At 44.7% G+C, this 273399-nt stretch overlaps 1 protein-coding gene, 2 long non-coding RNA genes and 1 pseudogene across 7 annotated transcripts; 1 reads left to right on the forward strand and 3 right to left on the reverse strand.

The window, feature by feature from the left end:
* Positions 1-1707: 1707 nt before the first annotated feature.
* LOC114201284 (large ribosomal subunit protein uL11 pseudogene) lies at positions 1708-2303 on the reverse strand (annotated as a pseudogene).
* Positions 2304-13111: 10808 nt separating this feature from the next.
* Positions 13112-35062, reverse strand: LOC114201271 (uncharacterized). The gene is made up of 6 exons (XR_003607615.2): positions 33673-35062; positions 26661-26866; positions 25827-25926; positions 24380-24534; positions 21955-22145; positions 13112-14538 (listed from the first exon to the last, which is right to left on the reverse strand). It is a non-coding gene; the product is annotated as an uncharacterized LOC114201271 (long non-coding RNA).
* A 65646-nt stretch (positions 35063-100708) lies between these two features.
* LOC148163540 (uncharacterized) lies at positions 100709-105587 on the reverse strand. Its single transcript, XR_015768869.1, has 2 exons — positions 105524-105587; positions 100709-102529 (listed from the first exon to the last, which is right to left on the reverse strand). It is a non-coding gene; the product is annotated as an uncharacterized LOC148163540 (long non-coding RNA).
* Positions 105588-128595: 23008 nt separating this feature from the next.
* Positions 128596-238182, forward strand: SERTAD2 (SERTA domain containing 2). 5 transcript variants are annotated; one of them, XM_028093857.2, is made up of 4 exons: positions 128596-129246; positions 145680-145717; positions 147096-147158; positions 236405-238182. In XM_028093857.2, exons 3-4 carry the CDS (start codon positions 147133-147135, stop codon positions 237378-237380), a joined length of 1002 nt encoding a protein of 333 aa, XP_027949658.2. In that variant the 5' UTR covers positions 128596-129246; positions 145680-145717; positions 147096-147132; the 3' UTR covers positions 237381-238182. The 5 variants fall into 5 exon arrangements, with proteins under 5 accessions (XP_027949658.2, XP_027949659.2, XP_027949662.2 ...); XM_028093858.2 differs by lacking the exon at positions 145680-145717; XM_028093860.2 differs by lacking the exons at positions 128596-129246; positions 145680-145717; positions 147096-147158 and adding exons at positions 219573-219867; positions 229119-229293.
* The last annotated feature ends 35217 nt before the right edge of the window (positions 238183-273399 follow it).

The following is a 273399-nucleotide window of genomic DNA, read 5'->3' on the forward strand; positions in this document are numbered from 1 at the left end:
ACCATCACCACAATCAAGATGAGTTTATCCATTATCCACAGGAGTTTGATACCCCTTTATAATCCTCCCATTGCCCTTCCTGCCACCACCTCATCCCCAGGCAAACAGCGATCTGCTTCCTGTCACCTTGGATTAGTTTGCATTTTATAGAATTTATATTAATGGGATCCTATAGTATGGACTCTTCCTCTGTCTTCTTTTGCTCTGCATACTTGTTTTGAGATTCACCCATGTCATTGTGTGTATCAATACTTCATTCCTTTTTCTTAAAGATTTATTTATTTATTTATTTATTTTATTTGACAGAGAGAGACACAGTGAGAGAGGGAACACAAGCAGGGGGAGTGGGAGAGGGAGAAGGAGGCCTCCCGCTGAGCAGAGAGCCTGATGCGGGGCTCGATCCCAGGACCCTGGGACCATGACCTGAGCCAAAGGCAGATGATTAACGACTGAGCCACCCAGGCGCCCCTGTTTTTGTTTTTTTAAAAAGATTTATTTATTTATTTATTTGATAGAGAGAGACACAGCGAGAGAGGGAACACAAGCAGGGGGAGTGGGAGAGGGAGAAGCAGGCTTCCCGCGGAGCAGGGAGCCCGACGCGGGGCTCGATCCCAGGACCCTGGGACCATGACCTGAGCCGAAGGCAGACGCTTAACTGCTTAATGACTGAGCCACCCAGGTGCGCCAATACTTCATTCCTTTTTATGGCTGAGAGTATTTCATGGAATTAGTACACCTTAATTTGTTTATTCATTCACCTGTTGATGGACATTTGGGTTGTTTTCAGTTTTTAGCCATTACAAATAAAGCTGCTATGAATATTCATGTACAAGTCTTTGGGCATATTTTTTCATTTACGTTGGGTCAACACAGTAAATACCTAGGAGTAGGTATTTGGTTGGGACATACAGTAGGCGTATGTTTAATATTTTAAGAAACTGCTAAATTGTTTCCAGGTAGTTGCACCATTTCACATGGTTATCTTAACTAAATGAAAGTAATTTTTTAAAAAATGGTTTTACCGGTATTTATTGATCCCTACCTGTAAACTATACAAGCTCTTCTCAGTCACAGAATTTGGGGTAGGAGTGGGGAGAGAGCTAAGTTTTTCCTCATAATAAAGGGAAAGAGTGAAAGGGTAGTGTGGGGTAGGGCCCCTAGGTGGAGCCAGGAATCTGGGCCCTTGTGGCAGAAACAGAAAATGAAAAGACCCAGTGACTGTGTGCCATTAGTGGAGTTGGGAAGAACATAAATATCTTCTATGGGATTTTATGGGCATGTGGGGCATGGGCTGTGCTATGTAAAGACCCCTCTTCAATCTTAAAAACTAAATGAAACACGTTAGCCTCCAAACTCCCTCACTCATCTCATGGGTCACCAGTAGAACTCACTGCTCACTCTGGGAAATTCTTTCCTAGGATGTAGGGGAGGTGAAAAACCCTTCCCTCTACCTCCTAGGTTTAATACCCAGGGCACACAAAGCTCACTGATCAAAGGCAGATTAATAGGAGAAAGGTTTATTTTGCATACATATGAGGAAGTCTGACAGAAAAAAGTGAAAACTCCAAAGAAGTGGTGAGACTGTGGGGGCTTACATACCACTCTATTTTTTCATTTTTATTTTTTGAGAGAGAAAGCGCGCGCACGCATGTGTGTGCGCACGGAGGCGGGGAGGGTCAGATGGAGGGAGAATCTTTTTTTTTTTTTTTTTTTAGTTGTCAAATGATCCTTTATTGAAACATTTTCCTTTGTAGTTAACTAGCCGGGCATTCCAGCGCACCACTGTTGATGTCATCTATGATGTCATGAGGGTGGCGGCCATCTACATTGCAGCCCACAGACTGGGCAGTCCCCAGGATCTCTTTAATGGTTCCAGAGAGTTCTCTCGCTAAAGATCGGTGTCTCATCTGTTGGGCAATATTGACAATCTCATCAAAAGTGATATTTCCACTGTGCTTAATGTTTTTCTGCTTCTTTCTGTCTCTTGGTGGTTCCTTGAGGGCTTTGATAATCAGGGCAGAGGCAGAAGGTACCACTTCAATCTGGGCCTGTCTGTTCTGAATGGTCAGTTTCACCGTAATCCTTAGACCCTTCCAATCACCGGTTGCCTTGGCGATGTCATCACCAACCTTTTTTGGAGACAGACCCAGGGGGCCTATCTTTGGGGCCAGGGCAGACGTGGCACCGACTTCGCCACCGGTGCACCTCAGGTACACGACTTTGATCTCGTTGGGGTTGAACTTAGGCGGCATGGCGGAGGCGGCTGGTGTCGGATGAACCCGGATTCGGGACGACCGAAGAAAGTTGCACCTTTGCCTCCCCAAGCCGAAAGCCAAAAAGAGATGGAGGGAGAATCTTAAGCCAGCTCCGTGCTCAGGGGAGCCGAGGCATACCATTTTCACTAAGGGTGATAAACTGTAGAGAAGTCACAAGGCAAAGGAACGTGGAGGGGTTGGCTTCTAGGTATATAAATTGTGGGAAGGTAAATATATAGGGGAAATTAATGGAAGATAAGGGTTATCAGTATAGAGACTGAAGCGGGGGGGCTTCCCCATTCATAAGAGCCTTCTCTCTGGTAATTAAGAGTGGTCTTCCTCTTCCTGGAATGGAAGAGGGAGACCCCTGTACAAAAGGAAACTGGCACCTGAGGAACTCAGGAGGACTCAGGTTCTTTTCCTATAACTCCCCCTATAGTGACAAGGGCTCCAATTCGTTTTCTATAACCCCTCCTCCAACCACTGGGGCCCCGGCTGATTTGTCTGCACTTCCTCTGAGATGTCCAACACTCCCATTAAAATCCAGGTTCCTGCCGTTTCCACTTATTTCTGGGGGAAGTGATCCTGTCTTGGACGTGGCACCAGGCCCAGAGAGTGGTCTCTGTAGGTTTTGTGCCCAAAGTGGGGCTCAGTGAGCTTTGAGAGTCTTAATCACCCTTCTCAGAACAGATCAAAGACTGTGAGTGGGGAGCCCTGCAGAGAAAGGAGGAGCATCATCACCAGGACATGAACTCTGGCTCTCAGCTCCCCAGCCCTTGTTCCTGTCCACACTAGATTTCTGACTGCTCTTCGGAGAGAGCAGAGGACACCATGGAGTGGGGCTTGGAGGAAGGCAGTGTGGTGGGGGAGGGTGGTTCCGAGTAATTCCTTTGGGGTCACATCCTATTTTTTTTTAGAGAGAGAGAAAGAAAGAGAGAGAGAGGGAACACAAGCAGGGGGAGGGGGAGAGGGAGAAGCAGGCTTCCCGCTGAGCAGGGAGCTGGATGCAGAGCTCCAGGATCACGACCCGGGCCAATGGCAGACGCTTAACCAACTGAGCCACCCAGGTGCCCCCGTCATATCCTTCTTCTGAACTGTGATTATATAATTCGTTCCATGTGAGCTTCTCAGAAGTTTAGAGTAGCGGTTCTCAAAGGGCAGTCCCTGGATCAGCTGACCCAGCACCACCTGGGAACTTGTTTGAAATGCAAATTATCTGGCCACCCTAGCCCTCCCACCAAATTGGAAACTTGAGAAGAGCCCAGCAGTTAAAAAAAAAAAAAAAAAAAAAAAATCCCCCACCATCCCGCCCCTGATCACCACAATCCTTAGCCCCCCACCCTCTCTCTCTCCCATTCTCTCTCTCTCTCTCTCTCTCTCTCTCTCTCTCTCACACACACACACACACACGGTTGTCTGGCAAAGAGCCATAGCTCGAGTCTGTGATGAGGAGCCCAGGTAGGCCATTGAGAAGCTGACTTAGAAAATCATAAGGCTTCCTTCCCCCTAGCTTTCCAACAGAAGCCTCTTGCTTCCAGTAAGACTTTCACACAGTCCTTATTCAATTCTTTGTGCCGACCTTACTTTTGCATTCCAACTGGGCACAAAGCTGAGGCCTGTTTCCCCATTATCTGTCAGATGAATGCTTGGATTGGTGTCTCTGCTGCCCAGTCGTGCTTGGTAATCTGAAACAGAGACCTGGAAGGCCCAGGGCACTTTCTGGCTTTCTGCTTGGGGAGCCACGGGAAGCCTGTTGAAGAGGAAAGGAGGTTGGTGACACAGCGCCACCTTGTGGCGGCGAGGGGAAGAGCCACTTTTGGCCACGCAGTCTGCACTAACCTTAAATCTCCTCAAATCCAAACATAACAAACAGCCATTTAAAGAGCATTTACTATGTATCAGGCACCATAGTCATTGCCTTTTTCGTGTAATAGCCTCAGCTTTTCCTATGCAGTAGATAAGATCCATGCAGCTAATAAGAGAGAGCCAGGCTCTGAGTCCCTGGAGTCTATAGAGGCTGCAGGAGTGCACTGAGCCTGCTCTGTTCTTGCAGCCCCCTACTTGGTGGGGAATGCTTTTGAGGCTCACACGTGCAGGCAGCACCTGGGGATATTGTTAAAATGCAGAATCTGATTCAGCAGATCTGGGTTGGGATCCAAGATCCTGCGTTTCTAAGGGCTCCCAGGTGACAGCAATCCTATCTTGTGGACCACACTGAAAACCAAAATCTCGAGCAGTGACGGCTGTTGGAGAGAACTTTCTGTGATGATGGAAGTGTTCTAACTCTGTGTTGTCTAACACATTGGCCACTAGCCACGTGTGGCTATTGAGCACTTGAAATGTGGTTACTGCAACCAAGAAACTAAATTTTAATTTTAATTAATTTCCACATAAGAAGATCCCTGTGGCTAATGTCTATCATACTGGACAGAGCAGTGTCCCTCATGAGGGGGGCTCAGGCTGGCTTTGAGATGGTTTGTCATGGAAGGGCCAAAATTCCATGACAGGTTAAAGCAGGACTATCAACTACCAGATTTTTAGAGAGATTAATGTACCCCAACCTTGCCCTTTTACATACAAATTGAGGCCCAGAGAGGCAAAGTGACTTGTCCCAGAGACATGAAACTGATGCAGCATTCTTTTCACCACTCATACTTTCCTCTAGGGCCACTGGCCTTCAAAAGAAAAATGTATGTCCCCCGATTTAGAAACTCCTCTGTGAGTACAATGGCACAGTTAGTAGATGGGAATCAAATGTTATTTATTAGTTTACACAATATATGAATCAGCTAACCACGTTTAAAAGTTATCCAACTTCCCAAGAAAATGAACTGATTTTTACCTATATCATATTTATATTTTGAGCTATAAGACCTGGGTCACATGAAAAGAATTATCCCCTAGGATGTTTTGCAAGGCAACCCAGATTCAACGCAGCCCCTGTCCGGGCCCCCACTGGTGTAGCTGGAGTGTCTGACTTTGCCCAGGAGATGTGTCTGACCGCAGTTGGTACAGGCCCGCCGAGCACCAGTCGTAACAAGGTGACTGAACAGGTTGTCCTTTATCACCCTGGAATGAAAGATTTACTTGGCTAATCATTTAAAAAATATTTTTTTCGGTTATAAAGCAATATATGCACATTATGTAGAAGTAAAATTGCACAAAAAGTATTGCATTAGTTCTCTATTGCTACAGGAGAGATTATTTCCAGAACCTAGCAGCTTAAACCAACAAACATTTTGTTATCTTGATCAGCAGGAGAGGCTTGACCCGGTGGTTCTGCCTCGGGGGCTCTTGGGAGGTGGCCATCAGGATATCCTCCAGGGCTGCCATCGTCATCTGCAGGCCAGCCTGAGGCCGAAGGATCCTGTCCAAGCTCGCTCATGCCACTGTTGGCAGGAGACCCCAGGTGGGCCTCTGAATAGGGTTACTCACGATGTCCGCGGGACGCAGGGGAGAAGAGTGCCTGGCTCCAGGGGTACAGAGAGCCCGGATGGAAACTGTAGCCTTTTGTAACCTCGGCGCTAAGTGCCACGGTAGCACTTCTGCTGTGTTCTGTTGGCCACACAGAGTAACCCTGCCTTTTTTTTTTTTTAAGATTTTATTTTTAAGTAATCTCTATACCCAACATGGGGCTCAGACTCATGACCCTGAGATCAAGAGTCACACACTCTTATTGACTGAGCCGGCCAGCGGCCGGAGAGTAAGCCCGTTGCATTGTGGGAGGGGACTATTCAAGGTGTGAGGGCCAGGAGGTAGGGGCCACGGGGGGGGGGGGGCTGCCCTTCACAAGCACGAAAAAGAAGATAGAACTCACCTGGACCCTCACTCTCCATAAATGATCACTGTAGCACTGGCAGGCAATTCCTTTGTGTCTTTTATATAAAAATAAAAATATATGGCAGATTTTTTTCCTAATTCTTAACTTATATATTATTCTCTGCATTTTTCTTCCATTTCCCTTTTTAGGTGAAAATCCAAGCTTTTAAAAATCTTCCCCCGTGGAAGATGTAAACTCAGTTTTTATTATTTTATTCGATATCTTAACATGCATATTTGGCATGACAAAATTTAAAGTGAATCAATATCTTCATTCCCTTCCTAAACAAGTCAGTGACATTAAAACATTAAATCAGACGATCAGCCTACCATTTAACATATTGTTATCTAGTATTTTAGTCCCATCTCATTTTTACATATCCCAAATTAGTTGTATAAATTACTGTTATTACTATCTGTAGATTTACCCACTGGTTTACCCGTTTCTTTACTCACTATTGTTTCTGGCATCCTGAAGCAAGATAAAGTCTTGGCTCTAGACTTGGTACCTGGAGGTTTCTTTTCCTTTTTTCTTCTTGAAATCTCAGCATTTCTAGGAGTTGGTAGTAGGAAAAATTTCAAATCATCTGGTTCCTGTATTGCTGATAGTTCCTTTATTCAAGATCTGTAGCATTATAATAATACTTCTTCCTTTTGAAAAACTGAAAGCCAGGGAAGAGATTATGTGTCCTGAAGGGGGCAGGAGGGAGAGCAGAGAGTTAGGGATGAAGGGAGAAAAGAAAGGCGAACATGGGTGAAAGAAGGTGGCAAGACTTCAGGGGTGATGACTCAGTGGGTGCCTCGAAGGCAAGGAGTATCCGGGCCACAGGTCAGGTACTACAGCCCACAGCCGCTGAGTGGATGGGGGAGGCGGTCAGTGGGGCCTGTGCTTATATATATGACCCCAAATCACCAGAGCACCCTGGGGTTTGGCTGCTACATACCAGGAACCCCAGCATTACCGTGGTGTTGCAGAGCCCTGATTCCCACCAGGACTAGTGAGGGCTCGGAGGCAGAATGAAGTTGATTAAAGGGAAATAAAGGAATTAAATATTTCTTGCTCACATAGTTGGCGGGCTGAGATTCACACCTGCCCTCCTATCCTCCCGCCCCCCCCACACACACACACTATCTTTTAAAACTGTAGTCTGTAGTCTTTGCTGTATCCTGATTTTTTTCACTTAGCTTATATTATGGACATGATGCAAGGTCATTATGTGTACTTCCCAACCATGTCCACAAAGTACTGCATCATGTAGAGTGCCACTCATGGTGACAGGTCCTGCTTTACTGGCTGGGAGTGCAAAGGGAGGTCACATTGTTTCACTCCTCAAAGACCCATGGACCCTATCAGGAGAAATTCTCTTTCTTCCCCAGAAACCGTCGGCTCTATCATAACCAATAATAACCGTCCCCGCCTCCACCCCGTGCCTCCCCACTGCACCCCCTGCCCCCACCTCTCTTCAGCCCAGCGGGCCGGGCCCGTTCTGGTAATTCTCCCCTGGAGACAAGAGAACAGGTCACCTGCTCCTCCCAGGGATTCGGATGCTTCTTGGCTGCCACAAGATGTCACCAACAGCTCGGCAGGTGGATGCATTTCCTGTCCCCTGGGATTGTAGTGACCCAGGCTGTTTTGCCAATCCTAAAAGGGAGCTATTAGTTACCATGTACAGGTTTTATGAGAATTCAATGGTGGTGGCGGAGGCGGGGGAAGACTGAAAGTGTTGTAGAAACTGCTAAGGCTGACTACCATATTCTTATTCTCCCCCTTCTGGAAACATGGTGGAATTGCACTTCCCCACCCTCCTAATGAAGCCATGTGTTTGGGTGGTCAAGGAAATCAGTGGAAGTGACCCATAAGCCAATTCACGACTTGTCACGTCTTCTTTCTTACTGCCATTGTTGCTGTCACTGTTCTAAATGGTGGCTACTCCATCAGTGTGGGACCATGGAGGAGAGCCCCCAGCCACCCAAGATGGGTGTGTAGAATTAATATAAAATAAACCTTGGTTGCTTTTTAAGCACTGAGATTTGGACATCGTCTGTTACCACACCATAACCTAACCTAACCTGACTGATTAAATTTTTAAAAGAGAATGAACCTATTCAAGGTTAGAGAGCCTTTACTATTAAAATGGAAGGGAAGAAAGGTTACAGGCAGTTGGGACCATTTTAGGGGTCTTCCACATTCCTCATTTACTGACAGGGGGTTACAATGGCCTTAAGACAGGACAGCTTTAATGCCTGGAAATTGCACAGAACACTTTCCTTTCTACTCTTGGGGAAGTCCAAGCAATTATTTTTAGGACCTCTCTGCCAGACCTCCATCTTACCTGTAAAATTCTATGGTCCTGTTGGAGATCTGGATTCCCTATCCTGCCATGGAACCATTAGACAACTTGGAGCTTTCAAAACAAGATGGCAGGGCGCCTGGGTGGCTCAGTTGGTTAAGCGACTGCCTTTGGCTCAGGTCATGATCCTGGAGTCCCGGGATCGAGTCCCGCATCGGGCTCCCTGCTCAGCGGGGAGTCTGCTTCTCCCTCTGACCCTCTTCCCTCTCATGCTCTCTATCTCTCATTCTCTCTCTCTCAAATAAATAAATAAAATCTTTAAAAAAAAACAAAAAACAAGATGGCAGACTGAGTTCCAGATGGGTTGAGGTGAGCAACATAAAGAAGACAGAATTCTTGGAAAAGTGGACATCAAACGTTTTTCTCCTCTTGTGCACTGGGGATAAAGGCAGGATAGGCACAGTAAGTACGGTGCCTAATGGATATGTGCCCAGCACCCATGACATGCTTAGGGGCCCATGAAAATGCTTTAATTTCTTTTCTAAATTAGGAGAAAAATAGGAAATTTTAAGCTGGACAAAATGTTTTAGCATATAGTATTAAGATGGTCACCTTTAGGGGTGCCTGGGTGGCTCAGTCTGTTGAGTGTGCGACTCTTGATTTTGGCTCAGATAGTGATCTTAGGATCATGGGATCGAGCCCCACATTGGGCTCCATGCTCAGCGCAGAGTCTGCTTGTCTCTCTCTCCCTCTGCTCCTCCCCACCGCTCATGCTCTCATTCTCTCTCTTTCTTAAACAAACAAATAAAATCTTTAAATATATATATAATTGTCATCTTTATACCAACTCAATAATAAAATATAATTTTTAACCTTTTTTGTGGATGAAGGGGATCACAAAGGCAAAAATCCTTGGGACCCACAAATAATCATACTGTAGCCCCGGAGAAAGGATTTCGTAACTGACATCAATCTGGGTGACGACGCACTTCTTGGAGATGAGTATGGACATGGCATTGCCACCACTTGTAAGTGTCCTTTTCCTTCCTGTCCCCATGAGTGTGCTCAAATTCCCCTAGTTACAATGAACTGCCTCTGTCTTTGCCTCTTTAAGTTCCCATCAGGACCCCAGAAAGCCGTAACTGCTAGAGGGAAGGGTGCTGGCGCAAAGCAATGCACATGGACACAGAGGATTCCTCCAGCTTGCTCCCCATGCTTGCATTTTCCCCTCGGCCTCTGATTCTGAGAAGTCCAGCAGGTTCCAGGGAAGCCTGTCCCTTTACCTAAATCCAGGGTGCCACACAGCACCTGCCCTATGCCCATCCGTCCTGGCCACAGTGATGATCACCCCCGCAATCATCAATCCCAATCCAGCTGGAGTGAGTCTTAGAACTTCTGCCAGAAACTATGGGATGCAAACATTCTTCCCTGGAAGGCATGGTGTGCAAAGGTGAATCTGAATTCCTACATAATTTGCCACCGTGATCAAAGCCAAAGGAAATCTCAGAAAAGCTGAGCCAGAGCCTTGATCAACCATACCTGAGTCCTAACACTAGATTTTTTGTTAGTTACATAAGCCTATAAATTCCCTTTTACTGTTAAAGCCAGTTTGGATAAGGTTTTCTGCTATTTTCAACCAACCTTACTGAAACTAAGTGTAGCATTATTATTCCCACTTTATAAGTTAGGAACAGAAGGGTAAGTCGTTTGCCCAAAGTCATAGTCAGATTAATCTTAACATGTGCTTTGCATTGATATCAAATACTCTGTTTTCACAGATTTCACAAATTTTATCTGGCTCTCCAAGCATGTATTACCTTGTAAACACTGTAAGTATGAACAGATGTAAGCAGAAAGGAATCACTGTATATAAGACTTTTGTCTTACTCTTTTGTCCTAGTATATGACTCCTTTAAAGAGCTGCCCCATTCTGGGAAAGCACCCCCATCACCCACAACCCTAAAGAATTAGAAGATGAGGAATTTGAAAGGGGCACCCTTGCTGTGTCCTGTCTGACCCACCCAGTCCCCTCCTACCCACTCCTGGCTGCCAACCTCATTGCCTTTTTACCATTGACACCATCACCCCCTTCCTTTCTATCTCTCTCAGCCTGCTTTTGAGTCTGTTCATTGGCTCAGCACATCTGGGCAATTGTACCTCTTGTAGTTGCATGGTCTTCTCAGGTAGACCACCCAACCACTAATATGGCTCACCCTTAAGTAATGGATTTGTGTAATATTCTCCCTTTCTTTCTTTTTTTTTTTAAAGATTTTATTTATTTATTTGAGAGAGAAAGAATGAGACAGAGAGAGCATGAGAGGGGGGAGGGTCAGAGGGAGAAGCAGACTCCCTGCCCAGCGGGGAGCCCGATGCGGGACTCGATCCCAGGACTCCAGGATCATGACCTGAGCCGAAGGCAGTTGCTTAACCAACTGAGCCACCCAGGCGCCCTCCCTTTCTTCCTACAAAAGACTTTTCAAACCCTCACAACATATGGACAACAAACACAGGAAGGAAACCAAGATAATGGATGTGGACAACTCCTTTGAAACTAGACCGAGAAAGAGAAAATGGAGATTGGGTGTCCTTGGAGGGAATGTGACGTGGGCTGGTAGAAGATGTTCGTTGTATCCCAGCGTCCATCTCCCTTTCTTCTGCGGTAATAGAGCCTCTGTGTTTAGGTGGGTGCTAGAATAATGGCTCCATTTCCCAGCCTTCCTTGCTGCTAGGTGTGGCCAGCTTCCTAAGTTCTGGTCCACTGGGATGTGAGTAGAAGGCGTGCCCTTATAAGGAAGGGCTTCCTCTCCTCCCTGTAGCTCTTCCCCCATTCTGCTGACAGGAACGTGCGTTCTCACAGGCCTTGCAGACAAGGGCCACACCCTGGGAATGGTGGAGCACGGAGACTGAAGAGGTTGAGGTCCCTGACGCCGTGGTGCCTGCCACCCTGCCAGCCCTGGGCTACTTAGGCCTAGATGCTGATGTGAGAGACAAGGAAACTTTCATCTTTTCTTTTTAAAGATTTTATTTATTTATTTGAGAGAGAGAAAATGAGTGAGAGAGAGAGAGAGAAGGAGCGGGGGGGTGGGGCAGAGGGAGAGGGAGAAGCAGGCTTCCCGCTGAGCAGGGAGCCCGATGCAGGACTCGATCCCAGGACCCTGGGACCACGACCTGAGCCGAAGGCAGACGCTTAACGACTGAGCCACCCAGGCGCCCCATGATCTGAATTAATTTTTAAGGAGACGTTAACAACTGCTTCTCTGTATAGTTAGAAGGAGAGAGTCGTGTTGGAGCAAGCTTTTTTTTTGCTATGAGAGGAACTGCTGCTATTTGTTCCTCTTTTTTTTTTTTCCAAGATTTTATTTATTTGACAGAGACACAGCGAGAGAGGGAACACAAGCAGGGGGAGTGGGAGAGGGAGAAGCAGGCTTCCCGCGGAGCAGGGAGCCCGATGCAGGGCTCGATTCCAGGACCCTGGGATCATGACCTGAGCCGAAGGCAGACGCTTAACGACTGAGCCACCCAGGTGCCCCTCCTCTAACTTTAAAATACATATATTTCGCAAACAAGCGCCCTAGGTATAAGATCTTTATCTTTGACAACTAAAAGAAGCAACAGGACTTTGGGCTTGGTTTAGCAAGGTGATCCCTCACTAAGATCCCTTGATATGCTGGGTTCTGAAGGAGGGACACATTTACAGAACCATCTCAGAAGCTTAAAGGAGGAAAGGAACTAAGTCCCCTTAAGCCTAGCTTCTGAGATTTAAACGTGCAAAAACTTATTGGGATGTCATTGACCAAGTCTGATGTCAGGAAAGGACACGTAGAGCCACAAAGGGGAGGTTTTCAGGAGGTTATGGGGAATCCGGGATGGTGACCTCCATACGAGTTGCATAAAGGCAATCCAGAGGCAGCCACCCTGGCACAGCGTCAGGCTTTGGGAATACATATGTGTATTAATTAAAAGCATTGCCACCTTCAATCCTAGCATGTGAGACTATTGTGGGCTGGCGAGGACCTGTCCCAGCAAGGGCGTCACCAGAGAATGGGCTGTGCTGGCCTGTGTGTGCTGGCCTGTGCAAAACCAGCTTTCAATAGCGACACCTTGTGGTGGCAGCTGAAACAACAGTGCTCGTGACACAATATTGACCTCTTTGGACTGAGAATGTAAGATTCTTAGAAAGTTTAAGGGTACTTTTCAAGAGGCAGATGATTTCCTGCTAATAAAGGTAGAGGGACATTTTTTTAAGATTTTATTTATTTATTTGACACACAGAGAGAGAGAGAGAGAGCACAAGCAGGGGGAGGGGCAGACAGAGGTAGAGGGAGAAGCAGGCTCCCCACCGAGCAGGGGGAGTGGGACGTGGGACTCGATCCGAGGGGCCCGGGATCGTGACCTGAGCCTAAGGCAGTCGCTTAACCAACTGAGCCACTCAGAGGCCCTAGAGGGACATTATTAATGGTAAAAAATAAGAAATGTTTTGGTGAGGATGTGGAGAGAAAGGAACCCTTGTGCTCTGTTGGTGAGGATGTGAATTGGTGCAGCCACTGTGGAAAACAGTATGGAGGTTCCTCAAAAAATTAAAAATAGAGTTACCATATGACCCATTACCAGTAATTCTACTACTGGGTATTTATCCAGATAAAACAAAAACACTAATTCAAAAAGATCTATGCACCCCTGTGTTTATTGCAGCATTATTTACAATAGCTGAATATAGAAGCTACCCCGCATTGGAGATATATATACATACATGTGAATATTACATACATATATATACATGAATACTCTTCAGACATAAAAAAGAACGAGATCTTGCCATGTGCAACAACATGGATGGACCTCGAGGATTGTGTGACAGAGAAAGACAAATACCATATAATTTCACTCATGTGGAATTTAAGAAACAAATGAAAGAGACAAAAATACTCTTAAAATCTTATTTATTTGTTTGTTTATTTGTTTATTTAATTTATTTCAGTAATCTACACCCAATGTGGGGCTTCAACTCATGACCATGAGCTCAAGAGTCCCATGTTCTTCTGACTGAGCCAGCCAGGCACCCCAGAAAAAGACAGATACAGAGAACAAGTTCGTGGTTGCTAGAGAAGAGGTGGGGGGTGGAAAAAAGAAACAAAAGGAAAGAAACCTGACTGTATTTGTACTCTCTCTCTCCTCTGTCATACCTGTATAGAGGCCACCCCTGGGTCTGTCCCCAGAGCAGGACACAGAACTTGGAGAGAAGGCATTTCCAGTAGCTGTTTCTGCTGGGCTGCCTGCCATATTGTCTGTTGTCTCCCAGAACTTCTCCAGCTCCACTTACAGCCTGGCTCCTGGGCCTTGTGATCGGAACAGTGTCAGGGCAGGGAGCAAAGAACAGCTCCAGAAGAAAAAAATCAGCCCCAGAAGCTGTCACTAGGTCTCCAACCGATGGAATCATTTTCAAGGTAATGAAATTGCAGTTAATGCAACTTGCTGGCTAGTTCCCCTCCAACTGGGACTTGGTTTTTCTGTGGCTTCTTGTCACTTTCCTGGCAGGAAAGTCCACTTCTCTATAATCAGATTGCAGAGGTCACAGGGGCTCTTTTGAAACAGGAAGCAAGTTCTTTTCAGCATTCATTCTATTTGTTGCCCATTTTAGCAGATTAAGCACTTAGGGTTGGGATTTGAAAAATATTTATTCTTTGGCCAAAGGAGTATCTTAATAAAGCTAAGTTCTTTGTATACATCCTCTTCAATCCCTAATTAATTCCTAAAGAAGCAGCACGTGGCTCTTGATTATTGGCAGCCCCTCTTTGTGCATGAGATTAGCAGGGAGAGAGCCAACACCAGCACAGGGGCCCCAAGCGGCCACCTTGGACTGAACCAGTCCACAGATGTGTTTTGTTGAGGGCATTTCACACGAAAATCCAGATTCCTTACTCCTTTGGAACAAAGGGGCAGTGTGGCAACGGTGGGCTTGGAGTCTCAGGGCAGCTGCTACTTCTGAGGGTCATGGTGCACGTCCTGTTCTGCCCAAGTCGCTAGCGCTCCTGTTGTCCCATCCAGGCCCACAAGCAGCCCTGTCGTCCCATCCGGGCCCACCGCACCCATCCGTATGCCCTGCTTGGCTCCCATTTGAATTAGCTCCCCCTTTGGACCGAAGCTTCTCTTACACCCCAGCGAACAGCAAGATCCTGGAAGACAAGAGGCGCATCCATTTCATTTCCCGCCCGGTGCCGGCATTGAGACTGGGCTCCCAATAAATGCTGACTGAAAGAATACGAATAAAGAAGTGGGTGCGTGCCTAGTGTGTGCCCGGCGCGGTGCTGGGCACCAGAGAGCCGCAACGTAGTAGTAAGACCCAGAGTCAGAGAGAGGTTACAGAGGGCGCGCGTGTGCGTGCATGCACGTGTGTGCGCGTGCGCCTTGCCTTTTTTAAGCCAACATGAATAAACAATCTGAAGGACGATTTTGCCTGCACCTGACGAAAGCCCCGGCAGGGCTACAGACTGGCCACTCTCGGGAAACGGCCCCTTTCAGGCACAACCCCAGTCTCCTGTCCGTGGCATTTCCAGTCCTATACAATAACCAAAACTTGGAATTTGACTTGGCTTACATTTCCTTCCATCTTCCTGGCTGCCGGAGAAGGGGGGTGGGGTGGCTTTTTCTCCCTCCCCACCCACTCTTCCCACCAGCAGGCTGCCGAGGGCCCTGGACACGGGGAGAGAGGGCAAAATCCAAGGTGGTGCCCTCATCTGCAAACATCGGCGTCCTCTGGACGGCAAGTTCCTAAAGGTGACTCTTGTGCTCACTTGTGTTACTCAAAGATCCCCCAAACTGGGGGCTTCCCTGTAGTTCCCAGGACTCTGTCACAGTGTAGGCCTGGAATCTGGTTCACCTCCTACTTCCTCGCAGCCCCCTACCACCCCGGCCACATTGGGTAGGATTCAGATGTTGCCACGTGGTTGCTCTGGAGACTTTCCTTGGTCCAGAAGAAACACTGACCCTCCATTTGGTGGGCCCAGGCCACCTCTGCTCTCTCAGACAGGCGTGAGTCTGGACCCAGGCCACAGAGGCTCCCCACTGTTGAGAGTGCACCTCAAGCTCTCAAGCAGCCACTGAAGCCCAGTCTCTCTGAGCTCAAGGGGAAGGAGGTAACACCCCCATATGATCTCATCTTCCCCCTCTCTAGACTTAGAGAACAGCTTTCTCCCAAGAAACCTTCCAGGGGTACTCCAAAGTTCTTGAAACCTGAATTCTGCATTTGAAGATCTCTTAAGCCCACTTTAGGGTATCTCTTTAACAAAAATTGTGGAAAACAAAGCAGAAAGAGCCCCATTTAGCATTCTGTTCTAGTAAATAATACATGCCCTTAGAGAGATACAGAGAAACACTCCCATGGGAGTTTAAAGGAGTAGACAGTTTCTTCCATATAAGGAAAGAACCAAGGAAGACTGCCTGGAGGAGATGGCCTTTGAGGATGGCCTTGGATGTGTGGAGGTCAGGAATGAAGGTATCTTAGGCAAAGAAAGCGGCACAGAGAAGACGCAGGGGCAGGGATTGTGCCATATCAATGGTGTCTTAGGGACATTTCCATACTGAGAGACTTCAGAAAAGGCTACGTATGGAAAGCGTTCCTATGAATACTCTAGAACAGTCGTTCTTGAAGTATGGCCCCTAGAATGCAGAATCCACCTTACCCGGGGACTCGTTAGAAATGCCAATTCTCAGACCCTCTGAATCAGAAAAGAATCTCCAGAGGTGGGTTAGCATTCTTTGATTTAACAGGCCCTCTGGGGGGATTCTCATCCACAGGGAAGTTTGAGAACCTCTGCGATGGAATATTTCTGGAAGGATGCACAAAGAACTGATAAACGATGTTCCTTCTAGGGAAAATAATGGGGTGCTGGAGCCCAAAGGTGGGGGAAGGAGAGCTTTTTATAACTGTGCACCATGTGCATATATCACCGATTCAAAAAAACAGTCGCATCATAGGTGTCATCCTCTTTCTTCCCCTCATCTGGGCCCCTGCTCCGGCACCCCTGTCCTCAAACTGCCTCTCTCTGCTGGGCAACCTGGCTTTCTTTCCTCCTCTCCTGGTCTCTTGTCTGGTCTTTATCACTGCACCTGCTAAGCCTCTTAAGGAGAGCTGAAGGGGAAGCTGGAGGAGCTGAGCTCAGCTAACCACCCACCGTCTTCATGACTTGGGTGGGGAGGTCCAGGCCAGGTCCCAGTGGAGAGGACAGGAGAAGCGGGCCACGGACCGTCCCCTGCAGGGCTGACGCAGAGGGCACGGCCATGGTTTACCACAAAGGGCAAAGCGCACCAGAGCTGTTTTCATGGTTAAAGGATACATTTAACCACAGTGAGAGTCCACTGCTCATCTTTAGAATGGCTGTAAGGAAAAGCGATAGACACAAGTTGTGACAAGGCTGTGGGGCCATCAGAACCCCCATGCACTGCGGGAATGTAAAATGGTGTCTCCACTGTGGACCTCGGTCTGGCAGCTCCTCAAAAGGTTAAACATGGGCTTACCATCTGACCCAGCAATTCCACTCCTAGGTTCATACCCGAGAGCGCTGAAGACATGTTCGCACAAACACCTGTGCTTGAATGTTCATAGCAGCATTATTCATAAGAGCCCAAACATGGAAACGACCCAAATGTCCACCGGCTGATCAGTGGATGACAAAATGCAGTCTGTCCACACAATAGAGTATTTTTCAGCCATAAAAAGGAATGAAGTACTGATACATGCTACAACACGGAGGAGCCCTGAGAATATTTGCAGCAAAAGAAGACAGTCACAAAAGACCACATATTGTAGGACCCCACTTACATGCAATGTCCAGAATAGGCCTATCTATAGAGGCAGGAAGATTTGTGCTTGCCAGGGGCTGGGTGGGTGGAAATGGGGGTGATTGCTAGCAGGTATGGGGTTTCTTGCAGGGACAATGAAAACATTCTGGAATTAGATAGTGGTGATGGCTGTACAACATTTTGAATACACTAAAAACCTCTGAATTGTACACTTCATTTTTTAAAAAAGATATTTATTTATTTGAGAGAGAGAGACACACACAGAGAGAGAGCATGAGTGGAGAGAGGGGCAGAGGGAGACAGAGAAACAGACTCCCCACTGAGCAGAGAGCCTGAGGCAGGGCTCTATCCCAAGACCCTGAGGTCATGACCTGAGCCAAAGGCAGATGCTTAGCCGAATGAGCCACCCAAGCACCCCATGAATTATACACTTCAAAGTGGTAATTTCATGCTATAAGAATTATATTGCAATAAAAAATTATTTTAAAAAAGAACCGATGTACTTCTCCATCCACACTCCTGTAGGATCATAATAATGTAACTGGTTGCCCATCAAATGAAAAACACTGATGTGAACAGCCCCTCCTGGCAGGGGCGGTACAATAGCTGAGCTTTTAAAATTCACATGCTGTGTGATCTACAAGGACCTCATGAAAGTGTGTTTGTTTCTATCTCTTTACCTCCAGCCACTTGCCATATTTTGATAATGTTCTAAATTACAGGACCCAGAACTGGTCTTTAATTACAGAGTGCTTTAATAGGGCTTGCTGGCAAATACCATAGAATTAAAGGAGCCACTAATGAAATACAGCATCGTTTTATCTGTTCTCTGGTGGCAGCTTTTAAAATGCAATTAGTACCATGCAAGATATTTATTTAGGATTTTATCTCATGTATCATTCCATCTCCAAATGAGTGTTGTACTTCTAGCTGCTTTTTACTCCTTTATATGAGTATTTTCTCATTTTCAATCCACTCCTTTCTTCCCTCTTAGACTCCAGGGAGCCAGAATATCAGCGGCGTGCAGGGGGGCTGATTAAAGGAAGCAAACATCTTAAAGATGTTCACCCATCCCACTCCCAGCTCCTCCCCAGCGTGGAGGAAAGGAGGAATGGACACAAGCAGTCAAGCTAAATCCTTGCTGGGTACCCAACCTTTCGCTACAGGAAAGCTGCCCAGCCTCTGGGGAAGGCAGGACACATCCCTTACAGCCTGGACCACCAACACCCCCCCCCCCCCCCGCCGCCGTCCCAGCTCTGGGCACATGTCCTGTACCGACCACACCCTACTCTCAGAGGGGGCCAGGCACTTCCGGGGCTCTCCAGTTTCACCTCCAATGCCCACTCAAGTGTCACATGCTCTGCGAAGCCCTCTCGACCCACCTTCCCACCCGAAAAGAGACCCTGTTCCTTTCGGGATCCCTTTGCGCACGGTCAGCAATACTCGTGTTGGTCCACTGCTTGGCCGCCATCGGCAGTGTGTGCCTGTCCTCCCCTCTGTGGTGAGCCCCCTGGGGCAGAGGGCTGACGCCATCCTCGTATGCCCCAGCACCACACGCGGCGTGCTGCCCCCAGGAAACGCTCAACAACTATTTGCTAATAACATCCTTTCCAGTCTTCCCTAGCCATCAGTGAATCGGTGTCTCTTAAACCTGTGGTCCTCCTGAAGACACGGCCGATTTCTCTGGCTTGTGGTTTGTGGCTAGCCCGCCTCAGAGCAAGCGGGGCCTCCGATCAGTGTCACAAGGTACCCAGCCGTGAGGACTGCGGGGGACAGGAAGCAGAACAAGACAGCATGGTCGTAGCAGAGCCCACCTCGCCGGGGTTGTCTATGTGAGGGGCTCTTCTGTGGAAACCAGTGGAGGACTGAGTTTTATATCAGCCGTGACCTGACAGAACGGATGAAACCACTCCTAGAAGTGGGAGCCTATGGGAAAATTAACAAGTCAGGAAACGACAGATGTTGGCAAGGACGCGGAGAGAGGGGGACTCCCCTTACACTGTTGGTGGGAGTGCAAACTGGTGCAGCCACTCTGCAAAACAGTACGGAGGTTCCTCAAAAAGTTAAAAATAGGACTACCCCAGGGCCCAGCAATTGCACTACTAGGTATTTATCCAAAGGATACAAACAGGGCGCCTGGGTGGCTCAGCTGGTTCAGCGTCTGCCTTCAGCTCAGGTCATGATTCCTGGGATCGAGTCCCACCTAGGGCTCCCTGCTCAGAGGGGAGCCTGCTTCTCCCTCTGCCCCTCCTCCCACTTGTTCTCTCAATCTCTCAAATAAAATAAAATCTTAAAAAAAAAAACAACACAAAAAAACCCCAAGGGATACAAACATAGTGATTTGAAGGGACACATGCAACCCAATGTTTATAGCAGCAATGTCCACAACAGCCAAAATATGGAAAGAGCCCAGATGTCCATCAACAGATGAATGGATAAAGAAGAGGTGGTACACACACACACACACACACACACACACACACACACACACACACACACAGAGGAATATTACTCAGCCATCAAAAAGAATGAAATATTGGGGCACCTGGGTGGCTCAGTCAGTTAAGCATCTGCCTTCAGCTCAGGTCATGATCCCAGGGTCCTGGGATGGAGCCCTGTGTCGGGCTCCCTGATCTGCGGGGAGTCTGCTTCTCCCGCTCTCTCTGCCCCTCCCTCCACTCATGCTCTCTTGCCTCTCTCCCTCTCAAATGAATAAATAAAATCTTAAAGAAAAAGAATGAAATCTTGCCATTTGCAATGACATGGATGGAACTAGAGGGTATTATGCTAATCGAAATAAGTCAGTCAGAGAAAGACAAATACCACATGATTTCACTCATATGTGGAAGGAATTTAAGAAACAAAACAGATGAACATAGGGGAAGGGAAGGAAAAATAAAATAAGATGAAAATTGAGGGGGAGGCAAACCATAAGAGACGCTGAACTCTAGGAAACAAACTGAAGGTAGCTGGAGGGGAGTTGGGTGGGGGATGGGGTAACTGGGTGATGGGCATTAAGGAGGGCACTTGATGGAATGAGCACTGGGTATTATATGCAACTGATGAATCACTAAATTCTACTCTGAAACTAATAGAAAAAAATACATATAATGGAAGCATACCATAAAAAAAAAAAGAAGTGGGTGCCCATGGGGCAGAAAACTCTGAGAAACAAAACCTCTTCCCTGTTACCAATTTAGTAGAAATGGAGTGAAGGGTGGATCTTTTAGATAGTCATTGACTTGGGAATTTATGTGTCTGTGTGTTTGCGGGGATATCAGTGTGATTTCACATAGATCTCAAGAGGAAGGGAGCCCCCGTCTGACATTTGGGGTTACGATGTTAAACAGTAAGCTCGGTATATTCACTTAGTAAATTGAAATGCTCTGATGATGGTGATGAAGGAGATGATGAAGTGGTGGTATCAGAGCTGTGTCTGTCTCCCCCCCCATTCAGGAGTCTGGGTGCTGGATTGGCCCCTGCAGTCCTCTCCACTGAGGGATGCTTTAGGACAGGGCTCAGGAAACCTCTCTGTGTCACTGGAAGGCTGCTGCTGAGGACATTGCTTGGCACTGTGTGTTGACAAGACAAGCCAGGATGAAGTACATCCCCACAGGTGCAGGAGAGAATGGATCGACTCCAGGGCACAGACTTCTAATGGCGGTGCTTTCCAAGGACCTGGAGCACCCAGGATGGCTCTCTCCTCTCTCCCTTTCTGGGTGGCCGCAGTGTAGGCTGGCCCTGCCCCTGAGCGGGCTTACCCGTGCCTTCCTTCTGCCTGGCACCCTTCCTCCCTGGTGACAGCAGGTCCTGGTCCCTGGGCGGCTGGGGCAGATCGGCCCCAGGCACGGAGGAAGCAAGCAGCCTCCCCACAGAGGCTCTGCTAGGGGGGCTGGCGCTGGGATATGGATCCAGGCTGCTTAGTCAGAAACCAGCGAGGTGCTAACTGACTTAGGAAAGGGGAGCCGGGCCAGGGATTAAAATCCAGCTTCCTAGAGTGTTCTGCTTTGGAGGTGGGGGCTCAGGCCTCAGAAAATAGTACCGTATTACCTGCTGTTTCTCATCTGAACCTTCCTGGCACATATATTCCTTGGGTGCTTCATGGGGACAAACAGCGTGGGTTCAAATCTCATTTCCTAGCTGATTGTATGGCCTGAGAGAAGTTACTAACCTCTCCGTGCCTCGGTTTCCTCATCTGTAAAGTGGCAATGAGGCCACTGTGCTCATGAGTTTATCCGGGTAAACACACTTGGTTCACGGCTAGCACGGCTGTTGCTTTTCCCGCTGAAGTCCAGTTTCTCCAGCAACCTGACACTTTCAGTGTTCAGTCGTTTTTCCTCAACAACAGCCCTGTCATGGTGGGTAGCACCCCCATCCATCCAGCTGAGCAAGTCACAAACCGAGAGGTCACCCCTGACAGCCCCATCCTCTCCCCCCAAACCATCACTAAGGCTTGTCAACCTTACTACCTTACTGACTTCTACCTTACTACCTTACCCAACTTCCTTAAAATCTCCCAGATCTCTTCTCTTCTCTATAACCTCTCACCAGGACTAGCACAGTAAGGCCCCTAACTGCAGCCACTCCAGCTCCCTACTAACCCGTTTCCACCCTGCCGCCAAAGACATGCTTTGAAGTGCAGATTTGACTGGGTTACCCTCTCCCTGGGCTCTCCGTGCTGAAACCTCAAAATGACATTCCACTCTTCTTGGGGTTAAAACCAAAACCCTAACACCAGGCAGACTGCATATGTTAGAATGTTTTTGGCCCCAAGGGTCAGAAAGCCTTACCAAAATTGGCTTGAAATACAAGGTGATTTAGTAGCTCCTTCAGAGGTAACTGGGGTAGTTCAGGCTTCAGGCATTGCATGATCAGGACTCTAGCACCATATTCTGCTATTCTCTCAGCTCTGCCTTCCTTCCTAGATGTCAGCTGCATCCACAGCCCAGCTTCCTTTCGATCGGCCTCAAGTGGGGCACTTCTAGGGAAAAACAAAACAAAACAAAACTATGCCCAGCCATGAGATAAAATTCATTCCCTTCAGCCTGAGCCAACTGAGACCATGTGCTCATTCCCAACCAATTGCTAGTGGTATGCCATGCATCGAGTCTTTCGGTTCTCTGTCCCTGGTGGGAAATGAGTCCTTTACTATAAACACACACTGAAACCATGCTAAAAGATACCATTGGTTCTATTTTAATAATGCTCAACTCTGAGAAATATGAGAACCATCAACCTTAAAGCTGCCCATTGTCCTTGATGATGTATCTGGGACTAGAGGTGCCCATGGGAATGACCTCATGATAATGGGCAGTAAGAGCAAGGTGCAGGAGGATGGATGAGGGAGGAAGGCAGGAGAAAAGGGGCTTGCTGGCCTTGTCAGAGATGGACTTTGGATGGTGGAATGGAAAAGGTAAGAAAATGGTGCTTGTAGTACCTTCTGTGCCCTGAGATTGCATTCTTAATCTTCTCCTTGTTCTCTTTCTGAAAATGGACTTTGCCACCAAAGGAACTGAAAGCAGAAACTCAACAACTATTTGTACACCCATGTTCATAGTAGCATTAATCACAAGAGCCCAAAGATGGCAACAACCCAAATGTCCACTGATGGACGAATGGCTAAACAAAATGTGGTCTATACACAAAATGGAATATTATTCGGCCTTAAAAGGGAATGACATTCTGACGCATGTGCCTATGTGGATGAGCCTTAAAGATATTCTAAGTGAAATAAGCCAGACACAAAAGAACAAATACCTAATGATTCCATTTATATAAGACTCCAAGAACAGCCGATCAGTACAGACAGAACGTAGAATAGTGGTTGACGGGGCCTGGGGGTGGGGGTACAGAATGGAGACTTATGTGGAGAGTTTCAGTATACGGGATGATAAAGAAGTTCCAAAGATGGATGGTGGGGATATTTGTACAACAATGTGAATGTACTTCATGCCACTGAATTGTACAGTTAAAAAATGGTTAAAATGGTAAGTTTTATGTTATATATATTTTACCACAATAAAAAAATAAGTACTCAGTTCATCTTCCAGGCAATGAGGGCACAACAGAGGGGTGACGGGAGATGCTCAAAGAATGATGGCAGATTGATTGGTCTGTCTGGCTAAAAGACATCTTTAGTGATATACTTTCATTTTGGCCCTGCTGGGGAAGAAAAACTTTTCTCTATCTTTCAAGGTTTTTTCTTTCTTGGCTGGACTATGAATTAAATTGACATGAGATAGATTAGCAGGAGAAAATCAAATTTAAATACATACTAAGGGGCTCCACAGGAATATGATGTTCACAGGCAGTCAGGCAATTGAGGCTTATATGGCACCTGGAGCTAAGGAGAAGTGGGTAGGGGTCTGGGATTACAAAGGGAAGGAAGACAATTCACAAGAAGATGAAAAAGAGTAAATGTTCAGCAAAAAAATGTTTGCTGCGTCATCCAGAAACAGTGGGACATGGAGAGGAATTTTAACAAACAGACTTTGCTAAGTTCCTCCCCGTCTGCCACCCTCAGTTCATATTATGCTCTGGTTATCTAGGGTGATAACCTCCCTTCCTGGAGGAGGTCCTCCATCTAAATTGTTGTAGGCAGTGAGAGTAAGGTCAAAGGTTCTTCCTGAGCCTTCTGTTTCTTCAAAATAATCAGCCTACAATAATCCATTTGCAGAAGAGACACATTCTGGGGTGGCGAATTTTGTCCCCTACCGTCCCCTGACCATGCTAACTGTGACGATGAGGAGGAGACTTGAGCCTACCAGGGACAGAGCCGTGAGGCAGGCATGTGTGAGAGCCTGCCCCTCCCAGTTCTGCAACAAGTCCCCCCAATCCCACAGGCGCTGTGTGAGGGGAGGGGTGCCTACTTCTGTTCTCCGCAGGGTGGACCCACAGAGGGAGGGGAGGTGGAGAGGGGAATTTCCTTCTGTCAGGCAGGAAAATAGTGTGAGGAAACAGAGCTCGCCTGCTCTTTGAATGGAAAATGTCTCTTTCCGACCTCATTTTAGAGAGCTGTGCCCTGCCCACCTCACATTGCCAGAGGGATGATGGGACAGCTGTCATCCGTTGGGTCTGACTCATTAGTTTATCATCTCTCCCCACCCCTCTCCCGAACCCCCTCCCTCCAAACCCACCCACCCTGAAAATGCCTCAGCACAGTGGACTATTTTAAGAACTGAATTCCCTGTCGGCATGGCAACTTCCTGGCTGTACCTCTTGTCATAGCTGCCTGGATGGAAAAGAAGCCACCTTTCACCAGGGCTCCAGCCAGCCTACGGCAGAGAGGCTTCACGGATCAGACGTGGCCAGAGGGTGAACATCGAGTGTAGGTCCCAGATCCTTCTTTGTGCGTTTGCCTGTTTTACAGCCTGTTAGCAATGCAAAAACCATGCTTAGCTGACCAGCCAGACAAAAACAGGCACCCCGCCAGAACAGGCCCAAGGACCACAGTTTACCCAGCCCCTGCTGTAGGACAAGAACAGCAGGTGCTCACACTTGCTGGGTTTCTCATTGTGGAAGTTTGAAAGATTTGGAAGGGTACGGGGGTGACATGAGTAAAAGATGGGAAGGGAGTTATGGAAGAAGGACAATGTGATTCATTCATTTTTAAAAATGTCCCCCAAATATCTACGTTTTATTATACTTTAGAGGTTTATTTATAGTCTTCATGTGCTTCGAAATGAAAGTCTTAAGACTATGCCATCTTTACCACATCCCAAATAAGGACTGAGGCTTATAATCTATTGGTTCCTTTTGTAGAAAATGGTATTTATTTTTTAATCTCTCATCATTCTTCACAAAGACCAGATTTTCTTCAGATATGCTGAATGTTTTTTTTTCTTTTTTGCCTAAATATTTTTAGAAAAAAAATTATTTTATTTTATTTTTTTAAAAGATTTTATTTATTTGACAGAGAGAGACACAGTGAGAGGGGAACGGGGCACCTGGTTGGCTCAGCTGGTGGAGCATGCAACTCTTGATCTCAGGGTTGTGAGTTCGAGCCCCACGATGGACATAGAGGTTACTTTTAAAAATTTTAATTTACTTTAAAATTTTAATTTACTTAGAAATTTTTGTTCATTATAAGACATTTTAAGCACACTCAAAAAGAATAATAAAATGAACTCCATGCTTCCATGTACCGGACATTACTGGTTTATTTTTAAAGGGTATTTCCATGTAATTTAAAGAAATGGTTTGTACTTTCTTAAAACATGGATTAAAAGGGGGAAAACCATTTGCAAATATAGTTGAATAGAATCCAGTTCTAGGCCCTGCCTGAAAGTGATTGGCGAGGGGAGGGGCAGGAGGAACATCTGCAGGAAAGAAAAGGGGATCACTCTTTGATGGTTACCATGGAAACCACTAGGTTAAGATGGTTGAGTTTGTTTATGGGGCAGTGAGTTTCCTGCTAATGGACTCTGGGTCAGAGCTGTGGGAGGAATCCTCAGGCTGGTCCCTGAGGATATCTTGCTGCCTCTGAAACTCCCTTCCACGCCCCCCCCAATACTGTTCTCAGTATCCTCACATTGAGGATACTTTCATTCTGAATTTCTAGGGTTTGATTAAAACAGAGGCACTTTGGTGTTTCCTTCCTCGATTTTAGGGCTTGCTTTTTGTATTAAGGAAGCCAGAGTCAAAATGTTTGTTGCATACTCACTTTGATGAGTTCTGAGATTTGATAGCAGACCACCTGGAGTCCTGTTTACAGCAACAGCACCCGGGGAGGGGGGGGGCGGGTACCTCCGTGGAAGAAAGTCCTGGAAGGACAGGTGGAGGTCTTAGGGTATTGACCCCCACACTACAGTGCGGGAAATATACTCCCTAAGAGCAGGGAATCCAGCCTAAGCCTTGAGATTCGGAGGCTCTGGGTTCTTTCCCCCTTCGGAAGGAACTTGACCCCAACGTAGAATATCCATCATTCGCCAATGTCCCGGGCTGCTTTAGACATCAGATTATTTGCTACGGGGCATACCAGTAGGAAGTGCAACTTTGGCATCGTTCTCCTTGGACTTGGGTCCAAGCCGCAGCACGTATTATTTCTACCGTGACAGACTCTCTCTGTCACCTACTAATGGGCTTGGTGGGGGGAACGAATACACAAGATAAACGGCAGGCACAGAGGCAGAAGCAGGCTGGAATTACTCATCCAGAGGTAAACATGAGCAGAGGGACAGACAGAGGCCGCCGAAAACCAGGACAGATCCTCACAGGGACGGGCTCCCAGCGCTGGGATCCCTAGACTCCTTTGAGGTCTTACCCTAGTTGGGCCTCCCGCAGCTCCGGAGGGAAAAGGCTGCGCAGACGAGGCACGGCCAGCAGGGGGCGCGCGGGCCCGGGATCTCGGGAATCCAGGGCTGCGGGAGGTAAAGGGGAGGCGCGATTGGGGGTGCGGGGTGGGGTGTGCCGGCAGGGCGGACTCAATACCCGCTCGCCCCGCAGGGTGTTAGCTAGCAAACCGCAAGGACAGGTACCTCCTGGGCAGCTGCTTTACCTGTCCGTATCTCCCCACGAAATCGGAAGTTCCTTGAGGGTAGTGGCTGTGTCTTCGTCCCTTACTTCCTCAACTGCACGCGTCCCTTGTCCCCATCCGAGGTTTGCTGAGCAGAGTCAAAGGATGCATCCTCACTCTGGCAGGCGGGAAGGGAGGACCAAAAGGAGGGATGGGAACGGCTGTGGCAGAGCTTTGAGGCAGCTGTTCTGGAAAGGAGTGAGAGATGTTAGATTGTCAGCAGGGTGGAGCCCAATCACTGGCGGGGGGGGGGGGGAGCGGGGGGGAGGGGGAGGTTTACCCTCGAAAATGTTGTGGGGTAGAGCCTATAGGACAATCTACAATTTGGGGATGAAATACGGCCGTGGTTCTCAAACTTCTTGATCTCGACTCCCTTTATGCTCATAAATATTATTGAAGACTTCAAAGAGCCTTTTATTTATGTGGGGTCAAATTTACCATATTAGAAATTAAAACTGAAAATTTAAAAACACTTATTTACTTAAAATTACAATATTAAACCTACCACATTAACATAATTTTTAAATAACTGTATTTTCCAAAACAAAACAAAAAAATATTAGTGAGAAGTGTGGCACCATTTTACATTCCTGCAATTTTTTAAAAATGTTTAGCTTAATAAAAGACAGATGGAGTCTCATATCTGCTTTTGGACTCACTCTGTTGTGATATCAGACAGAGCTTTCCCAAAGCACATAGCTTCATATGGTCATGAGAAGATGAGAGGGAAAAAGGCAAATAACATTTTATTATGAAAAAAGTTTTGACCTTGTGGACCCCCTGCCCATTTTGATATTAAATAGAGTATTAACTGCATACAGTGTTATTTTTGGATAAGAATGGAAAGATTTTTTGTAAAACAAAGGTTGCCTTTGGTGAGGGCTAAGGGCTGAGGGCCAGGCTGCCTTGGAATTCACCCACTGGCAAAGGTGCGGCCTCCATGACCAGTGGTACCAGAAAGCAGGGCCTCAGCTGATGTAGACACATGCCTGTTTATATGTCCACTCACATCCTATGGGTGTTAGAACTCTATTACAACTGACTTTTTGCCTGCTGTTCCGTGTTGAGCGGGCAGAAAGGTGGCCAGACTCCCTCCCTTGAGGCCAAAAGCATTTTGTGGCTTCTTATCAATTCAAAAAGATTTCAAAACAATGCCCCACTCACCTCACACCTGTTAGAATCGGCTGTCACAAAGATAAGAGACACTGAACCACTATATTGTACACCTAAAACTAATATTACACTGAATGTTAACGGGAATTTAAATAAAAACTTAAAAAAAAAAGATAAGAGATAGTAAGTGTTGGCAGAAGATACGAAGAAAAAGGAACTCTTGTGCACTGTTGGTGGGAATGTAAATTGGTGCAGCCACTGTAGAAAACAGTATGGAGGTTCCTCAAAAAATCAGAAGTAGAACCACCACATGATCCAGCAATCCCACCTCTGGATATATATCCAAAGGAAATGAAAGCAGGACCTCAAAGAAATATATGCCTTCCCATGTTCTTTGCAGCATTATTCACAGCAGCCAAGGTATGGAAACAACCTAAGTATTGAGCAACAGATAAACGGATATATATATATTCACAATGGAATATTACTCAGTTACAAGAAAGAAGGAAATAAGACAAATACTGTATGATATCACTTATATATGTGAGATCTAAAAAAGCCAAATGCATAGAAACAGAGTAGAATGGTGGTAACCAGGAGCTGGGGGTAGGGGAAATGGGGAGATGTTGGTCAAGGGGAATAAATTTTCAGTCATAAGATGAGTAAGTTCTCGGGATCTAATGTACAATAGGGTGACTATAGTTAATAATACTGTATTGTATACTTGAAAGTTGCTAAGAGAGTAGATCTTAAATGTTCTCACCACACACACACACACACACACAAGATAATTATGAGACGTAATGGAGGTGTTAGCTAATGCCATGGTGGTGGCATTATATATACATATCAGTGTATCAAATCAACACATTGCACACCTTAATGTTATATGTCAATTATATCCCAGTAAAGCTGGGGGAAAAAAAAACACACAATGGCCCCAGCCTCTCCATAGCCCCAGGCCTGCTCTGGGGGTCTGTGCAGAATGCCCCAGTTTGAATGAAGAGGCAATGTGGGGAGACTTGCAGAGTTGAGTTAGAGATGAGGAAAGTTTCTTTCCTGTTACTTCCCTCCAAGGACACCTAATGTGAATGATCATCCTAATCATCTATGGAATGGCATAAGAATACTGATTCCTGGTCTCACTGCAGATCAACCAGGGATAGAGGCTAGATTTTAAAAGCTTCAGGGCCATTCTCAATCCTCCTCTAGCCCTATCTACCAACTCTAAAGACCCTCCGTTCTTTGGCACCTTGCAATCACTTGGGGCATTTATTTAAGATTTTGAATTCCCCAGGCCTAATCTCTAGAAAGCCGGGTACCCAAGCTTTGGTAGATCTGGGATGGGCACCAGAGCACCTTGGGCACCAGCAGCCCGGGTCATTCTGATGTAAATGACCCAGGGCCACCCTTTCCCTCCAGGTTGTTGAAGCCCTATGTGTTACAGTCTGTGTGTCACTGAGAGATTTTAGGGCCCCACTCAGATCACCCTCAGCCTTACTTCCTTATCCTTTGAACAATCACACCCTTTCCTGGGGGGTCCAAATTTGAATTCCAGAGTTGACAAATCTCATTTGATGCAGGTGACCATCTTCCTCCCCAGTCCCAGAAGTACACCTTCCCCGAAGATCCCCATCTTCTCAAACTCCGTCGGGGCTCGGGCCCAAGCACTGCCTACACTATGTAGCCCCCGCATGCACACCTACCCCCACACTTCTAATCTAGGCGTGGGTCAATGTGTTTGCAGATGGACACACATCCATCTTTCAGAGGAGCTCAGCTAAAAGTGCAGCAGGCAAAAACAAAAACAAAAACAAAACCCAAAAAACCACTCAGCTTTCTTCACACCAGGAGCCCCTCTTCTGCTTCTCCTCCCCCCGCCCCCCCCCAGCCCTGCACCCTTGCTATAGAGGATACTTTGGTCCCATCATCACAGAAGAAGCTGCTCCTCCCCCTCCCCAGGCCCTGCGTTTGAAGGGCTGCCTGTCAGCCGGCTCACTTCCTAGCAGGACTCTGGGACCCTGGCTCCCTAGGGATAGTCCATGGGTCCCTGGAATCTGCTCGGCAGCCAGCTGACCTCATCCTCTGCTTTGCGTCTGGATTCACATTTACTTTGCGTGGCTCACGTTTATGAATATTAACTCATTTCATGAATTGCGTAAAGCATCGAGTTGTGATGAGTGGATTTTTTTCTCAGTTGTGTCTAAACACGCACAAATAGTCATGGAATTGGTTTTGTGGTGTCCTTAGAAATCCCTGCCCAGCATCATTCATTTTCTGCTGTCATCTGAACGCTATGGGAACCATCCACGAAATCTGGAGCTCTTCACTGTCAGCTTTGAAGACTCGGATTCTGGGAGAGACGTGGTGAAAATGATGAATGCACACAAAGCATGGCTATCTCCCAATTCGGGACACCCTGGCTGCTCCTGGGCTGGTTACAGCCGAATTTCTGGGGGTGGGCCTGTGCTTCTCTGGGGATTGTAACTGGCAGCCAGGTTGAGGAGCACCACCCTACTCTTGGAAACATCTTCCCTTCTGCACTGAGGGGTTTGTCACCAGCTAGACCCCAAGACCTGATCTTTACTGCTCACCTGCTTGTAGCCACTGACCTTTGTCCCACATTTTTCCTTAAGCTCTTCTTTCCAACTTTATCTCTTCACTCAGGCGAAAGACCCAAGGGGCCTAGCATCCCACGATGGAAGCCATGGAAACAAAAACTGCCCCTCAAGCACTAACAAGTGCCCAGACAGAGAATCCCAGCCAGTCCATACCACCCAGTTTGAACTTAACTCCCCACTCACACCTGTGCAGATGGACCTTGGAGGGACCCATAGAATGACTGACAGTTACCTTAACCTCATTATAATACTAAAATCTTCACCCAAGGAGGAGAGCAAGCCTCATTTACATAACCCACAGTACAGGTATTGGCCTTAAGGCCTTTCCTTATGGCGCATAGCACCACCTCATACCACCTCTAGGGATGATGATAAGGCTCCCCTTTCTAAATGTTCATCCTAACCTTAAATACAAGGGAGCCGTTCACTCTTGCTTGGGGAGTCATGGCTCTGGAAGTTATTCCCTGTGAGCTCCTTATTTGCTGTAAATCAAGTCTCCTTTGTGCGACAACTCACCCGGTGTAATATCTGTCTGTGACTCACCAAGGAGTGAACTCACGTTAGTTCAGTTACAGGGTGACTTGGTTTGCAAGTCATCCAAAAGAAGTTGGTTTCATCCAAGGGGGGAAAAAATTATCAGAATGAAGTCCTTGAGGGAGTTCAGGACATACCACCCCAAATAGGCTGCTTTGGTATATTGATTCTTTCAAGCTGAAGGCACTTGAAAAAACAGCAGATGCAGGGAGAGGCTCTCTCGGAACTGCCCTCCTCCGCCTAAAGACGGAGCCTGCAAAAGGAACTCGATTGTCCTAAATCCCCAACCTGGGAGTTTCATGCACTGGGGAAGACTGACTCCTACCCCAGGAGAGGAGACTTCGAGTCCACAGCACCCCCAGACAAACGTTGTCACACCCTCATACCTCCCGTCTGTTCTTCTGATGGCCCATTCACCTTTCCCCGAAGCATTTACTCTCCCCTAAGTGACCCGCATCCCCCTCTCCTTCTCTATTCAGACGGTATATAAGCTCTCAAGTCTCATCTCTTTTTCAGGTGTTCGCTTTTTTTCCCTCTATGATGCCCTTGTCCACGGACTATTAAAAATTAATACATGTGTATATCTTTTCTCCTGTTCATTGTCTGCTGTCAATTTATTTCATAGACCCAGCTATCGAATCTAGGAGGGTAGAGGGACAGTATTTCCTCCTCTACATCCTCCTTCATTCTTTCTTTCTTTCATCAGATATATATTGAGCACCTACCTTGCCAAGTTGTACACTAAGTCATTAGAGTTAGAGATACTAGGTTGAAAATGAAATAAAGATCAGGCCTTAGGAGGTATTGTGGAGGGACCAGACATTAAACCTGCCCTGGCAAGGAGAGCTCAGCTTGTTCCCTGGGATCCTGGCCTATCTTGGTGGTTGAGGAAAGGAGGGCTCTGTGAGTGACAAAGGATATTTTTGGGAAAAAGTATTCATCCATGGCAATTTCTCAGCACCTCTGGGAAGGGCAATTTCAGGGACAACACAGGTTCTGTGTCCCATGGGTGCCAACATTTTTAAAGCACAGGGTCTTAATTTCTTCATATTATGCTTTATATGCTCTGTGGGAGACACCGCTATTACAGATCTTCCTCGACGTAAGATGGGATTAAGTCCCGATAAACCCATCATAAGTTGAAGATATCATAAGTCAAAAACACATGTAATACACCTAGCCTATCTGCCCTCACAGCTTAGCCTAGCCTGCCTTACATGTGCACAGAACACGTACATGAGCCTACGGTTGGGCAAAATCATCTAACAGAAAGCTAACTTTATAATAAACTCTTTGATATCTCATGCAATGTATTGAACACTGTACTGACAGTGAAAAACTGCACAGTTGGACGGGTGCTGAGTAAGTGTAAGGGCCATAAGTTTAAGTGTAAGTGTACGGGCTGTTGACCCTCTCGCTGACCCAGAGCTGTGGAGGAGAGTTGTGCCGAATATCACCAGCCTGGGAAAAGATCCAAATTCAAGATTCCAAGTATGGTTTCAACTGAATCTATATCACTTTTGCCCCATCGTAAAATCAAAAGTTCCTAAGTCGAACCATCCTAAGGAGGGGGCCATCTGTACTCCCGTCTTACAGACAAGGAAACTGAAATGCAGAGAGAGGAATACACTTGTCTACACACCTCCGGTCTGTCGGATTCAGAGCCCTTCTTGTAAGAGCTAATCTTTTTTTTTTAAGATCTTATTTATTTGTTTATTTGAGAGAGTGAGTGGACAGAAAGAGTGCATGAGTGGGGCTGGGAGGGGGCGGAGGAGCAGACTCCCGCTGAGCAGGGAGCCCTACGCGGGACTCTGGGGACTCCATCCCAGGCCCCTGGGATCAGGACCTGAGCCAAAGGCAGAGGCTTACCCGACTGCGCCACCCAGGCGCCCCTGTAAGAGCTAATCTAGAGAGATGGGCTTCAGCGAAGGAGCCAGGTTTCAGGTGCGACCAGCAGAGCTGCCGGCTGGGGGCTGTCTGTGTCAGCAGTGGTGGGAGGGGGCTTTGGAGCCCGGGCGGAAGGTGGTGCTGGTGGCCTCAGCAGTCCTGGTGGGCAGCCAGGGGTCACCTCATGGCATAATGGTTGACACTTATTGGGCACTTATCATGGGCCGGACACCACCTAAGTAACTAGTATGGATGAACTTAAATTTGATATTTACAATTCCCATTTTTACAGATTAGGAAACTGAGGCCCAGAGAGGTAAGATAATGGTTTTCCTAGGTCACATGTCTGATAAATATGGAGCCAGGATGCGAGGCCAGGCGTGTGGACTGCTGGGCTTGTGTGCTTCAGAACTGTGCTGTGCTGGGGGGTATAAGGGACGTAATATCCTGAGGTGTGCTTCGTCTACGGGTCCTGCACCCCAGGAAGGGAGAGGGCAAGCGTGACAGGTTGCAAACATGGCCATAGGACTCTGTGGCGCCTTCCTTCACTCTGTGAGCATGCTTGGGGAAGAAGCCGGGGCAGGCGAACTTGCTGGATGAGACATGCAGAGCCCAGGGACCCTTCACTCCAGCGGAGCCTGCTCACCATCAGGTGTGAGTGAGGCCGTCCTAAGCTATCCAGTGACCTGCCAGCTCACCACAGACACATTGGCGAGCCCAGCAGAGCCTGTCTAGAAAGCACCCCCCTGATCCACAGAGCCATGAGTAAATAAATACATGTTTCTTGTTCGAAGCCACTGGGTGGCTTGTTATGTAGCAGTAAATACAGCAAGAAATACCTTGAGGAGAAGGAAGATACGAGGTTAGAGGAATTCCCACCAGGCAGGATGGATATGTAGAAATCCTTCAGGCAGGGGAAAGAGATGCAGAGGAAAATGACAGGAGAGAACTGGCCTGGGTCCCTCAGGACCCAGAGCCCTCTCTTCTTCTGGCTTCCACCAGGTGAAGGAACGGCAGTACTTTTCTGGAAAGAAATCACAGATGGTCAGTGAGGAAGCTGAAAGCAGGAGTACTCGGCTGCCTTTGGGAAGGCAATCCGGGAGCAGTGAGAGGCGGCTACCTCTTCGCAGATGCTGTGTTTCCTGTGGGCAGAGGGAGGACCTGAGAGAGGCCCCTCCACTCTCCCTGGGGTCCTGCGCTCCCTCTGGAGTAGCAGGGATCCAGACAGTAAGCTGTGGGAGCCTAAACTCAAGCAGCCGCGTGACAGCGAGGAGCAGACAGAGGGGAGAAATGTTGAGGATGTACCAGGGACAGGAAAAGCTGGAGCCAACCGATCTGGAGGGACCGGCCACTGGGAGAGGGTCGGCCTAAAATAACACCCCTGTTCAGAGTACAAACGGATGCCGGGCAACAAACAATACCGAGGGGAAGAGTAAATGATAACTTATTAAAAGTCCTCACCATCTAAAATGTACATATTATGGTACAATCATTTCTTTTTGGTGCTGACGTTGGTAATTTTTTGACACAGCCTGCCATCTGCTCTTGTTTTGAAGGGTCACCCCTCCTGAGGAGCTTGAATTTTAAAAAGAATCAAAGCCTGCAGGTAAAATGGAGATGCTGTACTGGTAGAATTTCAGGTAGTCATCGAAAGTGCAACAAGGGTTTTTCTTTTATGTGGGCCCCTTCCCTGGGCTCTTGGCCTCAGTGCCAGCCACGGAGCCCCAAAAAGGGGACCTCGGCTTCGGACGCTTTCGACTCCCCTCCTCCAAAGTTGCCCCGAGAGGAGCGGCTCTGTCCCCGGGACGGCCGAGCCCGCGTGCCGCCGCCAGAGGGCGCTGCGCAGCGGCCGGGCGCATAGCGGCCGCCCGGGCGTCGGGCCTGGCGTGGGCATTTTTGTGTGGTTTAAATACCAGCGTTTACTGCTCACTTTTCCCCCAAATATGTGTCTAATTTGCCCAGTATCTCTTCTACGTGAAAACTTGAGAAGGAAAAAAATTCATACTTAACTTTAGTTCCAGGGTCGGCGAAGGGGTTTGACACCAAATGCAGTTTTGTTCCAGAAACCTCGGAGCCTGGGGCCCGAGCAGCCAGCAAGGGCTCCCCAGACGCTGCCCCTGGGTGAGGACGGAGGCGCTCAGAAACGAGCACACCGAACCCAGCCCCTGGAAATGCTCTTGCTAACCAGCCGCAAGGCCGCAGGCTGGCCTCTCCAGAGGAGGACGGGTTTCGGGCCGGGCTCTGGAGCTGGTGTCCGCGGCCGGGCGGAGGGGCCCCGCCGCGCCCTGAGCTCCCGCGGGGCCCGGGGCTGTGTGCGGCGCTTGGGGGAGCGGGGCGCGCGGCCGGGGCTCCGAGGTTGCGCGGGGGGCGGGGGGGTTGGCAGCAGTGCGGGCGCGGGACGAAGTCGGGGAGGCAGACGGCAGGAGCTCCGGGACGAGAGCAGAGGGGGAGTCCTGTCTGCTGGGGGTGGCGGGGACGGTTCCTCGGGCCCGGGTGGAAGCTGACAAGCCTGACCGCCACAAATAGAAGACATGGGCGAAAAGACCCAAAGAGCTTTCTGACTGCTGGGAGGTCTCAGGCAGTTAAAGCTCCTAATCCCTGGGGTGGGAGCTGGGGGGAGGTTGGGGCGGGGGAGTGTCTTGATTGGCGGCTAGGTTCTGTTTTTGAGACCTGAAAAAAAAAAAAAACAAACCACAAAAAACCCCTGTCCCTGGGGAGATTTCTCAGTCACTTTTCTCCTGCAGGAAGCTGCTTCTTGTTGGAGCCTCCTGGGATTGGCAGAGTTAAAATCCTTTAACCCAGGATGCCTTGGGCCTTTTGTTCAGCTCTGACAATGGAATTGGGTGGAGGGGGCTGGGGAGGCAAGTAGCTGGGTCGGGGTGTATCCATGGGGTGGGGGTCTGGTAAAGCTGTGTGCAGTCACTGGGTGAAAAAGCAATTTAGTTTTGTGTGTGTGTGTGTGTGTGTGTGTGTGTGTGTGTATGGTGTGTTGCGGGGAGGCTGTAAGGGAGCCCAAGGCATAGGGCACCAGCTCGTTAACACATGTGTATGAGCGCCTGCTGTGCGCTCAGCAAACCCTTAATTACTCAGGGAGACCTTCCAAAACTGGGAACTCAATACTGGTCCCTAAAAGGTTGGGTAATGGGTTTTTCTTGCATCTGAAATCCGAGGGAATGGATCTCTGGCTCCCCTGGGCTCCCAGATTCTTCTAGATGTCTTTGTCTTCTAAAACTCTGTTCTCCCACAGGACAGCACTTAGTAAGGACGCTCAGAAATGCATACCCTTCAACCATATTCATCATCTGAAAACTGTTGCTTAGAATATATCATGCCCTTGACTCATAATCCTCAGCAGCACCCACTAATTCAAGGGACTTGGAGTAATCACTTTCAAGCCCTCCCACCATGCAGACTTTTCTTCCCCAGCTCCCCAGGGGCGTTCTCCCCTGAAGCCAGCCCGACCCCTCCCTTGGACATGTCTTGAATTCTCCAGCCTCCCTGTGTGGCCCTGCAGTTGCCTTCCTGGGATACCCTTCCCCTCTTCACCATCTAGCTAGTCATGTCCCTTCTCCATTCAGTTCTAGCACCAGTAGGTCAGCCAACATGCATTACTGAGAGCCCACTATGTGCAAAGCATGTTCTGGGCCTGGGGAATATATCCGAGATCAGGACAAATACCAGCCTGTGAGGATTTTATGTTCTAACGGGAGGGAAGAGAGTAGACACAAAGTCAAACAATTTCACTTGTTGATAAGGACAACAGAGAAGCTAAACTAATGTGCTAGAGTAGGGATCTTGGAAGTGGAGTGGGGCTGATGGTGCTGCTTTCGTTAGACAGGGGAAGTCTCTGTGGAGGTGACTTTTGAGACTTTATGGATGGGGAGGGGGCAGCCCTGTGACTATCTGGGGAAGAGTGATCCAAGCAGGAGGAATGCAGACATGCACTGGTTGTGTTCCAGAGACACCACAGAGACCACTGTCACTGGGACAATGGGAACAAGGAGATTTGAGGGGCCCTGGGGACAAGGCAGGGGCTACATCATCAGTCCCTGTGGGCCAAGGTAAGGAGTGTGAGTTTCGTTCTGGTTGCAGTGGGAAGCTTTTGGAGCCTCTTAGCTGGGAGTGAACGTATTTCATTTACCCTTTAGAAAGATCACTCTGGCTGCTTTGCAGAGCACAGACTAGGAGCTGAGGAGAACAGCTGAGATGCGGTTGCAGAAGTCCTGGCAAGAAGAGATAAAACCAGGGTGGTGGCTGTAGGGATGGTGAGATGCAGTACTGATTTCTGGAGCAATTTTAGAGGTATAGTAGATAGGACTTACTGATGATCTGACCTATGACAGAAGTGAGGAGTTAAGGATGATGCCTCCATTTTTAGGCTAACTGGATGGAAGGGATGCCCATGTTTGGGGGAAGAGGTGCCCCTGTAGTTCTGTTGTGGCCATGCCAAGACCTATCAGATATGAGCTGGACCTATGGAGGCAGGTTTGGGGTCTGGAATTTAGGGGTGTCTTGCCATCAGACTTAAATTTGAGAACAAGCCTGTAGATGGTAGTCAAAGCTGTGGCCTGCAAAATTCCATTTGAGGAAAGAGTAAAGACAGAAGAGAGAGGGCTGACACTGAAGCCATGCCAACGTTTAAGGATCTGGTAGAGGGAAACCAGCAGAGAGGACTTAAAAGAACAACCTGTGAAGTTGGGGGGGGGAAACCACAAGATTGAAGTATAAGGAAACTAAGTAAAGGATGTATTTCAGAAAGGAGGATGTATGGTCTGTTATTGCTGGGTAACAAACAGCTACAAAAATCTCAGTGATGTATAACAGTAAATATTTCTTTTACTCATGCATCTGTGGGTCATCTGGAGGTCAGTGAGATGTGGTTGACCTTGGCTGAGCAGCTCTAAGCTGTAGTTGGGTCTGATTCTGTTCTATATACATGTCCCTTATCATCCTTGTAGCAGCAGGGTGGTTAGGGCAGGTTTTTTCCCATGGGGATAACATTGGCAGAAGGAGGCAAGTAGAAACACAAGACGCCTCACACGACCAAGGCTTAGAATTGGCACCATGTCACTTCCTCCTTATATTCCGTTGACTGAAACAGGTTACGCCGCCATGCCCAAAGTCAAGGGGCAAGAAAGCATACTCTGCCTCTAGTGGGAGGGACTGTAATATCACATAGAAATATGGACACGGGGCTGAGCAACAAGAATTAGGGCCACCCCGGGGTGGTCAAACATGTTCATATGTTTGGGATGACTCAAACATAAAAGGAACACTTGCTCAGTTCTCAGGAACACTTGCTCTGCAGAGGGCCAACAAAATAGAGTAGCTGGCAGGAAACACGAGGCTAAGGCTAATACATTTTTAAATTTAGGGAATTGAATCCTCTTTTATCGGGGCACCTGGGTGGCTCAGTCAGTTAAGCGTCTGCCTTTGGCTCAGGTCGTGATCCCAAGGTCCTGGGACGGAGTCTCCCATTGGGCTCCCTGCTCTGGGGGGAGTCGGCTTCTTCCTCTCCCTCTGCCTCTCCCCTGGCTTGTGCGCTCTCTCTCTGTCAAATAAATAAATAAAATCTTAAAAAAAAAGAATTAAAAATTAAAAATAAAAATAAATAAATCCTGTTTTCCTTTGATGGGAAGGATCTAGTAGAGAGGGAGAAGTCGATGATGCATGAACGAGAGGGAATACTTAAGCTGTGAGAGGGGAAGGGGCCCAGGGCACAGATGCAGGGGCTGGCCACAGATGGGTGCAGAGCATGCAGAACTGCAGACATTCTCATGGCTTTGGTGGCAGCAAGGTCACACAGTTGGTCTGATTGTACCTATTTTCTCTATGAAGGGTATTTGAGGTCACACAGAGAGCGAAAGAGGAAGGGTGTTGAAAATATGCAGAGAGAGGAGAAAGTGTGAAATTGTTGCACCGTGGAGAGGGAAAAGAAATTTTCTAAGAAACTGTAGTAGGATTGTCCAGCAGTTCAAATGCCTATTTGAAATTTACGGCTGTAAATTTGAAGTGAGTCCATCTAGAACAGCTGGGGAATTTTCTTCAGTGGTGCGCAACTGCTCGGTTGCAGGTGTGAAGTAAACAGTTTGATTTAAGCACAGTTGGGGTTTTGCCAGGTGAATACGATGGAGAGAGACCAGTGTAAGGAAGTTAAGAATGTTTGCAAGGGAGATTTTGTGTGCTGGATCATGAAATCTCAGCTGGCTGAGAAGTGAAGACCTGAGGGGAGACACATAGTGAAGGAACAGTAGCAGGATGGGTTGGAGGTCTCAGGTGGAACGGAAAGACTGGGGGGGGGGGGCGGGCGCCTGGGTGGGTCAGTTGCTTAAGCATCCAACTCTTGATTTCTACTCAGGTCATGATCTTGGGGTTGTGGGATTGAGCCCCACTGTCAGGCTCCGTGCTCAGTGGGGAGTCCGCTTGTGGATTCTCTCTCTCCCTCTGCCCCTCCCCCAACTCTTTTTCTCTCTCTAAAATAACAAATAAATCTTTTTTTTTTTTTTTTTAAGAAAGACTGGAGGGGGTGAACTGGGTCTGACAGGTGGGGGGATCTTTGAATCTGAGATCTTGGGGATGGTGTTGATAGTCATGATTCCAAGGTCCAAGGTCCAAGGTCCAAGTTATGTCCAGGAAGCTAAGGCAGGGCAGGAGAAAATATATTGCTAGGGCTAAGGCAGTCAAGGGAATTAGGGGCCGGAGTGTTGAGTGGATCATCAGCACTGATGCTGAGGTCACCAAGAATGATAACAGTGTAGGAGAAAGAGCCTGGTGCCAAAATCATCAGGGAACAGAGAAAGTGACCAGGAGGATGATAAGGTGACACTAACTAGGAAAAGTGGTGGGTGGTAAACTCCATGCCTTCCAAAGGAGCCAGGTTTTTGAAGGCAGAAGAAACAGATTGGAAGTTTTCATGGTGAGTGAGAACCACTTCTGCATGGCCTGAGGGAGAGAAGAAACTCCAGTGGAATGAGCCATGGGGACAGCTGTGTCCTCAGGGGGCAGACAGGCTCCAGGAAGAAGGAAGTGAGGGTTCTAGTCTTGGAGATTTAGAGTAGAGGCAGGGGGTATGGTTTGGGAGGGCAAGGAGAGGAGGGGGGTTGGCTGGGGGATATTCAGCAGGTGGGGTATGGGTTGGGGCTGGGATGAGTGGGCGGGAAGCATGATGGGTTTGCTCTCCCTGCCGTTGAAGGTCCGGGAGGGAGGTGTCAGGGCACCCACACCCGGCCCCTCTCTGGAAGCTTCCCAGATTACCCTGGGGGGCAGGAGTTGGGAATAGACTTCCTTTTCCAGGAACCCCCGTAACTTTGGTTGCTCATGATTCTCAGGCCTTAGTCACCTACTTCCAGGTGTCTTCAGTGTTCTTCTTCCATGTGGATTTCTTATTTCCTCAATGAGTCTCAAGTTTGGGTAGGAACCCCAGATGTGTCACTTTGCAGCCACTCAAGTCCAGCACAGCACCTGACATAAGTAGGTGCTTCTCAAATGTTTGTTGGTTGAGCTGGATACAAATGAGGTAATGGTTCCCTTTAAGGCCAAGAGTGGGGGCCATCGTCTGGCGGTGCGGGGTGGGGGGGGGTCCATCTGCCCGCGGGTCCCCACCCTGCCCCCACTGGCCAGCTGCCGCGAGGCCGCCCCTGCCCCTCCCCCGCAGCCGCAGCGGGCGGGGCGAGCAACCCGACACCGGGGTCCCCCTCCCCCGCCCGACCCAGGCTCCCGGTGGCCAATGGCCGCGGCCAGAGCGTCCGCGGGGAGCCTCAGGGCCCTGGCGGCGCCGCGCGGCCGGGCTGGAGCTGGGGCACCCGGAGGCGAAGGTCTGCCCGCCCGTGCCCGGAGCGGCCCGGCTCACGCCCCCAGCCGGGGCTCTCCACCCCCACGCGCAGGGCTGTTCTGCCCTGGGCCCCAGCTCAGACTCGTCCCGCTCTCGGCCCCAAGCCAGGAGGCCAAAGGGACCCCGCACTCAGGGCAGACTGTGGCACCCAGCGGCCCAAGTCGGGGGGTTGGGGGGGGCCCGCGCAGGAGTCAGGACACTTGACTTGTAGGCCCCCGGCTCAGGGCTCTGACCAGCCGAGAGACCCTGGGCAGTCGTGGAATCCCTGACCCTCCGCGTCCTCGTCTGTGGTTGAGGCTAGTCCTGATCCACCTCTCAGTGGACTGGTGTGAGGACCCAACACGTGAAGGGCGGAAAAGTCTTCCCAGATTAGCCAGAGGACCGGCCAGACCCAAGGCGTCGTGACTTGTCCCCACCGGCCCCGCAGCAGATGGGCAGTGCCCCTCCTCCTCCCCTCCGTTCCGGCCCCACCCACCATCCAGGGAATTCCCTGGGTTCGACGGAAGAGCCCGACAAGGCTTTCCTTAACACCCCCAGTACATGCATTTCCCGCAGCTCCTCTCTCCCGAGGCAGAAGTCAGCTGGTGGGGTTTAGGAGTCCTGGGGGAAGGGAGCTCAAAATATACGCCCTGGTGGCAGGATGGAACACAGGCAGGGCACCTTTCCAACTACCTATTTTGTCTCCTATATACTTCCTAGAGTGTAAGATGTGTAAAGAGGAAACGCTCACCAACAATGGCTCTTTCCTCCTCGAATAATTAAAACTGCACACTCCTGACAATTACCGTAGGCTACAAAAACTCACGCGTCTATCCAAACCTTTGATCATGGTACCCGAAAGAAAAGCAGCCAAGAGCTCAGGAAGTACATTATACTCTGCAAAAAGAGGAAGAGAGGACGTCTTGGCCAAGGATGCATTATTTTAACATTCACAGCTTCCCCAACCCCGAAAGTAGCCTGGCGTTGCTGACGGTGATGAGGACACACGAGTGGGAGTCCCCTGGTTTCTTCGTTTTTGTGTCCATGTCCTGAACAGGCTCCCAGATGGCTCCTGGAACCTGCAGCCTTGGCTCACACCCTTTCTCTGCACTGGGCTGGCCACCCTCGGCCACCTTGTCTGGAGCACAATGTTACAATGATAAACTGTTCTCTCTTCCCTGGGACTTAGACTCCAAGGGCCAGGCAGCCCCATCAGGCCCTCTAGATGAATCCAAAGGCAGGAAGTGCCTGGGGAGTCTGCGAGGGTGTCCCTAAGCAGGGAGAGGGAGAGGTGCCCACCAGCCCAGGCCTGATGTTCTGCAGGCTTCCTGAATTCGTTTGCTTCCAGACCTTTGCAGCCTTGCCAGGCCCTGTGTGAGAGATCAGAACAGCGGGAAATTTGTAGCAAGAAAGCACCAGGTGCTGAACAGGTCTCAGTCTGACTTAGTTAGGGGCTGGGGCCGTTTGGGGTTGGCATTCTTGTCTTAGCAGACCGGCAGGAATTGCTTGCTGGCTCTTGGAAGAACAGTGCTCCCCGCCGAGCCTTTGCTGGGGCTGCAGTAAACCCAGGACACAGCGCTGGGGACGGAAACTAGGAGCCTCCTCCCTTCCAAGCGCCAGTTAGACGACACAAAGGGCCTCCTCTGCTGGCCAAGCTGAAGGGGATGGGCTGACCAGGGAGGGCTGGGACTGTCACCCAGTCAGAGCCAGGCGGCTGCAAATGAAACACAGGCCTAGAAGGCTCAGACAGGCACTCAATCTTTCCCAGAGCCAAGAAATCCTGGCTAGAAACTTGACTACGGAGCAAGGAAAGGCACCGGGAAATACTTGAAACCAGGCGAGACCCCTGGTAATGTTGGACTCCTGACAAACAAGGAGCTGAGCCAAATGCTTTTCTCCTCCGCCTGGTCCAAACACAAAAGCTGAGCTGGCCAAAGAGGACCCAGGGGAGGTGGTGGAGGAGCCGGGGAGGGACCCAGCAGGAAGAGGAAAGCAGGCAGCGGGGGTCATTTTTACCCTGCTCAGACCCCAGAGCTCTCCTACAGCAAGTCTGCAGAGCAGAAAGTTCCCGTGGTGGCTTCGCACAAAGTCAAGGTCACTCAGAACCTCTGGAAGTTCCCACGAGGGGCTTCAGAAACTCCAGCGTGGCAGCGTGGAGCCGCCAACAAACAGTAGCCAGGCTGCGTGGGTCAGCTTTTATATGAAGAAAGGGTTTGTAGGGGCAGCTGCTGAGGGAGGGCAGCACCCCCCCATCCGGAGCCTCTGGCTATGGAGGGACTGACCTCAACCCTCCAAACAAACTCAGCTGGGGGTGGGAGACCGTGGCATTCAGCCCGCGTTATTTTAAATGAGTGTGCATGGTAGCATGTTATGAGTAAAATCTATAAACCTGCTAAGGAATTCTCTTATTCGTATTTCTTGTAATGTGTGAGGGGGGTTACTTTGTAAAAGTTCTAAAATCAAAGAAAAAAGAGAAGTCATCCTGTGTTGCAGATGGATTCAGGGTCTCAATTCTCTTTATCCTTTGCTAAATTTCGAAGAAAAAAAAGTAAAAAGAAATATGCCACGGTAAGAAGGCTTCTTGTTTAAAAAAAAAAAAGCTGCTTTCTGAATATTAAAGTAGAACATGCTCTATAAAAAGAAATTCAGACAAAAGATACAAAAAGGGAGCAGAAAATCAACTATAATCCCACCACTCAATGATAGATAGTCCGGATATCATTTTTATACATTTTCCCCCTACTATTTTCTAAGCAGGCAGATATAGTTTTACCTGAGATAAAATGATTAACATAAGAATGGTCTTAGCTTCCCCCCCTGCCCCCACCCAGCCCATGGACCTTGAGCAGAGATGTTTTGGGGAAGGAGCTGGGCCTTGGCACATGGTGAGTGGGGAAGAGGGGAGGTCTCCCAGGGAAGATGGCAAGGGGGCCCAGTGAAGGCTCCATGAAGGATTACTTTTGCTACCCAGCACCCTTTCCTTCGAGGAATCACCCTTTCCACATTCCACAGGAACCCCCTCAGCCCCTGAGCTTTGGTGGTGCTGATCTCACCACACCTTCTACCCCTACCCCATCCTGGACTGGAGCCAGATCAGTCAACGGTCTCCACACTCTGATCAGGGTGATTGGTCCAAGGACAGCCACATGACCAAGCCAGGAAGAAGTCTTCTCTCTTGTTCACTAAGTATCCTGTGGCCCTCCCCTCCCACCAGGTGAGGGCTGCCGAGACATTCATGGAGCTGAGAGATGAAGACCAAACCTTGACAGCATCACTCAGTCCCAGGTCCCAACCATGTCTGAAGCCAACAGGGTCCATCCCGGACTTTTCATTTACATGAGTTCAAACATTTCTTTTTTTCTTTTTTTCCCCCAAATTGCTATTAGATTTTATTTTCTAAGCATTGGCTTTTTTTTTTTTAGGTAAATTTCACATAACTTAAAATTAACCGTTAACCATTTTAAAGTGTGTGGTTCAGCAGCAGAGTACATCCACAATGTTGTGTAGCCATTGCTTCTGTCCAGTTCCAAGACATTTTCATCACCATCACCCCGAAAGGAAACCCCATGCCCATCAAGCAATCACCTCGTATTCTTTCCTTCTTCTCAACCTCTGGCATCCACTAGTTTGCTTGCTGTCTCTATGGCTTTACTTATTCTGGAAGTTTCATGTAAATGGAATCATACAATAGGTGACGTTTTTGTGTCTGGATTCTTTCACTTAACATGATGTTTTCTTTTTTATTTCTTTAATTATTTGACAAAGAGAGAGCACAAGCAGGGGGAGCAGCAGGCAGAGAGAGAGGGAAAAGCAGGCTCCCTGCTGAGCAGGGAGCCCAATGTGGGGCTTGATCCCAGGACCCCGGGATCATGACCTGAGCCGAAGGCAGACGCTTAACCGACTGAGTCACCCAGGCGCCCCAGCATGATGTTTTCAAGGTTTATCCATGTTGTAGAATGTTTAAGCATTTCATTCCTTTTTTAGGGCTGAATATTATTCCACCATATGAATATACCTATCAGATTTTGTTTGTTCATTCTTATGGACATTCGAGTTCTTTCTACCTTTTGGCTAGTATGAATAATGGTGCTGTGAACATGCATTTATAAGTATTCGTTTAAGTACCTGTTTTCAGGGCGCCTGGGTGGCTCAGTCGTTAAGCGTCTGCCTTCGGCTCAGGTCATGATCCCAGGATCCTGGGATCGAGCCCCGCATCGGGCTCCCTGCTTGGCGGGAAGCCTGCTTCTCCCTCTCCCACTCCCCCTGCTTGTGTTCCCTCTCTTGCTGTGTCTCTCTCTGTCAAATAAATAAATAAAATCTTTAAAAGAATAAATAATTAATAAATAAATACCTGTTTTCAATTCTTTTGGGTATATAACTTTGAGTAGAATTGCCGGGCCGCATGGTGATTCTATGTCCATATGTTCCTTTTCTAGTTTAATGTGAAACGGGTTTCTTTCCTGGGCAAGCAGCATGGCCAAAGCGGGGAGCAGGGAGGAAAGTGTTCTGCCTGGAGAGAGCAGGCAAGCAGAAATATGAGAAACAACGGAGACAAAATACATTCTCGATTGGGAGAGCGACGTGAGAAAGTACTTTCTGGACAAGCAGCAGGGCACACTGTCTGGGAGACCCACAGAGAAGAGAAATCTTAGAGCAGCTGCTTCAGCAGTCCTGTCTGGGAGAGGAAATGCCCCTTCTTCCTCTGTTATTTCCTCTTCTCCTTCCTACCAACGCCCATGCAGGGATGAGCCAACGGGGTATTCTGGGTGGGAGAGAACACATTTTCCTTTTAAAGGAGAAGGATTTATTTCACTGGATACCTCCCACAGCTCTGCCAGGGATTGATTTCTCCACTGTGATGAGCCACAGGTCAGCCCTCAGGACCACTTCGGAGGGTGGCTAGCCACCTTCCGACATGGCCCCTCTGCCCAGGACTCCAGGTAGGGTGAAGCCCCTGACTTAGCTTAGAAAGGAAATCACTGAGGTCTCTGCTCCTGTTCCTTCATGCCCACCGACTGCCGCTCTCCACACCCCTGATGTTATCAGTCCACCTGGGGACTTGTTTGTCAAGTGGCATCCATGTTTCTGCTCACTCTCATCAGGCGTGTGTGGAGATTCTCTTCAGAGGCAGTCTTATCCCCACTGTGGGATGTCCCACAGGTAGAACATGATTCTACTGAATTCTTTTAATGTTGAGCCCCTTCTGTGTGTGTCAAGGTAAAAAAAACCCTGGGCAATAGGGGAAGGGGCTTGGGCAGGGCCAGGGGATGGCAGGGCTTGGGAAATATCAGTAAATCAAGGCTCCTGACCCTGTGGAGCATGCAGCTCAGTGGAGGGAGACAGACATGGTGGCCTCATAAAGGAGCGGGAAAATTTGGTTTTGGAGCCCTCCTAGTGAATATTTATTTACTTAGTATTTTACTTAAATAATGGTTTATTTAATTGCATTAATAATTAGTATATATTTATATTTAATAAAAGTAATACCTTCACATAGTTTAGAAGCTAAGATCTCCTACCAATAGCCAGCATCAAGTTGCCAGCCAGGTAAGGGAGCCATGTTGGAAGTGGGCCCTCTGGCCCCTGTCAAGCCTTCAGATGACTGCAGCCTCAGCTAGCTAGTATCTTGACTAAAACCTCACGAGAGTCCCTGAGCCAGAACTGCTAAGCTAAGTCACTCCCGAGTTTCTGATCCACAGAAACTGTGTGAGATAATAAATGTTTATTGCTGTTTGAAGTGGCAAAGGTTTTGAGATAATTTATCACATGGCAATAGAGAACTACTAGACAATTTTGTTATTATTATTTTCTTGGGTCAGTACTCTGAGCAAAGAAGCTGGGGAAAGGTATGTTCCAATGCAGGTGTGCTGTGAACAGTATTAATGGCTGAGGACACCTTGCTACTAGGTGGTGTACAACGTGATGGGCAAAGGGCCATCTGGACAAGTTTCAAAGCTTCTATTGAAATGATAAGTTTCACACCAATCTGAAGTATACTTCAGAAGCTAAAGGTCTCAGGGACGAGATGCCTTGGGCTGACAGACCTTGCTCACAGATGACCTCAAGTGCTCAGGTGACAAACAGCCAAGCAAGACTCCTGGGGCTGTTGACCTAATGCAGTTCCCGTGGTTAGGAATTGATGGAGCACTTTCATTAGAAAAAGTCGTCCCAGCCACAGATTCACCTGCATCCAGCCCATGTTCCCAGTGTGTGGAAGCTCAGCCCTTCCCATGAAAACACGGTGAAAACCTCTGCAGTGTTTCCCAGTGAAACTGGCTTCCTTCCCTATCACCAGGACCCGGACAGAGCTGCGGGGCACAGGACAACCACATTTCATGAGCTCACGTGAGCTCATGGCCAAGAAGTCCCCACCCTCTCCCCTCTAGGTACCTGAGATTGTGGGAAATCAGCTCTATTTTCAGCCTCTAGATTTCCTTGTTATTATGAGCACTGAGCTCCTTGGAAGCAGGTGGCCGCAGGGGAGCTGAGAGAAAAGAAGATGAAGCAAGACCCACACAGCCCCTCAAGGAGATAGGTCTCAAACTGAAAACTCCAGAAACATTTGTCAAGGATCCTCTCAGCTGCCACCCCTTGGAGACATCGACTGTATTTGGGGTTATGTTTTCTAGGGCTTCTCTCAAGGAATGAATTGTCAGCCAATTTGAGCCTCCTTCCTTGAAAGATGTTTGATATAGAACATTTCAAAGAGAGTTTTAACACTTCTGGATTTTTGTTGTTGTTTTGTTTTTGTCTTTGCTGCTTATTCCTTTCTCCTCTGGTTTTGCTGCTTAGTGACAGATCTTAAATTCAGCAACATCAGCCTCCCCATGGCGGTGCAGGGAAGCTGTTGAGAAATGGCCACTTTTCAATTTCCTCTGGCCCTTGGGAAGAAAGAGCACAGAACTGGAGTTTGAACCTTTTAAGGACCCAGGGGCTTACAAGTCTTTCCTCCTCCAGCAGAGGCCTAGAGACAGTAAAAGAAACACATCCAGCCCATTGGTTATTTAAAAGCCTTCGCTTAGCGTTTGATAAAGGATGCGTTTTGAATTAACCATTAAAAGTGACTTCCAATTCCCAACAGAAATTGAACACATCCAGGCTCGGCACACTTGGTAAACGAAGGCACCAACATTGAAAAAGCCAAGGCTGGGTTTCTTAGAAATAACCCCAGTTGGTGTGGGTAGGAGGACTCCCCCACAGTTTCCTTGGCCTCCACTCATGTCCTCCCGGAGTGGACAGTATCAGTGCCAAGGCTGAGGGGTAAATGGTGTGCGAACAAGGCATCCCTAGCAGTGACTTTAGACAGGGCTGGTGATGTAAGAAAAGCAAAAATGAAATCAAAGTAAAATACTGCCAATGCTTCTTATTGCAATTTGCATCACATTACCCATAATGATTTGTAATTTTACAGTTAAAGCTATTATCTTTTGGCAGACACCTTGACTTTAAATAAGTGTCTGTTACCCCAAGGGGCTGCAGCAAACTGTGCCTCGCATCCCACAGTGAGATCCAGAGCGAGGATATCCACCACGGAGCGCGGCTGTCCCGGCAGGAGCACCACCAGCCTGAGGCTGCGCCCTGCTCTTGGGTATGGGGCTGCCCTGGCTTGGCACTTATCCTGGTCACTGCTTTGGTGACTGTCATCCTGCCGAAGGCTTTCAACTACCACCTTTCATCTACTCCCACTTCTTTCTGCATCCAAAGTATCAAGTATCTTTCATTCTTCCCTTGGTGCCCTGGACTCTCTGATAAGTGCGTGAAAGGATCGTCTCTTGGTCTCTGACATCTAGGAACCTACCTATACTTAAAAACAGCAAGAAAGCTCCCCGAAGAGCTGCTCGCAGAATGAGAAGTTGGATGGATTCCAACTGGAGTGCCACTTTCCTAACCCCACACACCTTTAAGTGACAGAGACTGAGGAGTGATAGGAGGTTATCACAGAACATTCCAGTCCTTTTGTCAGAGCCTGAAAGCTCCAGGGAGCAAATGACTATACGGAAATTCAATCAGAATGGAAGAACAGGCAGAAGCAAACTGAGGGGCGGGCTGGGAGCTATCTCTCCACCCCCCCCCCGCCCCAAAACATCCGACACACGGATAAGTACTAATACAGTTAAAAGAAATAGGACAATTGCATAAAGTACATAGCCAGTGGTTGGCATGTAGTAAGTTAGCTCTTTCTAGTGGCATAACAACCATTATTTAGCCCGTGATTCTGCAGTTTGGCATATTTAGGCTGGCTCACTCATGCTCTGCCATCAGCTACTCCATCACCTCAGGGCTGGTCTAGGGTGGCCTTGGTTGGGGCAGCTCCCCCGTACAATGTGGCCCCTCGTTCTGTGGCAGGCTAGCCCGGCCCGTTCACATGAGTTCGAGGGAGAGAAGTAGGCGCTTTCTCCTGAGGCCTAGGCTGGGAACTGTACCAACAGTACCCACTGCATTGTACCGGGCAAAGCAAGTCACTGGGGCAGCCTGAATTCAAGGAGTAGAGAAATAGCCTGTTGCTGTTGGTGGGAGGGGCTGAAAAGTCATCTTGCAAAGTGGTGCTTACAAAGGAGTGATGAAAGATTGTGGCCATTTCTGCAATCTACTACTATAGATGCCAGTAAATTCTGGGAGTGGGTATAGTTTTCCTACCATTTCCAAAAGGAATTACATTGATGTGTCAGTTGACAAGCCTAGGATGAAAAGCTCTAAGGAAAAGCCAGACCGTCAGACTGATAAAGAAGGTAGTCAGAGGGTGACGCCTTTGTTAATGTGCTTGTTTCCCCAACAGCCAACCCCCACCCCCAGGGTCCCTCCTCTAATCCAGTCCCACCTCCCCTCTCCCCTCCTTGGTGTGAGAACCCGGCTGGGCCTTGCCCTAGGCTAGAGGCCTGTCCTCAAGACATGAGTGTGTGGTTAAGGGGACTTTCTGCATCCTCTGGCTTCCCATCTAGCAATCCTGTTTCCTTGTTTTCTACTGTCTTCTTGGAGTCAGTTCAGTCTCTCTGGGAAGAATGGAGTCTCTACTCTGTGAGTTAGAGGTTCATCACCCTGATCTGAAATGTTTATTTCCCTCTTATTTGGGAGGTAGTAACACATGGCCAGAGTCCATGAGATCATTCTGTTTCTCGAGTTGGCTAGATATTTGGAGACAAGTGCGAAGAAACCCAGGCTTTGTCTCAATGTGTACTGACTAGCTTCTGTCACATTCTCAGGTGAGACAAATCTGTCTAGTGATTTCCCTTCAGAAGTGGGAAATGTATCCCCTCTCCCTTCTGAGTCCCACCACCAGTGCTATTACACACATATACACGGTACACTCATAGAACTGCATTGTTCTGTTTCTTGAGCAGAGCAGATACTGTTGCTTCGCATCTTCATCCACAATTGTCTTTTTCATCACCCTTTCTAGCTCAGCATGTGACACCACAGTGACCTATGAGGTGTAGGCAAAATCAGCCAAGTGAGATTTCTGGAAAAGCTTGTTTCTCTGACTTAAAAAAAAAAAAAAAGGCAAAAGCAAAAGGACCGATGAGCCCTTTGCCCTTCTTCCTTCTTCCTGCCTGGAACAAGGATGTGAGGCCAGGAATTGCAGCAGCCATATTGTGACCATGAGGATTAAAGTCATGGGCTGAGGACAGTAGGGCAAAACGATAGAAGAGGCCTGGGTATCTGACAATGTATTTGAGCAGCTGCACCAGCCCTAGGGTTAAGCAGGTTAGTGGAAGTCACTGTTGGTTGGATTTTCTTATTTGCAGCCAAACAAATTTTTTACTGATACAGGTAGGATCCTTATTGGTTTGAAAGGAAAGTAGATTTACAGAAATATAACTGAGAGAGCTAAGGATTTCTAAGGAAGTCCCAGGAATACAACAGTCAGAGAGATGGTCGTCCATTCCAGGCTTCAAGTTTCTACTATAACTTGCCTGGAAGGGAAACAAATCTGTATCAAGGAGGGTTAGGATGCCATCACCTGAAACATACTGTTATATTTTATTAAATCTCAGATGCCATCAATTGTAAAGTGCAGCATAATTTTATGTATCACTATGAAAGAAAAAATGTTCTTAGGACCACCAGTAATTATGAGACACATCCACTCTGATTTCAGAAATGTAAAAATCATCCTAGAATCAGGGCAATATGGCATATATTTGCTTCTTTGATTATTGCCTGCCATCTCCATTAGGTCTGACTTGTTCTCTGCTGAGTCCTCCATACCTGGAATTGGGCCGGGCACAGAACAGGCTCCATAAATATTTGTTATTGAATGAATCAGGGATCAAGTCCCTGCCTTTCCAATAACTTCTCATGCCACCCTGGCTGAGCAAAGCATTTCCCTTTGTGCCTCATTTGGTCAGAATGTAGTTTAACTGAACCTCACCAGAACAGGAGAAATAAAAAGCCCCACATGAATGGCAAGTGGACCCACACTCGGCATCACCATGGTGATGCCTCCCGGGACCTCAGATGGATGCAGAAAGGCCTCATTCTCCACCATCGCTAGAAACCCCACTTTCCCCAGAGCCCAATTCCTTCTAAGGCTCTGGGATTAACCCTTTCCAGCCAAGACTTTTCCAGCACTCTGGGTTACTAAATGTGCTTCCTGCGAATGGACAGGGACCAAGGAACTAGGCAAGAGAGTTCACGCAAAGAGTTGGAGTTTTGTAATTTGCCTGAATTTCTCCAGGAAGTCAGCATGCCAGTGTGTGTTTGACACATAGTATTTATGTCACATCAGCCGCGTCTCTCAGAGAGATGGTCTTGCCTAATCAAGATCACTGAGCTGATGAGGAAGAGGGCTATGTGTGTCCTTCCTGCACCTTATTCAGAAATAATGAAGAGAAAAGTAATAACTCATACGTAATGAGTGACAGACCTTTTGCACATGTCTCCTCATCTAGATTTTTTAAAAATTTAATTTGTTTGAGAGAGGGAGAGAGCACAAGCAGGGGGAGCAGCAGAGGGAGAGGGAGAAGCAGGCTCTTCGCTGAGCAGGGAGCCTGACGTGGGGCTTGATCCCAGGACCCTGGGATCATGACCTGAGCCAAAGGCAGATAGACGTTCAACCGACTGAGCCACCCAGGCACCCCGTGTCTCCTCATTTAAACTTCAACAAAAACTTGGGGGATAGGAAGTATCATTACCCCCTTTTTATAGGTAGGGAAATTGAGGCATGGAGATGCTAAGTCACAGTCAGCAGCATAGCCTGGCTTTGACCTCAGAGTCTAGGCTCATTACCATTATGCTCTACTGCTTTGTAGCTGCCTTACACTGGGTACCTGGCTGATGCTAGGCTTTGTGCTTGGCAGCAAGGCACAGACAACAATGAAGCCCAGTACCTGCTCTGAAAGAGTTCACACTCTGGTGGAGAAGACAAACCTGCTGACAGACCCAGGCAGAGATGGGTACACAAAGGGTCACAGGGACAAAAAGAAAGAGGAAAAGGGCTGTGCCTGAGAGCAATCAAGGAAAACGTCACAGAGAAAGTGGCTTTGAGAAGGGCATTGAAGGGAAAGTAGGAGTTTGCTCAGTAGATAAAGGAGAGGTGGGGCATCCCAGGGAGAAGTTTCTTGAAGGCTGGATCTGGGGAAAGGGAGGAGGAAGAAGGCAGGGCTGAAAATAGGGAAGGGGGTCCATGGGGAGAGAGTTTTTCTGCCTTGGTCAGGAAGCCTGGGAAGGATTTAATCAGCACAGGGACAGGCTTGCTTTGCCTTTTGGAAAGAGCTCACAGGTAGTTGAATGGGGTGATTGTGGGGAGAAGAGAGAACTGCATCAGAGTGGACTGTGAATTTTATATTCCATGAGACACTGTGAAATGGAGAGAAGGGTGGACAGACATGGAGACCAATTTTGTCTTCATATAGAAGGGAATGGACATCCATGCCTATAAAACTCTCACACAAACTGGATAAGCCTTCCATATGTCCATGTGGAATGGCAAGGGTCTCTGGCAAGGTCTCTACTCCCATTTCTAAAACACCACTATTTATCTCTCTGATGTCTGAAATTCCACCTCCAGAAACTACTCCTGGGTTAAACACTGATCTTTCTTTTTCAGAGTTTTTCTTGTTTTTTCCAAAGTGGTTCATTTACTTATTTCTTTAACTTTCCAAAGTGGCACACCTTTCTTACAGAAAAAGAAAACTTAAAAACATACTGAAGATGTCCTATATTTCCTTCCCAACGGTGGCTGAGATTCTGAGTGTTCCTCAGTATCTATCCTTGCTTCTTTTTTTGGTGGCAGAACTTGGGTTATATTCTGGGTGAAAATGTGTCTTCCTAAAAAAAATCCTTCCATTTCCCAGACTTTTTTGCATCTAGGTATGACTATGTTGACTAGATTTTGGCAATGATATAAGCAGGAGTGTTCTGTGAGACTCCTGATAAGGATGCTTAAAGGGAGCCAACTCAGCAGCAAGTGGGAGAGAGCTTTAGTCTTTCTTTTCTTCCTTCCAGCCTGCAACCCAATGTGATGTGATGATTGGTGCTTCAGCAGCCATCTTGGATCATGAGGTAAATTTGAGGATGGAAGCCACATACCAAGATAGTGATCAAGAGGTCACACTAGGGGTGCCTGGGTGGCTCAGTTGGTTGAGTGTCTGATTCTTGATTTCAGCTCAGGTCATGACTTTGGGGTCATGAGATCGAGCCCAGCATCAGGCTCTGTGCTCAGCGGGGAGTCTGCTTGAGATTCTTTCGCTTCCTCTCCCTCTGCCACTCCCCCCTGCTCATGCTCTCTCTCTCTCTCAAAGAAATCTTTAAAAAATTATATGAAAAAAGAGGCCACACAATACCAGTCCTAGACTGCTCAACTCTTGGATGAGAAAGAAATATATTTCTATTTATTAGGCTGCTCTTATTTTGGGTATTCTGCCACATGCAGCTGAACCAAATTCTGTATGGCGCATCAACCATGCTGTCTTTTAGAGAAACTGACTGGCCCAATAGTGGCGGCCCCATGATGATTGAGCCTGATGTGGTCAACTGAACCCCATGGAATCACCTATAGGCTGTAGGAGGCCAGATTTTCCCTCTCAGGTATTAGGAATTAGGTCAGAGAAACTCTAGTTAGTCCGTGTTGAGGCTTGACATAGAAAGTCACGTGGTGGGGTTCTGGGGCCCCCATTTTAGGGCAGCCACGATGGGGCCCTGTGCTGATAATTGAGTGAAGGAAGCTGTCTGCCAAGAGAAAAGGCTGAGGTGGACACAGGCAGGAGAGATGAGAGCCCATGGAACCCTGGAGAGTGAGAGGGAGTTGGAGCGGGTAGCTACTGAGAATTTTTCTGTTCCCTTGAGGCCACAACCATACTGTCTACAACCGAGTTTCCTGTGAATTCCAGTTTCCTATTAATAAGCCTTTTCTTTTAAACCTAAGTCAGCTTGAGCGAGTTTCTGTTTCTTGCAGTTAACAGATTCCTAACCCAACCCTGCAAACCATCTTGTCCTTTCCTTTTTCACTTTCCAGATTCCCTTTTAAGATACAAATGCTCCTGAGGAAGTAACGTGTACATCACTAGCACGCGAGGATAAGGGACTTTTGTCATTTTTCTTAGTGGAAGAAGTGAAGGAGGAGGCAGGCAGGTGCCAGAGGCTTCAGGGGAGCAGGTGCCTGAGGGGTGGGCGGCGCCCATGAGAGGCCAGAGGCAGACCTGGCTGTCTGCACAGTTGTGCTTCGGCTCAGCCCTGCATGCGAGCTCTCTCACGGCCTTCAGGTCTGCAGGTCCTGGAGAGAGCTGTTCCAAAACACAGGGGTATAACACAGAAGGTAAAGAATCAGCTGGAAGTCTGAGCGCTTCAGACTGGATCTGCAGCCCATACCGGATTCTGCAGAAATGGAAGACTGTTGTATTTTGCTCCATCTAAAAGAGTGTGGAGTTTCTTTATTTTGTTGCACTAAAAACTTGGCCTCCCACGATTTCATAGTTTCTCCCACATTCTCATATCCCAGGTGACAAGCTGTTAATTAACAAGAAAAAAATACCGGCATTCTTAGTTACCTACCTAAACAAGTAGCTTTTTTAAAGGCTGGCTTTTGGGAAGGCCACCTAAAACGCCTATGCCCGCAAAGAACTGCCAATAGCAAGTGCCAAAGCCACATTTTAATTTACTTGAACTTGTTTATTTTTAAGATATTTTATTTCTTTATTTGAGAGAGAGAGAGAAAGCACTAGCAGGGGGAGCGGCAGGCAGAGGGAGAGGGAGAAGCAGGCTCCCCGCTGAGCAGGGAGCCCGATGTGGGGCTCGATCCCAGGACCCTGGGATCATGACCTGAACCGAAGGCAGACGCTTAACCGACTGAGCCACCCAGGTGCCCCAATTTACTTGACCTTATTTATACCCTTTCCCATTCCACAAGGGATCTGAGGGGGCTATCAACTTCCTGTGTCACAAGATCATGACTCCAAACTTACAACGAACACTGGCTCTGTGCAGAGGGCTAGAAATACAACAGTGGCAAAGGTGAATCGAACACTTACTGCAGGCGAGGCATTGTGCTGTGATGAAAGCATTTGGTCTGTGAGAGGGACCACGGTGCTTCACTGAATCGACATCACCATCGATTGTGAGTTGCACCATTATGCACCACTAAGGAAGAAAAAAGAAGCTGTCAGTTAACTGGAAGAGGTGATACCAGTCAGGATATGGGAGATTGTGCTGTCAAAACAGAACCCCAAGTTCCATGGCTCAAGAAGAAAAGTTTATGCTCCTCTCCCCTTAAATGCCCATGGACCCTGCATTGTCCTCACCATGGGATCCAGGCCCACGGAACAGCCTCTAACTGGAACTTTGCTGGCTACCTTTTAAAGCCTCGGCCAGGATGTGATACATGTCACTTCCCTACACACTCCACTGGCCCAAGCAAGTCACATGGCCACCCCTGAGCTCCACAGATGGGAGGCAGGCTCCTGCAGGGAGGAGCATTGCAGCAAACACTAATACAGTCCCCTGCTTCTGCACGGATTGGAAGACATATCCTGCCATATCCCAGTTTCCAAGATATTAAAAGGTAAAAAACTGTACATCCTGGAATTGAGGAGTTACAGAACGATCATACCCAGTAGACAGGCGAGGAACAGAGGCCGAGGTGGGTCACACAGTGCACCTGAGACCTTGGAGTGAAGGGCCTGGAGCTTTAGCCCAGGGATCACCAACTCCACCTTTTACCTGGCCCCAGTGAGCCCTTAGGGAGGTGGCCGGCTCTGTCAGGGGCTGGGGACGCTGGGGGGCCCCTAATTTACTCTCCGTGGATTAATCCCTTTCTTTTTTAAAAACTCTTTTCAAAATTCAAATGTTTTGAGCTAGCACTGCGCTAAGTACAATACTGAGGCATAGGTCTCTAGTTCCCTTAAACACAATGTCTCAGGTCAGTCAGGGGTCAAAAAGAAGAGTGACAGAGGTCGGCTATTAGCTGTGGAAAGAAAGGCATGCACTCAGAGGCTAAGATACACGTGACCCCTTCCAATACAGGGCTGGCCCTGGCCCTGGTAAATCATCCCACGAAGAGATGACTATTTACTCTAGGTTAGAGGCCTGGTGGGTGTGTGTCGAGTGCCAGGAAGCCAGTGAGCTGGCCATTGGAATGTGCGTGTGGGTGGGGTGGGGGGAAGTGGCCACTGGCTTCCACTGAGTCACAGAGGATTGAGAGGGCGAGGGAGGCTGGCCCCACCTTGGTGCAGCAGGAAGGGGCAAGGTCGGAGGAGTCAGAGGTTGGGTGGGGCAGGGAGCGGAAGACAGGCTGTCTCAGGCCCCAGCAGGTCCCTGAGGTGGCTGGCAAACAGGCCTTCGATGCAAACATTGCCCAGTGAAAACCACCCAGGATCCAGTTGGTGATCCAGAAGGCTCCTTCTGGGATGCAAATCAGGGTTGCCGTGAGAACATCCAGAACCTTGCCTTTGTCTGGTTTGAAATTCAGAAGTTGCTGGCTAGGGCATCCAATACAGATTCTGAAAAGTAGAGATTTAGGGGCCTTTAGCTGCCACTCCTCCCCAGAGCCAGAATCACAGCAGTGAGCAAGCTTTCAGACATTTTAAAAATGGGAAGTAAGAGAAGCTGAGGGTTTCTGACAAGTCGAAAGCACAGAATGGTTGGAGGAGATGTGGACAAAACCGGAAAATGAAAGAAAGCCAGCTATAGGATGGGCTGCTGGCTAGTCACGTTGTAATCTGAGTGTGCAGTCCCAGCTCTGCTTTATAAAGTGGAAAGGGATTACTGGGGGGCGGGGGGCGGGGAGTGTGCAGCCAGTCAGACAGCTGCCGGCCTCCTGCAGAGCTCAGAGGCCAGGATGGCCTGCCAGGACCCCACCTCCACCCAAGCTCCCCTCCCTGGGGGCCCCCTGGAGAGAGGGTTCACTCCTGCACTCTGCCCAGTGGGCCCCCCATCTCCACACATCGCCCTTCCAGACCCACCCTCCTCCGGCCTGTCTGGCCACCCTCCCTGCTCATGTCTGTCTAGAGCCTTCTTTCCATCCGCCTCCACACCTGGGCCTCTCTCTCCTCTCCATCCTTCAAGGTCCTCCTCCTGAATTACGCCAGGCCTCACTGAACAAGGGCTGTGTCCATTCCTGGGGCTCCTCTGACTGAGAGGGTGGGGGCCTGGCTTGTAGGAGCGGGGTGGGGTGGGGGGGCTGAGCACTGACCCACGTAACAGTAGGGAACACAACGTTTTCCTCAGCCCTCTTAGGGTCCCTGGCCACGTTTGAAAATTAAACCAGCAAAGACAGGTTAACAGGAGAAAAGCACACAGACTTATTTCATCTGAGCTTTTTGTGACACAGGAGCCTTCACAAGGAATTGAAAGCCTGAAGAAGCCTGAGTCTTTGTGCTAGGTCTGACTGAGAGCGGACAGTCACGGAGGAGCAAGACAAAGGAGTAAAGGAGATGAGGTGATAGTCGCAACCTGGGGGAGATTTAGGAAGGCCTCTTTGTAGGGTTCTTCTTGGCTTCCCTCTGTCTTCAGAGATAAGGATGCTCCTTTCCTCTGGGTATAGGGAGCGCGCCTCTCACAGGAGGGCTTTATGATTTGTTTCAGGGAAGAGGGTCGGGGGCTCCGAGTGACCTTCTGTTTCTGCTTTTCTCGCCAATTCCTTCAGCCTAAAATAGTTAAGATGCCTAGATGCTGTATTTTGGGGTAGCATGTCCTTGAACCTCATCATAACCAATTGGAGGAAAATTCCAAGCTAGAGCTTGTGGCCTGGGGGGCGAGGGGAGGGGTGCTGATCAGCTAGAGACTTAAACCTCACCTGTCTATCCCTGCCTGGTGCTTTCCTGCATGTTTATCTCTTTAGGTTCCTTTCCTCCTCTCAAGTTGGCTGCCCCCTAAGGCTGGAACATCGCCTTGCCCCTCCGTCCCTCCCCTTACATCCTCAAGACCAGGAGAGGTCACCTCTTCCTCTGCTGCCTGGTAGCATCCACCCCAGTAGCTGGGGCTGGGGAGTCTTCGAAGAGAATTAGAAGGCGGTTGGCGCTGGGAAGACCCGGGCAGTCTGAGCCACACAGACCATGATTTATCATTTGCTAATGGTTGCAGTGTTGAGACTTCAACTGCACTGTGAACTCCTCACGGGGGTTCTCTCCCGGGCGCGTTCTGCTCTCCCCCAATAAGCGGGCCCTCAGCAAATGTTTGCTCACTGGTTGATGAACTCTCAGAACCAACAAGCCTGGCCAGGACCGCTGATCACTAAAAAGAGACCTAACCGCGAAGCTTAGAGTGGATCCAGAATCCTCAAGGATCTTCCAGGCTCCTAGGAAATCCAAACTAATCAGGGGAGATGCCGACCTCCCCCTGCCGCATTGTTGCGATCAAGAATACAAAGGACCTGTCCCTGCCCAGTGCTCCCACCCCTCCAGGGCCCAGAAAGGCAGCTTTGGGTAGAGGGCCATACCAGGGATCCCCGTTCCTTCCCCTCCCTCCACAGATCCTGATCTTCAGGGCTGGGGTAAAAAGGGCCAGGGATGGAGGTGGCAGCAGGAACACTCCCTTTAGCAGAGATGATATCAAAGCATATCGCAGAAGATGGTGGACGGTTGTAATTTGCCATTTAATGTGTCCGTTCGAGGGGTGAGAATCTCTGTGGCTTTCGGCTTTGTAGTTGTTCGTTTCCCACCCCAGCATCCCAGGGTGGCCCAGCAGGGCCTCCCTGGTTCACAGCCGGCTTCTCCCTCCCACCTTCCCCAGCTGTCTCTCCGGAGAGCTTGTCTGCCGATTCAAAAGCAGGGCGGGTTACACTCACTGCGCTGTCTGTGAGCATTTATTGATTAATCTGTCAGTCGGTAAGTACTTAGTGAGCATCTGTTGTGTGTATCAGTCATTGTGCTGGGGGCTAAGAGGACCCCTGAGAAGGGTAAAATTGGACCCACTCTCCAGGAGCTATGTCTACATGGGGAGATCCCTGAAGACACATGACACTGGGCTGGATGGTCTTTTATTTTTTTTTTCCTTAAAGATTTTATTTATTTATTTATTTGACAGAGAGAGTGAAAGAGCACAAGCAGGCGGAGCAGCAGAGGGAGAGGAAGAAGCAGGCCCCCTGCTGAGCAGGGAGCCTGATGTGGGACTCGATCCCAGGACCCTGGGATCATGACCTGAGCCGAAGGCAGAGGCTTAACCATCTGAGCCACCCGGGCGCCCTGGGCTGGATGGTCTTAAAGGTTCTTTGGGGCACTAATATTATGTGGTTAGAGTGATTAGGTTTGGGCCAGGCTCTGACAGATGATGGGGTCTGGCTACCTGTTAGAAGGTGGGCGGGTGGGAGGGGGAGTTACATTTCAACAACTGGAAATAGGAAAGTACAAAGTGTGTTCTGGGTCAGGGTGTCGACGTGCTTGGATAGAGGATTTTTATGAAGCTATGACAGAAGCTTTACTACGATATTGGTTAGAGCTAATGAGTACATACATAATGTATCTTGGGCAGAGGAGAGACGGTGAGAATTTGAGCAGGTGAAAAAGCAAAGTTGGATCGTTTTTATAATAGCCTTCGCACCCCACTTGCCCTCTGCTGCCTCCCTGATGGACACTGCTGGTCTTGTGCTCTGCAGACACCCCCACTTCTTTCTTTTTAACAGAACTCCTGGGATCCCAGACTTCAAGCGCTAAAACTGGAACTGCCCTGGGGAAACTGGGATGGTGGGTGACCCTGTCAGGGGCTCTTGAAGCTGTTGGGGAAAGCACCCCAAAATGAGATCACTGGCCCTTCCCAGCGCACAATCTCTAACCCCGTTGGAGCTTCCCCTGGTTTAGCAGTCCTATTACCCAGCCTGGCTAGCCTGACACCATTTGCCCCATTGGTTTCCAGTCTTTACCATCGCTCTCCAACTGCCTACCCAGCTCCCACCGCACGCCCTTTGCAGCTGACTTCCAACTTCACAGATGAACTAGGGGCTATTGGCCATAAAACCCCTCACCCTCCTGCATTCTCACTCAGAATGCATGTCCTTTTCAGCTGCTAGAGGAAGCCTTTCTCCATCTCAGTGCATTCGTCAGAATACAGAGGCCTCCCTCCCGCGCACCCACCTGTAGCGATCACCCTGCTCCCTCCTTCCAAGGCCCATCTGCCATCTGTTTCTAACTATCCCTTCAACCTAGCCTCTGCCCCTCCCCTGCTCTTGCCATCAAAGGACCCATCACTGGGCTCATCTCAAGCCACAGCTGGCTGCCCAGTGTGCTCCCCTTGACACCCCCTCCTGGAAGCCAGCCCTCCTCCCTTGATCTCACCCCCCCCCCGCCCCCCCGCTCCCTCTCTGGCTGTTTCTGTTCAGTCTGTTCAGGGCTTCTCTTCCTTAGCACTGTAAATACCGGTATTTCCTTCTCTCCTCAACTGTATTCAATGCTTCTTCTGGATGATTCTATCTACAGCCATGGTTTCGGCGATTATTAAATCCTGACGACTCTGTAGCTCAGGCCAAGACATTTTTTTCTATGCCTTGACCTGCATGTGCTGTGAAGTCATCAGTGTGATTGTCAAGGTCCGTGATTCTGGAGTTAGGTTTGAGTCCTGGCTCTACGACTTACTCGCTGTGTGACTTTGGTCAGGGGTTTAAACTCTCTGTGCTTCAGTTCGCTCAGCTGTAAACCAGAGATCATAATACACTTACCTCATGGGGCTGTTGAGAAGATTAAATAAGATTATGTAGAATGTTTAATACAATGTCTGGCTCATAGTAACAATCAATGCAGTTATTTTTATAGCATTCAGTTGTCTATTACTTTTTTTTTTGAGCTTGTATTTCCTGAACTACTAGACACTCGGCCGTTGAAATCATTTAATCATTAAAAACAAAAAACTGAAACCTCATGGGATAGGTGTTGGAGTCTCTCTTATAGGTGAGGAAACCGAGACTGAAGAGACGAAAAGCATCTTGAGTTCAGAGCCCCAAGCCAGGCTCTGAACAGATTGATGCCAAAGCCCTTCTTCTCAGCCGCTGCAACGAACCCATCTCTCAGGGTACTCAAATCAACGTTCCTTCTCTTTCTGTGGCCCACACTTGCCCTTCTGCTTAGAGTTTTGCCAGAAGGATGCAACATTTACTTTGTCAGCAAAAATCAACTCTCTGGGAGAGAAGGGTGTGGAGAGAGAAGTGGTGCTAGTCCGCTCTCTCCTTCTACCACCGCTACCCCATCCAACCCTTCAGGAGGCCCCTGCATCTTCTCTCCATTTACTGCTCTTGCCCTGCTGCAGCCCCTCCAGATCTTTCGGTGGGCTATTTCCTAAAGCCCGGTGCTAGAGTCAGCACCTACTAGGGCATCACTAACTAACCGTTAAGGATCAATGGCTTACCTTAGCCTTGCCCCCAAATCCACCCTTTACTCTGCTGCTAGGGTGACCTTGCTACCACCTAACTATGTCCAGTTCATTCTCCTAAGGGTCCTCAATGCCTCCTTCCATTTCCCCAGGACAAAATGTTAGGGAGATTCAGGCAAAAGAGAAGTCCCGTGTGAAAAGCTTTGGAGCCCCTTGGAGGGAAGGGAATTGCCGCCAAAATCCGAGCCTCTGAGTCTGGCCTGAGGACGTCGGGTTAAGAACCCAGTAGTTCTTTCTCTGGCCTGCCTCTCAGGGCCTCCACGAGCTGTCCCCATCACCCCAGGAGGGGTCAGTAGCGAGCAAAAGGTGTTGCCATAGGATGGGACTGGTGTGACCTTGCTTCTGCGCTGCCTATCCAGTTCCCCGGGCAGAAGCCCGAAGAAAACACTCCGGCCACACAATTGGTCTTTTATTAGCATCTTTTCTGGCAGTCTTGGGGAGAATTTAGGGCTGAAGCGACTGGAAACTAGATCCCCGCCGCCCCCCCCCCCCCCCCGCCCCGCTCCGGTTTAGCCCCTCCTACTCCTGCTCCTGGGGCCTGGAGACGCCCGGGCAGGGAGGAGAGGCTGCGGACTTTGTTTCTGGCCCGGCCCCCGGGCACAGGCCCGCGGGAGAGTTGTCGCGTTAATTGCTCCTCGGGCCTTCGGCCTCCTGCGGGCCCGCCCCCGGCGTGACTCACACCTTTTCCTGCAGGGCGGCAGCGTGTGGGCCGTGCGGGGCGCGCCCAGGAGGGGGCACGTGCCCTGGTCATCCCCGGGGGTGCGGGGTGCGTGACTGGCCCGGGTGCGCAGCCAGGGCCGGCCTCCCAGCCTCTCTCAGCCTTCTCGGGATTTCTCCCATCCCTCACGCCACGTTTAGAGTCGTTGGGTCGGCCCACCCTGGGGGAAGACACCGAATCTGGAGTAGGAAGAGAGATCCCGGCACGGTCTTGCTCTGCGGCCACTCTCCGGAAAACCGCGTGAAAAAGGGAAAGAGATCTTCTCAGCCAGTTAATCAAGCCTCTACAGTATTGATCAGGGGCCCTAAACTGTTAAAAGTTGGTGGGAGGGAGGGGGTAAGAATATCAAACAAAGGGGCGCCTGGGTGGCTCAGTTGGTTAAGCGTCTGCCTTGAGCTCAGGTTAGGATCCCAGGGTCCTGGGATGGAGCCCTCCGTGGGGCTCCCTGCTCAGTGGGGAGCCTGCTTCTCCCTCTGCTTGTGTTCACTCTCTCTCACACACAAATAAATAAATAAAATCTTAAAACAAACAAACAAACAGGGGCACCTGGGTGGCTCAGTCATTAAGCCTCTGCCTTTGGCTTAGGTCATGATCCCAGAGTCCTGGGATCAACCCCCACCCCCCAGCCCGGCTCCCTGCTCCGCGGGAGGCCTGCTTCTCCCCCACTCCCCCTGCTTGTGTTCTCTCTCTCGCTGTGTCTCTCTCTGTCAAATAAATAAATAAAATCTTTTAAAGAAATTAAAAAAAGAAACCAAATAAAGGAAGAGCCCTAAAGATAGTATCTTACTTGCCATTTACTCCAGGGCAGTGACCGACTTGGTGGGGCCAGTCTGTGGGTTGCCTCTTATGTACTTGCCAGAAGTCCTTGGGCTAGTTTAAGATTTATGAGCATCAGCTTCTTACTCCCTGGAATTCTGGAACTTTTGAGCTAGAGAAACCGGACAGAGCACCCGTAGTTGTCAGTTCTCATTTTAATGAAGAAACCTGGCGGGCTAGGTAGCCTGATGCTGTTCTGGCTGTTAGTTAATGATGAGTCACACCTGGAACCCAAGTCCCCAACTCACCTTATACCTACTGTCAAATGAGCATCTGCTCCCAGCCTTACCTGCTGGGTGGAGGGCTGGTGGGGAGCTGATGCGTGTGAGGTACCCTCCAAGGAGCTGGTATTAGGGAAGCATTAATCAAATGAATGGGGTCTCCCATGGGTTAAGAACTTCGTGTGTAAACAGTTTTGTGTTTCAGTGGAAAACTGAATCACCCATATGGATCATCTACAGCACACCCTCCAGGGTTATGAGATTCAAGCCCTATTCGCTATCTTCAAGTTATTTTGCAACTCAGTAAGTAGGTAATTGATAGATATGTAAATTCAGTCCTATCTGGTAGAGATTTGACTTCTTCCCCCTCCTCCACGTTGGCAGGAAAAATAAACCACTTCTGTCTTCATTTGCAATTCATCTCAACATTCCCTTACTCCATGTAAATTTGTGCTGTTTTGACTTTTCCTTTGAACCAGTTATAACATCTATCTGCCTGGTTCTGTCATATCATTAGAGCAAAATAAATTCTTTAACACGTGCTCATTTTTTAATATTTTTACAGAAGTCACGATTTTACCTTATAACAATGTCATGCCTCATCTGTTAGGCACAGCCATCCCACTGTGGGCTATGGTGAGTAGCTGCTGGATGAGTCTGTTCCTCTGTCCCAATGAATCCAACCTGAGTTGCTCTTCTCTGGGTTTGCCTTGGAGGACAGTGTGTTCTTGGGATGGCAGAGAGACTGACCTGGGCCCTGCATCTCCACTCACTGATTGGTGTTCCTCTGTTGACATTGTATCCAAAAACTATGTCAGAGAGGAGGTCATACCCAGTTCTGAGGACGTGAGGCGGTCTTGGAGGAGAGGCAGAGGGCCAGCCCCAGGAAGCAAGGATTTCATAGGACAGGGAGATAGCCTGGCTTAGGGACCTCTTTGGGTCAACTTTCCTGGGTTTGATTTCTTTTCTCTTTTTGCTCATGGGTTGTCAGAACACTGAAGATAACAGAAGGACTTGCTTGCTCTACTAGAAAAATGGGGGAAAGGGAGAGGGAGATGGGAGGAAATGAGGGAACAACAGGAAAGCAGGAAGAAATGAGAGAGAGAAGAAAGGACAGCAGGGTTCAGAGACTTCCCATCATGGTTCCCTGGGCTACACAAAATGATCCAAGGACAGAGACAGCATTACCTCACAGTGCCGAGATTATCCCTTTGTCACTTCTGATTCTGTGAAGGAGAAAGCCTCAGCTTGGTGCTAGTCTGGCTTCAACACCTCTCTTAACATTTCCTATCTCCTCTTAACCAGCTCTGAGCCTCCAGTCACCAACAGTATCTGGCTAGAATTTCATACCATTGCTCTGTTTTCATGGTATATATCTTATTGTTTTATAATTTCCTCCTGCTTACAGCGAGGAATACTGATTTTTCACTGATGGAAAGCTTCTTTTACTTTTTTAATTTTTTTGAACATTTTCATCTTTTTAAAAACTTTTTATTGTTATGTTAATCACCATACGTTACATCATTAATTTTCGATGTAGTGTTCCATGATTCATTGTTTGTGCATAACACCCAGTGCTCCACGCAGAACGTGCCCTCCTTAATACCCATCACCAGGCTAACCCATCCCCCCACCCCCCCCAGAACCCTCAGTTTATTTTTCAGAGTCCATCGTCTCTCATGGTTCGTCTTCCCCTCCGATTTACTCCCCTTCAGTCTTCCCCTCCTGCTATCTTCTTCTTTTTTTTTTTTTCTGGAAAGCTTCTTTTAAAGGTAATTTTGTTCAGGTTTTTAAAAGGGAGTCAAGAGGGAAAAAAATCAGTCAATGTCAAAAAAATTCAAGTAAATTGAGGATATGCAAAAATCACGAGGGTGGCACAAAATGACTGGGATTTTGGACTGAAATAGAGAAGAAAAGGGAAGAAGACAAAGAAGAAAAGAGAAAGAAAACAGTAGGAATGAGAGAAGTGAAACTGCTGGAGGGGGCAGGAGGTAGGGGTTGGGGGTGAAGGATGGGGGCGGCTGGGGCCAGGGAGTACTCGTGAGGCAGGGCAGACCCTACAGTGAGAGGGGAGGGCCTAGAGGCCTGGGAGGGGGTCCGGCTTTTATGTTTGGGGTTGAGGGAAAGATGGTGTGTCTCAAATGTATCTCAACTGCTCAGGAGACTGGGAAGTTATTCAGGAAAACTACAAGTGGTTTAGGGTGACTCTGACCTTGAAGAAAGGAAAGGGGGGCAGAGTTGCTGCCATGGGCTGTCCTGCAAATGAACTCGACACTCTTTCTGCCATTAAACAGCTACTTCAGTAGACATCACTTCATTTTTTTCTTTCTTCATTGGTATTCATTAGATATTTTAAAATGTCTAATTGCAAGAACTCATTTCAAGAAGCTTGAATGTTCATGCCGTGGCATGAAATTTGTGTCCAGTAACTCAGAGCCTGTCTGCTTCCTTACTTAATTTAGAGATATGCTGGTTGGTGCAAGACTTCTGGTGCCAAAAAATCTTTCATTTCTGAAGTCTTCTAGCCAAGCTCAATGAAAAATAAGCCATAAATACTCATTCCAATGACTCCCCAGGCCATAGTCACAAAGCTTTTATACTGCATTTACTCAGGGCTCCTCAGCCAAAATTATCTTGCTCCGTCCTTCTCCAGGGTCCTTGGAAATGTCTGTGTCCTCCCACCACCTGGCTCACTGTGTACCCCCTTTCCTTGCAGGCCATGCATCCAGATGCCAGGTTGAAGTGGTGGGCCCTGATTTCCTGCAGCACTAAGCCTCAGGCTCTCCTGGCTTACTGTGCGGTGATGCTCTGGCCAGAGGCACTTGAGGCTGAAGCCTTGGATTCTGGCTTTTACTATGGGAGGCCCTTGCCACTGAGGTTCAGATGTCCAGGTAGAGCTGATGAGTCCCTGGGTGGTGGCCTGCAGGATGGATTTGCAAAGTTGATCCATATGGGCGAAGGGGAGTGGGAGGTCTTAGAAGGATCTAGGAGGGCAGGTGGGAGTTCACAAACTTTAATGCTCCTCTCTCCCTCCCCACGAATTGCCCTAGAACCCTTGGAGTTTTAGGGTTCATAGGCTAGTCCTGTTTCCAAAGGCCCGGCATAGACCAGTCACCAGGCAGCCCACACCAGGATATGCTTGTGTTTCTCAGTGCTGGCTACCTATTAGAACTAACTGGGGAGCTTTAGAAATACTGATGCCTGAGCCCTGCCACAGACCATTTAAATCTAGAATTTCCGAGGGGTAAACTTGGCCATTGGTATTTTTTTTTTTTATTGAGGTATAAAATTGAACAAAGTACACAAATGTTAAGTATACAGCTTCCTGAATTTTTGCACCTGGGCAACTACTACTGAGATCAATATTCAAGATGTGAAAGCTTCTAGTCCCTCCAGAAGCTCCTTTCCGCAAATATCAAAGCCCATGAAGTCAGGAGCAGGGGCAGCTAGTAGCTCTCTTGAACATTTCTAGTCTTCCCAACTGCTGGGGTAGGAGAGGAAAAAATTCTTCCCCTACCCACCTAAGGTTCAGTGGCTGGAACTCTGTAAATTAGACTGACAAAAGACAGAATAATGAGAGAAAAGCAAACAGAAGTTTATTAACATATGCATCATGCATACACATGGAGCCCTCTGAGACAGAAGAACAAAATAACAACGTGTTCTTTAAAAAAGAGACAAGAGGGCGCCTGGGTGGCTGAGTCGTTAAGCCACTGCCTTCGGCTCAGGTCATGATCCCAGGGTCCTGGGATCCAGTCCCACATTGGGCTCCCTGCTCAGCGGGAAGCCTGCTTCTCCCTCTCCCACTCCCCCTGCTCGTGTTCCTGCTCTCTCTGTGTCTCTCTGTCAAATAAATAAATAAAATCTTTAAAAAAAAAAAAAAGAGACAAGACAAAGGAAAATGACTTTGAACTTCCAAGGGCCGAGTGTGGGAAGGCACATATCCAGGGAAACTAATGGAAGATAAGGGCTAGTATTAGCAAGGCTTGTGATACAGATTCCTTGGGTGCTGTCTCTGGGCTGATCAGGGTCTAGAATAGCCTCCAAGGATTGACTTCTGTCCTTCCTGACAGAGAGGGCAGGGGTGTGGGGGGGAATACCTTTACAAATCTCTGTCTTGCTTTTTTGGGCAAACAGGGGGAGGACAGAGAGCTTTATCCTGTATCTGCTCAAAATAGTCCTCATTCCCAAATGGCATATTTTGGGGAGCAGCGTCTTCTGCTCCCCTTCCCAGGAGACCCCTGTGGAGCACTCTAGGTCCACCTCTTGGTCCCTGCCCCTGGAGTGGGGCGGGGAAGGGGATTGCCTAGGACCCCAGGGCAACTCTCTCCCTAGGGTCTTCACTACTAACATTTAGAACTAATGGCTTGAGGATCTGTGCCTGATGCCTTCAGAAAAGCCAGAACTCCGGGCACCTGGGTGGCTCAGTCAGTTAACTATCTGCCTTTGGCTGGGGTCATGATCTCAGGGTCCTGGGATTGAGCCCGGCATCTGTCTCCCTGCTTAGTGGGGAGCCTGCTTCTCCCTCTGCCCTCCCCACCACTTGTGCTTGATTGCTTGGTTTCTCTCTCAAATAAACAAAATCTTAAAAAAAAAGAAGAAAAGAAAAGAGGAAGTCTGATGGGTGGGTGTGTGTGTGTGTGTGTGTGTGTGTGTGTGTAGGGCCTGCCTCTGCCTTGGGTGTTTCTGTTTTTCCCACTTGACCTGTCCTGCCCAGAAGGTTCAGCACCTTTCCCTAAGAAAGCTGTTTTGTCACTGGCTTTTTAAAGTCCCATATTACCTCTCTGATATTGTTGTTTCGTGTGTGTATAGTAAAATATACATAACATAAAATTTACCATTTTAACCAGTTTTAAGTGTGCAGTTCAGTGGCATTAACTACATTCACACCGTTGTGCAAACCGTCACTCCCATTCTGGAGTTTTTCAGCATTCCGAACTGAAACTGGGTACCGACCAAGTGGGGACTCCCCATCCCCCCAGCCTCTGGCAACCACCATCCTCCTTTCTGTCTCTGTGAATTTGCCTGCTCTAGGGACCTCAGGTAAGTGGGCTTCACTAGTGTAATGTCCTGAAGGTTCATCCGTGTTGTAGCAGATTAGAGTTTCCTTCCTTCTAAAGGCTGAATAATATTTCATTGTTTGGATCTACTACATGCTGTTCATCCATTCATCTGGGACATTGCTGTTTCCGCTGGTCGGCTATTGTGAATAATGCTGTTAGGAACATCGGGGCACAGACAGCTGTTGGAGCGCTACCGCATCCGTACTTTTAGATGTTCTTCTGCTGATGCTAACATGCAGCGGGGTTGAATTTCTCTGGTCTGGAGGCTCCTCAGGCTCTGTCCCTAGTCTCAAAGTCAGGCTTCCTCACAGGGCAGCTGGAGAAGCCAGGAGGTGGTGGGACTAGGCAAACCCTCGTACCATCGGGGCTTCTGATCCATCCCAGGTCACATCCAGAGCTGCCTCCCTGGAGGTGGGCTCCTGTTCGACTCAGCCACTTCGGCATCCCTGAGCTCCAGAAAGTTCCTGGACCTTTCTGCAGGCTGGCTCTCCTCTTTCTCTTGAGATCAGCTCCGCACCTGAAGAGTGGTAGACGGGACGTTGTCTTCCACAAAAGATCCTGCTGCACCCCTCCCCTGCCCCACGGTGGACTTAACCACTAACATGACCAAGAGGGGCCACTCCAAGTATCTTCCTAGAACAACAACAAAAAATCTGCTCCAAGAGGACTTCCTGCCTCCACCAAGCCCCGGAAACGCCCGCAGCCCTTAAATTGTGGCTTCAGGGGCTAAAAGGAATCAGCTTTGGTCAGCCGTGCCCCCCACTGTATTCCCAGGCCTGCCGGGAGACAGATTCTGGCCTCGGATCACAACTGCACAGGTAGCATGGGTGGAGTTTACCCTGGGTGTGCAGGGGCCACTGTGCCCTGTGGCCCTGGGAGAGGTCCATTTCACTGCACCCCAAGGGGTACATGGTGTGGCTCACTGGGTAGTAGGGACCTCCAAGGGGTGAAGGCAGTAAAGCCGGTGTCTGCAGGGCTGGCCGCTGGGGGTCCTGGGGCCAGTGCTCTGGGCTGGGACCTCTGCCTCCTCACGGCCTCTGGCAGGAGTGGCACTGCCAACGCCTGTCTGGGCTTCAAGGGCCAAGACGGTGAGCTCACAGGCTGCCCTGGGGCCTCCTAAAACCAGCACCAGAGGAAGCCAAAGTCCTGGGTTGTGCGGGTGGGGTGGAAGCCAAGGACATTGGAGTTTTACTGCTAATGGGGGGGTCCCCTTAGGGCCTTTAGGCTGTAGGCCTTGGAAAATTCTCATGCACCAGGATCATCCTCAAATTCCCAACCAACAAATAGACTGATTCTTAGAGAAGTAGTTTCAAATCTTCCCATTCCCCAGAAGCACAGTCTAATTTTGAGTTTCACATTCCCCGACTCTCCCCGCTCTGGGGGTGCTGCTATAGAGTAAAATGGTCAGGGTTCTGAAAGCAAGGCTAGCCAGTAGAGGCAGGGGTGCGTGCACATGAGAACTGAGGGCCCTGGAAGAGGAGCCAGGCTTTTCAAGACGTTCCAGCCTTCTGGTTTTCATAAAGCAGTTCTTGTCCTGAGGATGAAACCAGAAGACAGCGAGAGACCAGTAAACCAGGTCTGCCTGCTGGTGGCCAGAACTGGTCAGGCATTTCTGGGGCCACCACCTTCTCTGGGGCTTATTGAGGTCAAGGTCATCTCTAAGAAGGACCAGTCAGCAGCAGTGACTGCCTTCTCTTCATCAAAGTGTGAGCAGGCTGAGAGGCAGGGATGGGGCCTGGTCAACCCTGGCCAACAATGGGATATTAGAGCTTTCACAAGGTCTTTACATTCATCTTCCCGATGCTAGGCTCTGCTCCCCAACAAGCTTCCAGGGAGCACCCATTTTGTGCAAGTCACACCCCTATGCCCCGCGGAATAGAGAAAGAGAGAAGACAGCAAGAAATTTACCATCTGGTAGAGGAGAGAATCAGGCATATAAGGAAAGGAACCAATGCCCCAAATAAAGTGTAGGAGAGGAAAGACTGTTCCTCTACCCTCCTAGATTCGATAGCTGGGTCTATGAAATAAATTGACAGCAGACAATGAACAGGAGAAAAGATATACACATGAGTTAATTTTTAATAGTCCGTGGACAAGGGCATCACAGAGGGAAAAAAAAGCGAACACCTGAAAAAGAGATGAGACTTGAGAGCTTAAATACCGTCTGAGTAGAGAAGGAGAGGGGGATGCGGGTCACTTAGGGGAGAGTAAATGCTTCGGGGAAAGGTGAATGGGCCATCAGAAGAACAGACGGGAGGTATGAGGGTGTGACAACGTTTGTCTGGGGGTGCTGTGGACTCGAAGTCTCCTCTCCTGGGATAGGAGTCAGTCTTCCCCGGTGCATGAAATTCCCAGGTTGGGGATTTAGGACAATCGAGTTCCTTTTGCAGGCTCCGTCTTTAGGCGGAGGAGGGCAGTTCCGAGAGAGCCTCTCCCTGCATCTGCTGTTTTTCAAGGGCCTTCAGCTCAAAAGAATCAATATACCAAAGCAGCATATTTTTGAACTCCTTCAAAAGTAGGAGTAGAAAATGCAGAGTTCTGTTCACAAAAGAAGTAATCTTCAAGCTGTGTGGGATGTTGTTCTGTTAAGGCTGTGGCATTGTTTTTATACGAGTTTGGTATTCTTTTAAATGATGGAAGAACCTAACAAAATTTTATTAGGGTCATATGTGTGCTAAGCCCTCTGTGAGCACTAATTTGTGTAGCGGATATAACGACACTAAGAGGAAAATAATATCATTATTTTCTCCATTTTACAGACAAGGTTAGAGATGGTTAGAGATGTAAAATACTCTCCCTTGTAAGAAGGGGAGCCAGGACCTTAACCCAGTCTGGGCCAACTCTAAAGCTTGAGTCGTGGATGCGATGCTACGCTATATGTCCAGATGCATCCACGGGCACTTTGGAGGAAGCTCTGAAGAAGGGGGAGCTGACTTTGATTCTAGTACTATCCAGCCTATGGCCCTAGCTCAGTACCATGCCCCCAAGCCTTTGGTTTCCTCCTCACTGATTTTAATCGTTGAACCAGATGACTACACATGCACCTTCCGTTCACTAAAATTCTCTCAATCTAGGATTTTTTAAGTTCTTACGCTGAAACCATTTCATGTTCACTCTCTTAAATGTCTAAATCCTGAAGAACAAGGCAAGCAAGCTGCTGCTGTACTTACCCACTCTTGGACCTCTGGGAAGGCCGCTAAAAAGGCCGAATGCAGTAACAGCGTCGAACGTGGGATTTCCAAGGTAGGGAGTCACAGTCACGTTTGGAAGGAACTCAACATCCTTACTCTAACATATACAGTGTGTATTAGAGTTGACTGCTATGTCAAACAGCCATCAATGGCTTAACCCAAGGAAAGTTTACTTCTCACTTAGGAATAGTCCAACCCAAGTTTCCTACTTCTATGGCTCTCCTCCAAGGGGCTTCCCAGGAACCCAAGCTCTGCCCGTTTCCTAGGTCCTCAGAATACTTTGGCTCCAGTTGTAGAGGAGCACACGAAAGCCTTTAAGGGAGCAAGAAGTAGCCTCTCACTTCTACCCCATTCCATTGGCCAGAATTGGTCAAATGATCCCACCCACCTTCCCAGGAGAACTGGGAAATGTAGTCTCACTGTGTTTCCAAAAGGATGTTAATTTTGATGACTATATAGTGGTTTCCATAGAAGACCATAAGTAGTCAAGTCAATCTTTAAAAAACAGGTCGTGGAGGCTCTCCTTTGCTGTGCTCTCTGGGTTGTCGACAGCCCATCTTCCCATCATGACTGTTCATAGTACTAACTTGAGTGTCCCTTGGCAAGAATAACATGACCCCCCTCCTTTTGGTTCTTTAAGAGAAGGTAATAGGCCTTCCTTCCTTTCTTTCTTTTTAAGATTTATTTATTTATTTGAGAGAGAGAGAGAGAGAGAGCAGGGGTGGGGGCAGAGGGAGAGGGAGAGAGAATCTCAAGCAGACATAACACGGAGCTCAGAGCCCTACTTGGGGCTGGATCCCATGACTCTGAGTTGATGACCTAAGACAAAACCAAGAGTCAGACACTTAACTGAGCTATCCAGGTGCCCTTCTTTCTTTCTTTTTCAAGGAAAAGTAGACTGCCACAAGCAGCACCTCATTTGGATGTGTCTGGAGTCTTGGAAGCTTGACTATCCTAGGTTCTTCTACAAATGGACCTTGAGAGCTTGTTTAGAGATTCTAGCGGTAGCGCAGCTACTCGTAGACCCTTGACCTAAGGGACAGTCCTCCTCTATGGGGGAAGGTCATCCTCTTCAGCTGAGTGTATAGCTCCAGGAGGGACACACTGAGTAGTGAGGGAAGAAGGGGACACTCACCTAGCCAGCCAGATCAGCCAAATCAACCCTGGTGATCAGTGGGATGACAGATGTCTCAGCCAGCTTGCCCTCACATCTGGTAATAGGCCGTTCTTAAAGTGTGTAATAGGACTTTCTTCAGTGTCTTGTCTTGATGGTAATAGTAGTAACTAGCATTTATTGAGCACATATTATTTAATGAGGCACTTAAATCATTATCTTAGGGTTGGGGCAAATCTCATGGTCTGGATGAAATACATAGAAATGAATAAATGGTTTTTACTTCTATTTTTAATGCCCATTCTGCTGGGTGGCAGAAACTTAATTCCAGATGATTTTGGCTCCTGCTCTATCCCAGGTTTTGTCTGAGTTTCCAGGTGATGGGAAATAGCTGGGATTTGATGTCCTGGTGTTCATCCTGTCAAGTGACAAAACGAAAACAATTTGAGTTTAATGTCCTTTATGCAAGGCAAAAACAATCCATGGATGGGGGCGGGGGGTCGTGCCTCACTAGCAGCAGAGCACTGTTCCCGAGGGTGTTTGGGCGAGAGTGAGCTTTATAGGGTGTTAGAAGAGGCAATGCGGAAATAGGGCATGATTGATGAGGGTTTCCTTCTAAAGTTGGCAGGTCCTGTTTCCTAGGGTAAGGTAAGCTAGCTGAAGCTGAGTTGGAGGACTGTGATTGGTGCATGCTAGGTTTCCTTGACAGATGTTTTTCCTAAGCACAGACTTGGGTTTAGATTTGTGACGTGAGCCTCCATTTTGTGGGTCCCGATGTACAAATTAACTTTATCAATCCGAACTGCCAGACTTGACATTCCATCAGGCCCCCGCCTGGGTTACTCCTTGGCTCTACACCTCAAAGCCATGGTTTTCTCTGCTACCTCAAAACTACCTCCCACTTCACCAAGAACAAGCCACAGTTTCCGGCACCTGGAGAGATCCTAACACTCCCACCTCGCCGCCCAGCCCTTCTGCCTGACGAAGTCTACTGCCCAGGAGCCAGGAGGCTCCGCTGCCCCACCTCCCCGGGGCAGTCCTCTTTCTCAGGGACACACTACCGATGTTTGGCCTCCCCTTGGTTTCTCTCCTCCCTTCCATAGCCTTGGTAATCTTTGTAGGCCTACTTCTCTGTTTTTCCGTGTTTAATATTTATGCCCCAGAATTGATGCTTCCATTACTCAAGGGTTAAATTTTGCAGTGCCAAAGGCCTCATTCTTACCACTCCTAAGTAGTTTTGTGGCTTTTCTGCCTTATCACTCCTCCCCTGAGGCAATAAAAGCTAGCTGACTTCAAGGCGATGATAAGGAAAAACTACAGACCAGATCAGGAGGAGGGCAAGAGACGCTAGGAAATAAATACACAGTTAAAAAAAATTTTTGTAAATTTGTCAAAATATTTTCCTGTCACAATCTCATTGAATTCTCAATGGCTGCTTTCTGATGCAATTGCCATGACTATCTCTACTGGACCCATGAAGACACTAAGCTGTATCTCAAGATCTACTTTGCCAGGATACTTTCTGGGTGTTTGGTGGATGATAGAAGTTATTATCATTTTTAATTGGTAGAAAGTCAGGAGAAGGGCCATTTACAAGACATTCACTGTTATTACGTTTAAGCGCCAACACAAACTAACTGATATGAAATCTTATCTAATGGAGACAAGTCTTAGACTTTTTTTAACAAATACCTAAGGCACACTTGAACATTCTACTGAAGCCTATTATTTGGAATGGATAAAACAAAAGGTTGGGAAGTATCCTCTTAATTAAGTTAAACTCCTTCTTGCAGTCTCTTCTAATGATTTGCTTATTAGGAAAATCTTTTTATTTACCAACAGTGTGAATGTAAAGTTTGCTCCATCGTTCAATAAATATCGACAGAGGCCTTTTGAGGCTGAGTGCAGACAGTAATTAGGTTTTAAACTCTCCAATTTGCAGCATGAAGATTCTCTAAGCCGCCTCCTCCCCTCAGCTTTGAAATCTTTTTCTCAAATTTAACAGCAAGGTTTCTTTAGTCAATGAATACTTGAAGCAGAAGGCTCTGCACCGGAGGGGGGCTCTGGGAGCCTCGCAGAGGAGAGGGGTGGGGGGCCAGGGAAGGGTGGTGGTTAGAAATGTGGGAGGAGCCGATGCCGGGCATGGTGCAGGCATCAGTGAGATGTTTGAGGGAGGGACCGAAACTGCAGGGGAGCAAAAGGAATAGAGTCCCCTCCAGTCCCTCTGGGCACAATGCCCCCATTTTCCAAAGATGCTCCTTACTGACCTGTCTTGACTGAAGCTCGGTGCGCCATGATGACTGGGCTTTTTCTTATACCCCAGTGAAACCCATCACACCTTGGTATCAGAGCACCAGACGGCCCGGCAGAGGAATCTGGAGAAGCAAAAGACACAACAGAGATAAACCAAAGTAAGTGTGCAGTTGAATTCTTGGAGATGGCGGGTTACCCTAGGGACAGTAGTCGAGGTTGGGTGGCAGGGGCTCTCACTTCTAAAAGGAACCATGGTAAAAAGTTATTTTTGGAGCTCACAGACCTTTGCTCAGGATGCCAAAAAGCCTCCAGAGAACTCCTAACCTCGGCATCCGGGTTCAACGAGGGCTCATCATCTCTCTCTCTTTTTTTAAAGATTTTATTTATTTATTTATTTGACAGAGAGAGAACGCGCACTAGCAGGGGAAATGGCAGAGGGAGAGGGATAAGCAGGTTCCCCACTGAACAAGGAGCCCAATGCAGGGCTCGATCCCAGGACCCTGAGATCATGACCTGAACCGGAGGCAGATGCTTAACTGACTGAGCCACCCAGGCGCCCTGAGGGCTCATCATCTTAGGGTGGAAGAATCAGCTGCCTCAAAAGGAAGGGCACCTGGCACCTCTAAAGGTTGGAAGCCCTTGGGTTCAATGGTTCTGAAGGCACTCACCTTCTGTTAGAAAAGATGGCAGCTTCCTGCTTGGTGCAGACTGCACTGGCATCCTTAACAGGAGGTATCTAAGTGGTGTTGATATTGCCACCTAACTGCCTTTTCAAGCACCAGAATCAGTAACGGCCATTTCCAGTAGTTGAGCAGGTGCACAGTGAAGCCTGAAGGTGACTGTAAAGGAAGGAGCCAGGTGACCTGGATTCAGATCCTGGCTTCACCACTCTCCAGGTATGGTAGATTAAGGATGGCTGCACATTCTTTTCACGCCTCCGCCCATGAAGAGATGGAGTCCATTCCCCATCTTCCTTCCCTTGGCTGGGCCTGTGGTTTGCTTTGGCCAAGAGTGTGCAGTAGAAGTGCCAGGCTAGCACCAGAGGGGACGTGCAGCTTCTGCCCCCGCCTCTCTGAGTGCTCGCTCTCGGGACAGCCCCTCGCGGAGAGGCTACCTGTGACACTTTGAGTGACGGCTCCAGCTTTCATTTGTTCAACCAAGGGATGTGGGGACAGCCAGCTCAGTGGAGCCTCCGGGTACCTGCAGCCCCAGCCAACATCTAACTGCAGGTGCCTGAGACCCCAAGTGCGAACCACCCAGACACCTCCAGAGAACCCTAGGCCACCCAAAGGACTACTTCAGGCCCCTGCCTGTTGGGTGTGTACAGAGTATGACCTCAGGTGAGGTACGTAACCACCCCGAGGTTTAGCTTCCTTGTGTAAAATGGGCAAAACGGCTGTGACGACTTCCTAGTGCTTGTGCTATGAATGTAGGAATGGTGAAGGGCCGAGCACAGTGGCCGGCACACACTAGGTCCTCCATAAACGCCAGGCTTCTTCCCGCCCCTTCTACAGGAGGTTATATATCCCAGGTGTGAGTGAATCTTGGCTGCTGCTGAACTTCCTGGGCAAAGACCCAACTGCCCTCAAAGGGAATGCCTGGGATCGAATTTGAAAATGGGGCTGGAGAGAACTTGATTGTTTTTTTTCTTTCTGGGGCAACCTGCATACCCCCACCTCAGGAAAAATATTACCACGTTGTAGGAGGAAAATTGTAAGTTTTTAAAAATTTCTCCTCAACTTAAGGGATTGAGAGAGGAAGTTTTCGCCTCCTTTTTTTTTTTTTAACCAGAAATATGCTTGCTCACACTGAAAAGTAGCGGCATGAAAGAAAACAACTCCCCTTCTGTTTCCTAGCCAGCAGGTTTTCTTCAACAGCCTGGCCCCAGAGAGCCACAGATTGCATAGCGGGCAGACTTTGTTGAACAGATGAACAACTGTGGCTTAATCTGTTTGGGGAAAAGGAAAAAAAAAAAAAAAGTCCTGAAGCAATTGATAAAGAGGCTGAGAGGCTGAGGTCAGTGTGAAGGAAGAGTAAAGGAGGCCAGATTGGGGAGCGTTGAAACCTAAGCCTCTTTCACCCCCTGTCCTGAATTGGGTGTGTGAGGAACAGTCAGGACGAATCTGCTGGGAGAGGGATTGAGAGCCTCATGGGCTGCCTGAGTTTGGAGTCATACTTACTCTACTACCCAAAACAATTTTTTTTTGTTTTGAAAACTGTATTCGAGTATAACATAGAAAAGTACACGAATCTTAAGTACAGGCAAATGAAGCTTCATAAACTGAACACATCGTGTAACCAGCGTGCGGGTCAAGAGCGGAATATTAGCGGCACCCCCCCGAGGGGGGCCCCCCCAGGGAGAATCGCTATCCTGACTTATAACCTCATTATTTTTAGTAGCTCATACACATTCATGTGTGTTCTTTTGGGGACATTCTACACATATGCAAGAATACAGATGTTATTATTTTACACAAATGTAGTAGAAATGTATTTTGCACACTAGGTAGCGTATTATCCAGGATGATCTGCCTCTGACTTTTTTCACATTTATCTTGGTGATCATTCTGTATCACTATGTAGAAAGCAGCTAGGTTTCTTTAGTGGTCACATAACATTCCATTGTCTGAACGTACCACAATTTATTTAATTTTATTAAAAGGCATCAAGAGGTTGTGTTCAACCTTTTTAGAGTTGGCTTTTTTTTTTAAGTATTCTTGAGGTATCTTTGTGGTCCTTTAGATTTAAGGTGGCAACTAGATGTTGCTCTCTGGAAGCCTTAAAAATACTGCTATGAGTTCCTACTCAGTTCTGGAATATGTTGGGTGTGGTACCACCTGGGGTGGTCGCCTCTTTTATTGCCTTGTCCTGTTAGGACTCAGTTGTTCCATGTTTGAATGTGTATCCAGGAAGTGGAAATAATGTCCCTGACACCCCCACTTCCTTTTCTGGCAAATCAGCATCCGGCGAATGAATCCAACTGCTTTCACCCTCCTCCCCCATCTCAGTCAGCGTCTTACCCAGCATTGTCCTGGCTGAGAGCTGGAGGTTTTGGAAGTTGGACCTCAAGAGCTCTTCCAGACAGGACTAGTGGGAGGAATTATTGCTCATTTTGATCAAGCCAAGCCCTCCCTTTCTGCCTGCCTTTTCCTTCTGTGGGTCTTTCATCCCTCATCTCCAATCTCAGCCTCAGTCTCTGGGCCCTCCCTGCTCGGAGCTCAGCTCTCCAAATAATTTAGACTTTGTGTGAGTTCAAGTTGGTGCCTACTTCTTTCTCCTACTGGTATTTGCTCTTTAAATTTCTTACCCACCATATTTATAGAACAAAATATTTATTGTCTCCTTCAGGCTTTTTGATTCCCTGACAGAAGGAACAGTTACATATTTGGGGTTGGGGCACTCTCCCCTCCTCCCTCCTTCACTACCAGAATCACGCCTGTCCTTTCCCAGACCTCAGGGACAGGCAGGAAGGGGCAGGCCTAGCTGGGACAGGACCTTGGGGTGAGGTAGGACTGTCTCAGTATCTCTTACCCATATCAGACAGGCAAATGCCACCAGCTATGTGCAAAGTGGTGCCAAGGCGGAGCTACAGAATCATGTCCTCCAAAGGCAGGGTCACAGGCAAGTATTGGGGCTGGGGAAGCCCGCATTCAGCACAGGAGGGAAGTCCTCAGGGGTGTAACACCGGGAGGTAAGGATTACTGCCTCACCTCTTGGAACCCGCAACCACGCCTTCTCTGAGCCTCAGCGAAGGCAGTAACAGTGACCGCCTTGTAGCGTCATAATGAAGATTAAATGAGTTGATATATAACCATGGTAAGCGCTCTATAAACGTTAGCTCTAATTATTATATGAGGTGGCCCAGACACAGCGGCCCCAGCGCCGATTACCAGTGGCCACATTAGCTCCTTCCCTGCTCCATTCCTCCTCCTGTGACTTGGCCTGCTCTCCTGACTCTGCTGAGCACACAGGTCAGCCTTCCCTGCCTAAGCCTGTTCCTGGTCTCCGCATCCCCTTTCACGCCCCTCCCTCCTGCCTGCTGCCTCACCCAGGAAGCCTTCACTCCTCACCCCTCCTCAGCAGGATCATCACTTCCTGGCCCTCCTCTTGGGAAGGACAAAAAGCCCACAGCAAACCAAGGAACATAAAACAGCTTCTTCCAGCAATGCTTTTGTGTCTCATTGTCCCCTTCGTCTTGGCATTGTCCAGTCTCCTTCCAAAGTCCCAGCTCTAAGATCTCCCTGTCCCTCTCCTCTTCATGTGCCCTGAGGACAGTCTGGTGGGAGAGGAGAGGATGCACAATCCCGACCCTTGGGGACTCTCCTGAGATCAATGATGCCTAACACCTCTCTATCCACTGGCACCCACGTCTGTGCAGGAAGATAAAAGCAACAGAACTGAACAATTTCCCGGTGAGGACCTGCTACAGAGCCTGCACCGTTCCAGGCATTTTACATTTTACTCTTTCATTTGATCCCCACAGCAACGCTCTGACCCAGATGTTAGGACCATCCTGGAGATTTCCATACCAAGGCTCAGAGCGGGTACCTATCAAAGGCTTCATCACTGCTAAAGTAGCAGAAATGGGATTTGAACCTGGGTCTGCTTCACCCCAGAGTCCAGGAGGACTTCCGCTAGGAATAACATTTTACAATCTGCTTTGTATTTGGATCGACTAGCCCAAGAAGTGGTGTTTTCTACTTTTGAACTTGGCATGCACAGTAGATTAGCTGAGTCCCTAGTCTCAGTTATCGTCGTAGTAATACCTGGGTCCCTTCCCACCTCTGCTGTGGTGCCCAGCCCCAGCGCTTCCCACCCCCATCCCAAGCCCAGACTGGTCTCCCAGAGCAAACCTTTGCTCTGCCTCAGCTGGGACTCCACATAGTACAGGTTCCAGAGCCAGAAGTCTTGGGGCTGTGCCCGAAGCGAATGGAGGTAGTAGCATCTAAAATCAGCATCTCGCTGGGACGCCTGGCCGGCTCAGTCGGTAGAGCATGTGACTCTTTTTTTTTTTAATTTTTTATTGTTATGTTAATCACCATACATTACATCATTAGTTTTTGATGTAGTGTTCCATGATTCATTGTTTGTGCATAACACCCAGTGCTCCATGCAGTACGTGCCCTCTTTAATACCCATCACCAGGCTAACCCATCCCCCTACCCCCCTCCCCTCTAGAACCCTCAGTTTGTTTCTCAGAGTCCATTGTCTCTCATGGTTCGTCTCCCCCTCCGATTTCCCCCCTTTCATTCTTCCCCTCCTGCTATCTTCTTCTTCTTCTTCTTCTTCTTTTTTTCTTAACATATATTGCATTATTTGTTTCAGAGGTACAGATCTGTGATTCAACAGTCTTACACAATTCACAGCGCTCACCATGGCACATACCCTCCCCAATGTCTGTCACCCAGCCACCCCATCCCTCCCACCCCCCCACCACTCCAGCAACCCTCAGTTTGTTTCCTGAGATTAAGAATTCCTCATATCAGTGAGATCATATGATACATGTCTTTCTCTGATTGACTTATTTCACGCCACATAACACCCTCCAGTTCCATCCACGTCGTTGCAAATGGTAAGATCTCATTCCTTTTGATGGCTGCATAATATTCCATTGTGTGTGTGTGTGTGTGTGTGTGTGTGTGTGTGTGTGTGTGTATGTATATATATATATATACACACACGTATATATACCACATCTTCTTTATCCATTCATCTGTCGATGGACATCTTGGCTCTTTCCACAGTTTGGCTATTGTGGACATTGTAGAGCATGTGACTCTTGATCTCAGGGTTGGGAGTTCAAGCCCCATGTTGGACGTAGAGCTTACTTAATTTAAACAAACAAACAAACAAAAAAACCAAAAACCGGCATCTTGTCTGAATACATTCAAATTTAGTAGGATTTGAAATCAATGTGTGTGGAGTATTATGTATCATGTGTGTGAGGCATTAGCCTAACTAATCACTCGATTTGCACCAAGTTCTCTACTTCCTACCCTAGAACTGTAAGAAGAAGAGCCTGGTGTCAAGAGAGTCTGCAGACAGAAGTGGATGCATGCCTTGTAAATAGAAGAATGTTTTTGGATTTATTCACTTGTCAGACAAATATTTATTAAGTGCTTCCTATGAATCAGTCACTGTGCTAGACATAGAGGACAAAGATGAATAAATTGGATGATTCCTGCCCCCAAGGAGTCCATAGTTAATTACAATTATTATCCACATTTTATATTAGCCACACTTTATACCCAGGCATGTAAAGTCCAAAGATATTAACCACTATACACCTATCACTAAGACCAGGTATTTTTCCAGAAATTATCGTTCAGAAAAGAGGAAAGTACTTTATCTCTGGGTCTATAAAGGAATAACACACTCCTGTGTGCCCCCTTTACTACTCTCACTCAATACTTCTGACATTTCTGGTCACCAGAGGTGTGGATTTTCCACACATCAAGCCATTGTGACACCAGCTGGGTGTCCTACAATTTAACCCAATTCTGACACTCCCTACCTGCAGATAGATCCCACCGGGTAAGGGCTCAGTCCCATGATACTGTCCCCCTTCCTCCTCATCTCAATGCAGACACCAATCACAAGTCCAGCTTGTCACCTGGGCTTCTGACCAACTGGCTATAAATCAGAGGTTCCCACAAACCCCCTCCTTTAATTGATTTGTTAGAGTGGCTCACAAAACTCAGGAAAACACTTTGCTTACTACACTACCAGTTCATTATAAAAGGATGTAACTCAGGAGCAGTGAGATGGAAGAGATGAATAGGGTAAGTTCCGTGGGAGGCGGTGCAGATCGTCCACCACCTCTCTGGATACACCTCTCTCATGGCCCCTCCACATGTTTACCAACTCGGAAGATTGTTGAACCATGTCCTTTTGGGTTTTTATGGAGGCTTCATTATACAGGCATGATTGATTAAATCATTGGCAACTGGCAATCAATTCAACCTCCAGCTCCTCTCCCCTCCCCAGAGGTCAGGCGGGTGGCGGGGGAGAGGGGTGGAATTGGTTGGACCCCCAGCAACCAGTCCCCATCCTAAGGTCGTCTTGGGACTTTCCAAAAATCCCCTCATTCATGTAAACTCAGGTATGGTCGAAGGGGCTTTTTGTAGGAATAACAAAAGACATCCATTTCTCCTTTTTGGCTCTTATCACTTAGGAAATTCCAAGGTTTTAGGAGCTCGGTACCAGAAATGGGGACAAAGACCAAATATATATATTTCTTAATATAAATCACAATATCATAGCATCCTTGCATTGTCTCACATGTTACGCCAATGCTTTCCAATTGCTTTATATTTAACAACCATGTTACAGTTTGAGGAAGACATTAGCTTAAAATACCCTTAATTCATGCCAGTTTTGGAAGCTATGGAAGCTCTTGATACAAGAAGAAGTGAGGAAATGTAACACAGATTTGTTAGTTATTCCTGGGAGTGTGACTTCACATTTGCGATGTTGGAAGTCGTCACAAACAAGCCTTTTATGATCACTTTAAAAAGCAGAACAGTGAGTGGTTATGTTGGAGAGACCAGAGCAAACATGAGCTAATGCTATGCGAATGGGCACTTTGTAGTTTGGGCTAAAATTTCCAGTGACCGCATCCCATACCGGGTCCAGGAGAATCTCCAGCAATCCAGACAGAAGTGAGAATGCCTCATAAAGGCCTCTTGACAATGAGGACACTGATGATCAAGAGGTGGGTGAAGAGTTGGAATTGACTTGTTTCGTGGAACAGGAGAGTGGAAACAAACAGTACTTTCAAGTTAATATTTTGTATAAATTAATTGTATTAATGATATTAAATATGTATGTATTAAATTCACACATTGAATAAGCATATCACAGTTTTATCTATGTCACTAAATGTTTTCTGTGTTCAGGTTGACCAAAATATTATGGGAGGATTTCCCCTTTGGAAAGTTTAGGGCTGCCTTATATTTGGCACCAACTTCTGTCTGGGCACATGAGGGATCTTTGCCCAAACTGACACAACTAGGAAGACAGAGCCAGATCTGTGTGACCCACCCATGTGTTTGCCTTCATTCTTCAGTCAGACCAAGTGTCATAAAGTCTAACACACCGGTCCCTGGCCCCACTGTCCATCTATTTCATTCCATTTAAACTCAGAGCATTTATTGAGCCCTCACTACAATGGAGGATTTGTTTTTTCAAACCTGCGAATCACTTTTAGTACAGAATTAAGAGAGAAAAGACCGACTTTTAACTGAAGATTCAGAAAAAGGAACAATTTGTCTAAGAACAGCTCTAGATTCAGGTTCTGTAGGCCATTCTCCCTGTTATGCAACATAAGTTCTAATCTTCCCTGTTCTCTTGCTTACTTCCCGAGGATTGAAAAATCTCTGTAACCTCAGCCCCAGTAGGACAGCCTGCAAGGAACAAATCAACATGAAATTTCCCTTTGTCACCTTTAAAAAAATAAACAAACAAATCCTATTAGTCTCTCTGGATAACAGGATTTTACTTTTTTCTTTATACTTTGCAGTATCATATAAATTTTCTACATGAGCATATTCTTTAATAAGAACCAAAAATCTGAAATGTTCTTTTTTTTTTTTTTTTTAGAGAGAGAGAGAGCACATGTGTGCATGTGCCAGCAGTCGGGGGGAGGGGAAGCAGAAGGAGAGAGAGAAACTCAAGCAGACTCCACTCGCAGCATGGAGCCTAACCCGGGGTGCCATCTCACCACCCCGAGATCATAACCTGAGCCGAAATCAGGAGTCAGAAGCTCAATCGACTGAGCCCTCCCAGCAGCCCCTGAAATGTTCATTTTTGAAAACACACAACTATTAGGCTATAGAATTCCAATTTCACTTTCCAGATTTGCATTGAGCTCTCCTCACATTTAAACACTTTCCTTCCAATTAATCCAGGCTAAGAGAACCAAACACCTGTCCATGGGAAATACATTCTGGGTTTCCCTCTTTTGGGATCTGCCTGCCACCCAACCCCACCTCCCCTCAAGATGCCAAGAGAAGCATGCGTGAAGGCAAAGGAACAGAGAGATGCCCCCCAAGAGCTTGAGCTATATGTTTGTGTGTGTGTGTGTGTGTGTGTGTTCAACATTATTATGGTTCCCTGAGACTTTCCTTTAAGGCCACTTTCTTACACACATACCAAGTTCCTAGAAGTTCTGTGAAAGAGAGTGGAAGACTCTGTGTGACTCAGAGCAAGCTGTGCGACCTCTCTGGGCTGCAGTTTGCCCATCTGGAGAATGAGTGGTTAGATCCAAAAAGAAAAGGGAGAAAGAACATGGCCTGGGAAGACAGACAGGACTGGATTTGAATGCTGACTACTTATTGCTGGGCAAGAAACTGAGCCTTGGTTTCTTTACTTGAAAGCAGACTTCTTATGAAGATTAAATATAATGTATAAGAGTATACTGTATAATATATACTGGTACATCCTATATGCTAAAAAAATGGTAGTGATGGTTGTTATGATAATTACTACTACTCTATATGTGAAAGGGACAATTTCTCTTAAAACCATAAAGCACAAGGCTGTCAGCTCAGCTGCACAAGCTGTGCACTGCACAACTCCAGGGTGCCGTCTACATGGAACACAATGTCTAGTGGTACCCTGAGAAAGCACTGTACAGATTTATTTATTTATTTATTTATTTTTATTTTTAAAAATTTTTTAAAGGATTTTATTTATTCATTTGAGACACAGAGATACAGAGAGAGAGAAGAGAAAGCATGAGCAGAGAGAGAGGCAGAGGGAGAGGGAGAAGCAGGCTCCTTGCTGAGCCAGGAGCCCGATGTGGGGCTCGATCCCAGGACCCCGGGATCATGACCTGAGCCGAAGGCAGACGCTTAACCATCTGAGCCACCCAGGCGCCCCAGCACGATACAGATTTAAAAATATTACTTTTATTAAGAATAACAGAGAGGTAATGCAGGACTTCTCTTGTTACGTTAGGTACAAATGAAGCCTCTTAAATGATAAAATAGGTGACAAAAACACTCCCTTTTTAAAAAAGGTGCTGGAACTTCTGGACAGGACTTGTTATTTATTTATTTGAAAGAGAGAGAGTGCATGAGCGAGGGAGGGGTGCAGAAGGAGAGGAAGACACTGGGCTCAGGGATCATGACCTGAGTCGAAGGCAGATGCTTAATCAACTGAGCCACCCAGGTGCCCCTTCGGCAGGACTTGTTAAATAGAAAAACCAAACACCAAAAATCAGAGATCTGCCTTTCTGAGTCTATCAGTCACTTGTCTTTAAGTGATTTGTTCTAAGAGTTAGTAGTGAAGACACTAGGGAGAGAGTTGCCCAGGCATTCTAGGCATTTCCCTTCTCCTCAAGCTATGTGAAGGGACCTGGTGTGCTTGATATGGGGTTCCTACAGTTAAGAAGGCTGGAAAATTTCCAAGGAGAGGTGCTGGCTGTCCCGCTCCTCACAGCTGAGCAAGATGAACACTGCAAAGGAATCAGCCTCTGTCCCACCAGGTGTCTCCGAGGATCTCTCCAGCAGAATGGGACCAGAATGAACATATGGAAAAAGAACTGGCTTGAATTATTTTTAAGTTTCTTTAAAAAGGCTTTTAAGCTCTGTTTGCCAGGGCAGGTGAGCACAGGGGTGGGGGTAGAGGATGGTATATGTGCCCATGGATGCTATGGAAACAGAAGCTGGACCGGAGGTGAGTTTAAGGAGTGGGCTGCAGGGCTGCAGCCCTTGCTAAGGAACCCTTGTAGCCCTTGCTAAGGAACAGAGCGCATGCCCACTGCCCCCCAGCTCAGGGTCTCAAAAGAACCTAACAAAGCTGAGGGGTCACCCATGGCGCTTCACAATGTCTATTTATAATAGCCCTAGTCAGATGGGCAGTTTCTGGCCTTTACCTGTCTTTGCTGCCCATACCCCGTCCTGGAGGAGCCAGAGGCCGGAGGAACAAAAGAATAGGTAGAAAGACATGAGACATTTAGGATTTCCAGGCCTGGGGGATGGAGAGAAGCTTTAAAGTAAGTGTGAAAGTAAGGGCTTGATGGAGGCTGGGCTAGTAGGAGACTCTAGAGCAAGATCTGAGCAAGGCTGGAAAACCAGCGGGTCGTGCCTTCTGAGATCGTCTAGAGGTGGGGGACCAACACAGCAGGTGTGATCAAAACAAAGTCGTTTCCAGATTTGAGCCCACGGGCCTAGCTTGGTTCAGCAGTGTGCCATCCTGGGTATTTGACAGTGCTGCTTCTGGTCTTTGCCTCTCTAGATTCTTGCCTTCCAGTCCCCGGCCAGGAAAACCTCCACCTCCCTGGACGGACAACCTGGATCGACAAGTGCTTCTGTCTCTCTGGCTCAAGTAAGTGTCCTCTGAGGGCAAGGACTCTGTCACCCTCAGCACAAAGGCCACAAGAAGCATATTATTGAAGAGGATGAGAGAGCCTCGGTACAAGAGTGGAGGGGTGCCGAGGGTGATAGTGGGGAAGAGGGGGGTGCCCAGGCACAGAGCAGACGGGGTTCAGCCTCTTCCTCCCCCTTCACCTCTGGGACAGCCAAGAGACTATGCTATTAGATTTCAGGACACGCTGCCATCGTAATCTCTCCACCACCGCACTTCTCTGACTTAAAAATTCAATTAGAAATTTAACAAAACTACAGTAAAAGCTTTTTTTCCTGACCTTCTGTTCACTGGAAATATCCAGTTTACTACCCATCTACCCTCCATGAGATTAACTGTTGCTCCTAGTGATGCCCCTAGGCGCTGAAAGAGTCTAAAGTCTTGACGTCCTGCTCCTCTGAGAAAGTCTGGGTTTCACAGCACCACAATTGGGTGTGACGTGTACAGTACTGCACAAAAAGTCTTCAAATGGTCGCTCTCTATCACTGGGTTAGCCTGAACATCCCACTCCCCGAGCAAGTCCAGTAACAAGCATTTCTCGTACTCGGTGGTGGCTCAACTGTGAGAGTTGTAGCATGGAGGGAGAACCTTTGTTCCTTCCACGGCTCAGGTAAACCTTCCTGCCAAATACATCTCTCCAGGGCTGATTTCAGAGGAGTGATGTTCAAGATGAAACAAAGTGATGAGCCTACCTGGAAACATATATCCCTTTTCTGTATACATTTATAGACAGATGTCTCTGGAACTCAAGAAAATGCCTTTCCCCTCCACCAAAATACCAACTCCCTACAATTTCTTGGCAGTTCACCATCAGAGCACGCCGGGCAGGCTGCATGATTTTACTTCAAACTTGTAGAAACACGTTGTCCTCAGAAAACTGTGCTCAAGTCTATTGAGTGTTGTCTGATCACTGGGGTCGTCCCAGCTGTATTGTAAATGCTGGTTTATTCTTCTGGACATCACAGAGTCACTAAATCTAAAGTCAATGTCCACACAGAAGTGGTGGGTTTGTTTGAATAACATTCTTATGCCTACAGGAGCATGAATGTCCATGGTGGATTGATATATAGGAAATCGTTAGGTGTTAAGGGACAGGATGGGGGATGGTAGGGAGAAAAGTTAAAACAAACAAACAAACAAACAAACAAACAAGGAGGTCATCTCAGAGAATTAGGAAATCCGATCTTTTCCTTTATAAGCCTCAGATCTTTCTGGGATTCCATGTGGCTTTCATTTCTAGCTCCTTGTCTCCTAACAAAGAGAATAAAGATGGTTTTTAAACTAAATGTGAGCCCTTCCAGGAAACAAGATCTCCTCCCTTCCCCTCTTTAGTCCTACTAGCAGAATTTTCTTTTGCACTATTAAAAATGGCGTGGGCCACCTTTTCTCCAAAAACACATGAAGCTGCGGCATAACTCTTTCCCAAATAATTAATCTTTCCAGTGGAATCTTTCAAAGCCCCACGTTTCCTGTTATTTTATACAGCTGCAATTTGTAACTGGAGCTCCTGCCCAGTGTTCCACGGGCAAAACGCCAAATCCACTACATTTCACCTACGAAGGTGCCCCGCACAAATAATCCTTAACCACAAGTTAAACAGTTAGGTCCTGTTCTAGCCGAAAAGAAAAGCCCAAGGAACAAAAGACTTTTAACAGACTTCTGTATTAAAATCTTAGTGGATGCTCACAATATTTTATTTTCCAGGGTCAACATTTGGAAGTATCACCATGATGCCACAATAAAAGGAGAATTTTCAAAAGAGAATTTTCAAAAATTGATTGATTGTTGTGTTAAGCTATTATGTGTGAATCATAAAAATGACACCCTCTTAGTTATCCGGAAGCCAAGAACTCTGAGTTGCTGTATCAGACCCACCTTGTTTGCTTCCTTGTCTATGAGCTGGAAGACCAGGGCTAAGACTGGCTTAAGGGTAAGTAGGGAGGCAAGGTAGGGGGTTGGCTGGGACCCCCTTCCTTCTTCTCTTTGCATCTCCCCTCTTCCCTCCACCCAGTCATCATTTCTCCACGCTGTCCATGAGGGAAGCGCTCTCAAGATCACTAAGTTGGGAGTTTCTTCTACTTCAAACCCTCTCCACTCTCCTTCCTGCCTTTCCACCCCCCACCACACATTCCTGCATGTAACCTGCCTCCTACTTTTCAAAAATTGAAGCCATCGAACCAGACCCTCAACTTCCTGCTACAGTCACTCCTTCCCTGGCCTCACCCCCCTTCCTTTCCTCCCATCCTGGCTGATGCTTCCTACCCTGAGGTCAGTCCCTGTGTTCTGGATCCCAGCCCCTCCTGTTCTCTCGAGAGCCGGACACTCTAATATGTCTCCTCTCCCCTGTATACTCCACCCTTCCCTGACACCTAATCCTTCCTATTTATGCTTAAACATACTCAAGTCCCTCTTAAGATAAAACAAAAACAACTTCAACCCACAGCCCCTTCCTGCTCTTATTTTTTCCTTCTCCCCTTCCCAGTGAAACTTCTTGAATAGGTTGTTTATACTGCTCTTCCTTTTCATCATTTTCCCTCACTCCTCAGCCCCAGCACTTTGGCTAAAATGGCTAATGGCCACCATGTTGCTAAAGCAAAGGACTCAGTCCTCACCCTCCCTGGCCTCTCTGGGACCCTTCCCTCCAGAAACCCTCTTCCCTGGGTTCTTCTCGTTTTCCTCCTACCCTGCTCTTTATCTTCTTTCCATTACCATCCTTCTCCAGAGAGCCATTAAATGTTTCAGTGTTTTAAGCTTCACTTCTCACTCTACACACTCGTACATTCTATTGCCTACTCAAAATCTCCCGTTGAACTTCTCATAGCCACAAGTCCAAACCCCAAGTCACGATCTTTCCTCCCAAACTTGATTCTCTACCTCAGATTCTTATCTCAGCAAATGATGCCACCATCTACCAGTTGCTCAAGTCATAAACCTGACATCCTTGGTAACTTTCCCTATTTTTCAAATCTAACCATTCCCTTAGGCCTGGTGTTTGTGCCTCCTAAAATCTCTCATATCCCTTTGCTTCTTTCCACTTCCACATCCACCACCCCAACCCTGGACACCCTCTGTTCTCTTCTGGACCACTGCAATAGCTTCCCAGCTGTTTTCCGTACATCCATTCTCAATGCTCGCAAAGCTGTTCTCCTCAATGTTGCCAGACTATGGCACTCTCTTGCATGGATTCTTATAATGGTATATAGGACACAAACTCTGTGTGCTTCTCAGATTCCCTTGACTGCATCGTTTTATTTCTCTGGGTTGGTGTTCCACATATGCCTCAACCTCCAGGTTTGGATGAAATGCCACACCTTGGGCATGACCACTGAAGGCCTGGGTGATACACTCTGGAAGCACAGGGGAATTAGCTTTCTGTAGAGTGAAACATGAACAATGGGCAGTGGAAGATGGGAGAATACCAGGCAGATAAATCACTCCTTCCTTTCTCCCTGATAAGAACGGCTCTGAAATATGGTTTTCCTTATAAGCTTTCTGGAGAAATTCTATGTGCTGAATTAACGCGCTACCTTAGTCTTTAATTCAGAATTGACTTCCTCAAGGTCCCAGATAAGACAAATGTTTAGGATAAAGACCAAAATATTTATCCAAGACTCTACATGGATTTATTCCTATCTACTTCTGTAGCATCTCTCATCTCCTACCACTTTCCTGTCATTTTTCTATCTCCAGCCACAGTAGAGAGTTTTCTATTCATGCCAAGTCCTCACGTGCCAGAAAGTTTATCTGGAAAACTCTCCCTTTCCATGCCTCCCCCCCTTCACCTGGCTAACTCTTTTCCCAGCAGATCTGTTTCACTTCCTTCACTTCCTTCCAAAGGAAATCTCTATGGCCCTCTCCATACTCCCTCCTCCCCCACTTCTCCTGTTTCCCTTGCTAGGGACTCTCAGGGATCTGTGTCAGGGTTTGACTAAGTGTCTTCCCCCTCCCCACACCAACTGTAAACTCCATGAGAGCAGAGACAGCATCTGCTTTGGCTCTCCTTTGCATCACCAGAGCAGAGCCCGACACTCAACAAAACGTACTTTGAGTAAATGAACTCATCAGATCCAACACTCCTGCTGGAGAAGCTAAGATCAAAGAGAGAAAGGGGTTCACTCAAGCTAGCTAGTCTGTGGTAGAGATCCGTTGTTCTTCTACCTTCTTTTTCAACCTCCCTAATTCTGAAAAAGACAGTAATAGACAGATCAATGAAACAGAACAGAGGATCCAGAAATAGACCTAAATATCTGCTTCACATATGAAAAGTACTCACCCTCATTCATAATAAAGTAAATGCAAATTAAAAATTAGGTGACATTTTTTAATCTTTCCAATTGGCAAAATTCACAAAATTTGGTAATTTCCTCTCTTGATGAAGGCACTCAACAGTAAAGTACCAAATATATGAGAATAAATATATAAGTGTTTATGGAGTATTTAAATTGTCTTCTTTCATGGAAGACAGTTTGACAATAGCTATTTGATTATAATAGGTACAAAATCACAAGAGCACATGCTCTCTGCAAGTCAACCTAGCAGTTCAACTTTTAGGTATTTATCCTACAGATATATTTGCCCAGACAGGAAATAGAAAACCTACAGTTATTCATTGCAGCATTATTTGTAATAGCAAAAGATTTAATGTGCATCGTTTAAGGACTGGTGAAGTAAATTGTAGTACTTTCATACAATGGAACAGTATGTAGCTGTTTAAAAAAGAATGAGGTAGTTCAATTCTTTTGAATTCCATATTCCTGTCTGTGACTATTGCATATTCCCATTGTAGGAATATTCCATATTCCTGCATAGTCCATATTTTTATATATACTAATATGGAACCCTTTCTATGATAGATAAATAAAAACCAAGGAGTACAGTAGTTATATAATATACCCTTATCTGGTTAAACTGAACAAAAACTACAAATAAAACCAACTGGATTGTAAACTAAACTCAGTGAGGACAGACAGTGCTCTCGTATAGTTTGTCTTTCCTACATTGAACAGTGAATACTCCATTAATATTTTTTATTAATTTCAATAAGAAGAAATATCCTAAGTGGTAAAGGAGAGGGGGCAAAGGGAAAATGGACAAGTAATCATTGCTTATACTTGTTTGCCAACTGGGTGAAATCTCATCAAAAGAGAAAGTGAAATCTGACAGTTAATATGATGGTTTTAGATCATCGGTGGATTTTTGTTGTTCTCCATGAATTTGTTAGCTATTCCCATGGGAACTGAAGAGTTGTGTGTCCTTGATTGTATCAACTCCTTTTTCTACCTCAACTGAAAAAGAAAAGATACTCAGTAAAGCTTTGTCTGCCCAAACCTTATTCAGATCAGGTCTCTGTTACTTGCATGTCCTCACTACTGGATTAACTCGATTTCTCACTCACGTATCACATCAGGAAAATCAAATGAAAAGATGCTTATGAATTGGCAGAAAGCTTTGCTCATGCTAAAGAAACAGGTATACGTTGATTAAGTCTAGGTTTTCATGTTGCTGCTTGCATGTTCTTTTGGAAGACATATGACTTTATAGCTTGGACCTGGGAAGCACTAACTGTGCAATCTGGCTGTTGCCAAAGTAAACACCTGCATGTTTTCCCATCGGAATGCTCAGTGTGCGCTCGCTGAGCCTCAGTGGGGACGTTACTGCCACAGAGGCACTTATGTTATTTTTTCCTTGAAGGCTTTTTTCTAAGTAGTATTCAAGTGTGTCAATACAAAAAGATGTTTTCTAGTGTGACAAAGGCCCAATAATATTAATAACATCAGGAAGCTGTGGTGTTTTTTTGTTTTTGTTTTGTTTTTACCTTGTAATCACTATATTAAAGGCAGTGGGAGTCTTTTCTACTCATCAGAGAGCAGGCAATGGGCTTTTTGCAAGACTAGCCTTGCCCCTTTGGCTTCATCTCAGACAGATAGATAGATAGATGATAGAGAGAGAGAGAAAGAGAGATAAATAGAGAGATAGATAGATACACAGACACACAGATAGGCAGACAGACATAGAAGATCGATATCTAAATGGTACATAGATAGCATTAGAGAGGTCTGGAATGAAGACTACTTTTCTCAGCTTCTCTTACCGCTGAGCAATAATATGTAAATGGTATTTCTGTATGGGTCTTCCAAAGACCTAAAGGAAACTGAATCTGCTGGGATGAGCCCATTTCTCATCCTTTGGGTCTGATGGGCTGTTGGAAGGCTACCGTAATACAGAGATGAATAAGGCACAGTCCCTCTCCTTGGGGCATTTATAATGAATTACACATTAAGGGTATGAAATGGAATACAGAGGAAAAGGGAATTGATTCTATGTGAAGGAAACCCAGAAGGCTTCGCAAAGAGGAGATGATCTAAGCTAGGCTTTACAGAATGGATGATAGCAATAATATCTCAGATTTATTGAAGACTTACCACATGCCAGGCAGTTGTATAAAATGCTTTACAGGCATTATCTCATTTATTCTATATGACAACACTGGGAGGTAGCTACTATGATTATCCCCATTTTACAGATGGAGGAACTGAGGGGCAAAGACATTAAATGACTTGCCCAAGATTAGAGAGCTGGTAAGTGGCTGAGCCAAGGTCCAAACCTCAGCCCATCTTATGTCCCTAAGTCTCAACTCCAGGATCTGGCTGCCTGGGACTGACGTGGATGGAGAGACAGGGAGGGAGAAAAGCATTCACTCTCATCATGAACTCCAGTAATGGTCAGGGAGGGCAATTCATTCCAAACTGGTTGTTAGGTAGAGATTAGGCCAGTACTTCCTAAAGTATGCTAGCGTGTTTGGCAGAACATCAGTCTTTTAAGATGCTCAGCAGAAAAAGGAAAAAATACAAATAAACAAAAGACTTATACACACACTAACGTATAAAGGTCCTGAGAAGGCCTATGGTAAAGAAGCATGCTTAATTTTTATTTTATTAAAGTTTGGATTTCTCAAACTTATTTGACCACAAAACTTTTTTTTTGTCATTATAAAAATTGTTGAATGTAAATAAAAGTGGAAACTATAAGATCATTTATATACTCATTACCCAGCTTTGGCAACCATTACTATTTTCTCCTACGTGTTCTGTCTATGACCACTTTTCTCCCTCTCTCCTTTTTTGCTAAAGTATTTTAAAGGAAATTCCAGACAGCATGGTATTCTACCCTTAAATACTTTAGTGTGCATCTCCAAACAAGGCGGAGATTTTCTTACAGAAAGTGTGATTATCACACCTAACAAGATTAAAATATTTTCTTAATATAATTTTACATTCAGTTCATATTCAATATTCCTGATTATCTAAAAAGTCAGGGCCCCTTTTTAAATTAAGACCTTTGGAACTCTCTGATTATTCTATTGTTTCAGTTTCATAAGCAAGTGCCAGTACCAAGCAAACACATATTAGAAAAATGTACAATCACTCACTGATAGTTCTTTTCTAAAACGCCATTAAAGAATTGAAACTCTCTTAATAATTCAGCCTGAAAAATACTGGGCAGAATATGTTCAGTCCTTCACCCTCAAGTTGTCCCTTGGCTAGTGAAGATACTAATAACTGGATTGAACCACCTTTTTTTTTCCTTCCACTTGACTTTCCAAATAGAAACAAAATAGAAAATCCTTTTAGCATCCCAGGAATACATATTCTGAGGAACACATTTTGGGAAAGCTTGATTTAGAGAAAATATCCATTTGAACGTAGGCTTCACTTTACTTGACTGTTTTGGTATCGAATAGCAATAGCTTTAGACTCTGATTATCTAGGTTTTTTGTTTTTAAAGGCATCACCTTCTAAAAGAAAGGACTTAGTAATCAGTCCTGGTTTTGACTCCTACTACATCTGTGATATTAAAACATGTGTGCACACGCACACACACACACAACTCTACAAATGTTAAAACAGAGAAGCACGGTGGCAAAGTTAGAATCAGATCAAAACCATCCGAAGCAAGTGACTAAGTTTTTTGAGATCTAGCGGAAGGAGATGAATCTAAAAGAGATGCTTTGCAATATGGATATGCAAACTGACACAGTAATAAACCATAAAGCACAACAGCAATTTAGCTTCCGCATCTATGACAGCAGCTAAAATAAACACCTCATACCACTACACTGCCAATGGTATCTTCTAAATTAAAGAACAGAAGAAATGATTTCATTAATTGATGCTTCAATGGCTAGCTAAATATTTATACACCCCACAAGCACTGTACTCAAAATTTACAGTAGCAAAGCAGCCTGCAGCAACCAGAATATTGATTGAGTCATAAAAACTCAAGGTTATTAACCCAAATATCTTCTTGCTTTGTATAAAACTAATTGCTAGGCCAGGGAATGCAATTTCTGAGACAATTACCAGGAATGGGGGCTTTAATGACTTTCTCTTACTCTTTGCATAAATAAACAGTAGCTGCCTAATCCAGGACACTGGATGAGTTTCCTTCTGCAGCTCAGAGTTAATCAAATGCATTTCTCACCGTGTGCCCAGGTGATTCTTTACCTGAAGTTAGACCTGTGCACATTCCAAATTTAAAATGTGTGTTCCTGAAACAGATACATCCTCAGGCCAACATCATATCTGCTGATATACAGTATCAACCGTAAGGTTGTGTGAAGGAAAACAAACACAAGGGTAAGTCATCAAACAATGAAATGTATCTCTATTATGACAGCTCAGCATAGTCATTTGCTGGTTTACACCGCATGCAGAAACTCCTGCAGCTTTGGGGTTAGCTAGGGAAGGTGTCAGGGAGGACTTGGCAGCTACCTGTGCTTCCTGCCAGGAGCCAGGCACCATTCCCCCACATAGCCAGGTGTGGTCTAGCTAATTGCTAATAGGACCTAGAAGAAAATTTTCCTCCTGGAGTGGACTCCAGGCTCCAGGGAGACCCAACCAGCGGAAGGGGAAGTGAAGGTAGAGCTTGGCATCTGGAAGGTATGGTGTGGGGCGACCTTCGGTAGTACCAGCAAGGAGTTTGCACACAGAGCAGTGGAGGTATTCCAAAAGGCAAGCCAAGTATGGCAGTCAAAAATCCTGAAGTTGGTGATATTCGGAAATCCAGGAAGATGGTTGTCTACACTGGGGAGGTAGATCAGCAGGAGCCAAGACCCAGGCATAGGCTGTAGGGAGGGCTTATAGGCAAGTAGAGGCTCAGGTTATCAGAACAAGACAGAATCCCAGTGTTTTAGTTGGAGTATAAGCTAGGTAAATCTCCTGTAACAAAGATACCCAACATAGCATGCCTTAAATAATGCCGAATCTCATTCCTCTCTCATGCAACCGCAGGATGGGAAGGCCACCACAGCTCCATGAAGTTGTCTGGGGCCCCAGGAGCCCTCTGCTCCGTGTGTCCACATTTGTGTCCGAGATGGTCGTGCCCGCTGTCCTTTCCTCTCAGCCACAGCATGCCGCCTGGCACGGGGATGGTGTTCCAGGCTGCGGGAAGGGGAAAGAGAACACGGAAGGCGAGAAACTTTATTGTGAAACTCAGGAAGCAGAAGTTACACACATCACTTCTACTCATGGCCCAAATGTCATCAGGTAGCCGCTCCCAGCTGTCAGAGGGACTGGGACATGTCATCCCTACCGATGTGGCCGTGTGTCCAGCTCAAATCCAGGGAGGAGGGTGGTAGTAGTCATTTCTTGTGTCTGTTGTAACACGTTACCAAAAACCTGGCGATTTAAAACAACAGAAATGTATCCTCTTACAGTTCCGGAGGCCAGATGTCCAAAATCAATATCACTGGGCTGGAATCAAGGTGTGAGGGTGGGTCTCCCTGTGGGAGCTCCCAGAGGAGGATGCCTTCCTTGCCTCTTGCAACTTCTGATGCCCGCCAGCCTTCTGGCCTTCCATGATTTGTGGCCACATCACTCCATTCCCTGCCTCTGGAATCGGATTGCCTTCTCTTCTGCCCAGGTAAATATTTCCCTTTGCCTCTCTTTTAGAATGATACATGTAATTGCATTTTGAGGGTCCATCCGGATCATTGAGATCCTTAATCACATCTGCAAAGACCTTTTTCCCAAGTAAGGTAACACTGAGAGGTTCCAGGGATTAGAACTTGATTTTTGGGCTGGGGAGGGGCGTGTATTATCCAGCCTGTTACAGGGGTACTCAATGCTAGGAGGAAGAAGGAGAAAATGGCCTCTGCATCACTCAGCAATCAGAATCAGGAAACTGGTCAATGCAGTGAACCTCGCTCAATGCCGAGCACCAAAGAATTCGTCTCTAGTCTTCAGGTTTTCCTGGCTTACTTCTAGCCTGGTGTGGAGCCTGAACTGGGCTATGCCCTGGCTGGGCACCCATCAGACAGGTAGCCCTGGCCGTGGGGAAAAGATGGCCACTAAGCAAAGACTTCAGGTGGCTGGGCAGTGTGTGCCTTGTGAACAGTATCACCCATAGTGAGAAAGCTCAGTGAGCGCCACCCAAGGACACACGCGAGGTTCTTGGACCAATACATCAATCCTGAAGCCCTGGCAAAGCCCTGTTTGCAGATCGCAGCCCCTGAAGACAGGATGCCTTCACCGTCACATCCCCTCCTCACCCCCGAAATGCCCAAACAGTCCAGATGCTTGTTAGTGAAATGGCAAAACCCCTTTTCACCTACTTCCCCAATTCCACTCCCCAGATTTAACCACTGTTAACAATTTGATCCTTCCTGACTTTTCTTTATGTGTTTATAAACACACACACACACACACACACACGGAAAAATAGTGGCTCCTTTTTACATAAATTGGACCGTGCCATACTTGTGTTTTTATTTATTCACTTAATAATATATCCTAGACATCACTGCTAGTCAATAATAATAATTAATTCAGTGCTCACTCTGTGCTGGGCAAGGTGCCGAGCACTTTCCACATTTTTTATTTCGTGTGATTCTCACACCACCTTATTAGTTAGGTACTATTATTTTCCTCTCTAAATGATGACAAACATTCACAGGGAGCTCAAGTGACTGGTCCAAGGTCACACAGCTGGTGAGTGGCTGAGCTAGGGTTTGAACCCAGCTCGCCACTACCTGGACGTCACTCTTTGCTAGCATCCTTTGCTATCACATAGACACTCTTGGAAATCTTGTCAGGCAGCTCTTCCACCAACAAGGAATCAGCTGTCGCACCAGACAAGCTTAACTTTTGCAACACGACCTCTTAGATTTCCCTGGAAACTGAAGTGGTCCCCTTGGTTACTGGATTGTCTTGTAGAGCCCATGGCTTCAGCCGCCCCAGTTCGTGCGGGGAGGGGGCCCTCAATTCCATCCCAGCGGTGGCACCTGCCCTGGTCCCAGTCCCTTGGCACCTTCCCCTTGGTCCCTATCTTCTCTCTGCCTCTAAATTTCTCTTAAACTCTAGTGGGTTTGGCCCAGCATCTGTCATCCCCGCTCAGATAAGCTGGCCTTACCTGGCACCTTCTCCTGAAAATTTACAGTCGTGAAGCATTTTTGACGCTTCCCTGGGGCTCCAGCTGGACACTCCTCCTCTCTGCTGCTACAGCCAATAGAAAGTCTTTACTATCATCACCGTTTCCTTCTGGGTCTCCCCGTTGGCCTGGAGCCGGCTGCAAGGGCTGGGTACCAGTGAGACCTCTGCTCCCCTTCTGGACCATTACCATGGAAACAGGTGCCATAGAGGAACTGTATCCCCCTTCCAGGCTGTTCACATTCCCCAGGTGCTTACCTTCTAGGGAGCTCTGTCCCTCTCAGCTTCCCCCTTGCCTACCTTCCTACCATTGAAGCCTTCTCTCATGCATGTGCGGGTGAAAATGGCCCATAATGTGGGCCCTCAGCCCAGGGTCTTCAGTCTTCCTAGCGGAGAGCAGGACTCCAGTGTCAGCCAAGCAGGCCCTGCTGATCAACACAGACACAGATGCTGGTGGCTGTTAGTGGGGTAGAGGGGCATTCACTCCAGAGAATTTGAGGCTTGTGGTCTGACACTAGATCTTTGGAAGCTAAGGGTTTGCCCAGGGCAAAATGAGTTGCTCTGTGGGGCCAGGAAAGAAGGTCTCTGTTGTCTCAGCAATCCCTCCTGATGATTGGGATGCTGGGGAGCCCTGTGCATGGTCACACCCTTGCCGAAGCTGCCTTCTGGCCTGTCAGCTTGCCGTCTTCGTTCCTTGACCTAGTTGTCTTAGGCCTCACTGACCTGAGGGTAGACAAAGCAAAGAAAGCAAAAAGGTTGCCACGACTTTGGTCACAGAGACGGCATGGTCTCAGGATGAAGCCTGGCTAGAGGTTCCAGGCGGTTTCTCATGGGCCTGGTGACCCTCCTACCTGCTCCACCCCAGACTGGCTGAATCTGAATCTCTGGGATGGGACCCATGATGTGTTTTAACAAACCTCCTGGGTAAGTCTGATGCATGCTCAAGTTTGAGAACCATTCTGTGGCTCCTTCTGATTCTCTCTCTCCTCAGAGGAAACAGGCCCACTTCCCTCACAAGGGTTTTTTCTCCTGGGTAGCTGTGGTTTGTCACTTTAGACAAGGTGCCAACCCTTGTCAGCCCGTGCCCAGATCTGTCTTGGGCCAGGAGCCAAACTTTTTTGTACTCTGTTATGAGAAGCAGGTATCTACCAAAGATAAGAAAGGGGCCTAAAGTATTGCCCCGCTCAGAGGTACTATTGTTTGATGAGGCCAAGAATACTAACAGTGGAATCTCAAACTTTGGATAGGAGAAGGGAGACAGCACAGTTTTCCTGGTTCTCTTAAAACCATCATGGTGAGATGATGTTGTTGTCAGAAAGGGGACCAGACTTTGTCATGCCACATGCATACAGTTTTGTGCCACTTAGGCTAAAGTCAGACTTCTGGTAACCAAACCCTTCTAGAACTCAGGGCCGGCATGGGAGCCGGGGCCAGATCATGAAGGGCCTTGAAAGCCATTTCTTTTTTTTTTTTTTAAGATTTTATTTATTTATTTGAGAGAGCGAGAATGAGAGAGAGAGAGAGAGAGCACATAAGAAGGGGGAGGGTAGGAGGGAGAAGCAGACTCCCTGCTGAGCAGGGAGCCCGATGCGGGACTCGATCCCAGGACTCCAGGATCATGACCTGAGCCGAAGGCAGTTGCTTAACCAACTGAGCCACCCAGGCGCCCCTTGAAAGCCATTTCTAAAAGTTGGTCTTTATCCTAAGAATGGTGGAGGAGTTGTGGATGGCTTTTAGGCTTAGGAATGCCACCCTCAGCTTTGAATGTGAGAGACAGCTCTGGATTCCTCGGGAAGAATGGATTGGAGTGGGGCCGCGTAGGGTCAGAACAAGTGAATGCTCAAAAACCAGTTGGGAACACAGGTGAGAGAGAATGGCAGCTTGAATGAAAGCATTGGCTGGGGTGGCAGAGAGAAGTGGACAGATTCTAGAAATATTAAATATGGAGGGAGAAGGAAAAAGGAGAACCTCCCTACCTTGCACATACTTTGCACTAAGAACTGTCCTGAATGTTGACATTTAAAGCTTAACAGTGACAACGTCATGAAGTCTGGGTTTGCAGACAGCACAGAGAAGCTAAATAACATGGCCAAATGGTCTCTTTCTTTTTTTAAAGATTTTATTTATTTATTTGAGAGAGAGAGAATGAGAGAGAGAGCACATGAGAGGGGGGAGGGTCAGAGGGAGAAGCAGACTCCCCGCCGAGCAGGGAGCCCGATGCGGGACTCGATCCCGGGACTCCAGGATCATGACCCGAGCTGAAGGCAGTCGCCCGACCAACTGAGCCGCCCCTGGCCAAATAGTTTCTGACTGGATGAATGTAAGAAGAGGGAAGGAGGAAAGAGTAAAAGATGACACTTGGTTTCTGACAGGAGTGCCGGGGGCGGATATTTGGTGCCATTTGCTGAGAGGGGGAACATGTGAGGAGAAGCAGGTTTTGGGGGGAGAAAGATAAGGAGCTCTTGGACTTGGATTGGGTTCGAGAGGTGGAGCTCTCCAGCTGTATCTCAATGTTCTTTCTCAAAGAAGCCACTGTGATGCAATGTACACATTTTTATCAGAAAGGGTGGAGATGAAAAAAATATGCAGGTGTTGGGAGAGGGGGAGTTTCAGGGATGTGGAATTACTGGGATGGATTGTTTTTAGGGCTCTTGGGCTCAGCCTACGCTTTAGGATTGTTATCCCTGAATCCTGAGGAATAAAGCCTTTGCCTTCTCGCCACCTCAGAGCACTTAATTCTCTTGTTCTGCATGTGCAGCCACTTCTTTGGAAAAGGATTCTTCGCCCAAGAGACCAAAATGAATCAAGTAAATATGTGTTTAGACAGTTTCTAAAAATCTGTAGTTTAGCCCAAGAGACCAGAAAGGTTCCTGTCTCCTAGGTAAATAGCAATTAAATGGTGTATTAAAATGTATATTATGTCCCTGATTGGTCCGCGGGGTAATTATGCATTTCAGGAATATTTTGAAACATGTGTTCTGCCTCTCTCAGCACTGTTTCAATCCGTCAAGTAACTGTATACTTAGAACATGTGTTCTGCATAGTAAGAGTCGTTTTATAAACCCCTCGTTAAAGGGAGCCAAACGAAAAGGCATTAGCTGCAGACCATTTTTCAGAAGTGTTTATGCCAGCCAAACGTAGACAAAGGAAAACAAAACCATAGCGGCGACGTCGTCTGCCACCGACCCTCCCCGACTGGCTGCAAAAACCTCGAGGGTGATCCCAGGCTGTGAGGAGCAGATGCCGGGACTCACTTGGACACCTTCTGGAGTTAGGTTAGAAGATGTCAAAAAAGCAAACCGGGAGAAGGGTTATAGCACAAGCACAGGTTACAGCCCCACGGGAAAAATTCACACTTCCTCTGAAGAGAATGAAAAGCAGGTGTTCTCTTGGCTGGTTGGCAACTGAGAAGCAGCAGGCCAAGGCCCAACTCTGTCGAGTGTGCCGTGTTTGCCAAGGGGTTGGAGCAGTTGGGTACTGGGGGTCGGTGGGGTTGGGGTACGCAACAGGAGAAGGAGTGGCAGGGTCCCCCTACCAAGCCTGTGGCCTGAGGCCGCTGGGCGATCCACAGCCGGATATCTTGGTTATCCAAGAGCATTCTTGGCCTCATCGCTGTTCTCAAGGAGAGGGCAGCACGCAGAACACTCTCTTTTCCCTGGTATTTCAGTCTCTCCTTCGTATTCCTGAGCACTGTTTGCAAGTTAACACTTGCGGAGCCGTAAGGGAGCGAGGAGGCACTAAGCATGCCCTTTTCCGGGTCCCAGAGTCTCTCCAAGCCCTTAGCTGTTAACTAGAAGGAACCAAGGCTTCCTCTAAACTCAATGGATTTAGTGGAAAAGGGGAGCTAGAAACTTCTTGAAGCAAGGTGGCATCGGCTGTATCATAAAGGCCCAAAGAGCTACAACCCAGGAGGGGAGAGGAGCTTAGGAACTTAAGATCCTCCTCGGAAGGGCTGTGGGGTGGGCAGGAGATGAAATAGAGGAACTCACTGAAGGCCAAGTGCACCAGGCGAGGAGAGAAGCAAACACAGCAGAACAAAAAGTAGGCAAACAGGAAGTGGAATAACAGGGAGGGTCCAAACGGAAGTAATCCCTGGAGGGGAAATTTTGAAACGCAAAAGAGAAGAAAGGAAAAGGAAAACTTTCAGAGGAAAAGTCAGGCAGCGTCAAAATACAGGCTTTCCTGGGGTTGATTGATGCTTGGCTTGCTTTGAAGTTCACCGGTGGTGGAGACCCCATTTTCCCTCCATCAGTCAAGAGAGTCCACTCTGTCGGCAAGATGGCAGCCCCCCCTCGCTTGAATTGTTGTATTACAACAGCACACAACAGTGGCTATAATCTGGGAACTGGGGAATTCTTTTGACATTATTTTTGGAGCCAGTCCTAATCAGTTTCAAAGTATGACACAGATGCATTCTTCTGATGTTTGATGTCTAACATCATCGATACTGCTAGATGAGGAAGGAAACAGCCTGCCTGAAATGCCTGAGTAGGTCTTGGCAAGGTCTTACAGCCTGGAGAAGTAACCGTGACCTCAAAACCTGCAGCAGGGAAGGCTGCCAAGTGGTCTTGGGCTTCATCATGGGTTCCATCTTCACTGCCATCAACATTGTCACCGGGATGGCGGGCAGGAGGGCTGACCCCACTCCACCACCTGATGGCCCTCATTTGTTGGGCTCATACTATGTCCAAGCATTCCCGCGACGCCATCCCGTTCCTCATACCTGATTCTTACAACAACTTTGCAAGGTAGACTTTATCTGCTTCATTTACCAAAGGCGGAAATCTTGCATGATCTTGGCCTCATCAGTGACTTTGGTCTTCAGCACTGCCTGCACAGCCACCTGGGAGTGGTGCCCTTGCTGAACGGTGTTTTATGGGCTTATTCTTCATAGGTCACCAGCTTGTCACCCATGCAGACCCTGTTCCTGTCAGGGTGGGAGCAGGTCAGGAAGCTGTGAGCAAACGAGATCAAAGGAGCCCTAGTAGGGGGAGGGGTCAGGTCCAGGAGACTGGAAAGGGCCCACCCCCCAGGGTCCACTTGGTCATCTGCCACACAGCCACCACCTGCTGGGTGCCACAGGGGACAGACGGGAATCCTTATGAGGAGGCCTATTCAGGAGGTGAGTCATGAAAAACCACTCCATCAACTAACCAGTGTTTACTGAGCATTTATTCGACTATGTGCTGGATAAAGCCTGTTCTAGGGCGCCTGGGTGGCTCAGTTGGTTAAGCCACTGCCTTCGGCTCAGGTCATGATCCTGGAGTCCCAGGATTGAGTCCCGCATCGGGCTCCCTGCTCGGCGGGGAGTCTGCTTCTCCCTCTGACCCTCCCCCCTCTCATGTGCTCTCTCTCTCTCATTCTTTCTCTCAAATAAATAAATAAAATCTTTAAAAAAAAAAAAAGCCTGTTCTAGGCCTGGGGCTAGGGCTATGAACAAAACAGACAAAAATTCCTGTCCTTATGGTGCTTAGAGTCTAATGGAGCAGACAGAAGAGTAATAACTAGAATATACAGCAAGTTAGACAGCAAGAGGGAAAAGAGCCATGTAACGAGGAGAAGGAGCATAGGAAATGAGGAAGAGTTTTGCACTTTTAAATAGGGCGGCCTGGGAAGGCCTCAGGGAAGAGGTGACAGCTGAGTGAGGGCACAAGCTAGGAGAAGAGACTGCAGGCCAAGGGAACGTCAGGCACAAAGAACCTGGGACAGGAGGAAGCAGAAGAGAGGGTAGTGGGAACTGAGTCTAGAGAGGAAGGGGGCGAGGGATGAGGCCAGAGCAGGCAGGACCTTATAGAGACCCGGACGAACTGTGCTTCGCCAGGACACCAGCGGAAGGCTAATGAAAGGTTGTGAGTGCAGGAGGAAAATGATTCTAAAGTTTAATCAGCTCACCAGCCACTGTGTTGAGAACCGTCTGCATAGCTCTGAGGAGAGCAAGGACTGATGCCAAAAGACCAGTTAGAAGCTTCTAGAAGTTCCCAGGTTTCCAGTCCTCCTTCTCCTCTTCCCCACCATCTAATCCATCTCTAAGGTTTAATGATTCTACCTACGTTTCTCCCTTGCCCCTCTGCTGACTTCTCGCTGAGCCTCATCGTTGTTCAATGGAAGCAGTGCCAAGCGGCCTGGGGGTGGGGAGGTCTCCATGCCCCTCGCCTCTCACTCCCCAACCCTTCCTCCACATCACTGCTGGTGTAATTGCTTTACAATGAAGGTCGGATATTGTCCCTTCTCTAGACAGCTTTGATGTGCCAGATGCTGGGGGGATCGAAACATGATCCCTGCCCTCGAGGGACCCACAGCGGAGGGAGAGACTGAAGCTTGACCTCCCACACCAGGTGATGTGGCCACCGAGGGGAGGACATCCGCCTCAGCCAATCGCTAGAGGAGTGCAGCGTGAATCCCTTAGCAAGGCCAAGGAGGGAGACGGACGGAAGGATGCCACAGTATGCCCAGGCCTTAATAGATGAGATTCTTCAATGGAAAAGAAAAGAACAACATTGGAGGCAGGGAGAACAACCTGGGTCCATTCCTTTCAGTCCAGGGAAGATGGGCAGAACTGGCACACCATGGGGGCTCCATCTCTCAGGAATGGACTCACATTATTAGCCAGACTCACAATGACTGATGTAAATGTTTCCATTTGAATTCTTAGGAAAAAGACTTTATTTATTTATTTGTAAGTTTTATTTATTTATTTGAGACAGAGAGAAAACAAGCTGGGGGGAGGGGCAGAGGGAGAGGGAGAAGTAGACTCCCTGCCAAGCAGTGAGCCTCATGTGCGGCTCGATCCCAGGACCTTGAGATCACAATCTGAGCTGAAGGCAGACGCTTAACGGACTGAACCACCCAGATGCCCCAAGACTTTATTTTTTAAAGCACTTTTAGATTCATGGCAAAATGGAGTAGAAAGTACAGAGATTTCCTGTATATGCCCTGCCTCCTCATACATCCTGCCTCCCCTATATCAAAAGCCTGCACCAGAGTGATACCTCTGTCACAATCTATGAACCTATATTGACACATGATAATCACCCAAAGTCCATAGTTTTACCTTAGGGTTCACTCTTGGTATTGGACATTCTATGGATTTTGACAAATGTATAAGGACATGTATCCACCATTATAGTATCACACAGAGTAGTTTCACTGCCCTAAAATCCTCTGTGCTCCACCTATTCACCCCTCCCTCCCTACCACCTCTGGCAACCACTGATCATTTTAATGTGTGCATAGTCTTGCCTTTTCCAGAATGTCTTAAAGCTGGAATCATACACTATCATACCTGCTTTTTCAGGTTGGTTTTTTTTTTCACTTAGTGATATGCACCTTAGGTTCCTCCCTGTCTTTTCATGGCTTGATCGTTCATTTTTTTTTTTAAAGATTTTATTTATTTATTTGAGAGAGAGAATGAGATAGAGAGAGAGCATGAGAGGGGAGAGGGTCAGAGGGAGAAGCAGACTCCTGCTGAGCAGGGAGCCCGATGCGGGACTCGATCCTGGGACTCCAGGATCATGACCTGAGCGGAAGGCAGTCGCTTAACCAACTGAGCCACCCAGGCGCCCCTGATCGTTCATTTCTTTTCAGTGCCAGATAATATTCCATTGCCCAGATGTACCACATTTATTTTTTTAATTCATTGACCTACTGACGGATATCTTGGTTGCCTCCAAGTTTGGGCAATTATGACTAAAACTGCTATAAACATTCCTGCGCAAGAGTGTGTGTGGATATAAGTGTCCAGCTCATTTGTGATCGTCTTTGAAATCCCCTCCTTTTCCTCTGTGACACTGCCCGCTCCTGGTTCTCTTTAGGGGTAGACTGTCCTTCTTTCATCTCTGAGAGACTGTGAGCTCTCCTCATTAAGTTATGAGTGATGATTCCATATCATTCTTTATTCATTTGAAAAATATAGAGAGCTTACTTCATAGAGGGCAACATGCAGTGCTTCTCTCCCTGAAGTCTCTGTGTAACTTCAGAGGCTGTTTTGCAGGCTGCTAAGAGCTGATGAGAGAAATAAAAATTAGAAGGTCGTCCTGTCCTTGGAGAGGGCTTCCCAGATTGCTCTCTCTAAAAAGAGTCTCTCCTCCCAAACACACGGCACTCTAATTTATCCCCTTGTTGGTTTCCTTCATAACACATCAGCACTTGTCACTGTTTTCTCTGTTTCCTTCATTTTTGTCCTTCTCCCAGACTAGAATAACATACTCAGTGAAGGACGGTATATCTCCTATCATTGTATCACCATGGCCCAGGACACATTATGTGGCATATCCTAGGTTCCCGGTAACATTTATTGGTTGAATTTTTTAAATGAATGAATGAATGAGCAAGTAATTTCTCAGATGCAGGCCCTCCTCTCATCATAGGTAAGGGGGCCTCTCCCAAGGGGTCTGGGACTTTGTCTGCACGTCGTTGTCGTTGCAGAAAATAGATCTGCAGTGGTGTCCACCTAACACATGTTAGAGTCTCTTCTTTTTCCTGTTCTTCCTCACCCAGCAACGCTAGTTCTTTGGTTTTATAGGTTCTTAGTCCACACCATACAATCAATCACAGTTGTTCTAATCATTCAGTGTCTTTTTTATACTCATGACACATTTTCAAATTCCTGAAAATGTAGGAATCCAAGTGGTAGACCTTCCTATTATCTCTTGGCATGACAAAACCTCTGCTTTGAGCCATATTTATTTATTTATTTACTTACTTACTTACTTATTTAAGATTTTATTTTTCAGAACTCTCTACACCCAACGTGGGCCTCGAACCTACAACCCCAAAATCAAGAGTCGCATGCTCTATGGACCAAGCCAGCCAGGCGCTCCTCAAATTCCTGAAAATTTGATTGTGCCCTTGAAGAGATTAAAGGATTCAAAGAGGGACTAAAGAAGTGAACAGTGATGAAGCAATGTCTCCCGGTAACTATGAAATTATCTACAGTTCCCACAGAGGTCTCCCTCCCCGACCATACATCTAGCTAGCATTGGATGTAACTTCTGTTAGTACTTAACACATTTCCAGCAAGTTGTACAAAGGTCTATACCAAGTTGTGATATTTGTCGACTAACATTGTTGTAGTAATTGTCTGTCACATCGTACCAAAAGTACATTTTACACATTATTCTGAGCTCATCCACCTGTGCAGGGTCTGCAGTCCATCACTTGCTCATCCATGTGCTGGTCTATTGTCTGTCAGTCTTCTGACACTTGGCTTGAACCAAATGCAAGAGAGCCACCACTGAGGCATATAAGGGTTCTGTTTCCTCTATTAAACACGTATCTAAGAAGTGAAGGTATGGAACTCTGCAGATGTGTATAGCAGTTTAACGTCTTCTATTGAGTGTATTTCTGTCAGGTAGAACTGGGCATTTCTCTCTAGTTGTGTAAGCAGGAAAGGGTGGAAAAGGGGAACTAAGAATAAGCCGAATTGGCCAAGGCCAAAGCAGGAACTGTACCAAGATCAGGCACGACTGATGGGCACTGGTGGCCACATACAGTAATCAGAGTGAAAGAAGATTAAAGGCCAAGATCAGCCAGATGTCTAGGAGAGCCCCCCCACCACCCAGTAGACTCTGCCCACCCACCGTCTCCTAGGAAACCTATCCTCCATGGCCCTCTAATTTTAATGAGGTGGTACCAAGACATAAGGAAAGAAATAGTCAATGGAGGCAGGATATTCTGTGGTCAAGACAGATGGAGGCAGGATATTCTGTGGCCATGAGGGAAGGGCAAGGAGGTGCCTGGGCAGGGGTTTAAAGTAGGGAAGGGGTAGGGACAAAGAAGAGGGCAACAGGGTTGTCTTGTATTATGGGTTAGACCACACACCACATCGCTGAGTTCAGTCTGTGGCTGGTTACTCCCTGACAGGAAGGATTACACGGGGGGTTATCAAGTGGGAATAAAGTGAAAATCTTTCCAGATACATGGCTCCTTCCTTTCAGGAGGGGTGGTCTTGACAGCTAGGTTCCCGCTAGGCTCCAGAGAATGATCTGGGGAGTCAGAGCCAGGCATTAGGAACCACTGACATCCAGGATCCATTCCACATCACCTTTGCTTTATTATTCAAATGTATTAATATCTTAGTAGTGGTTTATAAAAGCTCCAGCCTCCCCTACCTCTTCTCACTTCATCTTGGTTAGCTATGGTTTTACATCTTGTAAGGTCTTCAACTAAAAAAAAAAGTAAGTCGAGGGAGTCTGTGTAACTCGAAGTAGTTTTACTACTATACACGTACTATATTATACGTTTAAGCTCTGGTTTAAGATCTTTTTCTGGGGAGGAGATTTAAATGACAATAAGAGCAAAAAATGAGTTCTCATCACTTTCTGTGGATTTCAACATGATATGAAAATATCATCCCTCATACCATTAATTATCAAGAATTTACAGGAGAATAAGAAGAATAGCCAGAGATATAAATATAGACACATATGCATACATCTCAAGTTTAATCCTGAGAAAAGAGCATCAGAATTAGAAAGACTTATTGTCACCGATATTCCTGAGTTATCTTACCATGAGACAAATTGCAAAATTTTATACATTGAAATCTATAAATGATGAAGAAACCAAAATAAAAAAATGCCTTATTTATTGAAAGCTAAAATGTAGGTTATTTTTAATAGTACACAGACAGGTGGGTGGATTAGAATAGAAATCAGAAATGAGAGACTTACATAGCTATTTACATTATCTGTTTAAATCAAAAGAAAGAAAAGATTTCACTCACTTATTACTAATTAGGTAGTGTAGACAAACTAGGGAGTTTAGGCCAAATATGCCACATTGTGACCAAGTCTTTCTAAATTCTTCATCTTCACCAAGCCAAAGTTACTATTCTCCCTCTTGTGTTACAGTAGGCATAGGAAAAATGGATTCAATTTCAAAATCAGGTCACTACGTCAACAGTTTTGAAATCAATTTTTATAATTTAATGGCTGATTTCCTCACAGTTCACCAAAACACCAGCTCTTGACCTATTTATTTCTTTCATTTAGATATAATGAAAGGCTATAAAGAGTGTTGAGCCTATTCTACACTTTTAAGTGCGTTAAATGATGTTTCCTTTTTTTTTTTAAGCTTTGATATTTCACACAGTTATCCAAGGTTCAGACATATAGCTCTATTTGAATACCATTCATCTTTTGTTTATATAAAAGCATAGAGATTTAGAGTTAAAAGGATGCTAGGATGCTTGGGTAGCTTAGTTGGTTAAGCATCTGCCTTTGGTTCAGGTCATGATCCCAGGGTCCTGGGATTGAGTCCCACATCAGGCTCCTTGCTCAGTGGGGAGCCTGCTTCTCCCTCTCCCTCTGCCACCCCCCTGCTTATGCTCTCTTGATCTCTCTCTCAAATAAATAAATAAAATCTTAAAAAAAAAAGAATCCTAGAAATAAATTAATCCATATCAATCACCGACTTGGGGGGTACAAATGACAGAAAACAAACTTGAACCAGGTTAAGCAAAAGAAAGAATTAATTGGAATCAATCTGAGTGTCTCATTTAACTGTGGGCAAGGCAGGGGTACATGTAGGTCCCAGAGACACCTGGTCCAAATGCCACCAGAATGATCTCTGATCTTTGCTTTTCACTGCATGTTTTAGCTTCTTCAACTTCACATGTTGGAAACAGAACTGCCAAGTGGTCCTGAGCCCCACTCTACACACCCTACTCAGAAGTGCTGACTCTCTTTTCCCAGTTCCAGTTCAACAATAAAAACAAAAATCTCAAGGAAGCACTCTGATTGGCCCAGCTTGAGTCAGGTGCCCCCTTCTGGACCAATCAACTATGGCCAGGGAGGTAGAGTCATGTAAGAAAATGGAGGTCACAACAACTGGGGTATGGGAAAGAAACAGTTCCCAGAAGAAGTGGGGAAGATGATGGGCAGACTGCCCCCCTTCAAAAAAAAGTCCACTGACTCATTTTACAGATGTGGAAATTTAGGCTCAGAGAAATTCAGTGACTTTCTCAAGGTTACAACTTGTACTTAAACTCAAGTCATCTGGCACCCAGTCAAATGCTTGGCTCATTCCTCCACACTGCTGCTCATTTTGTGGAATCCTTATTTCAAACTCTTTCAGCAGGAACGGTAGGGGGTGGGGTGGAGGGGAGCGGGGTTAAGGGTATTATGCTATGCTTAAACTTCTTTCCAGTTTTTTGCTGGAGTTCTTACTCCAGCAGTCTTTTTGTTGTCTGGTTTTGCTTTATTCTCTTACTGGGGGAAAGTGCACCTGAAGCAGGAATCCCCCTGTTGTCTTCTGCCCCTGTCAGTCCCAGAGGGCTCACCCTGTGTCAAGTTGGATGGTTATCATATAACAGCTCACACTGAGAGAAGACTTATATAATGTACCAGGGGCTGTTCTAAGTGCTTTGTATACATTCTCTCATTTAATCCTCCTAACAGCCCTAGGAAAGAGCCATTAGCAGCATTATTATACCCATTTTGCAGATAAGGAAAGCGAGGCACAGAAGATTAGTTGGCTTGCCTAAAGTCAGAATTGGGAAGGGAGGGAGGCAGGATTTGAACCCAGCAGTCTGGCTCCAAAGCCCTTGCTCTTGAACACTGCAATTTGCTCCCTCCTGGATAAACACCTCCAGCCTGGGGCTACCTGCACGAAGCCCTGTTAGTGTCTGGGACTCTTCAGATGCCTGCTGACCTGGAGTTGGCTCATCTCTGGAGCCATTGCCAACCTGTCTCTGCTCAAGGCCCCTCCCGCTGTAAGTCCGCTTCTCCAGACCCTTGGCTTTGACCACTGCTGCCTGTGCTGTTGTGACTTGCCCCGGGCCCACCTCATCTCAGGCGACAGAGGTAGCTGCTGTGGCTGTTCCTGGTAATGGATCTGCCATCCTGCCGCTGTAAAGAACCAAGTCTTCTGCCCACAGTGGATGGAAGTTTGCTCCCCAACCTTGACCTCATGGTTTAGGGAGGAGTACTTTTCTCCTCTCAGGGAAGTCTTGCTATTTTAGGTTGACAGGTTTTCCTTAGAGAAACCAGAATCGAGGTCCAAACGGGCAAAGGTGATTGTCGTAGTGACTCTGTACTGACTTAAGCACACCCCCATAAAGACAGACCTGGCCCCTAGTGACACACAGGGAGGAATACCGCAATTCTCCCCCACCTCGGGATGAGTTCCCCTGTCCTCATAGTTGGGGGGCAGCCTTTATCTCCTCCCCTGGTTGAGAGGGGATTAGAATTCAGCCTTTGGAGCTAGACTAGGATTTGAGTCCTGGTCTACCATTCACCAGCCTTGTGACATTGGGCAGATAAACTTGTAGCCACTATTCTGGTGTTTTCTTAAGTCTAAAATGAGGGTAGTAATATCTACCTCACAATATTATTGTAAAAATTCAATGAGATACAACTTAAAACTCACAGGAGAGTGCCTAACATAAAATAAATTTCAATAAATGATGTCATTATCATTTTTGAGTCTTTTTTTTTTAAGATTTTTATTTATTTGAGAGAGAGATAGAGAGAAAGCACAAGCAGGGGGAGCAGCAGGCAGAGGGAGAGGGAAAAGAAGTGGGGAGCCTGATGCAGGGCTCCATCCCAGGACCCCAGGATCATGACCTGAGCCAAAGGCAGATGCTCAACCGACTGAGCCACCCAGGCGCCCCTAACATTTGTGAGTCTTAGCCCTGGTGGCTAGGCCTGACCTTTGGGCCCACAAATCCTTTTAATTTTCTGAAGGGCTTGAGGGTGGCTTATGTGAATAGGATGGCTTGTAATCTAAAGTTCGCTCTTGATCCACCTTCAGTTTAGGTCCTGGCTGGAGAAACATGAGTTTGATAACTCGGGAAGGCAGGCAGAAGTGGTAGCAGGACTGAGGAGAGGCCTCTCACTCAAAGCTGGTGCTGAAAGACTAATTTGCCAGTTACCTTCCACCGGCGAGAAATGTGATTTGTGCTATGTTCAGGCTGTGCCCAACCTGAGGGCCAGCCCTGGCAAAGCCAACTGCTTCCTGGAAATGCATTATTGCACAACCCCTACTCCTACCTCACCTCCCACCACTCACATCCATTCTCACCTCCTAATATTTTAGCCACAAGAGGTATGCTTTTTGTTAAAACTTCAACCATTCTTTTGCCTGGCTCTTTTTTTTCAGATCCCAAGTGTAGGCGCTATTTCTGATTTGCGTTGTTGATAAATGCTTGTATTTCACACGCCATACCAGACTCAGAGGAAGGACCCAAGCGGTCAGACATTTCACAGATGGGAACAAGTGCAAAAAGATGACCATGGAGATGGCTCTTTATGGGTGAATGAAAGATGCCAGGGTCCTGACTTTCAAATACTGTATGATCAAAATTTTGCTTTATAGTAACTGTATATGGGGGTGCCTGGGTGGCTCAGTCAGTTAAGTGTGGGATTCTTCATTTCTGCTCAGGTCATGATCTCAGGGTCCTGGAATAGAGCCTGGCACCGGACTCCTTGCTCAGTGTGGAGTCTGCTTGGGATTCTCTTTCTCTCTCTCCCTCTGCCCACCCCCCTGCTCTCTCTCTCTATCTAAAAAAACAAAAACAAAACTTTATATTAAGTGTATATGTGTGTGGGGGGGAGTATAAAATCCACATTCAGAGACAAATTGAAAATATTTTTTTTCCTGCTTTTCCTGGATGCCTTTTTATTATAAGCAAGCAGCCCTGCACCTAAGACATTACAGTTTGTGATTTCTTCAGCTAAGATGGCTTGACCTATATATAAGTATAAAAATCCCAGCTAGCCCAGACTTTCTGAAAGTGGAACTGTATAACACACTTCCCTGACATAAAATGCCATGAAACCTTCCTGTTTTTTTCCAGGAACCCTTGAGTCCTTAAGGGGACAGAACTTAAGGCAATGGGAAGGAAAACACACACACACACACACACACACACATGCAAATATATTACCTGTGAAACAAAAACAAAAGAAAATAGGAATTGGAGGAAGCAAATTATGAGAGATGGAAATAAAATCAACACAGGAAAGGGCAGGGGGACCCAACGGAAGCGCCAACCAGAAGAGGGAAAGAACCTTAGGACATGGATACACACATACTAAAATTAAAGGAAAAGTGCAAAGCTTTTTGTGTCTGTAGAAGAGAAGGAGGAATGGAGAGGAGAGGGAGACAGAGAGCGACAGAGACAGAGAGATTGCGATCTGGAGATCTAGACCGGGTCAAGCTGGAAGAACAGGCAGAGTAAGGCGCGAGACAGGGTGGGGAATCCCAGAACAATCTGTTTACAAAAAGACAGGCCTATGGAAATTCCACAAGTGACTTTAGAGATTCAGATCCGAAATAGAAAAGGACCCAAACACACACGCTCTCTGCGTGTTTTCACCAACTGCTGATGTTCCACCTAGACTAGAGGAAATTCTCGGCGGCTTTGAACAGACACTTTTAGATTTCAACAGACCTAAATCGTCGTCCACGTGGCCTCGCGTGCCCGGGTGGCCAGCCAGCGGCCGCGGTCCCGCTCGGACCCCCCGCTGCGCGGGGACTGTCCCCTCGGAACTCCCCTCGCACCGGCCCTCGGCCCGGGAGTCTCCGCTTCCCAGGCGCGCTCGGGGGTTATTGTTCTGCCTTCGCCCGCAGGGAGGAGGGGTGGGCCCGGGTGGGACGGGGTTGGGGGGAAGCGGCCGGAGGAGAACGGCGGCGGTACTCAGCTGGCCCCCGAGCTGGGGCGCCTCGCTGCACCGCGCCCCGCCTCTCGGCTGAGGACTATGCACCCGGGACTGGGTCTCCGGCAACCTGAGGCTGAGCGAATGCGGAGGCCGCCGGGCGCCTCCCCTGGCCCATCCCCCTGGCCTTCCCGGAGGTCTCCCGCTCCCCGGAGGCAGCGGACGCGGGCCGGGAGTAGGAAGCCGGGGCGGCCGTCCCGGTGCAGCGCAGAGGCTCCGGCGGCCGCCCGGGCGCTCTCGGCTCGGGGGAGGGACGCTATGACGCACCCTCCCGGTATTAGAACACTTCACCTTCTATTTATAGACACTCCTCCGACCGCAGACCCAGCTCGCCCTCTCTCTCCTCCCTCTATCGTGAAGGAGGGAACGAAAAATCCTACCTAGAATGGAAGATCCTAATGCACAGTGATAAGGAAGAATTCCATTTTGTGCGTTCCTTTATTACTGCAAGTATTAATTGCAGGTCTAGTGAACTCTCTCTGGCACAGGGAATTCCCAATTTTCTGAAGCTTTAAAACCTACACGACTCTATTTTACATGTCTCCTAAACATGTCAAATAAATCTGTCTCATGTGGGTTCATGAAATATGCGCCGAAAATGTGCTCAAACGGGTTAAGACGCAAACCCATTCAATTCAGGGAAAAGATGTTTCTTGCTGGCTTTCTGTATTTGCTAAAGGCCTGCAATTTCAGCCGTCGAATTTATTTGGGAGAGGAAGCATATAAAGGGAAAATATTGCGCATTTCAAACAAAAGCAAAGTTTCTCTTAGGGTTTTTGGGGTTTTTTTTTTTTTTTGAAATTGTGGCTTTTGGATACCGACTTTATGCTTTTAGATGTACGCTATCTATATAATTATAGGTGATTAAAAATAATTCTTACCTAGTCACATTAACATTTGCAGTAATTAAAACAGGGAATTTTTTAAAACTGTAATTTATTTCTCATAATTTGGTTGTTTGTGCTGCAGTCAACTGAAGAGGAAGCCTGATGATTATCTTTCATCTCGGTTTCTATTCAGTTTCACTTTCTAAACTCCTGAGTCGACCAACGAAATACTGCCTTTTAGATTTATTAAGGGAAAAGATAGACATATGTACATATAGGCCTTTTTAAAGACAATTTTTTAGAGCAACTTTAGGTTTACAGCAAAATTGAGAGGGATATACGGAGATTTTCTGTATGCCCTCCACCCCCACACATGCACAGCTTCCCCCATGATCAACATCACTGTCCGGTACATTTGTTACCAAGAATGAGCCTACTTTGACACATCATAATCACTGAAAGTTCCTAGTTTACCTTCAGGTTCACTGTACATTCTGTGGGTTTTAACAAATGTATAATGACATATATTCATCTTTAAAATATCATATAAAGTATTTTCACTGCCCCCCCAAATTTTGGGAGCCCTGTGTAGGCCTATTTTTAAAAGCATAGCTAAGCCACAGATGGGTTACCATGCAGGTAATTCTAAGACAGCAAACTGCAAAGCAAAATAATAGTTAATATACCATTCTTGCTAATACCTTGTCTGTAAAGTGAGGGGTGTCTGTAATAACAGTTTTAGAGCATGATTTGCTGGGGAGGGTACTGTACCCTAATACTGTGTAAGTATTGATGAAGTTAAAGAATGACCTCCATAGCAACTGTTAACAGTGCATTGCAAAACGTCCCTTGTGAAAGACAATTTGGCAGTAGCCATCAGGTTTAAAAATCCTCATGCCCTTGGACCCATCAATTCCACTCTTGTGAGTTTATGCTACAGAGGCAGGACATACATGTGAAGTGTTGATTATTGCAGTGTTTGTACTTACAAAAGGTTAGAAACGTAGAAATGTCCTGCAATAATGGTACATCTATATGATGAACTATTACAGAGCCTTGAAGAAGATGAAAGCAATCCCTCTTTGTACCAATAGGGAAATAACTCCAAGATGTGCTGTTAACTGAAGAAAGAAAGATGCAGAAACAATATAAAATACTATCATTAATAGTTCAAAAATAAATATAAATGCACATATTAACTTTTATACGTATCAAAGGTGTATAAATATGTGGAAATATTTATGAAACTGGTAACAATGTTTGCCTCTCGGGAGGGAACAGGGAGGCTAAAATGGGAGAGAAACATTTTGTATTACCTATCCTTTTGTATATTTGAATATGGTTCCCTGAGTATGCTTCATCTACTACATTTCTTTAACTAAAAATACCTTTAAATTTCTTTATAAATTTAATTTGTAGCCATTCTATATTTGGGATTATTGTCATTTTAGAGAAGTTTACTGTGTTGAAACAAAACCAAAAAAGTTGAGCTAAGCTTTTATCCTCAGGACTCTTTTAACCTAGCTCTACCTGATCTATGAATTATCATAGAAATGCTTTGCCCAGAGGTTGCTAGAACTCTATTACCAACATTTTTAAGAAAGCATTCTGTTGTTGATTTTTTTTAAAGATTTTATTTATTTATTTGAGAGAGAGAATGAGATAGAGAGAGAGCATGAGAGGGGGGAGGGTCAGAGGGGGAAGCAGACTCCCTGCTGAGCAGGGAGCCCAATGAGGGACTGGATCCCGGGACTCCAGGATCATGACCTGAGCCGAAGGCTGTCGCTTAACCAGCTGAGCCACCCAGGTGCCCCTGTTGTTGATTTTTTTTCTCTATTCTTGGGGCATGTTATGAATGGGAGCAGTGGCAGAGTTAAAGGTTTATTTAGCATCTATTATAAAATAATTATTTAAAGAGATTTATAATTCATCCATTTTATTTTGCACCAGGCTATCACTTAAAACAAAGTCCTTTTTTTTTTTAAAGATTTTATTTATTTATTTTGACAGAGAGAGACACAGCGAGAGAGGGAACACAAGCAGGGGGAGTGGGAGAGGGAGAAGCAGGCCTCCCGCGGAGCAGGGAGCCCGATGCAGGGCTCGATCCCAGGACCCTGGGATCATGACCCAAGCCGAAGACAGATGCTTAACGACTGAGCCACCCAGGTCCCCCTAAAACAAAGTCTTATTTAACAGAATTCATACTTCCTCCCATGATTTTCTATAAGAAAGATCAATTGATTAGATTTTGCAATATTCTAATGAGGTAAGGTGCACAGAGTCCATGTGCCTTCATTACAAAAGAGAAAAAACAGAGGCCTTGGGGGAGACGGGAGGGTGCACTCTGAGGTTATACCAGAGATCAGCCAAATTATTCATATTTTCAATTTCATTGTAGGTATTTTTTTTCTTTTCAGCTTTAGCGAGATACAATTGACATCTAGCATTGAGTGCATTTAGGGTGTACAATGTGTTGATTTGATACGCTTACATATTGTAGAGTGATATTGTAAGTATTTCTTACTTAAGTTTGTGTAAGTTTATGTTACTCTTCAGTATAACAACAGGAATGGGGTAGGATTGGCCTCAGCTGTAATATTATTTCTAGAGGGTTTTTTAAACATTCATTCAAGCTAGCTCTGCTCTCTACCATGGCTTTGCTCTAAGCAATAATCATGGCTTTTAGGTGTCAGTGGTATATGTGTGTGTGTGTGTGTATTATCTAATACACAATATTAGATAAAATATATTATGTATATAATATTAGAATAAAGACCATCTGTGTACCTGTTGAAAGAATCTCATGCAGCGTGTCTACCCTATTGGGATGCAGAAAAGGAGTGCTCACCACACAACTGTTTGTCTTTGACAGTTTTGTCACAACCTGAAGAAGACCTGTGAAACACTTGGCCCCTACTGCCCCCCTCAACATCCTCGATTTGGTGTGGGGTGGCTGCCCTGGAAGCTGGAAAACATCATAATCACCTGCTACTCACGCTGCAAGGCAGACACTTTCTGAGCAGAAAGCTTTTCCAGTCCCCGGCCATGCATGATTAGACCTGCGAATATCCAAGCATCTTTGTATCCATATTCTGGTGTATGCTTGCATTGCTGCTGGCTCTGCGCTCAGAAATGACACTTTCAGATGAATGTACTCCAGTCACCTATTTCAGAACAAGATCAAATTATATGGGTAGTGAAGAGGTTGGGGAGGGTGAAAGTATTTTGGGAAGAAGAGTCCCTGTATATGTAACCTGTCTGGGAAAATCCATAGGATTCAGAAGAATTTGCTGTGGCAAATCTTATCTTACGGAATTGGCCTAAGATATATTAGCCTATATGATACGATGAATATGAAAGAATATATGAAAAGTGCAGTTTTAGAAAAAATAATTCACTGGACACTCATATGTCCTGCTGAAAAATTAGAATATCACTAGCCCCTTAGAAGCCTCTGTGTGTCCATTTCTGAACATATTCATCTTCCTGGCTTCTCTCAGGAGCCACCTTTCTGAATTTTGTTTTGTTTTCTAGTTGTAATGGTTATGTACGTGTTCCTGAATAACATAGTGTTTAGATTTATCCACCTTGGAACTATAAATAGATGGACTCTTTGATGACTTGCTTTTTTCACTCAGCATTCTGTTTGTGAGCCTCATCCAGCCCCTTCCTCTCTCTCCTCATTGCAGACCTCCAACCCAGATCCCCTCTGGGATTCTCGAGTTTATCTCCTGTCCAGGCTCTCGGTTGACAGATTCTTCCCTTTAGAATTTGCTGGGCAAACCATCACCAAATATTCACCCTAAAATGTTAAGTTACAGGGGCACCTGGGTGGCTCAGTCAGTTGAGCGTCTGACTCTTGGTTTCTGCTCAGGTTATGGTCTCATGGGTCCAGGGATCAAGCCCTACATCAGGCTCTGAGCTCACTGGGGAGTCTGCTTAGGATTCTCTCTCTTTCCCTCTTCCTTTGCCCTCCCCCCCGCCCCAAATAAATAAATCTTTAAATTCTAAAAAATGTGAAGTTACATGTAAAACTGTTTTCTAGCAGCATTTTCAGTGAGAAATGTTTGTTACATTGACAAATTTTGTACAAATATATATTATAAATCACATTTGGATCAAAATGTTAATAGTGATTCTCTCTGGACAGTAGGATTATAGATAGTTTAATTTCCTGCTGGGTGATTTTCTGTATTTTTCACGTTTTCAATGATCAATATGAAACCTTGAAAGTGATGTCCAGGTCCTTTTAGTTTTCCACCTCCCATTGGTTTCTGGGGTGTGATTGGTGGAAAGCTAGCAGTGCGGGGCCCAAGAGCAGAACACAGAGCCCCCTTTCTCAGAGACATATTCATGTTCACAGCCTCTGCTTTCTCTCCCCGCCCCCCTAGCCCTTGCCCAGAGCACCATTCTCTCAGCTGAGGCAGGACATCCTGGCCCTTCATCTGTCCTCCCAGACAGGGCCAGTATCACAGATGTGTCATCTGTGCTACTCGGAAAGGCTCTCTGCTGCTCTGCTGTGTCAACAATTTTGATTTTACTTTTGAACCTATGTTTTGTATGTGAAGTCACACGAGACAAGGGGGCAGGAGCAGAGGGGACATAGATGTCTGCTCTTCTTGCCCCCCCTTGAGCACAGAACTCCGGGTGTCCCACACGCTCAGGAGTTCAGCAAGATGCAAGTGTGTTTCATCTCTGATTTGAGTAAGTGGGGGCGCTGACAGCCCTGAGAGGTCAGGCTTTCTCTTCAAACCAGGACTTGTTTTGAAGGCAGAAAAAAGGGCAATGGCATTCTAAAAACATGAACAGGCAAAGAACCTTATCATATCCTTTCTTACTTTTGATACTGTGTCTATTAAGCAACCACTGAAAATGAAGACATGGAAGGAAAGAGAAATACAGGGCGCCCCATGGTTCCTTTTCCTTTCAGTCTTTCCTTTACATACCTGTAAGTTGAAGTAGAGTGCTGGTGGAATGTGCACATATCAGCGAGTCAAATAAAAACAGTTGAATTAGTTTTGTGCAGTGTGTCCATTGTTCTGGTAAGAATAAAGTACATATGCACATACAAACTGCAACATACAAACTGGATAATTTCAGTGATTCTGCTTGTAAGTTAAATGCTCTTATATTTGCATTTAAAATTGGTATTTCACGATAGAAAAATGAAATTCAGCTAATAATTTAATTTTTAAAATTTTCACTTATTTAGAATACCATTAAACAAATTTTTAAAAAATGTGACAAGTTGAGAAAGAGACTGTGGAAGAAAGAGAAAACCTTTTTTTTTTTTAAAGATTTTATTTATTTATTCATGAGAGACAGAGGAGGAGAGAGAGAGAGAGGGAGAGAGAGAGAGAGAAGCAGAGGGAGAAGCAGGCTCCCAAGAAGCAGGGAGCCCGATGCGGGACTCGATCCCAGGGATCATGACCTGAGCCGAAGGCAGACGCTTAAACATCTGAGCCACCCAGGCGCCCAAGAGAAAACCTTTTTATTCTAGTATCTTTAACAGCACTTTTTCCTGGGCTCCACAAATTGTACTTCCAAGTCTATGGTTTATGTTGCCTGGTAGCTTATGAAAACGCAGGTATTTTCTCCAAAACTATTGTCTCTGCTGTGAGTTCTTAAAGCCCATTTTGAGACCTGGAAGTCAAGAGTTTTTCTTTCTGCATCTCTCTTGTGCAATATCCATACCCTGAGGGCAGGGACTGGGGTATAAGAAATGCAGGGAAAGCACACTGGTTAATATCTCAAAAATAGTACCCTCTCTATTAAAAAAACAAAAACAGAATGACACCTAGCAACTATAAATTTCCTGAAGGCAAAGACTTTCTCTCCCCCCAGGTCCATAGTGCTTTCCTGTAATAGGGATTTAATAACTGTTTGTCCTTTTCCTCAGTGTTTGCTCAATTAAATTTATTTATTTATTTAAGGATTTTATTTATTCATTTGAGACACAGAGATACAGAGAGAGAGCATGAGCAGGGGGAGAGGCAGAGGGAGAGGGAGAAGCAGGCTCCCCACTGAGCCAGGAGCCTGATGTGGGGCTCAATCCCAGGACCCTGGGATCATGACCTGGGCCGAAGGCAGATGCTTAACCATGTGAGCCACCCAGGTGCCCCTGCTCAATTAAATTTAAAACACTGTTTTCATCAAGCTATGCCAGTTCTCAAACACCTTCAAAGTCTCCCTATTGCCTTATCCTATAAATTGACACTCTTAACCAGGCATTTAAGGTTGTATAATCTGGGCTCCATCTGCTTTTCTAAATACATCTCCTAAGACTCCCTACAACTCGGTAAGTAATTGTTGAACAAATATGGAGTGATTGGATTACACAGCTTCTAGGAGTTACAAAAACTACAGATGGATAAGTCATTAGACCTTTTAGGGTTGGATTTATGTAATAGAAGTCAGCTAACATTGATGTCCCAATACTGAGTGTTGCAGCCCCTAAATGGTAAACATAAGATAATGCGATCCAGAGAAGAGTCATCTCCGCAGGATCACATTGTGGCTTCTGCAAAAATCAGAGATCCAAAGCTAGGTGGAGAGAAGCCTGCAGCTGTTCCTTTGTTCACCTGAAGGGGTATGGTCCGCTGGGCCTCATAGTACTGCTCTGCAGAGCTCCCTACCTGGGCTCAGGCAAGCTCTTCCATATGGGATTTTGAGGGCCATAAAATCATAGCCATTACTTAGGGTCAGAATTTCATATGCTAGTAATGAGCCATTAGGAAAGCTTTGGGCAGAGACAGGCTTTTAAGGCAGTATAATCCAAGCAGGGGCTATTCTCAGTATACCTTTGTGGGAAACAATTGTGCTCCCAACATGCCTCTGCTCGAGGAGATTCCTGACCTGATAGGGCTCGGAGAAACTTCAAGAGCCGTTGCATCCATTCCCCCGTGTTTAGGTTAGAAAAGGCCCAAGTCTTTCAGAAAACTACCCATCTCTCCCCAGACCTTCTGGTAACTCCTTCCCTTGTTTATCCACCCTGATTTTAGGGAGCTATTTCTGATCTCTAACCTAGATCTCTCCAGCTCATTATCTTTTTTAATCTCCTCCCTCCCAATCAACTTTAAAAGGCCTTTGTGTCTACTGCTCATTGACACAAAGCTAATATTACAGTCACCGCTATTGTTTCATCCTTATGGTTATTATTAGCACTACAGCACACTAGGAGGTACGTAAAAATACACAAGCAAACACATTTTTAGGTCAGTCTTGAAATAAAGCTTTTTAAAAATCCAGTAATGTTTGGGTGTTTCTCACGTGGAAATGGGGAAGTAGGCATCTTCTGCTACTCCCATCTGAGAGTAGCAGAGTGGCAAGAAAGGCTGTCCAGTATTCTGTATCTCTGACTGGGGATCACTCTTCAAGAGCCATTGCTCAGTACCTCCCCCCTGCCCCCCGCTTGAGGAGGAAACTTACAACCAGATGCATGTGTATTAAATATGTATAGGGAGGCGGGGAGGTGACAGGGAATGCCATAGCGGTAGACACGGTGGAAACCTGCAGAAGGAGTCCACTGGGGGTGGAGGGGGTGGGGGGCTGTATGAAAACCTGCCACAACTTTACGTGAAAACTGGAAGGACATATTTGAGTCAGAAGTGAGCTGTCATGGCACCTTCCTTATCCTTCCCTCAAAGTGCCCCAGCTAAGAGCAGAAACGAAAAGCATCCCTGTATGAAAAACATCCAGAGGCCCGTGGCTTACATGATCTTGTTGTTTCTTACCTTTTATCACTTCTAAAACATTTTGAAGATTTATCCATGCTGTAAGATGTACATATAGTACATTACTGTCTATAGCATCTGCTATATTTTACTTACTTCCAGTACAGGTGTTCTATGCCTAAGTTTGCCTACAAGACACCACCACCTCAAGTGCTGCTATGATGAACATCTTCAGTTGTGTCCTCTTACCGACTTGCACAAGCGTTTCTTTCTTAGTGGTGTATATCCCCAGGAGCGGAACTGCTGGGCCATGAGGAAAACATCTGCTACATGTCATGACGGATTGCCAGATAACTCCAAAACGGTTGTACCAGGGCTTAACTCCCAACCACAGAGTACAAGAGTTCATGCTCCCTCTCATCCTAGCCAACACTTGGTGTTACCCAACTTTCACATGTTTGTCTATTTCATGGATGTGAAGAAGTAATCTTGCTGTTTTACTATGCATCTATCTGATTATCAGCGAGGTTGTCAATCTCTTCATCTACTTGTTATTTTCTCAAGGTTCCCTTCTGTAAATTTGCCTGTTCATATCCTTTGGCTATTTTGCTACTGTGTTTCCTGTTTGTTTATCCCCCCCTCAATGATTTGCAAGAATTCCTAGTATATCCTAGATATTAATCTTTTGTTGCCTTTGGAAATACCCCTCAAATCTATCAACTCTCTCTTAAATTGTCTATGATGTTGTTGTTGAACAGAAAACTTTAATTTTGATGCAGTCAAGTTCATCATTCTTTTGGTTTTATACTTTATGCTTTTAGAGTCTTATTTAAGAAGTCTTTTCCTATCTTAAGACTAGACTCCAAAGCTATTCTATTTCTAATCTCTGTTAGCCTAACAGGTTTCCTTTTCCTTTTTAGGCTTTTTTAATTCATCAAGAGCTCACCTTTGCATCTAGTATGAGATATGGATGCAACTTTATTTTTCTTCATGGTGAACTAATTTTCCCAAAATTATCTATGAAACAAAACCTCTATATTAGATTGGATTATTGTTCTCAAGCCTTCATGTCTTTCCTGCTATTGAATTATGCACCCATGCCCTTTGCCATGTGATTTTGTAGCACCCTCTACTACTGATGTTGGACTTGGCCGTGTGACTTATTTGGCCAATGGAATGTTAGAATATGTGATGGGAGCAGAGGTATTCAATGTGTTTGAGTGACTTGGCTTTACCTCTTGAGCTTCTGTAATTGCCAGAATGAGACGTGTGAAGAAGACCTGAAATTAACCTGTGTCCTGGAGCCAAGCCCAGTGAATTCAGCAGAGCCCAATCAAGTCTTGATGAATCCAGATGAGATCAGCAAATCTCAGTTCACACACGGACCCAAGAAGGAGAAAAAACAATAGCTGCTATAAGCCACTGATTTTCTGGGGTTGTCTGTTATGTAGTATTATTATTGTAGCAATAGTTGACTATCTTAATGTGATTTCCTCATAGCTTTGTGACATCACCATTATCACATACCAAGTTCTTGTAGGTAAATGGTTTCTTTCTGAGTTCTCTATTCTGTTCCACTATTCTACATGTCTGTTACTATGACTTCTGTCTTACTATATGGGAGGGTAAATTTCCCCTCTCTGATTTTCTTTTTAAAAAATGACCAGATTGTATGGAATTTAGTCTTCCACATGCATTTTAAAATGTTTAAATTCCTCAAATCCTGCTACAAGTTTGAATTGTTTGCATTGAGTTTATGAATAAATTTTGAGATCATTGATATCTTAATAATGTCATTATTCTATCCACAAACATTATACATAACCCTATTTAGGTCTTCTTTGAAGTCTATTAACAGAGTTAACATCTTTTTCCATAAAGGTTTTGTGCATTCTTTCTTAGATTAATTGCTAGAGACTTTATAGCTTTGCTGCTATTGTAAATAGTATCTTCCTTTTTAGTTTGTTAGTACTAGTGTGTAGGAATACTTCCGGTTTTCATGAATTGATTTTGTATTTGAGGATCTTGCTGTAACAGTTAGGATGGGGTTTGGCTATAAGTAACATCACAACACACATACACACATATACCCATAAGTTAAAATAACAGTAGCATGAGTTAGAGGTTTATTCAGGAAGTTCAAGAAGACTTGAGGTAGATATTTTAAGGCTAGTGCTGGTATAGCAGATGCCTTCTGTCTTGTTGCTCCACTGAGTGTGGCTTCCATACCCAAGGTCAGCTCATGGTCTAAGATAACTGCTCAAGCTCCAGCCATTATGTCTTCATTTCAAATGGTAGAAAAAAGGATGAGGCATACCTTCTCCCTTCTAAGATTTATGTACCAATGCCACTTTTAACCTATTACCTGGAACATGGCACTACTTACCTATAAGAGATGCTGGCAAATGATGTCTTTGTTCTGGTTGGCTATGTGTCATGCTAAAAAAAGTGTAGTACAGTGGAGGAAAGGGAGAAAAGCATCTCTGTCACCTCGCCGATTTCTCTGATTATTTCTAATAGCTATTAGTTGATCAAGTTACTACAAACAATCCCAGTTTTATCTCTTTCCTTTGGATTCTTCCATTTAATATCTTCTTCCTTTTACAAATCTTATCCTGTTAGCCAGGACTTTCATTATCATGTTAAACAGTAGTGGCAAGTTTGTCTTGATCCCATACTTAAATGGAATGTGTTTTAAGTAAAGTTGTTAAGTAATAGTTTGTTGTATATTTTGGTCCTTCATAAAGTTAAGTAAATTTCTTCCTATTCCTATTTTTCTAGAAGTTCTTATTATTAATAAGTGATGCACTTTCTCAAATGTTTTTATCTCTTAGTCTTTTTTAATTTTTCAAAGATTTTATTTATTTATTTGACAGAGAGACACAGCAAGAGAGGGAACACAAGCAGAGAGAGTGGGAGAAGGAGAAGCAGGCTTCCGGCTGAGCAGGGAGCTGGATAGCGGGCTGGATGCAGGGCGTGTGCGGGGCTTGTGCGGGGTTCCATGGGGGGCTCGATCCCAGGACCCTGGGATCATGACCTGAGCCGAAGGCAGACCCTTAACGACTGAGCCACACAGGCACCCCTTCTCTTAGTCTTTTTGAGATGAATTACCAATAGGTTTACTGATATTAAATCATGCTTGAGCTTCTGGAATAAACCCCACTTTATTTATTATATTTTCATGATAGGTGGCTAGATAGGAAGCTAGAGAGATGTCTAAACTAAAGATAGGAAAATGAGGCTCAAGGTTTTTCTTAGTTCACCGGAGTAGGCATGTTGGATTTGGTTAGCTAGTATTTTATTTAGAATTTTTGCACTTACATTCATAAGTGAAATGGGCCTATATTTTTCTTAAACTGTCCTTTTTCAGATTTAGAATCTAATTCTGCTAATTTCCTTTTTTTTCTGTTTCCACTTCCTTTGCTTGTGCTGGCTTTATTTCTTCATTTGTTTTGTAATTTGGATTGTGAGCTCATGCTTGCCTAGTCTCTATCTATGGGAATTCTAGGACTCCTGGATTGAATTCTCTATTCTCAATAAAAGCTGTGCTATAGCTTCCTGATCTATGTGGATAGTATATATTCAAACTAATTTATTAACTAGCTTATAATCTAATTGAGATCAGCTACAATCATATAAATATCTAAATAGTAGTAAAAGGGAAATAGTTTATAATCACATATTGCTCATATACTTTTTATTTTAGATTTTTTTATACTATTTATTTTTTATATCTTTTATATTTTTATACTATTTATTTTTAGATGTTAAAAAATACACATGTGACTCTAAATCATAAATTAGAAAGTAAAATAAGTAAGCAAAAGGAAAACTAGACAAAAATGAACTAAATCCTGCTTCTCTGTGACAAACACACTTAAAGTCTTCCTAGACTTTTCCCCAGGTTCCTATTTAAATGTTGCATGTGTGTACTCAGGTCTGAGGCAACAAAAATCTCATATAGTACTTTTTTTTTTTTAATCATTACCCTTCTTAGTACATCATTAGTTTCACTCCACTGGTTAGAAGAAAAATTGTGATAACAATATAAATATATTTTTTGTATGGTGAACTTTGAATTTTGAAATGTGACTCCTACATATGAAAAATTCTATCTCTGTGCACTTTGAAACTATAAACTAGTAAGTCTCACACATATTATAGGTTCATATATAACATTGATCACTGTGATATTTTTAAGCTTATAAAATTAACTGTCTTCTCTATACTTTTAAGCATCATGGTTATAAGGTATGCCTATGATTTTTATGAAAGACAATTTGCCAGCTTCACCCTCTTTTTCAGGGATCACCCTACCAGTGTATAATACACACTTGTGTACAAGAAATGTAGAAAGGGAAGTGATCATAAAAATAGCCTGGAAATATATGGAAGAAAGGAAATAGGTATGTGTGAGAAAGGAAAATAAGAAAAAAGAAACAAATAAATACAGGTGCTCAAATTTTCCAAAGGAAGGAATAAATAGGAGTTCTCAAACCAAATGCTTATTTTGATATTTTAATATTTATTCAAGTCACCTGGGGTATTTGTTAAAAAAGCAGATGCCCAGGTCCCGCCTACAAAAATGATGATTCAATGGATCTGAATGCAGACCCAGGAATCTGGGTGGGCCTTGGACAACCATTTAAGAAATACTGGAATTGAGAGAGCACAGAATTAGAAAATGACACATGGTAGAGACTGAAGGCATGCCAATAAGGGGGTAAGGGGGCAACTTCTGCCACAGGATGCTAAACTTGGGTATTTGGAGATTCTCTAAAAGATCCTAGTGTATGTCTAGACTCAAAATCTTCTTCTGTGTTATTAATACAGAATGTAAGATAACACTTTAACCAGGACTCAAGACTACAGGCTGATGGGACGCCTGGGTGGCTCAGTCCAATAACCGTCTGCCTCCGGCTCCAGGTCGTGATCCCAGGGTCCTGGGATTGAGCCCCATATCTGGCTCCTTGCTCAGCAGGGAGCTGCTTCTCCCTCTCCCTCTGCCTGCTGCTCCCCCTGCTTGTTCTGTCTGTCTGACAAATAAATAAATAAAATCTAAAAAAAAAAAAAAAAAAGACTACAGGCTGAAGTCATGGAGTAGGGCTAAAATCAGAAAAGAGGTAAGAGGTGTCAGGCTGAGTATCACAGTCAGGATTCAGGGCTCCGTACGCTAAAATGACAATAATCAAGGAAAGTCTCAATATGTCTAGAGTAAGCATCTGTGTTGGCTTATTATCTGTTCTCTGAATCTCAGATAACTGTAGGTTTCAATCTCATAATTATGAAAAAAATTATCTTGCTTACTTCAAGAACCTAAGTCAACTCTTAGGTCTCTCTAGTTGACTTGTCTATGAAAAATGGGTATCAGGTACTCTAAGTGGATTTGAAGATCTTTTTGTAGGCATGCAATAATTTGTCTTTCCTTGGTTTCTTGGTAGGAAGCAATTGTAAATTTCAAATAGTGCGCAGAAATGCACCTTGTGGGAAAGAAAGTGGATTTTTGCCAGTGTCTTTGCTTTTGTGAGCATCTCCAGTCAGGTTTACTGGTAATTAAAGTTACTTCCAAGTAATAATGCGTGGAAAGTGTTAAGGGCTGTAAAATGATCACTGGACAGTAGGCAAGAAATGGAGAAAAAGCCATAGCTCCTGGGAATGAGCAGTGAGAAGATCTAGCAGTGAGCGCTCCCTAGCATTGCCATCAGAGTACCCGGCAAGGAGGGTGGGCAAAGAAGTGGGAGAAAGAGTAGTGCGGGAGGGAAGGTAAGGCATATACACATTTAAAAGGCAAAGCCCATACAGCTTCGTTCCTGCCAGATTAAGAAGGGCCTTTTCCAGAAGCTCAATAAAGAAATGGTATGTATTCGGGAGCTGTTTCAACCTGTCCACACCCTACCCTGACTTCCCCAGAAAACAGGCAAGCAAAGAGGCTAATGCCATTGCCAACCCTCGGGTCTCTGGCTTCCAGCTTCCTCAGATCCCAGAGCACAGCTCCGCAGGACGTCACAAGGAGCTGTCTCTCAGAGTGGGCACTGCAGGGATATGGGGCAAAATTCTGATCCGATTCACTCCAAATTTGGTTGCCCCTCGGGAGTGGGGTTTGGCCGCAGGGGCTCCCCAGCCGCGCAAGGCAGAGGCAGAGCTGCAGAAGCAGCCTGCAAGCTGAGTAAGGAGCCAGCCTCCGCCGCCGCCTCCTCCTGCCGGTGCGGAGTCGGCAGCACAGCCAGTCCCTAACGCTGTCACGCCGCCAGCAGCACTGCCCCTCCGTCGCCCCCCTTCCCCCGCCCGGCCCCAGCCCTCACACTGTTATTTGCGTGACTGACCCGAACTCGGCGGGAGGGAGGGCAAGGCGTTGGCCCGCCCACTCCTTCCCCTCTGGATCGGGGCGGCACCTTCTCCTCCTCATTGGTCACACGCTTGTGTCCATCACCCCCACGCAGTCTTCGGATTGGCGGAAGGCGCACTTCTGGCGCTAGGAGGGCAGAGTGACTCCGCCGGTCTCCGGCGCCTCATCTTTCCCTCCACCCCCCACTTCAACGTCCACCCACCTCTCCCCACCCCCCACTCCACTTCCCCCGCCCCCTTCGCGGCAGTGTCCTTAGAAGACTCATTGGGCCAGGGGCGAAGCCTGCCGCCTATGGAGTCGCGCCGTGATTGGCCGACGCCCACGCCCGTCGGAGCGGCGGGATTCGCCATTCGCCACTCGCTCCGCTCCGCTCCCCGCCCCCCCAACGCCTCGCCCTCTCAATCGCCTCCTCCCCTCCCGGCTCTTCCTCGGTCCCCTTTCCCCGCCCGTCCCCGCAGCATCTCCCCTGTCCAGCTGGGCGGGGACTGCTGTACGACTCTGTAAAGTCTGTGAGTCACTGCACAACCCATCAATCCAATTAAATGTCTTGAGCGAGCGAGCAGGGGGTGCTACCGCCGCCGCTCGCCCCGCCGCGGCCGCCCCTGCTCGCAGCACCCCTCTGATCCATGGCTGTCTGTCTGTACTTGTTACGGTGTAACCTCCTCCTCCTCCTCCTCCCTCTCCTCAGGAGCCGCTGCAACTTCCCCTCTGCCAGCCGCCTCTGCTTGGGGACTGCAAAGGCATGGGATAGATCCAGAGCCACTTCTCTCTATCTCCCCTCCAGCCCTCGCACAATTTCCCCCCTTTAAATTAAAGTCTGTTCCTCGCTCCTCGTCGTTTTAGAGATTTGTCAGTCCATTATTTCCCCTGATTTATTTTCCCTCCCTGGGGCAGGGGGTCGCAGGGGCCGGTGGGTTTATTTTAGGGAAGGGGCTCTCCACCCCCACCTCCGTTCCCCCTCCTCCTTTTTCGGCTGTGACTTGACTGCCCTGCTCCTCTCCGCTCCCACCCCTCGAACTCACCGTCCTGCACTCGAGTGACGCACCGACACCCCCCGCCCACAGCCCAGACGTCCCCTCCCTCGCTGCCACCCCGACCCGTCTCGGAGCTGGACCCGGTGCCGACTTCTTCGCAGAAGGGTGAGTACCGTCTTGGGTTTTGGGGGGATATGGAAAAATGTAGCCGGTCCACTTTGGGGAGGGCAGGGATCACGTTGTGGGCTGGAGGTTCCTGGTCCGGCGTGGATTTGAGGTGGCGACTGCCTCCCTCCCTCGCTCCCTCTTCCCTCCGCCCCTCGACTCCTTATTCACCAGCTTTGCTGTATTTCTAGGTATTGCCAGACTTCCACCATCGGGGCATTATAACGCTTATAAAATGAGCGGTAATGGCATGTTTTCTGTCTTTAGGATGCTTAGTGAGCGGTAATAGTCAGCGATGGGATCTAATAGACTCTATGACCTGCAAAAAGTGTAAAACGTCTAATGGGTACATTTTACTCTAAATCAAAGTTAAACTTTTATTTAATAAAGGCAAAGCAAAAGATATTTCTAATTTGAATGTGTGGGGATAGAGCAAGGGAAGACAGGTTGCCTAGTGGCATGGCTTAGTATTTTTATTTTAAAATAGTTTTATGGGTTCCCTTTTGAAAAAAAAAAAATGAATTCAGTATCAAAGACTGAAGTCTTTGAACCTGTTGGAGGAAAGCAAGGTAAGATGGAAATCTAGCTTGACACTTCATCTTTATCTCACCTCTATTCAAGCGAGGCATTACCACACAGTTTTTTATTTCTCAGTCCCTGGGCACAGTGGGATGTGTTAAAGATAAATATGGATTTTTTTTTCTTTTGATATCCATTTTTTGGTGTACTTCATTGCTCTTAAGCAATGTCATGCTACAGAATTTTGTAAAATTTAATTTTGTTCCTTGGTTGTGGGTGACTCAAAGGTACAGGTACCTGCTGCCTGTACATGCTTTATGAAAATATATGCATTTTTAATATTTGCCTTATGCATCTTTAATATTTAATTTGAGATAAAAGTAAAAATTATGAGAAATAGTTACTCCGAATCGGCTTCTGAGGTCACTTGTGAGAATTCAGCCTATTTAAAAATTTAAAAATTCAAAAATACTCTTTTTGAATTAAGTTCTGGTCTAGTTGTCCACAAGATTCAAATTAGGCCAAACCAAACATGTTTTGAAATATTAAAGTACAGGAAAGGCCTCTTAGTAGTTCATTCTCTCCTCTTTCAGACTAACCAGAATAAGTTGTTACTAAATTTAATTTTAAAGAATAGACTGTTCCTGTACTGAAATCTGCCAAGTTTCTACAGAAAGATTTCTTTTTAAAGAGCAGAAATGTGTTTATGATCAACCCAAAGTAGTAATGTTGACTCAAATGTAAAAGCTATCGTAAGGAAATGCTTGTCATAAGCCCCAAAACCTTGCAAAGTGTTTAGAAGACTTATACAAAGCCTTTTGGAATTGTTTAATAAATATTTTCTATGGCCTTTTTCATGAGTCTAAGACTGAATCATTGAGAGGCCTTCTAGCACAGTGGAGCCCTGCTGCCTGAGTTTGAATCTTGCCGCCTACCCTTGACGGCTATCTGACCTTGGGCAAGTTTCAAACCTGGCCTGTGCTGGTTTTCTCCTGCAAATGGAAAGGATGACTTTTCCTCAAAGGGTTGCTATAAAGGTAAATAAGAGAGTGCATGTCACAGAGCATTGGGTGTTAGCTGTCCCATCATCGTCACCATCTGCAGGGAGTTGTAGTGATTATAAGTGTGGCCTTCAGAACCAAGCTCTTTAGGTTCAAGTCCCAGAATTTCCTCTTGTTATCTTTGTGACCTTGGTCAAGTTAACTTAAGATTCCTCATCTGTAAAATGGGAATAATGGCAGCAGTTGCTTCATACGTTTATTGTGAGGTTAGAATGAGTTAATTTATGCAAAGGTCTTGATTAGTGTTTGGTACATCTTTTCAAATTTAATTCTCTGTTGTTCCTTGTATGTCTTGAAACATGGATGGCTATATTTTTTAGAAGTAAATTTTTGGTAATGATAAAGATTTATTGCCGTCAATGAAATAAGCAGAATTCTTATTATGCATGATGTTCTGATGGATTTATACTTTTAAACTGGAGTTTATATGGGTCTTTATGAAATTTAGTTATTAGGTGAGTTGAGTCAGTCCCTTTCATTTAGATTTGCATACCAGATTGTATATACCTCTATTATAATGGTATCCCACATTTGCTGTTAACCGTGATTTTCTCGTCTACTAAACAGAAAGTTCTTTGAGGGTAAGAATAGTGTTTCATTTGTGATTTAATCTCTGGTGCCTAGGAGAGTGTTGGGTACGTAAACTTAACGGATGCTGTATAATAAATTAAATACTGTTATTCTCAAGTTGTTTATGAGTAGTTGAATGACATAAGTGATAGTGACAGTGTGGAGAATACTGTTATTAGTATTGAATTGAATTTTTACATTCTCAATTATTATTTTTGTAAATAGAGAGTAAATGAGGGGAATTACAGTATGACTTACGTTTTATTAAGAACATACTTTTCATTTTGAAAATTAAACTTGAAATAGTCTGAAAAGTGCATATTGAATATCTTTCTTTGTCATCTGACATGTCCATTTTTTATTGTAAGACTTTCTGTCTCCCAAGCTTTGTCACTAAGTTGGATGTTATTACAATTAATAGGAATTATACATATTCTATTTTGAATGTCCCAAATGATGATATGATGTTGTTATTGGTTTCAGAATTAATAAGAATAAAGAGAATTTATCAGACTCACACTGTGAAAATAAAGCAACATCATTTCCTTAAGGACCAAATCTTATTTCTCTTTCCATTCAAGAGTGAGACTCTTTTTTCTTGAGCCGTCTTAGTAAATAATTAACTTTTGAAATAGCTGTAGTAAATAGTGTAATAGGAATCATAAAGGAGATATATGCAATTAGTAAGTAAAACCCTTAAACTTTAAACTTCAGTGCACACTTAATAAGCATTGCACAATAGGGGAATATATTTTTTTAAATAAGCAAATTGATGGGTCCTACCAGCTCCTTCGTTTCTAGAATCATTCTGTTTTACTTGTCAATAAAATGCAGTTTAATTACTGTGCCCTCTGAAATTATAAAATGCAAGAAATGGCTTTCATGAAAGAGATATCCTCAGCAAAGAAACCTGAATACTGATCTACTCAGGAGTGTACAGTGTTTCATAACATTGTTTAAAACTTTTCAAATATGTGAACTATCTACTACACCATGGATAACTCTGTATACATAATCCTTTCTTTAAATCATCACTTACCCAATTTAGCTGAATATATTGCATTTTTATTGGCTAAAACAATCAATTTAGTAAACGTCCTTTTTTTCCCCCCATGTACTTTTAAAGCAGCCTATCTCAAATGAAGCTTAAAAACATTAACTTATGGACTCAGAAACTACACTTAAGTGTTTGGTCTGTGAGATGGGAAGTTGCTTATTTTTCGCTTGACACATTTTATCATGACATTGTTTCTGTAGCCCATATCTCTGTCCCTTGACATTTTTGTGAAGGCATTGGAGTATTTATTAGCATTTTACAGATGTATATGATGTCTCCAACTTTTATTTTATTTTATTTTTTTAAAGATTTTATTTATTTGAGAGAGAGAGAATGAGAGATAGAGAGCACGAGAGGGAAGAGGGTCAGAGGGAGAAGCAGACTCCCTGCTGAGCAGGGAGCCCGATGTGGGACTCAATGCTAGGACTCCAGGATCATGGCCTGAGCCGAAGGCAGTTGCTTAACCAACTGAGCCATCCAGGCGCCCTGTCTCCAACTTTTAAAAAAGCAATGTTTCTGGTGAAGAACTGTGTGGAAAGAAGAGGAGAGAGGGATGGAAATAACTTTTGGGACTTGTGATTTCTATCCTTATCTTCTGACATTGAGAAAATGGATAACGGTGTACTCTGCTAGTGATCAAAAGGAGGGGGAAATAATATATGCATTATCTATTGACAAACTTAGAATTGAGGTCCATGGAGTTCTAGACTGAACAGTGCTACTGATTGGCACGTGACCTTAGGTCGTACACTTCACTTCCACTACTCTCCATGTTCTTATCCTTTCAGTGGGACGAGGGAAGGCAGTTACTCTCCCCTCACTCTGAGAGAACTTTGTAGGGGTTGTAAGTGCTTTTTATAAAAGCACTGGAGAAGGACAAAATGCAAGCAAATACAAAATAAACATTAGCATTTAGAAATGGATGTTTATTTATCATTATTTAAAAATTGTAACCTTTTAGATCTTTTGTCTGAAGGGCATTTTTCCTTTTAACTTTGTATTTGAAGAGACTTCTTACTGGTGTGTTCACAAGAATATATAAGGTACCTTTTAAAGAGACAAGGAACTTTGGTTTAATTGAATGGGATTTCCATGTTAACACTGAATTTTGGTGTATCCTGAGTTATAGCAGATGTTGATGTTGCAGAACAAAGTATGTATCGATGAGATAACGCATTTTATTAAGTTAAAGCTTATAAATCCTGCTCATGTGTTGCAGGAAAAAAAAATTCAGATATATCAGATTCCATTAGAAGTTATATTCAAAGAGAAAAATTAATCACATTATTTACTTTCAAATTTCAGAAGGATTACTTGGCTGTAGGACCTCTCCTTATGCTCATTTATTTTGTACCTCAAATGTGAAATGTGCACATTTCAGAAGATGTATAGTGGCTTGGAGGATTTCATTTATTCCAGCTAATCTTTTATTTGGGAAGATGAGTGAAGACACCTGTAGAAAGGCTGTGTGTTAAGCAACTCGTTGTTTGTTTGTTTTTTCTTTTGTCCCTAAAAGTGAGTTAGCCGTCTTTAAAAGTCAAAAGCCTAGAGTTAGCACATTATGTAAGTTTCTTTGAATTTAGCTTTTCCTCTTCCTGGTTATTAGAGAAGAGTGGTCACAACCTCATGATGTTACTCACTTTTTTTAAGTGGAAATGAAATTCTAGTGTACTCAGTGTAAGACCTATTAAGACAAGTGGGACATATGAGAAATAATATTTATTCCATTTAATATTAAGCATTGGGAACAATGACCCTCGGATGCAAGGTTGCCAAACAGAAAGCAACTTTTAAAAAAATATATTGTCCCTTTGTCCTTATTGTTCAGTTTCCAACTGATAGAAACTTGGAACAGTTAGCTTTCTTTTCCACTTTTGAACTTGAAGTCTACCCTGATGTTTATAATTTTGTGTGGTGGTATGTATAACTCTATAGTACTGAATGTTTACTTTTAACATATGAAATAAAATGATCAAAACAGTCCATCCTTTACTTCAGTTTGATCTGTTTTTCACAACCCTCTTCCCTTTGTCCTACTGTTGTTTTTAATTTTCTTAGTGTTTCCACGAGTTTGTCTTTCTTTAATGCAGCATCTTTCTTATTTGCTCTCATCTTCTTTTTGCATTGGTTTCTTTTCCCTCAGTCACAGCAGGTTTTTTCTTTAGCTCTCTTTCGCCTTTGCCTCTTTATAAGGTATGGAGTAGGGGTTTTCATTTAGTTCAGTCTGCTTTTATGAGACTGAGTCAAAATATAAAATTTTCTGTGTAGAAAATTTGCTCTGCCTTATCTCAGCAGATGAGCTCTTTGATCATCTTATCTACATAAGACTTCAGGAGCTATTTTGTAAACCTACAACTGAGTTTTAGCTTACATGAGGTGGTGAAAAGGGAAGACTGTGACATATTTATTATTTACTGCTTTTTCTGTTAACCTCTTTTACTGGGGGATACCCACAGCATTTTTTTCTGCCCACATTACCTTGAAACATCTCAAACATCCCAGCCTTGTTGTCCTCCTTTTGCTCCGCGTCCAGGGTGCTGGTGAGCTCCGGAGCTGTCTCAGCAATGACCATCGCCACCTGACCATGTTGGGGGTGGCTGGCCTGAGAGCATCACATTAGACGGGAAGAGCAGCTCCTTTGTTTTGTTTTGTTGTTAACTCCTTAAAACCAGACAGAACATCAGACCATGTCCACTGTGAGGTTTTCCAGGGTTCACCATTGTTGAATGATTAATGGTTCCTGGTGAAGTAACCATCAGCTTTATTGTCTTCCATGGCTTCAACTCAAATGAAATGTATCCCTTTGAGTTAACTTTTGTTTTGATTTTAAGGGTTCTTTTCACCCAGAAAATCAAAGGGTATGAAAACGAATATGGATTTTTAAACAAAAAAGATTTACATAAAAATCCTTTGAGTAGAAAGTTTCCTAAGGACCCAAATCCATTGATTTGGAGAGAATGTTTAATAGTTTCCCTAAATATCTGATATTATTCAGACATCAGTAGCAGAAAACCTTTCAATTTGATTAAACAAAATGACTCCTTTTGATTTAGATAACAAACAGTCCATTGTTACTTTTTAATTTAAACACTTCAAATATAAGATTAGATAAACTGCATTTTAGAGTTGATTAAATAAGAGATTTTTACAGAAATTGTACTTTGTGAAGCCTATGCCTCATAGAAAAATTTGATTTTTTTTTCTTTTTTTTGGCACACCTATATCCCATTCCTGGTTTCCATTCATTCATTTATTCTGTTCATTCAACAGATATTTACTGAATGCTTACTATGGATCAGCTGTTCTTACTAGGCACACATATAACAGCAGTGGAGAAAAGAGACAAATATTCCTGTCCTTGTAGAAATTAAATTCCAAACCACTGTGTTGTGTATAGAGCTTGTTATTTACTATATGGAGTAGTCATAACTAAACATTGTGTAATATTCTGGAAAAAAGTAAGATTTCTTCATATGGATTTTATGTCCTTCGACTTGGTATAAAAAGAATCCTAACTCCTGAAACAAAACTCCATTTGAATGCACAATTATCATTTGAGTTTGAGTTGAAATATTAAACACCTATAATGTTGCTGGATGTTTCCACTCGAAATCCTGAAGTCATCCTCAATTTATGAACCCTGGGAAACCTACCGGTGGTTAGGGTTTGAAATTTCTCCTTGGTTTTCTTTACAATTTTATTTATTTATTTATTTATTTGAGAGAGAGAGAAAGAGAGAGAGGGCCCACGTGAGTGGGGGGCGGAGGGCAGAGGGCAGAGGGAGAGGGAGAAGCAGATTCCCTGCCGAGCAGGGAGCCCTATGCAGGGCTCGATCCCAGGACCCCAAGATCATGACCTGAGCCGAAGGCAGATGATTAACTGACTGAGCCACCCAGGCGCCCCTTCTTTACACTTTTAAAGTTGTTTTCTCCCTTTGCTTTGTTTTCTTTGTGACAGAGCCTGAAAAAAATGTGTAACGCTGAAAATTGCGCAATGGAAATGTAGTCATCTCAGCTATATTGCACAATTAACAAGAAAGCCTTAAGTTTGCTCTGTCTAGTGTACGTAAAGAACTAATTTTTTGTTTCCATGATTGTTAAAACCATGTAATTTCTTAAAGAAACAAATAAAACCCTTAGTATACATTTCCACCTCAGACATTAGATATATCTAAGTGTTTTTGCAGTACAAATAGCATTAATATGATATATCATATAATTTTTAAATTTTTATTTGTGAATATTTGATACATGTCCCAAGTGCTTGGGGGTATCAGAGACTAATAAGACATGGCACCTGTTCATAATGGTGTTCACAGTCCATTTGGGGAGACAAAGATTCCCACATGAACATTAACTCTCTTGTATTAGGCAACATGGGATGTAGGTTGATGGGAAGTCTCCTGTGGGCCGCAATAGTAAGCTAGTCCTAGGTCCAATGGACTTGCCTTCTGGGGGCCCTGGCTGGCCTTCATGGGACTCCATCTTTCCTGTTCAGTTGGGGCAAAGATGATTAGCAGGCTTTCATTGTGCCTCAGGCCCCTAAGGGTAGTGCAGTCCCCTTTCTAGCTACTGCAACTGCTCAGCAAGGAAGGGAAAGGAGAGGGAACAGAGCCCACATCCTAGCCATTTCTTTGATTCACTAGCAATGCCTGTGGGAAGCAGAAACTGTACCTGAGAATGGAATATATATAGACACCGTGGATATGGTTTAGGTTCTTGAGGCCAAAAATTCTTCCATAGGTTTAGGAAGACTGATATATTAATGAGGGCCCTGTAAACAAGGGGAGTTTCCTGAAAAGCGGAAGCAACACTGAGAGGGGAAGAAAGAAGGGTAGACTGAGGCTTTTGTCGGTTACTGGAGATACACTTTCTTCCTTAGTTTTGCCTGGAGCAGCCCTGCCTGTGACATAGGCATGCTCTGGGCCTAATATGCCAAATTTAGGAAGTCTGTATGTATTGCTATAATATGTAGATGTAATCTTTCTAAATTGTTTTGCTTCAGAATTAGCCAAAATTCTTGATACATGTGTGTATTTAAATTCTCAAACATAATGCTGTGTGCCTATGGCTTTTGTTTTCATTTCCCTGGGTATTTGAAAATATTAAGAATTTCTTTGTTTTTAGAATACACTTGTTTGTTTATTTGGACCTAAATCTAAGATAGAATAATACATCAAATGCTCGTCTCTTAGAATAAATTAGAGGGAAAAAAATCCAAAACATCAATGTATATTTTATCTGTTGGTGAAAGTATTTGGACACTTGTGTATAGATTTCTTTATTGTTGTTATTGTTGTTATTTTAAATAACAATTTCTATCAGGAATTTCTTTTCCTAGGGACACCTGGGTGGCTCAGTTGGTTAAGCATCTGCCTGCGGCTCAGGTCATGATCCCAGGGTCCTGGGATTGAGCCCCACATAGGCTGAGCAGGGAGCCTACTTCTCCCTCTGCCTGCCGCTCCCCCTGCTTGTGCTCTCTCTCTCTCTCTCTGACAAATAAAAATAAATAAAATCTTTAAAGGAAAAAAAATTTATTTTCCTGAAAACTAGATCTGGGCAAGAACCATCACACATCTCTTTGATTGGAAAGGCTGCCTAGGATAGTTATGTTCATTATCTTGATTGCTATGATGGTTTCAAGGGTATATACATATGTCACAATTTACCAGATTACACATTTTAAATCTGTGCATTTATTGTATATCAATAAAACTTTTTTAAAAGGCACTTAAGTCATAAGGTATATTTTCAAGATAAAATCCCTATTATAAGAATTATATTTTTAAAGTTTGTCATTTGTTTTTTTATTTCTCTATTTTATCTACCATTTATTCATCTCTATCCCATACCCCAGACACATATATTTTAAGAAAGACAAATAGAACTAAGGAGGCCTATGTGCCAGCTGAAATTTAGATATGGGACCTTAGAGAGCTTTTTTCCATATGTAAGACTCACTGGAGTATCTTTAAGTAAATTGCACACATTTGAACTTAGAGAATTGGAGTTGTGTATTTTTCAAGAAATCCTCCTTTCCTTATAGTTTAACAGATTATGACTCATTTTTGGCCTGGAGTAAAGAACATGATTTTGGTAAGACCTTTTTCTTAAAAGAGGTTAAATAGCTTAATGCTTCCTCTTAAATATTGTTCTTTTTTTTCATTTTTATAAACTAAATTTTGGCATGTGAAACCATAGACTTTATGAGTAGATTTGTTTAGGAAGAACTAAGTCTGCTCCACTCTTCATGCCCCATGGTCTTGAGCACAGCACAGAAGGGTTAGTGATGGTTTACTATTAACTGAATATTCCTTATGTCACTCAGTGTATGTTTCAGGGAAATTTCTTTATTGTTGGATTAATGCTTAAGTTTAAAACACTGGCGATTTTTCATGAATAAAAAATAGTCTAGAAAAATTTTCAGAGTTTTCTTAACAGGATTGGGACTATTAGAGTTGTGACTTCAAAGTTTAGGCTCTTTCTACCATACCAATGATACACATTAGGATTACCTGTGCCTAGGCCACAACCCCGGGGTGAGGCCCTCATTTAAGTATTTTTTTTTAAGTCCCCAGATTATTCCAGTGTACATCCATACTATTTCCCACACCATATTCCCCCACACTCAAACTTTCTACTGCAAAACTTTCAAACATGTAGAGAACTTGGAAGAATAAGTCAACAAACACCCATATTCTCTCTACCTAGACTCAGTAATTATTAACCTTTTGCTGTGTTTGCTTTATGGTTCACTCTCCCTTTTTTTCTCTACATACATGCTTTATTGTACCAGGTGAAAATAAGTTTCAGACATCATGATTCTTTGCCATTAAATGCTTCAGTATGCATCTTCTGGGAATAAAGACATTCTCCTACATAACCACAATACCATTATCACACCTAAGAAAATTAATAATAACTTAGAATGCTCTTTAAGAGCTCAGTTCCATTTATTAAAGGCATATGAATTCATATTCTACTAAAAATTAAATGCAAATGAAATGAGAAGTTCTTCAGAATATGAAATTCTGGGAATTCTTGCTAGTGATACGTTTCTCCTCTGTGTTTGCTTAAAACATTTTGATGAGGTAAATGCATTTTCCTAATGTATGGTGAGGTAAGATCCTTCCTAGCTCTCACATCGCATGATCATGTCATGAGAAAAAACACTTATCAGAGTTCATGCCACAGTGCGGTTTAGTGGAAAAAGCCCAATCTCAAGCCAGAATGATGTTCGTTCAAACACTTGTTCTGCCATTTACTGCAGGTGACCTTGAAGAAATAAAATTCTTGTATCAGTTAGGACGCTGTCAGAAACTACCTTCAGGCTCACTGGAGTGATCAGGATATATATTATTTCACAAGAAATCCAGAGGTAGGACAGGCTCCATGGTTGGTCAGTTCTGTAGTTTAGGTTCTTAGCATCTTCCTGCTGTGCCAGACTTCTTATCAGCTCCAACTTTATTTTGGGCTCCTTCCTCAAGCTGGTTCCCATCCATATATTATGGGATTCAGAGGAAGTCAGAAACCTCCCCACAGGTGTGGACTGTCCGTCTTTCTGTCTGATTGGACATCTCTGCCCACTTCTGGACCAGTGACTTGGATTGGGGTTTTCTTAGGGAGAAGAAGGGAGGAACGGATGTGAGGTATACCACTAACAGTGTTCATTACTCCTCCGAGCCTCAGTTTTCTTTGCTATAAAATAGGAACAATGATGTCTACTTCTGTGATTATCAACTGACATAAAATAAGTAAAGCAACAATCACAAAGCTGATGTTCAATAATGCTAATTCCTATTTTATTTCTCTCCTGTTCATCTTATAAAAAATTCTGTCTCCCTTTGACACTGCCACACTACGTACTAGTAAGCACAGAGTAAGTGACTCTTCCTTAACTGGTCTTTGTGCGTCCTCCCACCTCAGTATGTAAGGCAAAACATTTTATCTGAACTTTGCAGATTGGTCACATACCCTCCATTAACCTATTTTGACCCATCTTATTTTTCCTTATATATTTCAACTTCACTTTATATTATTGCAGAGCCAGGGAAAGGAAACTGTCAACGGTGGGTATGTATTTATCAAGATCCGGATCAAATGTGAGCAAAAATCTCTTTAATGTCACTATCTGTAAAAACAACACGGTTGAGATAGATTTTCCCCTTTTATTAAAATAAATGCACCATGACCTGTGAAAAAGTCAGCAAAATAAAATGCTATATTTGAAACATAGTATCTGATTTGTCCAGGATAGACCAGATCTTTGATACTTTGGGAAAATCTAGGCTTATCATCGTAGTTTAGCAACTCTGACTTCTTCAGAACCTACTTTCTAAAAAGAATTGTGTCTTGTTTACCAGCAAATCTTTTTTTTTTTTTGATTGTTTGGTCTTGAACCTTCTTTCACCCACTGTGAGAAAGTCATCTTCCAAAATGGTGTTTTCCAATATGTGTGAACACTGGAGGGTCTTTGTTCAGGCATGCCCTTTTCAAAATATGTAGAGAAGGATTGTCATATTTTTCTCCCTATGGAATTTCTAAAGCACTTCTGATACACCTGTGAAGTTCTGCAAAATTATTATAACCCAATCACACGGGAAGATCATCACCTTATTTTTTAATTTTCTTCCTAAACGATGGGATCACTCTTAAAGGGAAGTTATTGCTCCTTCTTGACCCCTCAAGTAAAATATTGAATTCCTGCTGACCTCCATGGCGAGGAAATTGAAGAATGGTGACAAGCCCGGTGTCTCTCCTGACCTGGAAGACGCTGAACCTTGGCTCATCTTTTTTCCATTACAGTTTTTTTACTTTGTCTTTAATTTTGTTGATGAGGCATCTGTTGATCTAGTTGGCTCTGTGAATACTGAAAATGGTCAGATTTTGAGTGGTTCCATCCATAATTCAAACCTTCTGCTGCCATGAATCATTTCAGCCAGAGGGATATTTTCTATTTTTATTGATTGATTGATTAATTGATGTATTTATTTCAGAGAGAGAAGGAGAGCACATGTGTGAGGGTGGGAGGGGCAGAGGGAGAGGGAGAGAGAACTCCAAGCAGACTCTGCGCTGAGTGCATGCCCAAAGCGGGGCTCAATCCCACGACCCTAGAACACAACCTGAGTGAAAACCAAGAGTCAGACGCCCAGCTAACTATGCCACCCCAGCACCCCCAGAGGGATATTTTTTAAAGGAACTATGTAAGTGTGTGTTGTTGCTTTTTATACATCTCAAATGAAGGTTCTATAAATGTTTAATTATGAAGCAGCACAATCAAAGCAGAACTCTGAAATAAATTATTTTATTAAAGAAGCCAGATAAGGGATCCTGTGGCTATAACTTTAGTTAAAAGTGCTAGAGTTTTGGAAAAAAAAGTTTGAAATTTCTATTGCATTTCCTTAAACTGCTATTGGTTTCTTTAAAAAAAGGGTGACATGTGATTGTAACTTACGAAAGTTGGTTTTGTTTGGGCAGATTTTTAATTTTAGTACCTTGCCGGAAAGTCTTGTGGACAGGATTCCCTTTGCTGTGTAACGAATGCTTTTACTGTTTAGTTAAGTTTTGCTACCAGTAGCTCAAAGGCTAAAATGAAAAGTGAAATGGCTGTTGTTTCCCATCTAATTCCAGATTTTATTTTTATTTCCACTACCCAGTGTTAAAAAAAAAATGAAAAGAAAGCAAAGATCGAGATCCAAAAGCTGAAACTAAAATTTAATTTCCTAACTAGAGTAAGGCTGGCTTTGCCGTGATGTGAGGAGTCATACGTAGGAAACATTTGTTCATAGCTATACCGTTGGCCATACTAATTGCCGGGATTAGTAGTTGGATCGGCATGTATTCCTGTCTTCAGACAGTCAGGCACGTAAAAAACAATCAAGGCTAAGCATTTGAGATTGACTCAACTTTTATAACTCCCTACTGAGAAATGTTTCAACTGTGCTTCTTGAGAGAATGGAACACAAATCTAAGTGATAGTGGGTTGGAGAGCAATGCATTAATTGCTTCTTTTACCCAGGACTTTAATGATAGAGTAATTGCCAGAGCTTTCTTTGTTTCTTTCTTGATTCCATCATTTCTGTATTCTGTCTTCGAGCTTCTTATGTGTGGGGTCTAAAGTTGTATGGAATAGATTCTGAGGGCACACTGCTTTTGTCCCAGATCATTTATTGTTTTCACTTTACATATGGAGTTCTTATTTTGACTGAAAATCACAGCATGATCAATGAAAAATTTTTGACCAGCTGACAATAATATATTTACAGTGGCTTTTAAAAATTGTTTGGAAAAGAGATTATACTTGGAGAATAATTTTTGTTATTATTTCTGGAAGACCCAGTGCCATGGAAAATTTTAGGGCTATGAGTCCGTTTTGCTATATTGAGCATTGTGCCATTCAGTTTATACATCTTTAACTATATGCTGTGTGATTGAGTCAGGAAGTATTTGGGGATACTTATGGTCAACTTGAGTTTTGAGAAGTGATTTTTAAAAAATTGTAGCTGGACAAAAGCAAAGGGTCATTTGAGAGTATTGGAATTGTGTTATGTTTGAAAAACTTGTCAGAAAATTTGTCTGTAATTAGCCATACATTTAGATTTATTGTGAACCAAGTCATGGACTCTGCTGGTGGTGCAGCCTGTCTTTCTCCCAGCTGAGCATGAAAACCTGGTAGTACAGGGACGCTCCTGTCTTCTCGGCATGGTCAAGTTACACTGTGGCTCCTGTCACATGTTATCACTAACATAGTGACTACCAAGTGGTGAGTGTGCTACACAGACATGGGTCATGCATTTTTGGTTTTGTTCTTTGCAGTACTTATGCACCGTAAGAGCAGTATTATGACAACTGAAGCATTTTCTATTTGGGCTAATTTAGGATCATCAGTAGAGACATAAAGGCATTTGACCACTCTTTTTTTGTGTGTGTGTGTGTGTTTTGCTCTCATGTGATGACTAGACAGGGAGATGGACAAAGAATCAATGTTGGGGGTGATGGAGGAGAGGTGCTCGTTGCCACTGCTTTTTGTTCGTCTGTGTGATCTACTCATCATTTCTTACAGCTTCTGGCAGCTGTTCTGGTGACCTAGGTTTCACTTCCTTTGCAGAAACTGTGACTTTTATTTTTGAATAATTGATGAGTAAGAAGGTGTTTTTTTAAGAAATGGATTTGCCGTTTCCTAAAATAAAGTGGAAGCCTTTTGCTTGCTTATTCTGCTTCATCTTTTTTTTTTTTTTTGAAGATTTTATTTATTTATTTTGACAGAGAGAGAGCAAGAGAGGGAACACAAGCCGGGGAAAGAGGGTGGGAAAGGGAGAAGCAGACTTCCTGCAGAGTGGGGAGCCTGATGCAGGCCTCGATCCCAGGACCCTGGGATCATGACCTGAGCCGAAGGCAGACGCTTAACGACTGAGCCACCGAGGCACCCCTGCTTCATCTTCTATTAGGCATCCGTACACTTGTAGGCATAGTTGGTGTGAGAATTACTCTTTTTGAAAGCTTTCCATTTGGTTTTTGGTCCAAGTGGTTGACGTTCCAGCTAGCAGTATCCCTGCTTCTTACCTGAGGAATATAAAATGAGATGCACTTTGGAATACTTATTCTTTAACTTTTTTTTTTTAAAGATTATTTATTTATTCATGAGAGACAGAGAGAGAGAGGCAGAGGGAGAACCAGGCTTCCCGCTGAGCGGGGAGCCCCATGCGGGACTCGATCCCAGGACCCCGGGACCACGACCCAAGCCGAAGGCAGACGCCTAACCATCTGAGCCACCCAGGCGCCCTATTCTTTAACTTTTGAATATTGGATGCAGGTATTAGTACAAACTCAGTGCACCATTATGTGACGAGAAGAAAAGAGACATATTTATAACTAGCGAGAAATTGTTGGCAAAGAGAAGTTCTGTCCTGTTCCGTCAGTTCCTGAGGTGGAACTGAGTTTTCTTTTATTAGGTGTGTCTTCCAAGTTGGAATGATTCAGTAGTCACCTGCGAGCATTAGTGTATTGAGTCCTTGGAACTCTTCGTACTCCCAGCAAGGCAGTTTATGAAGCAGATGCACAGCAAGCATGTCTGTTATGACTTTTCTAAATAGTGTACCACACAACGGATGATGTTTTGGTATACTGGACTGTAGCAGTTAGAGCATGACGTGTCAAGTAGAAACTCAGTTATAACTGTCTACTCTTCTTATGCCCTATTTTCTCAGTGTGCTTTATAGTAATCCTGTCAATTTGATGGCCAGACAACAAAAATAAATCCCAAATAGTTGATTTTAGAGTTTTAAGTTGGTTGGATAGGGGAAAACATTAAGTATGAGGATGACTGTCAATTTGGTTTCTCTTACTATTCCTCTTGCTGGTTGCCTTATCAGTGGACTGCATTACTTTATATGCAGTTTTATTTCTTTTAAAAATAAAGTTCATGAACTTTGTCCTGGTTCAGGATGTTTGAAGCTCTGCTGTAATCACTGCTCTGTTCAGCCAATAAAATACTTGTAATTGTAAAACATCTGTGACTGTCAGACCATTAGTGTTCCGGTGTGCCACCATTTTATCATTGTTTTGCATCATCATTGACTTGTGTGTTCAGGTATTCTTCACCACATGAAGGAATGAAGCCAGTAACAGCTGTTTTCAAGTATAATCTAAACCTACTTCTATATTTTTCTACAGGGTTTTCTGGCATCCTTTTTTTTTTTTTAAACTCATTCCATGTTAAGGAGGAGCCCTGGGATGGCCTTTCAGGTTTCTTGGTGTGTTTAGGAAGATGTGGCCAATGTTACTTGCTGGAACTGGCCCTGAAAAAGTTGAACTGGTGCCATATTTTTCATGCTACTGTTATGTCTAACTATAAAATGAAAGAAGTGCTAATAACACTTCCTACTTGTTTAGCACGTTTTCCTCCCCAACTCTCAAAGGAGTTGGCCAATATCAGGCTGGATTCCCAGACCGCGTTTCTATTATTTTTCTAGTTCCTGTAGTGTATTGTAATGTTACACAAGACCACAAGACTTAGCGAGTTAACTTCTTTTCTCTTATGTTTTCCTAAAAATTGGAAACAAATCTTTGCTATTATCATCCCCATTTCTCAGATACTGAGACTAAGGCTCGCCCTGGCTAGGTATTTGACCTAGCATTATTCGTTAATCGGCAGCAGAGCCAAAAATAGAACTCAGAATTCGTCCTCCACTTCATTTGTTACTGAGCCGTAGTTTCTCTTCTTTTCAGCTATGCTCACAGCAGGACCAAAGAAAATACATCTTCAGGTACCAAAATATTTCCCACGTCTGTTCTTCAGTGTTCATATGTTAAGATATATACTAGATTTATTGTCTGAAATAAAGTTTCAGTGCCAGTTATAAACATGATCTGTTGCCATATTATTCCTGATTTGACTGCCATCCCAGAAGGTGATGGATAGTTGAAGAAAGAATATAATGAATGCAGTCCCTATTTTCTTTTGCCCTTCTAAATTTAATTTAATATAAAGTTGCTTTCTGCCAGGAAATTTCATGAATGGGCATATGTTAATAAGCCAGACTTTTTTTTCCCTTTATAGTAATAGACTTAACAAAATATCTCCCCAAAGTGGATTCAGTTGGTATATGTTAATACTTGAGTACTTCCTGAGCTTATAGGAGGAAGCAACTCCAGCCACTCCGAAAAGCTCCTCCTGAACTTATAGGAGGAAGCAACTCCAGTCACTCCATTTCTATAAAACTTGGTTACTGCAATCTGAATATATTTTTTGCTTTGAAATATATCCTCCATAATTTTGTTAGTGAATGTTTGTTGAACTTGAGGAGTCTGTTAAAACTAGAAGAATTGACTGTTCTGCTTTAAAAATACTTAAAAAAAAATCAAACAGTGAAGTTTCTGGGAGGGCCATTTCTTTTTTTCTTCAGAGTGACAAAAGTGAAAGTTGCATTTTGATCAATTCTGATTAGTTTTCTTAGTGAAAACATAAGACCCAAAGTGTGTGCTGGTGCACATATACAAAGCTGTTTTCGTGTCTTGGTGTGTCTCCCCCACACCCCCGGCCCCACATGAACTTTTGCATGTATACACATGCCACACATAAAGAGTCCATTCTTGCTCACAAGCAGCTGAAGGAGGCTGGCCACTGCAGTCTTCTGCTCAGTGGAAATTGGCAGCCTTTCTTCTCCTGTAAACAACAGCCTGACGTCACCCCACGCAGCGGTGATAGTGGACCCACTTTAGAGATTCTCAATTGGCAGGACTGTTGAAGGCCTGTCACTGGCTTCGGTCACCTTCAGCCACACTTGAGTAAATGCAATGCAGGGAAATTTGTTAATGTCAGGAATACTGGATAGCCCTTTAAAACAGTCTGTAAAGTATTTATCCTTGAATTTGCACATAGAATCCTAACAAGAAATCTGTGTGATAAGCGGGAGAGCTGGACTATTCCTGTTTTAGAAATGAGCTAACTGAAAAGTCCAGAGAATTAAAAAGTGAGCAAGTGGTGGAATGACTGATATTCAGGCCTTCTAAGCACGGTTTTGTCTCTCTTTCCACTATTTTAAGTAACTTCTTTAGTAATTGTTAACTGTTGTATTCTGTTACTTCCGCTCCCTTCTAAAACGTGTGGAGATGATGATTTATGAGGTTTTTCTTTTTTTCCAGTGAAGACATCTGTGCATTAAAATCGGATATAGTCTTGATGCATTTGGGGACTCTGACACTAAGGTAACCTGCTCCCTTGCCTCAGAGAGAGATCCTTTTGAAAAATCTAGTGTAAGTCTACACTCCCCAGCATAACTGGAAAGATTTATTAACAAGATGATCCTGTTTTTCATTTGGCCTCTGAAAGCGACATACAATTGAGAGAATGAATGATTACAATTCTTTTGTGATGTTAACTGGAAGAGACAAAACCAACATGAAAGAACTGTTCTATTAGTCAGAAGTCAGATTTTTATTGCAAAGGAGAGGAGAGTTGAGCCACTGGTAAAAATGTTATTTATGTGTTATGTAAAATAGTTGTCTTTCTCACATGCCCACTTCTAGTGTGTTTTCAGGCAGTTGCAAAAAGTGAAGAAGAAGAATTTTACCTTCCATGATTTATAGTTGCATATATGGCCTGGGAATACTTTAGGTTCGTAGATAACCCTTGGTTTTCTGTTCGTGACTTTGAGTTGGTTTTTCAGTGTGACATTAAGAATAGGGAGGGAGGGTGTTTAAATATGTGTAGACTATCCACAAGAAATTACTTGTACTTTAACTTCTCTGCGGACTGCCGCATCTTGAGCCAGCTCCCCTGATTCTGAGGTGCAGGTTTAGAGAATGCAAATTGATGTCGATTTTAGCTTAGCCCTGAGAGAAAAATGGCTAAAACTCTATGTATTAAAAAGGCAAATGCAGTTTTTTAAAAAGCTGCTATCTAACACTGCACTTTGGAACACAGTAGGCACTCAAAAATGAATTTTAAGTGAAGCTGTGAGAATCAGAAGTTAACTGTGTTGGCAACCTCAATAAGCTAACATCTATACAGTAGCTGACTAAAATATACCCAAGGGGGGGAGAAAGTGCATTTGTGGTGAAGGAAATGTATTTTATTGTATAACTTAAAATGAACCAAAAGAGCTGTTGATTTTGCATTTTGTCTTGTCAAATGGGGAAAAAAAGAATCTTGCCTTTAAAAGATGATAGTGCCAGCTTTTAAAATGCCAGCAGGCTGAAGGAATAGAGAGGAAGTACATAAAATCTGCTTTTACAAAGAACGCAAGTGATTCCCGTTTCACCAACCAAGAATGAGGAGTCCATACCGGCTTCCAGTCGGAGCCACTCACTCCTGCTGTGCAGTGACGTCGGGCCGTCTGGGTCTGCTGCGCCGCCTTTGCAGTGAGCGGCCCCGTGCAGTGTGGCACCGGCGCGGGCTTCCCCAGCCCTGCCTGGGGAAGCCCGCACCCACGGCTTACAGGAACGGCTGCAGGGGGTCTGCCCAGCCTGGCTCGAGGTTCAGACAGCTATGCCTCAAGTGTCTCAGTTTATCATTTAACAGCAGCAGAGTTTCTCATCACTGCAAGAAGCTGTTTGTAATGGTAAACAAGGAGTAGGAAGGGCAGGGGACAGATGTTAGACAAGTGAAGTCGGTGGTGGAGCCACGGGAGAGCCAGGTTGGGCTTAGATTGTAACTCCTAAGTCATGCTCTTGCTGTCTGTTTCGCGGGGGATCTGATACGAGCAGAGAACAAAGGAGAAGTTTCATTTTGACCCTTCATAAAAGCATTAGCTTTCTTATTTTGACATTTCAGAGTTTGTTGAAAACAGGATTTGGGCAGATTTGTTACAAGTAATGACACCAGGTAGATGGTGCGTTGCAGTTTGGAAGCCCTCTCGGGGGCGTGGTCCTGTTCCCCAACCTCCAGCCACCTCATGAGCTAGTGCTCTTCCCCCTTCTGAATGAGGAGCGGACTTCTCACTCAACGTTTATGGCTTGCTCTCGGCACCTAGGAGCGCAAGCAGTAGAGCTGAGACTGGACTCTCTGTCTTTTGACCTCTTGCTCCGGTATTCCCTTCACTAAGCCAGAACCAAGCGCTTTTGATAACACCCAGCTCCGTGGTCTTCCCCATCTCTCACTCTCGTAGCTACGCAGAAAACCACAGCCAGCAAATCCAGATTAGTAACCGAGTTCATGTTGCCGAGAGTAGGAGCACATAGACCCTCAAAGGGGAACTTCTTGATTGACTTTGAAGTTAATACTCCAATAAAAAAAGAGGAGTCTTGTTATTTCTTACTTAGAATGGTAGTGCAGCATGAACCTTAGGGACCGTTCAGTTTTAATATACTTTTAAAAAAATCTAGAGTAAAGCATTTCCATAAGGAGAGTGAAACTTCAGTTAATTGCAGAGACTAGTCTTAGGGCTCATTCCCCAGATGCAGACGAGTGTGCTCTTTCTTTTAAAAAGTATACCTCCCTGGGGCGCCTGGGTGACTCAGTTAAGCATCTGTCTCTTGATTTCAGCTCAGCTCAGGATCTCAAGGTTGTGAGATCGAGCCCCATGTGGGGCTCTGTGCTCAGCGGGGAGTCTGCTTGAGATTCTCTCTCTCCCTCTCCCTCTGCCTCTCCTCCCCTCCATTTTTCATAAATATATATATGTACATACACACACACACACACACACACACTCTTCCCTATGCAGAGGCTGCAGTTCCCATCCTAGGAGCTAATTTGACTTGAACTTCCAGCAGACATTCCTGAGTGTCTGCCCTGTGCAGAGCCCTGTGCTGGACCCAGACCTACAGGAGTGTGGGATCTAGTGGGGGAGGCTTCATCCAAGGTAAGGTGCACCCCACGCTGAGTGTTCAAACATTTAAAAGAGTAGGACTGTCACAGATAAATTCATGGATAACCCAGATTTGGCCTCAGTCTTCTGGAAACATTTATGAGGAAGTTCTTTTTTATATAACCTTCTATCTGTATGAAAAAAATGACAATTGTGACCACTTTGGAACGTTTCAGAAAAATGCTCCTTGTCCCTGAGAAGCTAAGTATAAAGATGAAAAGTAAATTAAAAGCAAAAGAGGGGCGCCTGGCTGACTCAGTCGGTTAAGCATATGCCTTTGGCTTAGGTCATGATTGCAGGGTCTTGGGATCTAGCCCCTCATCGGGCTCCTGCTCAGCGGGGAGCCTGCTTCTCCCTCTCTGGCCCTTCCCCTTGCTCGTGCTCTCATTTGCTCTCTCTCTCCCAAATGAATAAATAAAAAATCTTAAAAAAAAAAAGCAAATGAAATTGAGATTGTTGGCACCAGATTTTTCTGTTGTCCCTACAGGTTTGACTGAGAACATCATATATTATTGTGCCTTGTTATAAAAGCTCTGCTGATAACTTTTAATTCCTTGGCATACATTTTCAAAAGCTGATGGCGAGCATGTCACACACTTGCTAGCCCTCCATGAGTGCTGTTCAGCTGAGAACCTGGAGAACCTTTTTTAACCTCTGATAATTTGGGCAATCTCCAAGTCAAGCTGAATTGATAGGGAATGCAGAAAATGATCAGAATAATTACAAGTCCCATTATATAAGAGATTACTTTGCCAACAAAAACACTCATGGAATGCCTTTATAGACCTTACTTGCATCAGAATTAAACTTGTCTTTCTCAGTAGCTATTTCCAAAGCTGAACAAACTGCATTGTGTAAATGGGTCAGTTTGTGCAGTATTCTGCATGAAATGTTCAGGTACACATAAAGGCAGTTGGATTATAAATTTTAAGGGCAAACTAGCCTCCAGTAAAGCAGATATAGGGGGAAGCTATGTTATATTCTTAGAGGAAGAGAAGTTTCTCTTTAATTTAAAAGCTGCGTTCAATTTCCGAGTCTCTTGGCTTGGATCGTACTCACCTCTGTCAGCTCCAGGTTTTGCTCTTCAGCCAGTCTCTCTCTTCATTCTCTCACATTTCTGCCTCCAAGTCCTTGAATCACACTCAGCAGTACTTGGGTATAATCAGGCGATTCTGCCTTCCCTCTAGTCTCCAGGGCCGAAGAACTCGATGGAATGATTTTGGATTAACTTTTTTTTTTAAAAAGATTTTATTTATTTATTTGACAGAGAGAGAGAGAGAGCACGAGTAGGCAGAGAGGCAGGCAGAAGGAAAGGGAGAAGCAGGCTCTCCACTGAGCAGGGAGCCCAACGTGGGGCTCGGTCCCAGGACTCTGGGATCATGACCTGAGCTGAAGGCAGCTGCTTAACCGACTGAGCCACCCAGGTGCCCCTGGATTAACTTTTAAAAAATAAACAGATATCCCATTGACTGAGGTCTGTGCAGTACCTTTCTACTGTAATGCTACAGGCTTCAAATCATGCCAAAGAAAGAGGCAAAATATTATAAATGGTGCATATGTGAACTTTGCTCAAGAGGCTTTGAGGGTCCAACCTCCATTTACCATGTTTATCCCAAAGTGTTCTTTTTTTTTAATTTTTTATTGTTATGTTAATCACCATATATTACATCATTAGTTTTTGCCAAAGTGTTCTTTATTTCATTTTGGTAGTGAAGACCAAAGGTGAATTTCAGTAACAACCTTTTTATATTTATAGCTTTTTATGAGTTGTGCATTTTCCCTCTTAGATGATAAATGGTGGAGTGGGGGGATTTCCATAGATTTTAGGGCAAGAACCCAAGTCATCATACATTGGGATTTAAATTTTCAGTTCATCACTTCAGCCCCCAACACTTGAGGAGAATAGGCATTTCATGTCTCCCTATTTGACTGAAAGTGTCAGAAACCTATCAAAGTAACTTAGAAAACAGAGACTTGACTTACAGAATCTAAGAAAGGCTTGGGTCACCAAACTGTGGGAAGTATAGACTTGCAGTTGGCCTGAACGTGGCCAGAGTTCTCCTTCTTTCACCTCTTTCTGCATGTTTATTTCATTTCTTCTCATGGCAGACCATGTTTCCACAGAGTTGGAAACATGGCCACCACAGTTTATTTTATAGCTTCTGTCACTGAAAAGTTCTCTGGAGGCCAAGTTAAAAAAATCATAGGGAGCTCATCAGATCAATATAGATCACGTGTCCATTCCTGGAACACTCAGCAGGGATCAGGGAGGTGGGGGTCATGTAGGAACATGGGGACACATGTATTTACCCACACAACTAGAAGTGGGTGGGTGGCTGGGTATTTCCCCAGATAAGAAATGATTGTTGGGAAGAAAATTCTCCAGCATGTGTACTCACTACAACATGCCAGGCTAATGTCTTTCAAGGGTTTTGACAGAAACTCACAGTAAAAAATACATTTTACATTGAGGCACACATATACACATGTTTAACTGAAAAAAAATTCGCAAAGCAATATTCACCCTCACTATGGTTTAAGGCATTCTGATATTTTCTATTAACATTGCATTGTAGTTCACTAAAAAAAAAATACTGATTATAATTCACCTAATTGATTTCATGACTCATTAGTGGATAATGATCTGTTTGAAAAAATACTATGCTAGGCATTAAAAGTAGCAGGTAGTTCATGTGCAAACAGATACTTGGGCATGAATATTTATTGAGTCTTGTTGAAGAAGTAACTTACATTTTAGAAAGATGCTGGAGTCTCAGGGTGACAAATATGTGACATGAATGCCCTTTCCAATTCCTGTAGTGGATAGGATGGTGCTTTTCCTACTGAAGAATCCTGGAACCACCACCCAGCCCTTTGTAAATTAAAGTAACGGAAACAAGCACTATGCTTGCACTTCACTCTGTTTTAGATTTATCTTTTGCTGAGAAATACTGAAATCTGTGGACCTAGAGAATGTCCCCAAATGCTTTCAATTCTCTATTAAAACATCAACGCCACTTCCTTGAATATTTCACTGTGGCACATGAAAGGCAGCTTTGCTGACCACCGTAACACTATAAAAAGATGGATGATATATTTACTTACCCAAGAGCCAGTTGAAAAGTGGAGGTCTCTTTATTTTTTATCTTCTACTGAAACATTTGAATTCTCATACTTCCATCTCTTAAGTTGAATTGAGCTATTCAGATGGAAACTTAGAGTGGTAGTACGTACAGAATGACCCCTGAATGAGATGTGGCAACGCAGAGAGGACTGGTCGGGCTCCTTTCTGCAAACAGTCCCGAGCCCATACAGGTCCTAAAGGACCGATAAGCGTGCAGTGCCATGAAGCTCACTGTGAAAGGCAAAGCAGTAAAATGTTTAGAAGAATGTATTGGAGAATATAGAGTTAGGAATATGGAGAGATTTCATAAACAAGACGCAGAAAGGACTGACCATAAAGGAAAAGATTGATAAGTTCAACTACGGTTGATCGACTTCTGTTCACTAAAAAGATGGGACAAACAGATTGGGAAAAGTATTTAGAACACCTACAACAGACAAAGGACTCATACTCAATCCAAAGAGCTGTCATGGGAGTGTAAATTGGTACAACCATGTTAGGAAAAAGTCTGGTGGTATCTAGTGAAGCTGAAGATAAGATATCCTAGGATCCAGCAGTTTCACTCCCAGATTATACCTTCAAGCAGCAGTTCCCCAAACCTTTTGATCTTACTTTATACTTTTACAAATTATGGAGGACTTCAAAGAACTTTTGTTTATGTGGATTATATCTATTGATATCATCTGCCACATTAGAAAACAGAGAAATTTAAAAAATATATATTTGTTTATTCATTGAAAAGCCCATTACGTGTTAACATAAATAACATTTTAAATGAAAAATAACTAAATTTTACCAAAACAAGAAAAATTAGAAGAGTGGCATCGTTTTACAGTTCTGCAAATCTCTTTAATGTCTAGCTTAACAGAAGACAGCTGGATTCTCTCTCTGCACTTTTACGTTCATCTGCTGTGGCATGTTGTTTTGGTTGACGTATATGAAGAAAATGTGGCCTTGCACAGATATGTACTTGGAAAAAGGAGGAGTATTTTCATAACCTTTCCAAACAATTGTAGATATTAGATATTCTTCTTTGATGCCCAACTAACTACAAATGGTGGTTTCTTAAAGTTTGGTGGCAGTGTGAAACCTGAAACCATGTCAATAAACTTGTAATTATTTATTAATTAAAAGACCTTAGTTTATCTTGCATGTTGCATAGATTTTTACTCATGCTTGATTTTGTAACACCAAACATCGATTATTTGGAAAATATTGGTTTACTGACTTTTGTGGATCTTTTCATTGTTGACACATTTCATTATACAACATTAAGATGTCACGTTCTTTAACTTCACTACTGATCTCATCGGAAAAGTGTTTAAGTGTGGGGAAGCTGTCAAGCACATGGTGACAGATACAAGTTTTCCAAAATTCTAATTTTCACTTGAGAGCCCGAATTTTATCACTGGCACCAAAACTGTCAGTTGTTTTTCTGAAGTGATAGGCTTACTTGTCTGCCAGACACTCGAGTCTGAATAACCATAGTTTGTCATTCCTTCAGTAAAAATGGCGTCCCATGAAAAAAGCAGCCTCTGTTAGCGCGAAGGCAAACAATTGCCCAAGCACCTTTCTCCAGGCGACCTTTGAACCTTGGTAGACTGCAGAAGTGCTTTATGTGGACTCTCCTGTTTTTGTCACAGAATATTAAAAAGGCACGTTCTCAAGGGTAGAGATTGAATAAAATTAATATTTTGACTGCTCCACTGGGGACATTTTAATGCGAACCTGGCATGTTTTATTTAGTGTGCAGAGGTGAGGAATACAGTGATTGCTGGTACAGTTTGGTACTGCTGCCTTTGTTCATGTCATCTTGAACCCATCCCAGTTTTCCAGTTTTGTAGTAGTCAAGGGACCCCTCTCCACTCCAGGAGTTCGCTGGACCATGCTTGAGAACTGCTGCCGTGGAGAAGGCGCGGCTCTTGTGCCCAGGATACACCAGGAGACATCAAGGAGACATGCGTGTCAGCAGGAGTGGGGGGAGGGCATGTGATCAAGGAGGCGTACCCGGTGGGAGGGTGCTTCTGGCATGCTGACGATGTTCTATTTCTTGACCTGAGTGGGGATGTTGCTCTATAATATGCAGATCTGTCCATTCATATTAATGCACTTTTCTCTGTGTTTGTTACCTAAAAGTCCAATTCTCTGACTTTTACTAGTATTGCTAGTCTCTGGTTTAGCAAGATAAGGTGTTGAGAAGGGAGGAGCCACCCTCCAGTGTTCCCCCCCTTTGTACTGGATGCAGGATGTATTTGTCCAACCTTTTCTGCTTTTGGGGCCATGGTTCCTTTGGTTCTATCACAGTTGAGGTAGGAATTCAAATACTTCAAGTGCGTTTTCCTCCTCATAGTTACTGACCTGGCCAAGACAGTAAAAATTTTGACGAAACTTTTTTAGTTCAAAACTTTATATAGTGCTTCGTTATTTGAGACTTAAGAACCTTTCTGTAAGAGCTGTTCCTATATCCTTATTTTCTGGAAAGGGAACAAAGTGAAAAGTGACTTGAGTAAGTGGAGATTAAAACCATTTCTAACTCTTTCTGCTGCTATTAAATCATAAAACTCTGGTGACTGTACATGAAATAAGAAGTAGTAATAAGATTTCAGCATTACTGGATTATCTTACTTATGGTCATGCTATTATTAGTGGTCAAATTTTATCTCTGTGACATGGAACTAAGCCCATCGAGATACTAAGACTTGTATTTCATAGGTAAGGAAACCGAGGCACAGAAAAGATCAGTAACTAATTCTATAGCAAAGCCAGGACGAGTTTAGATTTCTTGACTCCTAGAATTTGCTTTTCCCACGAAGCTAGTTGAATTGTAAGGAATTCAAGACAGTCATCACACCGTGGACTCTTTTATGTTTACATCTTTGGCCCTCTTGCTGCAAGCTGAGCTCGGGCTCTTGCACTCTTGACCAGGAACATCAGTCAGTGTTCTGTATGTACATCAGCACCATCTACTGTGCTTCCTTCTGTTCTGAGACTTGGAATGAGAACATTTAGAAAACCACAAAGACTGAAATAATTTCAGTTTTGTCTGTTAGAAACCGAGTCCGTTGAGGTGTGCATTCTCGGCCGCTAATCATGGCATTCAGCCTGAATCCCTGTGCCATAAGCAAGAGGAGTGTTTACTGGCCGTGTTTTAGCTGTCAGGATGACTGCAGAGTGGTGGAGCCGGACCACAGAGAAAACTGATTAACTTTCAGATGTGCCTGATCTTCTAGCAGGACTGTCCCCTTGTTCCTTGGCAGAGGTTCACCCACTGGGTTTGTGTGTGCAAGAGTGTGTGCACTGAGGGAACAGAATCATCCCAGTGTGGTTGCCACAGATTAGGCAAAGAGTGCCGGACTTGGGGTGTATGTGGAATGGCGTGCCCATGGAATGAGCTCGGATTTAAATGGACATGTGAAGTCTTCACAAAGGTGGCTAAGAGTCTGTGGCAACAGAGTGAGGTAATCAGAAAATAACTTAAGCCTCTTTTTATAGGTTGTCCAGGCTAATCTTTTTTTTTTTTTTTTTGGAAGTAAATTTACCTTTGTTAAGGGTTAGTGCCCCTGGATAGATAAAAACATTTTTGGATATTATAGGCCTTGTATTTCACAACAAGGACCCACATTCAATACATATTTTTCTCATTAACTCCTACCAGGGTATTATTTCTAAGATGTAGGTGTTAATTCGAGTCTTTCACAATTGAGATAGAACAGAAGTCTAAGAAATGAATCTACTAATTGCATTTTTACTGATGCATCTCAAATAGGGCAGTCTAGTCATAAGCAACCCTACACACAAGTGGTGCTGCTTTGCCCCAGTTTCCCCCTTCTAACCAGGCCCAGGTACTGCCGCCACGGAAGGCGCTGTCCGTACTCATAGAATCTGAGGGTAGGAGTGAGGAAGGAGGGAAAATTACGGAAGCAGTGGCTAGGGGAGTGGACCCCAGGAACAGAGCCAGTCTGGTCAGCTTCTGGCAGTTTCCTACCTTCTTGCTTGCTACCAGAGTTCTTCTTTATCCTCGTCAGGTGCCACTGAACACAGTAACAAGTGTGGGGGAGCAGGGGTCTTCTTTAACATGTAGCAAGGAGGGTAAGAGCATGAGTTTGGAGTCTGACACTTCAGACCTGAAATTGGGCGTTAATCACTTCCCAGCTGTGTAACCTTTGGGCAGGTTGCTTGACCTCACCTGCCAAGTCTATTTTGTCTTCTGTGAATAGGGATAATTGTAACTCCCTCCCAAGGTTACTCTAGGATGAAATTAAGACTTGTGTACATACACCACGGTACATGGGCCCATGCCTAGGATGTAGTAAGTTCTCAGTAGATAGTAGCTCTTATCATATAATGCAAAAAATTAAAAGGCTCATTAATGATCCCTACGGCATAAATTATCTTTATGGCAGTGCTTTATTGCAAATATCTAGTTGAACTCTACTCCCTGGAGGAACTGACATTTCAAGAGGGGTAGGACAGGAAGGAACTTCTAGCCTAGAGGTGCTAGGGAAAGGGGCAGGTCAAGGTGGGAAAACGCAGGCGATTTAGGGCATCATAAGGTTCTGTGCAATGGGGAGAGGAAGACTAAGAAATGGGACTAGGTGGTTTCTTCCCCCAGAAAAGGGGGAGAATTCTTCCTTTTCCTCCTCCCTATTGAACCACATACACGTTGTTGCCAGGACCCCACATCTGCCCTCTGGCTGCACATTCAGTCACAGAGCTTTCAGCAAAGTACCCATGTTTGGGTCTTGCCCCAGTCCCTCAGATCTGAATCTCTTTAGCAGGGGGAGACCCGGCAGCAGCTCCGGGAATTGATGGGCGGCCTGGGTTTGGAAGCGCTTGAGCTACGTGTGGGTTAAGTATACTTGTGAAGGTTAGCCTGGACACCGGCCCATTCCAAGTTCTAAACAAGTGGGAACTTCTTACTTACACATGCGTGTGTGCGTGCACTCATGCACATGGGAATGTGCACAGACAGCCTGAACTTCACCAAAACTTAGTCCTTTGCTGAGTCTGCAGTCGGGAGGAGTGTAGAAGAGGTTACTGTCACTGCTTTTAAGGTGGAGAAATAAGTTTATTTACAAATAACTATAAAATGTCCAAGATACCATGAATGCCATAATAGAGGCATAAATTAGGGTGACAGCTCAGAGGAAGGACAAAGCACTCAAGTACTAGCGGGGAAGGCTTTTCAGAGGAAGTGAAGTTTAACTTGAATCTTAAAGGATGGGGATCGGGTTTTGGACGGTGAGGATGAAGAGGGAAAGGCATTTCAGAGAGAGGGAATGTTGTGAGCAAAGATGCAGAGATGGAAAAGGCCAAGGCATATATAGGAACAAGAGATGGACCAGCTAGGGAGAGAGTTGAAATTTATGCTGAGGAATCTGACAAGTTTATGCGGTTTTTGAAGCAGAGGGTAATGTGGAGAGAGCAGTCTTTTAAGGAAGGTGAATCTTCCTGAGGGTACTCAGGACAGGGGACTGGAAGCAGATGCGTTTTCATGGACCACGTACATCTTTTCTGAAGACAAGAGGCTGTATAAAGGAGGAAGGGAACAGTGCGTGGTGGACAGTGGATAGTGGTGGTGGAGTGACATGGATAGAATGGGAAATGGGAGGGGAGGCGACTGGATCAGGGGAAAGGAAATTCTTTTACTTGACCTGTGGTTGCCCGACGTCCACAAGATCTGTGTTGGCCCGTTTCAAACCACTATTTAGGTTATTCCTCAAGATGCAAAGGTGCAGAAAAAAGCTGGAAAAATTTTTTGAAAACTACCTCTCTTTCCCCGAGATTTTTTCCCCTGAAATGGAGTGTCGATCATTGGAAAAAACTGCTTAAGATAAGGTGTTCCTGTTGCAACCTGCTCATAACTGCTGATTCTCCCCCACCCCCAAATTATTTCTAAAAACCTGGCAGTAGAAAGACTTCTCTGGAAAGCCATCTGCAGCTCTCACTTCCCTGAATCTCATTCTCCCTTTGTCAGGCATTCTTTATCTAATGGCCCAGATAAAATGAACTCTGGGAGAATCTGAGTGCATTTCCACTTATGAGCACAGAGAAATACTTTATTTAGAAATAGGAAGGGTTTTATTGCAAGCTAACCCGTGTGGCTGCTGAGCTCTGCTATCCAAAAATTCAGGAAAGCGTGTGGGTGTGGGGGCACCTCTCCTGGATTCGCCTGGATTTGCCCTGGACTCAGAATCGTGAGAAAGGATAGCGATTTATGTTGTTTCCAGTTAATATAAATATTAAGAATGAGAAGAAAGGCTATTGTTACTGCTGCCTTAGAAATACGACTAATTAGGCAAAACCATCCATGAGAGAGTTATCATCTGGGATTAGGGTGGGAGGTGGCCTTGCCTTAGGAAGTTTTTTCCACCTTAAAGAAATTAAAGAATGGGTATAGATAGAAAGACAATAGAGCAATATTTATAAAGTCTTTATTTTAGGAAAGACACCTAATCAAAGCCATCGAGCTACTGTTTTTACTTTTGACATTTGCCTTATTCCATGTATGTATTTTTATATATAGGGAAAAATCATATCCATGCAATTGATGTATTCTGCAATATACACTTAAATATGACAGTCATTTTCTTGTATCTCTATATCATTTTTATGATAGAAATTCATTTAGTATTATACATGTTTTATTAGATTTATAAATCATAAGTTATCAAGCATTCCTTAATACTGGATCATTATATTGTTCCTTGTTTTTAGGTGCTAGAGAAACACTGTGTTGTGTATCCTCTATGTATGCCGTTTTGCTTTTATTCAGTTATTCCCTCGAATAGATTCCTGGGAGCAGATTTATTTAGTCAAAGGGTATAATATCTTTATGGTGCTTGTCTCAGTTCCTTTCTGAAAATGACTACTTCCTGTATCTGCTCAATGCTCTAATGATAATAAACCTAGAAACTATAAAACTTTCTTATTTTACTACAATTTTGATTATAGTGTTTTTTAAAGGATTTATTTATTTATTTGAGAGAAAAAGAGTATGTGAGTGAAGGGCAGATGGAGAGAATCCCTTAAGCAGACTCCCCACTGAGCGCAGAGCCCCATGATGCGGGGCTCTGTCTCACAACCCTGAGATCATGACCTGAGCTGAAACCAAGAGGCAGAAGCTTAACTGACTGAGCCACCCAGGCGCCCTGATTTTAGTTTTTTAATCTCAAACTGACAGCAACTACTATTTCCTTAAAATTGGGGTCTCACAAATACATTTACAGCTGTAATATATATTAAACATAACTTTATGAATTTATTATCTAAATAACCTATATCCTTTATTATATAAAATAAATCCCACACATATTCTCTTTTCTTCAATATTTCCAGAAAGTTTATCTCCCTAGTTTTTTTTTAAGACTATAAATCCCTTTAAAATCCTACTTTTTCTTTTCTTCATAATATGCTAGGTCAGTTCAATCATATTTACATACCTACTGTGTCTCAGAGTCTCCTTTCAAAATTTTGGTGTTTGTGCATGCACTTGTATCTTTTTCTTCTGTTAATTTTAAAAAGGAAAAACCTCATTTTTTTTAAACTACTCTATATTGATCCAGTATATTAAAATACATTTTTTCTACAGTTGCAAGTCATTTCGTGTTTAGGTGGGTCTTTTTCCAAGGACTTATTTTCTGTGTGTCTGATACATAGCTATGTTAAGACTGAAATAAGCTTTGTGGCTGAGAATAGTCTCCTTGCCAGTTGGTTTCTGCCACACTTTTCTTTCCCCTCCAGTCCATCCTATTCATTACTCCCAGATTAATTTTCCTAAAACACTGCTTACTGAAAAGCCTCACTGAAAAACCTTAATTGACTCCCCATTTCTAGATGAATTGAGTATAAACTTTTCACCTTAGCATTTAAGACCTACGACAAAACATGCTTTTGCAGGCTCATGACAACCACTGGCGAGGAGGTTGGCATGCTGCCACGGCTCCCTACCCCAGAAACCTCTAGGGGTAGGACCCTCTGAAATCCCTCTCTTTTAAAACTCCCCAGTTGAAGCACCACTGGACAGGGGTGATGAACTCTGGCACTGGAAGAGAGCAGAGACTTAGACCCTGGCTTTGCCACTTACCAGCTTAATGATTTCCAGCATGGGTGCGGGGCTCTCTGTACTTAGGCTTTCTTCTCTCTGTAAAATGGGGTCACATAGTATCTTGTGAGAATAATTGCAGTTCTGCATACAATAATTGGTACAGGGTAAGAACTAAACAAATCTTGACTGCTACTGTTTCCTAGTATTAGTAGTAGTAATAAAAGTCATAAGCTTTGCATTCAGACAGATGTGGGCTCATATCATAACTCAGTTCTTCTTTCCAGATCTTATCTGAATAACCGAATTCTCTGACCCTTGGTCTCCTCACCTACAAACAGGGCTAATAATGCCTCCCTTTTCTAATAGAAGATATAAGATATAAAATATTAGCACATTTGTACAGAGGGGCACAAAATTATGTGCCAGGTGCTGTTCTAAGCTCTTATGTTTTAACTACCTTTCCCATGAATTCTGTGAGGTGATACCACTACTATCATTAGTCTACAGATGAAGAAATTGAGACATAGAGAAGTTAAGTGACTTGCTCACGGTCACACAACTAGGAAACCATGGATTTGTTAGACTCAGTCTTCTCACTCCAGAGCCTGGTCTCACCCACTCTGCAGTGCTCCTTCTCATTGTTGTGTTGCATTATTATTGACTGACTCTATTTCTCCCCCACTACCTCTGTCAACACTAGCTCCTTTAGGAAGGTGAGTAATTTTTCTTTATATCCCCTGCAGCCCCTCACAAGTACCTCATCTGCAGAAGACACATAACCAGTATGTGTTTAATTGAGCATAATAAATGTACCCACTTTTCACATCTGATCGCAAGTAAACTACTTTTGGCTTTAGGCAGCTGTCTTCTGGCAGACTGTCTTCCAGTTTCAAATCAGAGGACACTAATTTGTGCGCTTAACAGCTTTCCCAGCCTCTTCCTTCTTAGCTTTCAAAGTCCGTGTCTCAAGGAAGGGAGAATGGGGGTCTGGGTCACAGGATTGGGTAGAGACTATCCAGAGGGACCAGCATCTGGAAGACAGCCCGGTTGGGGGGAGCTGGAAGGTAAGAGTCCAGCCTAGGAAACAGCTGTCTCAGGGGAAGGCAGGGTTAGCTGCCACTCATTTTGCCCTTCCCCCATGACTGTGCCCAGAAGAAGCTCCCTCCTGCAGGTAACCCTGTACACCTCATCAGGTTCAGAGAGATGTTGCATTCATTTCCCAAGAAAGTATGACCCTGTTTTGACTTGCTGTTTTAAAGGGGTCAGTTTGGAGGTGATTATCTTCTCTGACCCCTTTCCCAATTTACAGCATAATGAGAATATCAGTTACATTCTCTTTTTCATGCTGCTACACTTACTTTGTGGATTTCACACTTATTTCCTAAAAGACCCCTTTATTTTAGCTTTCTCCAAAGGAGAAATGTAGGTGTACATCTTCCTTTATTACTTATATTCTGAAAATCTGGAGATTTAATCAGAATTCCTATCTTCCTGAGTAATCTGAAATTCTGTATTACAGTTGTGATTATTTTTCTTTGATATTAAAATTGTGTCTGGATCTTTGATGTCTGTTTTTTATAACACCTGCTTTGTATTTTTTAAATTACAAAATCAACATATATTCATTGTAAAAAACTATGTAAAAATGCAGAAAAGAATAAGTTAAAAAATAAAAACTATGCTGCATTGTGGTATTTAGTGATACTTACTTTTACAATTTGACAAGTGCTCTTCTGCTGTTATTTCAGTGAATACGCACACACATAATATGAACATACACATATAGTGTACACACACACACAATAACCTCTCTTTCATAAAATTACCATTTGGCTGTACATACTAGATCTTAATTTTCTTTCATTGTGTGACTTATAAGTATCATCCATTGACTTGTTTGAAAAAATAGTGGAAATGAATGAAAAGGGGACTCTGTGTACATTGCTGACGATCAACATCAGGCATTTATTGCTAACGTGTTTCTTAGGACCTGGGCAGCCTTTTGTCTGAGCTCCATTTGAAAGTCTGTCTCAGTGGTAAGAGTGACTAAAAGAAAACAAGCTTGACAGGGAATTTCAAGGTGGTTCCCTCTGGATTGGAGGCGCTGGCCTTCCCCCTGCCATTTGAGTCCTGTTAGGAAAACAAAGCTGCCTTTGGACTGTGCACTACTGTATGTGGTACTTGATTCTATATGTGCTGGCTTTCCACATAGCTTGCCAAATTGGTTTCCTGACCATGACCTTGTAGTTCAGCATTTCCCATTCCCTCCACCCGTTTCCTGCCTTTACTTTTGATCATCAGGATTTTTTTTTTTTTTCCACATGAATCCCACAGTAGTAATGTAATAGACCCACCGTTGGGAGACCCCACCCTTGGTCTCCTGAAATTCTTTTTGGAAAAGTACATTTTACAGGTCTGTACTCAGTAATTGTAATATGAAACTACCACACAATGAAAAAAAAGTCTTTTTTCATTTCATTTTTTGCAGCAAATTTTGGAATAGTCATTTTTTTTCTTCACTAATCCTGGCATCAACATTGCTTTTAAGGAGTGTTTTCAGCTCTTACCTGTATGAACGTGACTCCTACATCTTGTTCAGCCCTCACCTCTCCTCTCTGTTCCAGTTCTGTATACTTTTAGGACATTTCCAGTTAAGTATAACACTATCACTTTAAACTCAACCTGTCTTATATGGACCTCATTATCTTGCATACAAACCTGCTTCAATTACCCGTCTTTTTTCTTTCCTGTGGAATCTACTACTCTTTCACTCTTCCGGGATAACTATTAGTAATAGTAACTACCATTAGAGCTAGTAAGAAAAAACTAAGTTAGCCAGATGCAAAGAAAATATGCAGAATTCAATAGCTTCCCGATACATCATCAGTAATCACTTTGAAAATGTAATGAAATAAAGCCCCAATCACCATAACAATTATAACTATGTAATACCCAGGAAAAAATTTTAATGATAATTCTGTAAGACATACAACAAATTTTGCTAAAGGACTGAATATGTAGAGAAACATATTCCTAGATGAGAAGATGCCAGTCCTCCCCAAAGTGATCTATAGATTCAATGCAATTACAACCAAAAGTCCTAATGGAATTTTTAATAGAATTTGATAAGCTGATTCTATTGTTTCTCAAAATTTGAATAAAGAAGAATGAAAGGAATAATCCTACCAGGTACAGGCCTACCTGAAGTCTAACATAATTAATACATTTAAAAAAATTATGCCATTGGCACTGGAGGAAACCAACAGATCAATGGAACTGAATAGAATCCAGAAAAAAAAGACATAGAACAAAATTTAAGATAATGATAAATACAGCTTTTTGTAATCAGAGGGAAGAGAACACGCTGTTCAATAAATTAGAGAGAGGGCAAAGAGAATGTTGCAACGCCCCTGAAGTGAGTGTGCTGGTGCATCTCTTGGAGCAAGACATTCCCATGACTAGAGAGGAGGAGTAGGGGCAGTAGAGAGAGATGATGTTAAGGAGATGAGCAGGGGTCCTAATCCAGCCTTCTAAAGAGTGTGGGCCTTTTATTCAAGTGCCTTATTCATCTCCAGATTAGTAAAAAATGTTGTCATGTATTTTCTTCTATGATTTCTTTTATGATTTATTACATTTAGATCTTTAATTTATCTGGAATTTATACCCATTCATTACATGAGGTAAGGATCCAACTTCCATTTTTCCTAACTAAATAGCCAATTAACCCAACTCCATTAATTGAATCTTCTCCCACTGATTTTAAATGCTGCTTTAAATGTCATCACTTATAAAATTATTTTTCTGGGTCTGTTTCTGAACTCTGTTCCATCCCATAAGCCTGTTTGTCTATTCCCGTCCTATATATACTGTACCGCCTTGAATAGTCTTAAGCAGCAAAGTGATATGATGAGATTTGCACTGTAGAGAGATCACACTGGCCAGTTAGGATTCTGTCCCAGTAAAATTCGAAGCAGGACCGTCTCAGCTGGAGCTAAACTGGAGCAGTTGGAGAGGAATAGGCAGAACTTCATGCTTGCTGGAATGTTGTGCATTCAGAAAGAGGAGGGGATGAGAATGGTGCCCCGGTTTCTGGCTTGGGAAACTGGATGGTTGAGGCTCATGCCTTTCACTGAGAAAGAGGAGAAGCAGCAGATCTGAGGGGAGGCTTGAGAAGAGAATGAGTTCGGTTTTGGACATGTTGAATTTGACATATCAAGAAGACAGAATTCTCAGAGGAGAAGTAGAGTTAGGCATTTGAGTGTGTAAATCCAAATCTCATTGACGATCTGGGTGAAGAAATACTTGAGAGGCATCAGCAGATAGCCCACAACTGGCATCTGGGAGTAGATGAGGGTGTACAGGGAGAGGACGTGAGCAGGTGAGGGAAACATCCTCAGCACTGCGTGAGCTTCCAAAAGAGATTGAGACTGAGTGGCCAGAGAAGTGGGCAGAAGTGATGGTGAAGTGTTCTGGAAGCCAGGGTAAGAGGGTATTTAAAAAGAATAGAATACAGTACAGTAGTATACAGTCCTGCAGGGAGACCAGGCAAGCTAAGCTCTAGAAGGGTTTCCGTGGGCTTAGTAACAGGGAGGCCCTTGCTGACCATGAGCAGAACTGGTTGGATGGAGTGGTGGCGTGGAAACTTGTAGTGAGGTGAGCAGTGAATGGGAAGGGGGAAAAGTGGATATAGGCACTTGTTAAGAATTTTGACTGCAAAGAGAAGAGAAATGGTGGTACCTAAGAGACAATGTGGAGTTGAACAGTCTTCTGAGTTTCTTTTTTGAAAATGGAAAAGGTTTCAATATACTTAGATGCTGATGGGAAGGATCCAGAAAGGGAATGATCGACAGGTCCTGGTCTCTGTGGTGACTGAAAACAAGAGCCCCAGAGGGTTTGGGGTGCAGAGACAGAGTGCATGTGTAGATGACTTGGCCAGCTTGTGGTCAAGCTTAGAGTGTTGTGAAGGCTTCTATTTTCTCTGTGAAGTAGGAGCAGGGTTTTCTGCTGTGAGCAAGGAGAGATGTGGTAGAATGAGGGGTTTGAGAAAAACGCAGAAAGTTTGAAATCGCTACTGTGTAGAATGGAGAGAGGCAACTCACACAGTAGGATGTTTCGGACATGTGGAGTTTGAATTCAGAGGGACAACGTCTGTGTGAGGTGAGGGTCTGGAGCCGAGGTTTTTCAAGATTAGATACAAGATTTCAGATCCTTAGGGACCTTAAATTAAGGTTTGAGAGGAAAATGAACAATTGGCGGAGCAAATGGATCAGAGAAAGAGACTCTGGACAAGGATATTGAAGAGGAACAATAGAAGTAGAAATGCCCATTGAGTAGAATATCATGGTGACCAGTAGTTTCAAGTTGAAGGGGCGAGTTGATGAACAGAGTCAGTGTAGAGCTGTGGTTCTTTTTTAAGATTTTATTTATTTATTTATTTATTTATTTATTTAGCACGAACAGGGGGAAGGACAGAGGCAGAGGGCGAGGGAGAGAATCTCCAGCAGACCCCCTGCTGAATGCAGAGCCCTACAAGGGGCTCAATCTTACGACCCTGAGATCATGACCTGAGCCAAAATCAAGAGTTGGACGCTTTACCAACTGAGCCAGCCAGGTGCCTCAGGCTGTGGTTCCCTACCCTGGCTGCACATTAGAATCACCTGGGGAGCTTTAAGCAAGGACCCAGCCCTCTGCCAACCCAAGACCAGTTAACCTGGAGTCTGCAGGCATCAGCATTTTTATTGTACTGTACTTCTAATTTGCAGCAGGGTTGAGAGAGAGAATGATGGAGACTGAGATGTGCTTGGACTTGGCACCCAAGTCACCGGTGGCTTTCGAAGAGTAGTTTCAGTAACGGGGTGAGACAAGACTATGGTCAGTAGGGGGAGGGGCTGGCTGAGGACTCAGAGTTGTGTGGTGAAAGTAAAGTAAATGGAGTAAACTGATGACCCCATGGCCCCCATCTTCTTCTTTTTTTTTTAAAGATTTATTTATTTATTTTGAGAGAGTGAGAATGAGAGCGAGAGAGAGAGCACATGAGAGGGGGGAGGGCCAGAGGGAGAAGCACGTTCCTCACTGAGCAGGGAGCCTGATGCGGGACTCGATCCCGGGACTCCAGGATCATGACCTGAGCCGAAGGCAGTCGCTTAACCAACTGAGCCACCCAGGCGCCTGGCCCCCATCTTCTTAGAAAGTAGGTGTTGCTGTCGGCCACTAACTATCAGTGGGGTGTGGATCTATTTGAGACTTTGTGGACAGTGCGGAAGAAACTGAACAGATGCTGTGCAGGATTGTAAGAGACTGTAGAGCCGCAGTAATGGCCTAGATGAGCATGCATTGCATTCTGTAATTATCTGGCCTCTGTTAACTCACGGTTATTGAAGCAGCGCATACAGCGCTCGTGCGAACGGTGGAGTTGCATCTGAGGCCCGAGATCAGTTTTGGAGATAGCATGTAAGGCAAAAATTGCATTTGGTCAAAATTGCTCTTGTAAATGCCAGAGGAAGGTGCACAGTGGGGACTGACATTCCATCTCCCCGGAGAGCCAGTTTTCCCTGGCAGCAGTGGAATAATCGCTGTTTCTTCCACTGAGCACGGATAAAATAGTTGACTAGCATATAACTAGTGTTATATGAAAAATGTCTCTAATACTAAAATCACCCTCAGCTTAATTAAATAGTCTCTTGAGTCATTAAGGAGGGGTACTAAAATGGACTAAAGGTACAAAATTTGTTTCCCTCGCCTGTTCTGAGCATATAATAATGAGTAGAACAGGGGGAGTTGCCTTTACTACCTAAATTGTTATTTTCCAGTTTTCTTGTTTTAATTGAGTGCATATAGTTGAATTTGAGTAAATTAAATGCATGCTAATGCAGCTCACACTACTGTATTTTTTAAAAAATATTTATTTGAGAGAGAGAGGGCGCACATGAGGAGGGAGGGACAGAGGGAGAGGGAAAAGCAGACTCCTGGCTGAGCAGGGAGCCTGACGAGGGACAGGGACTGGATCCCAGGACCCTGAGATCATGACCTGAGTTGAAGGCAGACGCTTAACCGACTGAGCCACCAAGGCATCCCTCACACTATTGTAGTTTTTGTTGCTTGCTCCAAATTATTTTTGAGAGCGTAGAATACAATAGTTAAAATGTTTTACTACTGAGAAAAGGGAGCCATATTTATGACTTCTAAATAATCAAACCTGCTGCAAAGGGGTCTTCCTCAAATCTCAAAACAAAACAAATCACCAGTCATCACACCAAAGACCTCTTTACTAAGATAAATGGTAAATATGCTGGGATAAAGTAGATTTCTAGTAATGTATGTTTTACAGATCGTCTCCACCAAAATCACTGCACTATGTGTTGAAGCATTCTTGCAGATTACTTGATAAAATGATTTGGCCAGATTTTAGGTCTCATGATTCTTTTTGCAAAAATAGAGACCTTTATTTTAAAAGAACATCCCTATTGAAAAGGGACAATGAAATTAAGTCTAATGATGTGTTAATGAAATTAAGGGATGGCTCAAAATGGAGTGATAAAGAAATAAAATGGAACAAGCTTCAGGGACACCTGGGTGGCTCAGTCAGTTAAGCATCCGCCTTCAGCTCAGGTCCTGGGATGGAGCCCTGCTTCAGTCAGTCTCCCTGCTCAGCGGGTAGTCTGCTTCTCCCTCTCCCTCTACTCCTCCCCCTGGCTTGTGCTCTCTCGCACTCTCTCTCTCTCACAAACAGATAAATAAAATCTAAAAAAAAAAAAGAAACAGCTTCATTTTAATAGCATGAAGGAAGGAAAATGTACATCTAAGATTAGAACATTTCTTAGTACTAGGCCCTTTCAAATTTGTCGTAATTACTGTTGTAAACTCCTCATTACCAGTTCTTTGAAGTATGTGTGTCATGTTTGTAAAGATTTTTTTCAGAATAAAACCTGCAACTGATAAACATACTCACTTTTACAAATTGTCTATAAAAAATTAGCACATTTTGGCTCAGAAAATTAATTAGATTAAGTCTCTGAACTCTTTGAGAGCGCCAAATCCTAACCACTAGACCATCAGGGATGCCTCTGAACTCTTTGAAACAATTTTACTGTGTAGCCTTATGAATAACATTTAGTAAATGCAGAGTTTTAAAGCACCTCAAAGAATTAAAATTAATTGTTCGCCACTTTTTTTAGAAACTCAAAACCATAATGAATTGAATTATAAATGCCTTAAAACTTAAATTTAGCTTGGTTAGTTCCATGGCTATCCCGCAGCATTTAGAGTACTAGAGAATCCTTTATGCCTGGTAACCATATAATAGCTAATACATTTATTGAGCATTTTCTGTGTAAGGAACGGTTCTAAGTGCTTTATGCATATTAACTCAGTTAATCATTTAAGCTCTGAAGCAGGTCTTATTTTTGTTCAAGATTTCATAGCTAGTATGTGGCAGAGTCAAGACTTTTACTCATACCATCTGTCCCTAAAGCCTTAACCATTATGCTACACTGCCTATACTTGAATATGTAAATTCTGAGATGGTGGGACGCCTGGGTGGCTCAGTTGGTTAAGCGACTGCCTTCAGCTCAGGTCATGATCCTGGAGTTCCGGGATCGAGTCTTGCATCGGGCTCCCTGCTCGGCGGGGAGTGGGCTTCTCCCTCTGGCCCTCCCCCCTCTCATGTGCTCTCTCTCTCATTCTCTCTCTCAAATAAAATAAATAAAATCTTTAAAAAAAAAATTCTGAGATGGTGTTCAACATGCTTGAATTCATATATCTTATTTTTTAAAGACATGGAGAGAGTTCGGGGCTCCAGGGTGGCCTAGTAGGTTAAGCGTCCAACTCTTGATTTTGGCTCAGGTCATGATCTCGGGGTTGTGATATTAAGCCCCACGTTGGGTTCTATGCTGGATGTGGTGCCTGTTTAAGATTCTCTCTCTCCCCCTCTCCCCTTTACCCCTGCCCCCCTGCGCGCGCTCTCTCTTAAAGAAAAAAAAAAGAAATGGAGAGAGTTCACAATATTAACTTGGATGTATTGTACAAGTTATGATACCCTGCAGAGAGTTTTCTGTTTCAAAGGCAGAATTCTTGAGATTTTAAGTACTTCAGGATATTATAGGCCATTGAAACAAGATTTTCAGATGTGCTGGTTGTGCTGTTTCCTGTATTAGACTGACAGCTTGTATTACATTACCTCTTCCTGTATCAATCTCGCTTTCTATATTACATGCCAAACAATTTACTTACTACTTTTTCTTTTTTTTAAAGATTTATTTATTGGGCGCCTGGGCGGCTCAGATGGTTAAGCGTCTGCCTTCGGCTCAGGTTATGATCCCAGGGTCCTGGGATCGAGTCTCACATCGGGCTCCCTGCTCCTTGGGAGCCTGCTTCTCCCTCTGCCTCTCTCTCTCTCTCTCTCTGTCTCTCATGAATAAATAAATAAAATCTTTTTTTTTAAGATTTTATTTTATTTATTTGACAGAGAGAGAGAACATGAGAGGGAACACAAGCAAGGGCAGAGGGAGAGGGAGAAGCAGGCCTTCCACTGAGCAGGGAGCCTGATGTGGGGCTGGATCCCAGGACCCTGGGATGAACCACCCAGGCGTCCCAAATAAATAAAATCTTAAAAAAAAAAAATTATTTATTTAGAGAGAGAGTGTGTGCGTGCAAGTGGGGGAGGGGCAAAGGGGGAGGCAGAGAATTTCAAGTAGACTCTGCAATGAGCCCAGAGCCCAACGCGGGACTTGATCCCATGACCCTGAGATCATGACCTGAGCCGAAATCAAGAGTCCAACTTTTAACCGACTGGGCCACCCAGGAGACCCTACTTACTACTTTTTAAATGGATTATATGTTGGAGGATTTGGGGATAAGTAGTGGGTGAATATGTTTTCATTTGCAGCAAAATAAGAGACATTCTAGTGGTGGTGGATGAAAGAATTCCATTGCATTTTGGATGTGTTTTCAAGTGTAGGTTTTCTGACTGGTCAGAACTGATGCAGTGACCGTCTGAACAACTGATGGCCTTGGCTTATTCCCTCATAGTTCCTCAGTTTACTTGCTTTTTGTGTTAATTCAGAAAAGCATCATTTATAAGATCAAATTCTTTTCTCAGGATGCTTTACCTGGGTAGTTTCTCTAGCATCCGTCTTTCCCTTGGGCCTTACACCACTAGAATGAAGGTGAGGTGGGGAAGGATTTTATTCCCTGGTAAGCCAATTGGGTCAATTTTAGGCTTACATTGCCATAATGCTTAAGAGTCTCCCATATCTTTTCTGACTACATACTAAATTTAATTCCTTTGGAAATTGTACTAATTCTCCATGTATATGTGCATGTGTGTCATTTTATTATTATTTGGTATGTTTATAAAGATAATATGTTTGTTCAAGAAATCCAAACCATAAAAGTATAAATCCCCCTAATTCCTCCACTAAGAATCCACTGGCATAATTTTGATGAATAAGCTTCTAGACCCTCCCCCAGGGATATATAGAAATTAATAACTTTATTTAATAAAGTCATACTGTAGAAGCCATTTTGCTTTCTGTTGTTTTCAGGCAGGGAATTCTTTCCGTGTCAATACAGATTATCTTTTTAAATAGCAGCATTGTATTCCAGTGTGAATGGATGCATAATAATCTCCTCACTAAACCATTACTGCCAGACATTTGTATTGTTTTTCATTTGTTCTCCTGGAAGCAATGTACTGCTGGGAATATCACTTATACTTACATCTTTGCACCCTTTTCCATTTTTCTCAGTAAGATAAATTTGTTATAGGTTTGCTGAGTCTAGTAGAATGTACATTAAAACATTTTATAGTATTGCCAATTTGTTTTCCACTGTCTGTACAATTGTATCTTCCTACTAACAATACATGAGAAGATCTGTTTCGTTATATCCAGTTGCTTATTTCTCATTGCTTATTGCTGATTCATTTGTTTAATAAATACCTGCATGCCTACTATGTGCCAGGGTATGCTAGGGTTTCTTTTTTTAAGATTTTATTTATTTATTTGACAGACACAGCGAGAGAGGGAGCACAAGCAGGGGGAGTGGGAGAGGGAGAAGCAGGCTTCCTGCTGGGCAGAGAGCCTGATGCGGGGCTCGATCCCAGGACCCTGGGATCATGACCTGAGCCGAACGCAGACGTTTAATGACTGAGCCACCCAGGCACCCCACTAGGGTTTCAATAATAAATGACACAGAAGTGGATTTTGCCTTCCTAGGATTTGTTGTTTTGGAAGGCTAGTATCTTGCTGTTTTTGCTTGTTTACCTTCATTTCTTTTCTTCTCATTAATTTGAAATTTTTAAACTGTATATATTGACTAGTAGTCTCTTGTGAATTGTACATTCACATACTTACTTTTCTGTAATTTATTTTTTCTTACTTTATTACTATTTTTATTTTTTTTAAAGATTTTATTTATTTGAGAGAGAGAATGAGAGATAGAGAGCATGAGAGGGAAGAGGGTCAGAGGGAGAAGCAGACTCCCTGCCGAGCAGGGAGCCCGATGCGGGACTCGATCCCGGGACTCCAGGATCATGACCTGAGCCGAAGGCAGTTGCTTAACCGACTGAGCCACCCAGGCGCCCTATTACTATTTTTAGATTGTTATGTAGTCAGATCTATCTTTTTTGGCAGGACTTCTCCAGCCTAAGATCATAAAATTGTTTGCCCATTGGACTAGCTAGGGTTCTTGGTTGCAAAAACAGAAACTAACTTTGTTCTTCTACCTAAGCTGTAAATGGTACCAGGTGCTCTCCTGAATTACCATGAATTGCCTGGAAGGCTAGAAACAAGAGGTCAAGAGAAGCTGGGTGGTCTGTAGCTAGTAAGCCCACATGACGGGTAGGCTTTTAACACCAACCTTCCCGTTCTGAACCTGCTACTGTTCAGAAGCATCAGGAATATGTAATCTTTTACATAGAAGAAGACACCTTCTCCTGTGGTGTCTTCATTCTTGGACATATTGTCCCCATAGGGTAGTGAGGACAGCCAGAGGCAATGGTCTTACCTTTTTGGCATCCTTAGCAGAAAGAGGGCACTTCTTTCCCAATCGTTTGTGCAAAGGTCTTGGCATTGGATCTCGTTGGTCTGTCTTGGGACATGTATGCATCTGTGAACCAATCACAGTGGCAAGGGAGATGGAATGCTTTAATTGGCCGGGCCTAGGTCATGTGCCTATCCCTGGTACTGAGAGAAGAACCAGCTGGACTGAGAAAAAAGGAGGGGTGGCTCTCAAAGAAAAGTGGGGTGCTGTTATGGAAGAATAGGAATAGATGCAACAAAAGCAACAGATATCCTCTGTAATGATGGTACTTGGCATTTTTAATAATACTGGATTCTGCATTCTTTCAGTAGAGCAAAATGCCACTTTGTAATTTATTGTTTCAGAAAATTAAAATGTCTTTTTATTAAATAAGTTCTTTTTCCTTGTACACCAGTCACTAGGTAGAGGAAATATTAAAATCCCAATAAGGAAAGTAAGTTTTATCCTTCATTTTGAATCAATTATATTGAATGAAAGACAGCTGTGTAGAGGAATAAAGAACTTTTTCTTTTTCATTGTATACATAAAACATGGGTTCTAAAGGATGCAAGATTCACATATGCTGGAGATGGACATTTTACTAAAAATCCATATGTTGTTAAAATATAACATGCTATAAACATGTTTGGGAAAACCAAAAATATAAAACTGAGAAGAAAAATACCTATACGCTCAGTTACATGGCACTGTAACAGAGTGTAACACACTGTTGTGTGTTACAAGATATTTTTGTAGTTATTCGAAACTGTTTCCCCATTTGAGTCAGTACTTGCTCAATGTATTTTTTACCATGAGTGCTGGTAACAAACAGAAAAATATCAAGAAACAGTGAAGTGTAGTGAAACAAACATGAGTTTTGGAGTCAGTCAAACTTGAGTTTCAATATGATCTTAAAAGATGTGACCATGAGCATGCGTCCCTATCTGAAAAATGATGTAATATCTACCTCACAAGCTTAAGGACGAAATGACATTGTTTATATAGTAACTATTATTAATTATTACAATTTGGAATTACTATTTGGAGGAAAATAACATTCCTTTGGAAAATCAATTGTGTCAGCATATGCAGAGACAGGGTGTATATGAAAGAAATAGGTTGCATTCCCAACTGTGTACTGGGATTTTCTTTTGAAATCTGCAGTTTGCATATAGCTGTGGTGAGCCTTTGAGGTGATAAGGTTGATTTACCAAAGATAGACTGTAATGTGTTGATTTGGATTATATAGTGTTTGAGGATCTGTGAGAAACTTACTGTACATTTTCAGGTATAGGAAAGAACAGCAGGAGCATGATATGTAGTCCAGCACCCTTGGAACTAAATGAATTATCTGTGGAGTTAGCCTAATCTAGCCTAGCGGCATTTGAACTTGGGGCCACACTTTAATTTGATGAACACTTTCACTTACTGATGGTCTTGTTGCTTTGGCACTCTGCAATGGAATGATTTATACAAAGGCTTTATCCTTTCAGCAAATCATGTATTTGTTGTCTAACTACAGAGTTTAGCATCAAATAATTTTATGACAGACCACATTTGGCATGCCTACTTATTCAGGGAATTTTCAAAGAACTGTAGTGGGACTTTTTAGTCACACATCCTCTCTGTTCTTAGTCATCCATTCCTTTTATGGTAGTCATTAGCAAATATCTCTCAACCTCTTCTGTAATGGTTAACAGTCAGTGTAAGCTTTCTGTAGCATTAGCTGTTTTGAGCTCTGTGTACTTAATTATAAGACAGTCAGCATATACTTGTGAAAACATAAACTAAATGTTGGTATATTTTCTTTTTACGGAACTGCTGTCATTAATAGACATATTAAGCGATTTCAAAATCACTAATTAAAAGATTTTTTCTCATGTATACTTTTTTGGGTATTATCTTTTCTGCCCTTTGGTTGTACTACTTATCTCAGTGTGGTTGATTACTTTCAGAATTAAGGAAAAACTGAACTGAAAGCCAATATGATTAGAAGTTTGTTTTAATGCATAGGATAGCAGACATTTTTACCTTCCAGACAATCAGAAGAACCTTTTACATTTAACTCCTTGACCCTAATGGTCTGGTCAAATTCCAGTGTGGCACAATTGCATTCTACCTTCCCTAATACCTAGTAAACCCAATTGTTTGGCTACCTCCTGTTTACTTTTAAAAACTGTTTGTTGACTGTGCTTGTATTGTAAGGGTACAGCAGAAGCCGTATTTGTCACTTTTTCTAAAAATGTGATAATTTTCATTCCAACGCCTTCTAACCCTTCCACTTCCCGCCTCCACAAACTCATAGACATATTTCTCCAAATATTTTCAGTAGTGTTCTTTTTCATACATCCAGAAGACTTTGACATGTGGGTTGAAAACAACACTAAAGGTAATAATTAAGGTAAGAAAAGGAGATAATGGGTAAGACCTTCCATCTGATCTCCAGTAAGGTATTACAAGGTGTTCTTCTAAATGTCTTGCAGGCCCCTGACTCAGCATATCCAGAGTTAAATTTGTTATCTCTCCCCAGACTCTAGTTTACCCTCCTAAATGCTCTATCTCCTGTTATGGCATCTTTCTCCATCCTTTTGTCAGCTCAGCTGGAACCCCAGCTCTCTTCCTCACACTCTGTATCCAATCCTCTCAGCTCTTGAGAAGGGGAGCAGTGGTGGCCCTGAGCAGCCCCAGTCTCCAGTGGGCTCATCTAGCAACCAGTAGGGGCTAGATGTCTCATGCTGTACAAGTCCCAGCAGTGTAGTGGCTGTATGACCTTGGATGTGAACCTTCAAGTACTCAGTTTCCTTCTTTGTAAAATGGACATAAAAGTCTCTAACTTGTGGAGTTGCTATGAAGATTAAGTGGCAGATAAAACTATTTAGTGCTCAGTAAATGTTATCTTACAATGATTATTTGAACTACTGAAACACTACATTGTTTCTTGTTGTATGCCCTCTGATGAGTTCTAAACTCCTTGTTAAAAAAGGGGCTTTGTCTTGCTTTCGTCCAACATCTATGATAATGCTTGGCATTAGTGATAGTAATAGGAGGAGGAGGAGGAGCAGCAGGTGCTCTGTAGATCTTCCCATGTACCAGACACTGTTCTAAGAACTTTGTTAACAGTATCTCCCATATAGGGTTATTGAGAGGGTCACATGCCCTCATAACAGCCCTATGTGGGAGATACTGTTGTATCCATTTAACTGGTGGGGAAACTGAGGCACGGAGGTTAGTACTTTGTCCAAGGCTACAGATCTGTTAAGGGGAGGAAACAGAATTTGAACCCAGGCATCCTGGCTATAGATTACGTGCTCTTAACTACCATACTAGGTTCCCTTATACTAGGTGCATAATAAATATCTATTGGAACAGATAAATGAATGTGATTCAGTTAAACAGGCATGTGGGACAGAGTGGTAGGAAATAGTCTTATTCAATGAGATGTGGGTAAGAGCAAAAAAAATTATCAAGAGGTATGCTAAATGAATAAAAGAAAGCATTGATAAATAGTAGTAATAGGGGATATAATCAGTATCAGTGACAATGGGTGGCTGGCCCTTTGCAGATGCATAACTGTTCAACAGTCAATGCAAGACTGTGATTCCTAAGAGAGGGAAATGGAGTAAGCCCTGAGATCATCACAGGTTTCTGCCTGGAGCACTGTCTATCCATATTGTAACTGAGCTGAGGGGAGATAGATTAGAGTTCAGTGAGGCTGAAGAGACTAGAATTTGTGAGGCCAAGTACTAGAGAGGGAGAGCTGTGCAGACATCTGCATAGGGGATCCCTGGAGTCTGTTGCTGAATACTATGCATGTCTGTGGCTAAACTCCACAAACTGGGCGTTTTGGTGGTCCCAAAAATCACCATCAGTTTGATGACTCTCTAGAAAGACTCACGGGACTTGGCATATAGTCATACTCCTGCCTAAGATCTATTACAATGAAAGGATGCAAAGCAAAAGTCAGCAGGGGGAAAAGGTGCATGGCGTGAAGTCTGAACAAAACTAGGTGTGAGCTTCCAAGAGTATGCTTCCATTGGAATCACACAGGACACAATTTCTCTAGAAATCACCTGTGGCAACACATGTGGAATGTTGTCTACCAGAGAAGCTTATTAGAGGCTTAGTACCAAGGTTTTCATTAGGAGCTGGTCACGTAGGCATGTTCTACCTGACACATACCAAAATTCCAGACTTCCACAAAGAAAGCAGATGTTCAGCATAAACCGTATTGTTTGTACAAACAGTTTAGGCCCAGTGAACCACTCTTATCAGTATGTTGGGAACACTTCTGAAGTCCAAGTTCCCAGGAGGCCTTTCAAAAGATAGCAATCTGGACTGCTATGTTAACTGTTTTCTGTACACCAGACAAAGAACTGGGAGAACCTGTAAGCTAATGATTCCCAGACCTCACCTGTGGCATTATGCTGTTTGAGTTCTGAGTAGCCAGAGGGTCATTCAGTAGAGGTACCAGAAAGGTCATACTTTGGAAATAGGGCTGAATCACCCTAGAGTAAAAGCTACCCTAGACCAGTGGTTTTCAACCAGGGACAAATTTTTCCCCCAGAAGACATTTGGCAATATCTAGAGACATTTTGTGTCATCACAACTGGGAGGTGCTACTGATATCTAATGAGTAGAGGCTAGGAATGCTGCTAAACAACCTGTAATCCACAGAGCAGGTCCCCTATGACCAAGAATTATATAGCTCAAGATATCGGTAGTGCCAAGGTTGAGAAACCCTGTTTTCCTAACAGAACTTTAAACAAACCTAGAGGATCAAGTTGATCTGCAAGTAACTTGAATGCTGGTCAAAACAAAATAATAGTTTTTAAAGGAAGACAATAAAAGCCAGACACTTAAAAATGCAACATTTATAATGTCCAGCATCCAATAAAAAATTACTAGACATGTGAAGTAGAGAGTATGATTCATCACCAGGGGGGGAAAATTAGTATAAGGGGGACTAGAAATGACTAAAATAATGAATTAGCAGACAGTTATTATCAACATGACCAAGGACTTAAAACATAACCATAAATAAGGACAGAAATGGAAAAGACTTAAAAACAGAAACTTCTAGAGCTAAAAAATACAATGTCTGACATGAAAATTTACTGGATGGGATTCACAGCAGATTAGGAATGCCGAATAAAAGGGTCAGTGAACTGGAAGACATAGCAACAGAAACTATTCAATATGAAGCATGGAGTAAAATGCCAAAAAAAAAAAAAAAGAAAAGAAAAGAAAAATGAACAGAGCCTCAATGACTTGTGGGACAGTATAAGTGGTTTGATATACATATAATTGAAGTTCTTTTTTTTATTTATTTAAAGATTTTATTTATTTTACAGAGAGAGAGACAGCCAGAGAGGGAACACAAGCAGGGGGAGTGGGAGAAGGAGAAGCAGGCCTCCCACAGAGCAGGGAACCCCGTTGCGGGGCTCAATCCCAGGACCCTGGGATCATGACCTGAGCCGAAGGCAGATGCTTAATGCCTGGAGCCACCCAGGTGCCCCTGTAATTGAAGTTCTAAGGATGGAGGGAGAAAAAAATTAGACAAAATAAAGGACAGAAATAGCCAAATTTGCTGAAAATTAAACCTACAGACTCAAGTCGCTAAATGAATCTGAAGCAGAACAAACACAAAACCACACCAAGGTACATCATAACCAAATTGATGAAAACCCGTATGAAGATAAAAATCTTAAAAGAAGCCAGGGGGAAAAAAAAGACATTTAAAGAGACTTTTACATTCAGGGATTTTTTTTTTTTGAAAAGTATCACAAACTATTCATCGGAGACTACACAAGCAGAAGACAGTGAAATAACATCTTTTAGATGCTGAAGGAAAATGCAGCCAATATAAAATTGCATACCAGGTGAAAATATCCTTCAATAATGAGGACAAAATAAATATCTGAGACAACAAAACAACAAAAGTGAAAGAACTTATGGCCAGCAGACCTGCACACCAAGAAATATAATAGGAAAATTTTCAGGCTGAAGGAAAAAGATCCCAGATGGAAACTTAGATGTGCACAAAAGAATAAAGAGACTAGATGTGGTAAATATGTGGATAAATAGGAAAGACTTTTCCCCATGTTAAACAAAACAAAACAAAACAAAACAAAACTCTTTGACAATTGACTATTTAAAGCGAACAAATAGATTGTATTGTGGATCTTATTATTTAATGTAGAAGAAAAATGAATGACATCAGTAGTACCAGAAATGGTTCTTAAAATATATGTGAAGTTGTATATTATTTGAAGGTATGTTGTCTTAAGTTTAAAATGAATATTGCAAATATAATAAAGAAATGAAATGAAATAGTAAAATATGCTCACACCAAAAGAAGGGAGGAAAAGAGGGAAAATGGAACAAAGAACAGATGAGATGCTAGATTTAGAGCCAACCTAGTTTAATAATTACATTAAGTGTGATTGGTTTAAACAATCCAATTAAAAGGAGTTGATTGGATTAAAAAACAAGACTCAACTATGTATGCTATCTATAAGAAGGGCCCAACTATATAATGCCATCTATAATTACATATTATCTATATACTTAAAATATGAAGACACAAATAGGGTAAAAGTAAAAGAATAGGGAAAAATAAACTGTACAAACACTAATCAAAAGAAAGCTGTAGTGGCTATATCATTATCAGACAAAGTAGACTTCATTCAGAGTAAGAAATATTGCTAGGGGGAGCGCCTAGGTTGCTCAGTCGGTTGAGCGTCTGACTCTTGATTTCTGCTTAGGTCATGATCTCAGCACAGTGGCAGAATGCACATTCTTTTCAAGTGTACTAGAACATTCACCAAGATAGACCATATTCTTGGCTACAGAGAAAGTCTCAGTAAATTTTTATTTTTATTTTTATTTTTATTTTTTTTTTTAAGATTTTATTTATTTATTTGACAGAGAGAGAGAGAGAGCACAAGTAGGCAGGCAGGCAGGCAGAGGCAGAGGGAGAAGCAGGCTCCCCGCTGAGCAGGGAGCCCGATGTGGGGCTTGATCCCAGGACCCTGGGATCATGACCTGAGCCGAAGGCAGACGCTTAACCGACTGAGCCACCCAGGTGCCCCGTCTCAGTAAATTTTTAAAGATTGAAATCATGGAGAATATATTCTCTGACCACAGTGGAATCAAACTAGAAATTTTTTCTTTATTAAAATATTTTAAATATTTATTTAAATAAATAAACATTTATTTAAATAAATAAAATATTTATTTATTTGACAGAGAGAGACAGCAAGAGAGGGAACACAAGCAGGGGGAGTGAGAGAGGGAGAAGCAGCCTTCCCGCGGAGCAGGGAGCCTGATGTGGGGCTCGATCCCAGGACCCCGGGATCATGACCTGAGCCAAAGGCAGACGTTTAACGACTGAGCCACCCAGGCGCCCCTCAAACTAGAAACTGACAACAGGAATATACCTGGGAAATTTACCAAATATTTGGAAATTAAACCTTACACTTTAAAAATAACACGTTTTAAAGAAATCATAAGGGAAAATAGAAAATATTTTGAACTGAAAGAAAATGAAATTACCATGTATTAAAATTTGTGAGATGCAGTTAAAGCAGTGCTGAGGGAAGTATATAATATTAAATGCTGATACTAGAGAAGAAAAAAGATCCAAAATCAATGACTTAAGTTTCTACCTGGATAAACTAGAAAAAGAAAAGCGAATAAAATCTAAAGTAAATAGAGGAAAATAATAAAGAGAAATCAATAAATAAAATAGAAAAAAGAGTAAAGAATATTTTAAAAACTATGAAACAAAAATTGGTTCTTTGCAAAGAACAATGAAATTGATTAAATGTATTATGAGTCTGATTCCTGTTTGCCTCCTTAAAATACAACACAGTACATTTTTAAAATGAAATTTTGAAAACTAAAAAGTTGACTGCCTAATTGTCTTTTATTTAAAATACATGGCCTTGGGCGCCTGGGTGGCTCAGTTGTTTAAGCGACTGCCGTCGGCTCAGGTCATGATCCTGGAGTCCCAGGATCGAGTCCCACATCGGGCTCCCTGCTCAGCAGGGAGTCTGCTTCTCTCTCTGACCCTCTTCCCTCTCATGCTCTCTCTCTATCACTCTCTCTCTCTCAATAAATAAATAAAAATCTTTAATAAAAAAAATAAAATACATGGCCTTATTTTGAGATCTAGTTATGGGCTATAATGGGCTATAATAAAATTTAAACAAGTCTTAGATACAAGTTTAGTTATGATCAATTTATTTCAGAAAGATTCCTTGGAAAGATAATTAGTTATACTTACAGAGAAACAGTGTTTGTAAAAACAAAAACAACGCTCCCCAAAAAACAATTTCTAAGTTCTCTATTTTGTCTTCACTTTTGAACAAAAAAATGTATATAAAAGAGGCAATAAAAAGTTTGAGATTAAGAGCAAAAATACAAGTTCCAGGAAAATCCAGTTAAAGATGTTGAAAAGCACATATTGAGCATTTATAGATTTCATTTGCAAGAAACACATTTTCACAGTATACATTTACTACAAGGTATTATTCAGTACCATAGATTATAAACAAATACTTGCCAAAAAAGTAAAACTGTACAGAGACCAAACCATTAAAGTGCCGAATGATGATGTACAATTTTAATAGTTGATCTCTTCAGTTATCAAATCCATTGATAATCTGTGGAACGATTTGTGGTGACACAGTGACAAAACTCAGCGACAGAGTTTTGCCAAAGTAAAAGATGAAGTGAGATAAAAATGTGTAAGGAATCATGTTGTCCTTAATGAAAGTGATCTTAAATATTCAATTTTATCTGAATTGTAAGATAATAAGCTACTTGTAATGTTCAGCAAATAATGAATACAAGCCCAAGAAAAAAATAAAATCTGGGAAAATTCACATAATCACTAGGATATTTGGTAAATTTATATCCTTTCTTGATGATTCATTATCTGATTATTCCGTTCATGGATTTATACAGGTTTTCTGTTTCTGTTAGAATCAAATTACATAATCCAGCCCCCTCATCCAGTTTCCTTTTGCTCTTCATCTTTTGAAACACCTCACTGATTATGAACCTCCCAGATACAGGAAGAAGTACTTCAAACCAAACCAGTCAGTTCTGCTACATTCTAATAGTGTTTTTAAAAGATTTCTTCATGTAGGGGGTGGGGGTGGAGAAAGGAAGGATACACAATGATAAAACAACCAAAATTAGGATTTCAGGATTATAGGTGGAATTCAATTTCAAATTCTACTTTTTAACTTCATTGATTCATCTCATAGTTTCTGTAATATGCTTGTCCACCTGCTTCTCAAGAATAGTTTCTTTCTGGTTCTGATAATCATCCTTGTGTAGTATGAATCCTCACCCCAGGCAAAAGATTCAGAGGTAATCGACTGCGAGGGCAGACTCAAGGAAAACTTGATTAGGATTCCTTTTCTGGGGGGAATTTTGATGGTTTGATTAGATAGGGTGCGATGCTCACAGAAGATTTTTGGCCCAGAGAAAAGCCAGTTTTAAGGACAGTAGTATCATTCTTCCTGTTGTATAGATTCAGCTACCAGGAATTCCTTAAGTGCTGTGGATCCCAGGGATTAAGTGTAACAGAGTAACAGTTACACCCCTTATTGTTGGGAATTATTTGCACTCTTGTTTCCTATATGAATGTCTTCCTTCTACATTTTTTGAGTTTGCTATATTTGACAGCTGTGCATCAGTGATATTTTTATAGTTCAAAATAAATAAAATGTGCTATAGCTGTCACTTTGTATTTTCTGTAATTTTCTTTTTTACTCTCTAGTAGGAGGGTTTGTTTTAGTTTGTCTGGAGCTGTATTTAAAAAATAATGGGAAATAAACACCAAGCAAACTTGAATTCTAAGATACGTTATTGCAGAGGATGAAGTCTAAAGCCTTCATAAATTACCAGGGAGACAGAAAATGAATGTGATCATTGCACCCAGTTTGCTTTTCTTTCTGGTTTAAATGTTTCCTTGTTCTCAGTTCAAGTTCTTTACTATGCTTTCCCTCTTAATATTCCTAGGTGTCTCCTCTTGGGCAAGGCGGTTCTTGTTTATTTCTTCTCAGAACTTCTTCCTTACATTAAAAAAAGAAGAAGAAAAGAAAGGACATAACTTTCTTAGAACCTAGTTTTTCTTACCAGGTTTATTTGGCAGATAGTATTTTTAAAAAATGAGTATTGTGAAATCTGTAAATTTTCCACTAAAAGGCTTTCTTTCTTTTTTTTTATTTATTTGTCAGAGAGACAGAGAGAGCACAAACAGGGGGAGCAGTAGAGGGAGAGGGAGAAGCAGGCTCCCCACCGAGCAAGGAGCCCGATGTGGGACTCGATCCCAGGACCCTGGGACCATGACCCGAGCCAAAGGCAGACGCCTAACGACTGAGCCACCCAGGCGTCCCCCACTAAAAGGCTTTCTATCATAGTGGGCACTCATTAATTATTTGTTGAATTAAATTAAATGAATTCTTATGCTTATATTTAGTGAAGAATTGGGAAATACCAGATCATAGGAGTCCCCCAAAAGGATAATTAATCCCAGGAGACTAAAGACAAAGATCACACATTCCACCGGTTTTGTAATTCTGCAGAGTCTGACAAAAGGGAACCCTTGGTTATTGGGTCACATTGCATAAGAAGAGGCCTGTGAACTCTGTTCCTTCAGCCAAGTTATTTACTACCTAGAATAAGCCAGGCACTGTGCTGGTGTTGGGATATGGTGATAAGGTGAAGAAGGTGGCACTTACCTCCCAGGTTCCCTGAGAAAGCAGTTCCTTAGCTAGAGGCAGCCATTTCTCATGTTTGTTTTTTTTTTTTTCCTTCTCTCTTCTCCTTTGTTTATCAAAACAGTTCTAGGAGCTTTCTTTGCTATATTCTGTGACACTGTTACTTTGGAGTTCCTATCACAGTGTATTGGAATTACTTCTATGTCCCTTTTCCCAGACGGTAAGGCACTGTCTTTTGATTTGTTGCCCCAGTACTTAACAGCGTGTTGGAGCGTGGTTGATGTTGATGTTTGTTCCCCGAATAAGTCAAATTAGAATAATGCTTCACAGTCTTTTTCGTGCTGTGACACATCGAAAATACTGAAGAGGGTGAGCTGTGCTTCTGCACTGGCTGAAGACTTTCCATTGCTTCGGGTCCTCTGTGGCCGCCCTGCAGACTGAGGGATCCGCATCTCAGTGAACCTGCCACCCACTTGGGACGTTTTGCACACTGAACAGAAGCTCTTCACTAGAGAGTACCATGTGCTTTGGGAAGCCTTTGGATCTGCAGCTAGAGGGAAGGGGAAAGAGCGGTGGCTAGGAGCCACTGTAGGACTGTAGGGATGGAGGACAGCGTCATTAAACTAAAGACTGAAAAGGAATCTAGGAATTTCAGCCAGTTGTCTGAAAGAGAATAAACTGAAAAAAATCCTGCGGTTTGGCTTTGGAAGATGGGACTTTAGCCTTTGAAAAGGGTGGTAGTTTCTGTGAAAGTCCCTTCTTTCTACTTTCTTTCTGTCTTGGCCTCCCAAGACACCAAGTGCAAAAAGCAGTTGATTGTATGACTGTGACTACACCAAAAGCCATTGAATTAGATGCTTTGTATGGTATGTGAATTCTGTCTCAATAAAGCTGTTAAAAAAATGTCTGCTGTATTTGAGTTAAAAAAAATCTGGAGAAAAAAAGTTGGTTGCTTTCTGTACAAGAGTCTACTTAGGGAGTTGGGATTACCAAGATACAAATATTTAAATTACTAATAATTAAACATTTCCAAATCTGAACATATAGAAATTGCTTATTATTATTGGTATCTTGTGGATTTTATAACATTTTATAAATGTCACAATTAGAGTTTGAGCCTAAATTATATTACAAGCAAGATACTATTTTATTTTGGTGGAAAAGAATAAGAAATCTTTATGACTATGTAATATAGATTACTTGATTACTTCAATATGAAAGCATTAATCCTAAAATATTTAGTAGAATTAATTATTTGGTCACTTTCAAAATCTGATTTGCTAGTGTCCAAATTGTAGAACTGTAAATGAAGTTATTTTCATACTCTAGATAATGTATTCCTTTCTTTTTCACATAAGCACTATCTACAAATTTCTAATATGTATAAAAAGCAGCAAAACCATGAAATGAAATTTATGTATGACTTTTTGAAATTACAATCTCTTATCACTGATATTTATATTTTGGAACAGCTATATTAGTTATTTATTGCTGTATAACAAATTACCCCAAAACTTCGCTTCAAACAATAAGCACTTATCATTTTAGTTTCTGTGAATAAAGAATCTGGGTGCAGCCTGGTTGAGTGCCTCTACCTCAGGATCTCTCAGTGCCAAGCAGGGCTGTGGTCTCATATGAAGGCTTGATTGAAGGAGGATCTACTTCTGACCTCACTCACACAGTTGAGAACAGGATTTAGTTCCTCACAGGCAGTTGGAATGAAGGCCCCAGTCCCTCATGGACTGTTGGAAGGAATTCCTTGATTTGTGGGCCTCTGTCTAGAGTAGATCACAACATGGCATCTGGCTTCCATCAGAGCAGTTGAGCAAGAAAGGGTGAGTAAGATGGAGGCCACAATCGTTTGGTAAATCTAATCTTGAAAGCAACATCTCCCTTCACATTTGCTGTGTCTGTCTGTTAGAAGTGCGTCACCAGGTTAGCCTATACTCGAGCGAAGGGAATTTCACAATGACCTGAATACCAGGAGGCAGGAGTCAATGGGGACCATGTAAGAGGCTGCCTACTAAAACATTCCTCTCAGAAAGGTCTACCTAATATATATTTTAACTTAGAATTCATTTTTTACTAAGAATGTTATGGCATTTCTTGAAAATATTAGTGATACTCAAAGATGTCATAGATAAAGGCCCAGGGAACAGTACACTGGAACTGTTATCATATCACTTTCTATCTTTTTGCTCCACTACCCTGGAGCATTACCTTTGTCCAAGATGGTGCAACACCCACTAAAACAGCCACTGGAATGGGAAAACACACTGGAGGGAAAGATGGGCACAACACATAAGTCACATAAACTGTCATTTCAGCTCAAATCTCACTTGCCAGAACACAGTCACATGGCCACCTCTTCCCTCCCCTGCCCCCACCACTACAAAAGAGGCTAGGGAATTTAGTCTTTGGTTGGGCAGTCATGGGCTCAACTAAAAATTACATTGTTATTGAAGAAAGGGAGAATATGTAATATATTGGGGGAAGCTAGAAGCCTCTGCCCAAAGCTTTCAACAGCATTAAAATGGATATCACATGGCCATGCACTAATGCATTTTACTCAGATGTGAGTAAAATCATGTCCTCATTCAGAGCCTATTACTTTTAATTTAGACAGAATTCTTATTAGCATAGTTACAGGGCTTCCCCAACCACTGCAGATTAGGAGGAAGTGTAGTGAGAAGTACGCATCTTGACAGCTGCGAGAATTGAGAGCAGAATGTCCAGTAACAAATATGGACATACAAAAGGCCAAGGCTCAAACTAAGCTGGCAGTTCAGAGGAATTTGATAGAGGGACATCCAGTTCTCTAGTAGCCCCAAAGCTTTGCTTATTTAACAACATTACCACATAGTAAAATACTTAGATTTAGTAACAGCACTCCAGAGTATTCCATTCTGGTGAAAAGAGAAAACATTTTGGCACTCCAAGAGAGGTAAGCTTCATTAATTATCTAGAAAATTCATTTATGTAGAGCATTCTATAAACATGATCCTGTCAAATAAAGGAGAGGCCCCTCTAACAATACTCTATCTAATTACCACCACATTATTTGTATAAAAAATTCTGAGTTCCATTTTTAGTATCTAGGATTATATATTGTCTCAGGGTGGTTGGCATTAGGAATTTTTTTGTTGTTAAAGAAAGTGTATTAGCCAAGTCCCAGATATTTCATATTATAAACATAGAACTATTACTTTTTCCCATCCTCACTATCTTGTAAAGAGAATAGAACTTTCTGGTTACACATAGAGTATTATTGTAAGTATAGGATTGTCAGAGAGTTCTGCAGTTCTCATATTTTTAAGCCAACTGGCATATAGCTAGTGTTGCCATTCTGATACATTAGCCCTGAATGTTTTTCCTCATTTCTCAATCTGGCAAACTCTTACTCAGTAAGGACCCAGATCCATTACAAAATAAATTGCATTACACATGAAAAGCATGATCTGTGAAAGGGATAATTGACAAGGTAGACCATCAAAGATAAAATTTGCTCTATGAAATACTATGTTAAAAAGATGAAATGACAAGCTGCAGACTTGGAGAAAATATCTGACAAAGGATTAGCATCTAGAATATATAAAGAACTCTCAAAACTCAACGGTAAAAAAACTAAACAATCCAATTAAAAAATTAAAAATGGGCAAAAGAGACATTTCACCAAAGGGGATATACAGATGGCAAAAAGGCATTGGACATCAGACTAGAGAAATGTGAATTAATTTCACAAGGAGATACATACGGGTTTATTGGAATGGCTAAAATAAAAAATAGTAACGACACTAAATACTGGTGAGGCTGCTGAGAAAGTAGGTGACAGATACATTGCTGGTAGGAATGTAAAATGTCACAGGCCCTTTGGAAAACTGTTTGGCAGATTCCTCAAAAGCTAAACTTGCCACTACCACGTGACCCAATAGTTGCACACCTGTGCAGTTAATTCAGAAGAACAAAAACTTAGGTTCATGCACAAACCTGTACATGAATGTTTATAGCAGCTTTAATCATAGTAGCCCCAAACTGGAACAACTCAGATCCTTCAATGAGTGAATGGTTAAACTAACTAGTATGTTCAGCACTACTCAGCAGTGAAAAGGCACCAACTAATGCCACAACTTGGATTAATTGTGCTGAGTGAAAAAAGTCTGTCCCAAAAGATTGCATACTGTATGATTCCATCTGTATAACGATGTTGAGGTGACAAAAGTACACAAGTGGAGAACAGATTAGTGATTCCCAAGGGTTAAGGAAGATAGAGGGTAGAGAGAGGGAAGTCGATATGGCCATAAAAAGGCAGGTATCAGTGTGCTGATGGAAAAGTTCTCTATCCTAACTATATCAAAGCTAATATCCTATGCTATGATTTCATAAGATGCTACCCTTGGGGGAAACTGAGTACAAGGTACATGGTATCTCTTGGTATTGTTTTTTACAACTGCATGTGAAAATATAATTATCTCCAAAAGTTAGGTTAAAAATTATGAATTTCTTAGAACTCCATTAGACTGTGACCTTCATGAGGGAGGGGATATCTGTATTTCCCCAGCAGCTAGGACAGTGCCTGACTCATAGAAGATGCTTTAAAAATGTTTGTGGGTTCCCTGAAGGGAGAGAGGCTGAACATTTGAATGTACCCCTATTAAGCCCATCCCAAAATGAAGGGTGTCTCTCCTGACCCATTCATTTAAAAACTATTGAGCATCCACTCATGGTAGGCTTTCTTCTAAATGCCAGAAATACAACAGTAAACAAAATCAGGGGTGTGGGGTCCTCCTGCTTTCATGGAGCTTAGTGTTTAACTGGGGCAAAAGACAAGCATAATACATAAAGTATACAATATTTTAGGAGATGTGCTATGGAAAAAAGTTTTAGGGGATTGTTTAGGGTTTGGAGTTTGAAGATACAGAGCAGACTGCAGGAGTGAGAAGGTTGCAATTTGCAATTTTAAACAGGATTTAAAAACAAAGGACAATGTCTTTCGAGCAATCTTGAAGGAAGTAAGGGAAAAACCATGCAGGTATGGGGAGGAAGAGAGTTCCAGGCAGAAGGATCAGCCAGTGTGAATGCTTTGAGGTAAAAAAGTTCTAGCATGTTCAAGGACTTAGCAAGGAAGTGAAGCTAGTGTGGGAGGAACAAGCATGAGTGAGGGAGAATAGTTTGCTGATGGTTAGAGGGACAACGAAAATGCAGAACATAAAGAGCTCTTTAGGATGTTGTAGTCTTTGGGTCCTACTTTGAGTGAAATGGGGCGGTATTGGAGAATTTTGAGTGGAGCAGTGACATGACCTGACTTAACATTTTCAAAAGGGTCATTCTGGCTTCTGTGTTGAGAGTAGACAGTAGAGGAACAGGGTAAAAGCAAGAAAGAGTACTTCAGAAGCTATTTCAGTACTTTAGGCAAGAAGTGGTGGTGGTTTGGACAGGGGTAGTAGCAGTGGAGGTATGAGAAATGATTCATTTATTTAGATTTTGAAGAGAGACCCAGATTTGCTGCCAGACTGGATGTGGGGTATGAAGGAAAGAGGAATCAGTGATGACTCCAAGGTTTTGGAGCCGAGGACTTGGACAACTGGTGTTGCCATTAACTGAAATGGGGAAAACCGCAGGGGTAGGGGCAGCTTTGGGGGAAAGTTGAGGAAGTCATATTGAATTTGAGACATCTAAGTGGAGATGTTGAATGGGCAGTGGGATATTCCAGTCTGGAGCTCAGAGGAGAGGTAGACAGACTGGACATTTAAGTTTGCAACTTGCCAGCATTTATATGAAACTGGATGAGATCTCCATGGGAGGAATATAGTGAAGAAGTCCAAAGACTGAGCCTCAGGGACCCTATAGAGGTCAGGGAGAGGGAGAGAAACCAGCTGAGAGAGGCTGAGAAGGTGTGACCAGTGAGAGGAAGACCAAGACCAAGAGGGTAGGATCTTGGAAGCCAAATGAACAAGGTATTTCCCGGAGGAGGAGGGAGTGATCGGCCAATCAACTCTGCAGGTCAAGTAAGACAAGGACTGAGAATGACCATTGGGTTTAGCACCGTGGAGGGCACTGTTAACCTCCACACATCAGAGAGGAAGAATTTCAGTCATGAAATTATGTATGACTCATAACGACAGATTTACGTTTTAGAAGCTTTGTTTTAAAAGCTACTTTTCAGTTTCTTAAAAACTATAGAATCACCATATGATCCAGCAATTCCATTTCTAGGGCATACCCCAAAGAATTGAAAGCAGGAACTCAGACAGATACCTGTATGCCAATGTTCCGAGCAGTATTACTCACAGCAGCCAAAAGATAGAAGCAACCAAAGTGTCCAGACAGATGACTGGATAAATAAAATGTGGTATCTACATTATTCATCCTTAAAAAGAAATGAAATTCTAATACATGCAACAACATAGGTGAACCTGAAAAACATACTAAGTGGAATAAACCAGACACAAAGAACAAATATTACATGACCCCACTTATATAAGGTACCTAAACTGTCACATTTGTAAAGACAGAATGCAGAATAGAGGTCATCAGAGGCTGGCTGGGGGCAGGAAGGAGTGGAGAGTTATTGTTTAAAAAGTACAGACTTTCTGTTTGGGATGATAAAAAAAGTTCTGGAAATGGATGGTGGGTGATGGTTGTACAATAATAAGAATATGCTTAATGCCACCTAACTGTGAACCTCAGAAAGTCTGAATGGTAAATGCATAATAAAGAGAAAGTATAAGATGCAGATAAATACTGTCTAAAGAGAAATTAATTGTATATATGTATAATTCTAAATATATATTAGAATAAAATCAATGAATGAGCAAAAAAAGAAAAACGATTTTTTCACTTATTTCTGATCTAAAAACTAAGTTTGCTTGAGGCCTTATCTAAGATTTGGCATTCCTTGTAGATCCTTTCATACATGTTTGTTACAGTGTTTTCTTCCTTCCTTCCTTCCTTCCTTTCTTTTCTCTCTTTTTTTTTTTTTTGGTTACACTCCTTGTTGATGGCTCAGGCCTCAACTATTCTCTTTTAAAGTCATTATCATCAGGAGGGCAGAAGAAGAGTCCATTGTTACAGAAGGATCCAAGTAATTATTTTTGGGAAAATGGTTCATCTTTAAAATATATATTATATATTAAATAAATGTTATATATATTAAATAAATTTATTATGTATATGTATTAAATATATATTCCCTCACTCAAGAAAACCTTTCTCATATAATGGTCCTTGAAAATAATGTTCCTTGAACTTACATGTAAATATTTTCTGGCTACAACCAGCATTTTTGATAATTTAGCAGAGCTGATACAGAGAAAACCTGGAATACTGGAAGGTTTTTGTGGCACAGTGTATTTAATAACTGTGACAACTCAAGAATTTTAAGCAGACTCGCCTCCTTGTCTGGGATCTGTAGGCACCAGTGTGTCTCTACTGGCTAGCCCCTAAATGTACTATCTCAGCCAAAACTGTGCTAATGATGGTCTACCACATTTTAACAGGATATTTTTAAGACTTGATAGTCTCATGATTAAAAACAAAACAAAACAAAACAACCAAAAAACAAAAACTTTCCGTCATTCCTTTCAAAAGCTGCCACTCTAAAATATGTGGCAAATTAAAAAAAAAAAAAAGGGTCTAAAGTTGCTTTACAGTCTCAATGAAACAAAGACTGGTGTGTTGGTGTGGCTGCAGGGAGCTCTGCGCTGCTTTTGTATGAATTCAGAGGTGAATTTAGATGGCTGGAAGATAGATGGGTGCCAGATGCAGTTTGACATAGATTCAGGCAGCTGCTCCTGGGCTAGGTTTCATTAGCTGGTAAGTACGCCAGCAGAAGCAGCAGAGCGAGGCCCCACATGCCAAAATGACAGTGAGAACAGTGGAACAATACAATATTCACTAAGTGATTTTAATCTTGGAGATTAGATATCACCCAATCAGTTTCCAGGTTTTAAAAACCAACTCGTATGAAGCCATTAGGGGGCCCCAGTCTTTTTGTCCATTGGGAAGAAAAATGTTGTAGTTAAAAAAAATGTTTATTAGTTTAAAAAGAAAAAGTGTCCCCAACTCATTTTGGTAATATCCAATTAAAAATCATGTCGACCTCCTCAACACACACACCACGATAAAAGAAATATATCCATTCTATTGCAACCAGGCAGATAATCCTCAGTAAATGGACCCAATGTTGGTTTATCTATCTTTTTTCAAATGCAAGTTTTGGGTCAGCTTTCCAGGCCTCTTCCAGTTTTAAGGGCCCTCTCCTCCCCCCTGCGCCCACTACCACACCCGATTTTCAAAGAGAGACCAAAGTCTCAAAACCCAGAAAGTGTACTTACTTGCTTTTGAGACCTTATGATCTGCATAACTAGTAGTGAATATGTATGCAACCACATGATTGTGAATTAAAAAAATTTTTTTCCTATAAAGAATTTTTGCTTTAACTGCTTGTGGGGTTGTAAGTAATTATGAAACTGACTCCAGAAGTCCCCATACTTGATTTCAACTCACATGTTTTCTCAGATGAGGAAGGGAACCTTTATTTAGTATAGTATTTAAACTTACTAAACTTATCTTTGCTTTTCTGAAAAGAGTGTCATGATCTAATCTATCAGTGATGCAACCATTTCATGTGGGGTAATTTCTTAAATTAAGATTAACGCAAAATAAATAATTGATTGGACATGTACATATTTGAAAACTAAATCTAAACCAGTCTCTGCTTTTCCTGTTTAGCCGTAGGAAGCTAATGCATCACTTATAATAGCTCTGAGGCATTACATGGTATTTCTTTTTTTTTTCTCCAAATGAGTGTGTGCTCAGCTTTCTTACTAACAATGGGAGTTGTATGTGTGCTCAGAGAAGAATAGCTTCCATTGTGTTTTAGTATTTTTAGTATTTTGCTTAGTAATAATGTTGTAATACTACTTTCTTGGGGGGAAGTCTACAGAATGATTACAGACTTAGAAATAAGCTCTGATTGAGTTAGAAACTCTCTATGTTCAGGAGCAAATTCTAATGTTAATTGGTGGCTGTATGACACCCTACCGTGTTCGAATATATTCTAGACTTGAATATGTTGCATGCGTGTTCTTTAAAGTTTAATTTCCTTGAGTCAAAGCTACCCATCTGTGAACTTACATTTGAGTTAAAGGGAATAGTACTTGAGATGACATGGTTTTAGTTCATGCCAAGTCTTTGGGAGTGATCAAAGCTCTGCCCCTCTCTCGATTCCTTCTCTCCTTTTCCCCTCCCTTCTTCTGCTGGTCTAGCACTGATGACTTGACTATGTTGACTTCAGTATTGAGATCTTCTGTGTTTCACTGTACGTACTACTCACGAGGGCTACCCTTGCAAACCTCTTTGATAAGAGGTGCATACTGGGTTAATGAAGAGTCTGTTTGGTTCAGCACACTCAGTTTTAGTGAACCTAATGAGACTCAGTTTGCATTTCTCATGAACAGCCTTTAAAAGCTTACCTAGCCTTTCCGAATCCCTCACAAGGTCTCTGGGAGGAGAAAATGAGGCACATGTGTAACACATTTAGCATAGTACTTGGCACAAGAATTCATTTGGTGGTTCTATATTCTGTATTTCTTCCCTTTACCTTATGCAGAGATTCTCTGGAAAATTTCTCATTTTACCTTGTGAGAAAAGTTAATATATGTAGAAAACATAGGGAGTCCCTCAGAGAAAAGGGTTATATAAGTAAGCCAAGAGGCCATTGTGGTCATTACTGACCAACACAAAGCCATTTCAATTGTTAATAGTCATTTGACATTTTAATTCATTTTTCCCCGCTAAGAAATCATAAATTTAAGCCTAGTCTTTTACCATTAATGGCAAATTTTGTTAATTATCTAAGTTATATCTATTTCCCTGGTTACTTCATTCTGTTTTTTTGTTTGTTTTTGTTTTTGTTTTTGGTGTTAAAATACATATAGCATAGCATTTAACATATCAACCATTTTTAAGTGTACGGTTCAAGGGTATTAAATACATTCACACTGTTGTGCAATCATCACCATCATCCATCCCTAGAACTCTTTTCATCTTGTAAAACTGAGACTCCATACCCATTAAAAAGAACTCCCCATTCTCCCCTACCTCCAGCCCCTGGCAGCCACTGCTGTACTTTCTGTCTTTGATTTTGATTACGCTCAGTACTTCTTCATAAAAGTGGAATCATATAGTGTTTGTCTTTTTGTGATGGGCTTATTTAACTTAGCCTCATGTCCTCATCCATGCATGCGATTCATCCATGCTGTGGCATATCGCAGAATTTCCTGAAGGAAATTCAGCCTTTTAAGGCTGAATAATATCCATTTTATGTGTAGACCACATTTCGCTTATCCATTCATCTATTGATAGGCACTTGGGTTGCTTCCACATTTTAGCTATTGTGAATAATGCTGCTATGAATATGGGTGTACAAATATCTTTCTGAGACCCTGCTTTTGATTCTTCATCCAGAAGTGAAGAAATTGTTGGATCTTATGATAATTCTATTTTTAATTTTTTGAAGAACTGCCATACTGTTTTCCAATGCCTGCACCCATTTTACATTCCCACCAATGATGTACAAGGGTTCCAATTTCTCCACATCCTTGTCGGCACTTGTTTTCTGGTTTGTTTGGTTTTTTTTTTTTGATAATAGCCCTCCTAATGGGTGTGAGATGATATCTCATTGTACTTTTGATTTGGATTACCCTAACAATTACCCTAACAATTACTGATGTTGAGTATCTTTTCATGTGCTTGTTGGTCATTTGTTTATCTTCTTTGGAGTAATGTCTTCAAATCCTTTGCCCATTTTTGAATCGGGTTGTTTTTGTTGTTGACTTTTAGGAGTTCTCTCTATATTCTGGATATTAATTCCTTACCAGGTATATGATTTGCAAATATTTTCTCCCATTCTCTGGATTGTCTTTTTACTCTGTTGACAGTGTTTTTATTTAAAAACAATTTTTTTTAAGATTTTATTTATTTGAGAGACAGAAAGAGCACAAGCAGGGGGAAGGGTGAAAGGAGAGGGAGAAGCAGACTCCCTGCTAAGCAGGGGGCCTGACATGGGGCTCAAATCCAGGACCCTGAGATCATGACCTGAACTGAAGGCAGACACTTAACCGACTGAGCCACCCGGCTGCCCCTTTTGACAGTGTTTTAGTTGCACAAAATTTTCATAAAGTCCAATTTGTCTATGTTTTCTTTTGTTACTGGTGCCTTTGGTGTTGTATCCATGAAATCAATTACAAATTCAATGTTGTAAAGCTTTTGTCCTGTGTTTTCATCTTAAGACTTATTGTTTTAGGTCTTACATTTAGACATTTAATCCATTTTGAGCTAATATTTGCATATGGTGTTAGGTAAGGGTCCAGCTTCATTCTTTTGCATGTGGATATCTGGTTTTCCCAACACCATTTGTTGAAAAAAACTGTCCTTTCCATGTTGAAGGGTCTTGGCACCCTTGTCAAAAATCATTTATCCATATATGTGAGGGTTTGTATCTTCTGGGCTCTCTGTTCTTTTCCACTCATCTATATTTCTGTCTTTGTACCAATACCACAGTTTTGATTGCTGTCGTTTTGTAGTAAATTTTGAAATCAGGAAGTATAAGTCCTTTAATTTTGTCTTTCTTTTTCAAGATTGTTTTGGGTGTTCAGAGTCCATTGAGATTCCATATGAATTTTAAGATGGTTTTTCTATTACTGCAAAAAACAACATTGGGATTTTGATAGGGATTGCATTGAATCTGTAGGTCATTTGTATAGTATTGACATTTTAACAATATTAAATCTTTCAATCCATGAACATGAGATATATTTCCATTTATTTATGTCCTCTTCAATTTCTTTAGCAATGTTTTGTAGTTTCCATTGTACAAGTCTTTTACTTCCTTGATTAATTCCTAAGTGTTTTATTCTTTTTGATGATTTTGTAAATTGAATTGTTTTTGTGATTTCTTTTTCAGATTGTTCTTTGTTCATGTATAGAAATGCAACTGATTTAAAGTGATACTGATAAGGAGGGACTTCTGCCATTGTGGTATTAGTTTTCTGTGTGATTTAATAGGTTTTTTGTCCTATTACTGTCTTCTTTGTGCTAAGCTGATTTTTTTTATAGTGAAATGTTTAAATTTCCTTCTCATTTCTTTTTGTGTATTCTAAAGCTACTTTCTCTGTAGTTACCATAGGGATTGCATTTAACATCCTAAAGTTGTAACACTCTAATTTGAATTTATACCAACCCAACTTCAATAACATACAAAAAACTCTGCTCATTTTTTAAAAAAATGTTTTGTTCATTATTTGACAGAGAGAGAGAGGGCACAAGCAAGGGGAGCGGCAGGCAGAGGGAGAAGCAGGCTCCACGCTGAGCAGGGAGCCCATTATGGGGCTCAATCCCAGGGCCCCGGGATCATGACCTGAGCTAAAGGCAGATGCTTAACCGACTGAGCCACACTGGCAGACCAAACTCTACTCATTTATAGCTCCATCCCAACCCCTTTTGGTTGCTGATAAGCATTAATCTCTTAAGTTGTAGAAAAAACAAGATTTGGAGTATAAACCAAAGTTACAGTAATACTAGCTTTTCCACTAATAATTGTTTTTCTTTAAATCTATTTTTGTCTTGAATCACGTAGAAAACAAAAAGTGCAGTTAAAAACCAATTTTGCAATAGTACTAGCTTTTATAGTTGTCCACGTATTTACCTTTTTTGAGATCTTTATTTCCTCATAGGTCTTTGAGTTTCTGTCCAGAGTCCTTTCACTTAACCTTGCTGGATTCTCTAGAGCATTTCTTACAGGATGGGCCTAGTTGTCATGAACTCCCTCAGCTTTTACTTATTTGGGAATGTCTGAATTTCTCCTCACTTTTGAAGGACAGTTTTGCCAGATATAAGATTCTTGGTTGACAGTTTCATTCTTTTAGCACTTTGAATATATCAGCTATCTGTGGCCTCCAAAGTTTCTGATGAGAAATGAACTGATAATCTTATTGAGGATTCCTTGTATGTGATGAATGACTTCTCTATTGCTGTCTTCAAGATTCTGTCTTTGTCTTTTGAAAGTCTTATTATAATATGTCTCAGTGTGGATCTCTTTGAGTTCATCTTATTTGGAGTTTGGTGAGCTTCTTAGATGTTTATATTCATGTCTTTCATCAAATTTGGGAGGTTTTCAGCCATTATTTCTTCAAATATTCTCTCTACCCCTCCCTTCTCTCTTCTTCTGAGACTCCCATGATGGGTTTATTGCTCCACCTGTCCCACAGGTCCCTTGAGCTCTGCTTGCTTTTCTTCAATTTTGTTCTTTGTTTTCCTCAGACTCAGTAATTTCCAGTGTCCTGTCTTTAGCTGATTCTTTCTTCTGCTCAGATCTACCTTTGAATACTTCTAGGGAACTTTTCATTTCAGTTATTATGCTTTTCAGCTCCAAAACTTCTTTTCAGTTTTTTTTAAGGTTTTCTCTCTCTTTATTGATATTTTCATTTTGTTCACCGTCATTTTCTTTTCTTTTTTTAAAGATTTTATTTATTGATTTGTCCGAGAAAGAGAGAGCAAAAGCAGGGAAAGCAGCAGGGAGAGGGAGAAGCGGGCTCCCTGCCAAGCAAGGAGCCTGGGATCATGACCTGAGCCGAAAGCAGACACTTAACCGACTGAGCCACCCAGGCCAGATGTAATTTTCTTGACTTTCTCCACATTTTCCTTTACTTCTTTGAGTATCTTTAAAACAGTTGTTTTAAAATCTTTGTCTAGTATATCTTCACTAGGTCTTTTTCAAGGACATTTGCTATTGATTTATTTTTTTTCCTTTGAATGGGCCATATTTTCCTGTTTTGTTTAATGCCTTGTGATTTTTTTGTTGTTGAACACTGGACATTTGAATCTAATAGTGTGGCAACTCTGGAAATCACAGTCTCACCCTTCCTCAGGGTTTGCTGTTTTTTTGTATTGTGTCTGTTTATTGTTTTGTGGGCGGGTTGATTGCTGTAGGTTGCCTCTGTGACAAGAATCAGCCTGAGGTATAAACTTAAAGTCTTCTCAGGGTTTTTTTTTTTCTGAGCTTTTCTCTGGACATACTTGGTCGCTTTCTTATTTTCCCTGTATATTGCAGTTGTGTTTTTTTTGTTTTGTTTTGTTTTTTGTTGTTGTTTTTGCTTTTAATGTCTTAACCTTTAATGTCTGTCTCTGTAAAGGGGAAAAGCAACAAAAAATAAAGGTGGAGGGAAAGGGTTCTGGCCCTTTAAATCACCTGGAAGTCAATTCAAGGGGAGGGGAAGGGCTTGCAACACTATGGGGAGGTGCAACAAAAATGTCTACCTACCTCTTTGCACCTCTATGACTGGAAACAACAGTCAACAAATTGGACATATGGGGCACCTGGGTGGCTCAGTTGGTAGAACACATGACTCTTGATCCTGGGGTTGTGAGTTCAAGTCCCACGTTGGGTGTAGAGCTTACTTTAAGAAAAAGCAGTCAGGGCATAGGTCCCCAGTATTTGGAGGGGGTCTCTTTTTGCCCTCCTGGCTCCCACAAGCTGTTTGCAAGCTGCTCCAGGAGCATATGTACAACTGGAGATGGGGGATGAGTTACTTGCTAATGTGCCAAGAGCTGAACTTGACTGAAATTAACTAAAATTCACTGTAATTTACTGTACAAGTCTTCCCCTGGAAGTCGTAGCCTTCAGCAGACTCCAGAGTTCAAAAACTTACATCAGGCAGATTCTGCTAGTGCAGCTTGGTGCCTAGTTGGAGTGACAGATTTCTGGTGCTTTCTACTGTGCCCATCTTCCCAGATTCCTCTCCCATTCATTTGGTGTTAAGGGAACACTGATTTTATTTGGGGTAACTCTGTGCTAAGTTGAAATACTTGATATTTGGACACCATTGTATTTGATATGGCTATATTCTGGCTCTGTTCTGGCTTATAACATGTGGGTAGAGGTTCTTGGGGGAGGCTATCCCTTCTTGGACAAAAGACAAATGCTCATAAGGACAAACCTTTTGGCTTTATTCTTACCTGGAATGTGAATGAAATAGCTGGTAAATAGCAGCCTTCTTGTGACCCTGAGGACTGTGAGGATGGTGGAATAGTTACCTTTGAACCATCTTTCCAGTCCTGGACTGTATAACCCCACACTTCAAGTTTTGTGAGAAAAAAATAAACACTTTGTTATTTCAACCACTGTTAGTATTTCTTTACTTACAGCCAAATATAAATTCTGACATACCATTCAAGCCCATAACCCTGTGGGTAGAAGTTTGGGCCAGTGGAGATGAGCACCAACATTTTTCAGAACAACTCAAGAGATTTGAGATTCAGCTGCTTAGAGGTATAATGGATATTAAAGAAAGAGGAGTACCATTTATTCTAGTGAGGCTTTAAAGCTTTCGACATTTTTGGTGTATGCTCTCCATTTCTTTGGGTTCACTTGCCAAACATTACTCATACTTTTTTAGGTGGAAAAAGAAAGCACTATAGCCCAGTTACAGCAATGAAAGTAGGAAGAGGCATGCTGGTTGCTCCTGTTACTTATATTTTAAAGCCATTGTAGAAAGGAGCTGATCTCTCTTAGTCTTTATTATGGTTTGTTATGTACACATCTTGCATCAGAATATAATTAAAGCAAAGGGCCAAGAAGGAGGGAATTACAAATAATTAATCCAGATAGCTAACATTCCCTCAGTTATTTGTGACAGAATCTTTTATTAAGCTTAGACTAGGGCCCAGCCCAGTGGACACTCAGTAAATGTTAGGCAAAGGAAAAAAAGTGGGGTTGGTTTTATATGGAATTGCAGGTACAGAGGTTCATCTTCAATACTAGTCAGATGATGAGATTTATTAAAAAATGTCTTCTTGTACTCCAGTCTGGCCTAATGCCTTAAGTGTGTGGACTTCCATCTAATGTGTATCCCAAGCCTGTACATAAGATTCATCATAGTCAGCAACAATGACTGGGCCTACTTGGGGATGAACAAAGTAGCTCTCCTTCCAACACCAGTGACCACCGGAACAGTACTGAACTTAAGTAATTAGTAATAACAAAAACAGCTACCTGTGTTTATCATTTTCAGGGGGCTGTGCTAACTTCTTTAAGTACATAATCTCATTTACCCTCACAGTAACACCTGCCTCGGGTCCTGGTTCTCTCCCCTTTTTACAGCTGAGAAAACTGAGGCTTAAGCAAGTTGCCTAAGGTCAGATAGCCAACACATGGTCAGACGGGAACTTGAGACTCTGTCTGTCCCAGGACTTTTTGACTCCAAAGTTCGTGTTGTTAGGCGTGTCAGAAAATGTTGACTATAGTTTGCTTAACTCTATGTTAAACAGTCTCTAAATACTCTGTATTTTGTACTTTGGTTTTCCTGCAAAGAATCAGAAGGTAACGGTATGAATGGCCTAAGTCATAGTGAAGACTTTTCTATTGTTTCTGTAGAAAAGATGACTTCTGACTAAGGGTGCTTTTGCAGAATCCCTTTTTATTTACTTCTGTTTCACAGTTTGTCTCTCCTGCAAGTGGGAGGGTGGGTCAGAGGTGGATGACTGTGCTCTTCTGGAGTCACACGCAGTGTGCGGTGAGCATAAATGTACATTACGCAGAGGCAGCTTCACATCCGATGGGTCTATCACTGAGCTGCATGACTGTGGCAGCCTTGATGAATCATGGCATTTTAAGCCCTGCCTGTGTCATCAATGTATGTGGGTTGAAATTGCATGGAAACATAGTAGTCCACTAGAACTATAAATAAGAGTAAAATACACCATTGGAATAACAACAGCATTTCTTATAGCAACCAAATACTTGTGAAACCTGTGCATCTTGAGCTTTTTGTTTTTAGAGCTAATGATTTTGTTTACTAGTTTAGATCATCTCAGCATTTTCTATTTAAGTGTTTGAGATTCAGTCATAAAATTTCACTCGGAGCTAAAGCTGTTTATAGAAGCTTAGCCAGTGTGCAGGCATGTTAAAAAGAAAGAGATAATATATATTTTTAAAAAGATATCTTAAAATTTTTCTGATTCATTCTGTTTTATAAATAAGTAGATAGGTAGGTAGATAGATCACCGCACTTAGAAGTGCCCATCTGAATTTGTTTTTAGAGAGGTGCTTTGACAGTCTTCATTTGATGGTTAAGTGAAGTGCTATTTATAATAATGTAAATTTGAAAATGAAAACTGGATTTTGAATCAGATCTGGATTCCAGTCTGGGCTTTGCCACTTGGTCATTGTGGCATCTTGAGAAAGTTTTCTCTAAACCTCAGTTCTGCAAATGAAAAACAGTATAGTAGTAGCTGGCTCTTAGGGCTTTAGGGGGAGAGGAGCAAATAAGATGATGATGTCAACATGCTTTATAATGTGTAAATAAGTAATTATACAGATTTAAAGGTGTGGTACCATTTTTTAAAATTTATTTATTTTAGAGAGAGTATGTGTGTGCGTGCGTGTGCGCGCACACACATGGGGGAGGGGCAGAGGGAGAGACTCTTCAAGCAGACTCCCTGCTGAGCACAGAGCCCAGCTTGGGGCTGGATCCCACAACCCATAAGATCCTGACCTGACCCGAAACCAAGAGTCAGACACTTAACTGAATAAGCGACCCAGGCGCCCCTAAAGTTGTGGTATTATTATCATATACTCTACAGCCAGCAGATGCACTGATCTAATACCATCCTTCATTCATGAAGGTGACAGTGTCAATTTTGGTCTCTCAAACAACACAGACTTATTGAGCTCTTATGAGGCATGAGGACTTCTTCACATCAGCAGAACTTATGTATAGATTTACAATAGGTGTAGTTTACATAGTGACATATTATTTATATAGCATACACGCATTCTGTACACATGCATTCTATAGATATTTGAAATAATTTCTCTTTAAGCATCCAAATTTGTTTAATGTGAACTTGTTTGATAAAAATCTTTCCCTATACCATTATTGTTCTTGTTGTTATTACATTTTTCCCACAGAGCGCATTGAGCATAATGCTACCTTTTATTCATAATTCAGGATCATTTAGATTGCTAAGGTATTCTGTTGGAACAGAGTCCTTTAGGGCAGGGCTAGTGAGGGAGGGGCACGGTGCTATTTGTCACTACTTTAAATAATCCCACATTACTAAATTTTTGGAATTCTTGTATCAACATTTTAATCCCTCCTCCTCTTTCAAATTGTTAGCTATCTTTCTTTTTTTTTTTTTTTTTCATTTTGGCTAGTATCATGTACAATCCATTCTCCTAATTTCCATTTACAATCTATGGTTTGGAGGGAAAAAAATTAAAATTGTCTTTAGGATTAAATAGACAATCAGGAAAGACATGATAATGCATGAGGTTTGGTGCATGGGCTTTGTGATTTCTTCTTTTTTTCTCAAAGATATATTTTTGCTTACTTTGTTAGTTCCAAGTACCTGGAGTCTCTCTGGATGAATTGTCTCACCCAATACCATCATTCTGCATCAGTTTCCTCTAATAATCATCAGTGATATTTCTTTTTTTTTAAGATTTTATTTATTTATTTATTTATTTATTTATTTGAGAGTGAGTAAGAGAGAAACAGTATGAGAGGGGAGAGGGTCAGAGGGAGAAGCAGGCTCCCCACTGAGCCGGGAGCCCGATGTGAGACTCAATCCCAGGACTCCGGGATCATGACCTGAGCCGAAGGCAGTCACTTAACCAACTGAGCCACCCAGGCGCCCTCATCAGTGATACTTCTATAGCTCTTTACCAATTATAAAATGCTCCCACATACATTGCCTTGCTTGATCATCAATGATCACGAGAGATAGGCAGGACATAAATTATTTTCATATTTTACAGATAAGAAAACTAAGGCATTGGTGGAGGTTATTCAGTGGAGTTTAGCCAGGGGTTCCAGCCGAATCTCCCAGGGAGATTTGTTCATCCATACATGCCTGGTGCCTGTACCTGGATAGCTCAATTCCATAGGTCTGGGGCAGGACCCAGGCATATATATTTTGGAAAAACATCCCAAACGATTCTAATGTGCCTGGCTTTCCCCGACCCTTTTATCCATTCTCCACCCCCCACCTCTGCCCCCACTGAGGACCACTGGGTTAAGTTTTTATGACCAATGAGTGATTTACTAAGATGCTTTCATGTGCAGGTTACAGAAAAGCCAACAAACAGTTGCTTAAACCTATGATTTGTAATGGTCCTATAATTGACTGAAGTGTGGTCAGAATAGTGCCCTTCATCCATCCTCCCCCAGCCCCCACTGTGACTTTACTTGGTGAAAGAGACTTTGCAGATGTGGTTAAATTAAGGCTTTTGAAATGGGGAGGCTATCCTGGATTATTTGGCTAGGCTCCATGTAATCACAAGGGTCCTTATAAGAGGGAGGTAAGAAGGTGAAAGGCAGAAGAAGGAAATGGGGCGACAGAAGCAGAGGTTGGAACGCTGTGTTTTGAAGATGGAAGAAGGGGCCATGAGCCAAGGAGTGCAGGTGGCCTCTATAAGCTGGAAAAGACAAGGAGACAGATTCTTCCTGGAAGGCTCCAGAAGGAATGCATCCCTGTCAACAAGGCACTTTTAGACTTCTGACCTCCAGAACTGTTAAGAGAATAAATTTGCATCACTTTAAGCCACTAAGGCTATGGTAATTTGTTATAGAAGCAATAGGAAACCAATAGGAAAAGATTCTTAAGCCTCTCCTGTAGAGATAATGTTTTAGCAGAGCTAGGTGGGGTCCAAGGATGTGGGGTTAGGCTGGTCCCTAGGTGATTCATGGGCCTCTCTCTGGCCCTTGGACCTCACCTACAGCATTATAAACATATCCATAATCCATTTATTGTTTCCCTTGGAAAATCAGAGTGGGCTTTCCTAGCACCCGGTGGTTCTCTTTAGCTCTTTAGTGGTGTCGTCAAGGACCCAGGCTCCACCTCAACCTCCACCCCACCACCCTCGGTGTGTTGGACTTTTGTCCTCAGCCTTCTTACGTCACGCACACAGGAAGGCACCGCAGCCTCACACAGCCAGGAAAGGAGAGAGAACTCCCTCTGCAAGCCTGTGTGTCCCTCACTTTTTAACCAGGGTGGTAAAATTCTTCCCTAGGGCTCCCAGAGACTGGCTTCCCCTTATATCCCACTAGCCAAAACTGTCACCTGGCTATCTGCATGGGAGGCAGCAAGAAACCTTGAGTCCTCCCCCTCCTTCCCCTCCTGGGAAACCTTTGCATCCCCTCACACAACACTCACCTCTCACCTAGCTGTTACCACTCTCTTCTAAGCTGGTCTTTTAGTGCCGGCTCCTTGTACCATTTAAATCACCTCAGGTACTACCAGTGACACACTTCACTCTGAAAAACAAATGCATTATCTAGTTTAATCTTCGTAACACCACGGGGTCGATAATATTTCCCCCATTTTTACAGTTAAGAATCAGAAATTGAGAAAAATGCCCAGGGTTCATTGGCAGACAGCTCCTAAGCGGCAGATCTGCCTTAATTGTGAAGCTCAAGCTCGGAACCACTACACCCACTGGTTATACAACTAGTTCTCAGTTGTTTAATGTCGGTGGCACATTCTCAAATAGTAGAATTTTTGGCACACTTGAAGAGATTCAAACCTCAAAGCGACACTAAGCAAATCAATCATTACAACACAGTCACCATCATTGGAGGGTTTCGAGAGAGGAGTGACATGACCTGACTTTCGTTTTAGAAGGACCGTTGGCCAGTGTCTTGAGAATACATAGTTAGGGGTCAAGAATATTGCAATCATTGCTTCCCTTCTGACTCAAGGTAAAAGCCAAAGTCATTGCTTTGGCTTATAAGGCCTTCCACAATATGCCCCCTCCTGGTGCCCCATCTCTTTCCACTCCCCCCTCCCCCATTCCCCTCCTTTTGGACGTGGAGCCCTCAGGCATGCTTGCATTTTCTCTTCCCTTTGCTGGGAAGACTCCTGGGCTTGGCTTCAGTTCTCACCTCCCTCACGTCTTTACTTACTCTCATCTTCTGAGTGAGGCTTTCTTAAGCACCTCTTCAAAATCATACCCCCACCCCACACATAACACACCCAAGCACACATTCCCCATCCTCCTTTCCTGTTTTATTTTTCTATATAGGACTTAATATCTAATATGCCATGTAATGTACTAATTTATTCTGTTTTTTCTCTTTCCCCTCACTAACATGTCAGAGCTGTGAGAACAGGGATCCTTGTGGGTTTTCTTTGCTGCCACATTCCCAACCCCCAGAACCTAGGACACAGTGGGCATTCCATAAATGGTTGTTGAATGAATATAATTTTTATGCACAGCTCTGATTAGTTCTATGGAGTAAAGTCCTAGCTGTGAAAGGACCACATTACAGGATATGGATATTTTCAAAGGTTCTTAATACAAACCCTGACCAAACCCTGTCTTCTCAAGGTTGAATCCAGTTACACTTTCATCAGTGGCTCTGACAGCCCAGCCCACTGTGCCCTCACATTGTTATCAGTGCTCACACATCTGTAGTCAGCTTGCTGTGTGTGGCAATCCTATTTCTTTTTCATTTGTATTGCCTTGATTGGGTGAATTTGTGTTTGTTGTTTCATGCATTTCTTCTTTTTTCTTTTAAGATTTTATTTATTTATTTGAGAGAGAGAGAATGAGAGATACAGAGCACGGGAAGGAAGAGGGTCAGAGGGAGAAGCAGACTCCCCGCTGAGCGGGGAGCCCGATGCGGGACTCGATCCCAGGACTCCAGGATCATGACCTGAGCCAAAGGCAGTTGCTTAACCAACTGAGCCACCCAGGTGCCCTCATGCATTTCTTCTTTTGGTGATTATTAGCTTTGTTCATTTTTCCAATTTAGTGTCAATGTTTTTCTAATTTAGTATTGGTGTTTTTCTGATTGATTCATGAGACCTTGTTAGGTAGTAAGATTACTAACTCTTTGTTAACTGTGTTACAAATATTTTTCCTAGTTTGTCCTTTTTCTTTTAATTTTGCTTATGGTGTTTCTTGGCATATAGTTTTGTAGTGTGATCTGTTTTAACTTTATGGTTCTTCTTTTGCTTTATGTTTGGAAAGGTCTTGTCTACCTTTAAGTTATTCATATGTAATTTCTTTTAGTTCTCGTTTTTTTTTTAATATATTTTATTCTTTAGTTAATCTCTAGTGTTTTATCACATTGTTTGGGGCAAAAATCTAACATCCAGTTCTTTCTCCTTAAATAGTAAAGTACTGGGGGCGCCTGGGTGACTCAGTTGGTTAAGCGTCTGCCTTTCGGCTCAGGTCATGATCCTGGGGTCCTGGAATTGAGTCCCACGTCGGGCTTCTTGCTCCACAGGGAGCCTGTTTCTCCCTCTGCCTCTGCCTCTGTCTCTCATGAATAAATACATAAAATCTTAAAAAAAATAATAAACTACTGTACACACTTTCCTCTTGCCCTAACAAGAATGTCATCTTTGACTATCTTAGATCTTTATACTAAGGCCTGTTTCAAGTTTTTCAGTGCAGATCCATTTGTATTTTTCTTTTGCCAGAACTCAACTCTATTCATTATTACAGCTTTTTAACATCTTCAGTAAAATTTATTTTTTCTTCATTTGTTGGTTATTCTAAATAACTTTTAAGACCATTCTGTCAAATTCAGGTATAGATGTAGAAATAACGTCCAAAAATAAAAATCCAGTCATGCTACTCCCCCATGGAAAATCTTTTAATGACCCCTCACTGCCTTCAGAATATGAAGTCCAGACCCTTTCATGTGGCATCCAAGGCCTTCCTAGACATGTCCAGCCAAACTCCTTAGTCTTGTATGTTGCTACTCCTTGCTTGCGATTTACGCTTCAGATCTGGACCCATATACTATGCTGTTTCTCACCTCCCTGTCTCTGCTGCTCCATCTACCTTTAATGACCTTGACTAATCCCCATTTACCCTAAAACCATCACCGTGTCTTTCACACTGGCCAGGCTCTGTGGCCACTCCTAAGTGTCCATTGTCATCCTGTGCATGTCTCTTATCACCACATAACCCATTGCATTGCATTGATGAGTTAGACTCCCCCCTGTGAATTTGGTGGGAGCATCTCTTGTGCATTTTGTATTTTTAGTATGTAGCATGCTACCAGTCACCCAGTGGGTGGTATAGATGGAGGAGAAGGGGATTATTCAAGACTGGAAGTAGGGAGATGGATTGTTGCAGTAATCAAAATGAAAGATGATTAGGGTCTTGACTAGGGCAGTGATGGGAAAAATGGAGAGGAAGGGGCATATTTGAAAAATATTTAAGAGAGGAAATTGACAGGACTGTATATCTGGTTAAATGTAAGGGAAAAGGAGTTGGAAGATACTGTGACTCTTAGATTTCTAACCTAGACACCAGGGGTACCTTGTCGGTGCCTTGACCATCCTTAAGCATTCAGGAGGAGGTGCAGATTTAAGGAGGGTACGACTAGGACAATTTCAGATGAGCTGTGAGTTGGAGGTGCCTTCATGATACCCAGTGGAGATGTCTAATAGGCAATAGGATAGAAAGAGGCTGATTATGTACCTCCATTGTTGAAACCAGGACCGTTTTGAGATTGAAGCAGGGTGCTATTAATAATTATGCCGGGACAAGCATAAACTAGGAATGACCCTGACAAACTGGGATATATGGTCTCTCTCCACATAAAGGTCAGATATGTAGCTCAGGAATGTGGTTAATGATTTGTGAATCATTAGCATATAGATGCCCTGAGAGTGGGTGAGGTTGCCTGGGGATGCAAAGAGAAGAAGGAGCAAAAAGAAAACCATAGGGAATACAAACATTTAGGTAGTGATTATCAGCGGGCAAAATTTTTTCCAAATACTCGTGTCTCCAAATTTTCCTGAGGATTTTAACCAATCATCCCCATCCCCCATTCACCTCATTAACCCTCTCTGGTCCCAAATTGCAACCGGAGGAGGTGATTTTTTAAAAAAAGTCAAGAACTATAGGTTTATGGGGTCAGAGGAAGAAGAGGCAGCAAAGGAAACTCTAAGTGTCCAGAGAGATAAGAACCAGCAGACTATAGTTTAAACAGACTCACTGAAAGAGGTGGTTAGAGATGGTCAGTAATGTCAAATGCTACAGAGAGGCTCTGTACTATGAGGACCTGGGAAGCGTCCATTGGCCGTGGTGCTTAGAAGGCACGGGTGCTCTTTTGTGGGGGTGGTCAAGGGGTGGCTGACAGGGGGGGCCTGCAGAAGCCAGAGGTTGGAGGAAGGACTGAAGCTGTGAAGGGTAGAGACTGGAGCAGGTACTAGCATTCCTGCAGCACCGAAGCACAGGAAGATTGTTTCTTGTTTTAAAATTGAAGATAGAGGGTGTTGAGTCTATAATTTATTGACTTCAGGAGGGGGCCAGTAGAGAGGGCAAGACTGAGTGTAGAGGAGAGGGAAGAAGTAACAGCTTGTAGTCATATTCAAGCTGTTTTCCTTGGCCCGCTTGTCAGGAGTACCTGTGCTGTCCTGCAGTTGAATGCCACCAACCCGTTCCAGTAGGAGTCACTCTGACATTGAAAACTATCGTTCGGATGTCTCTTTATTTGGTTAGCTTGGGATCTAGATTTTTCTCCCAGTTTTTCATAAAAGACTCAAGATGGGAACCTTTGAATAGAATATAAATTTATCTTTCAGTTGCACTGATTTGCTGAAATGTCACTAAGCGTTAATAACCCATCAATCTAGACTTACGAGTTGATACGATATGTCCTTGTCGATATATCATATCAGCCCATAGGAACATAGAAACATATACTGCAGATGAACATATTCCTTTAAAACATACGTGTGTGTTTATACGGCATCGTACGTCTTAGAAGGAAAAATGAGTTTTAAACTTAGAGTTGATTTTTATTTCCATGAGAAGCTCCATTAAAAACAAAAACAAAAACTTTAAGCTTCAGAATAGAAACTGTTCCGTTTTCTGATCTGCTACCTCATAGTAAGAAGTTAGTTGCAAGGTTAACTTCCTCGGAGAACAGAAGGCAAGGACATCAGCAAAAGGAAAAGAAAGGTTTAATTGCTCTGCAAAGGCCCAGACATGCTCTGAAAAGTAAAGATTTCAGGCTTAATGTGCATGGAACAAAAGGCCGTTGTGAACTGTGTACAAGAGTTGGTGAGAGTTTGTATTCTGCCCCTTTTTTCTGTGGGAGTTATTTCCTGTTGTTGACTAGAGTTCTTTATTTAGAACCACCTAGCTTCAGAATGCCTGCTAGCACGCAGAAAAGTGTGTATTTAAAACATAGGCTTATTTCAAGACAATCTCTGAAAAAAAGTCACATTACCCATGCACTGAGACACATCATGTTCCCAGAGGTCGAGAGAGCATGTGGGCTTTATTTCTATCCCTATATGAAGAGACACAAAATCAGAAAGAATCAAAATGCATTTGGTGTAGCAGCCAGTGGTCACCTCAACACCAAGTGAAAGAAATTTATTTCATGGGTAAATGTGTTTCCGTTGTTTTAAAACACACACACACACACACACACACACACACACGATTTCACTTTTTAGTGCTAAATGCATTATTTGGTATATTAAGGAAGTAAGCCTTCCATATTTTGTGAGGAAGCTTTTATCCTTTCTAGCATGATAGAAGTTAGTCTGGCAGGTGAGAAATATACCCCAAACATGGGCTTTACACCAATTATTCTCTTATACCTGACGTCAGCTGGGCTTCCTGTTAAGAACTTTAGGTTACTACAGTGTTATCCTTAGATTTTACAATCTGTTATTAAGAGAGAAAGAAGGACAATATGTCAAAAATGAATGAAAGGAATAAGTTATTACTGAAATGATGGGGGATAAATAAATACATCAAATATGAATACTGTCCAGTGCTTTATTATTAATAAATATTGGAAATTGTAGGAAAAATTTAGGAAGTTCTACTTCATGGGAACCATAAGGAAGAAAAGAAGGTGTATTTTTTTAACCTGATGAAATCTAAATCAATAAATTCAAAGTATTTATTCCAACATACTTGCTTTTCATGTTTTTAAAAAAGAAATTAAACATTATGGATAAAAGAGAAGCTACCCATGTCTCTCCCTGATTCCTTACCTTCCTCTGTTTACCAGCGGTAACCATTTTCCTAAATATTTTTTATCTCTAATGTTTTTATTTATAATTGCATAGCTGTGTATTTGTAAACAATGTATAGCAGTATTTTGCATGTTTTAAAAGATTTTATATAATGATATTATACTGTACATATTTAACAGCTTGTTTTGTTTTACTCAACATTTGTGTTTTTAAGATTTAACCATGTGGTTATATGGTACCTTTAGTACTTCTTAACCACTATAGTTTTCAAGTGTATTAATTTATTCTCATCTTGATGAACATTAAGATTGTTTCCCATGTTTAGCTATTACAAGCAAAGCTGCTACAAACATTCTATGTCTCCATGGGGGATAAAAGCAAGAGTTTCTCTAGATTCTAGATTTAGCTCTTCTCATCCAGAATTCCTCCAGAAAATTAAGCCCCGGTACCCTAAGACATCGGTCCTATAGGTCTAGAATGGTTCCAGTGTGGGGCTGGAGCTAGAGACTGATACCTGCTCCTGAGAGCGATTGTGTGGATCTCTTTCTAATTCTTGAGTTCATTTGGGAGACTTGAAATCAGCCATGCTGGGGGTATTTACACCACAAAAATCAGCAGATGCTGCAAATAAAGGCTTCTTTCCCCATCTACCTAGCCAGTTGTTGACCATTGACCAGCACACTACTGGTTTTTAACTTTATACCATCCATGGGAGAATTGAGGAAATAGTCACTTGAATCATTTTCTGTAGGGTTTATTTTTTCATGGAACCCCAGTAAGAAAGACTGCTTGTCTGTGGGTAGCATGTATGCATCTCCCATGTTACCAGATAATGCCAGATTATCTCCAGAATGGTCAATCTGATTGCTGTGAACTATCTTTTTATAATTTGCATTTTTCTTATTACTGATGAGGTTGAGTGTCTTTTCATATTTTTATTGGACATTTAAGTTTCCTATTTAACCCATTTTTCTATTGAGTTTATAGGACTTTTTAAAAATTTATTCTGAATACTAATCTTGTGTTGATTATATGAATCACATATATTATTCCATAGTCTTTAGCTTGCCTTTATTTTGTTTAATAGATGTTTAATTTTAATGTAATCAAATTATCCATCTTTTTCTTTATGGTTTCTGCATTGGGTGTCTTGTTTCTGAATAGTCAAAGTCTCGGCAGGAAGCAGAATTCCATTCAAATGATACAACTCATGAGACTTTAATAAAGGGACTTTTTACAGAGATGTGACAAAAGTTGAGGCATGGAAGACCAACAACAGTAGGAAGTGTTCCTATCCTTAGGTCTAAAGGGGAAAGGGGAGGAAATGGTCTTGCTAGAATTCCTGACAGTTGACACCCTGGAGAAGGGGCCACCCAGAAGCTGTGGGTGTGGAGGGATGGATACTGCCTTGACAGGGGTTCAAAGCAGGAAGGATCAGGAAAGAAATCCCCCACCCTCTTCCCCCTCTGACCCACTGGTCTCCTTTTGGTGCATTGCTTTCACTGAATCCAGCTGGCAACTAGTTGGCAAAAGAACTTAGTTCCTAGGGGGTCAACATTTCAAGGCACAAAGCAAAGCAGAGGTAAGTAGAGAGTGAATCTTAGGAATAAAATAGTACTTTCACATTCCCTCTCCTGAAGCTATAAACACATTCTTCTGTATTCTCTCCTTAAAAGTTTTAATTTAAAATTGTGTTTTAGATATTTAGATTTAGTCCACCTGAAATGTATTTTTTGGAGAAATACTAGGTACTTAATTTTATTTTATTTTTCATGAAGCTAACCAGGTGACCCTTAGCCATTTATTGAATAATCTGTTCTTTCCCACTGATCTGTAATACCACCTCTGTCGTATTTTACACTTCCATCTATGTGTGGGTCTCTTTCTGTACAGTCAGTTCTGTTCTGTTGATTTATTTATCCCTGTGATGAACATTCTCTTTTAATTACTAGAAATTTATAATAAGCCTTGATATCTGACAGGACACATCCCCCATTTTGTCCTTTACACTTATTACAGCTATCTTTCACCTTTTGCTATTCCAGATGATTTCTGTTCCATGAAAAAAAAATTGGGATTTAAATTGGAATTGTATTCAATTTATTGATGAGTTGAGGCATGAGAGAAGTGATATTTATTTTTTTAAGATTATTTTATTGATTTATTAGAGTGAGAGTGAGCGCGAGTGGGGGGAGGGGCTGGGGGGAGAGATAGAAGCAGACTGACGAGGGGCTCTATCCCAGGACTTTGAGATCACGACCTGAGCCGAAGGCTGACACTTAACCGACTAAGCCACACAGGCGCCCTGAGAAGTGATATTTATAAAATATTAAGTATTCTTGTCCATAAATGGTATAGTTCTCCATTAATTCTCTTCTTTTCATCTGATGAACTTTTGGAAAGGTTTCTATTTTTTCACTTTTGATTTTTGGCCAAATGTGAAAATAGTAATTCTGGAGTCTTTATCTTTACCGCTGTTATTATCACTAAAACTAAAAGTATGATGTCTAATAGTTCCAAAGTGGTAACAAAGGAGAGTGGATTGAAAATGAACGTCTGATTCATTACAATTTTTGTCAACCTTTTTGTAATTTGGGCCTTAATTTCTTAAATAACATTAAAAGGAAGTATAAATGCTGTTGAAATTACCTATATTGTTCCCACAAAATCTAGTTATCTGCATTCCCAGTGTGGACTTGCTGCTCTGTGTAATGAGCCCCAAATGAATCACTGTGGTCAAAGTTAGGGAACCTGGCCCTTTTTAGGTGAGTTTTTTTCTATGATATGACTCTTTCACATTTATGTTTTCTTAAAAGAATCATCTTTAGGAATGATTAACCATTATGTATTGTGTGAGCAAACTCAAATTCATAGCATGTGCATTGATTTGTAACAGAACAGCCCAGCAGTGGGCGTCTATGATAGAGATGATATTCTTGCACTCTCCTTTCTAAATTTGGTGTCACAGGTTCAACTTCTGTTTTTAAAAAGGGAAGTTGCATATGGCTCATTCACATTATCATTTTCTCCTTAAAACCCAGTTTCTCTGATAATTGCCCATTTAAGGAGTTTCATATAGCTCACACAAGACTTCTCTAAGAAAACAGTTTTGAAACAAGTGTTACTTAGAAAGATTAAATTTTTCATTCAATATTTAAAGCATGTTTAGAAAAACAATTGACTGGCCACACAAGTGTATCTAATGTGTTAGTGTTTATCTGGGATGCTTGCTTTAGTACTTCCTACTTGACCTCACTCTGTGCATTTCTGAAATTTTAAATATTAAGAACTTGTAACTTAAAAATTTAACCTTTTTTCAATTTAAAGCAAGGGACCAGTATGATTGGACAGTTGGATGATTTTGAAAAAAATGTTTATTCTTACTTATTCTGGCAACAAGTCTTTAAAACAAAAAGCTCTACATCGGTGACTGAAAGAAAAGTCTACACAATTTTACCTGAGTGCTACCTATCTTCCAGAAAACCCAATAAAAATTCCAAGTAGCAAACAAGCTGATTCCTTTTTAGTTGTATACTATGTTTACATTTAAACTGGGTTTTCTGGCCACATGTTTATTTTCTAATGATACCTTATAGTCTGAACTTAGAAGCATTTCCTGGGCATCTATACACATTAAAGCTTTGCTTTTTTTTTTTTTTTTAACTTCTCAAAGTAGAATTTTTACAGCTGGGACTTCAAAAATGGCTTAAATATATTACTTACATTTCCCAAATTACTATAGTTCTCTTAAATGACTTCTTTACTCATAGGTGATTTAAAGGTACACAGTCCTAGATAGTTTCAACAAGAGATATGAGACTATGTATAGCAGAAAATAGAATTTAGTCTAGCCAGTCATATAAATGCTTGATTTTGAAACATAAAAGAGAGCTGCCATTAGAGTAATACTTTCAAAAAAAATTATTTTTCCTGTCATCATTTTGCCAAGTTTTCCTGGGAGTTAATATTGGATGATGATACTCATAAAATATTTGATTATTGGCATATTTTTATATTCCATGACCATGAGGGCATGAAGGTGCCAGTAATAAGTGGTCATTTGAACCATTCAGGTAATCACTTGAAAATATGGATAGGCGAGTCTTCACCGCCCCCCCTCCATAATTATCAAATGCTGCTGTGGTTTTAAATATCATTTGACCAAGACTTTTAATTCTTTAAAGTAAGAAGAGGGGGCACCTGGGTGGCTCAGTCGTTAAGCGTCTGCCTTGGGCTCAGATCATGATCCCAGGGTCCTGGGATTGAGCCCCGAGTCGGGCTCCCTGCACAACCGAGAGCCTGCTTCTCCCTCTACCACTCCCCCTGCTTGTGTTCCCTCTCTCGCTGTGTCTCTCTCTGTCAAATAAATAAAATCTTTAAAAAAAATTTAAAAAAAATACACGTATATGGTTATTTATATGTATACATACACACACACATGCACAGCTTAGTGAAAAGGTAGCGAGAGGAAAACATTAGCAGGAAAGATTAACCCCTTGAGTTTATGAAACTGGTATAAATAAATAAATAAATAAATAAATTCTTTAAATTATTCATTCACTGAAAACTTACAAATACCTACTGTGTCAGGTACTGTTCTAGAAGCTAGAGATAAAGTGATAAACAAGAATCCCAGTTTTATGAACCATATTGGATATGAGTGAGGGGTCTGAAGGGTGTGATGAGTTTCATTTCTTTTTCATTGTGGGGTTTATGGGTTATTAATTCTGTGGGCTAAAATAGGATGCTAACAAAGCCATGGACAGGCAGGTTTAGAGTTCTTTATGTAAGAAGTAGAATTGTTATTTCACGACCCTAGTGTAAGGTCAAAGCAAAATGGTGCCCAGATCCTGGCCCAGCACTACCCTCTTCGTGGTCTCTGCATGTCAGCTTTGTACTTCCTGCCTATAAACCATCCTCCCTGCTTGAGGAGTTCATACTCTTCTCAAGACCCTCCGCTTGGTCTTTCCTGGCTTCCACAAACAATTTCCGTGAATGTTAGAAATCTCACAGCCTCCAGACCTTCTCTGTCCCTGGGAGTCAGCTTGGTAAAGGAGTTCAGTTGGCAGGTCCATCTCCGAGCCTCTGTTCCCTCCTCTGTAAGATGTGAGAAGGAGTACCTGTCCTTCCTATGGCACAGGGAAGGTGCTATGAAGAGTGAACATGTAAATCCACATGAAAATGCTTTCTAAACCATCCTGCTTCTATCCAAACATTGGAGGAGGGATGGTGTGAGCTACAGATTTCCCAGATAGGTGACTTGAACCATAATGGATAACAGATCCAGGAGAATACGGGCAGAGTGCTCAAATCTGTCTTCTAGATACGAAAACAATTCCAAGAACATATCCTATTGAATAGAGTATATTATTATCGTTATTTGTACTTCTCTTTTCTTTTAGAAATGTGTGAATGTGAAGTTGGTTTTACATTCTTCCAGTTTGAGCAGATTATCTCATTTGAGCCTAAAACTCCCCCATGGGGATAGTCTACATTGTAATCACTTTTTTATAGACTCCTAGCTCTGGGAGGGGCTACAGACATCTTTGAGCCTGAGCACCTCCTTTTGAAGGATGTGAAAGCAGGCCCCCTGATGCCAAGGGTCTGATTCAGCCTCCCTGCTGGCTGTGGCTGAGGACCTAGACCCGAAATCTCCTGACCAAACGACCTGTGCTCTTTCCCCCAGAACCAGTGCTGACCCTAAATCTGTGACATAGTGGATTAAGAAACTAAAAAGTCAACGATTAATCATAGTTAAGTGATTTATTTGTACAAGATCTTCCTACTCCTACTCCAGGACTCATCCCCTCAGCAGGCTGGTTCCCAAGGACAAGGGAGGCGTGGAGGCCATGCGATTTCTAACATGTATTGATGTTTTCTGTGGATGCTAGTAGTTCCAAGTATCTTGAGAAGAGTATGAACTCCTCAAGAAGGGAGGATGGCTTATACACAAGCAGTACAGAGTCGACATGCAGAGGCCCCTGAGAGGGTAGTCCTGTGAGGGGAACTGGGGACAAGCAGAGATGCTTGCGAGAAGCCACCACCAGTCTTCAGTGGAACAGCATCCAGAAGGAAGGGACCACTGGAGTTGTTACCAGGAAAGGCCTCCACTTTCCAGCTGGGAAAAGGGTGAGAGCAAAAGCTGGAGGCTCTAAGAAGGGCTGCTCCAAATTGGACCTCACAGTTTATCTGAAGATTTTAATGGAAAATAGTGGCAATTGGAATGGGAAGGACACTAATGCCCAACAGAAGCTATCTTTTCTAGTCATGGTTAGAAGGAACTAATCAACAATGTTAGGGGGAAAAATGGCTTGAAAAGCATTTTCTTCAAATATTATCACAAAGATTTTGTCCCAAATTCGGATTTAAATATTGTCAGATTTTTAAAGAGAAGAAGGTGTATCTCTAACAGAATAGCCCTCTCTCAGAACATAAGGGGCTGCCAGTGCAAAGCAAGCCAGTAATAATTAGGGAAGCTGTGCAAAAGCAGCCCTTCCCTGGAGTTGAAGTTCTGCTTGTGTGAACCGTGACCTCAGGGAGAAAGAGGGAAAATATTACCTGACAAAAGTAGGTGGAGGAAGAGCCAGAGAGGAGTCTGCAGAAGGAGATGTGTTAACATTCTCCACTGCTACAACGAAGTTTTCAATTCCTAGTGGTTGCAGATACTGAACCTGTCTGTGCCATCTTCGAGAGAGAGAGTTGCGATGGCCAAATCACCGTGTCCAGTATCAACTCCTTGGTAATCAGTTAGGTGATGTGCCTTCCAGAACTTTATTTTGAAGTTAATGGTTTTACGTTATCAGTGAGTGGGAAGTCCAAGTTCAATAAGGATGTCTGTATTTTCCATGAAAAGATGATTGAGTCCAGCTGGCTGCATACAATGCGTCTCAAGAACTGAAATATTTATCTGATTTTATTTTTTTGCCGTAAGATCAATATTTCTAAGGTACAGAGGTGGATGATTACTACTAGTATTTCAAGTGGAGCCTGAGAGGTAAAATATGGTAAAGGAGAAAAAGTGAAGTGTAAAACTATTTTAAAGTCTTTGTTTCTCAGTTTATATAGCCAGCTTGTCCTGGTGTCATTTCTTGGGTGCATGCTAATTAAGTGCTAAAAGTAGCCTTCAGTTAGTGAAGTCCTCTAGTAGTTTGCAAGATGTGAAGGCCCAGAAACTTTCAAAGAGAAGCAGTGAAGTGCAAACTAGTACCCAGAATACAAAGCAATGTTGAGAAGTACCTCTCTGAAACTAAACTAATGAGTATTTTTGCAAATTACCATCACCGTTCTATTCTTACAAAAGCCATGTTTGTTTTCTCCCCAAACAGATATGTTCCCGATAGTTAAATGTGGATGCCTGGCCTAATTTCTTATATTTGAAAGTGAGAAGGAGAAACTCTAAACTCTAAATCCTGAGGGTAGGATTATTTTAAATGGGCTTTTAAATGTCCCAGAGAGTGAGAGTGAAAACCACACTTATTTTCACGAAACGTTTCTTGTTCACTTGCTAAGAATAAGCAATGATTTAAAAAAAAAAAAATCATGCCATTGCATACTGAAGGGAGTTGACTTCAAAAGCTCAGGGAGGGCTTTTCCTTATCTTTGTGGAGTTGGGTTCCCAGGGCCAGGCGGGGATTGCTGGGCTGGCTTGTGGGGGCTCAGCCTGGGGGGAGGGGTGGTTAACCACCTTGTGTGGGACCACATTAGCAGCTGTTGAAGCTGCCACTTCAAGCTTTGATGGAAGATACCAGAATCTAAAAGTGGGGCAAGTGGGGCTCGTATGTACTGTGTACACTGTTAAGAGGTTACTACCTTCAAAAGTGTGGAAAGGTGAAAACCTCTTCACTCGAAAACTCAGGTTGCTCTCCTAAGAAGTCCGACCTTTCCTGAATAACGTGCTGAAGCAGAATGTCAGGTCCACTCTGGAGACACAAAACTTGTCACTTTGATTTTGGTTCTTTTGTACAGGAACACTGCATTTGGTAATCCATTTGCTAGAAAATATCCAAGTTCCACAACAATTCTGTAAGTCTAACTCACTGCTAACTTCAATTCATGAGTAACAGTTTAAATTCATTTTAAATTCAACAGAGCCTCTGGCCTCTGCTACAAAGATATCACAGGAAGAGATTATTGCACCTTCTATTTCAATGGCTTTTCCTTAAAGTGAGCGCTGAAAGTATAAGTGAGTGGGTGGTTAGGAAACTGTTAGTAGTTAGTGTTGTCTCTAAAAGACAGAACTCTGGAAATAAAAAATATCTTGGCTTCGCAGCAAAATCTTTGAATGCTCTGCCACCCAGCACAGACTGAGCAGGACCTGCAGAGGGCCCTGAGCATTACTTCCATGATGTGTAATTTGGAGCGCCACTGTAATGAAACTTTCCAGAGATATCCACAAATAACTAGCTTTTGGCATCGGTTATACTTAAAGAAAAATCTGTAAGATTTTAATTATATTGAGGGTCAAGTAAAAACCTTTTTTGTTCTCCTTCAAAATAAAATGAGAAACACGGTCTTCTCTACCAACATTTTAGCCCAGGTTTAATTTCAATAAGATCATCAATTTGATTGATAACAAATCATTACAGAAGAGTTGAATAGGTCCACACTTGTCTTGATGTTAAAGACTTATAATCACCTTTATGTTAGGTCTTAAAGCTTTATTATCCTTAAATATAACTAGTACAATGAACCCATTAAACGCCAGATATCTGAGATATTGATTGGGGTGACAGCCAAAATTTTAAGGTGCCTGAATTACTTTTTGTAACAGCTTGATACTGAACGCGCATATAATTTTCGAAAATAATCATTAATTTTCCAGGAGAGCTGTCTTCTTCCTTGTGTTTTAAATTCGCACTGCTCAGGCATACACACCTCTCTCAAATAGTATACATTTCCCTGCCACATGTAAGTAGTTCCAAAGCCGATGCCGTCCTAAGGAGAGGGAAAAGGTTATCCACATGAAGCTTCCGGGCAGAGGACCGGGCCTCTGACCGCGCTGCGTCTCCAAGCCTGGGCTTCCCTACCTGCGTGGGCTCTGCCAGCGCGGGCGGCCGGCCACGAAGAATGCAACTCGGCTCCGTCCTACTCCGAAAGTACTGTTGACTTGGTGACCCATTTCGAGTGTTGGGCCGAGGCCGCCGCGCGCAAGGGGCATTTTCTGACCCCGGCTCCAGCTGGAGCCCCCGTTCTGCCGTTCGGACATCTCTGCAGGCCGCTGGTGCGTCCGGAGACGGGGGCGTCTGGGAGTGTCCCAGCTGCGGACGCTGCTCCCCCCCCCCCCCCCGCTCTCCAGGGACGCCTGTCTCGAAAGCCGCGCAGGGAGCGTGGACGCTGTGCCTCGGGGTCGAATTTTTGCCCCTCGCCTCCTATCCCCTCCTCCCCCGCGGGACCCTGCCCGCCCTACTGACCGGCCCCAAGTTGCCGAATAGCTTAGATGCTTGTCATATTTGCGGTCGCGCGACTCAGCGGGCTGTGCGCGCGCTGCACTCGCCACCGCCTTTGTCACTAGCCGCTCGGTCATTTGCATGAGTATTTTCTGGAGTGTGAGGGGATTTTTGGTGGCTAGTTGTGGTCCCCTGGCCCGAGTGTCTTTTCCTCTCGCCATCTCCTTAAGCCTTTCCCTAAGAGAAAATAAAGGGCGCGCCGGCCGGAGAGGGAGCCGTGGGCGGCGCTGCCACCCGACGTCTCCCGTGCTCTGCCTGCCCCTTCCTGCTCCTGCGGCGGCCGGGGCCCGGCTCGGCATTTATCGCGCCTCCCGGGACCGCCGGGGGAGGGGGCGGGGCCGGGGGCGGGGCGGGGCCTGCTGAGCCCGGGGCCCGGAGCTCGCTGGAGGCTCGCTGGCCGCACGTCACTCCTGCACAGAGAGTGCTGGAGCACGAGCTGCTGCTCGCTCGGTCAGGGCGCCCCCTCCGCCCGCCTCCCGCTTCCTCCTCCGCTGCCTGCCTGCCGCCGCCGCCGCCGCCGCCGCCTCCACCATTGTATAATGCTCCGAGCGCGCCGGCAGAGGACTGCGGAGTCTTAGCTTCGGTCTAGCCTCCTGCCCGCTCCCCGGCGCCACCCTCGGGCCCCCGGAGCGGGGACTCCGCATGGAGAGGGAGTAGCTTGAGGAGTGGGCAGAAACCCCTCCTGATGCGTTAGTTCCCAGGTGGAGCTGCATGTGGTAAGTTCTCCCGGCGCCAGGCTGGAGGAGATCCTCGGATGCGCCGGGCTCTCTTTGGGTGGATGGGTTGGGGGGGGGCGGCGTTGGGACCCGGCCAGGGCCGGGAGAGCTCGGAGGGCGGAGGAGGGGCCCGGGCGGCCGCGAGGGTCGCGGGCGCCTCGGCTAGAGGGACCTGGCCTGGTGCAGGTACCCAGAGGAGCGCTCCCTCCCACTGCTTCCCGGCCTCTCACCCTTAGAACCCCGGGGCGAGGGCCGGGGACCCCCCAGCGTACGCGGGCAGATCTGCTGGGGGAAGGGCAGGGGACGGGCAGTCACGGACCTGGGTCAGGAGGGGGTCGAGAGCTAACCGGAGCCCAGCAATGGGGCGGAGGGAGCCGGGAGCTGTCGCTTTTACAGCTGGGATGTGTGTGCGTGTTGTGGCCGTTGTGTTGTTGTGAACCTACGAGACTTTTTTTTTTTAAGGCTCGGATTGCTGGAGTGAAGGCTGCTTCACTTTGGGTTCCGTGACCGGGTCTGCATCCAACTTGCTATAGTGTGTTTCTGTGAGTTTCTCTGTGTTTTTAGCTTGAAAACATCCCTCTCTACCCTCCTTTCGCCCGTGACAAGTGAATTGATTTTGAATATATGTGTGTATTAAACTTAACGTCTCACTGGCTTTTAAGTTAGAAATCTACAAGTCATCTTGGTGGTAACCGCCTATGACTGAACGGGAGGGGGCTAAGGGGAGCCAGCTGTCCCTGGCCCTGGACTTTGTACCATTAAGACAGAGGGTGCCAGAGGGCCATTGCATCTAGAGAAAATCGTAAGTTCTTATTTTTATTCTTGGCCATCAGTTAGCTTACCTTTAGCAGAAGTTGTGGTAATAGATTGAGGTGGGAGTAGTGTTTTGGGTTGTCTTAAATTTCACAAAAAGATTAGGTACAGTTTGTCTTAGAATAACTTTCTGCTTTCAAACTGGGTAGTTTTGGGATGTTTTGGGTGGTGGAAAGTAAGTTTTTAGAGACACTGAATGGGGAGGGGCCATCAGCAGGGTGAGAGCCTCAGACTATAGCAGTTTTTATTTGAATTGAATTGGGCAGCCCCAGTTAGTCTTAAGGAAGACAGTAAATGTTTTCAAGCTTTGTTCTTGAAATATGCTTTTTGATTTCCCAAGATATGTTAAGAAATGTCCATAATGTGTGTAAAGAACCTAGAAGTTGTAGCAGCCAATAGGAGCCCTGAGGCCTTAAGTGTTCAAAGTAGCATTTTATAATTAGGGACTAGTCTCTGACAAGATTGAAGTGGGCTCTTGGCTCCACTCAACCCCTGGAGGACAGTCCACCTGAGAGCCTCTTCATTGTTTTGCTGAAGGGGGTGAAGGGAGGTAGTTGCTCAGCTAACCAGAAGGCATGCCTCACTCTAGGAGCTCCTCCCATTGCTCCCACTTTTTATAGCAGTCTATTCTGATTTGAGCAAGTGAGGGTGTGCTGTGAGGGTGAAAACACCCATCAGAAGACCCAGCTTCTGGCCTGAGCAAGAATAGCGTGTTCATGGATCTCTACTTTCCTGTTAATTTTATCAGTTTCTTTGTAGAAAAAGGAGAGATGTGTGTTAGAAAGTTTTCCTTTAGCCTCATTGATTTACTTAGAGGAATTATATGTTAATGTAAAGTTGTTTATGTTGTTCATCAAGTTTGGAAGCCCTGAAAATAATTTTTACTTACTCCCAACTCCTCCTAATTAAAATGTACATAACCACGTTGCTGTCAAGTGAGAGATTCGATGAAATGGATTTGACAGCCATTTTTTTTTGACAGTCTGTTCCTTGCTTTATTACAACAGGTAGGAGAGAGGACTCACATTTTATAATCCCAACCAAGTGTACAACAAGAGGTGTCCTAAGGAACAGTGTTATTTTCAGGCAAGTGTTACAGCTTCTTAGGTAACAGCTGCTCAGTCTTGTTTCCTTTTAAGAATTAAGAGAAGGATATTAATTCAGATTTTGAAATTCTTTAGGCTCCTGTTTCCTGAATTGTCCCCCTTGGAAGCTTTTTTAGTGAGAAACTGAAATATAAATTTTACCCAGTTGCCACGTACTGAATTATTAATAATGAGCATAGAAAAAAGTGAAAATTTTGCTATTTTATTATATTTTTGTAAAAGATTTTATTTGTTTATTTGACAGAGAGCAAGACAGCGAGAGAGGGAACACAAGCAGGGGAAGTGGGAGAGGGAGAAGCAGGCTTCCTGTGGAGCAGGGAGCCGGATTTGGGGCTCCATCCCAGGACCCTGTGATCATGACCTGAGCCAAAGGCAGAAGTCCAATGACTGAGCCACCAAGGCACCCCAAAATTTTGCTATTTTAAAAGTCATTCAAATTTATGTAACAGCTGATACTTTTGGCATCCACTATTTTAAATAACGCTCCAGTAGCCGAATAAAAGTATGACAGTACTCTAGAAAGACACATAAACAAAACATAAAAAAGGTATGGGGGACGTCAAAAATACAGACAGATGCATAAAGTTGTGTGGTTTTTTTTTTGTCAAAGTAGCATACTACAAATTATCAGTATCACATTATACTACAAGGCTACCCTCTGTCAAAGGATTTTACACTTTAACTCAGAAGGGTAAAAGCTACAACAGAAACTTTTTGAATTGGTTTTTTTGCTGTGATTTCTTGTTAAAGAACACTAATAAAAGCATGGAGCTTTATTTTATATTTCATTTATATCAGAAAAATCAAGATCACCGTCAATATTATATGTAGATTAAAAACATGTGGAGATAAATATGGTATTTAGGAGTGTGAACTTTAATTCACTTGTAGAATTGTTTTAAAACTTTGTTGCTACAGAAATTTCATATTTATTGTTATGGCATATCCTGTAGGAGATGGCTCTAGTTGCAGTAGTTTCTTGGCCAAGGACAGAAAGAGAAAGAGAGAGGTCTCTTTGATTACTGAATCCAAAGATCACGTATATGCTAAAGGCACCAGAGGGCAAGCTTCGGCTTTCAGTGAAAAGTGGCCTTACAGGAAGGGTAACGCCCACCTTCGTAAGGTCTTTCCATTAATTAATACTGACCAACAGAACATACAAAATTCTGCGGCCACTTGCATATGCATAAACAATAATTTTCTACCTACTGTTGATACCATTACTTAAAACAAATGATGGAAACCCATAAGCTAGGACTTCTGCTTAAAAAGCATGTGGATATTTAATTTAGTTTTAATATTCTCGAAGGAAACAGCTACTAACCAAAGTTGGCGTGTCTTTAAAAAAAAAAAAATTGTCTTCAGTGGCCAGTGCAATTGGTATGAAAAGCAAACTTCTGCCCTCTGTGCAGATGCTGGGAAACCCTGTGAACAGAACTGTCCCCTGGAGCGCCCATCACTCATTGTGTGGAGCAGTGTCTTTCTCCATGAGCACTGTGTCGCAGTTCATTCTTTGTATGAATCTGTGAATGGCATATGTCAGGCCAATAAGACGACATTCCTATTCTGGGTAATAAATAGATGCCTTGTGGGATTTTTTTTTTTCTTGAAGATCATGAGACAAACAAAACATGCTTAACTGTCTAAAAATTTTCACTGAAACACAAATAAAAATTTCAAAATAAAAACATCACATTATCTTTGAAAAACATATGACTTTTAACAGGACAAAACAAACGCTTATCATTTAAACGAAGCACTTCATATAGACAATGCAAACTCCCTTTTGAAAATTCTGCTCTCATTGTGGTCTGAGAGCTCCAAAAGCTGGAAAGGCTCATCTGTCTCCTCTCAGGGTCTTCTGTCCCTCATCTGAACTTAATTGGAAATACCTGCCAGGATTCACTGACATAAACATCACAATTTGATTTATGTAGTTTAGAAGCCCAGGATCACATAAGCCGTATTCTGTACCCAGGGCTGCTCTCAGTTCCGAATGGAATCGGCATCTGCTCGCCTGTCTGGCCTCCCCTTACACTTGCACGCTGCGTGTGCAGCGCTGGCCCTGCCTCTGAGCAGAGACGGCCGAACGAGGGGTGAGTGTGCCCGGCCCAGCCCCGCCCTGAGTGGAGCGAGCTCTGCGGATGCGTGGGGTGGGGGCTGGAGGGAGGAGAGTGGAGGGCAGGTCTGGAGCCACTGTGCAACTGCTACAGCAGGTCTGACTAGTTTTAGGTGCCCAAAGGCTGCTTTGTTTCTCTAGTGACTCCAGGTAGCAGCAAACCTAAGTTCTTAAAACTAATTCATGTCTGACTTACTATCTTTTTGTCTCTCTGCAAAAACCTGTAACTTTGCGGGGTTACCAAGTAGTTCTAAGGTTTTTGCTTTCGCAGTCTTCATAGGTGGTTAACTGACAAGAAGCCCCTAAACCAAGCATTTTTTGTGGTTCTGGGGAGTTTCATGTAGAATAGTGAAGGGGAAGGGATTCTGGCTCTTCAGGGCATTTTATGTATGAACACTCATGTTTGTAGTGGGCTGTGTGAATCTGTTGAACAAAAGTAAAAAGAATGACCTGAATGTGCCAGGGCCAGAAAGTTACATGCGGATGTTCCAGTTGCTGCAGATCAACCTTTAGCTCCTTGCTCTCCTCTCCTGGCTGGCTGCTTATCATTCCCCGCCACGCCGCAACTCCTGGGGCTTTGAGCAGGGCTGCCGGAGTACCCCACCCTGGTGTTCAGAAGTGTTGCCCGAGTTAAACTCGGGGAATCTGAAAGTCCCAAGGTCATCTCTACACCAGAACAGGTTTGCATAAAATTCTAGCCAGGCTAACGAGATAATGACGTGGCGACTGTTTTAAACTGATCCTCCCTGAGAGGTTCTCCCATTCTGTAATAACACATGATACAGATTTGCCTTTCAGATTTCTCTCCTTTTTGGAGGAGGGAACCTCCATGTGCGTGTGTACTTCTGTATCTTCCCTGCTGTCATAGAAAAGCGGTCCGGCAGAGGAATTTGAGCTCTGTGGTCTGCAGCTGAAGAAGAAATTTTTGTGCTGCCTCTCTGCTTGTCATGAACTTGCTGATGGTCTCTTCTGAGTAGCTTTTAAAACAGGCTGATTTTTTAAAAATATTTTTTACCACATCCAGAAATGGAAAATAAAATAGATTCACCTGATGATGATTGCTAGCGGTCTAAGGGTAGCTGGTTTACAAATTCAAAGTGTGGATTCTTCAAGTAGCACCTGCCTTCTTGCCTCTGAAACTCCTGAAGATAGGCAGGATGAATGGAATGTTAGGGGTAGTGAGTGTGGTGCGCTGGAGGCAGGCTCTCCTTAGGGATCATTGAAGAGCTTTGAAGTGTTAAGAGGTCAGTTCCTTAGAAAATAAATATATATCACATTCAGTGTGGTACTCTGGTTATTTTTATTGTCTTTGACTAAGTGACTTTGTGTTCCATGGGTCATTAATTATCAATATGCAGAGGTCCTCAGAAAGAAATACATTTTATCTCAAAGTAGCCCCACAGTAATTATTTTTAAAAAATGAATGGCTGGCATATTTACAAAGTATCATTCACTGCTCTCAAGTTTAGTTTGTATCCTCATTTTCTTTTCTCTACTATGTGAATTATTTAAGTATATGATATAAAGTTTAAATTGTAAAACCTTATCACTAGCCTGCCTAATTCTTAGGAGTAACTAAAATACACATGTTGATTCTGAGTATGGATGTTGCTTATATGGGACTGCAACGTACACTGTTGAATAGTTTCCTCCCTTTTATATGTCTCTTAAGTCTGTTTCTATTATCCTGTACTTTCAGTTTTTATCTTTTCATGTATGTCATGTTGTAGAAATTTCTTTTAAAGAATCCAGATTTGGACCATACAATACAATGTTCAGTTTTACTCATTCAGTAAATAAAAATTAAAAAAATAGACTGCATGTGGAAGTTAAAAGATGAAATATGTTCGATATTTTAATAACACGTCCTTTAAAATGATTTTTCAGAGTAATAAAGCATTCTGAATTTGAACACAAAGAAGATTAAAAACTACTCATTGTCTGTAAGAAACACTTCTGTAAAAATGCTTTCTGTTGTAGTATACATACTGGGTTTCTGTTAGTTTCATTCAGTGGCAGGTAGTTGGCTAACAAAACCTGGAAGGCAACCTTTTGTTTAATTAAAGATATAATTTTATTTTATACAGATTCATTCTAACAAATTACATTTGCCTGTTTTAGTATGATTTTATAGATCTGATGGCCCTCTTTTTAAAAAAAATACAAAAAACTGTCACTTTTGGCAAAGCATTTGGTTTCTACCCTAAGCCTTTCATGCCCCCTGACATTGTTTATTACGGGTCTCTAATGTGAGGGGAAAAACAAGGTATCTTTGGGGAAAAGACGCTACAGGAGGGTTGAAACCAAAATCCCATCCAAGCAATTATAAATGCAGGAGAAAAAAAATATTTTCATTATGCACGGGAATGGGGGTGGGGCAAGGCTGGCTACCCTTTAGAGGCACATTATCTTAAGGGAAAGAAAGAAATTAAAATCTAAGAACTTTTTTCCTTAGTTGATTATGAGTCTTTAGATGCAGCATTGTTGAAGATGTTCCTGACACCAAATTAGTATGAATTAGCATCATAATTTAAATGATTATAAAGGTTTATACTTACAAAGTTTCAAATGGAAAGATTGGTGATAATAGTTGTTTATGGACATTATTATGGAACATACAACAACATAGAACCTCAAGTTGTAATTTGAGTAGAAAAAATTTCAGCAAGTTAGTTACACAGTAAGTGGTTTCATTATCTCTCTAAGGTTAACTTTGTTACATTTTATAATTAAATGGTTCCTCCCCGGTATCCTTTATGAAGTTTTCCCAAATAACTGCCTGAAGCCATTATCTGTTCAGTGTGGAAGTAGTTTCCTGTTCTTAAGAGGCGATAGGATTATTGAAGGCTTTTCAATACTTGTAAAATTGAGACTAACTCACTGTGTGGTTGGGAGTTCACTTTAGGACCCCACTGGCAATTTTGAACTGTTGGCTTCTCCGAGTCCTCCCCTTATGACTTGGGTTTGTATGTTTGTTGTTGTTGTGTTTTCTCACTTCAGGAATCCTCGGAGGGTTTTAACCATGGTTTTTGAAACATCATTGTTACTTATACACAGGCAGCAGCATTTTCTAGTTTTCTACGTACAGTATTTTCAGAGTCTGAATCATAACATAACATAGTTTAGTTTGGTCTTGGCAAGGCTCTTGATTTGCTTAGCACTGTCCTGTGTAGACTGGAATTTGGGAACAATCTCGGAAGTGTGTATACTTTGAGAGATCTATAGGTAGAATTGCAGTAATCAGACTTTAGGCGCGCCTTATTGCTCTGGTGCGCCCCCTTGTGGCTGGATGTGATGTGCTGTCTTTCAGAGTTGGAAAAGAGTTGACTTGTGCTGGGCATGCTTGTTTACATGGAGCATTAATAGCTTTCTTCTGTGTAAACTAACCTATCAAGTTAATAGAATAGTTCTCGTTGAGGGTGTCAATAATTTATTGTGCTTATTTTTCGAAATCGTAGCATTTTAAACATGTATTGACGTGTTCTGTGTGTTTTTAACTTTTTATTATGGAAAATTCAAAACACTCAAAAGTAAAGGAAGAATGTAATGCATCCCCTTATACTTATTATTCAGTTTAAGTAGTTGTCAGCATTTTGTCAATTTTGTTTCATCTACATGGCTGGTATTTTTCTAGAGGAGTTAAAAGCAAATCCAGGCCTCATATACTGATTATGTTTTTGTTAAACTTAAGTTCAGAATCTGTATATTTCTGCTCCATCTTTTACTTTAAGGGTGTGGTGCTTTTAGCCAGAATCCTTAGGTAAAATAAAGTAATTGTTAGCATTTCCACTGTCTTTGGAAGAAGGCGACTGGTGTCCCTAGCTTCTTAAAAGTTAGCTTTAAAACCTAAAATTTCCAGCTGGTAGAGGAACCAATAAGACAGGATATTAGAAACATTTTATACTACTTAACAGTTACATTCTAAAAAGCCCATTTTTCTTTCCAGATGTTTATTAACAAGGCCATAGTATAGTCCAAAGAAATATTTACTTGAAACATTCTCTCCCAGAATTTGAGTCTGGTTTGCCTACTAAATGCAGTTAGTTGTCAACGTTTAAATTTTTCCTTTTCTTTTTCCAAGAGAAAAAATGACATTTGACAAACCAGCAGTGTCTGAAACGATCTTCGGTTTAATGGAAGCATGGAAGTAAAAATCCTGAGAGGGAAAGCTAGAATTTCTTGAAACGTGGACTTTAGAAGACATTCTGAAACCGTAAACGTTTTTTGTTTTTATTTTTATTTTTATTTTTTAGTTAAGTTAGAGGTGGACTTCTGGCTGAATGTCGGTTTTATCTGTAGGCTGTAAGGCGCTGTCAGGACAGCAGGGAGGACTGTTCCCTGGGTCTCCGTGGAAATGCAGGGTGTGACGGGCACCGAGCAGCCGGTGCGGTGCCCCGTGGCCCCGAGCCCCCCGCGCAGCGGGGAGAGCCGGGTGGAGGCGCCGCCGTGAGCGTGGTGTCGGGTTACAGCTGCAGAATAGCGCCCGAGCGCGCCTAACTGGCTTCATCTAGTGCCTGGCTTCATAATTACATTGCTGATTTGTTAGGGAAGGCTTTGTCTTACTTACCAATTAGCATGGATGTTACTGCAGGGACCTCATCCTGGATGAGCTTTGGTTTTTGTTTTGTTTTGTTTAAAAAAAAAAAAAACCTTTCCCGAGGCAGGCAGCTTTAGGGGTTCTGTTACTAACACTCCCCGCTGTCTTCTGGGAATCCTTACCCAGTCTGTAAATAAGCAGACAGGCTTTCTCCCCGTTGGAATTTTGCCCCTGTTTCTGCCATTCCCTGAGGCCAGAGGCAGTCACTTTGGGGTCTGAAGGCAGCCTTTGGGAGGGCTGATTCCACACACCCCCCCTTCCTGCACCCTCCTGATCTCCCCCACCCATGCCACCACCCACCCCCGCACTTGGGGGTCTGTCCCCACTGCGAGGAGCAGTGTGGCACGTGGCACAGCCATGGATGGTGAGCCCTTGGAGGACTGGGCCTGTTTCTGTTCGCTATTTCTGTGATCCTGCCCCCCCACCGCCAACCCCCCCACCTACCACGTCCTTTTCAGGGTGGCCTTTTTGTTCTCCGGGTGTGTTTTGTTGTTACTTGGGGGAGGGAGGGTGTTAGAAGTGTAGACATTATCAGATTTCTGAGTCCTGTGTGTTTTTTAAGGTGTAATATTTTAACAGTGTAGAAAGTTGTCTAAGCAAATGTGGCTTCCCCCAGCTGAAGTTGGATCGGGCTTTTCCTTCCTGCCTGGGAGTTGCTGTGTGACAATCTGACAGCGGGAAGAACCATTTCTCAGAGTTCTGCTCTGTGGCTGGTGGGAGGTGTCCTCTCTTAGGCACAGAAGCTCTCTGTTTGGACCACCTCAAAAACAGGATCCAGAATGCATCTTAAGGCAAGTATATGGGGTGCGGAGAAGAGAAATGAGAATATTCCGTGTCTCAGAAGTTGTCTCAGAGCCAGTTCTCTGGCCGGCCTCTCTCTGGGTCTTAGAAGTCTGTCATACACACAATAATTTTGCCAGGGGCACTCCTTCCTTCTACCACTACCCCCAAAAGAAACTGAAAGAATGTGTGTGTTTCCACTTAAAGGGCTGTGGGTTTTGGCAGCACAGGATGTCAGATGAGGAAATAGCCCCTGCTAGCCTTTTCGAAGACACTTGTCACACATTTTCTCTTAGCTTCTTTTTTCTTCAAATGAAGTTGATGCATGAGGACAAACCATTGTTCTCAATTTTTGGCATCACTGTAAATGTCTCATTTTTATGATTTTTAGTGTCAGCATGGGTACTTCTGTGCCCTTCAGCAGCCAGTGGTCACGTTGGAGGATGTAGTTGAACAGATTAGGGATATGGCTTCTCAAAGCTCCCCTTTGAACTGGGAGCCTTTATCTTGAGAGCTAATAACTAGTGTTTTTAAAACATTTTTATTAAAGTACAGCATTCATACAGAAATGTGCATGGATCCTAAATGTACAGGCTGGTGACCAGCTCCCCAGAAGCCGTGCCCGCCCCCTGCCCTGTAGCTACCCTTCCCTGACTGCAGACACCATGGCTTCACTCTGCCTCGTTAACTGACTTTTAAAACATGTCACTTAATCGTGAAGCCTGTTACACTCCTGAGAAGGGAAAACAGTGGCTTTCTAGTTTTTATTTACTGGTACAAAAGGACATTAGAACAGACTCTTAAAAATGTACGCAACGTATGAACCAGTTGGGCCTTGAGGTGTTTTGAAGTAATGATTTACATCCTTTTTTGACCAGCACATAGAACGCCAGTCAGCCCTCGTGGTGGGCTGAGGAGGCTTCCCCTTCAGGCCCCCCGGGACCCAGCAGGGATGCTGCCCACAAGAGTAGCACTGCTGTCCGTGGGCCTATCTGTGGAAGGCCACAGAGGGCTGTGGGAAGCCTGCAGGTTAAAGCAACAGGTTGTGGGGGGAGGGGGAGAATGACAGAAGTAGTAGTTTGCAAAAGTAGATTTAATATTCTTAATTTAAATATAACACTTATTTTTGGCAGTTCAAATAGCATTAAAGGAGAGGGTTTTTTTTTTAAGGCATAGCTTTTAAAAAGTTGGAAAACATTGAGTTAAAGAGAACTTTTTGTTTTTTTTTTTAAAGTTTGCATTTTTTCCTTAATGCCTTAACAGTATAAAAGCTATGAAATGTTGGCCTTTTAACGCATAGGTAACACATAGGTACTGTTTCAGTTCCTTTGTGGACGCTGGGCTTAAGGCCTCACTACCTTGCACCCTAAGATCATAGCAAGAAGAATCTTGGTCCCACTGAGCCAGTGGGATCTGATGTATCAGGCTGAGAAGCTGGGCTTTACCATTAAAATTGAGCTGAAGACACCTTAATTCTGCAGAGAGCTTTTTTTTTTTATGTCAGTTGTCAGTTGCCATTGCAAAAACTCTCTTCATTTCTTTTTTTTTTCCCCCTTACTTGCTTAGACACAAATAGGGAAGACCTTTGGACCCAAGATTAATTGGGTAAAAATATCCACAGGCTTAAACATGAAATGGCCGGATGGGGAAAAGTGGAAGTTGTGGTTCTCAAAATAGGGTCCCCACACCAGTATTACCTGGAAACCTGGAAATACCTTCTCGGGTCCCACGCTAGACCTGCTGAACAAGAATCTTGGGGGTAGGGGGTCAGCATTCTGTGTTAGAAGCCCTTGAGGTGAGTCGGGTACTCGCCCAAGTTTGAGAAGTGTGACGGGCATTCACGAGACAGCCTTCTGAGCGAAGGCTTCCCTGCCCACCGGATGCGCCTCAGTCCCACCACTTTGCCTTACGGACGTCCCGCCCTGTACAGCTGTCACCTCTGAGGGCTGTTCGGTTCTCCTCTTTCTCAGACCCTCCCTCCCATGCACAGTTCACACTCAGGGACAAAGACACACACATCTCTGCGTCTTACCGTTCCCTGGCTGCCCCTCAGAGTCTTTCCTCATTCTTTCCATTTACCATTCATTTGATCAGCAACTATTTATGGGGCATCTTCTGTGTGTCCGGGACTGCCCTGTCCTGAGGATACAAAGATGAACGAGACAGAGTCTGTGCCCTCACGGGGCTTACCGTCTGGATTAGGAAACGGGCCTTAAGAGACAATCCCACCTTAAATTTAAATCTCAAATCCTATCTCCAAAAGTCTCTCCTGATCACCCCAGCCCATAATAACCTCCCAGACGCCTTGCTATGGGGAGTCACTCAGAATCTGGAAGTGCAGGGGCGCCTGGGTGGCTCAGTTGGGTGAGCAGCCGACTCTTGATTTCGGCTCAGGTCGTGATCTCAGGGTCCTGGGATCAGCCCCACATCCAGCTCCAGGCTCGGTGGGGAGTCTGCTTGAAGATTCTCTCCCTCTCTGCCTCTCTGCACGCCACCCCCCACCCCCACCCCCGCTCTCGCTCTCAAATCTTAAAAAAAAAAAATCTGGATGTGCCAACCTTCCGATAGTGAAATAATATAGGCCCCTGTGTTTCTGGTCCTTTTTCTTAGGAATGTTCTAGTGACCCTTGTTACTTTTGATCATTTGCCCAAGCAGTTTGTAGCTTTTGAGGGCAGGGTCCTTTCTGATGAAAGTTGTGCAATTGAAAGCCAGGTTTGGTATGTAGAGTTGTATTTAGGATTAAACTTCCTAGAAAACTCCGGAAGAGAAGTTTTCATTTCTATTGCTACCCATGAGTTTTGCTCTTTATTTTCAAAGCTCAGTTTGCTGTAGTAAATACTTGCTAAAATTTGTGTTAAGAAAATTAGGATGCTAGGAGTTTGTTTCTAACAGGTTTATTGGAAAGAAGCATGTTTTATCTTGAACCTTATATTAAGAACCCCCAAATATCCAAGAGACATGCCTGTGGTTGGCTTTAGGCTCCTTTTTGGAGGGGCAGAAAAGGGAGGAAGCAACCACCTCCTTCCTCCATCTGGGGGTTCTCTAACCAGCCCTGAAGTTCAGGGTCCGTTTTGGATCTTTGAAAAACTGGGTAGAAGACCTGCGCTTTGAACTGAAGTCTTCCCAAGCCAAGAGAGGAGACAAAGAGGGGTGTCAGGTCTCAGGAGGGCCTAGAAGCCACACTTGTCACACGCCCCTCCCTTCGGTGAACTGCAGGTCCATTGTCCCTGTGTAGGTTTCACAGCCAGGGCCTCTGAGGCAGGAACAGTGGAACACCCCCTTCCCCAGTGTTACCTTGAAGCCCAGAATGAGCCCCAGCTGCTGCTTCAGCTTTTAAAAGGTCACGTGCTTCTCCAATCTGGGGCTTTAAAGATCTATTGTTATTTTCTTAGCGTGCCTGAGGAAAGAGGCTTTTGAGGAGCTGCTGACCAGCCGAGATCCAGGCCCAGAGACACCATTGGCTTTTTGCCCTCAGGTTCTTGAGTGTCTTGTCTTGTCTTCTTTGGACCGTGCCCTGCTCCAGGAGGTGGTCATTAACAGCCTCCCTGAGGGTGAGAGTTCTCCTCTTCTGAACGTGCTCAGTGGGAACACTTTACTCAGACAATGTGTTAGGCAAACTCTGGAAAAACTTTAACCTTTAAAAAAGTGTTTAGGGGCCCCTGGGTGGCTCAGTCGTTAGGCATCTGTCTTCAGCTCAGGTCATGATCCCGGGGTCCTGGGATCGAGTTCCATATCGGGCTCCCTGCTCATCAGAAAGCCTGCTTCTCCCTCTCCCACTCCCCCTGCTTGTGTTCCCTCTCTCACTGTGTCTCTCTCTCTGTCAAGTACATAAATAAAATCTTTAAAAAAAAAGTGTTTAAAGTCTTAAAATGTGGACTTGATTTTATTATGTTGCATGTTATTCCTTTCTGTACAGATCTCGATAGAACCGTGATTACAAGTCAGGATCATGTGCGTTTTGCAGTCTCACTGGGGGTGTGGAGCCAGTTTTGCCTCATAAAATGCTGTAGAGAAATAAAGGCAAACCTGCTTTGAGACACTGTCTCATGGCTTCCTCGGTACACGTTTGAAAAGCATCCAAGCTTCGATTTGTATCCCGCTCACAAATTTTGCCTACAAGGGTCCTCCTCCTTCCCCTTCCAGCATTACAACATCTTATCAGGCTGTTCCTAAATCATTGGGATTATCACACAGCTATGACCAGCTGCATCATTCTAGTTGGAAATTAAATGCTTCTCACACTGAAATCTCTTCGAAAACATTGCCACCGATCTCCTTCAGCTGTGGGAGTTCTGCTAAATGCCTAGTACTGCGTGCTCGGTAAATAGTCGAGTTTTATTGATTCAGTGGTAATTTCTAGAGAAGTAATCCTTATTAAGAAAGTTATTGAGAGTCCTATTGTTTATTCTGGCAACAACTCTTTAAAAGACAACCCTATATCGATGACTTACAAGAAAAGTCTACACTGTCTTTAGCTACTCCCTCTCCCCCAGAAAACCAATAAAAATCCCAAGTGGCAGTGAGCTTACTAAGTTGTGTTTAGTTGTTTGTTATTTGTTTTTGGTTTACATTTGGGGACAGTGCTTCTCAAACTTTTTGTGATGAAGAACCATCTTGTTTGTTTGTTCCTTCACAGATGAATACTTCAGTAAAATATAAAAATACTAGAGAAATGAAATTAAAGTACAGAGACAAAAATAGAAGCCTCGTTTTCGAAATTAGATTTGCAGACATACAGTTACTCTGTAAATTTGCTGTAAACGTTTCTAAATAATACAGTATCTCTAACTCTTCATGGGCCAGTAACAGTTCACAGACTGGCACCTTCTACAGACCATACTTTGAGCAACACTGTTTTAGGGTGTATTTGTCTGCATTTGTGTCCTCTCACACAGATGTACATGTGTTGGGTACAATTACATTAGAAGCTATAACAGACTAACAACTTTACAATGAGAATTAAACGCACTCAGTGAGCTCTTTGGCAAAAGTGAAATTTTCCTAGAAATGAATATTTAGATGCTTAAATTTTAGGCAGATACAAACATATAACTGTTTCAAAACAGTCGTCCAGTAACACTTCTAAGGCATAAAGACAAAGAAGTGTTTTGTAATGTGAAATGAAATCACCTCTCTGATTCACACTCAAGTTTAAATGAGCACAGATACTTTAGATAGGAAATGTTCTATGCAAAGCATATATACAAATGAGACTTTTTAGGGCACTAAACAGTAGGAAATGTTTTTGTCATGTGAAGTCGTAGATGTAAGAGTTATTACCACCATTATCTTCCTTGCCTCAGAGAACATTATGGGACTGGTCTTTGGTCCTTGTGATCGACATCCCTTTTCTTACTGTTTCCATGAGGGAAGGCATTCCATACAAGTAACTGCCCATTCTTTATGAACATTAACAAATCCTCAAGCTGACTCTGACATTGCTGGGTTGCAGCTATCCTTCTCTCCCGGGGACTGAGGCGTGTGAAGGTAGTCCCTGCGGGTGGAACTCGTATGCCCTGTGACCACCCGCATGTTTGTCGGCTTTGGGTGGGGAGGGGCAGCGTGGCCTTCCTTAACAAAGTGTCACAAGGAAGATCTGTGAAGTTTTATTATGGTTAGCCTTATTCCTTTAGGATGAGACTCAACTCAAAATGATAATGAGGTGTTAGGACATGATTTTCAGCCCCTTGCAGACCAGGCTTTATTCATCCGTGGTACTACCCTCTTTTCTGGCAGAGTGCCCAGGACAACATAGATGCAGAATGAGCAAAATATAAAGGATTGAATGAGGCTCCATGAGAATCAGCTGAAGCAATTCAGTAAGAGGCAAGTTGCTTTTAGGAGAGAAATTGGATAAGTACAAACTACTTGTATATGAAGATATCAATGAGTGAGTGGCACTGAGGAGAGGATTAACACTCGCCTATGGGTAAGTGCTGCAGAGGTGGGTGGGCGAGCGAGCACAGGCCTGGCGTAATGAGAACCACATCTCCTGGTCTGGATGGCATAAGAACAACTTTATTGATTAAATGGTTAGCAAGTGAGGCCTGTGAGGTGAAGGCCAGTGGGCTTGCAGTTGTTCTGTTTAGATGGTAGAAGTTCTGAAAGGAAGGACCACTCTCCAGAAGGTGCAGCCAGCTGAGGGGGTTTTCGCTGAGGCCAGAGCAGGCAAGGAGGCAGCCTAGGCCAGGAGCAGGAGGTGAGATGGGGCAGGAGTTAAAATTCAAGCCATTCCCAAATGCTCAAGGTCTGAGATAGGAAGTTGTTGTTTTTTTGAAATACGTACGTATCTCTGGAATCACAGTAGGTATTTTGTTATGAAATGTCTCACGTACTCAAACAGCAATGCTTATAATCAGAACAGATTACTTTTAAATTCGTCCACTTGCGTTCAGACCTAACTGTATGCCATCAAATTGAGCCATTGTAACTTGGGCTGGGAAAGCCACATTCCTCCACTTTCTTCTAGGCTGAAAAGCGGTGGCAGCTCCATCACTGTGGTCATTTGACACAGGCCAAGTGCTTCACCACACGTCACCAAACAGGCAGAAGAGCTCTGTGCGTAATGAGGAAGGAAAAGGCATTTTGAAAGCACACGGGGTTCTTCAAAAATTGTCCGTGCCCTCCTCCCCCCTTCTCCACCTTGGTTCTTTTAATCAATCGAGCTGTGTTCAGGCTGTAATCTCCCACACCTTTATCTGCTGGGTCATAGCATTGGGAGTGTTTTCTTGGGCGTTAAAAATAAATCTGTTTGGGGGAGGGAAATTGAACCTGCATGGTCATGTTAGGCAAGCGGAGGCAAGCGAACACGAGCGCACGAGTGGAGAAAGTCAAAATCATGGTTTCCATGGTAACGTTTAACTTGTCGGTGTCGTACACATTTCTCAAGAAATACATTCACCAGACTACCTAGTGATAAAAATTGCTCCGCCAGCATACAAAGGTAGATTTTCCAGTGCGCTCGCATTCTAAAAGATCTTCCCCCAATTAACTCATCTCTTCCACCCAACCTTGGGCAAGGAACTGAAGTCCCAACTCCTGACCTCCGAATCAGCGTCTTTTGTAGGGTAGAAATTAGTTTTCATGTGATTAATTCCACTTCCTTCCTTTCTCCTTTGCAGATATATGTTGGGTAAAGGAGAAAAACGTAAGTTTGATGAGCATGAAGATGGGCTGGAAGGCAAAATCATGTCTCCCTCCGATGGTCCATCCAAGGTGTCTTACACCTTACAGCGCCAGACTATCTTCAACATTTCCCTTATGAAACTCTATAACCACAGGCCCCTTACCGAGCCCAGCTTGCAAAAGACCGTTCTGATCAACAACATGTTGCGGCGGATCCAGGAGGAGCTCAAACAGGAAGGCAGCCTGAGGCCGGTGTTCACCGCCGCTGCCGCCGCCGCCGCCGCCGCCTCGCCCGCGCCCGACTCGCTGAGCGACAGCTACCGGGAGGCGCCGCCCGCCCTCAGCGCCCCCGCGCCGCCGCCGCCGCCGCCGCCGCCACCTCCGCCGCCCGCGCTCGCCGGCGACCTCGGAAGCACTACGCCCCTGGAGGTCTGCCTCACGCCCGCCTCGCTGCTCGAGGACCACGACGACGACACGTTTTGCACTTCCCCGGCCGCGCCGCCCGCGGCTCCTGCCAGACCCTCGGCTCCAGCGCCGCCGCCGGAGAAGGACAGCTTCTCCTCCGCCCTGGACGAGATCGAGGAGCTCTGTCCCACATCTACCTCCCCAGGGGCCGCACCGGCAGCGCCCGACAGCTCCAGGGCGGGCTCCGGCGCGCCGGGCGTCCCGAGGCCTGACGACCCGAAGCTGATGGACTCTCTGCCCGGGAACTTCGAAATCACGACGTCCACGGGCTTTCTGACGGACTTGACCCTGGACGACATCCTGTTTGCCGACATCGACACGTCCATGTATGACTTCGACCCCTGCACGTCCGCGTCGGGGACGGCCTCCAAGATGGCCCCGGTGTCGGCCGACGACCTCCTCAAGACTCTGGCCCCGTACAGCAGTCAGCCGGTGGCCCCGAGTCAGCCTTTCAAAATGGACCTCACCGAGCTGGACCACATCATGGAGGTGCTGGTCGGCTCCTAAGAGCCCCGGACCGGTGCCCGCGCCGCCCAGACCCTGCGAGTGTCCCCGCACCCCACAGCTCTCCGCACTGTGCATGCACCCTTGCTTGCCTTTTTCAGAGAAAAAGATCGTTTTACACAAGGATCACACTAGTTTTCGCTTTGAGCAGAGTTGGAGTGCCTTCATCCACGTATGACCACTTTTAATATGCTTTTTTGAGTGGTTCTCAGAGACCTACTGCCCTGGAATAGGAAAGAATACATTGGAAGACAATGTTGCTATGCTGAATGACAAAAATAAACAGTTCAAGTGAAGCACAAGGAATAAGTTGGAAAAGCTGTAAATTGCATGTGCATATTTGTCTATTTTTTCTATAAGTTTTATTGCAAGAGGTAAAAAGAGAAAATATATATATATATATATATTATTTAGATAATCTCAGTACCTTTTCTGGCATTTTCGCCCTGTATAGGTTGACTTGGCAATTCAGCCTTTTTAGAGGCATTAACTACTCCTCCTAAGTGTTGCATTTACATGGCTGTTTAGAAACTGCTGCCCAAATTTATTTTATATTTTTGTACAGATTCTGCAGTTTATGATATTGTTTTTCTAAAAACAAATGCTGTTTATACATATGAGATAGCTATTTTGATAGGATTTGCTCACATAGTTCCTGCAAACTTCAGATGTACAAGTTGCACTTGTACTTTTATAGAGTTGTAATGTTTTATATGTGTTTGGTGCAAAGAGAAAATTGGATCAAATTAATCCGCAGTGGATGTCCCCAAATGCAAACACACACATGCACACACACACACTGCTTTAAGAAAGGGCCAGGCGATATCACACCCAAATTTCACAAGCACCAACCCCCTGGCATGAACACCCGCCAGCACTGTGACTTCCAAAGCCAGAGCCACGTGTGCTCATCAAACTTGCATTAAGCAGTTGGCGGGAGATGGCCGTGGAGCTGGGGGGGGGGGCGGGGAGGGGTTTGAAGTGATGGTTCTCTTTAGCTCCCTCTCTTGAGGGGAAGGCTACTGAATACTCACTGTATTTATGCCAAGTTTGTGCTTTTAATTGTTCTTATTTTTTTAAACAGGAACCCAAATCTTTCCCTTTTGGCATAATTTTTATGATGACCTGAAATTTTACACGAGAACAAAGTTTTCTGAAAAGTAACCGACCTCCTCTTCGTGGAACTAAACCCTATTTGCAATGCTTAGGGCTCACAAGGAAGAAACTACCCCAGAAGGCATCCACTGTGTTGCTCAATTGTCTTTTCCAGCTTCCCTTCCCCAGAGCTTTTGTTCCCTCTGTTGCTAAGTGCTGAAAATGGCATCTTCATGATCACCACACTGAGCGCAGCTCACCTCGGCCCAGCCTGGGATGCTGTCTTATAACATCCCTTGGCTCTTGAACCTGGAGTTGGTACCATTATGTCACAGCTTCCAATCTGGTTGCTTCCATGAATCAACTGCTTTAACTACACTTTACAAGGCTGATTTACCCAAATACACAGGACTTTTCTATGCATGTTCCTGCTTCCCCTCCACCCCACCCCCCACCCCCAGGACACTTGAGAAGTAGCTTTTTATTCCTAGTGGTGTACATTTAATTTTTAAAACATTTGCAATGTATCATGCTTGTTGCCGAAATTGTTGATGGCCTTTTCGTTTCAGTTTTTTTTTCTTTCTTCCAATGGTACTCTAGCTGGTTACAACCTATATTGTTGAAATGCAGATGGCTTCTTTAGGAATAACTTTTATATTTATTTAAGAATTTTTAAATTATGGGATTTGTGTTATTGTTGTTGTCTTTGTTGTTGGTCATTTGTCAATATTCAGTCACCAATTCTGCTCACTTCTTGCCATGGATAAAATTGAGTCTTTCTGGCCAATTAAAAAAGACAGCTTTATAAAATGGCACTTTAAACAAGCCATAGATAGTTTTATTTTTATAATGCACATGGCAAAGCAAATGCATTTGTGATGAAGGAACTGCTCGTTTAAGCAAAAGATTTGTGTATGGTATGGTTAAATTTTTCTATATTCGAATTTACTTTTTCCCCCCACTTGAATGTGTTTTCAAAGGCTAATTGTCCACTCAGTAGAGCAGTGAGAAACAGATCAAATTGCACTTGTTCTCCTACCAGCAGCCTCCACCTGGACGCCTTTCCCTGCTGCAGATGCAGCACTTCCTTTGATAGGACCGCGGACCATCTAGTGGAGGTGAGGCCTGTTGTAGATGCTTCCGGTGTCACTGTGCCTGTCCGTTTTAAGAGCTTCCTTTTCCTGTGGAGAACAAGTCAGCCCAGGCGCTGCACTTCTGATAACCGGAGGCCCCGGCAAACTCCCCACACGCCGCCGCACACACATACATACGTATACAGACACAATAGTGTTGATTATTCTGAACAATAACAGGGTAAGGCAGTTGATTTGCCATTGTTAAAAACTGATTTACAGTAACTTAGAACAACTCTACTTTGGTTGGATTAGCAAAATCGTGTGTTTAAACAAATCCCATATGTTGGGCAACAGTTCAAATAAGCTCAGCAAAGTGTTGCCCAAACATGGTTCTCTGACTCTCGTATTTGTAAGGCTGGGCTTCAAAATCAAAACAGAAACCCCCAACAACAGCAGGCAAATACATGCTTTTTAACGCTGGACACCCTTGCCATAAATGCTCGCCATTCAAGGTCTGCTGAGGAAGACGTGGGAAATTAGGGGCCCGTTTTTCAAAGAACAAAAACATCAAGCGGCCAAGTTACCATTGTCTTATTTTTACAAAGTGATGTCCCAACAGGGAAGAATGCGGGCCTGGGCGCGATCTCCAAGCCCCAGTTTGAGTGTGGGATGTGCTTCCAGATGCCACCTGGCTGTAGTGCCTTCCCCCTTTCTAAAGGACATCGTGTGGCATCCGGAGTTAGGCAGTTTGAGGTGCCTTTAGGAGAAAGATGTGCTGGGCGGGGCTGGGAGAGGAAAATTATTGACAGTGATGTGCAATGAAATGACAAGAGGAGAGCAGAATCATAAGAGCTTTGAATTTGAAGTGATTTTTTCATAAGTTATTTATTCCTTTTTTTTTCTGTGTAAATATATTTATTTTACTGTGGAGCTCTAACAACATCTGGATCGTACCATGTGCAGAATGTATGGTAGGAATGTATTCTCTTGTAGGAATGTCAGTCTGTGTTCCAAGGGGGTCCGAGCCAGACCCCTGGATCTTCTCATTGTATGCACCGTCCACATTCAGTTTTCTCCTCTTCTCTAATGTAGGTCTTTTTGAAATATGCAAAGGGTATGGATAAGGAATGTTTTAATACCTCCAAATTTTTAAGAAAATCAAGCATCAAAGGGTTGATATTTTTAAACTTTTTTTAGTAACACTTTCTCTTGATGACAGAAGGGGCAGCCCCACTGACACCCTCTTTCACACCAAAGGGTGAGAACTAGCCAGAGCCTCCGCTACACCTCGAGTGTCTTTATCAATTGAGCTATTTATTGCCATATCCCCGTGGAGTATCCCAACTGCCCTGAGGTCAATCAAGGAAAATTTCTTAAATAAATAAGCTCCAAAGAGCCAAAGTATCATCTTACAGATCGTTTTTAAAGCTTAAATTTATTAACCACCTTTGTGGTAAACAATGAATTATGAATACCACAGGGCAGCCTTCTTAAATGACAGATGTGTAAAAAAAAAAAAAAAAAGACTCTACTTTGTGCAGCGATTGTTACCCTCTATATGAATTGTCTTAATTTCAAAACCTTGCTGTTACAAATTGGACCTTTATACCTTTTCTGAAAATATTGAAAAGAGCATATTTAACCTGTTCTGGCTGTGAATGGTTAACTTCCTGTAACTGCCGAAGGCAGCAAGGTGTGTGCGTCCTGCTTGTATACAATTGTTCTCAGTGCTTCTAAGAATAAGAATGAGTCTAAATGGTTCTTGAAAATTAGCCAGGATCACACGCCATTGCAGACAAGACCAATAAAAATTTTGGACGTGTTTTGGGGATAACAAGCTTGGAAGAGAAGTGCAGTCCAGACAAGCAAACAAACAAGATTTTGGAAAAGATGTACATAGTGACATAGTTTGGTGCATGGTTTTTGAGGAAGGCTCTTGTCAGAAAGGAGGTGTAACCTTTCCCCCACAGACCTGAGAGCTGTGCCTTTTCTATGCAATATTACAGACGTTACATCGGAACCCAGAGTTGTACTCACATGTAGGTTTGGGCTGTAATCGAAACAATTGGATAGATTAAATGTACATGGAAATGAGCAGTCTTACTTTTGTAGTTTTATATTATACAATAAACAGTTAAAAGATGAGAGAGGCGTGTTTGGCGTGTTTGCAGTTTGCTTCTGACTGGAGCACAACCAGCTCGGATGTCACAATTTGCTTGTGTGACGGAACGGCCCACCCTCGGCCTGTTCTGGCGTTGGTGCCGTTGACCTTCTCGCACTGTCTTGGCCTCAGGAGCACCTTTTCCTCGGTTCTCCCCCTTGCCTCTTGGACCCTCCTCGACCTCCTGGTGCTCACTTCTCTTCCCCAGCTCTCTCTTTCCCAGTGGGATCCAATCCACTTGGGACGATGAAAACTTGTTTGCATCTCCTGTCTCTCTCCCAAGCTCTGGAGTTAAGTATCCGGCAAGCTCGGCCATCTCATACTCACCTCCGTGTTTCCCCTCAGGACCCATCCTCCCCCTTCGGGCCTCCCTCCGGTCCCAGCCACTCTGTTCCCCAATGTCCATGCTCCCTGGCTGCCTCCTTTCCATCCCTGCCACAGCTTCCCCAACCCCGGCCCTCTTCCCTCCCTGTCTCCGATTCCTGCAGCGGCTTCCTATCTGCCGTAACTGGCACAGTGGTTTCTTTAACAGCCTCGATGCTGGAGTTGACGTGACAGTACCAGTGGTTCACGTTGCGTTCCATGTCCTCCAGCGGTTCCCCTCCTTGCCCGCCCTCAGCATCGTCTTCCACAGATTCATGGAGGACATCCTGTGCAACCTTCCTTGGGCCATCTTTGGTGGGAGTCCTGGGGTCCAGCCTTGCCTGGTCCAGGCATCTCTGGCCCACCGTACCAGCTGGCGAGGGAATGGAGCTAGATGTGAGGGGCCTGGGTATAATGAGGGTTCCATTCAACCAGCAGTGGAATATTTGGGGGATTGGTGTTAGGGAGGGGTTAGGGGTTGAACTGTGTGCTCCAAAATTGATATTGACACCCTACCCCCCAGCACCTCAGAATGTGACCTTAATCTGGAGATAGTGTCTTCACAGAGATAATCAAGTTAAAATGAGGTTATTAGGGTGAGCCCTAATGCAATATGACTAATGTCCTTATAAGATGGGGAGATGCTGACACAGACAAGCACACAGGGAGAACACCATGTGAAGATGAAGGCAGAGAGCAGGGTGATATGTCTATAGGCCAACAAACAACAAAGACTGCCAGCAAACCACGAGAAGCTGGGGGACAGGCACGGAGAAGACCCGTGCCACCCCGCCCCCGCCTAGCCCCCAGCAGGAACCAACTCTGCTGACACCTGGATCTCTGACTTCCAGCCTCCAGAACACCTGGAGGTGTTAAGCAACATTTCTGTTGCTTAAGCCACTCGGTTTGTGGTGCTTTGTTACAGCAGCCGTAGCAAACTAATATAGGGAGAACAGGCAGGATGAGCTCTTTCCAGACATTGCGGTGGAAGATACTCATTAGGCAGCTAGAAATAAGAATCTGCTGCTCAGTAGAGTGGTTTGTCTCCAGAATATGAGCATCTGCTATTAATTAGAGCTATAACTTTGGCAAATCATTCACTCTCTCTGTGCCTGTGAGGGCAAGATAAAGTCAGAGCACCAAAATCTTTTCGAAAATGTTCACAGCGCAGTGAAAATGCAAATTACGAATATTGTCTATCCTCACGCCCACAGCTGTGCCTAGCACATAGTAGGCACTCAAAATATCTGTTGAATTAAAAGAAGAAAAAAGCCCCATAGTTCTCTTCTCTACCATTTGGGAGAAGCCCAGAGCTCAGCCTTCCTTGTCTGGGTCCCAGGCCTGCTCCTATCCCAACCCTCTGGATGCCCCATTCCCATCACACTGTGTGCCCTTGCTCATGCCCCTACTGCTTGTAGAAAATTCTACCGATCCCTCCAAGGCTAAGCTCAAGTGCCTGTCCATGAGCTTTCTCTGCATCCCCCCGAGTCGGAACCAACCTCATGCTCTGCTAGAGGGCTCTGCAAACCTCTCTAAATGCTCTCAGCAAGTCCTGCCAGGTGTTAGGTGAGCTGTGCACGGACTGTTTCCTCCACTCCTTTCTGCTGTTCTGTGACGTCGTGATGTTCATCTTTGCCAGAGGTCGGCAAACTACGGCCCTTGGGCCAAATCCTACCGACTGCCTGTTTATCTAAGTAAAGTTTTGTTGGAATACAGCCACATTTGTTCATCTGTGTACTGTCTGCACCTGCTGTCCTACTTCAGTGGCACAGAGACCGTAAGTCTCTCAAGATCTAAAATATTTGGCCCTTCACAGAAAACGTTTGCCAGACCCTGATCTTTGCAAACCATATAATGCTTCGGATGGTGTCTGATCCTAGCTGGGGCCCCCATAGTGAGGCTGGGCACAGCCCCTGTGCTCCAAGGCGTGTGTAGACTGAATACAGCATGAGTTCGGGGGCAGGAGTCTCCAGGGTACGGAGTGCTGGGGGGAGAGGGGGGGCTGCAAGGCCCAGAGAAGGCAGAGCAGTCCCCAAAGTCACACAAGACTGGACATCTTCTGAGAGCTAAAGATGTGGGAGGAGGCTGAGACATGAAGCTTGCGGTGAAAAGGCCCCATTTTACAGAAACGAAAGCTGACACACACAGAAAGAAAGTGATTATTGTCTAATGCAAGATCAGGGTTCAGAGTCTGGCTCTGCAACCAGACGGCCTGAGTTTGAACCCTGGCTCCACCATTTATGGCCTGTAACCTTGGGCAAGCTCCCGAATCTCTCTGTGCCTCAGCTTTCTCATCAATAAGATTGAGCTTATTTCATGCAATGGTGGGGATTCAATGAGTCCATACGTGTAAAGCAGTTAGTTCTAGGACATTAAAAAAAAGAAGTCCACAAATGTTAGCTATAGCTTTAACACAACTGTGGGCAAGGCTCAAATCCATGTCTCTGCTCAGTGTGGTGTTTTAGGTTGAGCCATAAAGCAAAGCTGGGGCGTCTTGATGCTGAAGGCATGTTCTGTGGGGACACCACCATTTCCTAACACCATACTTGTCGTCATGGTGGTCAGCTATTTGTTTATCGAGGACTGTGCTCCCGGCTTGTGTGGCAATCTGGGGTCCCAGAGTGCCTATTGCCTCTTTCATCTTCGCTTTCCATTTCCTTTTGCTCTTCTTCGAAAGGAAGCTTTGACTGCATCGCGAGTCACAGTCTCCAGGGTTACCACTTACTGCGCATTCACATGGGCCAGACACCCGTGAGTGCTGGTGTGGGTGAGCTCATGGACTCTGCCCCAGCCCTTGGAGGTTTATCTTACCTCCTCAGCTTTGCCGAGGAAGGAGTCCAGGCTCAGAGAGGCTAAGAAACTTCCCAAAGCTCACACAGCCAGAAAGTGGCAGGGCTGGGATTGTGACTCTTACAACCATAACCCCTTGGGCACCCTTTCCTAGGGCCCATCTGGTGTGGTGGGGGAGGTGGGGCCGCCGCCCAAGGCTGGGCAGGGTGAGGGAGTCGGGAGACCTCATCCCAGTCTGAGCTTTACCTCGTTCACTTGCCTGACCTCCAACAAGCCCTTCACCTCTCGGCTTCTTCACTGCGGTGTGGATCTCTCTGGCACACTGAGGCCCTGCCGGGAGGGACAACAGGAAGATGGCCCTGTGAGGGCAGCAGGGAACCAGGAGTTAGGGCTGCACTCCAGGGCTGAATACCCCCCTAGGTTCTCTCATCCTGGCTCTCTGTGACCTTGGGCCAGCCCCTTCCCGTCCCACAGACTCAGTTGGCTCAGTGGCAATGGAAGGGGGCGGGCCTACATACACTCTGGGGAGGGCAGCTCTCCCCCCGCTGCAAGTTAGAAGCCCCGGGGGCTTCAGCAGCATCTCTGGGCGCTGGGGCCAGGCCTCGCGGATTTTACGGAAACCCTGGGTGGGAGGAGCCTGCTGCTCTGAGGGCATCAGTGCCAGCCTTTGGGGCTTCGGGGAGGGCACAGGGTGTGCATGACCCGGGAGGCGCACACGCCGGCATTGTCCCTGGAGCTGGGACGCCCCTCGGAGCCGCCGGCCGCCCCGGCCCCACAGCCTGCGGCGGACTCCCCCTGCCCCCTTGCTGCCCCCCCACCGCCCAGCCAGGCCGGGCTGCCGAGCCGCCAGCTGCTAGCGGGGCCTATTGTTCCGCAGTGACGGGCCAGGGCGGCAGGAGCACAGGCCCCGAGGCAGGCGAGGGAGGGGGAGGGGGAGGGGGAGGGGGAGGGGTGGGGCGAGCCGCGGAAATATCTCCCAACAGCGCCTTCCCGGCCCCCGGCCCCCGGCTCCCGGCCGGCGCTCCTGCGGGAGGCCCAACGCAAACACACCCAACCCACGGCAGTCCTCGCAGGATGTGATCCTCACTGGACGTGCGTGTCGCCGGTTTTGTGGGTTAATGATGGACAGAGACAGGCCGCCTCCAGAAAAGGAGTTTTGGTCACTTCTCTCCCAGCCAAGCGCCTGAAAACAGTGCCAGGTGGCAGAGGGCTTTTGAAATGGTGTTGTTGGAAGGCAATGCAATCCACACGTCCATCGCCCGTCGTGGGGACGCATCCTGGGGTCTGGACAGGTTCCAGCGGCGGTGATAATCAGCCTTGTGAACAGCTCAGTGCTGTCGTGCGGTCACTTTGTTTGATTCTCATGACGATTCTGAAGGGCCTGGCAATGGGGGAGTTCTGAGCGGACCTGGGGAAACTGAGGTACACAGAGGGGGGCCAAGGCTGCTAGGTGCGGAGTGTGTGTGCATGCTTGTGTTTGTGTGTGGGAGGGACGCTGTCTCAAACTCTGGACTCCAACCTTTATTACCTCCTGGCATTTCAGAGCCTAAAGGATCTGGCCCAAGACTTAAGTTATGAAGGAATAATGATCCACAGCAAGGCAGGGAGCTCGAAGTCGCGCGTTGTCTTGGAGCTTTGTAACAGACTCAGGGTAACCGAAGTCATTCAGAGCTTCCATCCATCCTTTCTCTCTGAGAGCCTCCCTCCTCTATCCCCAGACTCACACCCCCCACCCAAGAGCTGAGGGGGGCAGAAGCAGCTCAGAGAAGGTGGCCCCCGGTTGTCTTCCCCAGTTAGTTCAGTGTGTCAGGCCCAGGCCTGATTGGGACCCACAGTGCCATCCCAAACATTCAGCCTAAAAGAGAGTGAGGCACTTGCTGAGTCGTCCCAGTTTGGAGACAATCCTAAGTGCCCCCTTCCAAACCAAAATGCTGCCACCAAGGTGCTGACCTCCTGCTGCCACCTGCCCAAGCCCAAGGGCTGGCTCTTAGTCTCTCCGTCTCTCCATCTCGCTCTCTCTGTCTCGCTCCCTCCCTCAGTCTCTGACTCTCGGTCTCTCTGTCTCTCGTCTTTGCCCTTTTGGCTCAGTCAGTCCGTCTGCCTCCATCTGTCTGTCTTCTACGTTAGCACCTGAAGGCCTGCTTTGCTGCCAGAGTCTGCGATGGCACAGGTCTCTCTGCCCTTGGATCTGGGGAACTGGGTACGGCCGCTGAGTGATCCTGGTGGGCCCGCGGGGTGGGGGAGCTCCTGAGGGGGGCTCACCTGCTCATCCAGGGCCTTGGTGCTGCCCCGGGGGGCTGGGTGGCCCCAGGTAGGAGTAAGAGGTGTTTTAGCTCCGCTTTGCAGGTTGGCCTGAGCGGCTCTGACTGGACCAAGTACAGCCGGCCTGCAGGCATGGAGAGGGATTCTAAGCAGAGGGGAGAGCTGGCTGAGCTGGTGGGGGGTCAGTGCTGGGCGAGGGGGGCCTCTGGGGAGAGACGTCTGCCGGAGCCAGTGGTGCTGGCAGGGAATGGACACTGGATGAGTCTTGGGTCATTCTGTTTTAAGTGGTCTGCAGACAGACTGCACAGTGTGGGCAGAGGCTGCTTGGGACCCCAAGTGAGGGCTGGCTGCTGATGGGTCAGGCTGAGGGCCTGTGTCCTCAGGGAGATAGGGGAGGGCACACTACCTTCTTTATGCCAGCAACTTCGTTCTGCTGGACACTGCACTCTCTGGTCACCCTCTCACTAATCCATACAGGGAAACCGAGGCCCAGAAAAGTTAGGCAAGTTGTCCAAGGTGGTATAGCTGGTAATGGGGGTCTCAGGGCGGGGTTATGTGTGTTCTTGTAGGACTCTGTTCTGCACAGTGGGGACATATCCCACTACCGTCCGGGGGCCCGGGCCACCCAGTGGGTCATTGTGAAGATGCTGCCGTGCGATGCTTGGACATGGTGTGTAGCTGCCTCAGGGCTGGCTCGGGGGAACATGGGGCCAGGAGTAGGTTCTTGTCCCCAAATCCGAGCAGTTTGCCTCCCTGGCCTGCCAACCGCCGCTGCTGGGCTCCAAGGAAGAATAGTACGGGCAAGAGCGAAACTTCGGAGGCCAGAAGGGCTCCCACCCCACAAGACTGATCCCTGTGGGTCATAACAAACCAGGGACAGAACCCTTGCCAGCTAGAAACACCGTGTGAGCTTGTCTGATGGCCGGTAGCAGCAGGAAGACCTTGGGGGCAGCTCAGGTCCGGGAGCCCTCGCGGCTCAATTGTACTTTCATTCAATTAGCCTTTATTGGCTCACCTCCAGTGTCCCCAGTGCAGTAGATGGTGCCACCACCCCCCTAACTGGTGAGGCCCAAATCCTCAGAGTCTTTCTTGAGCCCCTGCTTTCCCCCCACACCTGCATCATTAGCGGACCCCGTATCCTCTGCCTTCCGGATCGACGCGGGTTCCAGGGACTCTGCCTCCCAGCTTGTCTCTCTGCCCCCACCCTTTTCTGGATCATCTGTCTTTAACAGAGCAGCAGAATGATCCTTTAGAAATAGAAATCACCACTGTGCTCCCCAAAACGTGCACATGAATCTCCTGGAGAGCGGGTCTGAGTGGGAGCTGAGCACCTGCATTTCTAACAGGCTTCCAGGAGCCGCTGGTCTATCCACGGACCACACGTCGAGGAGCCGAGTGTTGGGTTATGTTACTCCTGAGCTCCAAGGGCTTTCCTGGAATAAAATCCAAAGTTCTCCTCATGGCCTCTGTGGCCCCGGCTCCTTCTGGGACCGCACCTCTCTCCTCTCCGCACTCACTCTGCCCCAGCACCACCCCCACGCCCCCCAGCCTGCTTATTCTGCCAGCACACAGAGCTTCCTAATAGCTGGCTGTGTTCATCTGATGATCGTGTCTCCCTCACTGGATTGTAGAGCCCCCGGGGGCCGGCGTTGGTGTTGCTGTGCCCGAGTCTCTAGAGCCTGGCGGAGGGGACCGACTCTCAGTAACTCCTTGCCGATGGAGTGGACGCACTAGCCTGCGCCAGGCGCCCTGGCTCCAGGACTGAGCCAAGCAGTTGGCGCCTGGCCTGGTGCAATCCACAGCCTTGTCCCCAGCAGGAGGACAGGCATGGGAGTGAGTCACCAAACGGCTGTGGTCAGTCAATACTCCTCAGTCTCTTCTTGGGCCTGCCCCGGGTGAAATGATTTCCGTGAAGTATCTCATTTAACCCCAGCGCAGCGAGGTAGGCAGTCTCATTACTACCTACTTCTGCTCACCCTGTAGGGATGTGCTTTCTCTCCCCTGGGTCAGTGACCTGACTTCCTCACCCTTCATCCCTCACAGGCAAAGCTAGGGCAACCTGCAGAGAACCCCCTCCAGGGCCAGGCAGGGGGACCGCACCCTGGCCCTGGGCATGTGTCCAGTCTCCCCCCAGCCCCTGTCCTCACCCCCACCACATGCACTGCTGTGGGATGGCATGGTGGGCTCCAGCCTGGAGGGAGTAGGCCCAAGGGCCATCATCCTAGGCCAGGTAATTGGCTGGGAGAACGATGTATGCGCTGGTCTTGCTTCCGGGTGGGGGATATTTCCCTTTCCCTGTGGAGGGAGTTGTGTGCACTTCGCTGCAGCCCTTCTACCCTGCAGGGCTTTGGCTGGGGAGGGGAGAGCATCTGCTGGTAGCTGCTGCTGAGGGAGGGGGGTGGGCCAGCCCTGCCCTGAAGGAGAGCGAGGTGGGTAGCAGAAATCTTTTTTCAATTACTTTTGAAGACTTATTAATAGACTTTACTTTTTAGAGCATTCCTGGGTTTATAGAAAAATTGTGACAAAAGTACAGAGGTCCTAGGGGCCCCTGGGTGGCTCAGTCGGTTAAGCGGCCGACTCTTGATTTCGACCCAGGTCATAATCTCAGGGTCATGAGATGGAGCCTGGCATCTGGGTCCGTTGCTGGACATGGAGCCTGCTTGAGATTCTCTCTCCCTCTCCCTCTGCCCCTGCCCTTCTCAAAAAAAAAAAAAAGTACAGGGTTCCCATTTATCCCCTCTCCCTGCTCCCCTAAAGTTTCCCCCGTTATATCATTTTGTATTAGAGTATTACATTTGTTACAATTGATGAGCCAATATTAATGAGTTATTATTACCTAAAGTCCACAGTTTATATTAGGGCTCACTTCTTGTACAGTTCTATGGATTTTGATAAATGCATAATGTCGTGTCCACAATTACAGTATCCTACAGAATAGTTTCTCCACCCTAAAATCTCCTGTGCTCTACCTGTTCATCCCTCTTCTCCCCTCCTGGGCCCCCAGCAACCCCTAATCTTTTTTCTGCCCCCATAGTTTTACCTATTCCCGAATGTCATATAATTGGAATGTTATAATATGTAGCCTTCTCAGACTGGATTCTTTTTAAGATTGTATTATTTATTTGAGAGAGAGAGCACAAGCAGGGGCGGAGGGAGAAGCAAGCTGCCCACTGAGCAAGGAGCCGGACATGGGACTCCATCCCAGGACCCTGGGATCATGACCTGAGCCGAAGGCAGATGCTTAAACAGCCGAGTCACCCAGGCGCCTCTCAGACTGAATTCTTTTGCTCAGCAATACACATTTAAGGTTCCTGAATGTCCTTTCATGGTTTGATAGCTTATTTCTTTTTATTGTTGAATAATATTCCACTGTCTGGATGTACCACTATTTGGTTATCCATTTACCTATTGAAGTTTGCTTGCAAGTTTTGGCAGTTAGGAATAAAGCTGCTATAAACATTTGTGTGCAGGTTTTTGTGTGGACATAAGATTTCGATTCCTTTGGATAAATAGCTATGTGCATGATTGCTGGATCATATGGTAAGAATATTCTTTTTTTAAAAAGTATTTATTTGAGAGAGAGCGAGAGAGAGAGCATGAGCGGAGGTGGGGGGGGAGAGAGGGTAGGCAGAGGGAGAGGGAGAAGCAGGCTCCCCACTGAGCAGGGAGCCCGACCGGGGGCTGGATCCCGGGACTCTGAGATCATGACCTGAGCTGAAGTCAGACACTTAACCAGCTGAGCCACCCAGGCGCCCCATGAGTATTCTTTGTAAGAAACTGCCAAACTTGTCTTCCAAAGTGGCTATGCCACCAGCAATGAATGAAAGAATCTCTGTTGCTCCACATCCTCATCAGCATTTGGTGGTGTCAGCATTTTGGACGTTAGCCATTCTAATAGGTGTGTAGTGATACCTCGTTAATTTGCAGTTCCATAATGACATGTGATGTTAATGATCTTTTCATATACTTATCTGTCATCTGATGTAGTGTCTATTCAGATCTTTTGCCCATTTTTAATTGGGTTGTTTCTTTTCTTATCGTTGAAGAGTTCTTTGTATATTTGGGATACCAGTTTTTTATCAGATATGTGCTTTGCTAAGATTTTCTCCCACTCTAAAAAAAAAAAAAAGATTTTCTCCCATTCTACGGCTTCCTTTTATTCTCTTAGTAGTGTCTTTTGCAGAGCAGAGATGCTGAATTTTAATGAAGTCCAACTTCTTAATTTTCTTCCATGGATCACACTTTTGGTTTTATCTAAAAGTAATCACCAAACCCAGTGTCACCTAGATTTTCTCCAGTGTTATCTTGTAGAAGTTTCAAGTAGTTTTGCATTTTACCTTTAAGTCTATAATCTGTTTTGAGTTGATTTTTGTGAAGAATCCAAGGTCTGTGTTTAGATTCCTTTGGTGGGTTATGAATGCTCAGTTGTTCTAGCACCTTTTCTTTTCTTTTTTTTTTTTTTTAAGATTTTATTTTATTTTATTTTAAAGATTTTATTTATTTATTTGAGAGAGAGAATGAGATAGAGCATGAGAGAGGGGAGGGTCAGAGGGAGAAGCAGACTCCCTGCCGAGCAGGGAGCCCGATGCGGGACTCGATCCCGGGACTCCAGGATCATGACCTGAGCTGAAGGCAGTCGCTTAACCAACTGAGCCACCCAGGCGCCCTAGCACCTTTTCTTGAAAGGACTATCATTTCTCCATTGAATTGCCTTTGCTCTTTTATCGAAGATTAGTTACTGTATTTGTGTGGGTCTGTTTCCGGTGCTGTGTTTTCTTCCGCTCATCTGTTTCTTTTTCCCATACCGTGTTGTCTCTGATCACTGTAGCTTTATGGTAAGTCATGAGGTTGAGTGGTCAGACCTTAAACCCTTTTTTCTCCTTCAGTATTCCCAACTCCTTCCCTAACCAGTCCTCCCCTCCTGCCTCATTTTCCCCAAGTGTTTTCCCTTGCTTGGTGTCCCGTGACTCCATTAACCTTTCCAAAGCTGGACCACCACTCCAAGCTTGGTTTTGCCTCAGGACCTTTGCATTTGCTGTGCCTTTCTCCTCTATCCTTATATTTTGTCAAACCCTATGAAATTAGTATTTTTGTGGACAAAAAAAAAAAAGGTTAAATCTCCGTGATTACATGGGGTTCTACCTAATACCTTCCATCATTCCATTGTTTCTCATCCTCCAAGATTCAGCTCAAATGCCACCTTAGAGTGGCCCATCCCTGCCCACCCCACCCCACCCTCAGCCAGGCACAGCGCTCTGTTTTATTTTCTTCATAACATTTATCGCCATGAGAGGTCATCTATTTCATTTATTTATTTCCTTGTTTATTACCCATTTACTTCCTGTAGCATATAAACCTCCTGACAGTAGGGACCTTATCTTGGCCAAAAAATTCTTCAGAGACCAGATGGGCTGGGGTCCCTAGATATTTGTACCGGTCTAGGGACTCCACTCCAAAACTTGACTGATGCCGTATTTCCAACCAGCAGTCCTATTGGGAATGGAGCCTGATTCACCTGACATAGAACAATGGGGAAATACGATATCTTCCCCATTAAGTGTTGGAGACCAAATTCAAAATCCCCACAATCATGTGGTTGAACAGTAGCATGGATTGTTCAAGAAAGGTATTCTGTTGGAGGCAGAGAGCACTGGGTAAGAACCGGCTCTGTACCAGCAACACCCACTTGTTTCCTTGGCTACCACCTCTTCCTATCCCCCACTCAACAACAGAATAGCTTTCCTTACACCCCACCATGTTTCTCCAGATCTATAACTCCGGTGGTTCCCTATGGCCAGACCCTGCTGTCTCCTGCCCCATGAACTCTTTCATGAGTCCTTCCTCCCCCGGTACCTAACCAGACCCTGCCTGTCCTTTGGAGCTCAGAGTGAGGCCCGCCTCCTCTGAGAGCCTTCCCTGCCTGCCTGACCAGTGCACGCCTCCCGGCAGCATCCTGTTACCTCGCTCAGCTCTTTGAGGATTGCTGGGGCCTGTTTCAGAGCTCAGGCTCCAGAAGAACAGGGACTGAGTCCAAAGCCTGAGCACCAGCCGGCTGCACTGCTTCGCTGCCGAGGAGTGTGACTTGCTAGAAAGGGAAGGAGGAGAGACTGAGGGGCCTCCCAGCGAGGGGGGACCTTTGTCTCCTCCTTGGTGGAGTCAGACCCCCAAGAACACAGCAGCTCAGAGAGCTGGGGCATGCCCCCCCCCCACCCTCCCAGGGGGCCCCGTGTAGCAGGCCCTCCTTGCTTTCCCCTTCCTCCCCCAGTGTGGAGCCGGGTTGACTCAAGTGGCAGGAGAAAACGCCCCCCCCCTTCCAAGCTGCTGCACATCTGTGCCCAGACAAAGCCAGCTATTAATCCTAGCTTTTGTGTGAGTGTTTGGGTGTTGAATTCCACTTGGATCTGCCCGGCTTTTGGAAAGGGAGATTGGAGGGGATTTAGTGACAACAAAAGGAACCCACTGAGGGGAATGGGAGGGGGGCCAGGGGAGCTAAGAAACCCAAGTGCATTCACTCTGAGCCTGGTGGGGGCTCCCGGGAGCCCAGCTTCAGCGAGAGCCTAGCAAGGCTCCCAAATTCCCAGGGTCTGAGTCACAAAAAGGGGCCACTCCCCAAGAGAAAAACACCAGCTTCGTGGGCCTGCCTTGCACTCCAGATGCTGCCTGGTGTTGAGGCCCCAGCTTGACAGGGCCTGGACACTGGCCCTGGTACTGTGCCTTTCAGACTGGAACAGCCCAAGGGGAGTCCAAGGGTGGGAGACAGGACATAGGGACCAGGCAGAAGGCCGGAGCCCCGGGGACAAGTCCAGATCTGGGAGAGCCTCAAAGCCACCCCAGCTGAGTCAACAACAGAGCAATAAGGCCAGAGGCCCTGAGGCAGTAGGTCGCCCAGTGGCCTGCGTCGGGTTCTCCCTAGAAGTTCCTGGGCCCCTGGTTCCAGCCAGGAGCTCGACCTCTAGGGAATCCAATCCACACAAACGCTAACTCTGGCTTAAGCGTCCAACACTCAGAACAGCCCAGCACAGGGTCAGAGCGTACATGTATGTGGAGAGGGGTGGGCTGTGTGTCTTAGAGAGTCAGGCAATTCTGAGGGGGAGACCTACAGCCCGGGCAGGTGTTACTTGATTCTCTTAGTCAGCAGAAGCTCTGGTCTGGTTGGGGAGAGGGGCCTGCAGTGGGAGTGGAAACCCCCTGACCTGCCCCCTCCCCTCCTGCTTTGTTAATTTCATGTTTTTCAATGAGCTTCCCATCTGTGGGCGCTTGACTCCAAATGCTCACCAAGTTTTCAGGTCATACCAGCAAGTGCAAGTGGTTTTAACTCTAGCGGGGGTGAAGACACACCCAGAGCTTCCTCCCCTTTTCCCTACCTTATCTGGGAGGTCTGATAAAATCATGCGTTCCTCCATTCCATAGCTGATTGAACTGTTGCTCTGCGGGCCAAGTTCTGGTTTAGCAGCTGAGCAGTAAATGCAAAATGTGACTCTGGACTGACACTTGTGTGCTCAACTAAGCTTCTGGGTTTAACTGTTTTAGTTTCTTTCTTTTTTTTAAGATCTTGTTTATTTAGTTGAGATTGAGAGAGAGCAGGAGGGACAGAGGGAGACGGTGAGAGACTCTCAAGCAGACTCCACACTGAGTGAGGAGCCTGTTGCAGGACTCGATCTCACAACCCTGAGATCATGCCCTGAACCAAATCAAGGTTGGCCACTTAACCGACTGAGCCACTCAGGTGCCCCTATTTAACTATTTTCTAATGGTTAGCACACTTACCGATTTTTTTTGGCTATAGTTGACATACAATGTTACATTAGTTTCAGGTGTACAACACAGTGATCCAACATCTACCAAGCTGTGCTCACCACTGGTGTAGCTGCCACCTGTCACCACCGCCCGTATTCCCTGTGCTGTCCCCTTCATTCCCATGACTTACTTATTTCATAACCAGAAGCCTGTATCTCCCATTCTTCGCCCCCCATTTTGCCCATCCCCCACCCCCTTCCCTCTGGCAACCATCAGTTTGTTCTCTGTACTTACAGGTTTTAGATTCCACATATGGCATTTGTCTTTCTCAGTCTGACTTATTTCACGTAACATAACACCCTCCAGGTCCATCCATGTGGTTGTAATTGGCAAGATCTCACGCGTTTTTATGGCTGAATAATATTCCTCCGTGTGTGTGTGTGTGTGTGTGTGTGTGTGTGTGTGTACCACATCTTCTTTACATGAATGTTTTATTCTATGTTAATTAACTCTAGAAATAAAAAGCTCAAATCATTCACTTGTTCATCCCCGCACTCCTTCAGGCTAGGTGAAGTCAGGCTGGCCCACCAGGTCCTTTGTACTAAAAACCCCAGTGGTTCCCGCAACCCCTTCCTGGTCGTCAGGGAAGAGGCTCTCATGGGTGCTCCCTCTGCTGCTGTAAAGACCCTCTCCTCCCATCACTGTTTCCAAGGCCCTGGTCCCAGGCAGCCCTGCACAGGAGGGGGGTGGAGAACAGGCGGGCTGGTTGCTGCCTCTAGGGACTGTGGCCTCCCCTGGGTCAGGGAGTGGGCACAACTTCTCTATCTCCCAGACAAAACCTTCTAGAAGACCACAGAGCCACTCTGTTCCCACTTTTGTCGGAGGGCACCCGCACTGTTGTCGAGGAGACTCCCTGAGCCTGGGGGACAAGGTCCCAGCTGCTGCACTGACCCTTGCTCTGGGCAGCAGAACTGGGTCACCTCCGTGGGAACGTCCTTCTGGGTTCATAGTGGGGGGCCTTGGTGGCATGGAGATGGTCATGGGAGTTGAGAGGATGGGTAGGTGGGTTTTTTTTGAATCCCTTTGTCCCACGTTGGATGGTGAAAAAGATAAGGTCACAGGCCTTGGGTGGCTCTGAGGCAACCCCAAGTAGACTGTGATGAAGGGAGGTTCTGTGGAGGAAGGGTCGAGATGGGGACCCAGGCTCTGGGGGCATTTACAGGAAGGAGGGACAGGGCATGCGGGGAAGGGGCCGCAGTTAAGAGCCCTCACCATGGGGGTGTCTGAGTGGCTAAGCCGGTTGAGCGTCTGCCTTCAGCTCGGGTCTTGATCCCGGGGTCCTGGGATCGAGCCCCACATTGGGCTCTCTTCTTGGCAGGGAGCCTGCTTGGCAGGGAGCCTGCTTCTCCCTCTACCCCTCCCCCCTGCTTGTGCTCTCTCCCTCTCTCTCACATAAATAAAATCTAAAAAAAAAAAAGAGCTCTCACCATGGGTGGCCTCCTAGGTAATAGGTCCAGCCCAGAGTCTAGAAGGCCCTTCTGGAGTCTGTGGGTCGGGTTTGGCTTCTCCTCCAGTTTCCTTCCCATAATGGTCGGAAGGGCTTCAGTGAATGTCAGGACTGTCAGAGGCTCCCTGTGTGGCGGGAAAGAGTCTGGCTTCCCAAATCAGAAATGATCAGAAGTGCCATTTATTGAGTGCTCTGTGCCAGGCGATGTGCTAAACCCTTTACACTGAAAGCCTTGTAATCCCCAGTGAGCTCAGCACTACTCCTACTCCCACTTCTTAGTTGTGCACACTGAGGCTTAGAGAGGTTAAGGGTTTCACCCAAGGTCACGTAGCTAAATAGAGGTAGACCCAGGACTTCCAACCCTGGGTTCTTCTCCACCCTGACGGGGGTTCCTCAGACCTCTGGATCCTCTTCTTTCCCAATGCCAACTCCCGAGCCAGTTCTCACAGCTCAGCAACGTGGGAAAGGCCTGGAAGGAGAGGAAAAATCCAAGTTGAGCCTCTCTTTTGGCTCCTTGGTTAAAGATGAGATTCTAGAGGAAGATGAGTGGTCAGGGGATTATCTGGAGATTTCATGGCTCCAAGATGTTGACCCTGCCCCTCCCAGAAGAAAACAGATTAGCAAATTTTGCTCTGGGAAGTAAGTTTTAAAATTAAAAATATTTTTTTTCCTTTTGACAAAAACAAGTATGTCCTTTGTAGGGCAAAGCTAGAAAATGCAGAGAAGCAAAAATAAAAATGTAAAATTCTCACTTTTGTATTAGAGATGATGACTGCTGAAACCTTACGTATATTTTGGTGAAGTTCCTTTCTAAGTGTAGACACATACACACACATACACTTTTTCATACTCTTTATTTTTCTAACAAAGCAAAATTCTTACCATTATTACTTGGAAACTTTTTGCACTCAGTAATTTGTCTGAACATTTTCCCAAGCAGGGCCATATGTATTCATCTACTATATCATATTCAGTGGCTGTGTAGCATTCTATTCTATGGCTACACTGTAATTCATTGAACTAATTTCGTAATGTTAAATTTTTAGGAATTTCTGATTTTTTGTTCTTGCTATGATTAACAACTCTAGTTAAAATCTCATGACATCCTTATCTAGAATCTTGAAGTAAAATTGATGGGTCAAAAGGTGCGTGCCTACTGCCAAGTGCCCTCTGTCCTCATAAACAGTGCTTGAATGCCCCCCACCCCCCGACACACACACACACACACACACACACACACACACACACACTCACAAGACACTGTTGCCGTTCCTAGGAATATTCTTCCATTAAAAAAAAAAAAAGGAAGGTTGACAATTTGATACATGAAATGCTACCTCATTATTGTTTTATTTAGCATTTCCTTAATTATTAATTGGGGTCAACAGTTTTTCATGTGGCCTATTAGCCCTTTTTATTTCTTCTCTGACTTACCCATTCACGTCCTGGGTCCATTTTTCTATTGGGTCATCTTCTTTTTAATGCAATTGTCTTATTTAGGTGAGTAGCTCTCCACCCTGGCATATGAGCATCACCTGGAAGACTTCTTAAAGAAAGGAAGAGAGGGAGGACGGAAGGAAGAAAAGGAGGGAGGGAGAGAAGATGGGAAAAGGTCTCATCCCAGAGTAAATATGTGCTGGAGCCTGGCTATCAGTATGTTTTAAAGTGTCCTCATGCTTCTCATTTGCAGCTATGGTTGAGAACCCTTGGTATAAATTAGATTTCTCCCTGTCTGGCTCCAAATGCTTTTATTGCAGAATCTATTCTCCTTTCTTTGACACCCAGTTTTCTCTTGTGAAAAATGGGCAGCAGAACTGGGAAACAACACAGCACTCCCCTCCTAAATTCTATAAATCCCATCAAGGAGGCCAGCGTTTCAGGGGAAAGGGTGAGGCAGATGCTGTGGTCAGGCTCTCTGCCAGGTGGATTGGAAAAAATTAAAAATGCTCGCTCAAGCAATAAGACTTTCCCTGAAGACAGCCTGAGCTCTAAGCCGGGGGGGTTTGTGTGTTGGAGGGGGTTGTGGGGGGCTGTATAAAGTTGGGTTTCGATGGAACATGTTTGCTTCTCTAGGGCATCCCCCGCTTCAGATGCACAGCGATCTTGCCCTCTCTGGGGCCTGGAGGTTTCGAATGAAAGTCTTCTCTGAGGCATTTGATCTGCTTTCAGGTGTCAGCATGAGAGAGGAGTGCAGGCCCAAGGAATCAGGTCGTCCAGGAGGGAACCATCCCCTGGCTCAGAGCTCTGCCTTGAGGGTGGGAGGGGGTCCCATGGGTGGTGGGAGGGCTGCCTCCACTACGGTCTGGTCCTCTCAGGGTTTAGGACATTGTCAAAGCAAACTTACTTGGATTCTGTTAAAACCCACAGGATCTGCCCCTCGCCCGCCTCCGCTCCACCCCGGCACGGGCTGTTCAGGTCCCACCTGGTGGACAGGATGGGAGGAAGGGGTCTTTCTGGTGATGCACTCAGGAAGGTCCCTGGAAAGCCCCAGGTTGGCTCGCTGCCACGCCACGGAGTGTGGCTGAGGCCTGGCAGAGGGCGCCAGTGCTGGTCTTCCAGGAGCTACTGCCCCCAGAGGAGGGCGGAAGCCACGCGTGGATCTTAGTCTCCCTCGTGCTGGTACGTGACCCTGAGCCTCAGTGTCTTCTTCTGTAAAATGGAAGTAGTAATGCTGATGTTCAGGGTCGCTGAGAGGGCCAAAAAAGCAGTATGCAGCACACTGTGGATTATGAGTATATGCCAGGGGTGCTCCGCGGACACCCCTCCACGCCCTTTCCCTATGTTCACAGGTCAAAGCTGAAGGCTTGGGGTCCAGCTTGAGTCCCCACCCTCTTTTTCATCCCCGTGTCCCCCATTTGCTCCTTTACTCCGGGACGAAGGAGATAGTCCCCCAAAGTCCCCCCACCCCCTCGCACTGAGCCTCCCCTACAGCAGAAGCTGCACCCCTCCGCCTGCGCTCAGTCCCCTGCTTCAGCTCCCCCCCTCCCCCCGTCCCTGAGAATTCCACACTCCCCCATCGGTTCCCCACAGCCCTTGTGCTTCCCACCCAGACTTGACTAAAGTTTTTACCGTAAATCTCGTTTTTATTGAGCTTACTTTGTGACAGGCACCATGCTTCATCTCCTTGTCCTTATGAACTAGTCACAGGGACATTTTTGTTATCCCATTTTACAGATGAGGAAAGTTAGACTACTTCTGCATAGCTTGCCTAAAATCACAGGGCATTAGGGAGCAGGACTGACTTCTCAGGCCACCATTTCTGTGTTCCGTGTCACGTACACTGACCTTCTGCTACGTGCCTGGCCCCAAGGAGCTTCAATTCCAGTAGCTGTTCTCTTTCCCTTCCCTGCGCTCCCACTGTATGGTGCTCATCTCTTCAGGATTCATCCTACCCTGCCTTGTATTGGTATTTTTGGGGAGACCTCTTGTCTCCTTGGACCATGAGTTCCCCCAGGGCAGAAAATAGGCTTTTGTTATCTTATGCATCTTTGAGTCTGGTGCAATGCTTAGAACACTGTAGTCCCTCAAATTATTTTTTTTTCTAATTCTAAAGTAAGAAGTGCTCATTCTAGAAAAAAATGGAGAAAACACAGAAAAAATGAAATAGAAAACAAATATCACCTGTGATCCCACCACCCAGAGAAAACCAACATTAATATTTTGGTGAATTTCCTTCTAGTCCTTTGTTTTATTTATATATACATATAACTATATATATATATAATAACATGTATTTTTAGACAATATGTATTTCAGATAAAGCAGAACAATGTACAATACCATTTTTTAAAAGATTTTATTTCCAAGTAATCTCTACACCCATTATGGGGCTCGAACCCACAATCCTGAGATTAAGAGTCACACACTCCCCCGACTAAGCCAGCCAGGCGCTCCAACAATAATATTTTTATGCTGCTTTTCAACCTTATATCGTGAGCAACTCCCAGATCATTAGGAATTATTTGAAAATGGGATTTTTGATGGCTGTAGATTGTTCTTTCAGGTGGTAGTTCTCCTCCTGTTTAAACCACTCCCATATTGTTGTGGTTCGTTTCCGGCTTCTCTGATGATCCTCATAAGAGAAATATCTGAAGTGGAATGGTTGGGACAAAGAGAAAGGATATTTGCAAGGCTCTTGACATAATCACAGTTGGCTCGGAACAAACCTCCGCTCTCTCAAACCCTCTCTTGGGTCACCTAGCCAGGTGCACCCACTGACCAGCCAGAGGCCCAGTTCTCTGGGGGCGCCTCTCATTCCTAACCCCTCTGACCTTTCAAACGCTCAGAAGCAGGTGGGAGGGTCACCTGGGAGATGGGACTGGAGGGACGTGGCCAACCCATGCCCAAATCTCGTCCTCTCTGATCTGGATTCCATCATCGGAATTATTCCTTGGGTGAAGGGCAGTGTGGCTCAAAGTTTGCTGGTTGTAAAATGGTTGTAAAATGTCTCCCAGTTGGAGACATTCCCCCTAAATCATGGCTACTAGGCTACCCTTCTCTGTCACTAGGTTAATAGCCAAGATTTGGGCCTCAGGGATTGGAGCACCTTACAGAGTCATGGATGTTTAAAATTTTATTGAAAACAACATTCTGGGAAAAAAGATGAAATATGACCATCTCTTTTTCATTCTTCCACATTGTTCTAGGTTAGTGAAGTAGTCTCTTCTTGTGAAATGGGAATAAACTTTAGTGAGCTTTCAGATCAGTATCTTTGAACGTATCCAGACGCCTCTTGGATAGATTTTCATTCTGCCTGTGAATGACCCCCATAAAGCAGCAGCCCGCCGTCCCCTAGCAGAAGGCTGGATAGACGAGCCACGCCAGGAGCTCCGCAGAGGCCACGGAGGACAAGAGTCAGAGTGCTCTTCCAGCTCCACTGTGAACAATTTGCGGTTCCATCTAGGGAGATGCTAAGTGGATCAATTCTTTGAGGAAATACGTGTCAATTTCCAAGTTCCTCCTGCTCATCATCGAGGAAGGACGATTTTTATTAAAGAAGCCAGGGCTGCGTGGAGGAACACTTCTTCCTGGGCGTCGCACTCAGCCGCAGACTTGAGCGGCTGCGCCCAACAGCCCGATAACGGAGGGAACAAAGGCGGGATCGGGGTCCCCGGGAGACAGAGGGGCGCGGCGGTGTCCGCGCTCCAGAGCTGCGCTTCTCAAACTTCCGCGGACGTGACGGTCTCCCGCGGGCCTGCGGAGCGCCGCTCTCGCGCCGCCGAGACTCGGATGCCGGTGTGTGTGGTGGGGGGGGTGTGGTGGGGGGGTGTCCGGGCGGGCCCGAGAGCCTGCGCGTCCCACAGTCCCAGGGGCCCGGCCCGGAAGCGCGGGGGCGGGGCGGGGGGGCAGGCAGCGGCGTCCCCGGGCGGCGGGACGGGCTCGGGCCCCGGGGCGAGCGGGAGCGCGCGAGCGGGCGGAGGGGCGGCGGCGTGGGGGAGCGCGGGGTCGGGGGGCTGGGGCCAGCCGAGGGGAGCGGTCCCGGCGGGCGAGCCGGGGAGCCCGGCCTGGCGGGACCGAGGCGCGCGCAGGGGGGCGGCGGCTGAGGCTTCCCTGGGGACCGTCCCGCCGGCGGGGCCCGGGGCCTCCTGAGCCCTTCCTCCTCCCCGGCTGCCTGTGGCTGCAGAGCGGGGCTCGCCGCCTGGCCCACAGGACGAGACGGAGGCTTCAAGTGCATCCAGCCCCAGACCACGGGTCCAGCCACCGGGATCCTAATCTCCGGGGCTGTTCCTCACAGCGAGGTGGCCTTCGACAGCTCCCTTCTCCTCTCTGGCCTCAGTTTCTCCTGTGTAAAGCAACTGGCTTGGAGGGGCATGGTTTCTGAAGTCCCTTCTCGCTGTCCAGGGCTCTGACTGGCCACCTGGACCGTGCAAGTGGGTGAGGGGGCGATGGGGTCCGCAGGAGGGCGGAGAACAGGGCTTGAGGCTGGGCAGGGAGCTATGCAGTGGGGGAGGGAAAGAGGATGAGGCAGGAGGCTGGCCTCCTGGCCTCTAAAAGGGGAGGTCCCTCTGGGAATCCCCTCACCATCTGGGTGCCTGGTTTACAGTCACGTGTTTGCCGGGGGACAAGGGAAGGAACAGGAAGGAACGTGCTGACGTGACTGGAAAATCCAGCTGGACAGGAGACAGCTCCTGGCTGTCCCTCCTGCCGAGGCCGAAGCCAGGCCTGCCCCTGCCCCTGCACCACAGGCAGGCCCTGTGGGTCCGGGAGCCCCGTCTAGGGCTGCAGCTGCCACCGGGCTGGGAGCTCCTGAACACAGAGTCTGGGAGCCTTTAGCTCTGAGGCTTTGCACGTGCTCCCAAGACTGGGTGGAAATGACACTATTTTCAACTTAAATCCATTTTCCTATAGATTTACTGAAGGAGTTTAAAGACACTAGTTCTTAATTTATAAGCTTGGCAGCAGCTTCCAACACATTAACCCAGAGGCCTTCATGGGCTCCCCAGCCCACCCCTACCCCGCTCTGCAAGAAGGGAAGCTCCTACGAAATGTCCAGATGGCTCAGAGAAGAATAGAACACAGTCTGGTTGCAAGTGGCAAAAATGCCCCTGGAAGGAGCTTAAAGATATATGTACAGGGGCGCCTGGGTGGCTCAGTCATTGGGCGTCTGCCTTTGGCTCAGGTCATGATCCCAGGGTCCTGGGATCGAGCCCTGTATCAGGCTCCTTGCTCGGCAGGAAGCCTGCTTCTCCCTTTCCCACTCCCCCTGCTTGTGATCCCGCTCTCTCTGTGTCTCTGTCAAAAAAAAAAAAAAAAAAAAAAGATATGTACATATAGAATGTATAAATAGGTGTACTATTTTGTATGTATATTTGTCTCACAGAATCTAGATAAAGGTCAAATACCAGCAGGAAGGGCAGGGATGTGATGGGTCTTGAATGCAGAGGGACTCAGAGGGCAGCTCCCAAGCTTCGCGACTTGAGGTCTCACTGCGGCTCTTCTCCGAACATCTAGAGCAAGGGAATCCTTAGCAAACCACACAGAACATTTGAGAAAGGTCTGCCGGGGGCCCCTCCGGCTTCAGCTAGGCCTCTCCTGCAGAACTGTAAATAGGTACCCAGTCAGCAGAAGTGGGACAGCGGCCCAAGGAGGAGGGTTGAGGCGGGGGCAGGCTGGGGAGGCTTGTGCATCTCTCTCTCCCCATGGAAGGCACTCCTCGGAAGATCCTGCGCAGAAGAAGGAGCGAGAGGGGGTGTTAACCTTGACCCTGGGACCCCACCTCACAAGTCATCTCTTCCAGGCTGGGGGCTCTGGAAGGAGGCAAAGCGATGGGGCCAGGGCGAGGAGCCCTGCTTGGTGGCCCCCAGGAGCTGTCCTGGAGGCACCCTCAGCGAGCTGGGCAGCCTTCCAGTGTCCCATTGCTCTGTGCCCAATCTTCCCCCGGTCACCCCTGCCCAGAGTGACCTCTCGCCCCTTGGAATTTCTCTTTCTTTTTGGCTCTTGGCCCTCCCAGCAGCAGGTCTGGAAAGCCTAAGGTGACGTCTGGCAAGTTACCCAACCTCAGTGTTCTCACCTGTGGAATGAAGATCATCATCGTAGGTACTTCAAGGGGGTGGTGGGGCGGCTCAGGGGAGATCAGAGCTTGAGCAACGGCGCATGCACTCTAAACTCCAGGATTCAATCCAGTCTGCTGTGTGCCTCGGGCAAGTTACTTGAGCTTTACGGTCTATAAGGTGAGATGAGAAGCGTGGCACCTATTTCCCAGGACTGCTGGGAGAATAAGTGAGCGAACGCACAGAGGGCACTTTGAGTGGTGCCTGGCCCTTACCGCGTGCTGGGTGGGCGCCTGCTGTAGAGAGGGGAGCCCTGTGCTGTGCGCATGGCAGACCCTCAGGAAATGAGCCCTGATGCCCCAACCCCACTTCTTGCTCGGGGTGGGGGGGGCCTTCTCTCCGGGTTAGCTTGTGCTCCTGGGTGGGAGGGGCATGCAGTGGGAGTTTGACACAACTTTGTTGATTCACCATCCAGAGAGCTGCCAGATGCCCCTCTGTGTTTTTCTTACCTTTTTTTTTTTTCCCTTTCTGGTGGAAGTGGAGGTTGGGACCGTGTCACAAACTCTGCTGGGAAACCGATGAGAGCTCTGGACCATCTCCCCAGAAAGGTGCTCAGAAGCAAGTAGTCACAATATGTTGCACAGGGTTTTAGAGGATTCCCGGACCCCTTGAGGGCCAGAATGAGAGGCCCCTCTTTATTTTTTTTTCAAAAGATTTTATTTATTTGACAGAGTGAGAGAGCACAGCAGGGGGGAGCAGTAGAAGGAGAGGGAGAAGCAGGCTCCCTGCCAAGTAGGGAGCCCGATATGGGGCTCCATCCCAGGACTCTGGGATCATGACCAGAGCTGAAGGCAGACGCTTAACCAACTGAGCCACCCAGGAGCCCTGAGAAGCCCCTCTTTAGATGAGACGCCCTCCATGTCTTGTCGGTTTTACTCCAACAAAACAAAAGCTGCCCCTCTTCCTTTACTCATCAGTGGGAGGCACCTCGGCTTCCACCCTGGCTCCCATGCCCCCCCCAGTCCCTCTCCCCAGGCCCCCTGGCTCACTGAGTGCCTACTCCAAGCCTCGACCCTTGGCTAGGAGTTAAAAACAACACCTGTTCAGCGTTTGAGGGCGAAGAAGAAAAAGAAGGAGAAGACTCAACTTTGATAGAGAAACAGAAGGAATCGTCCTCCAAGCCAAACGCCATAATTCACCGCGCTTTTATTCACTGAGTGGGACTAAATGGTATTTATGACCCAACAGGCCCTGGACTCACCCCGAGTTGAGTGATTCAGGAGTTGCCCAAACTCTGGCAGCAGGGAGGAAAGACACGGGAGTAGGGAGATCAGACAACTTGCAGGGGAGATTATATTGTTCACGATTGGTGTGATTTTTTTTTTTTTTTATCTACTTACAGTAAGTGTAGTTTCGGAATTTTCGTACAAGTTTCTGGGAAGATGATAACCTCAAACAAGATCTGTTAACTTGAGGTCAGTTGTGGGCTTGGAATAGGGCTGTATGCTGTAGGGCCCAATTCATTCATTCATTCAAGATTTATTAGGTGCCTTCCTTACACATGAGAGTTGTTCTAGGTACTGGAGTAATGGCAGTGTACAAGGCAACAGAGGTCCCTGTCCTAATGAAGTTTGCAGCCTTGGCAGGAGAGATAGATAACCAAATAAACGGTAAATATATGTCGGATGGTAATGTGTACTGAGAAGAAAAACACGGCCCCCAGTGGCTAGACAGGGTCGTGGGACACTATTATAGCTGGTGCTCAGGAAAGGCTTCTTTGAGCTGAGGCCTAAAGGAAAAGGCTTGGAGCCATGCAGAGGTCTGGGGAGGTCCCAGGGAGGAAGGAAGGCCATCCACCAGGTGGCCAATCCTGGTTGGGTTGGGACAGCCAAGCACGACTGAGGTCCCAAGGGCCAGTTCCTCCAGCAGGGGGTTTCTGGATGGTCAGGCTGTTGTATGCCCCCCACCCTCTGCTGGAACCTTTCCTGGGGCACATAGGTCCTTCCTGGCTTTGTGCTTGGGCCTCTCTGCCACGCTGAGAGCATGTTTCTTCCAGAGCCTTACCTCCCTATTGTACCTACACTTTGCAGAGCCCAAAGACTTCTGCTGAAAGCTGGATGGAGTCGGTGATATTTCAAGATGTTAACCTTAAGAAAGGCCATACTGTTGGCTATAGACTGAATGTTTGCGGTTTGTGTCCTCTCAAAATCCCTTTGTTGAACTTCTAAGCCCCAGTGTGATGGTATTCGGAGGTGGGACATTTGGGAGGTGATTAGGCCTTTGGGATGGGATTAGTGCCCCTCTAAGACTCCCCAGAGAGCTCCCTCACCCTTTCTGCTATGTGAGGATGAGGTAAAAGACAGCTGTCTATGAACCAGGATGCAGGCTTTCGCCAGAACCTAGCCAAGCTGGTGTCTCGATCTTGGACCTCCCAGCCTCCAGAACTGTGAGAAATAAATTCCCGATGTTACAAACACCCCTGTCTATGGTATTTCTGTTTAAGCAGCCTAAAGGGACTCAGACGCTGATAGAGGATATATGGGGGACAGAGAAACCAGCAAGCTACATGACACTAGGAAGAAACAGGTGCATCCAGAATGTGGGACATTCTGCAACACAACTGGCCTGGGCTCTTAAAAAAAAAAAAGGTAAAAAAAATAAGAGGATGGGAGAACTGTTCTAGATTAAAAGGAACATATAGTCAAATGGGATGCATCCTCCTTGAGCAGACCCTGGTTTGAACGGGCAAGCTCTGACAGACGTTTTAGGGATGCTTTGAGGACTTGAAATAGACTGGTTTTCAAATGGTATTCGGATATTATTGTTCGTTTTTGTAGGTGTGATAATAGTATTGCAGTTAGATGAAAATATCTCTGTATTTTGATATGATGGTGTGTGGGAGAGGGACATGGGTTGATAGCCACAATTTATTCTGAAATTGTTCAGCAAAGTAAGTAAATAAAATCTAAGCTATCTAAGGTCTAGGATGGCTCAAGGAGGGAGAATGCAATGTCCCACGGGCCCTGGCTCACCTTCCTGGAGTTGGCTGGGCCCTCCATGCTTGACAGACCCTGACCTGTGCACTTCCCGTGTGTCCGGGAAGGGACTGGGCACCAGCACCTGGCGTTCACTTGCTTAATCAAAGATGAGTGAGTGCGTGGATAGCCTCTGTGGGACTGAACGCCGCCCCCCCCCCCTTCACGTTTACCTCCCACCTACCCTTGAAGCCCACCATAGGACAAGGAAAAACATGGGCAGACTTCCACTTGTCACTTTTTATGGAAACGCCCTATGGGTTCTCTCCGGATGATTCCAGGCCCTGCTGCCCTCTGCCCTGCCCTGGAGCCCCTCTGGCATCTCCCGGAGCCCAGTTATTTCTGGAGCCTCCCTGTTCAGGTGGAGAGAACGTTGCTCAGAATCACTGGGACGTACAGCTGGCCTGCTGGTCTCTCATTATTTCTTTGAATCAGGGGCTGCATCCTAACAGCCTGGGTCCCAAGTCAGGCAGGGCACACTGCAGGCGCCCAAGAGAACTTGGCGTCCTCAATAATAATACTAATGATACCTAACATTTATTGAGCACTTAGTATTTCCAAGGGTCATGCTAAGTGTTTAACATTAACATTAACAGAATTAATGTCTTTAATTCTCCTAAGAAGCCTGGGTTGGTATTTTTTACTCTAATTCCCGTCTGCAGTTTACACACAGGTTCATGGTGTCACAATTAGGAAGTGCCAGTGCGGGATTCAGACTCTCAAACTCTGGTTGCCTGCTTGCTGCTTGTCTCCCGGGAGGAATGTGCGGGCCGCCTCTTTGGTGGCCCTGGAAGCCCGAGGAGTCCCGTGCCGTGGGGCTGGTGACCGCGTGGAGACAGCCAGCGAGGAAGGGCGCCAGCCCCCAGGGCCCCGGGGCTGCAACTCACAAGCTCCGTGCTGCACCGATGAGCTGGAATGGTATATAGCTCGTGCCCCTTCTTCCAAGCCCTGCGGTAGCCGCCACAAGGCGAGGTCCATCGGGCAGATGGACAAGTGTCACCTTCTCTGGAAGTGTCTGGGGGGTACCCTCTCCGTGGAGGTCGGCCGCTGCAGATACGAACCTGTGGTGGCAGGTGCTCCCCTTCCGCTGGGAAAACAGCCATGTTTCAAGCAGCCTGGGCTTTCTTATCCGCCACGAGGGCAAGGCATTCCTGCCGGGTCCCCAGGAGCACCGGAGCAGGGACCGAGCACTGTGTTTCATCCTTGCTCCTCTCCTGGGGCCGGCTGGTCGGCTGAGGCCGATATTAGATAAATACCAGTTGTCACCGGTGGGCTCTGCCCTGATTTTCTACCCTTGAATGCGTCCTTTCAATAGGTGTTGGGTGACACAGGCCCATGAGGTCCTGCCTGCCTCACAGATGTTAGGTTCCAGCCACAAAACCAGAATAAAAAAAAAAAAAAAAAAAAAATCTGGGGTGGGAAAGAAGAGTCCAGATTTCACTGAAAACGAAGCTCTCCAGAGCTGCTGACTAAGGAGTTTTCTTTCCAAACATCTGAAACAGCAAACAGATTGTAAATTAAGAGGGAGTTACAAGATAGTAGCTGCAGGCAAACAAGGCCTCCCTGTTCTCTGGGTCGGAGCTGGGGCTGCACTGCGGGGCCGAGCACCCAGGGACAGGGATCGAAGCGCAGGGGGGCCCGCCACTGGTCGGAGGGGGCTGCAGAGGGCGTTCTGGCCTCTTCTCGGACCCGGGGAGAGCAGTTTCCTCTGACAAGAGGCGGAACGCTGGTCTGGGTCATTCTCTGGAGCCGATCAATTAGTGACTCCCACCCAGATCAAAGTTCAGGCTCCCAAGGCAACTCAGCAAAAATAAAGTGAAACAAATTGTAACCCCATCAAACAGATGCTTCCCATGAACAGGGCTTGAAGGGGGAGTTGGACGGTCCTTGGGCCACACTTCTCTCCTCCCGCAGAATGAAAATACTAATTTCAGTAAAACGTCTGCTTTCCTTGGAGGCTCGAGTTTCTAACGGAAGGCGGACCCCTGGGGTAGCCTGCTCTGGCGGCAATCCTGCTGGATTTGGGGTCCTGGGGCCATGATGGGAGCCTGGGCCCAGAACCACATGGTCAGAAGCAAGGCCCGCGCCGCCCACCAGGCCCACATGGCTGCCAGCTCTGGAACGGAAGTTCTGCTTTGGATGACAGGATGGAAGAAAAGGGGTGGGGTAAGTGGGGAAAATGGGTGGCCCTCCCGGCAGGTTTCATCATGGAGGATGCCTGAAGGCATCCTCGTTGTATCCCTCGGGGGTAAAGACTATCACTGTGACATCTGCTTTCAGGGCTATCCAGCCTTGTCTGAGAACCCAGCACCCAGTGGTGTGGTCATGTGAGGCCCTCTGAGCCACGTCAGACCTTGCTCAGAGACTGAGAGGCATCTTTACTGATTTCCCATGTCCCAGATAACCATCTGCTCAGGGCACCCTCTGGGAAGTGGTCAGGATGATTCTAGGTTTGGGAGTCTCCTAGAGAGCTGGGTACTTTTCAGCCAGGGGCCACCGGTGGTGTAGGGCCACAGAGTCGTGCTCCAGAAGTGGCCCGGATCCCCATATGTCCAGCCCTTACTTGCTGCTCGCCCAAGGCAGGGATGGAGGCAAAACCAAACCCAAACAAATAGCTTTTGGCAAAATGGAAGCCCCAGGGGGTTGGGGTAGTGTTTGGGGGTTGCTTCAGAGATTGAAGGATTGAGTCAGTGATCAATAGAATAGGGTGTGTTTTGGAAAAAATTCAGAGGGGCTTGAGGTGGGGTTTACAATATTTGCAGGCAAAGGCAAAACACAGCTTCTGGAAGGATCCCCATCCATTTCACTGAGAGGCTTATGCATAAACTGGTTTAGGAAGCAAACCAGGTGAGAGTTTGCCTACGTGTCAGGCACTGTGCCAGGGGCCAGCGGGACAAATTTGGGCCAGACACTGACCCTGCCCTCAAGGACCTCATAGCCTGGAGGAGAAAGAAGAGCACATCAGTCATCATAAAGCAAGGAGACGGGTGCCCTAACGGCCCTCATCATGCCAAGAGGCTGATACCCTGCGGGGAAGCGTTCAGCCTTTGGGATCAGACAGACTTGGGTTCTAGACTTCCTCTTCCTGGCTGGGTGACCTTGGGGATGTGACATCATGTTCCAAGTCTTGGTTTCCTCACCAGTACACTGGAGCCAGAAATAGGTCAGGTACTTCTTAGGGTTCCTGGGAGGATTCGGGGAGAGAATGTGTGCGAAGCCCCCGTGTCTGGCACTCAGGACTGCTTGGAATCAACATATACTAGGTTTAGTAGGAGTGTTACACCATCGGAGGGGCTTGCTGAGCACTCTGGGAGGCTGGAGAGCGGCTGCATGGGGTGAGTGGGGCCTGGGGTAGGGCCCGGGGTGAGGGGCGTCCAGAAAGGCTCCCAGAGGGAGGGGTGCTGGCCGGCTGGTGAGGAGACGCATTCCTGGCAGAGGCGCCAGCCCGGATCGGTCCCCAGGAGCCCAGGGGCAGAGAGGAGGTTCTCAGATGCTGTGCCGAACTCACACATATTACGTGAAGTGATGGGAAATGCTCTTTTCCGCGACAGCCCAGGCCCAAAGGATCAGCTGAAACAACAGATAACCGACACGGAAGGCTCTGGAGGTCAGGCTGACTTACCGTCAGGAGCACAACCGCAGGAGGCTGTGGGGACCCTGGGGTCCGCTCGGTAGGGGTCCTACCGGCCAGGGCTGGCCATCCAAGCAAGCGCGATTCGGAGCTTGCTCGAGGTCCCCGCGAATGTTCACGGGCTGGCCCAGCCACCCCTTCAGAGGGGAGACGCAGGAGAGTCAGGAAAACTGTGGTCGGGTCCTGCCTCTCTGGTTATAGATGCACAATGCTGTGCAGGTCGGTTTCCTGTGTAGGCTTCCCACTGCTCCAGCTTGCAGAAGGGAATCATCCTTGGCTTTTTCAGATTTGTGATCTGCAACACCCCCGTCCCCCAACATAGAGGCCCACGGAGTTAGTAGCGGCCATCCCCATCATTGCGGGGCCAGCGCTGCAGGGCTCCTAGCGGTGGTTTGCGGGTGCCCGACTGGCTCATCTTCCGGCTCTAGAATTCTGTGATTCTCTAAGGTTTCTTCCTACCTTAGTTTTCAGTTCTGTAGACTCTGAGGTACCGGAGCCTTAGAAACGGGATTTATTCAACATCTTCCAGCTGATTAGTGGAGAACTGTATTTAGAAGACACAACTCCCAGCCTAATCCGGCGTCCTTTCTACCTCCCCAGGCTGCTGCCTACCACCATCCACGATTTGTCTTAGCACGGGTTCCTCCCTGGGCCCAGGAAACCTGTGTGGCCCTCTATAGATTCCTTCCCCTCTTCTAAGAAAACACCAGGAAGTCAACAGATCCAGCCCCGAGACAACAATCCTGGAATTCATTTCTCTAGGTATGACTTGAGCTCAATGAAATACTGTGTGTATGCAATGTGAAGTTAAAAGTGAGGCCCAGCTTTGCAGTGGTCCTACAGTATCTGTCCTCTCCTTCTTACCACTAGAATGCCGCTTAGATGGCTGCCCACAAGTACTTCCCTGTCTCTTTTGTAGCCAGATAGGGTGCTGCAACGAAGTTCTGGCCGCGAGATGGTAATTAGAAATATTTTGTATACCTTATGGAGTGTTCTTAACAAGAGGGAAGATGCTCTTTGCTCTTCCTTCATAGATGGCTGGAAGATAGGCATGTTGGCTGAACCATCAGCAGCTCCCTTGGACTATGAGGTAGACACCATGTGTGGGTCCTGGTGGAACGAGATAGTCAAGAGCTTCAGTCACTGATAATCTTATGAAGCCCCTTCACCAGCCCTAGACTGCAAGAGAAATGAATTTCTATGGTTTAAGCCACAATTGCTAGGTTTCATCAATTCTGGTCATTGGCTGTAAGATGGAACTATTTTGTACATCACTAACAGAAAACCCACTGTGGGTGAAATGGATGCCCCTACAATTGTGGGGCACATTCCAATCTCAGAGAAGTTCAGATGTGACAGAAGTATGAATCTTATTACGTGGAATGCAGTATTTTGGGTTTTTGTTACTCACAGCCAAACCTAATCCTAACTGATTCAAGAAACATGAGGGAACGAAAAGTGGCAAGTTCTAAATAAAGAACATGATAATCATGTAGAGGGAGGAACAAGTTTCTATATAAAAGAATGACTCACAAAAATAGTAGTGACACATGACTCAATTTAGGGACATTTCTCCTATACTTCCCAGTCTGGATTTGGCCATCAAGTGAGAGGAGACTCTAGGGGATGAGTTGAGGTGGCTTTAAGGTGTCGAGGACACAAAGCTGACTGATAAACCAGTCTCCACTGTGTGTGATTGGCTTTTAGGGTCTCTGCCTCTTCGGCATCTTCCCCCCAACTCTGCAGGGCTCACCTGGTTGACTTTGAGCAAGACAAATGGTCAGCTGCTGTGTGCAGCCAGCGGGCTCTCCCTTAGCTGAGACCCAGAGAGACGCCTGAGGCTCTTCCCTCACCAGCCACTGCTCCTGCTTTCGGGTGCAACCTGAGCCCTGGTTTGGGGCAAGCACTTCTGGTCCTTAAGGCGAGTCCTGACTTTAACCCATGATAATCCAATACTGATGTGCCTGTTGTGATTTAAAACATCAAAGGCCAATAGGACAAGCAAGAGGGAAATCTGGCTTATCTAAACGTGGTTCTAAGATGAAATATCCATCCTGTGTGTCATTAAAGCAGGGTCACTTTCATGAGGAAGACCCACTTGACCATGTCTAAATAATAATGCAATCACTTGTTATTTTACGGGATCCTTTCTCCCATGATTGCTTCTTGAATCCGCTGGGTCTCCAGGGGCCATCACAGGTTTCGCTGACTCTACGTTCCTGCTACCATTTATTGACTCTTTCCTCATATGACAACTGTTTTACATTTATTATTTAATACATCAACCCCACAGGAAGGCAGTATCATTCCCATTTTCAAATTAAGGCTCAGAGAAGTTGATTAACTTTCTCTCAGTAACGCAGCTGATAGATGGGCTCTGAACTTCCGTTGGTAAAGGCTGCCATTATAGTCTAGTCGTCCGGCAGAAGCAGCCCTTTCAGCTTCAATTACCGAAACGTGTAAAGTTCTGCTGAGGAATACTTTTATCCTTCCATTCGGAAGGGTCACTGGACACTGGGGACTTGGGACTATTCTGAAAGAGAGGCTTCTCTGAAACCACGATGACAACAAAAAGGTCGGACAGGCACGGTCACTCCAGGCCATACTTCTAGTATGTTCACCAGCGGTTCTCACGGCCTGTGTGATAAGCTGGCAGCACAGGGATGTCCGTGCAGGAGGGGCAGAGGGTTCCCACAGAGCAGGAGGTGGACTACTGTCGGGCCGGCTGCCTGTTTCTAATGAATTATGTCATGTGACTCTGCTGACGCAATAGTCGATAGCAATATTTAAAAATTACCTTGTAGAAATTTCTTGCTCACCTTAGTATCATGCATATATTTACTGGCAAAGAAAAAAATTCCCTAGAAATGCTTAT

This window comes from Eumetopias jubatus, unplaced genomic scaffold, assembly GCF_037043125.1.
Source record: "Eumetopias jubatus isolate StellerSeaLion01/CBP00866 unplaced genomic scaffold, mEumJub1_p1.0 scaffold_9, whole genome shotgun sequence".
In the NCBI taxonomy this organism is placed as follows: domain Eukaryota; kingdom Metazoa; phylum Chordata; class Mammalia; order Carnivora; family Otariidae; genus Eumetopias; species Eumetopias jubatus.

Excerpts from the sequence above, each read along its gene's own strand:
- SERTAD2 (XM_028093857.2), top strand. The coding sequence starts at position 147,133 with ATGCATTTGGGGACTCTGACACTAAG. Across the intron at positions 147,159-236,404 it reads TTGGGGACTCTGACACTAAG|ATATATGTTGGGTAAAGGAG; the intron begins GTAACCTGCTCC and ends TCTCCTTTGCAG.